The following is a 236,600-nucleotide window of genomic DNA, read 5'->3' on the forward strand; positions in this document are numbered from 1 at the left end:
ATAAAAAGTTCTAAAATTATCTTCCTTAGACTCAAACTGAAAGCAAATCTCTACAACTTGATATAAATTAATGAAAAATATAAAAGCCAAGATGATGGGTTGCATAAGTAATCAGCCCCTTTGGTATAATACTTGTAATTCATCAATTTTAGGGTTTGTTTTTTTTTTCACCAAAACATCAAATCTAGGCTTACATCTCAGGTGTAGCTTCTGGCAAATTGGAGCTGAACTTTCAGGTCTTCTTTTTAATAAAATCCTTCTCTGTACCACTTCATCATGAATATGTGTAACTGGTGATGCAAAATGCAAAACATGCTCTATGCACAGTTTCTACAGTCACAGCCAAAGTAGCCTGTAACTTTGTCTTGGTGGCTTTCCTCACTCTTCTCGCACAGTCACTCAGTTTTTGAGAACTGTCTACTCCATGCAGATTTACCATAGAGTGTCATACTGTTTGTATTTCTTCATAACTGATGTAAATAAAGTTCAAGCCATATTAGTGACTTGGAAATGTTCATGTATCCATCCCCTGACTTGTCAGAAGAAAACAGGCAATTAAATTGATTATTTACAGGTATTATACCAAAGGGGCTGATTACTTATGCAACCCATCATCTTGGCTTTTATATTTTTAATTAATTTATATCAAGTTGTAGAGATTTTCTTTCAGTTTTAGACTAACGAAGATAATTTTAGAAATTTTTATATTGAAAAGCCTGATTTACTTTTTGTATTTGAAACGGCATAAACAAATTAAAATGCCTGAAATACCATGGGGGCTGAATACTTTTGCAAGCTACTGTGTATATAAATTATTATTATTATTATGATTACAAATCCAACGATGTGTTTGTCCTTCGTGAACCAACAGAGAAAATAAAAAGTAAACAATCCACATCCTGATTTGGTGGGAGGAGTTAGGAGAGCAAACTGTCGTCCTCACGCTGCACCTGTGGGTGTGCATTTGCATTTAAGTTACATTCAAGACGTGTGTGTGTGTGTGTGTCTGTGTGAGCAGGTGACTGACCTCCTCGCTGTTGGTCTGCAGTGTGTGATGCTGATGACAGCTGCTGATCACTAACTTGTGCTGATTGTCATCTGATAGTGTGAGAGAGTGTGCACACGTGTGTGTTGATTGCAAGGTATGTGTGTGCACGTGTGTGTGCATGCATACACTGATTGCAAAGTAATGCAGATCAGATGAAGCAAGAAATCGCCTTTTTGGCTCCATCAATCATCTCTCTCTCTCTCTCTTTCTCTCTCTCTCTTTCTCTCTCTCTCTCTCTCTCTCTCTACCCTGGTGTCATTCTTTGTTTTTTTCTTTTCCTGACTGTCGTCATCGTCTTTTATCTTTCTGGCACACACTTTGTTTGCTCTTTTCAATTCCTTATTGGATCGTTGAGCTTCATACGCACCACAGTTCCGCTTGACACCAACAGGTGACATTTTTCATGTTTTATATTTAATCTCAGAGTGCAAATGCATCAAGCCGGGTTTTGATTTTGCTTTTAAACAGAAAATATGTATGAACTCTATAATTTATCTATTAACAAACATTTTCTGTGGAAGCACATTGTGCCCCCCCCCCCCCCCCAAAAAAAATACAAACTGTCCCCAACCACCATACCCTAAACTAGCTAAACAACAAGTTGAATTTCATGAACATTTAAATTCACATTCTCTACATACTTCTTTTTTCTTCATCACCTCACTGTTGAACAGGACTGTCCAGTCTCAGGTACTTTTACTTTGGGTTCTGGTGCTTCACGTCCCACTGTATGATTAGGAAATTAGACTTTAAACACTAACCTAAGGCAGCGACTTGCTGCCTTTGATTTTTAGATCTCTTCAGAGGATCCTTGGGCACTGCTGGAATGAATTGGTGTCAAGTGGTGAAACTTGAATTGCATGGGAACACCATGTATAAAATTTTGGCCATGTGAAATACAAAATGGGGTACGATCCAGCAGGCAGATGCCGTAGTGTTGACAATCAACTGGAAAAGACAAAGGGGATGTCCAAGTATCGCCTGGCTGCCTCAGAGCTCAGAGACATGGTTACATTTGAGAAGTGGCGATGGACCAGTTGCCAACCAGGACCCAAGGTGGTTGTTCTCTGGTATTGACAGTTTTAGAGTATCCCAGAATCCTTTGCGTGCCAGGGAGGGAGGCTTGATAATGGCTCAGCTTAATGCTAACTTTAACGTTGAAAATGCCATAGACATGCTAACGCATTAGCATCGGCCCTGTTTTTAAGTTATAAAATACATCAACTGTTTCAGAAGACCATGACAGGTCAGTTTAACATAAAAAAGGTAAATATTACTCACACACATAAGCTCTTTGGGGTTTTAGAGGGGAAAAATTACGATAAAACGACATAAGAAAATGAATCAACGAAGCAGCAGATCGAAGATCGAAGCACAGCTTCATTGGTTCAAGGTTCAAAGCAAAGCCACGCTGTCGAAACAGTTGATTATACAGAACCGTTGCAGGGTCTGTAATCAATGTAGAGAAATGATAATTTTCCTGACAAACACCCCCAAAAACAACAACCACTATGAAGAACCGATAAGGGAATCGTTAAGCAAAAAGGCTATTGATGTCGATGGATTGAATCATTTCGTAAGGATACCCGAAAAGAACCAGTTTCCGATACACAACCCTAACAGCAACACACATTTTTTAAAAATAAAACTCACATTAAAGACTCACAATTATCTTAGTTAAACACCTAAATGCATATTTTGAACTCACCTCCATAACAACGCAATGTTGCAAACAAGTTGCCGCAAACGCTTGTTTACACTGACAACAAAATCTTGGCCTCTCCAGCAAGAACATGATTACGCACAAGATTTGACACCATAAAGGCATCAGTGGTGGATGCATACATATATAGAGGGAGAGAGAGAGCGATAGATAGATAGATAGATAGATAGATAGATAGATAGATAGATAGATAGATAGATAGATAGATAGATAGATAGATAGATAGATAGATAGATAGATAGATAGATAGATAGATAGATAGATAGATAGATAGATAGATAGATAGATAGATAGATAGATAGATAGATAGATAGATAGATAGATAGATAGATAGATAGATAGATAGATAGATGTGACCTACTGTATATTGATCAATGAGAGACACTACGTACCAATAGAATTTCACTATACGAATATGGCTACATACGGATACCAACTTCCTAAACAAATAAGGCGCTCACCCAGCAAATGTCCGTAGTCTCCAGTGAGAACAACAGTTATTCACATTGTAATTATGTCGCTTTTGATGTGCTCTTTGTCATACAACCCCTGGCAAAAATTATGGAATCACCGGCCTCGGAGGATGTTCATTCAGTTGTTTAATTTTGTAGGAAAAAAGCAGATCACAGACATGACACAAAACTAAAGTCATTTCAAATGGCAACTTTCTGGCTTTAAGAAACACTATAAGAAATCAGGAAAAAAAAATTGTGGCAGTCAGTAACGGTTACTTTTTTAGACCAAGCAGAGGGAAAAAAATATGGAATCACTCAATTCTGAGGAAAAAATTATGGAATCATGAAAAACAAAAGAACGCTCCAACACATCACTAGTATTTTGTTGCACCACCTCTGGCTTTTATAACAGCTTGCAGTCTCTGAGGCATGGACTTAATGAGTGACAAACAGTACTCTTCATCAATCTGGCTCCACCTTTCTCTGATTGCTGTTGCCAGATCAGCTTTGCAGGTTGGAGCCTTGTCATGGACCATTTTCTTCAACTTCCACCAAAGATTTTCAATTGGATTAGATCCGAACTATTTGCAGGCCATGACATTGACCCTATGTGTCTTTTTGCAAGGAATGTTTTCACAGTTTTTGCTCTATGGCAAGATGCATTATCATCTTGAAAAATGATTTCATCATCCCCAAACATCCTTTCAATTGATGGGATAAGAAAAGTGTCCAAAATATCAATGTAAACTTGTGCATTTATTGATGATGTAATGACAGCCATCTCCCCAGTGCCTTTACCTGACATGCAGCCCCATATCATCAATGACTGTGGAAATTTACATGTTCTCTTCAGGCAGTCATCTTTATAAATCTCATTGGAACGGCACCAAACAAAAGTTCCAGCATCATCACCTTGCCCAATGCAGATTCAAGATTCATCACTGAATATGACTTTCATCCAGTCATTCACAGTCCACAATTGCTTTTCCTTAGCCCATTGTAACCTTGTTTTTTTCTGTTTAGGTGTTAATGATGGCTTTTGTTTAGCTTTTCTGTATGTAAATCCCATTTCCTTTAGGCGGTTTCTTACAGTTCGGTCACAGACGTTGACTCCAGTTTCCTCCCATTCGTTCCTCATTTGTTTTGTTGTGCTTTTTCGATTTTTGAGACATATTGCTTTAAGTTTTCTGTCTTGACGCTTTGATGTCTTCCTTGGTCTACCAGTATGTTTGCCTTTAACAACCTTCCCATGTTGTTTGTATTTGGTCCAGAGTTTAGACACAGCTGACTGTGAACAACCAACATCTTTTGCAACATTGCATGATGATTTACCCTCTTTTAAGAGTTTGATAATCCTCTCCTTTGTTTCAATTGACATCTCTCGTGTTGAAGCCATGATTCATGTCAGTCCACTTGGTGCAACAGCTCTCTAAGGTGTGATCACTCCTTTTTAGATGCAGACTAACGAGCAGATCTGATTTGATGCAGGTGTTAGTTTTGGGGATGAAAATTTACAGGGTGATTCCATAATTTATTCCTCAGAATTGAGTGAGTCCATATTTTTTTTCCCTCTGCTTGGTCTAAAAAAGTAACCGTTACTGACTGCCACAATTTTTTTTTCTTGATTTCTTATAGTGTTTCTTAAAGCCAGAAAGTTGCCATTTGAAATGACTTTAGTTTTGTGTCATGTCTGTGATCTGCTTTTTTTTCTACAAAATTAAACAACTGAATGAACATCCTCCGAGGCCAGTGATTCCGTAATTATTGCCAGGGGTTGTACAACTCCTGTATTCTTCTTGTGATGGTGCATCTTGAGGGAGGTTCATACGTGCAGTCGTTCGTTGAGATCCTAAGAACGTTCCTCAGACTGACATCTTCCACAACACTAATTGGCCTGCAGTTTGTAGCTATCCACTTCACCACAGCATTTGTTAGCTTGTCTTGCTTTAGTTTATCTATACTTCTGATTCACTTGCATCAACGGGGTGTATTGCATTTAAGTAGTAGTTCAGACTCAAAGTAATCCAATCTTTAAAAAATTCAGTTTTGCAGTGGTTACAAATAACTTTGGTTCTTTCAACTCCGCTGCCTGGAAGAGATTTAAAATAAAAATTTTCATGTAAGAGTTTGGTACCATTCTCCATTTATTTATTTATTTTTGTCCCTGCCAGTTTTTACCCAGGGCCATCAAATATGGCCATCCGGTATTGCGGAAACTTTGCATCTGTCCGTCCATCATCTGTCTGTCTGTCTGTGCTCAGCATAAATCCAGTCCTATTACTGCCAGAGACTTCAAATTCACAGAGAGCATTCTTGGGACACCTTGGAGAAGTTCAAAGATGGCTAACCTTGACCTATTTTAAGAGGTATTTTAAAAGTCACATAAAAAGTCAGGATAAAAAGTCACATTCGGTTTCATTCTGTTCTGTTTTTGTGTTTGTTTGTTTGTTTGTTTGTTTTTTTGAGTGGTGGGTGTGACAGCCAATCACAATAGAGCTCAGAATATTATAGAGACAATAGACATCAGAAGCTGGTCTCTCTAAAACTGCTTTGTTTATGTGTTTATATAACACGTTTCTCATATATTATGTAAAAGCTAGTGAGAAATAAACACTTCTAAAACTGAAAACACTGTTTCTGGAGCCTATGGAGTGATTTACAAGACATTTCGCAGACGTCAACGTGCATGCTAACTCCCGCTAACTCAAAGCTAACTTCTGCTCTTGTCAAAAGCTTGTGCAGATGCCAATAAAACATGAATATTGTTTATAAATGATTGAGTGATTGACAGAGGGACTTTATTAAACATGTACAAATTGTACGTAAGACCACAGGATCTTATATAGAGACAATGCTCATATAGCCGAGGGTATTTTAGCATTGCGTTATATTTATTTTCTATTCCAGTTCATGTGAACGCTGCAGCTGTCTTAGGCCCACCCCAAATGCTCTCATTGGTTAAGACATGTAATGACAATCATCCCAAAGCAGTCCTGATCAACATCCCATCCCTCACATGGCTTTCTGTATGTCTATTCATAGTCAGTGAGCAACGGACATTCAAAATAATGATAATAATTTTTAAAACTGCGTTAATGTGTGATAAATTGACTGCATTTATATAGCGCTTTTCCATCTGCATCAGATGCTCAAAGTGCTTTACAATAATGCCTCACATTCACCCCAGTGTCAGGGTGCTGCCACACAAGGCGCTCACTACACAACGGGAGCAACTAGGGGATTAAGGACATTGCCCAAGGGCCCTTAGTGATTTTCTGGTCAGGCTGAGATCTGAACCAAGGATCCTCTGGTCTCAAGCCCAACAGCTTAACCACTAGACCATCATATATATATGTATATATATATATATATATATATATATATATATATATATATATATATATATATATACTCGTATATATAAACACAGTGATGATAAATAAGTACAACATTTGAAACCATTCTGAAGTCAATGAAACAAATGTTTTTCTTCTGTCCTGTAGACACACACACACACACGTACACACACAGCGTGTATGAGTGATTAGTAAGTTAATGTTAGTGAAGCGTCATCATTTTTCAATTGAGTGCAGTTGGTTTGTTGATATGAATTATGACCTCTACATTGCCATCCATCTACCACTCCCTCTCTTCCCCTCCGTCCTCCCTCCATCCAGCATTCTGTCATTTCCCACTTTATACCTCTCTCACTCTCTCTCTCACTTTACTCTCTTCAGTTTTCCTTCCTCCCTCGCTTCCTCTCATTGCTTATCTTTGTGCATGCTTGGTCGTCATAATCAGACGCGATTTATCATGACTCGCGCGCACACATTGTTAATCACATATTTGTCCTGCAGTGGCCGATCATAAGTCTAACAATAACAGAATCTCTGGGAGATTAAAGGCATACTGTAACAGACGCCGTCTCATTAATTACTCTCTCAATCAGCATAAAAAAACACAAAATCGGACATGCGGACATACTTAGCAAACTATTTGAATCTCTCTCAAATAAGTGAATTCTGTTCACTGCACACCATCTCGTCTTTCTTTCATCTCTGCTTCAGTCCAACTCATTCTGATGTGCAACACTGTCTCAGGTTAGCTGATGCAAAAATGCTAAATGGTGCATTGGTGCAGGATTTATGATGTTAGCATGCTAATGAGTGCTTCTAGTGCCTGCTAAAAGTGCAATCAGTCAAATTTTCCGGTATCTTTGCATACATAAGCATCTTCTATGAGCTCAGGCTCACAGCGGTTGCTGATTAACATCAGTTAGCCGAGATTTCAACCTTTTTCCTCAACAGGATTCTTAAGTGAAATTAAGTTTGGGAGCGTCATCAGACCTCAGCCCTTGAAATTAGAGGTGGGCAGATAGATCCTAATATCGATAATATCGATACCAACGCTGGTATTGATATTGAATGATCCTCGTGTAAAAAGATCGATACTCAAGCTTTTTTCTCTCCCGCATGCAGATTCATCAAAGTCTCCTCTCTGTCTGTAAGAGCAGCGCTGCACTATGTCACACAACACGGAGCAGCACACCCTTGTATTGTGGTTTGTCAGCCCTCTACCTCAGGAGATTTTGTTTTAAGTTGTGTTGAGTGATATTTTTTTAAACAAAAATGTTGATTGTGATAATAAAGTATTTTGTTGTCACGTACAATGTTTGGCAAAATTCTATCCTAGGACTTTTGGATCCTTTGGATCTATGAAGCTTAAATATGAAAAAGTATCGGTATCGGTATCGATTTCGGCGATACTGGTGTTGTGTGGGCCGCTGAAGAGGAGGTACTGCTGGCCCACCACCACCAGATGGCGCCCTGCTTGAAGTGCGGGCTTCAAGCACAAGAGGGCGTCATAGCAACCGGGAGTGACAGCTGTCACTCGTCATCAGCACCAGCTGTCACTCATCCACATCACCACCACCATAAAGGCCGGACTGCAACTCCACCTCCCCGCCGAGAAATCAGCTACCTTGGAGGTAATTTCTCTGCTGAATTTAAACTGAATAATAGTCTGATCTCATTTGCAGCCGTTTTCCTATGATGTATTCCTTATCTGCTGTATTGGCGTTTGGTGTGGACTGCGACGGCTTCGCCTCCCACCCCAACCAGATAAGTGGTTTTCACAGGAGCTGTCCGAGTGTGTTATTGGAGGTGGAGGTTCTCCCTCCTTACAGAACACAGACTGTGGGATTACTGAGTGTGCGTACTCACACTCACCTGTGCTGTTTCTGTTCTCTGCCAGCAGTACCAGGACTGACAGCTGGAGACGGTGACCACCTGGGGACCCAGGACTTGGCGGCTCCGGTGTTCTTCAGATCCGTTGGCGGTGAGGGCCGTGTGGGATCTGGCTCAGTGCTGGACGGGGGTCTCCTATCCTCAAGCCTGCCCACACGTCACCCAACGTGTAATTGACTATAGTCTAAAACTGATTGTTGTCTGTATTCCGTTGTGCACAATTTACAACATTAAATTGTTACTGTTTGGCTTATCCATTGCCCGTTCATTTAACGCCCCCCGTTGTGGGTCCGTGTTCCTACACTTTCTCAACAACTGGGCCTGTATTTACTTAGTATCGGATCAATACCAAAATTCCCGGTATTGCCCACCTCTACTTGAAATTGTTGTGCATTCTGCGCTGCCAAAATTAGGTCACTATTGGCTCCATGAAAAGTTGCCAGATTTTGTGATAATGTAACCACATCAAATTTGCATATGGCAGAAAGCACAAAACATTCTGTTCTCACGAAAGTTGGATTGTTTTGTTTTTGACTGAGTGAGGTTGGGAAAAATAGGTTGGGACTATATAGCTGTAATTTTTTTTTATTTTTATTGTATTTAATTTATTAGTTGTTTTAGTTTTTTTGTTTTGTTTTTGTAATTTTATTCAACTAACTTTTATTCCACACAAACTGGTCAGTTTATGTGGAATAAAAGTTGCCAGATTTGTTGGTAGTCAGTAGATCGGATTTTTAGTCACTAGGGCAGGTCAAAAAAGTCGCTAAATCTATGGACAAAGTTGCTCAGTTGGCAAAATTGTTTGTGAAATTTCTGAAGCAGTTTTACTGTTGATATTCATTCATTTTCTATATCCACTTACTCCATTTAAGGGTTACAGAGGTGCTGGAGCCTATCCGAGCAAGTCATAGGGGGAGAGACGGGGTACAATCTGGACAGGACACCAGTCTATCACAGGGCTACATGTAGACAAACAAATTCATTCACACTCACACCTATGGTCAATTTAAAGTTTCCAGTTTGCCTAACCTGCATGTCTTTGGAAGTGGGAGGAAGCTGGAAGAGAACCCAGGTGAACATAGGGACAGCATGCAAACCCCACACAGAAAGGTCCAGGTAGAAAGTGATCCCATGACTTTCTTGCTGTGAGGCAGTAGCGCTAACCACCAAGCCACCATGCCGGCCTACCTTTGACATTGTCAAGAGGATTAAAAAATGTTTTTACTTGCTTGAGTGGTTTTTAAGGTACTGACTTCTGAAGATTTGTCTGAAAGCATTGGAGTCAACAGGTAAGGACAAACACTTTTTAAAAAACTTGGTACTACAATGGCACTCAGAGTGCATCCCTTTAGTGAGGAAATGATGATTTCTTCCACCAAACACGAGGTTGGGTTAAGTTCAGGAGATTTCTTCCCTCCACCCTGAGATCTTTGTGATGTCACAAAGGCATGAACACTTAAAGGGGAATAAAAGGCAAAATGTTCAGCCAGTTTGAAACCAGTTGTTTCTGAATCAAAAAAAAAAAAAAATCCAGATTTTTTTATTTTTTTTATTTTTTTAAATCTGCCCACCATGGTTGGAAATATCTGCCTTTCAGACAAACATCTAATTAAGCATTTTTGGCACTGCTTTGCAGTCCAATTGGCAGAAAATGTGCAGTAAGTTGTCGATGGAGGTGTGGTCAGTGCTGTCTCAGAGAAGATGATAAGTGGTCTACAGCTGTGGTGTTGCCACCTCGTGCTCCTGTAATCAAGCACTCAATTAACCAGGTGTCATTTAGGCTGATGTCAGATGGGCGTTTAACAGCCAGAAAAAACAACAGCCAGAGACTGAACAGACCCTGCAAGAAACACAAGGACCTGACCTGGAAAGTACAGCTGACAGGGAAAGAAGACACGGACCAGGTCTGGAAAGGCCGGAAGAATTCATGAGCCAGAAAGTGAGAGAGAACCAGTGACTGAAAGGAGAACCTGAACTGCAAAATTCATTAATATAAAAAAGTAACAAAAATGGGGAGAATATTACTTAAATATTCATATTCATATATATATATATATATATAAATCCAGCTGTGATATTCTGTTATTTTGTGCTGTAAAATGAAAACGGGATCAATCCGTATGCTGACGTGTGCTGTGGTTTTTCAGAATCACCACCAGAAGAGACCCTTTGAGCTACCGCCCGGCCTTGATGCCTCACCCATAAAAACAAACAACACAAACCTGAGCTAAAGCACGTCCTAGTTTTGAGACAGTCGATAAAAGTGTTGAACCTGGCTTTAAAGTTCACCCTCATCTGATATGATGAAGCTATATAATAGAGTAGAACTGCAGGCGAGACAGTAAAACTGGGATAAAGTAGAATACGTTCCTGTGATAGAAGGATGAAGGGAGGGATAGAAGATAGATTGTCCAGTGATGTGACTGTCTGCTGTGTGAGTGACACGGACCGCAGAGTGAAACCACAAGGCTGTTTCTTTTTGTTCCCTTTGTAATGCGTGACTCACAGCACACTTTTCCTTTACGTGTGTTTTAATGAGCTGCTTTGTGACCAGCATGAGGAAAGTTTTGGGGTGTGGTTAGAAAGTTTGGTGTTTCCCTTTTCTGGCTTTTTTCTGCCATTTTTTGTCATTCATTCTAACTCAGCAGGTACAGGCAGCATGAAGGCATGATGAGTGAACAAATCCAAAAAAGTTTCTTTTATTTTGTTTTTGACTCTGGGATGGGAGGGGTGTGTGTGTGTGTGTGTGTGTGTGTGTGTGTGTGTGTGTGTGTGTGTGTGTGTGTGTGTGTGTGTGTGTGTGTGTGTGTGTGTGTGTGTGTGTGTGTGTGTGTGTGTGAGAGAGAGAGAGAGAGAGAATCATAAATGCATCTGTACTTGCTGCAAAAACTTTTTCAGACATTAAAAAGAATTTGACAGAACTCGCAACATGCATATTAAAGCTGAATAATCGTGGAATTTTGCTTTGGAATTCCCACATGAATGCATTTGTGTTTCCCTTTTTTTCTTGTAATCCAGAAAGTACATGAATATGTATATTTCATATTTCACTGGAACAGATCCGTATCCTGATCTGCATAAAATTTCAGACGCTGATTGTCTGTCATGGGATAAGTGTGATTGACAGTTCGCCAAAAGAACCAGTAGATTTGTTTTTGAGTACGTGAGAGAATAAAAGTTCATGATCTACTAGGTCATCTGTCAGCCGCTGTCAACTGATACGAGCATCCCTTTGACCTTTTCCAGTTGCCGGAGTCATCAACACACTGGGGCAACTGCTGGCTCAGGTAAGAAATAACGACAGTAAAATCCACTTTAAGTTCACTATATTCCACTGCGCACTTTTGAAGATGAGATCTCCATCTCTGGGTAAAAGTGCCACAGCAGGCTGAATTTGAGTCTCTTTTGGGACGCTCTGCAAACAGCATTGACATTGTCATTATCGCGTGTGTCGATGTCTCGTGCTGCAGCCGGACAGAAAGATGAGCGCGGATGACTTTGTGTATCTGCTGCATCCTCTGCGTTAAACCAGGAAAATCTCATCTGGTCGGCCTGCCAGTTCTAATTTGGAGAACATCTGAGCTAATTTCCTTTTCGCTTCCTATTTCTGCTTTTTCGTTTGTTTGTTTGTTTGTTTTCTCATCCCATCTGAACACGCAGTCACACATTATGAGGCAAAACATTTGATTGATCGTGTTTGTGTCAGTCATAAGTGTGATTTCCCCTCTGATCTTCTCCCAGCGGCTGTGGTGTTTTGATTTTGATTTGTTTGTGTGTTTGTTTTTTGGGGCATTCCTCCATCTTCTCCCATTTAGGAAGATTGTTGTTGCTCTTAGATTTCTTAATTAGAAGGAGAAAATACCTCTTTTTGGTTTTGATCCTCACCATCTGCTTCTCTGAATATGTTTTTTGTACTCCACTTTTTCATTCCATCCATCCATCCATCTCCACCATTGTTATCCTCCAATTCTTTCTTTTCTGTTTTTCTTGGAATGCAACTGACCAATGCAGTGTTTTTCCCCCCAAAATGAAGGATATCACACGAGAATTCTTCACAAAAAGGTTGGTAAATTTTAAAAAAAATAAAAGGGACAATTTCAGCCTCCACATGTACAATTTTAAATAATTAATGCTCATATGTAAAGTATAAAAAATAATTTAAAACCATTTTGTAAACTACAGGTTATACTCTAGCATGTTGCAAAGCAGTGTTGCCACAGATACTTTGAAAACGTAATCCAATTACTGATTACTCCATTAAATAGTAACTTAGTTACTTTACTGATTACTTAATTTTAAAAGTAACAAAATCAGGTTACTAGTTACTTTATTAGTTATTGTCAGCAGCTGCTGACAACAACCCCCTGCCACCTCAACATGAAAATGATAACCAGTTTTGCCAATACTCACTTTATTGGTGTGTAGTATTGGTGTATTTGTTGTGATTTGGCGCTATATAAATAAAATTGATTTGATTTGATTGGAAATGCATTTTTAACAAGTTGAACAAGTTAAGTTGAACTTAAATACTACTTCCTGAAAAAACGTTTTTGTGAAACATTAAATAAAGTCAGTCTTTCTTGACTTCAATCAACGTAAATACTTGTTTTATAAAAATAAAGAAAGTCTTTCTTGACCTCACATTTAACTGTTGATAGCACTGTAATGGTAAAACTTACAATTTATAATCTACATTGTTTATAAATGTAACATTTAAATTCTTTCTAAACATTTTATTTGCTGAAATAATAATAAGTAGTAGCAGTAGTATGTAAAAAATGTTTTCAAAAGTGGACTTTTACTCGAAACCAGGGGTTTTCAAAGTGTGGGAGAGTGAGCCCCCCTTCAGAGAACAAATGAATAGCTGTGCCGCTCCAGACACACATACGCACAATTTCAACATCTTTGTGTGTTTTTTATTCTTTTAAACATCTTCAATACATTTTAAAAGTATTTGTGTGTTTTTAAGGAACTGTCTGCATTTACACATTTTACAGCCTTTGTAAACATTTTAAACATGTTTTTAAAGAACTTTCTATTCTTTCAGAATTTTACATCATTTTCAAATATTTTAAACACGTGTTTTTAATATAAACGGATACACCACACTGATGATTAAAAAGTGCCAAACATAAATGAAAACTGTGAAAGAAAAATGTCTGCACACTTAAATCCTTTTGTACATTTAATAGCCTTTTTTCTGAGCTGAGCTCTTACAGCCTGCTGTGCTACACGTCGACATAGATGTAATTCATAAAAAACACAGGATGTCTCATTTTCGGAGGAAAAAAATGTTTTAGTCTGTTGTGTGTGTTACAATGTTTGGCATTTGATTTAAACGGTGATTCTCTTTGAAGTTATTAATTCCAACCGGACTCTGTCTCAGCAGAGAGCGACGCAGCGTTTGAAGCTGTGCCAACGGAACGGAGGACGATTCTTGTTTGTTGCCTGCAACAATACAAGAGTTCCAGTTAGTGACTTTAATCCACACAAAAGTGACTCACGATTGACATTTTTAAATGTTTTTGAGAGAGGTGAAGAAGCGGACTTGCCGCTTCCGAAACACAGCAAAGCAATTAACCAATGAAGCAGCAGATCGGAGCACAGCTTCATTGTTTTAAGCTTCAAAGTGGAGCCGTTACAGAAGCGGTTGATTACAGACCTGCTGCAAGGTCTGTAATCAACATAACAAAATGATCATTTTCCCGATGAAACACCCTCAAAAACAACACCCACTCTGAAGGACCGATTGATGTCTATGGATCGAATCATTTCTTAATGATTCTCAAAAAAGAATCGGTTCATGATACCCATCCCTTGCGCCCTTCCTGAAGAACTCTGGCGTCCCCCCCGGGGGGGCGAGTCACAGTTTGAAAACCACTGGTCTCGACCATCCTTCGAAGAGCAGATCTTTGAAGGATGCAGCCCTTGATTTGGGACACAACTATTTTTTTAAGCTAACTGAAGCTAGCTAACTATTTCCAACAGCGTTCCTCTTTACTTGTTAGCCTGTTCATCACACATTGATGAAAATGATGTCTGAGTCCAGTATTTATATATGGTTCAATATTTAGCTCCTGTGGTTGGGAAGAGCGAGACCACACCCACATTTTACTTTAATTATCTATCGCTGCCACTGACAGATGTGCGTCACGATCAAAGGAAGACAGGAAGTGAAACCAGCACCGAGTTGTTGCAATCACAAATGCGTTTGCTTAGTAACAAAAAGAAAAATGGGGGGATATTGTGTTATTATCACTTACTATTATTTCAAATAAACATTTCTGGTGTAGAAAATGAAAAACAAAGTTTTTGTTCCTTGAATGGATTGAATGCCTTGGCTCAGATAGACTTATGTTGCATATGTCATAAATCTAAAATGAGTTGTTTCAGGGATAAACTTTGCTGGCAGCAGCATCATTTCTACATGTAATCAAAGAATTGCGAGACTTTAGTGATGTTGTACACGACCTCCCAACTATATAGAATTTTTAAAGATACATAAAATCTACTTTTATATGATATAACCCCTTTAAAGCAACAAGCACAAAAACAAGTAGTTTCTTTGATACTTGAAACTGGACAAATTGTGACATCAGTGTCTTTGGGGTGTTTTTGGCTACAAACTGTAACATCTGTTTAAGGACATCTAGTGACCTTTACTAGCTTGCTGGAACAGTATATACGGGAAGCCAAACATATATGGCAACACTCATATTATTTTTCTCACAGTAAGTTATTTTCTTCCTTCAAGTCTATTTGTATGTGATGTGGGATTCTCTTGAGGTTTGAAATAAAACGTAGAGCTTGTCTGTGATCATTATCACATTCCGCGCCTGCCTGATATCCATCCCATGAGAATCAGCCTCTGCAATCTGGGGGTTTACATTTTTGTCCCCCTGTCTAAGGATTTATTGGGTTTTAGCTTTATTCTTCAATTTGTTTTCCAGTTTAAAAATTCTGTAAGCCTAAAGTGGAAAGCAAATAAATAAATAAAAAACAAACAGCTTTGATGCCATATTCCATGTAAATCGGTGTGGAAACAATCGCATTCTCTCACAGTTGGAAGAGAATTTAAACTCACAGGATAGAAAAATCCATAGCGTGATTGGAGATGATACACCATTGTGTCCATGGGCTAATTTTATTTATTTACTTATAATTTTGTTTATTTTTAAAACAACTGTTTACCCCTTTAGCAGAGAAAAGCTGATGTGACTCACTTCATAGGCACACAATCTGTCATGCCCTCAACAGGTTTTCCACTCCATATTTCCATATTTTACCTCAGCACAGAAAATCTATCATTTATATATACACTCAACAAAAATATAAACGCAACACTTTTGGTTTTGCTCCCATTTTGTATGAGATGAACTCACAGATCTAAAACTTTTTCCACATACACAATATCACCATTTCCCTCAAATATTGTTCACAAATCAGTCGAAATCTGTGATAGTGAGCAGTTCTCCTTTGCTGAGATAATCCATCCCACCTCACAGGTGTGCCATACCAAGATGCTGATTAGACACCATGATTAGTGCACAGGTGTGCCTTAGACTGCCCACAATAAAAGGCCACTCTGAAAGGTGCAGTTTTATCACACAGCACAATGCCACAGATGTTGCAAGATTTGAGGGAGCGTGCAATTGGCATGCTGACAGCAGGAATGTCAACCAGAGCTGTTGCTCGTGTATTGAATGTTCATGTCTCTACCATAAGCCGTCTCCAAAGGCGTTTCAGAGAATTTGGCAGTACATCCAACCAGCCTCACAACCGCAGACCACGTGTAACCACACCAGCCCAGGACCTCCACATCCAGCATGTTCACCTCCAAGATCGTCTGAGACCAGCCACTCGGGACAGCTGCTGAAACAATCGGTTTGCATAACCAAAGAATTTCTGCACAAACTGTCAGAAACCGTCTCAGGGAAGCTCATCTGCATGCTCGTCGTCCTCATCGGGGTCTCGACCTGACTCCAGTTGTTCGTCGTAACCGACTTGAGTGGGCAAATGCTCACATTCGCTGGCGTTTGGCACGTTGGAGAGGTGTTCTCTTCACGGATGATGCGAAGGAGATGTGTTGCACTGCATGGGGCAAATGGTGGTCACACCAGATACTGACTGGTATCCCCCCCCAATAAAACAAAACTGCACCTTTCAGAGTGGCCTTTTATTGTGGGCAGTCTAAGGCACACCTGTGCACTAATCATGGTGTCTAATCAGCATCTTGGTATGGCACACCTGTGAGGTGGGATGGATTATCTCAGCAAAGGAGAAGTGCTCACTATCACAGATTTCGACTGATTTGTGAACAATATTTGAGGGAAATGGTGATATTGTGTATGTGGAAAAAGTTTTAGATCTGTGAGTTCATCTCATACAAAATGGGAGCAAAACCAAAAGTGTTGCGTTTATATTTTTGTTGAGTATATATATGCACACACACAGCAAGTAAAATAATTATTGAACACATTGTTTTATTCAGTAAATGTATTTCTAAAGGTGCCATTGACATGACATTTTCATCAGATGCCGGTAACAACCTAAGTAATCCACACATGCAAAGAAACAAAAACAAATAAGGTCAGTTACTGTATTTGTGATAAAATGGAATGACACAGGGAAAAGTATGTATTTAATACTTTGTACAGAAGCCTTTGTTGGTACTGACAGCATCAAGATGTCTCCTGTATGGAGAAACTAGTCACATGCATTGCTCAGGTGTGATTTTGGCCCATTCTTCCACACAAACAGTCTTCATATCTCGAGGCCCCTTCACACATAACACGATTGAAGCCAACTGGTGCACGAAGGAATCAATCGCATTCCACTCATGAAAAATCGGAGCCATCAGCTGTCGCCACAACCATTCGTGCATGCAGTTGGCCGAAAGACAGCAAGTGGCCTGCAAGTGCCCATTCGGCCCCCTCTCACCAGGTGTTAGCCAAATTCCAGGTGCCACCACTTGGGCACTTAGAAAAGGCGGGGCTATTTGTGCTCCTGGCACGATAGTGGAGTGCAGATGACCACATATGAGCTGTCTGTGAAAACTGTCTAAGTGCCACACAAGTGTGCCGTTACAAGCAACACATATGTCAAGCAAGTGTGCTCCCCAACACATGTGGCATGCCAGTGTGTCGGCCCTCCCAACATGTGGTGTGCATGTGTGTTGTGCCCCCCCCCCCCCGCCACCCGCAATATGTGTGGCGTGTGAGGGGGGGCACACTTGCATGACATGCTGATAATTATGTACAGACAAGATCACATGGGGACTGGCCAGCCATGTCTGAGCGCGCACGGCACAGCAAAGCACCTCTCAGATGATCGCCGGCCAGCCACGCACTGACAGCTGGAAATAACGACTCAGTGCACACGACGTGTTAAATTAAAGACACAGAGAACACAGCCAGGACAAGCATATAAATAAATACTAAAATAATTTGCTGCCGCTTTGTGCTTCCCAATTTGGTGTTAAGTGTGAAGGGGCCCTTAAAGGTTTCGTGAACCTCTTCTATGAACTCTGATCTTTAGTTCTTTTCATAGATTTTCTGTTTGATTCAAGGAAAGGTTCTGGGCTATTCCAGCAGCTTTATTACCCAAGGCCATCAAATATGGCCATTGGGTATTGTAAAGGCTTTGTGTCCATCCATCCGTCTATCCATCTGTCTGTGCTCAGCATAGGTCCAATCCTATTACTGCCAGAGTCTTCAAATTCACACATTCTTGGACAAGTTCAAAGATGGCTAACCTTGACCCATTTAAAGAGGTATTTTAAGATGCTAAAAAGTCACGTTCTCTTTCATATTTTTATGCTGTGAATCAAGCAAATCTGTTTTTCCTTTGTTTTCTTTTTTGAGGGGCGAGGTGACCACCAATCACAGTAGAGCGGCACCATGACGTTCGTGGCTGGTCTCTCTCTGGCACAATAAAACCAGTTCATTTTTGTGTAACTATAACAAGTTTCTCATATATTATGTAAAAGCTAGCGACAAATAAACACTTCTAAAATTGAAAATGCAGTTTTTGGAACTTGATAACACCTCGAGTGATTTACAAGACATTTCACGGATGTTAGCGTGGTGATGTCACTGGCTGGTCTAGCTAGCTGCTAACTGTGCTTCGTTTATGTGTAAATATAACACGTTTCTCATATATTATGTAAAAGCTAGTCAGAAATTAACACCTCTAAAACTAAAAATGCTGTTTTTGGAACCTGATAACACCTCTGGAGTGATTTACAAGACATCTCATGGATGTCAGCGTGCACGCTACCTTCTGTTAACTCAAAGCTAACTTCTGCTCTTGTCAAAAGCTCATATACGCAAACGCAGGCCCTCCTGCAGATGCCATTAAAACGTAAATAAAATATTGTTTATGACTGATTGATTGATTGAGTTTATTCTGCAAATCAAATCAATTTTATTTATATAGCACCAAATCACAACAACAGTTGCCCCAAGGCGCTTTATATTGCAAGGCAAAAGCCATACAATAATTACAGAAAAACCCCAACGGTCAAAACGACCCCCTATGAGCAAGCACTTGGCGACAGTGGGAAGGAAAAACTCCCTTTTAACAAGAAGAAACCTCCAGCAGAACCAGGCTCAGGGAGGGGCAGTCTTCTGCTGGGACTGGTTGGGGCTGAGGGAGAGAATCAGGAAAAAGACATGCTTTGGAAGACAGCAGAGCTCAATCACTAATAATTAAATGCAGAGTGGTGCATACAGAGGAGCAAAAGAGAAAGAAACATTCAGTGCATCATGAGAACCCCCTCTGCAACATCAATGTAAACATACAGAGGTGAATGTGTCAATGATACATGGATAACACAAGCATAAACACCTATTTCCATTGTGGTCCTTGTGAAATTAATGTATACGTTTATATACGAGGTCTAGAAAAGTATCCAACCTTATTTTTTTCAAAAACCATATGGATTTGATTCATATGTTTTTACATCAGCCAAGCTTGAACCTTCGTGCGCATGCGTGAGTTTTTCCACGCCTGTCGGTTGCGTCATCCGCCTGTGAGCACGCCTTGTGGGAGGAGTGGTCCAGCCCCCTCGTCAGATTTTCATTGTCTGGAAATGGCGGAATGATTTGGGCTTTTTTTCCATCAGACTTTTTTCAGAAACTGTTAGAGACAAGCAGCTGGAAACCATTAGAAAAAATTATCTGGCTTTCAGTGAAAATTTTACGGGCTTCACAGAGAATAAGAACTGTTACTACAGCTTTAAGGACGCCCCACAATGGCGCACTGCGCGGCGCACTCCAAGCCACCATCGAGAGGCAGAAAACACCACATCATTTCTAAACGGATGGCTGTGTGGACCAGGGGACAAGTTGGGACATGCCTATCTCGGCTTTCAATGCTTACCAGCCCAGTGAGCATAAGAGAAATTGTGGAGAGCTGGACATGTCCCAACTTGTCACCTGGCACTCTGAAACGGAGGTGTTCCTTTGTCCCGCTCGATTAGCGAATTGGTCCTGACGCACGAAGCCTCCGCGCGGCTTTCCATGACAAAATCTCTTGTTAAAAGTGAAATCTGCTGGAAAATGGCTGATGTCCAGCTCTTGTGATAACCAGAGAAATTGCTCATGACGGTCCCAGCTCCACACAGCGATCCATTTAGAAATGATGTGGTGTTTTCTGCCTCTCGATGGCGGCTCGGAGCGCGCCGCGCCGTGCGCCATTGTGGGGCGTCCTTAAAGCTGTAGTAACAGCTAAAAAAATAATAAGGTCGGATACTTTTCTAATAGACCTCGTGTATATATATATATAGAGAGAGAGAGAGAGAGAGAGAGAGAGAGAGAGAGAGAGAGAGAGAGAGAGAGAGAGAGAGAGAGCTCTGTGTAAGCCTGATCCCATCAGATCTCAGAAGCTAAGCAGTGCGGGACCTGGTTAGTACTTGGATGGGACACCTCTTTGGAACATCAGCAGCTGTGTGTGTTTCTCCAGGTAACACTGGAGTTGCATCAGGAAGGGCATCCGGCGTAAAACCTGTGCCAAAATATCAATGCGGATCTGGTTGTATCTGCTGTGGCGATCCCGAACACAAAACAGGAGCAGCCGAATGGACAACCATATATACAGTAGTGTTCAGAATAATAGTAGTGCTATGTGACTAAAAAGATTAATCCAGGTTTTGAGTATATTTGTTATTGTTACATGGGAAACAAGGTACCAGTAGATTCAGTAGATTCTCACAAATCCAACAACACCAAGCATTCATGATATGCACACTCTTAAGGCTATGAAATTGGGCTATTAGTAAAAAAAAAAAAAAGTAGAAAAGGGGGTGTTCACAATAATAGTAGCATCTGCTGTTGACGCTACAAACTCAAAACTATTATGTTCAAACTGCTTTTTTAGCAATCCTGTGAATCACTAAACTAGTATTTACTTGTATAACCACAGTTTTTCATGATTTCTTCACATGTGCGAGGCATTCATTTTGTTGGTTTGGAACCAAGATTTTGCTCATTTACTACACTTTGTCTTGTTCTGTGTTTTGCTGTGTGTTTACCATACGAGATGACTCACTCACTGTAAACTAATTTTACCCAAGGGTATAATAATAAATTGAATCTGAATCTTGAATCTGAATCGTCTGTCCATTTTGATGGTTGTTTTCCTTTTTCTTCCACGTGTCTGTTTTTTTTTTTTTTTTTTTTTTTTGTCTATTTTAAAGCGTTGGAGATCATTGTAGATGAAGAGCCTATAATTTTTTCCACCTGCGTATAAGTTTCCCCTCTCCAATCAACTTTTTAATCAAACTACGCTGTTCTTCTGAACAATGTCTTGAACGTCCCATTTTCCTCAGGCTTTCAAAGAGAAAAGCATGTTCAACAGGTGCTGGCTTCATCCTTAAATAGGGGACACCACAAAATTGACGAACTGACTGAATGCCACACTACTATTATTCTGAACACTACTGTGTGTGTGTATATATATATATATATATATATATATATATATATATATATATATATATATATATATACACGAGGTCTGTCCGTAAAGTATAGGTCCTTTTTATTTTTTTCAAAAACTATATGGATTTCATTCATATGTTTTTACGTCAGACATGCTTGAACCCTCGTGCGCATGCATGAGTTTTTCCACGCCTGTCGGTGACGTCATTCGCCTGTGAGCACTCCTTGTGGGAGGAGTCGTCCAGCCCCTCGTCGGAATTCCTTTGTCTGAGAAGTTGCTGAGAGACTGGCGCTTTGTTTGATCAAAATTTTTTCTAAACCTGTGAGACACATCGAAGTGGACATGGTTCAAAAAATTAAGCTGGTTTTCAGTGAAAATTTTAACAACTGATGAGAGATTTTGAGGTGATTCTGTCGCTTTAAGGACTTTTCACGGTGCGAGACGTCGCGCAACGCTCTCAGGCAGCGTCATCAGCCTGTTTCAAGCTTAAAACCTCCACATTTCAGGCTCTATTGATCCAGGACGTCGTGAGAGAACAGAGACGTTTCAGAAGAAGTCGGTTTCAGCATTTTATCCAGATATTCCACTGTTAAAGGAGATTTTTTTAATGAAAGACGTGCGGACGGGTCCGCGCGTCGGGACGCAGCCGACGCGGCGCGGCGGCACAGGAAAAACACCTCCGTGTTGATAACCATTTGTTAAAATCCAGTTGGCTTTTGATGGCTTTCAGTGGAGTGAGTATATGAGAAATTGTTTATCAGCTGGAGATGTTCCAACTTGTCCTCAAGGCTTCCAACAGAGGTGTTTTTCCTGTGGCGGAGCGTCGCGGCGGCTGCGAGCCGACGCTGCAATCCGCCCGCACGTCTTTCATTAAAAAAATCTCCTTTAACAGTGGAATATCTGGATAAAATGCTGAAACCGACTTCTTCTGAAACTTCTCTGTTCTCTCACGATGTCCTGGATCAATAGAGCCTGAAATGTGGAGGTTTTAAGCTTGAAACAGGCTGATGACGCTGCCTGAGAGCGCTGCGCGACGTCTCGCACCGTGAAAAGTCCTTAAAGCGACAGAATCACCTCAAAATCTCTCATCAGCTGTTAAAATTTTCACTGAAGACCAGCTTAATTTTTCGAACCATGTCCACTTCGATGTGTCTCACAGGTTTAGAAAAAATTTTTGATCAAACAAAGCGCCAGTCTCTCAGCAACTTCTCAGACAAAGGAATTCCGACGAGGGGCTGGACGACTCCTCCCACAAGGAGTGCTCACAGGCGAATGACGTCACCGACAGGCGTGGAAAAACTCACACATGCGCACGAGGGTTCAAGCATGTCTGACGTAAAAACATATGAATGAAATCCATATAGTTTTTGAAAAAAATAAAAAGGACCTATACTTTACGGACAGACCTCGTGTATATATATATATACTTTGCACTGGGATGCCAATTAAACAACTGCAAATTATGAAAAAAGACAATGCTCATACGGCCGAGGGTATTTTAGCATTATGTTATATTTTTCATTCTCTGAAACCAACTGAGAGTTTCCTTGGCTGTGTGTTTGGGATCATTGTCTTGCTGAAATGTCCACCCTCATTTCATTTTCATCATCCTGGTGGATGTTTATCAAGAATGTCTTGGTACATTTTTCCAATGCATCTCTCTTTCAATTATATGAACTTTACCAGTGCTATATGCTGAAAAACAGCCCCACACCATGATTCTCCCACCTCCAAACTTGATACTGTGTTTTTGGGTTGATGCGCAGTGCCATTTGATGTCAAAACATGGTGTGTATTATGCCATCCAGAGCTTAGTTTTTGATCTCATCTGACCAGAATATATTCTCCCAGTATTTCACAGGCTTGTCTAAATGTTGTGCAGCAATCTTTGAAAAAGCTATAACATGATTTTTCTTCAGCAGTGTAGTCTTGTCTGGCGAGTGTGCACACAGGCCATGGTGGTTGAGTGCATTATTTATCATTTTCTTTGAAACAATTGTTCAGTTGCTCTCCACAAGTGGTCCTTGGCTCTTGGACAACTCTTCTGATAATTATTTTCACTCCTCTGTCAGAACAACGTTTCTGATAATTCTTTTCACTTCTTTGTCAGAACAACTCTTCTGATAATTCTTTTCACTCCTCTGTCAGAAATCTTCAGAGGAGCACCTGGTCATGGCTGGATTATGGTGAAATGATATTCTTTCCACTTTCAGATTATGGCCCCACAGTGCTCACTGGAACATTCAGAAGTTTAGAAATCCTTCTGCAACCAATGTCATCAATACGTTGCGAAGATCTTGAGAGAACTCTTTTCTTTTACCCATCATGAGATATTTCTTATGTGACACCTAAGTAATGAGACACCTTTTTTATAGGCCATCATTTAGGACTGAACCACCTGGTATTAATTTGCACTGGCAAGGGGCAGGATTCCTTTCTAATTACTGATATACTTCAGCTGGTGTCTTACTGTCCATGCCTTTTTGCACCTTCCTTTCTTCATGTGTTCAATACTTTTTTCCTGTGTCATTTCACATTGTTACACAAAACTTAATTTCTGTACTTATTTGTTTTGGTTTCTTTATATGTGTGTATTACGTGGGTCATTACTAATATCTGGTGAAAATTTCATGTCAATAGCACCTTTTAGAAATATATTTACTGGGAAAAAAGGTGATGTGTTAAATACTTATTTTACCTGCTGTATATGCACACACAGAGCCCCAGCTGTCCGAGGTGCACCCGTCTCTTGACAACTGGAACAGGCTCCAGCTCCCCATGACTCTTAAATGGAAAAAGCAGTGTTTGAAAATGAATGTGTTTTAGCAGACATATTCAAAAGCCAATCAGAGGTACTTACATTATGCCAATAATTTGTGAATACAACTTTTATTTAGACAAGGAAAACTGTCACATCTCTTAAACTGATTGTCAGGTTCCACAAAAGGAGGCCAAAGTGAGGGAGATACAGAAAGGCAAACAACAGAACAGAGTCTAAAACCTCATCAAAAAGGATAAAAGATCGACAAAGTTTAAAAACAAGTTTTATGATGAGAAGAAGCAGGGCAGAATGAGACAGAAGGAGGGAGGGCAGGGTGGAGGCAGTGTTGATGGCTGTGCATGAAACAATGAAAAAAAAGTAAAAAAAGAAAATGAAAAACATCGACCACAGAAGCTGATTGCACGCTCAGATCTTTAACTGCCGGTCAAAATAAATGCACACACATGAAGGCACATATCCTGACACTCACACAGGGTTATTCCTAGCGATAATGTCTTTAACAGTGCAGAGGCCTCTCGATTTTGGCCCTGTGGCTCGACAGCTCTGAATCCACAATCTGCAGCGGCAGCAAGTTGATTCTGAGAAACAAAAAGTCATATCACCTTAAAGGTACATCATGCAACTTCAAGTCACGGAAGTGGATTTTCTCACCCGCAACAACTTTTATTTTAGCTTGATAGAAACAGTTACACATAAGGTCAGTCTCCATTTCAAAATTGAGAAAATTCATATTACCTACTATTTTATACCTGTTTACACACCAGTGCTGAATTTACCTGAGTAAATTTACCTGTTACATGAGTACACCAATTACAATTTCACCCAAGTTCAGGTCCTGCTTGGATAGCTGATATATATATATATATATATATATATATATATATATATATATATATATATATATATATATATATATATATATATATATATATATATATACAAGGTTGGGTAGGATTACTTGTAATCTGATTGCTTTTGGATTACATTTCAAAGTAATCCTACCCAACCTTGTGTGTATATATATATACGAGGTCTGTCCAAAAAGTATCAGACCTTTTTATTTTTTTCAAAAACCATATGGATTTGAATCACGTGTGCTTGCATGAGCCAACCTTGAACCTTTATGCGCATGCGTGATTTTTTTCACGTTCGTCAGTTGCATCATTCGCCTGTGAGCAGGCTTTGTGTGAGCACTGGTCCTCCCCTCTCGTTGGATTTTCATTGCGAGGTGGAACGATTTGGAGCTTTGCTGCAGCAAATTTTTCCAGAAACTGTGAGAGACAGTCAGGTGGAAACCATTCGGAAGATTCAGACGGCTTTCGGTGACGATCCTATGGGCATCACACAGATTAAGGAGTGTTACAACCGGTTTAAAGACGGCGCACAATGGCGGAGGGTGCGCCGTGCTCCGAGCGGCCATCGACAGGCTGAAATGACCAGATCATTTCCAAAGTGAACGCTGTGTTGATCCGGGACGTCGTCTGACTACCAGAGAAATTGCAGAAGAGGTGGACATCAGCACTTTTTCGGCACATTCCACTGTTACAGGAGATTTTGTAATGAAAGACGTGCGGAAGTTGGAAGTCTCACAGGACATGTTGTGACATGTCCAGCTCTTACACAATTCCTCGGATACTCACTCGACTGAAAAGCCACCGAAAGCCATTTGAATCTTCCGAATGGTTTCTACCTGGCTGTCTCTCACAGTTTCTGGAATAATTTGATTCAGCCCTGCTCCAATCGTTCAGACATTTTCCTCGCAATGAAAATCCAACGAGGGGGGTGGACCAGTGCTCACTCAAAGCCTACTCACAGGCGAATGACGCAACCGACAGGCGTGAAAAAACTCACGCATGCACACGAAGGTTCAAGGTTGGCTCATGCAAGCACACGTGATTCAAATCCATAAGGTTTTTGAAAAAAATAAAAAGGTCTGATACTTTTTGCACAGACCTCGTATATATATATATATATATATGTGTGTGTGTGTGTGTGTGTGTGTGTGTGTGTATACAGTGAGGAAAATAAGTATTTGAACACCCTACGATTTTGCAAGTTCTCCCAGTTAGAAATCATGGAGGGGTCTGAAATTTTCATCTTAGGTGCATGTCCACTGTGAGAGACATAATCTAAAAAAAAAAAAAATCCGGAAATCACAATGTATGATTTTTTTTAATCATTTATTTGTATGTTACTGCTACAAATAAGTATTTGAACACCTACCAACCAGCAAGAATTCTGGCTCACACAGAGCTGTTAATTTTTCTTTAAGAAGCCCTCTTATTCTGCACTCTTTACCTATATTAATTGCACCTGTTTGAACTTGTTACCTGTATAAAAGACACCTGTTCACACACTCAATCAATCACACTCCAACCTGTCCACCATAGCCAAGACCAAAGAGCTGTCTAAGGACACCAGGGACAAAACTGTAGACCTGCACAAGGTTGGGATGGACTACAGGACAACAGGCAAGCAGCTTGGTAGAAGACAACAACTGTTATGATTATTTATTAGAAAGTGGAAGAAACACAAGATGACTGTCAGTCTCCCTCGGTCTGGGATTCCATGCAAGATCTCACTTTGTGGGGTAAGGATGATTCTGAGAAAGCTCAGAACTACACAGGAGGACCTGGTCAATGACCTGAAGAGAGCTGGGACCACAGTCACAAAGAATACATTAGTAACACATGATGCTGTCATGGTTTAAAATCCTACAGGGCAGCAAGGTCCCCCTGCTCAAGCCAGCACATGTCCAGGCCTGTTTGAAGTTCAACTGTGACCATCTGGATGATCCAGAGGAGGCATGGGAGAAGGTCATGTGGTCAGATGAGACCAGATAGAGCTTTTTGGAATCAACTCCACTTACCATGTTTAGAGGAAGAGAACAAACCCAAGAAAACCATCCCAACCGTGAAGCATGGGGGTGGAAACATCATACTCTGGGGGTGCTCTTCTGCAAAGGGGACAGGACGACTGCACCGTATTGAAGGGAGGATGGATGGGGTCATGAATTGCGAGATTTTGGCAAACAACCTCCTTCCCTCAGTAAGAGCATTGAAGATGGGTCATGGCTGTGTCTTCCAGCATGACAATGACCCCAAACACATAGCCAGGGCAACTAAGGAGGGACTCCTTAAGAAGCATTTCAAGGTCCTGGAGTGGCCTGGTCAGTCTCCAGACTTGAACTCAACAGAAAAACTTTGGAGGGAGCTGAAACTCCAAACCTGAAAGATCTAGAGAAGATCTGTATGGAGGAGTGGACCAAAATCCCTGCTGCAGTGTGTGCAAACCTGGTGAAAAACTACAGGAAACGTTTGACCTCTGTAATTACAAACAAAGGCTACTGTACCAAATATTAACATTGATTTTCACAGGTGTTCAAATACTTATTTGCAGCAGTAACATACAAATAAATTATTAGAAAATCATACATTGTGATTTCCAGATTTTTTTTTTTTTTTTTTTTTTTTTTTAGATTATGTCTCTCACAGTGGACATGCACTTAAGATGAAAATTTCAGACCCCTCCATGATTTCTAAGTGGGAGAACTTGCAAAACAGCAGGGTGTTCAAATACTTATTTTCCTCACTGTATATATATATATATATATATATATATATATATATATATAATATATGAGGATCCACAGGCTCTGGGCTCTTTGGGTAGTGTTTATAAAATAGGTACCTGACATTTTACAAAAGCGGTAATAAATTATGCAGTTTCTATAATGAGTTGGAGTGTGTGAGTCCAGAATGTTTTTAGAACCTTAGACCTCAACAGTTTATAGAAGAATAACCCTTTTATTTCCTGTTAATTACATCAATTTTAAATGTTAATTTACTGCCTTAATGTATTTATAAATTGTTTAGGTTCTTGTTGTCATATACATACTATGATGATGATGATGATGATGATTATTACTTCTATAATTTCAGTTCAATTTTATTAATTTATATAGCACCATCTCACGACAGAATCGCCTCAAGGTGCTTCACACAACACACAATTCATAGCAGCACAAAGTGAATTAAAATAGGAAAAGGGCACAGTAAAAAGGTAAAAACATAGTAGAATAAAAAGAAATTACAAAGCAGACATAAAACATAATAAATTAACGATAAGACAGTCTAAAAAAGTGGGTCTTTCATCTTGATTTGCACCACAATGGAAATACTTTTCACTTTTTATGTCATCCATGTATTTTTAACGTATTTACAATAAGATTATGGGTTTGCATTGAACTTACTGTATAAAATCATGCACGCACGCACGCTTTGAATACATAGATGATCTACCGGTCCCTGTTGGAATGGCGTGTGAGTCCAGAATGTAATTATCAATCTCCATTGTTCAGTGTTTTTAGCGTAATATCCGTACTTTCTCCAAACATACTGGTCCTATCAACGTTCCGTTTTGACAGCATTCATCCTTGACCCAGAATACATAAGCATACCAAATGGAAAATGTCAGCTCTCCCCAATTTGTCCATGATCAAAGTTGTGGGGATGCATGCATGCGTACATGTAAACAGACGGCACTTTGCTTTTATTATATTGTGGCGAGCTGCATGGAAGAACAAAAACTGAACAAGATTTTTTCATCTTTTGTGCTATCTGCCGTAAACAGCTGATTTTTTTTACACACCCACAAAGAGAGACAGTGGCAGAAGACATCAGACACACTACATGTTTCACTCATGGTAATGGCAACATGACACTTAACTAAACCGACTAAACCATTGAACTACAAAACACTATATATATATAATTTTTTTTTTCCTCGCCAAAATCATAGCTAATTGGGTATCAAGATTCAGCAATGGGAGACCACCCTAAGAAGAAAAGACTCCATTATTGTCATATATGTTACTTAAAGGGGTCATGCTGTGCACAACAATTTTTAATCTTTTACAGTGAAATGTATGATTGCGATTTAATGTACATTTTGTCTGTGCATGTAGACACAAGTCTAAAGCAGCTGCTTTCAGACCAATTTTGCATTTACGGTAGCAGGAGAATTTCTGCATTCAAAGTTATAATAGTGAAGCTTTCAAGACGTTTTTTTTTTTTTTTTTGTATTCCAACCTCGTGCACATTCCAAACACAATGCAAATCCTATCAGGTGGTGGAGGTGACAAAGCACCAGTGCAAGTTGTCAAACCTGATGTGACCTGTCAATATCAGTGCTATTCTGTATTGAATGGATTTTGGAATCACTGATTACAATTTGACAAGAGCAGAGAAATTATAATTTAATTATTTATGACTAGTGAGGAACTAGTAGAGGACAAATAAATGGTAAATGGACTGCATTTATATAGCGCTTTTCCATCTGCATCAGATGCTCAAAGCACTTTACAATAATGCCTCACATTTAACTCGATGTGCGGGTGCTGCCATACAAGGGGCTCACTACACACCAGGAGCAACTCGGGGATTAAAGATCTTGCCCAAGGGCCCTTAGTGATTTTCCGGTCTGGCTGGGTTTTGAACCGAGGATCCTCTGGTCTGAAGCCCAACACTTAACCACTAGACCATCACCTCTTCCTAAGGACAAAGTGTCTCTCTGTTGTGAGTTGTGTGTGATAGCTGTTGTGTTTAGTAAGTAGTTTTGAAGTAGAGGCTCTCTCTCTCTCTCTCTCTCTCTCTCTCTCTCTCTCTCTCTCTCTCTCTCTCTCTCTCTCTCGGTTGGTCTCCCTTTGTCAATTTGCTTGTTTCTGTCTGTCAGTTGATCTGTTTGTCTGTTGTGGTCAGTGCTCATGAGATGTTGAGGACAAACCAAAGTTGCACAAAGACACACACACATATGTGTACGCACATTACTTTCACAGTGCACTCAAAGAAAACCACAGTGGTCCAGCCATTGTGGCCGGCTGTGCTCGGATCTTGGCAGGACAGCTGAGATCAACTGACCGCTTTGACGTTTGTCTGGAGACACACACACACGCATACACACACATGCACACACACAGGCATACACACAAATAGAAAAAACAAAAACCCAAAAAATAAAAGATTGGGGTTTTTTGGGGGTTGGGCCTTGAGCTACCCAAGACTTTTGCCTACTTTAAACAAAATTAATTTTCGAGTGTTTAACAATCGCATCGTTTGCAGAATCATTTTCAGATATGAGTCAATCTTGGAAACAGGAGAGCGACTGGCTGCTGAGTTTTGCTATGACGAAAGGGAGGAGAAAAGTATTTCTTGACTTATTGATGTGTTTGAGTGGGCACATGCACACCCTGTCCAGGGCCCCATCTAAAAGCAGAGGGGACTGTTTCCTGTCTGTTGAACCGCGCCCTGAAAGGAGGAAACATTATAAAATGCACACACTCATAGATTCTGGCAAAAAAAAACAAAAAAAAAACACTTTATCTGACTCCTAATGTTGCAACTTATTCTAATTTTTTGCAATAGTTTACAGACATCCCAAGTCTCCCGGAAGTTCCGGGAGTTTCCCTGATATTGATAGTGGCTCACGGATGCCCGCGAGTCGGATGAAATATCCCAGATTTTAGACTATGCGGGAGTGTTTTTTTTTTTTTCTTTTCAATGCGAGTGAGAGCGTGCAGGCAATACAATAACTTGTGCATCATGCGCGGATTACTTCGATTGCGCAGGCACGAGAGAGAGAGGGGCGTGGGGGGAGGAGAGAGGTTGCTTGGAACCTGCGTGTCTGTCAAAGCGAGTGATTTGTTCAGTGAGCGTTCAGGGCGACTGCTTGCCAGAGAGCGCGCTGATTGGTTTAGTCAGCAAAATAAGCCAATACGTTTCGGTGTGGGAGGGCTTTGGTTTACTCTCTCCGACCGTCACCTAGTTAACACTCAAGTCAGCGCACGTTGCAAGATGGCAGAGGGTGAATCCTCCAGTAAAAAACGAAAATATAAGACTCATTTTACAGCAGAATATACTAAAGTATATCCCTGTCTAGTTAAGGTGAAGAATGACACCGTGGCGAGGTGCACTGTATGCAACAGTGACTTCAGTATTACCCACGGAGGACTCAATGATTGTAAAAGACATGTCGAGGTAGGCTAAATTTAACATGCCAGATCACCTGCATTTTATTTCTGTAGGTTAAATGCTGTTATAAAATTAAGCAAAACGTATTAAAGACTTCTTTTAAGTATTAATGCATATGTGGTTACTATAGGCCTACAGGGCTCTAAATTAACTTTTTTCATCACCAGCCAAAATGGCTAGTAGATGTTAATCTAATGGGTCAAAGTGGCTAGCAAATATTCTTTTCTACCAGCCAAACTGAATTTTCACCAGCATTTGGCCGGTTGGCTGGTGTTAATTTAGAGCCCTGCTTATATCTAACTAGCCAGCTATCTAACTATCTCTATCCAGCCTGTCTAAGCATTTAAAAAAATCCCCAATTTAATATGTTGATCAATGTAGGCTAAGGGTAAATTAATTGTAGAAAATATGTAGAAATGATAGCCCTAATTATCTGTTTTATTCTTTAGGGACCACACCATATTAAGGAGGCTAAGCGCAGGGAAGGCTGCTCCAATATATCTCAGTTCTTTTCTGCAGAAAAGCAAAGTCTCACTGAGAAGGTGACTGCAGCTGAGGTGTATTTCACATCATTTGTTGTCGAACACAATGTGCCATTCAATGTCTGTAGGCACACTGGCAAGTTGTTCAGGAAGATGTTTCCAGATTCAGAAATAGCTAAACATTATGCCTGCTCCTCCACCAAAGTAACAGCCATAATGAATTTGGCCCTGGAACCTGAATGCTCAGAGGATATGTACAAACTAATTCGCACAGAAAAAAAGCCATACAGTATTTTGGTTGACGAAAGCAATGACATCATGTGTGAGAAAGAATGTGCTATTTTAGCCAGGTACTACAGTGAAGCACAGGATAAGGTGGCAGTTGGATTTATTGATATGCCAGTATGCAATGATGCCAAAGCTGAAAATATATTCAACTGCATCGCATCATCCATGGAAGAGAAGGGCATTGAATGGTCCAACTGCATAGGATTCAGCAGTGACAATTGCAATGTCATGATTGGCAAAAACAACTCTGTCTTGTCAAGAGTGAAAGCACAGGCCCCTCACATATACAATGTTGGCTGTCCTAGTCACTTGGTTAACTTATGTGCCAAAACTGCTGCAAAAGAGCTCTCAATGTCACCCGAAGAATTGATAATTGACATTTACTACTACTTTGAGAAAAGTTCAAAAAGAAGAGAGGAACTGAAAGAGTTTCAGGAGTTCTGTAATGTAGCCCAGCAGAGAGTACAGAAGCACTGCCCTACACGATGGCTTTCTTTGGGGAAAAGCTTGGACCATCTGCTAAACCAATGGCCTGCTTTTAGTTCTTACTTTGAATCACACAGTGAAAATCAGAAGTCCTGTGATATTGAGAAGAGGCTGACAGACCCCATGATGAAAATCTACACTTGCTTTCTCCACAATGCCACACAGTCTTTTGATAAATTGAATTTGATTTTTCAAAACAAGGCACCTGTTCTCTTCAAATTAAATGACAGCGTTGAAGAGCTCCTGCATGACATCGGAAGCAGATTCATAGTGCCAAAGGTGTTGAGAGAGCAGAATGTGCTGGAGATAGATGTGAGCAACCCTGACGTCCACTGTGCAGATGAAAACCTTTTTGTTGGGTTCTTGACAAGGAGACACTTAGTAAGCGAGGAAGAAATCCCTTCTGACAAGACAAAGCAATTCTTCAAAGATGCAAGATCATTCTAGCTTCCAAAAAGTAAAGGAAAAGTTCCCAGTGAGAGACCAATTCTTGACAAATATGTCAGTTGTTAATCCAGAGGGCCAAGATGATGTGACACCAGAGCAGATTTTGACTTTGGCAGAGAGATTCCCCAGTGTTGTGAAAGCAGATGCGACGGAACAGCTACACTTAGAGGTGCTGGATTATACCTCAACCAATTTGGAGAAAGTCATTCCAAATTACAGGAATTTGTCAATTGATGAGTTCTGGGGGAAGCTATGAAAAGTCAAATCAGTTAGCACAGGTCAGGTCAGATTCAAAGAGCTCTGCCAACTAATGAAGCTGTTGCTGGTTCTGCCCAATTCCAATTGTGATGTGGAGAGAGCATTCAGTTTGGTGCGTCATATCAAAACAGAATTCAGGTGTCAGATGTCTCACCAAACTCTTGTGAACCTGATGTCCTGTAAGATTAACAAATTCAATGATGTTGAGTGCTATGACCTTGAAGTGTCAGGAAAATTGCTCAAATCTGCAAAGCAAGCAGCATGTACATACAATGAGAACTTGAAAAAGTCCCAGGAAAAATAGAAAGCATGACAGGTGTTCTCTGCAGGCTGGAAGATAGAAAGGACATGGACATACAATTGAAATGTATACAGACCAATACTGTACTGTTTTGTTTTTAAGAAATTACTGGTAGTTAATAAAAAGTTGTTGAAAAGTTGTTGGTCTTAAGTGTGTATGTATGGGGCATGGTGGGGGTTGGTTGTGGGGTTGGGAGGCCCGGGGGGGGTCGATAAGCATCTCCCTGAAATGAGGTTTTGGAACTTGGGATGTCTGAGTTTACCGTGAGTATTATATGTGCTCATGTGTTGTAAAGCCCTTCAGCTTTTTAATGCCATGTTTTGGGACTATACAGTCATCACAATACTGAGGGAGGAGACCAGAATTAACACCCAGGAATTAATGACTTTCTTTTTTTTTGAGGTCCAACAGAACCTCAATATCATAACACATTGGAGGCATCGGATAGAAATGTGATATTGTCCAATTTTAAGAAATGATTCCATCAGAATGACCGAAAGGTGAAAACTGAGGGCCCTATCTTCCACCTGGTGAAAAGCAGCTCATACCATGTCATTGCTCAAGTTCAACCAAAACAGTTGTCATTTTCATGCCCAGCACCCCCATTGTGTAAGTAGTAAGTACAGCTTTGGTCATTTGTACACCCATTGCAGTTGTATGGTAGAAGAAAGCACTTGCATTAAAAACAAGAGCAATCAGAGATTTCTGACGTCCGCCAATCCGGATTCAGATCACCTCCACAATTCAGTGGAGTCTTCCATGCCCTAATGTCTATCTGTGGTGCAAATTCGTTGAGAATCCGTGAAGTCATTTTGAAGTAATCCTTCAAAGCCTGTATAAAGGGAAATCTTGATCCAGAATACAGATCCACGTCAACTCCAATATTGAGTGGAGTCTTCCATGCCCAATATCTATCTGTGGTGCAAATTTGGTGAGAATCCATGAATTAGTTTTGATGGAATCCTTCAAAGCCTATAAAAAAGTGAAATATTGATCCAGAATCTGGATCTGGATCACCTCCAAAATTTAGTGGAGTCTTCCATGACCTAATATGTTTCTGTGTTGAAAATTCTGTCAAAATCCATGCAGTAGTTTTGACATATCCTGCTAACAGTAATCCTTCAAAGTCTATATAAAGTGAAACTTGATCCAGAATCTGGATCTGGATCACCTCCAAAATTTAAAGGAGTCTTCCTTAGCCTAATATCTATTGGTGCTGAAAATTAGTCTAAATCTGTGCAGTTGTTTTGAAGTAATCTTGCTAACAGACAGACAGTCAGAGAAATAAGTAAACTCCAATGATTTTATTACATCCTTGGCGGAAGTAACCAATGAAAACTTTGTCAAAAGTCAAGCTCAGAGCTTTTCTGCTATTTTCAGGGGATGAGATTCAGCTACATCTTTTATGGACAAATTCATGACACATGTACGCTCTGAAACAAACACATGAAATTAATAACAGATGGAAAAAAAATTAAACTTTAAAAGCTGATTTTGCTATATTTTTACACTGGTGGGCAGTACCAAGACAGGGATGTTTCACTTCAGGGAGCTGCTATGATCCACTGACACAATTTGACACTTTGCATGCAAAGAAAAGAAAAAAAAAAAAAAGACAGTACAGTCATGACAAAATATATGAAACATCAAAGTGAGTGCAAAATTAAACATTTTAATCCTACAGCGTTAGTTGCAATGCAAGCTGTGCATGTCTGTTTCTTCACCAGCAAACATCTGAGTTCAGAGTTCACCATTTAAACAGCAATGTACCAGAGGTGACTCCAGCCTCTTTGGACCCTGAGCCCTACTTTGCAGTCAGATTACATGCTGTGAAAATAGTAAAATGGAGTTGAAAGCACTCGCTTTACTCCATGCGCCATATAGATCATCAAAACGAGGCCCTGACATTGAAATTTTATCAACACGGTGTATGTAAACATATGTCCTCAACTGTATGTGACCTGCTTTGACAAACTTTCAGTCAGAAAAAAAAAGAAATGGTTAGTTGTCTTCACATTTTTCCCCCACTTACCCCTTTCTTCTCTTTTTTTATTTTTATTTGAGTTTTCTCTCTAATTTGTCTTCCTCACATCTTGCATAGGCCAAAAAAAAAAAGAAAAAGAAGAAGAAAAAAAAAGAATTATGGAACTTCTCCAAAGTGCAACTACATGGACGAGCGCCCGTAGGCGCCTGTTGGTACATATGCAGAGGATGTGTGTGCGTGCGTGCATGCACGTGCACGCTCAGGTACATATTATAAGAGAAAACTTAGCCACGTATAAAATTGCCTTCATTGGCTCACTGCTCATATGCAGTCAACCAGCCTCGTAGCTCCACACAGAGACGAACGTTCACATCACCTTGAATCGCTCTCTCTCGCCCTCTCTCTCTCTCTCTCTCTCTCTCTCTCTCTCTCTCTCTCTCTCTCTCTCTCTCTCTTTCTCTCTCCTTTTCCACAGACTGTGCTCTATTTTAGCAGCCAGCCATAAGAGAGCAGGCGAGGATTCAAATTGAAACCTGCCCGTTTATGAATCAAATTTGTTCCACATATACATTTTCCATGGTGCACAGGACTGCATTAGACTGTGTTTAGATAAGCCTGCAGAAGTGTGTGCCAAAGTACAGTTGATAAATTACGCCCTTGTTCCACTCATCAACTTTTATTTGCTGTTCACTTGACAGACCCCGATGGTTTGTGCGGCAACAAAAAGATATGATCTTCAGTAAACCCAGATTTATTAATCCACCTGTGATTTACGTTTGTGTCAGAGTACCTTTCAGGTTGGTCGTGGTATTGCTTGCTTGTGCTCAGACAGCTGCAATGACCCTGGAACATGGAGGTCAAAGCTCCTGCTTCTTTCTGACTTCACCTCGACAAGCCTGAGAAGGACATGTTTGACAACTTTAGAAACTTCTGCAACAAAGTGCTGCGTCTCAGTTTAACAATTAGACCCCACAGCCACATATCAAAGTATTACGCAGGTACAGTGCATCTGGAAAGTATCCACAGCGCTGCACTTTTTATACATTTTATTATGTTACAGCCTTACTCAAAAATGGAGTAAATTAATTTTTTCCCCTCAAATTCTACTCACAGCACCCCATAATGACAACATGAAAAAGTAATTTTTTATTTTTGCAAATTTATTCAAAATAAAAAACTAAGAAATGACATGTACATAAATATTCACACCATTTGCTCATTAGTCTCAAGTCTTCTTGAATTTGATGCCACAAGCTTGGTGCAGCTATCTTTGGGCAGTTTTGTCCATTCCTCTTTGCAGCACTTCCCAATCCCCATCAGGTTGGATGGGGAGCGTCAGTGCACAGCCATTTTCAGATCTCTCCAGAGATGTTCAGTCAGATTCAAGTCTGATCTCTGGCTGGGCCACTCGACATTCACAGAGTTGTCATGAAGCCACTCCTTTGATATCTTGGTTATGTGTTTAGGGTCATTGTCCTGCTGAAACATGACCTGTTGCCCCAGTCTGAGGTCAAGAGCGCTCTGGAGCAGGTTTTCATCCAGGATGTCTCAGTACATTGCTGCATTCATCTCTCCCTCATCCTGACGAGTTTCCCAGTTCCTGCTGCTGAAACAACACACAGGTGTGTGCCTTTTCAAATCATGCCCAATCAACTGAATTTACTCCAGGTGAACACCAATTAAGCTCTAGAAACATCTCAAAGATGATCAGTGGAAACAGGATGCACCTGGCCTCAATTTTGAGCTTCATGGCAAAGGCTGTGAATACTTATGTGCATATGATTTCATAGTTTGCTATTTTTTTAAATTTTTTAATAAATTTGCAAAAATCTAAACAAAAAAAAACTTAGCATTGTCATTATGGGGTATTGTGTGTGTAGAATTTTGAGGAAATAAATTTTATGAATTTCATCCATTTTGGAATAAGACTGTAACATAAAAATGTGGTAAAAATGCAGCGCTGTGAATAGTTGCCAAATGCACTGTAAATAAAATGCTTTTAACCAGTCAAGTTCACTATAGCAATAAAATACATAAAATAGCAATTAGCCATTAAATTAGTCATTTTCCTGACTGCATGATTGCAGTGCTTGAGAAGCTGAGTGATGAACTGTCTGTGCTTGTGCTCATCCAGGAAGAAGATTAATAGCCAGGCTTTCAATGGCTTCCTGAACTTGGTCTTCAGAAGAACTTACTGTGCACATCTCTGAAATGATATTCATTTCACTGGATCTTGGGTCAGAGATCATGGACTCATGAGATTGCTGGACAGAAGTGTTTGGCTTTTGTAAAACATAAGTCCAAGTCTTTGGGAAAGTGTTGCTACCTGTCTAACTGTATGGTTATAAAACTTGGGACACAAACAGTGACCGAAAGCAACAGCAGGTATCTTTGGTACCAAGATCCTTGGGTACCGTTTTAAAGACTTTGTGTCAAGCAAGTGGTTACTTAGTGAGACTTAGATAAGGAGTATCGCTTCCACTTGGACATTTTGGCCATGTGGAGCATTTCTCTGGACAGCAACTGCAGATTTCACCTGGATGTGGCACATAGTAAATGGCTACTTTTGAGAGATGCAGACGGACCACTTGTCTGCTTGGATTGTTGTCATCCAGGACCAAAGGTGGTTCCACTGTGCAGTGGATGTGGTGCTGCACCACACCAGTACATGGTCCCCGACTTGACATGACTTGCAAATGGACTGATTTATCTATTTTCTCAGTGAATTTTTTTAGCATGGCTAAAACCTTTCAGCTTCCTACAATAGTGCAAAAAAAAAAAAATCAAATATTTAGAAAGTAGAGACACAGCAGCATGTTTTCATTAGGAGTTCAGCAGTCTGATGGCCTGGGGAAAAGCTATTGAAGAACCTGGTGGTTCTGCACCGAATGCCGCAGAACCTCTTTCCAGAGTTGATCAGAGAAGATAGTCTGTGATGGGGGTGTGAGGAGTTACAGATTATACTCCTGGCTTGGGACATGTAGCGCTTAGGTGCGATGTCCTGAATGAAGGGAAGAGAAGCTCCAGTGATTTTTCTCTGCTGTCCTCATCACTCTTCTCACTTTCTTCCAGTCAGAGCGACTGTAGCCTCTGCACCACACAGACATGCAGCTGGTCAGAATTCTCTCTGTGGTGCTTTATGATGGACTCTTGACCAAATCCTGGATGGGATTCTCCATTCAGGTGTCATCTAGAGATGCCTGTGCATGGGTTTGTGTAACATGGGAATGTCGTTGCATGCTGACAAACATACGTACAGTCCTTGACAAGTCCTTGAAATCCCAAATGATTGGAATGACTGTGATATGTACAACCCCTGGCAAAAATTATGGAATCACTGGCCTCGGAGGATGGTCATTCAGTTGTTTAATTTTGTAGAAAAAAAGCAGATCACAGACATGACACAAAACTAAAGTCATTTCAAATGGCAACTTGTGCATTTATTGATGATGTAATGACAGCCATCACCCCAGTGCCTGACATGCAGCCCCATATCATCAATGACTGTGGAAATTTACATGTTCTCTTCAGGCAGTCATCTTTATAAATCTCATTGGAATGGCACCAAACAAAAGTTCCAGCATCATCACCTTGCCTAATGCAGATTCGAGATTCATCACTGAATATGACTTTCATCCAGTCATCCACAGTCCACGATTGCTTTTCCTTAGCCCATTGTAACCTTGTTTTTTTCTGTTTAGGTGTTAATGATGGCTTTCGTTTAGCTTTTCTGTATGTAAATCCCATTTCCTTTAGGCGGTCTCTTACAGTTCGGTCACAGACGTTGACTCCAGTTTCCTCCCATTCGTTGACTCCAGTTTCCTCCCATTCGTTCCTCATTTGTTTTGTTGTGCATTTTTGATTTTTGAGACATATTGCTTTAAGTTTTCTGTCTTGACGCTTTGATGTCTTCCTTGGTCCACCAGTATTTTTGCCTTTAACAACCTTCCCATGTTGTTTGTATTTGGTCCAGAGTTTAGACACAGCTGACTGTGAACAACCAACATCTTTTGCAACATTGCGTGATGATTTACCCTCTTTTAAGAGTTTGATAATCTTCTCCTTTGTTTCAATTGACATCTCTCGTGTTGGAGCCATGATTCATGTCAGTCCACTTGGTGCAACAGCTCTCCAAGGTGTGATCACTCCTTTTTAGATGCAGACTAACGAGCAGATCTGATTTCATGCAGGTGTTAGTTTTAGGGATGAAAATTTACAGGGTGATTCCATAATTTATTCTTCAGAATTGAGTGATTCCATATTTTTTTTTTCCCTCTGCTTGGTCTAAAAAAGTAACTGTTACTGACTGCCACAATTTTTTTTCTTGATTTTTTATAGTGTTTCTTAAAGCCAGAAAGTTGCCATTTGAAATGACTTTAGTTTTGTGTCATGTCTGTGAGCTGTTTTTTTTCTACAAAATTAAACAACTGAATGAACATCCTCCGAGGCCGGTGATTCCATAATTTTTGCCAGGGGTTGTAGCACATGATAAGTATGTAACACAAAATGGACCACTGTTGCTCACATGGTAGATTAGGGATTAGGTTGTGTGTAAGACTACAAGTAGGTGGACTACACTGAAAAACTGAATTGTTGGACCAACTTTAAAAAGTGCTTCAACTGGTAACACTCAAATGATTTAAGTTGATCCAAATCAACATAAGTAATATTTACCCAAATTTCATTTAAAGCAGTTTCTTTTTGGTTTTCAATTCGTTGTAGGACTTTTTAACACTGAAAAACGCGAAAACGTCAAAATATATAAATACAGTTTATTTGAGTGGTGCCAGCTGGAGCACTTTTTAATGTTGAACCACCAGTTATACTTTTTCAATGTGTCAAACTGCTCTTAAGACAAGAAAACCCAAATGTCTTCCTGAATCAAAGTGATAAAAATCTGATTTTGATGTTGCAACTTTCATATGTTAAATGATTGAGAGTGACTTGATGTGAATAGCAATTTTACATTGTTAAAACTTAATGTACAGTAGTGTTCAGAATAATAGTAGTGCTATGTGACTAAAAAGATTAATCCAGGTTTTGAGTATATTTCTTATTGTTACATGGGAAACAAGGTACCAGTAGATTCAGTAGATTCTCACAAATCCAACAAGACCAAGCATTCATGATATGCACACTCTTAAGGCTATGAAATTGGGCTATTAGTAAAAAACAAAAAGTAGAAAAGAGGGTGTTCACAATAATAGTAGTGTGGCATTCAGTCAGTGAGTTCGTCAATTTTGTTGAACAAACAGGTGTGAATCAGGTGTCCCCTATTTAAGGATGAAGCCAGCACCTGTTGAACATGCTTTTCTCTTTGAAAGCCTGAGGAAAATGGGATGTTCAAGACAGTGTTCAGAAGAACAGCATAGTTTGATTAAAAAGTTGATTGGAGAGGGGGAAACTTATACGCAGGTGCAAAAAATTATAGGCTGTTCATCTACAATGATCTCCAATGCTTTAAAATGGACACAAAAAAAAAAACAGAGACCCGTGGAAGAAAATAGAAAACAACCATCAAAATGGATAGAAGAATAACCAGAATGGCAAAGGCTCACCCATTGATCAGCTCCAGGATGATCAAAGACAGTCTGGAGTTACCTGTAAGTCAGAGGTCTCAAACGGGTTCCAGAAAGGGCCGAGAGGGTGCAGGTTTTCTGTGCAACCACCCACTCCAGCAGGTGATTTCACTGATTAACATCACTTTGAGCAGGTGAAATCAGTTAATCAGTGAAATCACCTGCTGGAGTGGGTGGTTGCACAGAAAGCCTGCACCCTCTCGGCCCTTTCTGGAACCCGTTTGAGACCAAGACGCCTGTGTGAAGCTAATTTATTTGCAAGAATCCCCCGCAAAGTCCCTCTGTTAAATAAAAGACGTGCAGAAGAGGTTACAATTTGCCAAAGAACACATCAACTGCCCTAAAGAGAAATGGAGGAACATTTTGTGGACTGACGAGAGTAAAATTGTTCTTTTTGGGTCCAAGGGCCGCAGACAGTTTGTGAGATGACCCCCAAACTCTGAATTCAAGCCACAGTTCACAGTGAAGACAGTGAAGCATCATGATATGGGCATGTTTCTCCTACTATGGGGTTGGGCCTATATATCGCATACCAGGTATCATGGATCAGTTTGGATATGTCAAAATACTTGAAGAGGTCATGTTGCCTTGTGCTGAAGAGGACATGCCCTTGAAATGGGTGTTTCAACAAGACAGTGACCCCAAGCACACTAGTAAACGAGCAAAATCTTGGTTCCAAACCAACAAAATTAATGCCTCGCAGATGTGAAGAAATCATGAAAAACTGTGGTTATACAACTAAATACTAGTTTAGTGATTCACAAGATTGCTAAAAAAGCAGTTTGAACATAACAGTTTTGAGTTTGTAGCGTCAACAGCAGATGCTACTATTATTGTGAACACCCCCTTTTCTACTTTTCTTTACTAATAGCCCAATTTCATAGCCTTAAGAGTGTGCATATCATGAATGCTTGGTCTTGTTGGATTTGTGAGAATCTACTGAATCTACTGGTACCTTATTTCCCATGTAACAATAACAAATATACTCAAAACCTGGATTAATCTTTTTAGTCACATAGCACTACTATTATTCTGAACACTACTGTATCATTTGACTTAACTTGTTAAGCTCAGTTGACCAAACGAACACATTTTAAATGAGTGAACTCAAAGGTGTTGTACAGCTAGTTAACATAAAATTTTGTTTAAAATTTTTTTTAAATGCGATGAAACATATGTCACTTTGTAGGACACAATATATATACAACTTTTTAAAATATTAAATGTACATTTGAAAGCACTGTGCCACACTCAGCCCTCGTGAAGCCCATCTTTTTTCAATTTGACATGATAAAGCGGCTGAGTGCACGTACTGCACTTTCTGCATCAACTTCAGAATTAAAAAGAGAATTACTTTGACATAAGCATATTGGTTTGATTAGGGCTGTTTGTGAAATGCTTTTATAAATGAAGCCGTGTGGCAGATAAAAACACGATCAAACGAGCCATGAATGATTGGTTGCACAAAATAAAGTCGAACTTCAGCGCATCCAATATTCAGCCATAACAATAAACACATCTGGAACGCTGCACCATAGGAGTGATTTCAAAAGGTCGATTACAGTAAGTGTATTACTTTTACAAACTCAGGGTGGCTTCTCAGGTTTCACACTTTGAAAGTAGTTACTTTTTTCTTTTTAAGACAAATCACACATCTAACTTAGGAAGAATTTAAACAGAGTTTCACAGAGAATAATGTTAAATTCTTGTAGTTTGGTATAAATATGGTTTAAACAATTGTTATTATTATTTATGTTGAAAACAGCATCTTATATTTTGCTAGTGGAAGACAGAATGTTGCCTGATTTTTCATCTTCTCCCGATGAGGGGGAAAAAAGATGAATGTGGTAAAAGCTGGAAAATGTGATGAAAAGGCCGGAGCCACGCCGGCGGTTTCACCACCATAACTGTCCTGTTGTGTGACTCGGCCAGAGACACAAACACACACACACACAGGGAGAGTCTCAGCTCTGTCGCCTTGAGTGTCATCAAAGGCATGTATGAACATGTGTGTTCGGTGCAACAGAGCTAAACTGAAAGACCTGTGCACGTGGGATCACGTGGGCTATGCACGATGAGCATTTTGACTGACCAGTGTGTTGTCTTTGGGGAACCACAGGCTCTAAATTGGGTAGTGTTTATAAAATGGGTAGCTGACATTTTTCAAGGGTGGTAATAAATTATGCAAACTTTCTTTAATGAGTTGGAATGGTGTGTGTGTCCAGAATGTTTTTAGAACCTTAGAACTCAACAATTTTTAGAGGACGAACTCAACCCTTTTATTTCCTGTTAATTAATTAATTTTTTTATGTTAATTTACTGCCTTAATGTATTCAGAAATTGTTTATGTTCTTATCATATACACACTATTACTATTACTGTCACTGTTATTATTGTCAGTGTTATTATATTTTATTATTTATTTTTCCTCATTTGATTTTTAAATGGACCACAGTGGAAATAAGTTTTTTCACTTTCTTGGATCATCCATGTATTTTTAACATATTTACAATTACATTATGTACTTACATCGAACTTACTAAATAAAATCATGCACGCACGCATGCATGCATACACGTACATAGAGGCCACTTGGCTTTTAATATGTAGATGATTTACTCCCCTGCTGGAATGACGTGTGAGTCCAGATTTTAATTATCAACGTCCATTGCTCACTGTTGAGCTAATGTCCCTAATTTCTCCAGCATATTTGTCCTATCAACTTTCCGTTTTGGCGGCGTTCATCCTTAACCCAAACGGCAAATCTCAGCACTCCCCAGTTTCTCCATGCTCAAAGCCATACACACACACACAGAGGCCACTTGGTTATTAATATGTAGATGATTGCACATGCAAACATGCAGCAGGCAGAATTATGCTTTTGCATGATTTCACCACGTACATGTTCAGATCTGCCACACAAACATCTTTGTTCATTTAAACACAGATGCACTGAAAAAAGAAGACTTGTTGGACGAGCTTTGAAGCTACAGTATGTTGGATCGAGTGTTTATTAGCAGAAATGGAGCATAACTGTTGGGAAGGTGTCGTGACACGGACCCACAACAGGGGGCGCTAAGGAACGGACAATGGATAAGTCAACCAGTAACAATTTAATGTTGTGAAAACACACAACGGAATACAGACAGAGATATGGATTGCCAATGAGACACCAGGTGATGTGTGGGCAGGCTCGAAGATAGAAGACCTCTGGCGAGAGAAGAGCCAATTCCCACACAACTTCCACCACCAGCGGGCCTGAAGAACACTGGAGCCGCCAAGTCCCGAGTCCCCAGGTGGCCTCTGCCTTCGGCTGTCGACCCTGGTACTGCTGGCAGAGAACAGAGAAAATCCAGGTGAGTGTGAATCCGCACACTCAGTAGTCCACTCACAGTCAATGTTCTTTTTGGGAGGGAGCACCTCCACCTCCAATCACACACTCGTGCAGCTCCTGTGTAACCACTTATCTGCTACGGAGCGTGATGCGAAGTCGTCGCGGTCACGCCCTTCTCCAGCTCCGATAAGAACACCACAGGGCAAGCGGCTGCAAGGAAGAGTTATGTTAGCAGAGAAAATTACCACAGAGAAGAGTACCTCTTGGTTGCTGATTTCTCGGCGGGGAGGTGGAGTTGTAGTCCGGCTTTTATGGTGATGTGGTGAATGAGTGACAGCTGGTGCTGATGATGAATGACAGCTGTCACTCTCCGTTGCTCCGACGCCCTCTCGTGCTTGAAGCCCGCACTCCAAGCAGGGCGCCATCTGGTGGTGGTGGGCCAGCAGTACCTCCTCTTCTGGCGGCCCACACAACAATAACATTCTCAACCATCTGTTCATGAGTGCATAATTACCTACAACAATGAATCCATGCATTTTAATAAGCTTACAATAAGCACTTAATATATAGATGGCAGCGGGCCCCCTCCATGGAGGCCGCCATCCTGCAGCACCATGTTAATACAGCATCCCCAAAGGGACACACATAATGAGTTTTGCATTTTGCAGTGCAGCTGGAAGACTGAAGAAAAAAGAAGAGGAATCATTGCTTGCTCACCTTACACAGCCTACAGGTTGCTATTACTGCAGAAAGTTTAAGAACCCTGGTTTTTGTTAAATTGAGGATAAAATTGTTTCTACCAGAAAAAGGTAAGGGAGCACAAATCTACATCACCAAAGAAGGGAAACAAAATGTGACCAGCGACAGCATAGTGATACACACTGTAGCTTTAAAACATGCTTCAATTGGTATCACACAATAAATGTAAGAAAACAATATTTATCCCACCTTATTAACTTAATCCTCCTTATTGTGAAAACTACCAATGAACCACGGTATTAGGTGCACTGTTATTATTGCGTTATTTTGCCAAGATTTACAGTCAGCTGTACTTCTGGTTGCATTGTAACTGACGCAGTGTTCATACAGCGAGTGGACAAACTAAGCTATAATAAATACTGTACCTGCCTTGAAACACATGCTGCTGATTTTACTTCTGCTAAAGTGGCACACAGCAGCCACGGAGAATGACGTCCTGCATGCTGTGCGACGCTGCTTGGGCTTCACACGCCCAAGTTCCACCAGTTTGACGTGACGGTTATTAAACATCCGAGAGCCATCATGACGTTTGTGTTTCTTGAGTCTTTCAAAATCAAACAAACTTGCAAGGCTTCCTCACAGACACGTGGAGAAATACAACAGGTCTCGCAAAGCCAAACTATTCACTGTGTGAAAGGAGCACGGATGTTGACGCAGTGTATTCTGGGCTGATTTGGCCTATATGTGAGAGGGAGAATTTAGACAAACTTAATTCATTTGAGTGTTACAACATGAAGCAGTTTCTTTAGGTTTTACTCTTTTTTTCAGCCAGTCTTTGTGGACATATAAACTGAAAGCCTGTTGCACAGCGACAATGAGCCAATGGGCTTTTCAGTCTGTCAAATACCGTCATTATTATTCTTTTTATTCTATTTTGACAGTTATTTACTGGTGGAGCATTTGTGCACTATAACTTTTGTGTGTTTTTGATTTACCCACTAGTTCCTACATTGGTTATGAGTAGGAAAGATCACAGTCATGATTAGGGAAAGGTGACATTTATTATAGTTTATATGTTGAGGTAATGGAACATGAAGGGCAAACCACAGCCGGAGCTGCCACTGACCGATGGCACTGGATGTAAATTGTGTGCTGCAGAATCATCCAATATGAACATAATCTCTCGTGAGACTGGGCGGCTTCCAACAAGGATCGAGCATGTTACTGTCATCTTGAATTAAAATAGCTCATGTGTTCCTGTTCGTCCAGAGAGTGTACGTTTTGCGTACAGCAGGGGGTGAGACCAGGGAGTGTTCTGGAAACTTTAGCAAAATGGGCGACGCTGAGTGTAATTTGAAAACTGGACAGTTTATGTGTTAATATTCACTGACTGTTTGCGTGGCTCAGTTTGGATTGACAGTGAACTGCGTGGGTTTTGGAAAAACCGTCTTCATTTGGCGTATGTTGTTTCTTGTGCCATCGAGCCTCCCCGTCACTGTGAATAAACCTGTAAACAGAAAATTCCCATCCAGCTGTGGACTCTTCGCCAGTAATTCTTTAAAAAGTAAGAAAAATTGGGTTCTTTGAGCAAAAACCTAAATAAACTGCAAAAATAATGCAAATCAAAAGTTGGTCTATTTTTTTGTTTATATGTGATGCACATACTGTACACAGCATTTTCTTTCAAACGAATGAATGAATTTAATGAATGAATAACTTTCACACAATCGTAATATATCTACACGACTGTGCATGTAAAAGCAAACATTTTCATGAATAAGTATCAGGTATTCCACGCCAAAGAAGGAACAGGCAGAAGCCATAGCTTGTTTTAAGCTTAAACTATACAATAAACACTCAATATGTCACAAAATAACACATAATACCACATAATATAAAAGAAAAAAAATCTATTTTTTAATAACTATTAGGTCTTTTAACTTAAAGACTTAAAGACTTAAGACAATCAAATAATTCTACTTCCAACACTGAAACACATTTAGAAACTTAGTTCTAACTATACATGTTTCAAGCATGCATATGTGTGTGTGTGTGTGTGTGTGTGTAAGTTTTTGTAGTAAGTGTTAGTTAATTACTAATAAATCCTTAAACCAAAAATGCTTATTAACATTTTTATGTTAATAATGCTACACGTGTTAATAACAGAAACATACACTCTAAAAAAGGAACTACTGTCTCAATGAGAAAAATTGATATAACAATTTGCATAGATTTTTTTTAAGTTATTTCAACTTAGCCATTACTGAGTTTATGCCACAAGACTTCTCTAGTTAAGTTGAAATAACTTTTAAAAAAAAATCTATGCAAATTGTTACATCACTTCTTCTCGATGAGACAGTGGTTTCTTTTTTAGAGTGTACAATATTCTCACTTGATATTCAAAAGCATCTATAAGAAACCTGTTAACAGTTTAAGAATAGCTTCTTACTATTGCTTAGCATTACAAATACATTTAGTGTGCTTATTGATGAAGCTTCTCAGTATCTAAAAATGTAGTTGACAATAACTGTTGGTTTTAAAACATTTTTGATGCTCAACTAATTTGAAACCATTAGGATGAATTTACTTTTCGATGTTTAGCAAATTTAACTGTGTTATCTATTAATTATGTTTTACCTTTATTGCGCATTTTTGTTATTTGTGTTATTAACACATAATGTTAACGCACATTATATAAAGACTTATAAAACCCTTATTACAATTAACTAATGTTTATTACAGGAATCTCATTATAAAACATAACCTACTTTTCTCTCAATTTAGAAAACAATTGGATGCCATTTTGAAGGATGTTTTTTCAAGGTCAGACATGTATTTACAAAGTCTTATGTCCAGTGTTGCTTAAATTTAATGTACTTGACCTTATTAGAGACTGACAGTACAAAGAAAAAAAACCTGAAAACATCCAGCAAATCAAAGTGGAAAAACAAATCTGTTCATTATTTGTTTTTTCTACATGAATATTAAATTATGCAGACATTCATATAAATGAAGCAATAACTACATCAGACAAGAGACACCTAAAACAACAAAACATTCAGACTGGAGGCAATTCTGTAAAACATCATCTTCAATTTTTTTGTGCTTTAATCTGAAATGTATCACACATTCAAGTACTTTGGGAGCAACTCAAACTCTGCTTTGTTATTTAAAACAGGTTTTCTGATTAAACAGATAAAATCCTGTTTGTTTTCTTGATATTTTTGACAGTATTCACATTTGAATAACAAGTATAAGCATTTCAGATCACATCAGAAGGTTTTGTCACTAATCCACTTCAGAAGAATCCAAGATCTGTGATTATACCACCAGATTCTTGAGGAATTGCAGTCGTATCTGGAGAAATAATATTATTTCTCATCTAAGTTTATGATTCAAAAAAGGTGAGGTGTTATTAGGCACACAGGGACAAAGAGAGATTTGTATCCAAAATCCCCAAAGATTCCAAACTGACGTTTAAAATCTCATCTGAGTGCAGACAGAGTGTGAGTCCGTGCCCCGCCTGTGTTTAAGAGCTGGAAGGAGAGAAATCAGTGAGACGTGCATGTCAAGCGAGAGACAAAAGACGACAGGCTGCTGATTAGTTAGCAGATGTCCACATGTAAAATCAATAATTGTTTGACTGACATATGTGCAGTATTGCTGTCAGTTAGTGTGTCAACTCACACCAGCTTTAGTTTTCATATGTTTCCTTTCAGCAGCATGTTTGTCATCTTGTTCCTTATGGAAAAGCAGACAAAACTCACAGGCTGCTCTGATTTTATTACATATAAAAAGCAGAAGAATAATATAAAAGTATTTGATTATGCTGCAGGTTAATAATATATATTCACAAAGGATATTCTGTGTGAAGTGTTTGATTTGATCTGAATGTTTATGATGCATAATTTAGAGACAAACCTCTCAAAACATCACAAATTATGTATCAAGATGCTTGATTTGGGAAGAAAAAAAATTGCTAATGTGTCTCTAAATATGGGAATATTGCAAAATACTGTAAAATGAATGTTCTCTGTTTTTCTTAAAGATGAGGGCAAATTTAGAATGCATGCAAAAGAGGGTTCATTTTTATATATAAAAACAGATGTGTGAAAAACTTTTAGGCACCCTAAAAATGTGATGGTTTTGTTTTTCAGCAGTGCTTCTGCATAAAATTAAATATTAATTACTCACTCATACAGAGTCCAACACAAATGTCTTTTTTTCTCTTTCAGTAAAGAAACTAAACATTTACCAAGTTATGAAAGTCATTTTCAAGATAAAAATAATAACATAATTTATTTGTATGCGCTTGAGATCGCTAACAAAACACAAATAAATGCATAAAAATCTAGTTGTAAAGGTGGAAGGTCACCACAAATATGACTTATTTACATCTATTTATCTTCAAATATTAAATATTTAGGCGATATTTACATTTTTTAAAGCTACAGTGTGCAAGATTAGGCGTTGTTTATCATTATTATTATATTATCTATGCGTATTATATATAAAGCTGACCGTGTGTGCATGCATGTGTGTTCACTATGCACAGCCACAGTAATTAAGCAATCCCCACCAAATTTGCTATGGTGACTGGGGGCGCCAAGGGGGAGGTCACTGTGGCCCTTAGATTGAAAGCACACGTGCGCAAACACACACATATACACACACACACACGCTCAGCCTTGTATATTAGATCATGACCTGCAGCCCTTATTTTCACAGTTCATGTGGTACTCAGTTCAGGTAGCGAGTGTGACACTTCACTTACTACATAGTAAAAGCTGGCTAGAGTGCACTTTAATTACAATTCGAACGGGCCAGCGCGTGCCGTGTGCGAGTTAAGGCATGCATTTTTTCAATTATAATGTACCTGCTGTGTACGGCATGCCAGAGCATTGCAGTGATATGACATGCTATCACCTTTTTATCATCATTCACTTCAGTCTAAATGAAAGTGACTTAAATATACAATGACATGGCTAAATTCTTCTCTATTATCCGTGCTTAGAACGGGTATCTCAGCTAGTTAGTGTATAATTCCCTGCAACAACAAATCAGTTTAACATTAACACTTCATATCTACATGGAAGTGGGCCCCCTCACGGAGGCCGCCATGTTGCATCGCCATGTTGACACAGTTGCCCAAAAGGGGCGTACTTACTCAGTATTTTGCATTTTGCAGCACAGCTGAAAAGCCACAGAAACAAAGAACAGGAATCAGTGTTTGCTCCACTGTACACTGCCTACTGGTTTCTCCTCCAAGCTAATTGAAAACCCTCATTACTGTGAAATGGAGGAACATATATATTGCTAATCACAAAAGAAAGCAAGGGAGCATAAATGCTCATCGCCAAATATGTGAAAACGTGAAAGGAAGCAAAACTGTGACCAACAATGGCATAATGCAGGCTGCAACTACACCACTAGATGGCGTTAAATCCTACACAATGCAGCTTTAAATGTTTTTTTTGAACAATAAATAAACTTAAGACATCTACTCCGGAGTGCATGATGATATAAAGGCTCTAGGCAACTTTCAGAAACACTACTATGATTACTAGTAGTAGTAGCTGTAGTACTATTCCCATCATACTATTAATATTGATAATCTCGCTAATTATTTAAATATTGCAGATTTATTCAACTAAATTTACCAAAACAGTTCGGCTGCACCTGAACACATATTTTTTTTTTTTTACAGCTTTGAACCCACTGATGACTTCGCTCAGATGTTAGAAAATGCCTCAAAAAGACTTCACCTGCCTTGGGAGTAATTTTCTCTTAACAACCCCTCGCACCACCCAGGCTCATCACGTTAACCTCAGGGAGGACATTCAATTCCATCAGGGGATTCGTTTCCCTATCAACCAAATCATTTTGTAGGAGCAGGACCTCCTGCTGCTGCACAGATAAATCAGCACCGTTAGCCACTTTCATTTCCAGTGTTATGCTGACCCCATAACTGTAATCTAAATGTTTTACCCTCATCTCCATGAAAGGAGGATTTCTTTTTGTCAGAATAAAGAGGCTTTCAGTAATACTCCTCTGCAGTTCCAGATCTGCCAGAAATGAAGATGACAGATTTGTCTTACGTATCGTGTGATCATGGCTATCGCTCTCTGTAGAAAAGCCAGATCGGCCCGGCTCAGCTCCTAAAGGCACTGCTGTGCCATCGCAGAATAAAATATGAAAATATTCTGTTAAGGTTCATTTTCCCTATTTAAAAAAAAGTTGGATTTGTGCTATATACCTAATAAAAAATAACCAGTGATCACACACAAATAAAGATAAACTAATTTTCTTTTATTTAATTTTTTAACCAAGCCATCAAATATGGCCATCAGGTATTGCGAAGACTTTGCGTCTGTCCGTCTGTCTATCTGTGCTCAGCATAAGTCCAGTCCTATTACTGCCAGAGGTTTGAGACACAGGCCTTGGACAAGTTCAAAGATGACCAACCTTGACCTATTGTAAGAGGTATTTTAAGAAGTAAAAGTCACATTCAGTTTCATTCTGTTCCCTTTTTGTTTTGAGTGGCGGGGGTGACAGCCAATCAGAGTAGAGCTGCACCGTGACATCAGTGGCACGTCTCTGTAAAACCACTTCATTTATGTGTTTACATCACGTTTCTCATATGTCCCGTAAATGCTAGCGCGAAATAAACACTTTTAAAAATGAAAACGCTGTTTTTGGAATCTAATAACACATCTGAAGTGATTTGCAAGACATTTCACGGACATCAGCGTGCACACTAACTTCACACTCAACACACTCAACTCACACTTCAACTCAAAGCTAACTTCTGCTCTTGTCAGAAGCTCATAAATGTAAATATTGTGTATGACTGATTGATAGAGGGGCTTTATTGAAAATGTACAAGTTGTAAGATAACAGGATTGTTGGGAAAGTGTCGGTACACGGACCCACAACAGGGGGCGCAAATGAACGGACAATGGAGGAAGTCAAATAACAACACTTTACTGTTGTGAATGGGCACAACAAATACAACAGATTACAATAATGGACAAAAAGCCAAATCACAAAAGGTGTCGTGTGGGCAGGCTCGAAGATAGGAGACGTCCGTCCAAAGTAGAACCGGAACCACACGATTTCCTCCGCCACCAGACCCCGGGAATACTGGAGCCGCCAAGTCCCGAATTCCCAGGTGGCCACTGCCTCCGCGTGTCGTACCTGGTACTGCTGGCGAGGAACAAAGAGACAATTAAACGAGGGCGCGTTTGCACCCAGCAATCCGCACGGCAGGGAAAACTACCTCCACCTCTCGTTGGAAAAGAAGTCTGTTACAACGCACAAAGTCACAAGAAGGTTTACTGTCACACAGTTAGCTGAGTACGTTACCTTCCAGGTAGAACGATATCTCGGCAAAGAGGTGGAGACGTCGTCCTGCTGATATTCCCCTGCTGATCAGATGAGTGGTAACAGCTGTTGCAGGTGATGCGTGACAGCTGTCACCCTGGCTGCTCCTGTGCGGCGACTGCGCCCTCTCGTGCCTGAAGCCCGCACTTCAGGCAGGGCGCCCTCTGGTGGTGGGCCAGCAGTACCTCCTCTTCTGGCGGCCCACACAACAAGGATCGCTTCTACAGGCATTTTTGATTTATCTTGTTTTGTAAGTCATAAAAACTCATTCCAATGATATTTGCTGGATGACATTTCTTAGTTGGCTAGTGTGTTGTTTGTTTGTTTGTTTGTGTTCAGTAGTAACTGGTTCACAGTAGTTTCATTTGGTCCGTTTCCACCACAAGAACTTGACGTACTTCCAAAATTAAACGAAGGTTTTCAGGAATGATCAAAACTGATCTTTTCAGCCATCATGTCTCCATTGTGAAGCCTCAAAAGGCTCATGCAGCTACACTCAACAAAAATATAAACGCAACACTTTTGGTTTTGCTCCCATTTTATATGAGTTGAACTCAAAGATCTAAAACTTTTTCCACATACACAATATCACCATTTCCCTCAAATATTGTTCACAAACCAGTCTAAATCTGTGATAGTGAGCACTTCTCCTTTGCTGAGATAATCCATCCCACCTCACAGGTGTGCCATATCAAGATGCTGATTAGACACCATGATTAGTGCACAGGTGTGCCTTAGACTGCCCACAATAAAAGGCCACTCTGAAAGGTGCAGTTTTGTTTTATTGGGGGGGGGGATACCAGTCAGTATCTGGTGTGACCACCATTTGCCTCATGCAGTGCAACACATCTCCTTCGCATAGAGTTGATCAGGTTGTCAATTGTGGCCTGTGGAATGTTGGTCCAGTCCTCTTCAATGGCTGTGTGAAGTTGCGACGACGAACTGGAGTCAGGTCGAGACCCCGATGAGGATGACGAGCATGCAGATGAGCTTCCCTGAGACGGTTTCTGACAGTTTGTGCAGAAATTTTTTGGTTATGCAAACCGATTGTTTCAGCAGCTGTCCGAGTGGCTGGTCTCAGACAATCTTGGAGGTGAACATGCTGGATGTGGAGGTCCTGGGCTGGTGTGGTTACACATGGTCTGCAGTTGTGAGGCTGGTTGGATGTACTGCCAAATTCTCTGAAACACCTTTGGAGACGGCTTATGGTAGAGAAATGAACATTCAATACACGAGCAACAGCTCTGGTTGACATTCCTGCTGTCAGCATGCCAATTGCACGCTCCCTCAAATCTTGCGACATCTGTGGCATTGTGCTGTGTGATAAAACTGCACCTTTCAGAGTGGCCTTTTATTGTGGGCAGTCTAAGGCACACCTGTGCACTAATCATGGTGTCTAATCAGCATCTTGATATGGCACACCTGTGAGGTGGGATGGATTATCTCAGCAAAGGAGAAATGCTCACTATCACAGATTTAGACTGGTTTGTGAACAATATTTGAGAGAAATGGTGATATTGTGTATGTGGAAAAAGTTTTAGATCTTTGAGTTCATCTCGTACAAAATGGGAGCAAAAACAAAAGTGTTGCGTTTATATTTTTGTTGAGTGTATATATACACAGTGAGGAAAATAAGTATTTGAACACCCTGTGATTTTGCAAGTTCTCCCACTTAGAAATCAATGAGGGGTCTGAAATTTTCATCTTAGGTGCATGTCCACTGTTCATCCATGACTAAAGTTTGTATTCTGTCAGTCACTTGGTCATTTCAGCTTGTGGATGATCTACTGGATCGTGCTTCGTTCACCACTGATGTGCTCCAATGTTTGAAGCGATTATCTGACTCTTTTATTTGTGATATGCATATGGCATCATTGCCAAAAGCCTGCTGAATCTTGCAAATGTGTTCCACTTGGGTATCACCAAGCTTTTGGAAAAATTTGATGCAATGCCTTTTGCCCTTTCCGTCATGTAATAGCAAATGAAAATCAGATGGGTGCTCAGTCCATGTGTTCACTCTCCGGCTGACTGTTGCGACTGATGTGCTCTGAGGATGACAAAAAAATTCATGCTTGCTCAAGAAGAGTCCCTACACCTCCCCACCAAATGACAACTGGCACACTTCTTTTTTTTTTTTCGTGGGATGAAATAAGGTCTGATACTTTTTGAATGCACCTCATACATATTAAACCAGAAGAAACATTCTTTAGAGTGTAGCTACAGACAAAGGGTCTTATGCTTAAAGACACCTGTAAGTTCAGGATGAGGTAGACCTGGTTGAGTATTTGGCTTCTGAGCGATGGTGGTCGAATCCCACCAAAAACCACAAAGACAAGGATATCATTCATTCAATCAAATGGTGAGAGAGGTGCGGCATCTAATTTTTTATTTTTAACCTTAACCCTAATCTGAAATCTGGAGGAACAAGGGACGCACTGTCCAGTTCGGAGACATTAATCATTTACTTTAGGACACATAAAAAAAGTGTCAAAATGACAGATAGATAGATAGATAGCATTAAAGCTGAAGTGCAAAGTGCATCACCATACAAATATAAAACGGTTGAGATGTTTTCTGTTAAATACGGAGAAGGTCATATGGGGTCATTAAACAACCGGGAAATGACTTTTACTGGCACTGTTTTCTGCAGGATATTTCTGTCTATCAGTCGGTCCACGTGTTTCACTCTCTACTGTACATCCCCTTAAAAGACCGAGTATTTCAGAGGAAACATAAAGATACATTATGTGCTAAATGTTAAAGGACGGTCACCCCGGACCATTAAACACCATGGAACAAATTCAGCTGTAAGTCTTTACAAGGATGTTTTACTACTCTTCTGTGAAATGGAATCATATATTACATTGCAGCCCTGCGACAGACTGGCGTCCTGTCCAGGGTGTACCCCACTTCACACCCTATGACTGGTGGGATAGGCTCCAGTTTCCCCGTGAACCTTAATTGGAATAAGTGGGTATAGAAAATGGATGGATATAACATTGCTTAGCATGCCAAAACAACAACAACAACAAAAACAACAAAGAAAAAAGCCATAGACAGGATGGGATGAATCTTCGCTATATTTCGCAGGTGGGACAAAGCAGTCCTCGTAAGAACCATCATTTCAGTGTTGTCCGAGTTTAAAAGTAAGAAACTGATGGACATCCAGCAGTTACTTTTTCATTGATGCAAGGCAATCATCTCAGGATTTTATGTGTATGAGATTACCATCATCAGCATAGCAATGAAAGGCAGTCCCAAAACGCCACACTATGTGCTCAAGGGGTGCTATATAAAGGAAGAAAAGCAGGGGGCCTAAGACGGAGTCCTGTGGAACTCCATATTTCATATCACCAAGGATAGAGGTAGTGTTGTTGTACAAGACACAGTGAGAACAACTGCTTAGGTATGATGTCAACCATGCAAGGCCACTCCCAGTAATCCCAAAATAATTCTTCAACCTATCAAGTAGGATACAATGATCCACCGTATCAAACTCAGCACTAAGATCTAACAATAACAGAACCATAGTGGTGGTGAATGATCTCCCTATGGAAATAAAATAGTCAGATTCTATAGATACTTTCAAGTCCAGACTTAAGACGCACTTATTTTCCCTTTCGTATGGCAAGCATACTGGCATAGTATGTTACTATCCTTCCTACCCTTTTAAATTCATTTTATTAGGAAACGGCGCAGGCTGCGGCCTCAACTTTATCTAAAGTTTGGGGCTTTTAGTGAAGCTTAGGGCTAGTATTTCTTCTGTTTGTCTCGTTGCTTAATGCTGACAGATTATACCTTATATGTTGTCTTTCTGCTGCCTGATTCTGTTTTTTTTCCCTTTTGTTTGAGGTGCGGCTCCATCCAGAGGTGGGAGTGGGCGTCTTCTTCCACAAGCCTCCTGTCCTGTACACCAGCATGGACGCCCAAAATTTCCTGTATATTTGTATTGTCAATTGTGTTGGTAGCATGGCCCAAGCAGAGGGTCACCCCTTTGAGTCTGGTCTGCTTGAGGTTTCTTCCTCAAATCATGAGAGGGAGTTTTTCCTTACCACTGTCGCCTGTGCTTGTTCTAGTGTTTGTTAAGGTTAGACCTTACTTGTGTGAAGCACCTTGAGGCAGCTTTTTTGTGATTTGGTGCTATATAAATTAAATAAATTGAATTGAAATTTAATTGAATCCATTGCAAGCAGAATATCATTTACCACTTTCCTGAGAGCCGTCTCTGTGGAATGACATGTTCTAAATGCAGACTGCAGTGACTCAAACAGATTATTCTCCGTAAGGTGGTCCACAAGCTGCTGTGAAGTCACCTTTTCCAGAATTTTAGAATGAAATGATAGATTTGATATCGGCCGATAATTTTTCAATACACAAGGGTCAAGATTAAATTTCTTAAGTAATGGTTTAACCGCTGCAGATTTTAAACATTTAGGAACAGATCCTGAGGTTAATGACATATTAACCTCCTCCTCCAACCACCCAGTCATGTCCATATATTACCAGGTGCAGACAGATCACACCCCCATACCTGCTGCACCCGGACACTGTGGCCAGACTGGTCTTGATGCACCCTGCAAGCAATTTATAGGAATGAAGAAAACCACCATTAAAAAATGTTACAAACCCAGTTATTAAAATTTTGTAGTTTTCCATTAGACTTTAATGTTAAATTTTGTTTTCAGTGCAGTTTCACTGTAGTATTAAGCAATACTGTGCACTTCTGTGTGTATGAGCAAAATCCACATGTTGCGAACCCACCTGTGCTCGGACGGTGTCCCATTGCAGATTTTTCGGTACCCGACTGTGAATGTTTTTGGCACAAAAGAGAAAAAGTGATACCAAACTGGGCCTGAAAACAGATGTAATCTGTGGTTAAAAAAAGAAGTAACGTGGTTGAACATTGTCAGGAATCAAGAATGGTTTAAACACGATGAGGAGATTTATTGCAGCGGTTAACTGAAAAAATGCTTCAAATGGTGATGTAAGCACCAAATTTTGCACACGTACTCCTTAGACATTACGCTTTTAAAAATGCCGAGTGGCCACATGAACTTTCAATAGGCGGCCACGAAAGGGTCAATTGAAGTATTACACAGGGGTCAAAATTTAAAAATGCTCCAATCATATTGAAAGGTATTCCATAATATTTGTCTGATCAGAAAGATTCCAAAAAGGTATAGTTTGGACTACCTGTGAATGAATGTTCTGGAGTTATGGGGCAAAAACAGCAAGAATGGTGACAAAGGTCAATTTCAATTTGTACAGGGGTCAAAAGTTAAAGTTGCTCCAATTTTGGTAAAAAGTGATGCAAATTATTAGTTGAGTGAATATGGTTTTAAAAAAGAATAGTTTGCATCATGTAGCAGGCTTAGTTATCATGTTACGGAGTAACATATGTCACCTCATAGAATCCAATGGATGCCGACATTGTTTAACCTTTACTTTGCAAACCAAGCATGCAACACAGTCAAAACTATTCCATTTATTAATCCTATTACCTATGCAAAATCGTGCGATACGACCGCTGGATGCACAGCAGTTGGATGTATGGTCGATACTTGAACATTCATGTTGCAGAGATTGTCATGTGAAGCTTGTTTGCTATGCGTGTGTTTTTTGCAGGGATGGATGGTTTTCCAGTTTCTACAGTACATGTGCTAACTCAAATGCTTTCCTTCACGCTTGGATTATGCATTTTGCTGATTGCTTGACTATGGTTTGCTGTTATGTATTTACACTTTCATTCATTGCCCTCCTTCTGTTCCCTGATTAACATCTGCTAAAATCCAAAGCTTGGCAATGAAGATGAAACCTGCACTGATCCTGCAGAGAACATCATTAGTTTTTTATAGAGTAGAATCCAAGTTGTTCACATGCCTTTTTTTTTTAAGAAAAGTATTGTCTGTTTAATTGCTGTTCTCACATTTGGGCCTCAGTGACACATTTTTTTAACAAATATACTTTAGAGCTTTTATAAAATTGGTGTATGTGGTAGTGCTAGAATCAACACGGTTTGATCAAATATTTGTTGTACAGTCTTGTATGCAATCTTTTCCCTGTATTATAACTCCACTGTAATTGCCATACATTTACATACAAATTAACGACTCCTCACTTACATCACCAGTGCATCCAGAAACTATTCACAGCGCTGCACTTTTTCCACATTTTTTTATGTTAGTCTTATTTTTGCAATTTTATTAAACATAAGAAAATGAAGAAATCACATGTACATACGTATTCACAGCCTGAGCTCAGGTGCATCCTGCTGATCATCCTTGAGATGTTTCTACAGCTTAATTGGAGTCCACCTGGAGTAAATTCAGTTGATTGGACATGATTTGGAAAGACACACACCTGTCTACATTAGAGGTCCCACAGTTGACAGTGCATGTCAGAGCACAAACAAAGCATGAAGTCAAAGGAATTGTCTGTAGACCTCTGAGACAGGATTGTCTCCAGGCACAAATCTGGGGAAGGGTACAGAAACATTTCTGATGATTTGAAGGTCCCAATCAATCAATCAATCAATTTTTTTATATAGCGCCAAATCACAACAAACAGTTGCCCCAAGGCGCTTTATATTGTAAGGCAAGGCCATACAATAATTATGTAAAACCCCAACGGTCAAAACGACCCCCTGTGAGCAAGCACTTGGCTACAGTGGGAAGGAAAAACTCCCTTTTAACAGGAAGAAACCTCCAGCAGAACCAGGCTCAGGGAGGGGCAGTCTTCTGCTGGGACTGGTTGGGGCTGAGGGAGAGAACCAGGAAAAAGACATGCTGTGGAGGGGAGCAGAGATCGATCACTAATGATTAAATGCAGAGTGGTGCATACAGAGCAAAAAGAGAAAGAAACAGTGCATCATGGGAACCCCCCAGCAGTCTACGTCTATAGCAGCATAACTAAGGGATGGTTCAGGGTCACCTGATCCAGCCCTAACTATAAGCTTTAGCAAAAAGGAAAGTTTTAAGCCTAATGAGCACAGTGACCTCCATCTGTAAATGGAACACGCTCGGCTCCACCGGGACTCTTCCTAGAGCTGGCCGCCCGTCTAAACTGAGCGATCGGAGGAAAGGGCCTTAGTCAGGGAGGTGACCAAGAACCTGATGGTCACTCTGTCAGAGCTCCAGCATTCCTTTGTGGAGAGAGGAGAACCTTCCAGAATGACAACCATCTCTGCTGTAATCCACTAATGAGGCCTATATGGTAGAGTGGCCAGACGGAAGCCACTCCTTAGTAAAAGGACATGACAGCCCACCTGGAGTTTCCCAAAAGGCACCTGAAGGACTCTCAGACCATGAGAATCAAAATTGTCTGGTCTGATGTGACAAAGATTGAACTCTGGCATGAATGCCAGGCATCATGTTTGGAGGAAACCAGGCACCATCCCTACAGTGAAGCATGGTGGTGGCAGCATCATGTTGTGAGGATGTTTTTCAGTGGCAGAAACTGGGAGACCAGTCAGGATTGAGGGAAAGATGAATGCAGCAATGTACAGAGACATCATGGATGAAAACCTGCTCCAGAGCGCTCTTGACCTCAGACTGGGGCAACGGTTCACCTTTCAGCAGGACAATGACCCTAAGCACACAGAATTTAGCCGTTGTGCTCTGATAGCTTCCGCTGCCTTTTATGATGAAATAATGCTGAATTTATGTGGAAATGATTGTTGTACAAAAGCTTCAGATATCTGTTGCTGAGATAGATGATGATTGGAGTGCAGTTTGAAGCAGAAACAAGGTTTTAATCCGTGAACTGCAGCTAATGACACATGCACAGATGCAAAAAGTGGACCGATTTTTAGGGGGGACCGTTCGGTCGGCGACACCGGCTCCACTAACGTGATGCGGCTAAAACTCAATTTGCGACTGTAAAATCCAGCATTAACATCTGCAAATCATCAGACACAGCAGGGTTATTCCCTAAATGCAACTGTATAAAGTAACTCCTCAAAGTTACTTTATTATCCGTTTTACTGGTGTGGCAGACCAAACGGTCCACCCCTAAAAATCGGTCCGCCTTCTGCATCTGTGCATGCATCATTTCGGAGCTCTCCCGCTCGTCTAAGACAGAGTCTCTTCACCCAAAGCTATCAAACAGATTAATGGGATTATTAACCATCAGATGACAAGGTAAAAACCTCTTAAATCATTTTGAAGTCAGTTTTAAGCAGAAATTAGGCCATTTTAACAAGAAACTTTGAAAGAAGACATTTGAAATGGCCGACAAGCAGTGAGCACATCAGCTAGCAGCTCGTTTAGCTGCTGCGCTCTGATAGCATCTGTTGCCTTTTATGATGAAATAATACTGAATTTATGTGAAAATGATTGTTGTACAAAAGCTTCAGATATCTGTCACTGAGATAGATGATGATTGGAGTGCAGTTTGAAGCAGAAATGAGGTTTTAATTGTGAACCGCAGCTAATGATGCATGCACAGATGCGAAAAGCGGACCGATTTTTAGGGGGGACCGTTCGGTCGGTGACACGGTTCTGCTAACGCGTCGTGGGTAAAACTCAATTTGCGGCCGTAAAATCCAGCATTAACATCTGCAAATCATCAGACACAGCAGGGTTATTCAATAAATGTAACTGTATAAAGTAACTTCTCAACGTTACTTTATTATCCGTTTTACTGGTGTGGCAGACCAAACGGTCCACCCCCAAAAATCGGTCCGCCTTCTGCATCTGTGCATGCATCATTCCGGAGCTCTCCCGCTCATCTAACACAGAGTCTCTTCACCCAGAGCTATCAAACAGATTAATGGGATTATTAACCATCAGATGACAAGGTAAAAACCTCTTAAATCATTTTGAAGTCAGTTTTAAGCAGAAATGAGGCCATTTTAACCAGAAACTTTGAAAGAAGATATTTGAAATGGCCAACAAGCAGTGAGCACATCATCTAGCAGCTGGTTTAGCTGCTATAATACAGGGAAAGCAGACGCTTTGAAATGGACCTGTGACTTTGGGACGAAGTCAAAAATGGTGGGGAGATATGTAGCGGGATGAAGGTCCCGGGTCCTGATTGAAAAGATGTTCCTGCTAGCTTGGCTAACGGGGGAATTACCCTTTGGCTGACCTGGTAGAATGGTCTTTAGTGCGAGCCGTCCGGGTTTGAGCCCACCGCCGTCCCAGCCACAAAGGTCCTACAGTCACATAATTGTGAACCACAGCTAATGACGCATGCACAGATGCAAAAAGCGGACTGATTTTTAGGGGGGACCGTTCGGTCGGCGACACCGGCTCCACTAATGCGACGTGGCTAAAATCCAGCATCAACGTCTGCAAACCATCAGACACAGCGGAGTTATTCCCTAAATGTAACTGAAGTAACTTTTCAAAGTAACTGTAGCAACAGTTTATCGGTATCCCACATCCCTAACAAAGAAACACACTCAAACCCTGACTTTAGTGTCGTAACCATGTTAGTATGGTTGGTTTGTGAGGGGTAGCTGGTTTATTACAGGAGAGATGCCACAGCGCGCCTCTCTGTGTGTGTGTGTATATATATATATATATATATATACGTGTGTGTGTGTGTCTCTTTAAGAGCCAGTCTTCGGGTGGCTTCTTGATATTAATAGAGCTGCTGTGTCTTCCTCCTCTGACGTAATGCTCAGAGCCTACAGAGAGGTCCTGTCACACAGCAAAGCGATAACACTCCTCTCAACTCTCATTTACACATAACGAGCTGCTCGCGCTTCGTGGCCACCAAATCCCGACTCCGGGCGACTGAATCTATCATTCAGCAACATCGGAATTTACCACAGCCGTGAACACTCACTAATCAGTCGGTGGTGCTGCTGTGTTTCCCTCTCAGACCAAAGAAAAAAAAAAAAAAGACAGTCACCCCGTCCGACATCATCAACAAACAAAAAGCCCACAAAGAGACGAAGCAGCCAGAGCCACCATCTTAACACACAGTGAGAGAGAGAGAGAGAGGCTAATGCTTATTTTGATCAACAGGTAAGCGCCACCAGAAAGAAACACGAACACACACACGCACAAAAACAGCTCGAGTCGGCGCAGCGCTGCGGTTAAACGGCGCCGGTGGAAGTGCATGCTTTACGGAGGAGAGAGAGAGAGAGGGAGAGAGAGAGAAAAGAGAGAGCTACAAAATCAAAACCTCTCTCTCTGTTAGCCGCTAGTGGGGTTTTTACGACGGGCAGCAGTCGCTTTGCGTCTTATGTAACGGCCTGAGGAAAAGAGGGGGATCTGTGCTGAATGAGAGGGAGGAAAAGAGCAGCTTTGAATTCACATGGCAACTTCACATTTAGCTTAGGACACCCAAACGCAACACAAATACAAAGTGGGCCAGCGGCCGCTGCTCCAAAGACAACAGCGAGGGGGGACGCCGACTCACTCCAACTAGGTTTGTGTGACGGTTTTTAAATTTAAATTTGAATTTTAAAAGGGGGGGTTTGTTTGTTTGTTTGTTTGTTTCGGTGTTAAATTGTGATAGCGGCATGTTGACACACTGAGAGTGAGCACTGAGCTAACAAGTGTCTACTCTTTTTCGTCAATATCTACTTTTTTTGTTTAAGATGTACTTTTTTGTGCTTAAAAAGTATAAGCACCTTTTTGTGTTTATTGAATGTGTTTTTTGCCTTTTAAAAATTCCTGTTGTGTACTTTTTTGTACTTACAAGTATGCCCTTTTTTGCGTACTTACTTTTTTGTGCTAAAGGATGTAGTTTTTATGCTTAAGAATTACACACTTTTTGTATTAAAAGTATACTTTTTGTGTACCTAGTGTATACTTTTTCATGCTTAAGAAGTACTTGAAAAGTATATAACTTGACCTTTTTGTATTTAGGAGTTATGCACTTTTCATGCTTAAGAATTCTGCACTTTTGTACTTGAAAAGCATATACATTTTAACTTTACTTTTTTGTATTAAAGAACTATGCACTTTTTATGTTTATGTAGTGTATACTTTTTGTATGCATAAAGAGTGTGCATACTTTTTCGTGCTTAAGATGTGAACACATTTGTACTTGAAAATCATGTATAGTTTTTAACTTTTTGTACTTACAAATTATGCACTTTTTATACTTAAACTGTACACGTTTTGTAAGTAAAAGGTATATACTCTGCGTTTAAGACGTATGCACACTTTTTTGTACTTATATATGTACTTTTAAACTTTATGCTCCTTGTGCGCATAAGAAGTATGTACACTTTTTGTATTTTGTGTACTTAAAAAGTATTCAATTTTTTGCACTTATAACTTTGCATACTTTTTTGTGTGCATCAAAAAAGCAGTGTAGGCAATTTTTTCCCCTGCACTTAAGTATGTATTTTTTTTGTTATTCATTCATACCTTTACATTCTTCCTGCAAACTTGAACTTCAGATTTGTTGAATGATCCACCAAAGCGGAGTAAAGTGGTTTCTGCAGAAAGTTGAAGGGTTTCACGTCCACTCGTCTCTGTCAAAGAGGTGTTGCTTAACAAGTGGCTTATTACAGATATGACTGTTTTTTTATCTTTCTCATTGTTATGGGACGCTCAGTAGAGCGTGGTGGATTGGCTCAAAGTGCCCCAAACAAGTTGTTTTAAAGCTGATACTACTCCACGTATACAGATATGTTTGGTTATTTGTTGTTCATGGGTGATGGAAGGCTGAGGGGCATTTTCAGTCTACTCTGAAAAAATTCCCCCCCTCCTGTTGTAAGAAACTGTGATGTTCCTTTGAGATAAGGGAGCCGGGTAGGCATGACAACTCTGAGAGGAGAGCAGAGTATGTGAGGCCAGTACAATGAGGCAAACACTGTGAGGAAGGCTTTTACACAGTCCTTCACACTTTTTCCGTGCTGAGCTTCAAACAACTTTAGTAGATAACCTCAGTGGGAGAAAAAAAAATTAGGCAGTAACCCTCTGATATCCCGCATTGTGTCTGAAAGGCTGAGTTTGTTTTTGAGTAAATAAATAATTAATTTACTGACTGGATTCAGCATCTTAATAAACTCGCACAATTTGTAACACATAAATCTTGCCTATTTTTACGATTACTGAACAATGCCAGCCACAGACTTTTAAGAATCACTTTATAAAACAGAGAGCTGAAATTATTAAGCGCTTGATGGACACAAAAAATTATTTCCACCTGTTTTGATAAATAATGAAAGATAAGTTTTTCCTTAAGGGAAATTACCAATCGTTGGCTAGTTTCAGCGTCCCCATATGTAAGCATTTTATCTTTCTGTTTACTGTCAATCTTGGTTTTTGCAGATCAGAAAAAATAACTCAATTTTTACTTTTCGCTGGCATTGGTTTGCAGAAAAATATAAATGGGCCTTTTTGTTTTGAATTGTGTTCCTGAAAGTTTATGGACCTTACAGTAATCATGAATAATGTACTGATTATACATTCTGAAGACAAAAGTTAGACATTTGACTGTTTATGTGACTCTTAAATTTTCTTGCAATTATTTGCACAACTTTTTTGGAATGCATTTTTTTCTTAGTGGTTCAAAATTCTCATCGAGAGCAATTATAGATGTGTGCAATTATATTTGCACACATCTTCAGAAAACTATGAAATTATCATTTTAATAAAAATACACAGCCAAAATGATGTGCAATGTTGAAAGTTTCATTCTCTTGCAGTTTATCATAGACATTCTATTCTGATGCTATAAACTCTGCTGTATATATTTTGAAGCGCATACATATGAGCTTGTACACACACAGTTACTTTTTATAACGTGAATATTACTCCATGTTTCAGATTGAGTTGAACCACAGAAGTCTTTCAACAGAAATCCCAAGTGTTTTGTTCTGTTTTCTAATATATTTATTAAACCAATGTGTTGCTGTGCATAATCTTGAATTGTGAATCTTGCCACTGCATATTGATTACATCATTTTTGATTTTCATGTAATTCAAAACTGACATAGATGGTATTAATATAATACTCATAACAGCACCTCGAAGTGTCATGTAAGACTCAACTTCATACTTAAATTATTACTTCTATCGCACCCCTTTAGTACGGCATGTTTAACAGACTGATATACTCCAGCATTTTTATGTTTTTAGAGCTATAACATAATAATGTATACAGTCTGTCTTTGTTAAACATTTGCAAACATGCAACAAAATGTTATAAAAATAAGAAATGGGTTTAACTATGTTCCTGTTAATCGAGAAATATTACTGAAAAAAACCTTTGTCCAAAAATTGGACATTTGTTTATCTTACAGTCTTGTTTGTAGCTGCTAATAAATGTCAAAATAATCCATGATTTACACACAAGAACTTCTTGTTAATTTTTTTTACCCCGAGTGTGTGTGTGTGTGTGTGTGTGTGTGTGTGTGTGTGAGTGAGAGAGAGAGAGAGACAGAGGGAGAGAGTGCAGCACTTTTCCCGTGTGTCTGTGTATGTGCAGACAGCCATGGTTTACTCATATGGTTGCAATATGTGAAGTTTGTGCGGTGGAAATGGGAAGAGAGAAAGTTTGCGGAGAAAGACAGAAAGGGAGCGAACACATAGAGCGAGGGAAGTCAGAAATGTCCTGTCCAACTAGTGAGAATGTATATCCCGTGTTTTATTGACGGTTTGATGTTCTGTAAGACATGACGAACAACTGTAGTGATTTTGTGGGATGCCACGCATTTGTCTCTGATTGTTTGAGAGCAGTACAGCGTTACACATGGGGGGGCTGGTTTGATATGGACTTAGAAGACGAATTTGTTCCAGTGCAGATGGACTTGCATGGAAGATCTGATTGATTTTGCTGCCGCAAAGCACCGTGGTGACAAAGAAAGTTTAAACTGAAGATGAAGGGGTTTTTATTATCATGAGCAATCATTTAATACATTTTGATTGTTAATGTAAAGTCACGGTAAAGAGACGTGTTATTAAAGCTATTTAATACCCTCATTTTAAAAGATGTCAATGCTATAATATATAGATTGGAATGCAGTTAGTGGGTGAATACTTTGTTTTAATACATCTAATATGATTGTGAACATTAACCATTATTTCTTATTGTCATCCAAAATATATAACAATAAGTGATCACAAAGATAATAAAAACAATGTTTGTGTAATTTGCTAATGTTACTATTTTGACAAAAACAAAGTTTTTTAATTATTTTCACCTCAGATTTCATATGCATATTAGTTTAAAAAAATGCACCTAAGAATTCATGTCTTAACGTCAAATCTGGTTACTGACTAATGTTGCTCTACTTTTGGTCCTTTCTCACAGCACTTGCCGTGTTACACACCGTCTCGGTGTACTATACAATACAATACTGTTATTAGTATTGTTATTAGAGTGCTGTAGATGTTTTTTGCAAATGAAGTAATCTCATTGTCAGACTTCTTGTCCACTGCGTATGGCAGTAACATATAAGTGATGCTATGCCTTAATTTGAGCGGAATATTTTACAGCTTGGCCATACCTCATCATTAAGAGCCACGTGTAAAACCGCTTTGATAGTTAGACTTTGTCATAACACAACTTTGACTTTTAGCTGACAAAAGGGCGATGACTTATTTAAAATTTTCTTAATGTGGATAAGCCACACTGTGTTGTATGTCTAATCCTATTTATTTATGAATATGATCTGCCCTCAGACTTATTGTTTGCAATAAGCGTGAAACGATAACATCTATTTGAGTAATCAGTCGCTATTCATCTCAGCTCCACATGCAGTTGAGATAAACTGAAGGGATCATTTGTCACAGATGGTTTACTTAGAGTTTAAAATCTTTTGCAAGGCTTCTGGTTCTCCTGACTTGTTGTTATGTATAAAGCACTTTTATTTTTATTGCAGAGTCTCTTGTTTTGCTCAGATCCCGAGGATGCAGTTGTTTTAAAGTGATTTTGCTGTCGAGGTACATTGTTTTACTATTTCATCACTTTATATTAGCTGCATGTAGCCTTAGTGATGCAGGGATTTAAGCTTATTTTCCTGTTGGAGTTACTGGAATTCACTCTGGAAAAGAGTGCCTGCTAACTGCCCAAAATGTCATCCCCACTCTCTGTCTGTGGTTAGTTGTACAGCCTTGTTTAGGCTTGAGTTTGTCTCTAATGTCTTTTGGTCTGTTTTAACTCCGTCTTTCAGGCGGCCTGCGTCAGATAACGAGCACATGGTCTTAGTTAAGAGTTGAAGGATCTCTTTTTGCTTACCATTTTTTATAGTTTTTTTTGGGGGGGGGGGGGGGGTTGGAGGGGGCTTGCAAATCCTAAATGCAAGACAATTTTTTTCCTTTGATCTGTGAACATAAATAATCCTGCTGTCACAATACAGCGGAGAGTGATAAAGTGGCGGTTGACTGGATTATGGCGGATGGTGGTATCATCTGTTGCTTTTAGCCTCCGCTATTACAGAAAGATGTAAAAACTTTGCAACGCCAATGACAAAACACTTCTCTGTGCCTTTTTTTGGTAAATTCCTGTGTACAAATATACTTTTAAATCCAATAATATGCACAAGGTGACTTTCATTCAAATTAGCCATTACTGTATGTTGCTGCACCAGTTTTGCAACTGGAAGTTGCTGTCCAGCACCCCGGCGCCATTCCATGGTGTGGTGGATGCGGGATTGTGCAGCGCCAGCACATGCTTGCTTCCAGACCTGACCTGGCCTCTTCCACCACATTAATTTGACCTTGTGAATACAGTGACTAATTTGGAGCCATGCAGCTTTGTGCCCACCTGATCCTGTCACATCTCAGAAGTTAAGCAGAGGAGGTTTTGAGTAGTCCATGTACAGCTCAAGTGGCTTTAGGAAGGCCATCCATTGTGAAACTTGTGCTATATTCCAATGTGGATCTCTGCTGAATTTGCTGTGATGGCCCCGAGCAACTGGGAGCAGCTGAAAGAGAGCAAAAAAAGTGTTTCATTTGTTTCCATGGCTGTTTTTGGTCAAATAATTCAACTTCTAAGTGTAAAATGCTCTTCTATATTATTACTGTACAAGCCCATCACTATTAGCAGTTCAGAAGTCATGTGAGTGTTTTTCATTGGCTGTCAAGACCAGGCACCTAAGTGGCTCTACTTTACTCTTTTTCTACTCTTCTATTTTACTCTTCCTTTTATACCTTAGTATACTAGCATAGTTCCACCTTAGAATTGGAATCTAATATATAAGATATACCTTACTGAATTTTCATAATTTTCATCACGTAAGTCTAACATATAGCTTCTACGATATAGGATAAAGTTTTATGGGTGAACACATTCAAATCATGTAGTTTTAACATAACATGCAACAACTTAAAATATAACTTGCTCAGTGAACATAATAAAATTATGGAAAGTATTTCCACCCAAGTAAAATGCATTACGGTAGCCAGAAACAATTTTGATGAGTAACCTAAATGTAAATTTGTTGGGTCAACGTGATGAATTTGCATTACTGTTGCCTAATTACAATGGGTCAGTTCAACTAGATTTGTAAATACTTTATATATTTTTTTATGTTCACTGAGCAAGTTATTTTTTGAGTGAAAGTGTACTTAAGAGTTGAGATGTTATGATCCAATTGCAAAGGCTGGCATCTGTCGTTTTTTGATTGATTGAAATTAGAGTTACTAAACATGAGTCTCACACGAACAGCCTGCCTTTTGCAGCCCAGTGTCATGTTTATTTTTTATGTTACCGTCACAAAATGCATCACATTTTCATGACGCGGCCAAGTTGTCTGTCACTGTTTTTAACCATAACATAACCCAAATGATAACTCCAACGGCCCCCCTGTGCCGCCTCAAATTTCGTGAAACCATCACAAAATAATGTCATGATAAAGTCACAAAATGTGTTACATTTTTATGATATCACACACTAATATATATTAAATCAGTTTTTGTGACGCCTTCACCAACTTTGTGAGAGATTACCTTTTGTCATTGTAGTTGGAGAAAACAGCCACAACTGTATTCAATGCTTCCAGTTTACTTTTTGTACTAAATAAATAAATAAATAAAATTTGAAGCACCTCAAGTTGAAGGTAGTTTTGTTCTTCTTAATGCTTTGAAGAGCTGTATATTGTCAAACATATATATTGGATTCACTTTAATGTGATTACAGTGTGTCCTGTTCATGTGTAATATCGAAGGAAAGTATCAGATTGGGACTCTGTATTGGCAGGTACTCTATTAAAAGTCAAGATAAAATCCTTGTTTGGGGCATCCCTTTTTAAAATGATTTGATGTTGAAGTTTCGCCTCCCCAAGTCAAAAGCATCACACAGTTTAGAGAGTATTTATATGAACTTGACTGTGGGCAATAAATGGAGTCCGCACATTTTTCTTTTTGTTTTGAGAGATTTCGTCATTCTGTTGAAAGTTCTCTTTAAACCCTGTTGGGAGACTTAAAGTTGCTCTTGTCCTCTTGGATAGTCTCATTTAATGTAATAGTAGTCAGTAAAAACTTCCATGTTCATCTTCAGAAAAATGTACAGTCCAATTCAAAGTGTAACACATGCGCACGCACACACACATTTGTGCAGCATATGTGAATTAGTGTTGACATGCCCTCTGTATGTGTTAAATTCACACATAATATTTGAGTGATCCATAAAAAGTACGTAAACAGTATTTTATGTGTGTCTCCTGTTGTTAGGCTTTTAAAGTCTTTAGCTGTTCGAGATATTTATTGTTGCGTATTTTCAGATGACTTGTTTGTCAGTCTTTCTAAGTTATACAGAGTTTGGCGTTGTGCACTGCTGCATGATATGCATGCACAGCTGTGGCATTGGTGCACTCCGAGAAATGATGCAGACGCATACGCCCGGTTTGCTGCCTTAAACTGAAGCCATTCACGAGTTTATACAGGCTGAAAACTGTTCGGAATGACTGAAAGAATCAGATGTTTAAATGCCAACAGTATCCATACTGATTTAAAATATATATATATTTTTTGAATTTAGAATTTTTTTAGAATTTCAGTTTTAAAATGCTGACTGTGTGTGCAGATGCATATTGGTATAGCTGTAAAAATGTTGTCGCTCTTTGTGGTTTATCTGCTTTGTAGGACTGCATGCAGCATGAAGATGCAGAAGACATGATGGAGAGCTTTTAGTAGACAGTAGAAGCTGTAAAATTGGATTTAAGCTCACAGTGTTGGGAATACATTGGTATACTGCAGTCAAGCTTTCCCATGATCCAGAAATCAGTCTGTAATTACAGTTTTCACACACAGTCCAGCAGACTGACAGCGAAATTAACTATGGAAAATGTGACAGTAGCATAAATGGCATGAATCTGAAGGCAATTTGTGTTGTAAGCTTCTTTGTGTATAAGCCCAAAAGTGTGTCTAACACACAGATGGAGTGAGCACTGAACAACTTTTCCCAAGTAGTGTATGCTTAATTCAGTGAGACTTTTCTCAAGTTATTTATTTGGTTTTTTTTTTGGTTTTTTTAATAAATTGTGGAATCTGCTTGTATAAAAATGGTCTTGTGACAAAGTGGGGATGCAGCAATTCACGAGATAAAACCATTTGGCTGCATGCAACTTGCAAAATGATCCACTTTGAGATATAGCCAGGAATTATAATAATTTTTCAAAGCCAGAGATTGAAGAATATGTTTTGGGGATTCCTGTCATGATGATAACAGATGATAACCAAGCGAGTAGTACTGAAAATAGCATTCATAACACCCTCAGTTTTTGGTTTTTGCTAATATCCGGCCAAGTCTGAGTTTTCAGAAGTTTTTACAAGACAGCGAGAACACATGTATTGTGGGTATTTTTGATGCGGTACTCAGTCATTCTTTGTGTTTTGTGGACTTGGCATGCCTTCTTCTCTGCTGTTTGTCTTGTAAAGCACAGACAGCCATTGTTGAAGACTTTCACTATTACACTACATTCATTTCCAGATCGTGCTGTTGTGTTAACAGATAGCTGTCAGTTACTGTAAGACTCTGTCAGCGTCTTCCGTTCGAGCCAAATCTGTCTCATCTGCTCCCCTGGATTTGACTGGTTTGACGCAGATTGTTTATAACTGCACTGAAGGTTAACTGTCTGCTGTATCAATAGTCAAACCAGGGTGCACGCGTGCACACACATGTATGCTTTGATTATTTAGTAAACATAGTTGTCACTTTATCTTCTTTTGCGCAGTAATTTTTTCACATTTTGCTCACTGTTCTTTCATCTCTTCAGATCTCTTGTTTGTATTGCACTTATGACATTGCTGTGGCATCGAATGAGCTCTTATTCAAGTCCTCTCATGTAGAATCAGAAGGTATCGCTTTTTTTTGTTTCTAAACTGAAAAAATTGTCTCCTTCAGCAACTTTGGACAAAGAATTGAACTGAACCTGCATTAAAGGTGTAATCCTTTTGAACTTTTCACAAAATTGGCAAAATCTATATTATCATAGCAAATTGGCCTCTCTGTGCATGCGTGCGTGTGTGTGTGTGCATGGGTATGGCTTTGATCACGCAGAAACCGCCGAGAGCTGACATTTGCTGTTTGGTATGCTTATGTATTTTGGGTCAAGGATGAATGCTGTGAAAACAGAAAGTTGATAGTTTTGGAGAAATTAGCAAATTTATCTAACCAATAAACAATGGGTGCTATGCTGCAATGCACCACGGGAGTTTGGGGTTTTAGGGTTTTAAATGTTGTTATTGTGGTTCATGTTAGTTAAACAGTGCTGTCAATGTTATGATTTGTTGTGTTTTTGTAGTTCATTTGGTTGAGTCAGTTTAGTTAAGTCTTATGTTGCCCTTACCATACCATTACCATACCAGCAGTTAAGTTTTATGTTGCCGGTACCGTGAGGGAAAAGTGTTGTCCATTTGATGTCTTCCACCACCGTCTCTGTTTCTGCCAACAGGTCTAAAATTAGTCCTGCTTGCAGCAGAATGCTAAAAAGACAAGAAGCTCTCCATGCATGCATGCGTGTGTGTGTGTGTGTGTCACTTCGATCACAGAAAAATTGGGGAGAGCTGACGTTTGCCGTTTGGTATGCTTATGTACGCAGTGTTAATAGGACTAATATTTTTGGAGAAGCTATGGATATTAGCTAAGAACACTGAACAATAGACATTGCTAACTTCAGTCTTGACTCACGCGCCAATCCAGCAGGGGGCGGTAAATCATCTTTATATTAAAGCATGAGTGCATGCGTGCATGATTTTATTTAGTAAGTTCAATGTAAGTACATAATTGTAAATACATTAAAACTACATGGATGGCACAAGAAAGTGAAAACACTTATTTCCATTGTGGTCCATATAAAACTCAAATGACAAAATAGATGTAATAATAAAATAAATATAATAATAATAATAGTAATAATAATAATAAGAGTTTGTATATGATAACAAGAACCTAAAGAATTTATAAATACATTAAGACAGTAAATTAACATTAAAAATTACATAATTAACAGGAAATAAAAGGGCTGAGTTTCTCTTCTAAAAATTATTGAGGTCTAAGGTTGTAAAAGCATTCTGGACTGCCACGCCATTCCAACTCATTATACGAGGTCTGTCAATAAAGTAACGGTCCTTTTTATTTTTTTCAAAAACTATATGGATTTCATTCATATGTTTTTACATCAGACATGCTTGAACCCTCGTGCGCATGCGTGAGTTTTTCCACGCCTGTCGGTTACGTCATTCGCCTGTGAGCACGCCTTGGGAAGGAGTGGTCCTGCCCCCTCGTTGGATTTTCATTGTCTGGAAATGGCGGAATGAAAAGGACTTTTTTTCCATCAGAATTTTTTCAGAAGCTGTTAGAGACTGGCACCTGGAAACCATTCGAAAAATTTATCTGGCTTTCGGGACACCTCCGTTTCGGCATGTCAGAGGACAAGTTTGGACATGTCCAGCTCTCCACAATTTCTCTGATACTTACTGGACTGGTAAGCATTGAAAGCCGAGATAGGCATGTCCAAACTTGTCCTCTGACACGCCAAAAGGAGGTTTTCCTTTGTCTCGCTTCCAAAGCGAATCGGTCTTTACGCGCGAAGCCTCCGCGTGGCTTTCCATGACAAAATCTCTTGTTAAAAGTGAAATCTGCCAGAAAATGGCTGATGTCCAGCTCTTGTGATAACCAGAGAAAGAGCACACGATGGTCTCGTATCCACAGAGCCATCCGTTTAGAAATGGTCCGGTGGCTTGTGCCGCGTCATCGCAGCTCGGAGCGTGGCGTGCCGAGCGTCCTTAAAGGGGTCCTTAAAGCTGTACTAACAGACCTTATTCTCTGTGAAGCCCGTAAAATTTTCACCGAAAACCAGATAAATTTTTCGAATTATTACCACTCTTGAAAAGAGTGGTAATAAATTAAGACTAGTCTCTTAGTCTTGTCCATCCAAATTGGAAGTCCCAAAAACCAGTTTTATTTGTTATTATCTATCGTCCACCTGGTCGTTACTGTGAGTTTCTCTGTGAATTTTCAGACCTTTTGTCTGACTTAGTGCTTAGCTCAGATAAGATAATTATAGTGGGCGATTTTAACATCCACACAGATGCTGAGAATGACAGCCTCAACACTGCATTTAATCTATTATTAGACTCAATTGGCTTTGCTCAAAATGTAAATGAGTCCACCCACCACTTTAATCATATCTTAGATCTTGTTCTGACTTATGGTATGGAAATTGAACACTTAACAGTATTCCCTGAAAACTCCCTTCTGTCTGATCATTTCTTAATAACATTTACATTTACTCTGATGGACTACCCAGCAGTGGGGAATAAGTTTCATTACACTAGAAGTCTTTCAGAAAGTGCTGTAACTAGGTTTAAGGATATGATTCCTTCTTTATGTTCTCTAATGCCATATACCAACACAGTGCAGAGTAGCTACCTAAACTCTGTAAGTGAGATAGAGTATCTCGTCAGTAGTTTTACAACCTCATTGAAGACAACTTTGGATGCTGTAGCTCCTCTGAAAAAGAGAGCTTTAAATCAGAAGTGCCTGACTCCGTGGTATAACTCACAAACTCGCAGCTTAAAGCAGATAACCCGTAAGTTGGAGAGGAAATGGCGTCTCACTAATTTAGAAGATCTTCACTTAGCCTGGAAAAAGAGTCTGTTGCTCTATAAAAAAGCCCTCCGTAAAGCTAGGACATCTTACTACTCATCACTAATTGAAGAAAATAAGAACAACCCCAGGTTTCTTTTCAGCACTGTAGCCAGGCTGACAAAGAGTCAGAGCTCTATTGAGCCGAGTATTCCTTTAACTTTAACTAGTAATGACTTCATGACTTTCTTTGCTAATAAAATTTTAACTATTAGAGAAAAAATAACTCATAACCATCCCAAAGACGTATCGTTATCTTTGGCTGCTTTCAGTGATGCCGGTATTTGGTTAGACTCTTTCTCTCCGATTGTTCTGTCTGAGTTATTTTCATTAGTTACTTCCTCCAAACCATCAACATGTCTATTAGACCCCATTCCTACCAGGCTGCTCAAGGAAGCCCTACCATTATTTAATGCTTCGATCTTAAATATGATCAATCTATCTTTATTAGTTGGCTATGTACCACAGGCTTTTAAGGTGGCAGTAATTAAACCATTACTTAAAAAGCCATCACTTGACCCAGCTATCTTAGCTAATTATAGGCCAATCTCCAACCTTCCTTTTCTCTCAAAAATTCTTGAAAGGGTAGTTGTAAAACAGCTAACTGATCATCTGCAGAGGAATGGTCTATTTGAAGAGTTTCAGTTAGGTTTTAGAATTCATCATAGTACAGAAACAGCATTAGTGAAGGTTACAAATGATCTTCTTATGGCCTCAGACAGTGGACTCATCTCTGTGCTTGTTCTGTTAGACCTCAGTGCTGCTTTTGATACTGTTGACCATAAAATTTTATTGCAGAGATTAGAGCATGCCATAGGTATTAAAGGCACTGCGCTGCGGTGGTTTGAATCATATTTATCTAATAGATTACAATTTGTTCATGTAAATGGGGAATCTTCTTCACAGACTAAGGTTAATTATGGAATTCCACAAGGTTCTGTGCTAGGACCAATTTTATTCACTTTATACATGCTTCCCTTAGGCAGTATTATTAGACGGCATTGCTTAAATTTTCATTGTTACGCAGATGATACCCAGCTTTATCTATCCATGAAGCCAGAGGACACACACCAATTAGCTAAACTGCAGGATTGTCTTACAGACATAAAGACATGGATGACCTCTAATTTCCTGCTTTTAAAGTCAGATAAAACTGAAGTTATTGTACTTGGCCCCACAAATCTTAGAAACATGGTGTCTAACCAGATCCTTACTCTGGATGGCATTACCCTGATGTCTAGTAATACTGTGAGAAATCTTGGAGTCATTTTTGATCAGGATATGTCATTCAATGCGCATATTAAACAAATATGTAGGACTGCTTTTTTGCATTTACGCAATATCTCTAAAATTAGAAAGGTCTTGTCTCAGAGTGATGCTGAAAAACTAATTCATGCATTTATTTCCTCTAGGCTGGACTATTGTAATTCATTATTATCAGGTTGTCCTAAAAGTTCCCTGAAAAGCCTTCAGTTAATTCAAAATGCTGCAGCTAGAGTACTAACAGGGACTAGAAGGAGAGAGCATATCTCACCCATATTGGCCTCTCTTCATTGGCTTCCTGTTAATTCTAGAATAGAATTTAAAATTCTTCTTCTTACTTATAAGGTTTTGAATAATCAGGTCCCATCTTATCTTAGGGACCTCATAGTACCATATCACCCCAATAGAGCGCTTCGCTCTCAGACTGCAGGCTTACTTGTAGTTACTAGGGTTTGTAAGAGTAGAATGGGAGGCAGAGCCTTCAGCTTTCAGGCTCCTCTCCTGTGGAACCAGCTCACAATTCAGATCAGGGAGACAGACACCCTCTCTACTTTTAAGATTAGGCTTAAAACTTTCCTTTTTGCTAAAGCTTATAGTTAGGGCTGGATCAGGTGACCCTGAACCATCCCTTAGTTATGGTGCTATAGACTTAGACTGCTGGGGGGTTCCCATGATGCACTGTTTCTTTCTCTTTTTGCTCTGTATGCACCACTCTGCATTTAATCATTAGTGATTGATCTCTGCTCCCCTCCACAGCATGTCTTTTTCCTGGTTCTCTCCCTCAGCCCCAACCAGTCCCAGCAGAGGACTGCCCCTCACTGAGCCTGGTTCTGCTGGAGGTTTCTTCCTATTAAAAGGGAGTTTTTCCTTCCCACTGTCGCCAAGTGCTTGCTCATAGGGGGTCGTTTTGACCATTGGGGTTTTTACGTAATTATTGTATGGCCTTGCCTTACAATATAAAGCGCCTTGGGGCAACTGTTTGTTGTGATTTGGCGCTATATAAATAAAATTTATTTGATTTGATTTGATTTGAAAAATGTCAGCTAGTTAATGTATTATAAAGTATCCTAATTTATTTCTGTGGTGTAGCACAACATTTCTGTGAATTTTACTGGTTCTAAATGATTTATTTTGGGGGTTTCTGTGGCAAACAGAGAGTTTGCTTAGTGAGATTTTTCAGATGACATGAAGGAGGAAGCACATGCATGATGTTCAAAGTTGATGGTGCATTTGATGTAAACTCTGAATTTCTGATTTAGTTAAGAAAAACACATCTCGCTACTGATTCATTTTGGCAAACCATTTAAAAATGTAACTGCAGCTCACGTTATTAGTGACATGACAGACCTGTGAGACTTTTGTTTTACCTGTCCAGTAGATATCCAGCAAACTTTACATGTTAAATTTGGTCCCTGGTGGCCTATATTTATTAATTGTGTCAGTCACCGTCTTTGTTTCCATTTTACATTTTTTTCTTTTTTGATACTTTAGACACTAATGACCATGTTTCTTCAGCTTCAAGAAGCTAACATTAGCATATATAGCATAGACCCTCAAATGGCAAGTGTGCAATGGTGTCTTGCTGCAATTTTAACTTGTTTGGTTCAAAATTCAAATTTTTCTTTTTCCCATAAAAGGCAAGCTTTGATTATAATTGCAATATAAGATTGTGAATCCTTTACTGAATTCTGTGAATCAAAATTATGTGAGTGCCAAAGAATTTTTTTTAATGAATTAAATTACAAAACATTGAAAGGGATCACACCATTAAGTTTATTGGACACTATAGGCGGTTGGTGGGGGGGGATAGTAAAAGTACACACTCTCATCAACCCAGCAATACTGCGGCAAGTATTGATTATATCCAAAACTGATTAATCGAGGAAGCAATCAACCAATTGATTAATTTGTTGATAGATTGATAATATGTGAGAAAATGGTGAAAAATGTTCACAATTGCATTCCAGAAACAAAGATGATGCATTCAAGTATCTTGTTTTGTCTACAGCCTAGAAATGTTCAGTTCACTGCCACAGAGAAGTAAAAAGTAGTCAAATAAAATATAAAGTATTCACATTTAAGAAACTGAAATAAGAGAATTTGGATATTTAAAAAAAAAAGTCACTCAAATGATTGATTGATTATCAAAACAGTTGTTGATTAATTTAGTAGTTGATTAATCCTAACAGACCTACCCAGCAATAAGGTCTGGGGTTCAGATCCCTCCCATGTCCCATTCTCCTTCTGTGTTTGGCGTTGCATCAGGAAGGGTATCCGGCATAAAATGTTCCATATTAATAGGTGGATATGTGCTGATTCCACTATGGCCACCTCAAGAAAACAGGAGACACTAAAAGAATCTTTATTTTCTTTTTACTGGTCAACATAATGACCACAGTTTTAACCAAAGGTTTTGCCACCTACAAATGTAAACACCTAGAAGCTTATACTGTCAAGCTTCATGCTAGATCTGATAAAGCTGGCTGGAAATATTAGGTGTTGGATGTCCACGAGGCACAAACCAGCTTCACAGCATGCAAACGTGACTTGGTGAATTTTGTACAAGTACATAGTTTGTCATGTCCAATCTTCTCATTCAACCAATTTTATTGCTTAAAAGTTGACCTGAAAAGATCAGTGAATGATGTCACGCTAATATAGGTTTTTGTGGATGTTTTTGTCAGTCCTATAGGTGAACCCTATCCTCTGGACTGGTGGATGAATGGAATTAATAATGAGTTCCAGTGGGCCAGCAGGTTTTTAGAGGTGGTTTTTCAGGTGGATGTTCTCACAAATATTTTGGGAGAGTAGTGCATCAGCAACTGAGGGCAGTCTATCCGTTTACAGAGGGTGGAATTTAAGAGACAGTTTTTCCGACTGTAATGAAAGACGGGAAGGACTGTTAATGTGTATGTACTGTAGGAAATGTCAAAATACTTTATTTTCTTAGTCGTGGATTGCAATTACCTTTCATTTCAGTCAGTCTTCAGTGTAAATACACTTTGACATTAGTTTATTTTTGGTGTCCGGCTTAAGCAAAGATGGTTTCAGTGAGAAGATGGGCCACTCAGCTTCATTTGTTGATGGTTGAAAGGGTAATGTCTCTTGTCATTTAAAAGAAAAAAAATCAGCAGAGTGGTGGCTCGTCTCCATGAGCAATCTTTGTGACCATGTGGCGATTGCTTCCAGAATGTAAATGATTGAGAGCTCCTGGGTCATCTGAGTGTTTCAGTTAATTTGTGTAACTGTGAAGATTTTTGTCTTAAAGTTCTGAAACATTAACATCCAGTCACTCATCCTGTCAGCACATTGTGCTAACGTGAGCTCATTTGGTGAAAGAACAGAACTGTTAACGTGACCGGTGCCCATCAGCAGAGTATGCCATCTGATATATAACTTATCAGCCACTCATTAAAGAATATCTTTAACATCAGCCAATAAAACAGCTCTTGAACAGTGGCGCGAAAAGATTTATGACTCCTTGAGCTTAGGCAAATTTTAATTTATGACATCACATTTAAAAAAATTAGGCTTTGTTTCATTTATATTAAAATTTCTAAAATGAGGCAGTTAAAACTCACAGTGAAAACAAATCCCTGACATAAATTATATATAAATATCAAAGCCAAACAAGGTATGTGCCCCTGTTAGGGTAACGCAATTAAATCATCACTTTTACAGTCAGATTTCTTCTAAAATGTCAGAGGATTTCCAGGTCATTGTATGTCTTGAATTTAATTTACATCAATGACTAAGAAATACAAACAGTGTAGATGGAAATGGAGATGCAGATGTGAGGTGAGGGAAGCCACCAAGCCACCCATGGTAACAAAGGAGCTATAGCCTTTTGTAAAGCCTTTTTAGCTTCTGTAAAGGACATGTAGAAGTATGTAAATATATCAGACTGTAGCTCTTATAGCATTGATAACGTTATCAGCTATGACAGATTTAAAACAATAATTGATAAAATAGTTTTGTTTCATGTTTGTACATCTTTGTGTGTAATATGAACCACTTTCTTTCATTTCTGCAAGTTCACTTTACCTTTAATATACCTGCACAGGAAAGTGATTCAATCTTTTCAAACGATCCACTTTGTTCTCTCTCACAGCCCCATTAGTAATGGAGTCGGGGCTCTGGCTAAAACATCTGGTGGCTGAGTAACTTTTCAAAGTAGGCTTTGTCCTCCCCGTGTGTGCACGTGTTTGTCGGTGTGTGTTGCTGTGTGTGTGTGTGTAATGAGGGGCACACACTCTTTTTATGGCATGCTGTCAAATTAAAGCTATGATTTAAATGACAAATACGCAGGTTGTTTCTTTTTTTTTCCATTAAAATGAGCAACCACCGTATACTTTGCTGATGTTTCATCTGTGCCTCTGGCTCCACGTGTGTTTGGACTGTGGTACAAATATTACAATAAATCCGGGGGGGGGGGGGGGGGGGGGGCGGTAAGGATTAGGCCTGGTGCTTGTAACGTTTGTGAATTGCCTGTTTCTCCCCTTGTGCTGTTTTACTCATGTCAGTCTCGCTGGCTGGTCCCAGTCGAGTGACAGGAAGCAGAAAGCAGCAGGAGACACGACACGCAACTTGCCTCTGGTCCAAGTTGACACTTTTGGTCAGCCCTGACAAGAGCAGTGAAATACCGTTGCATGGAGATAACCGTCTCACCTGTTCTCTGCAGGCCAGGGCTGAGCTTAGTTTTCAGATGGTAATAAATAATCCTTTAGCAGGGACTTTGGGGTCCAGAGCGCTGTAGCCCTGCAGACGGTGTGAGTTGATGCCCTCAGGGCATCACTTCCAACATAAATTTTCAAAGATTGAGGGATTTAGCTTTCCTCACAGCAGTTAAGGGTGCTAAATCAGCATATTTAAAGGCATTACATTGTGTTCCAGTAGTTTATTGTAATACTGGTGTCACGTATACTGCAGAAAATTCTTTGAGCTAAAATGAGTCGGTTGACTTTGAGAAATAAGACAACCTCTTCATTCAGTCTAATTTTGCGCTCTCTTTTGATATCTCCTCAAATGTTTGGGGTGGGGGGTATAAATACAATAGGAATCACCATGTCTGTCTGTCACTATTGTTATTATTGTTACTGTACATGCTGGTGGTAATTGGTTGTGTGTGTGTCTGTCTGTCTGTCTGTCTGACTGTGAACAGAATAGCTAAAAACATGGCTGGACGGATTTTCAGCTGAGTGGAAATATGACTTGAGCTTCTATCTCGAGATGATTAACTTTTGGAGAGGATTGAACAAAGGTTGAGGTAATCAAAAACATGATGGGAAAAATATCTTCAGCTATATCTTTGCAATTAACAGTTGTAGAGAGATGATCTAAAGTTCCTATTGATCAGCAAAAAACTTGGTAACATGAACTATGGAACATGGATGTATCCCAGTGTGCAGTGCATGCAGGGTTTGCTGTAGTCCTTTGATGCTTAATATTATTGTTATTAGAGGGAGCGTTGGTATTGTAAAATGCACTTAACCTTCACCTATGCTGTTATGACTGTCCATGAATTTGACTGTGTTCATGGACAAGACTTGACCAAGACAAGACCACGTGGAGAATTGGATTTCCAAGATTGTCGTAGGGCCAAGGGTGCAATTTAGAACTAGAAATGGGGGGGGCAAAGTGCGAGGCCCACAGGGCCGAAGCCCGTAGGCCGGGGGTCTGGGGCCGCTTTAGTCCCCCAGAAGCCAATGGTTTCTAGATAAGCTCAGATGCATTCTGAGCATCCAGAACAGTAATTTTAATGTTTTGAGAAGATCATAAAGTGGACACCATTTGACTTATGCAATTTGAAACTGTGGCTATAAATACTTTATTCTGAGAATAGCCAGCATTGATTTTATTAACATCCTGGTGTAAATAAGGTATCACCACATGTGTAGAACTCAAAAAGAATGATAGGTTGAGTTTTCATTAAAAAAACAACTGCAATGTGGTAAAATGTATTCAGACATATGAAAGAAAAGGCTCTTAATTAACTATCGCATACTGTATGTTTTTTCTCAAGAATTGTTTTTGCATAAGTTTGAAAAAACAACAGCTCATAAGTTTAGGATAAATTACTTATCATGAATTTAATTTTCGAAGTGGCACTAATGACAACACTCATACTGAACATAATTTCGCTTACATAGACTGATTTTGGAGATCAAGCAATAATTGCAGATGGGCTTTCTGAGGTCCCAGATAGCTTTTCTGATATCCTTTTCTAACTTTCAGAATTTAGTAAATTAGCATATGGTCCTCTCAATCCCATCGTCACGTCTTCCGAAGAAGAAGCAGAGACTGGGGACTCAGAGGTGGACTCATCCATTACCCAGGCCGAAGTCACCGAGGTGGTTAGAAAGCTCCTTGGTGGCAAGGCTCCTGGGGTGGATGAAGTCCGTCCTGAGTACCTTAAGTCTCTGGATGTTGTGGGGCTGTCTTGGCTGACACGCCTCTGCAACATCGCGTGGTGATCGGGGACAGTGCCGCTGGATTGGCAGACCGGGGTGGTGGTCCCTCTGTTTAAGAAGGGGGATCGGAGGGTGTGTTCCAACTATAGGGGGCCCACACTCCTCAGCCTCCCCAGTAAGGTCTATTCCAGAGTACTGGAGAGGAGAATTCGACCGATGGTCAAACCTCGGATTCAGGAGGAGCAGTGTGGTTTTCGTCCTGGTCGCGGCACACTGGACCAGCTCTACACACTCCATCGGGTGCTCGAGGGTTCATGGGAGTTCGCCCAACCAGTCCACATGTGTTTTGTGGATCTGGAGAAGGCGTTCGACTGTGTCCCTCGGGGCGTCCTGTGGGGAGTGCTCCGGGAGTACGGGGTCCGGGGTCCTTTGCTAAGGGCTATTTGGTCCCTGTATGACCGCAGCAGGAGTTTGGTTCGCATTGCCGGTAGTAAGTCAAACCTGTTTCCAGTGCACGTTGGCCTCCGCCAGGGCTGCCCTTTGTCACCGGTTCTATTTATTATTTTTATGGACAGAATTTCTAGGCGCAGCCAGGGTGTAGAGGGGGTCTGGTTTGGGAACCACAGAATCTCGTCTCTGCTGTTTGCAGACAATGTGGTTCTGTTGGCTTCGTCAAATCAGGACCTTCAGCGTGCACTGGGGCGGTTTGCAGCCGAGTGTGAAGCGTCCGGGATGAAAATTAGCACCTCCAAATCCGAGGCCATGGTTCTCGACCGGAAAAAGGTGCTTTGCCCTCTTCAGGGCAGTGGAGTGTCCTTGCCTCAAGTGGAGGAGTTTAAGTATCTCGGGGTCTTGTTCACGAGTGAGGGACGGATGGAGCGTGAGATCGATAGACGGATAGGTGCAGCATCTGCAGTGATGCAGTCGCTGTATCGGACCGTCGTGGTGAAGAGAGAGCTGAGTAGGAGGCAAAGCTCTCGATTTACCGATCGATCTACGTTCCGATCCTCACCTATGGTCATGAGATTTGGCTCATGACCGAAAGAACGAGATCGCGAGTACAAGCGGCCGAGATGAGTTTCCTCCACAGGGTGGCTGGGGCTGAGGCTCGGTCACTCGGGAGGAGCTCGGAGTCGAGCCGCTGCTCCTCCACGTCGAAAGGAGTCAGTTGAGGTGGCTCGTGCATCTTTTCCGGATGCCCCCTGGACGCCTCGCTGGAGAGGTGTTCCGGGCACGTCCCACTGGGAGGAAGCCCCGGGGAAGGCCCAGAACATGCTGGAGGGACTACATCTCTCGGCTGGTTTGGGAACGCCTTGGGGTTCCCCCGGAGGAGCTGGGGGAGGTGTGTTGGATCGGGAGGTCTGGGCGGCTTTGCTTGAGCTGCTGCCCCCGCGACCCGACTCCGGATAAAGCGGAAGAAAATGGATGGATGGATGGAGCATATGGTCTGTTGATAACTTATGTGTAGACACTAGTCCCTAGAGGCAACTATTTTTGGTTTCAAATCTGGGCAAATGCAGTCCCAGAAAATTCAGAATGTGACAAACAAGAAACAGGTGTTGTAAACAAGTCAGTGCTGCTTAAAATACAAACTTGCAGAAACAAAGATACTATTCTGACATGGTTTGCACATAAGACTGGCATAGCCTGTTTCAAGTTCACACATATATGTCAGAAGGTGGGGGGGGGGGGGGACATACCATATTCTGTCCCCCCTGGTTGAAAAGGTTGGGGGGACATGTCCCCCCTATCCCCCACCAAATTGCGCCCATGCGTAGGGCCATGAGTCTTGTAATCCCAACTTCCTTGAAACCATTTTCTGGAGTTCAGTGAACCTTCACATAGTGGCAGAACACCATACGAAGGAAAATAATTCTGATGTCTTCAAGGAGAGCTAATTAGAACCTTGTTGTTTATTTCATACATCATATGATCTTGTGTTTGTCAGTGCGACTCCTCCTGAATCAGTTGATGGATTTGCATAATGTTTGAAACTGGGAATTCTCTGTATAGTACTAAAATCTATATTCAAACCTGATTTTTACTAGCTATTGTATAAAGTAAAACAAAACATCAAAATCCACAAAAATTCTTTAAGTTAGAGATAATCTCCGAACTCACAGTTGAGTTATGGATACAGATTCATTGAAATGACTAGAATCACGATCATGGATAAATAATATTTTTTCCCTTTTTGGGGGCGTGGGGCGATCAGTAAGTCTTTTCTCTAGTAGGGGAAGTCTTCTGGCAGCACTGATAGTCTGTCAAGCAGGAAGATTTTACCTTTAAAAGATCAGATAAGCAATTTTTCAGGGTCGCCATCACTTTTCTCAAAAATAGGTGAAAGCCTTCTTGCTCAAAATGTGCTTGTGCATATTAGATAGTGTGTGAGAGTGCCATGTGTGTGTGTGTGTATGGAGAGATGGATGGTGGAAGGGGGAGGTCGGTTCTTTTTGAAATGGAAATAAAGGGGTACACATCTGGGGGTCCTCAAGACTTTTGAGGGGGGGATAAGACAGTGGGTGTTAGAGTAGTATGGTGTGGGTTTTTGAGAAGAGTGGACAGAGAAGAGGAACACCTAGTGTGTCTGTTATTGGGATGTGGGACATAACGGAAGGAACGGATAAAGGGCAGGTCTCTGTGGTTGGAGTTGGATAGAAGGAAAGAACATCGAGAACATTGAAGGGTGATTTTCAAAACAAGTGTAAATGGAAAAGACACACAAAGAAGACTGGGTTTCTAAAGTGTAAGTATAATGTTTTGGGAGCGATGGATGCGAGGAAGGTAGTCTGAGGAGGGAATTTGCATCAAGTAAGGGAGGAGGTGGAAAAGTGGGGAGAGAAGAAGGGGCAAAAGATCACTGGCTATAGTAGAAAACTTTACGGCTGACAGTTAAATTTACTTCTTCGCTGCATGTGAATGTGATTGTGTGTGGAGCGTGGTGGAAGGGCACAGCGGGGGGCATACGTTTGTTCCGCGACATGGCTTTTGGGCTTTTTAGTGCTTCACACACAAATTCTCTTCTTCTTTCGAGGCTGATCTCACCGAGCTATCACAACCTGTCTCTTTTCTCAAGGAGTCAGCTAAGTGTTGTTTTGACATCAAATACATTAGATTGAATTCCCATCTCATACAGAACCTCGCCAAAGCAGGTCAGATGACACATTCAGATCAGCCGCATCGGTGTGTTGTTGTGAAAGGGGCATCTACTGTATCTGTTCTCTCTCTCTGCCACTCCCTGTGCTGTCTTCATTTTTCAGTTCTTTGGAGGTCTATAACTTAAAACGTAATGAAGATATGCTTTCAGATACCTGAGATGTCCTATTGCCTTTCAAGATTTAAACATAACCTCAGGGGATGTGACTGAGATCCACTTATCTCAGCAGTGACGTTCATGTCTCTGGGTCCTCAGCCTTTGAGATCGAGACACGCCTGGGAAGAGCTCAAGGAGTCTTGACGTCACTGGACACAGGTGTTTGGTAATGCTGATACCTTTGCATGAGAACAAAGTTTCCACCTGTTTAGGGTCCTCGTGCTTCCTGTCTTACTGTGTGGTTGTGAGACTTGGATGCTGAGTCCGGTGGCTTGAGGTGATTACTGGATGTCTTTGGTACTCGTTATCTTCAGAGAATTCTTGTGCACCATTGAAATTACTTTCTGACTAATGAGTGGTTAGTTAGGGAGACTACGATGAGGATTACTTGCATTGTGAGGGAATGTCAACTGCAACATTTTGGTCATGTGATGCACCATGTGTGTAATCCAGCACGCTGGTGTCTCACTGTATAGGAGCCCAGTAACTGCTCGAGGACAAGCAGACACATACGTATTATAGTACTTCAAGGAAATGGGTAGTAGAGTGGCGGTCTTCCTGGGTAGTTGGCATTTGGAACTTAAGGCGGTGGTGAATGCACCTGAACCTGACCAGACTCCAAAATGAAATGCTGACTGTCTTGTGTGTGCATTCTCTCTATATGCTGTGACATAGTTATTTATAGATGCACCTGCGAGATGATGCACTGCTCTGTGCAGTTGCGGTGCCTGGAAACTTTGAAAAAGCATTGTGGCCTTTTTTTACATGTTGCACGACTGTTGTTGTGGTTTTACTGCGTCGGCGGTGATACCAGTGGTTATTGTAATTTGCAGTCAAATTGAATCTGGAATGCACACAGAAAGAGTGCACAAAATGAATGCAGGACACGTGTCATGTGATGCCGGTGGTTATGTGGTTATCAATAAGGTTTGTGCTCCTAAATTATTTTTTAAAGCAAGTGAAGATAAGAAGTCGTATATAGATGTCAGAACTGTTCTTTTATGACTGCGGTGAAGTAGTGTTCAATACACTTTTTGGCAGTGAATTCACAATATTTCAAAAATCTGGAGAAAATGCTTTTAATATACATTATTTTGCTTTATTGTGCTTTCATTTATTATTGATCCGACACAGTTCTCCTAATGTGCTGCCAACAACACCAAGTCCACATATACCAGTTAATTTAGTTAATTAACTCTGTTGATCAGTTCAATTCAAATCAATTATTTATGTACGTTCATTAGGATTTGTTATTGATTCAAAGGTGGAGCTGGGCGATTAATTGAATTTTGATTTCAGTTACAATTTCAGCTTCCAGTGACTGATATAATGTAATTGAGATTTCTCTGCATTGCGTTTGACAACAGAGTTTTTCTTTTGCCGTGTTTGAAAATTTAAGCGTCAACCTCGTGTGTGTGTATGTGTGTGTGTGTGTGTGTGTGCGTGCGTGTGTACATGCATGCGTGTGGGTGCAGAAGGCTATGAACAGCCTTTTTAAGGCTACTGGGTGTTTCAGTGGCATGAAATGATCTTAAAATAATGTCAACAATAATATTGTGATGTTATTGATTGCACCTGTATTTTCTTTGAGTAAAGTTTTATTATGATTTAATTTGTATATTAGCAGATATTGATAGCATGGTGATAGTAACTCATTGATGGTGCCATGGTTGCTCCCAAACTACTCAAAGCTCCACCCAGTCCAAAAAATGTGTTAATCACGCAAACCAAAGTTAGCCGTTAGCCTGAACCTATTGCATTAGGTATTAGCATGGGTGGTGGCCAAGTGGTTAGTGCACTTGGTTTCGGTGCGGAAGGCTCCCGGTTCACATCCCATCCCTGACACATTTCTCCATGTAATGTGGAGTTGCCAGTTCAACATGCAGATCCACCTTGGATTTGCTGTGGTGACCCTGAGTGCAAACAAGTATAATGTACTAGGTGGTGGTTAATTAAGTGCGCTTGCTTCCAGTGAGGAAGGTTCCCGGTTCAGAACCCACCCCTGGCCATTCTTCATGTTGCGTCAGTAAGGACAGCTGGCGTAAATCTTGTGTTGCCCCAGCATAACCAGCTGTAAATGTGTAGCACTGTAGGCTGGGGAAGTGAACCACGATGGACTGGCATCCCATTCAGGGGGTGTTATAGGCGCTCATGACTTCACAGTATGTGATTTAGCATGAGGACATGAGGGCTTGTATTGGATTTCTTACCATAAAAAGATAAATAGTTAGTTTAACCTTAAGAAAACAGTATGTTTGTTGTGGAGGCAGTCACATTATAAAAGAATTTCATCATGGATGTTAATGCCTATTGGACACTGTCAGCGTCATGTAGTTGAAGCTGACACTGACAAATGTGAACCTAAATTTTCATTGGTGAAGTAATTTGCTCTGCCTTACGTTGTCTGATAGTGCTGCATTCGGTTTACTTTTAAATACAAATCCAGTTTTGAGTGGACCGCAGGCTTGTGCTGACATCACTCCCACTGTTGCTTCCCGATGGTGTTCAACGGGCCGACGCTGCTTCACTTGGCCAAAGCGCACATAGAAGGGCTCTGGAAAGGAATATAAAGTCAACATTGTGGCTTGAAAATGTTCCGCTGTGTGTCTGCATACGTGCGTTTGCGTTATAAGATTGTCCAGACATTTTTCCCGTCGGGCTGAGCACTTGCAAGAAACGTCCTATTCTCCAGTAGTGGAAAGTGTGTACATGAGCAAGTGTTGAGCTGAGCATAGTGTGTGCGCGGTTTTGGGTGTCAGCGTGTTCTATCCGTGGATGAGACACTGTGTGCATGTATGTGAGAGACTGATGTAATGTTTGAGCTTATCCAGACAGAGACAGACCAAATGATGACAGTTGCACACAAACACACACGGCACTGTGTGCATGTGTGTGCATGGCAGAATAATCAGGTGGTAAGGTGTGGATGCATTTCTGGCAGAAGTGTAGTTTGTTTTCCGTATTTTTTTAAGGGAAAAGACAGCAAGGCAAAAGTCAACAATCAACATGTTGATTTATGCTGCTACCAGTTCCTTCCATTACGCCTACAACTAGTACTGAAGCAGAGTTTGTTCTCCATTATTTTGATGTATGGGAGTCCAGGCTGTAGAGAGCAAGGTCAAAATCAACAGTCATTTGTTGATTTATGCAACCCCCAGCTTCCTGTTGCTATCGTACATCAAGGTGGAACCTTAATACCGTCCACCAGGCAAATACAGAAAACGTCTTGTCTGCGGTTGGTAAGTTTATCCCCTGTACCGGCCGTACTGGGCAGTTAGCCAATCACCATCTCTCTATTTTTTTTTCCAGAGGGAAAATGCTGATAACTTGCAAACCTTCGAGATTTACTTGCTGCTGTGTCCAGCATACCGAAAAGTTATTTGCATTAGCCTTACAGTGTTGTTCCATTATCCAAGTCAGGGCAGTAGGGCTAAAAGGAATCCTTGAAGAACCCAACCAACACCAACAAAATTGTCAAGACAGTTTTTCAGGGTCAGATATTTGATTAATCAATCAGCCTATTTCCCACAGCAGGAACTTGTTTGGTATTTTAAGGGTTCTGAGAGCTTTGCATGTTTTTCCACCGCAAGGATGCTCCTGAAATGCAAATGATTTTCTCGGGGGGGATTCTTTCAGAAGCAAGATGAGTCCCTGGTGTGTAGTAGTATTTCTGAGTGGCCCTGAAAAAGCATTGGACGGAGCTCTCCGCTGATTGGTTATTAAGTGACTCTGGAGAAGACGACAGCAATAAGTATCAAGCTAGACTAGCGAAACGAGAGCAAGAGAAGAAAAAACGAAATAGAATATGGACAGCAGAAGGCAATGGAGGGGCTGATGAGGAGGACCAGACGTTGTTGGCTTTCTCCTTGATGGACGAGGTCCGGTGAGGATTCGATTCCTTGAGCAGGAATAAGAAAATCTGTGTTGTGACTGGTCCTGCAATAGACTGATGTGTCCTGTCCAGGGTGTACCTGGCCTTATGCCGTACGTCTGCTTGGATAGGCTCCAGCCCCTCTGTGACCCTTGATTGGAGTAAGCGGCTATAAAAAAAAAAGAATGAATTAATGAATGAACGTTGCATCTGAAACTGCTGCACAGTTAGACATCACTGCATAAATACACTCAACAAAAATATAAATGCAACACTTTTGGTTTTGCTCCCATTTTGTATGAGATGAACTCAAAGATCTAAAACTTTTTCCACATACACAATATCACCATTTCCCTCAAATATTGTTCACAAACCAGTCTAAATCTGTGATAGTGTGCACTTCTCCTTTGCTGAGATAATCCATCCACCTCACAGGTGTGCCATATCAAGATGCTGATTAGACACCATTATTAGGTGCACAGGTGTACCTTTAGACTGTCCACAACAAAGGCCACTCTGAAAGGTGCAGTTTGTTTTATTGGGGGGGGATACCAGTCAGTATCTGGTGTGACCACCATTTGCCTCATGCAGTGCAACACATCTGCTTCGCATAGAGTTGATCAGGTTGTCAATTGTGGCCTGTGGAATGTTGGTCCACTTCTCTTCATGGCTGTGCGAAGTTGCTGGATATTGGCAGGAACTGGTACACACTGTCATATACGCTGGTCCAGAGCATCCCAAACATGCTCAATGGGTGACATGTCCGGTGAGTATGCTGGCCATGCAAAAACTGGGACATTTGTTGTGAAAGTGTAGTGACATGGACCCACAACAGGGGGCGCAAATGAACGGTCAATAGATGCGCCAAAAAATAACAATTTAATGTTGTGAAGGTGCACAACGAACATACAGACAATCTCAGAATATGATTACAGTCAATCCACAAAGGTGACGTGTGGGCAGGCTCGAGGATAGAAGACATCTGTCCTGAGAAGAGCCGGAACCACACGATTTCCGCCGCCACCCGAACCTGGTGAATACTGGAGCCGCCAAGTCCCGAATTCCAGGTGATCACCGTCCCTGACTTGTCGGATCTGGTACTGCTGGCGAAGAACAAAGGACAGTCACGTGTGGGTGTGTGTCACCCCGTAACAACAATGGTGGAATGCCACCTCCACCTCTCACTCAATATTCTGTAGAGTACCGCAGTGATTTCCTCAGGGAAAAAGAGTGGCCGTCCTGCACTCACTCAGCTTCCACAGAAAGAGGAACCGGTACTCCTGCAAACACTCACATATACAGATATATTGCAAAAACACAAACGGCTGAGTCCTATTACCTCCAAAGAAGTACGATATCTCGGCAATGAGGTGGAGATGACGTCTGGTCTTTATTGAGTGAGATGATGTAGAGTAGATGGGTGACAGCTGTCAAGAGATAATGAGTGACAGCTGTCACCCCCGGCTGTGTCCGTGGCGGCAGCGACCCTCTCATGCCTGAAGCCCCACTTCAGGCAGGGCGCCCACTGGTGGTGGGCCAGCAGTACCTCCTCTTCTGGCGGCCCACACAACAAACATTTTCGGCTTCCAAGAATTGTGTACAGATCCTTGCAACCATGGGGGCCGTGCATTATCCTGCTGCAACATGAGGTGATGTTCTTGGATGTATGGCACAACAATGGGCCTCAGGATCTCATCACGGTATCTCTGTGCATTCAAAAATGCCATCAATAAATGCACCTGTGTTCTTCGTCCATAACAAGATCCTGCCCATACCATAACCCCACCGCCACCATGGGCCACTCGATCCACAACATTGACATCAGAAAACCGCTCACCCACACGACGCCACACACGCTGTCTGCCATCTGCCCTGAACAGTGTGAACCGGGATTCATCCGTGAAGAGAACACCTCTGCAACGTGCCAAACGCCAGCGAATGTGAGCATTTGCCCACTCAAGTCGGTCACGAAGACGAACTGGAGTCAGGTCGAGACCCTGATGAGGACGACGAGCATGCAGATGAGCTTCCCTGAGACGGTTTCTGACAGTTTGTGCAGAAATTCTTTGGTTATGCAAACCGATTGCTTCAGCAGCTGTCCGAGTGGCTGGTCTCAGACGATCTTGGAGGTGAACATGCTGGATGTGGAGGTCCTGGGCTGGTGTGGTTACACGTGGTCTGTGGTTGTGAGGCTGGTTGGATGTACTGCCAAATTCTCTGAAACGCCTTTGGAGACGGCTTATGGTAGAGGAATGAACATTCAATACACGAGCAACAGCTCTGGTTGACATTCCTGCTGTCAGCATGCCAATTGCACGCTCCCTCAAATCTTGCGACATCTGTGGCATTGTGCTGTGTGATAAAACTGCACCTTTCAGAGTGGCCTTTTATTGTGGGCAGTCTAAGGCACACCTGTGCACTAATCATGGTGTCTAATCAGCATCTTGATATGGCACACCTGTGAGGTGAGATGGATTATCTCAACAAAGGAGAAGTGCTCACTATCACAGATTTAGACTGGTTTATGAACAATATTTGAGGGAAATGGTGATATTGTGTATGTGGAAAAAGTTTTAGATCTTTGAGTTCATCTCATATAAAATGGGAGCAAAACCAAAAGTGTTGCGTTTATATTTTTGTTGAGTGTAGCTGCATGAGCCTTTTGAGGCTTCACAATGGAGACATGATGGCTGAAAAGATCAGTTTTGATCATTCCTGAAAACCTTCGTTTAATTTTGGAAGTACGTCAAGTTCTTGTGGTGGAAACGGACCAAATGAAACTACTGTGAACCAGTTACTACTGAACACAAACAAACAAACAAACAAACAAACAACACACTAGCCAACTAAGAAATGTCATCCAGCAAATATCATTGGAATGAGTTTTTATGACTTACAAAACAAGATAAATCAAAAATGCCTGTAGAAGCTGCTCAAACTGCATGTTCAGTGCAGTCCTCTGATCTGTTGGCACCCTTGATATGTTTTCAAGAAACAGTCAAGATGTAACCAATGTCAGAACATACTGCACCGTAGGATGAACACTAGACATGTGGTTTATACTTTTCTACTTTTCTTACAGAAACTGCCCATTTCTACATTCTTGTTTTCTTGCACTTATATAAATCGTTTTAGACTCACTCTCTAGTTTATTTCGTTGACTAAACAGAAGAAAATTATACTTGTAAAGATGCTCTGATTTATTTTTCATGAAACGGCAGGAACTGATAGGAGGTCAAGTTGTTTAGAAGGCGTCACAAATTAGGCCTAAATACACCCCTCTGAGAAAGATGTGGGTTCATAAATTTACACTGATAAGCATGAAGATAAAGGAATTACTTCCTGGAATGTGGTAACGTGTCAGTTACTCAAATATGGACCTGTGTCAGAAACTTAAGCTTTGGGCGTTCCAGTGAAGAGAGTAACCACTCCCTCGGTGTTAATCTGCCATTAAACAGGTAACTGATCTGGTTTGTCAAGGTTACTATCTGATGTGATTTACCTTGTCAACAAACCCTGCACAGTGTTCTCCATTTACGTACCATTTGGCTGTTATTTGGTATATTATATATACTTGGACATTAGAGATTTCCCAACTAACAGAATCAGCCTCTGTCATTTTGCAGGGAACAGCTGATGAATTCTTTTCTGTTCCTGCATGTTTGGAATGAGAGCAGTGAAAATTCTGTTAATCAGCTGTTAACCATAACAAGCACATCATGCAGCACTATTACATCATTAAAATATTGTGCACAGTGCCTATTAAAAAAGGTCCTTGGGTTTTTGCGTGTTCTTTTTTAATGGCATAAAACGCCATATAGGATTCTATATGCAAAACGTTCTTTAATCTTAAAATGAAAGGAAACTTCTTTAACGATCTAAATTAAATTCAGATCTTAAACACAAAATACTGAATTGCATACGTATGCATACCTTTTAATAGAACAAAAATAACCACTTCCATCCTTTAAAAACAAGAAAAAGACTGGCAGTACATGAAAGATGTGAGTGAGGGAAGCCACCAAACTGCTCATGACAACTTTGAAGCAGGAGTTACAAGCTCTGCTGGCTGTAATTAGAGAGGGAGATTGGTTCCTGTCACAGCTTTATGACACAGAGAAAGACATTGTTAAAACAAAATAGACATAAAAACTCTAGAGTGAAGATTTTGTTATGTAAAAGGCTGTGCAATGTTATACAAGCCATTATTTCTTGTGTATTTTTGACATTTTTTTTCCATTAAGATCTTGTGGAGATGTTGTCATTGTGATTATAAAGAGCATAATTTGAGTTGAATAGCCCCCAGTTTATGATTGCATTTTATACAATCGTTACACATTAGGATGCTTTTAAATTTTTTCCACCAACCTAAAAAAAAAAGAAAAAGAAAACATTTGAAAGAAAATTAAATGAATTAAAAATTAATTAATAATTAAAAGTCATCTTAAATGGCTAGAGTTGTGACTTACTCATGACTCATTCTCACTTGCATGTTCTTTTTTGTTTTGGCATTTTGCACAATGGTTCAAGGTGTACCAGCTTCTGAGCTGGCTGCATCACCATTGCACTGAACCAACAAGGTGAGTAGATCAAACTTCATTTTTTGGTTTATAGAGCATGGAGTGCATTTAATAATTGGTAAAACATTTACAATGGTACATGCTGTCAAATGCACAGAAATGCAGGTTCATGTTGGCATGGTAGATACAGGATTTCCACTAAAGTTATTCTTTATTTTAACATTGAATTCAAATATATCAGCCAAGTCGAATTCATTATGAGACGTTACCACTTACTGTCAGGTTACTCCTCAACCATTGACTTATCTCAGCAGTGACATTTATGTCTCTGCACAGTAAAATCACCAGTGGTAGATTAACACTGCCAGTAAACATATGGTCCCACTCTGACCAGAGTAGGACCGTATGTACACTGGCAGTGTTAATTTAACACAGACAGTGTTAGTTTTACACTGATGATTTTACTGTGTAGGTCCTCAGCCTTTGAGATTGACAAATGTGTGGGAAGAGATCACGGGGTACTGAGGTACCTGGACAGAGGTTTTATTGATCCCGATACCTTAACAGGTGAATGAAGGTCCAGGACATTTTAGTGTCCTAAGGGTTCTTATTGTATTTTTTGTTAGATTTTGACACTAACCAGTGGCCTCATGCGAAAGACTGGATGTCTTTATCTTTGAGTTCCACTGGACTGACTTTGTGTCAAATGAATGGTTTCTCATGGAGACTCTGTTGATGTGTACCGCGTGGGTTATGAGGCAAGGTCATCTATGACATTTTGACCACATGGTGCATTTCTCTGTGCATGATCGAGCAAACAAGTTCCTCAGTGTTGAGGACCTCAACTGTTGTCTGCCTGGGTGGTTGCCATCCAGTTCCCAAGGCGGTTCCATACTGTGTTGGATACATCAACACATGTCACCAGTGCTTCCTCCAAAAACCGACCTGACCTGACCTGACCTGACCTTCTCCACTGGGAACTATCACTTTCGTATTTTCTGGCCACAGGATCAAAAAAAGTGATTGTTTCTGGTTTTCTTATCTCTCCTGTCATAATTCATTACAGAAAGTTGTTCAACACCTGTTGCTATCAGTTGCTACTTGTTTCAGCTTCATCATTTCAAATTCAGGGTGTTTTTTTAAACAGTTTGGTGGCTTTAGGTAATTTTAATGTCTTTAAAGGAGGAATGGGGAAGAGTTTGCTCTCTTTTGTTTGTTGCCTTGCCTCTTATTCAACTTTTGATGTTGCATGTTGTACCTTTTGATGATTCAACAACCAAAAATGAGATGATTAACTTTTCTTCTTGGGGAAATTCCAGGGGAAATTGATTTAATTTGAGTTCTCAGGATCTTCTCATTCTGGCGACATCCCAATATGATCCCCTTTGCAAAATTATCACCTTAGAAACACATCATATCACTGAAGCCAGAGCTATTTTTAACACTTTTGTTTTCTGGTTCAGTAGTTTGTGAATATTCTACATAATTCTACGTAATACATAATTTTGCATCATTTCACATAATGGATGTATTGTGGGGGTAGTGTGTCATTCCACTCCTACTATTCCACATGGCACCGGTCTACTATGAATGCCCACGATCCAAAAAGCACAAAAATGGGATGAAATGGCTTAATCCAGCTTCCTCTTAAAGGCTGTCTGGCTTATAAAGGGCAGACCTGGCTACTGGTTGGTTTAAAGAGTGCAGACCTGGCAACCCGCCTGAAAACGAAAGAAAGGAGCTGCACCCTCGGCCAGATGTGCTCAAACACCGCAAAAAAAACCGCTGCTTCCGCTTCAAATTTTTTACCCTGACGGAGCGCGATCAAACAAGTTTCAAGCTGTACTCACTATGAATACACCATTTAAAGAAGTTCTAACATGATTGAAGCTGTTAAGACTGTGAATACCCGGAAGTGGTAACCTATGTACTGTTAATGATTTTGAAAATTGGAGTGAAATTTTTGAACAGTTCAAAAATTGAATCCCAATTTAAAATCTGATGCTGATGACAGCCGTAATACTCCTATTGCAGAGAAATCGGGCGTGAAATTTTCAAGCTGTTCAAAATTTCATCCCGATTCGACAAATTGACATCATTACTCAGTCACTTTCAGGTGTTTGTAGTGTTAACAGCTTCAGTCATGTTCAAACATTTTAAACGGGATAGTCCTAGTGAGTATAGCTTGATACTTGTTTGATTGTGCTCCATCGGGGTAAAAATTTGAAGCATGAGCAGCGTTTGTTGCGCTTCTGGCTGAGAATCCACCTGAGCTCAGCTTTACTTTTATTTTTGAGCGGATTGCCAGGTATGCGCTTTATAAGCCAGCCAGTTGCCAGGTCTGCACTTTACAGGCCAGTGTGATAGGAGGCATGCTGGAGTAAGCCGTTCCATTCAATTTTTCCTCTTTTTATGGATCGTGGGGCATCATATTAGAATGGTGTCCTGTGGAATAGGGGTGTAACTACTATGTATGCCAAGTTTGTTCAAGATTGACAGAGATGGATCAAGAAGTTACTGCGATGCTTCAAAATGTGCCACATTTGCTATTCTGGATTAAATGAGAAGGAACGGCACTCTGTGGAATAGTCCCATACAAAGCCAAGTTTAGTGACAGATTTCCCCACTGGGTCTTCGGTATGATGGTGGAACAAATGGTGAGTGATCCTCCAAAGAGAAGGTCCCTGATTCAAATCCACTCTTGCCCCGCTCTCCATATACATCCAGAGTTGCACAATACATGTGCCAAATCAACACACATATACACCGTGTGTGCTGTGGTGGTCCTGAGCAAAATGGGAGGAGTTAGGGGAAAGCTAATGATTCCTCATATTTCTGCAGTTAGCATTTACATATTTGGCAACATCACAAAAGCTAATTCAAGGAGTTCGCTTGTGTTCCTGGTGTAGCCGTTTTGAAAAATACACTTAAAATAAAATCCTCAATTTGTCAAATAGTGTTTTTATCATTGTTGTTGAACCAGAGAATGTCTAAACCTGAAGCTAGAAATTTTAAAAGGTTTTCTATCTGTTAGTATAAATTAAAATTTGAATTAGCAGTTATGTTCAAGAGTAAGAACATTTTAGCTAGAAATTGTTTAAAAACATCCATAGATTGTAAAAGATTACATATAGCCAAACTGTGTCATAGTTAATGAAAGGTAAAGGACTTTTGAAATACTTTAAACTTGCTTCTCTGCTTGTTAGCTACTTTTATTTTTGCCTGTAGACCCTTTCCTGTTTTTTTTCAATATTTGTTAAAACCTTTGGCCATCACGCTTTGTGAACTTAATATGCAAACAATCGCAACAAACCGAGTAAACCTATAATCTTCATATGTAACTTTGAAATAAGAGAACATTGCGGTTTTCCCCATCTGTCCAAAGTGTAATTGGTGGAAAGTGGAACGACATTCTACATGACATGTGAAAACAAACCACTGCACATCAGAAGAAAAGCCTTTGTATGTTTTCATCTGCTGACCATTCTCTGTGTTTCTATTGATAAAAGATAAAGTTTTATTACAACATGCAAAATCACCATTGTGTACTGAAAATCAAAACACACAAAAAAATGGGTTGAATAATACATTTCAGATGGCGCGGTAGAGTTGAACGTGCAACAATGTGGCCTCTGTGCTCTAATAGTGGAACATGGAACTTAACTCTCTGTAAGAAGTAAAAACACGCTGAGACACATCAAAATGGCTGTTCAAAGACATTTATTTTGACTGGGTCAGGGGAACAATCACTGAAAGATCAGGAAGAAACAATTAGTTTTGTCACCATGTCAAACAAAACAGCGCTGGAAATGACGAGTCAAGAAACAACAAAAGATGGGAACAAGTCAAATGAAAAGAAAATGAATTTCGGCTCTGAGTGCAACGGCGTCGGCATGCGTGTACAAGCGTGTTACCGCTCCAACATCTGTGCACATGCACGTTCGTGTGTGTGTGTGTGTGAGAGAGAGAGTCAGTGAACTGCTCGTGTGTAATCGCGTACATCAGGCCGTCATGAATGGTGTGTTTGAGACAGAGCGGAGTGTGGAGTTCCTCGGGCTGGACCAAATTGGAAACAGAAAAACAAACATTCTCTAGGAGCACTTGCTCTCCTCCACCGCCGCCTTCCCCCGCGTCTGCCGGCTAGTGGCGTAGTCCAACCTGTCTGGGACAATGTAACGGTCTATAGTCGGACTGGACCACACACATTCGTGGAGGGGGTGGAAGGGGGTCGGAACTCGGGAGGCGGTGGCTGTGGCGGCGGGGGTGGGTGAGAGAGAGCTCAGCCATAGTGACAGTTAGCAAAATAGACAGCAGAAGCTTTTAAATGACAAGAGGGGTCTGTGATGAATGGATGAGAAAGACACAGAGAGACAGAGTAGAAGTTGATGGAGGGAATGCAAATCGTCTCATAAGTTATTGTGGAGAAAATGAAGAAAAATTTGGTGAAGGAGAAAAAACGGGCAGGGAAAGACAGTGAGTAAATGAGCAAGCAGCAGCTCGACTGAGTCAGAGTTCCACAGGGAAAATATTTAAAGTCACACTGAAGGAAAAGACCTCTCTTCTCTCACTCTCTCCTCTCACTTTTCTTGCAGTGCACCATTTGCTTGAAGAAAAAGATCTTGTTGTTTTTTTTTTTCAGCGCAAAAAGCTAAAGGTGTTATGCGTTCACTTGTGGAATAACCGGACTCACGTGTTGGCATATTCAGTGTTTGCACGTAATCCGCCGTGTGTACTGGAGCAGGAACGCAGCTGCTATTGTTAAAATGTGTGTTCATTATTGCACTGAACCCTCAGATGTTCCCATTGAGGACACTATAAATAAAGTGGGTGGAAATCATCAGTTGTTTTTTTCTTTTTGAGTTCTTTAAAAGCATCACTGTCTTCAGATGGGAGGGTTTTAAAATGACTCATAATTCCAGTAATGACTCAGAACGGGCTTTCATTTTCATGACAGCAAACTTTGTTTCTTTTCAAACGGCAAATATTCTTTTCAAATGAGCCTCTCCAGTTGTTACATGGCAGCTGTGTTAATGTATATTTGGAGGAAAAGGTTTATTACAACTATCTGATGTCATCTCTGTGGGTACGATGTGCACGCATATTTAGTACAGTTTGGCAGCTGTGTTAATGTATATTTGGAGGAAAAGGTTTATTACAACTATCTGATGTCATCTCTGTGGGTACGATGTGCACGCATATTTAGTACAGTTTGGATCAGTTGATTGCAAAGCCAAATCTCCTGAAAAAAGAAGTTTTACTGCACATTAATTTTTAAGGTTTGCAAGTTTTTGCCACCCGTTTTTTCTGTATAAATGAACAAAGGCTAAAACTTGAATTGAAGGTTTTCAGATGATTACTGGATTTCTAGATGCTGAGCATACATATGGCATGTTGTAACACTGACAGGCTTTTATTAAAGATACCCAGCATATGTTATGGTTAGCCCATGTGGTCACGCTAACCATTCCAACCAGTCAATGCTCACATTCATGTTTAAAACAAAGTTCACTGTTTTTTTCTCCCCCTTTTGACAATCATTGGTCCATTTCTCCTGCCGGAACTTGATCTACTTTGCAGATGTCATGAATTTTTGCAGGAACGGCCCCATAATTGGCCCTTTCAGCTGTTGTATCTCCATTGCAGTGAAGACCCACTGGGCTCATGCAGCTACGTATGCAGTGACGTAATAATTGGGTCAATTTTTGCCGCAACATAGATTCTTACTGCTCTTCGAGATCTTAAATCCTTGTTGGACCTCATCCACTGAGAAGAAAGCCAACAATGCCTGGATGTCCTTCTTGGTCCATCTGATGAATTTGCTATACATATTCTGTTTCAGTTTTATGACCCCTTTTCGTTTAACTAACCTGGCTTAGCACTCATTGTTATTGTCTTCTTCCACATGAGTCAACGAGCAATCAGTGTTCAGCCTGACCCAGTGGTTTTTCATGGCTGCTCAGAAGTCTCTCCTCCAGATCAGGGACTTATCTAATCCAGAAAACATCCCAAAATCACCTTTCAGTGGTGATCCCTGTGGTAGGGACGTGCAGAGGTGTTGGGTGCCAAAAAAATGCCCCACAAGTTCCTGATTTTGTTACATTAAAACAAATTTTTCACAGTCGAGCTTCTTAGTACTCAACTCATCTTTGCAGCGTACATTCTATGAAAGGAAAATGACCAAAAAGGAAATGAGTTGATATCAGGAGGGCAAATACTGCACATTTCAAAATTAACTCAAGCCATGAAAATTCAGTAAAGTATGTCTTCTATAATACATTCCAATTCTAAGGTAGAACTCTACTAGTGTATACTAAGGTATATCTAAATATCTAAAAAAAAGAATAGTAGAGTAGAGTAGAGCCACTTAGGTGCCTGGTCTTGAGAACCAGGGATGGTAGGTTGAAAAGCTTTTTATTCTATGGGAACTCTCCTTACCCACCCAAACGGCTCAAGAAAATGGACATCATGTATATAAGTGATATTTACGCAATAAGGGTAATAAACAACATATACAGGAAATATAGTTACTACATAATATTATAGGAGTTAGCTTCTAAAACCTAAATATTCATACAGGAGAAGATGTGTATGTGTATACCTAGTTTTTAGACTAGTAGTAAAATTAAATTATAGCTAGTAGGCTAAGCTATAAATATGGTTATTTATTATAGAAACAGAAGCTATGATGTAATATGTATTAGGTATCTATCTAAAGTTCACCCTGCTACCTTACTATAGGAAGACAAAATACATCTTCTATATGCTATCTAATGGAAACCCCAAACTGTTGATATTTATTAAAGAACCCATAAACTGAAGAATAATTAAAATCTACACCACATAAAATAAAAATGTAAATCACAAAAATAAGCTAACTATAGCTAGATGAGGTACCGTTAAATTAGCCGTTAATAAGCCAACTGTACCTTGCTAGCCAACAAGGTTAAACAAAGCGGTAACTAGTGTATAAAGTACGATATCGTAGTTTAACCCTACCGTACTTTAGAAAAACCCAGGTTTTTCTAAACTTACAACTGCACAGTGTAGTTGTTACTGCATTCTTGCATTTTGTGATCACTTACATTTAAATGGCTGGTAATATTATTAACTTATATTAACCAAGCTGGCCATATTTGTTCTTAAATATTGTTGCACTAACATAGAAAAAAACAGTTACGTTGTGAGCATATTACATTGCCATTTTGATTATATGTAATTTCTTTCAGGTTCTCTCTTTTTCCTCTGGGTTGCCACAGCAGATCTGAAATGGATCTTTATGTAGATTTGGCACAAGTTTTACGGTGGATGCCTTTCTTGTTGCAATTCCATATTAGCACATTGGAAAATGGGAATTGGAAAATTTTTATTTAAACATAAAGCGCTCTATGATTGGAACAGCCTTCCTTCCTCTGTCCGCTCTACAACCTCTTTGTCTATATTTAAAAGTGCCCTTCTACAACACCTTAAAAACATATGTAACTGTTTTTGATTCCGCTAGTCCATCACAATTCATTTTTTCATTTTGTATGGGTAGTACTAATGGGACAGTGTTAGAGCTTTGTGTGTTTGTGTGTGTGTGCAGACATGTTTGTGTGTAATTAAGTGTTTGTAGCTGTATTGTTGCTTCTGTTTGTATATTTTGTTATATATGTACTGCTGCATCTGTCTTGCCCATTGGATGTTTTGTTGTTATTATTGAAGACCCCCTCGAAAACGAGATGCTAAATCTCAAGGGGTTTATCCTTTCAAGTTAAATAAATAAATAAATACAAATTAGTGACTTGCCCCCAAAATAATCTGAAGTTTGAAGTTGAAGTTTATGTGGCCAAAGCCTCACTGAACCAGGTTTTTCTGGACCTATTTCAGCTCTCTTGAAGTCTGGCCTCACTGGCAGTAATGCATCTTTTAGCACTGTTCACTAAGGACAGAAATCATAAACTGAGCTGTGTCCAAAGAAAGGACAGTTTAATGTCCAGGTCGTCTGAATGACAAAGAACCTACTGCAGTAGCTTCAACTTCCAGATATACAACCCCTGGCAAAAATTATGGAATCACTGGCCTCAGAGGATGTTCATTCAGTTGTTTAATTTTGTAGAAAAAAAAGCAGATCACAGACATGACACAAAACTAAAGTCATTTCAAATGGCAACTTTCTGGCTTTAAGAAACGCTATAAGAAATCAAAAAAAACATTGTGGCAGTCAGTAACGGTTACTTTTTTAGACCAAGCAGAGGAAAAAATATGGAATCACTCAATTTTGAGGAAAAATTATGGAATCACCCTGTAAATTTTCATCCCCCAAATTAACACCTGCATCAATCAGATCTGCTCATTGACATTGACCCTATGCCATGACATTGACCCTATGTGTCTTTTTGCAAGGATGTTTTTGCAGTTTTTGCTCTATGGCAAGATGCATTATCATCTTGAAAAATGATTTCATCCCCAAACATCCTTTCAATTGTCCAAAATATCAACATAAACTTGTGCATTTATTGATGATGTAATGACAGCCATCTCCCCAGTGCCTTTACCTGACATGCAGCCCCATATCATCAATGACTGTGGAAATTTACATGTTCTCTTCAGGCAGTCATCTTTATAAATCTCATTGGAAAGGCACCAAACAAAAGTTCCAGCATCATCACCTTGCCCAATGCAGATTCGAGATTCATCACTGAATATGACTTTCATCCAGTCATCCACAGTCCACAGTTGCTTTTCCTTAGCCCATTGTAACCTTGTTTTTTTCTGTTTAGGTGTTAATGATGCCTTTCGTTTAGCTTTTCTGTATGTAAATCCCATTTCCTTTAGGCGGTTTCTTACAGTTCGGTCACAGACGTTGACTCCAGTTCCTCCCATTCGTTCCTCATTTGTTTTGTTGTACATTTTTCGATTTTTGAGACATATTGCTTTAAGTTTTCTGTCTTGACGCTTTGATGTCTTCCTTGGTCTACCAGTATTGTTTGCCTTTAACAACCTTCCCATGTTGTTTGTATTTGGTCCAGAGTTTAGACACAGCTGACTGTGAACAACCAACATCTTTTGCAACATTGCGTGATGATTACTCTCTTTAAGAGTTTGATAATCCTCTCCTTTGTTTCAATTGACATCTCTCGTGTTGGAGCCATGATTCATGTCAGTCCACTTGGTGCAACAGCTCTCCAAGGTGTGTTCATTCCTTTTTAGATGCAGACTAACGAGCAGATCTGATATGATGCAGGTGTTCGTTTTGGGGATGAAAATTTACAGGGTGATTCCATATTTTTTTCCTCTGCTTGGTCTAAAAAAGTAACCGTTACTGACTGCCACAATCTTTTTTTCTTGATTTCTTATAGTGTTTCTTAAAGCCAGAAAGTTGCCATTTGAAATGACTTTAGTTTTGTGTCATGTCTGTGATCTGCTTTTTTTCTACAAAATTAAACAACTGAATGAACATCCTCCGAGGCCGGTGATTCCATAATTTTTGTCAGGCGTTGTAGACACTCTCTCTCTCTCTCTCTCTCTCTCTCTGTCTCTGTGTGTGTGTGTGTGTGTGTGTGTCTGCACACACACATTTCAGATTGACCCAAGGAAAATGGCTTTGTATAAATACAGACTCGGATTTAGATTTGTGGTGAGAGGGCGAAAGAGAAGCAGGATGGATGGGAAAGAAGAAGAAGGGGTAGTGCGGCGAGAGAGGGAGGCGGGTGGAGTGATACAGAGAAAGGGTGGGGGTGACTTGCGGTTGGGGCAACAAAGGGGGAACTAAGAAATGGAGAGATTGATGTTTAACACTAGAATTACAGAATAAAGAAAACATGATGTACAATAGTCACAGCCACTGGTAACATTATTCTCACCAATCTATTAATTAAATCCTGGAAACGGATCATCAGGAACAGTCTTGTAAAGTAGTCAATATTGAAATAGAGGGAGTAATATCTTTGAACAGATTGATTTGCTGGAACCACTGACCACTAATATTATAAATCTGCTGCTAATTATTTTTTTTTCTCATGGCTTTTTTTATTATTAATTGGCTAACTGTATTGAATACTTTATTGGGAGTGCCGAATTGACTTCAGATAGTGAAAAGACAGAAGGGAAAGAGGCAGAGGCCTTATATTACAGATAGCTGTTATTAGAGTGCCCCCCCTTTTTTCCCCAGCTGACACAGAAATAATGCTTTTACTGAAAACTCCATTCAGTAAGAGACAGTTTTTCCGACTGTAATGAAAGACGGGAAGGACTGTTAATGTGTATGTACTGTAGGAAATGTCAAAATACTTTATTTTCTTAGTCGTGGATTGCAATTACCTTTCATTTCAGTCAGTCTTCAGTGTAAATACACTTTGACATTAGTTTATTTTTGGTGTCCGGCTTAAGCAAAGATGGTTTCAGTGAGAAGATGGGCCACTCAGCTTCATTTGTTGATGGTTGAAAGGGTAATGTCTCTTGTCATTTAAAAAAAAAAAAATCAGCAGAGTGGTGGCTCGTCTCCATGAGCAATCTTTGTGACCATGTGGCGATTGCTTCCAGAATGTAAATGATTGAGAGCTCCTGGGTCATCTGAGTGTTTCAGTTAATTTGTGTAACTGTGAAGATTTTGTCTTAAAGTTCTGAAACATTAACATCCAGTCACTCATCCTGTCAGCACATTGTGCTAACGTGAGCTCATTTGGTGAAAGAACAGAACTGTTAACGTGACCGGTGCCCATCAGCAGAGTATGCCATCTGATATAAACTTATCAGCCACTCATTAAAGAATATCTTTAACATCAGCCAATAAAACAGCTCTTGAACAGTGGCGCGAAAAGATTTATGACTCCTTGAGCTTAGGCAAATTTAATTTATGACATCACATTTAAAAAAATTAGGCTTTGTTTCATTTATATTAAAATTTCTAAAATGAGGCAGTTAAAACTCACAGTGAAAACAAATCCCTGACATAAATTATATATAAATATCAAAGCCAAACAAGGTATGTGCCCCTGTTAGGGTAACGCAATTAAATCATCACTTTACAGTCAGATTTCTTCTAAAATGTCAGAGGATTTCCAGGTCATTGTATGTCTTGAATTTAATTTACATCAATGACTAAGAAATACAAACAGTGTAGATGGAAATGGAGATGCAGATGTGAGGTGAGGGAAGCCACCAAGCCACCCATGGTAACAAAGGAGCTATAGCCTTTTGTAAAGCCTTTTTAGCTTCTGTAAAGGACATGTAGAAGTATGTAAATATATCAGACTGTAGCTCTTATAGCATTGATAACGTTATCAGCTATGACAGATTTAAAACAATAATTGATAAAATAGTTTTGTTTCATGTTTGTACATCTTTGTGTGTAATATGAACCACTTTCTTTCATTTCTGCAAGTTCACTTTACCTTTAATATACCTGCACAGGAAAGTGATTCAATCTTTTCAAACGATCCACTTTGTTCTCCTCACAGCCCCATTAGTAATGGAGTCGGGGCTCTGGCTAAAACATCTGGTGGCTGAGTAACTTTTCAAAGTAGGCTTTGTCCTCCCCGTGTGTGCACGTGTTTGTCGGTGTGTGTTGCTGTGTGTGTGTGTGTAATGAGGGGCACTCTTTTTTTATGGCATGCTGTCAAATTAAAGCTATGATTTAAATGACAAATACGCAGGTTGTTTCTTTTTTTTTCCATTAAAATGAGCAACCACCGTATACTTTGCTGATGTTTCATCTGTGCCTCTGGCTCCACGTGTGTTTGGACTGTGGTACAAATATTACAATAAATCCGGGGGGGGGGGGGGGGGGCGGTAAGGATTAGGCCTGGTGCTTGTAACGTTTGTGAATTGCCTGTTTCTCCCCTTGTGCTGTTTTACTCATGTCAGTCTCGCTGGCTGGTCCCAGTCGAGTGACAGGAAGCAGAAAGCAGCAGGAGACACGACACGCAACTTGCCTCTGGTCCAAGTTGACACTTTTGGTCAGCCCTGACAAGAGCAGTGAAATACCGTTGCATGGAGATAACCGTCTCACCTGTTCTCTGCAGGCCAGGGCTGAGCTTAGTTTTCAGATGGTAATAAATAATCCTTTAGCAGGGACTTTGGGGTCCAGAGCGCTGTAGCCCTGCAGACGGTGTGAGTTGATGCCCTCAGGGCATCACTTCCAACATAAATTTTCAAAGATTGAGGGATTTAGCTTTCCTCACAGCAGTTAAGGGTGCTAAATCAGCATATTTAAAGGCATTACATTGTGTTCCAGTAGTTTATTGTAATACTGGTGTCACGTATACTGCAGAAAATTCTTTGAGCTAAAATGAGTCGGTTGACTTTGAGAAATAAGACAACCTCTTCATTCAGTCTAATTTTGCGCTCTCTTTTGATATCTCCTCAAATGTTTGGGGTGGGGGGTATAAATACAATAGGAATCACCATGTCTGTCTGTCACTATTGTTATTATTGTTACTGTACATGCTGGTGGTAATTTGGTGTGTGTGTCTGTCTGTCTGTCTGACTGTGAACAGAATAGCTAAAAACATGGCTGGACGGATTTTCAGCTGAGTGGAAATATGACTTGAGCTTCTATCTCGAGATGATTAACTTTTGGAGAGGATTGAACAAAGGTTGAGGTAATCAAAAACATGATGGGAAAAATATCTTCAGCTATATCTTTGCAATTAACAGTTGTAGAGAGATGATCTAAAGTTCCTATTGATCAGCAAAAAACTTGGTAACATGAACTATGGAACATGGATGTATCCCAGTGTGCAGTGCATGCAGGGTTTGCTGTAGTCCTTTGATGCTTAATATTATTGTTATTAGAGGGAGCGTTGGTATTGTAAAATGCACTTAACCTTCACCTATGCTGTTATGACTGTCCATGAATTTGACTGTGTTCATGGACAAGACTTGACCAAGACAAGACCACGTGGAGAATTGGATTTCCAAGATTGTCGTAGGGCCAAGGGTGCAATTTAGAACTAGAAATGGGGGGGGCAAAGTGCGAGGCCCACAGGGCCGAAGCCCGTAGGCCGGGGGTCTGGGGCCGCTTTAGTCCCCCAGAAGCCAATGGTTTCTAGATAAGCTCAGATGCATTCTGAGCATCCAGAACAGTAATTTTAATGTTTTGAGAAGATCATAAAGTGGACACCATTTGACTTATGCAATTTGAAACTGTGGCTATAAATACTTTATTCTGAGAATAGCCAGCATTGATTTTATTAACATCCTGGTGTAAATAAGGTATCACCACATGTGTAGAACTCAAAAAGAATGATAGGTTGAGTTTTCATTAAAAAACAACTGCAATGTGGTAAAATGTATTCAGACATATGAAAGAAAAGGCTCTTAATTAACTATCGCATACTGTATGTTTTTTCTCAAGAATTGTTTTTGCATAAGTTTGAAAAAACAACAGCTCATAAGTTTAGGATAAATTACTTATCATGAATTTAATTTTCGAAGTGGCACTAATGACAACACTCATACTGAACATAATTTCGCTTACATAGACTGATTTTGGAGATCAAGCAATAATTGCAGATGGGCTTTCTGAGGTCCCAGATAGCTTTTCTGATATCCTTTTCTAACTTTCAGAATTTAGTAAATTAGCATATGGTCCTCTCAATCCCATCGTCACGTCTTCCGAAGAAGAAGCAGAGACTGGGGACTCAGAGGTGGACTCATCCATTACCCAGGCCGAAGTCACCGAGGTGGTTAGAAAGCTCCTTGGTGGCAAGGCTCCTGGGGTGGATGAAGTCCGTCCTGAGTACCTTAAGTCTCTGGATGTTGTGGGGCTGTCTTGGCTGACACGCCTCTGCAACATCGCGTGGTGATCGGGGACAGTGCCGCTGGATTGGCAGACCGGGGTGGTGGTCCCTCTGTTTAAGAAGGGGGATCGGAGGGTGTGTTCCAACTATAGGGGGCCCACACTCCTCAGCCTCCCCAGTAAGGTCTATTCCAGAGTACTGGAGAGGAGAATTCGACCGATGGTCAAACCTCGGATTCAGGAGGAGCAGTGTGGTTTTCGTCCTGGTCGCGGCACACTGGACCAGCTCTACACACTCCATCGGGTGCTCGAGGGTTCATGGGAGTTCGCCCAACCAGTCCACATGTGTTTGTGGATCTGGAGAAGGCGTTCGACTGTGTCCCTCGGGGCGTCCTGTGGGGAGTGCTCCGGGAGTACGGGGTCCGGGGTCCTTTGCTAAGGGCTATTTGGTCCCTGTATGACCGCAGCAGGAGTTTGGTTCGCATTGCCGGTAGTAAGTCAAACCTGTTTCCAGTGCACGTTGGCCTCCGCCAGGGCTGCCCTTTGTCACCGGTTCTATTTATATTTTTATGGACAGAATTTCTAGGCGCAGCCAGGGTGTAGAGGGGGTCTGGTTTGGGAACCACAGAATCTCGTCTCTGCTGTTTGCAGACAATGTGGTTCTGTTGGCTTCGTCAAATCAGGACCTTCAGCGTGCACTGGGGCGGTTTGCAGCCGAGTGTGAAGCGTCCGGGATGAAAATTAGCACCTCCAAATCCGAGGCCATGGTTCTCGACCGGAAAAAGGTGCTTTGCCCTCTTCAGGGCAGTGGAGTGTCCTTGCCTCAAGTGGAGGAGTTTAAGTATCTCGGGGTCTTGTTCACGAGTGAGGGACGGATGGAGCGTGAGATCGATAGACGGATAGGTGCAGCATCTGCAGTGATGCAGTCGCTGTATCGGACCGTCGTGGTGAAGAGAGAGCTGAGTAGGAGGCAAAGCTCTCGATTTACCGATCGATCTACGTTCCGATCCTCACCTATGGTCATGAGATTTGGCTCATGACCGAAAGAACGAGATCGCGAGTACAAGCGGCCGAGATGAGTTTCCTCCACAGGGTGGCTGGGGCTGAGGCTCGGTCACTCGGGAGGAGCTCGGAGTCGAGCCGCTGCTCCTCCACGTCGAAAGGAGTCAGTTGAGGTGGCTCGTGCATCTTTTCCGGATGCCCCCTGGACGCCTCGCTGGAGAGGTGTTCCGGGCACGTCCCACTGGAGGAAGCCCCGGGGAAGGCCCAGAACATGCTGGAGGGACTACATCTCTCGGCTGGTTTGGGAACGCCTTGGGGTTCCCCGGAGGAGCTGGGGGAGGTGTGTTGGATCGGGAGGTCTGGGCGGCTTTGCTTGAGCTGCTGCCCCCGCGACCCGACTCCGGATAAAGCGGAAGAAAATGGATGGATGGAGCATATGGTCTGTTGATAACTTATGTGTAGACACTAGTCCCTAGAGGCAACTATTTTTGGTTTCAAATCTGGGCAAATGCAGTCCCAGAAAATTCAGAATGTGACAAACAAGAAACAGGTGTTGTAAACAAGTCAGTGCTGCTTAAAATACAAACTTGCAGAAACAAAGATACTATTCTGACATGGTTTGCACATAAGACTGGCATAGCCTGTTTCAAGTTCACACATATATGTCAGAAGGTGGGGGGGGGGGGGACATACCATATTCTGTCCCCCCTGGTTGAAAAGGTTGGGGGGACATGTCCCCCCTATCCCCCACCAAATTGCGCCCATGCGTAGGGCCATGAGTCTTGTAATCCCAACTTCCTTGAAACCATTTTCTGGAGTTCAGTGAACCTTCACATAGTGGCAGAACACCATACGAAGGAAAATAATTCTGATGTCTTCAAGGAGAGCTAATTAGAACCTTGTTGTTTATTTCATACATCATATGATCTTGTGTTTGTCAGTGCGACTCCTCCTGAATCAGTTGATGGATTTGCATAATGTTTGAAACTGGGAATTCTCTGTATAGTACTAAAATCTATATTCAAACCTGATTTTTACTAGCTATTGTATAAAGTAAAACAAAACATCAAAATCCACAAAAATTCTTTAAGTTAGAGATAATCTCCGAACTCACAGTTGAGTTATGGATACAGATTCATTGAAATGACTAGAATCACGATCATGGATAAATAATATTTTTTCCCTTTTTGGGGCGTGGGGCGATCAGTAAGTCTTTTCTCTAGTAGGGGAAGTCTTCTGGCAGCACTGATAGTCTGTCAAGCAGGAAGATTTTACCTTTAAAAGATCAGATAAGCAATTTTTCAGGGTCGCCATCACTTTTCTCAAAAATAGGTGAAAGCCTTCTTGCTCAAAATGTGCTTGTGCATATTAGATAGTGTTGAGAGTGCCATGTTGTGTGTGTATGGAGAGATGGATGGTGGAAGGGGAGGTCGGTTCTTTTTGAAATGGAAATAAAGGGGTACACATCTGGGGGTCCTCAAGACTTTTGAGGGGGGGATAAGACAGTGGGTGTTAGAGTAGTATGGTGTGGGTTTTTGAGAAGAGTGGACAGAGAAGAGGAACACCTAGTGTGTCTGTTATTGGGATGTGGGACATAACGGAAGGAACGGATAAAGGGCAGGTCTCTGTGGTTGGAGTTGGATAGAAGGAAAGAACATCGAGAACATTGAAGGGTGATTTTCAAAACAAGTGTAAATGGAAAAGACACACAAAGAAGACTGGGTTTCTAAAGTGTAAGTATAATGTTTTGGGAGCGATGGATGCGAGGAAGGTAGTCTGAGGAGGGAATTTGCATCAAGTAAGGGAGGAGGTGGAAAAGTGGGGAGAGAAAAGGGGCAAAAGATCACTGGCTATAGTAGAAAACTTTACGGCTGACAGTTAAATTTACTTCTTCGCTGCATGTGAATGTGATTGTGTGTGGAGCGTGGTGGAAGGGCACAGCGGGGGGCATACGTTTGTTCCGCGACATGGCTTTTGGGCTTTTTAGTGCTTCACACACAAATTCTCTTCTTCTTTCGAGGCTGATCTCACCGAGCTATCACAACCTGTCTCTTTTCTCAAGGAGTCAGCTAAGTGTTGTTTTGACATCAAATACATTAGATTGAATTCCCATCTCATACAGAACCTCGCCAAAGCAGGTCAGATGACACATTCAGATCAGCCGCATCGGTGTGTTGTTGTGAAAGGGGCATCTACTGTATCTGTTCTCTCTCTCTGCCACTCCCTGTGCTGTCTTCATTTTTCAGTTCTTTGGAGGTCTATAACTTAAAACGTAATGAAGATATGCTTTCAGATACCTGAGATGTCCTATTTGCCTTTCAAGATTTAAACATAACCTCAGGGGATGTGACTGAGATCCACTTATCTCAGCAGTGACGTTCATGTCTCTGGGTCCTCAGCCTTTGAGATCGAGACACGCCTGGGAAGAGCTCAAGGAGTCTTGACGTCACTGGACACAGGTGTTTGGTAATGCTGATACCTTTGCATGAGAACAAAGTTTCCACCTGTTTAGGGTCCTCGTGCTTCCTGTCTTACTGTGTGGTTGTGAGACTTGGATGCTGAGTCCGGTGGCTTGAGGTGATTACTGGATGTCTTTGGTACTCGTTATCTTCAGAGAATTCTTGTGCACCATTGAAATTACTTTCTGACTAATGAGTGGTTAGTTAGGGAGACTACGATGAGGATTACTTGCATTGTGAGGGAATGTCAACTGCAACATTTTGGTCATGTGATGCACCATGTGTGTAATCCAGCACGCTGGTGTCTCACTGTATAGGAGCCCAGTAACTGCTCGAGGACAAGCAGACACATACGTATTATAGTACTTCAAGGAAATGGGTAGTAGAGTGGCGGTCTTCCTGGGTAGTTGGCATTTGGAACTTAAGGCGGTGGTGAATGCACCTGAACCTGACCAGACTCCAAAATGAAATGCTGACTGTCTTGTGTGTGCATTCTCTCTATATGCTGTGACATAGTTATTTATAGATGCACCTGCGAGATGATGCACTGCTCTGTGCAGTTGCGGTGCCTGGAAACTTTGAAAAAGCATTGTGGCCTTTTTTTACATGTTGCACGACTGTTGTTGTGGTTTTACTGCGTCGGCGGTGATACCAGTTTATTGTAATTTGCAGTCAAATTGAATCTGGAATGCACACAGAAAGAGTGCACAAAATGAATGCAGGACACGTGTCATGTGATGCCGGTGGTTATGTGGTTATCAATAAGGTTTGTGCTCCTAAATTATTTTTAAAGCAAGTGAAGATAAGAAGTCGTATATAGATGTCAGAACTGTTCTTTTATGACTGCGGTGAAGTAGTGTTCAATACACTTTTTGGCAGTGAATTCACAATATTTCAAAAATCTGGAGAAAATGCTTTTAATATACATTATTTTGCTTTATTGTGCTTTCATTTATTATTGATCCGACACAGTTCTCCTAATGTGCTGCCAACAACACCAAGTCCACATATACCAGTTAATTTAGTTAATTAACTCTGTTGATCAGTTCAATTCAAATCAATTTATTTATGTACGTTCATTAGGATTTGTTATTGATTCAAAGGTGGAGCTGGGCGATTAATTGAATTTTGATTTCAGTTACAATTTCAGCTTCCAGTGACTGATATAATGTAATTGAGATTTCTCTGCATTGCGTTTGACAACAGAGTTTTTCTTTTGCCGTGTTTGAAAATTTAAGCGTCAACCTCGTGTGTGTGTATGTGTGTGTGTGTGTGTGTGTGTGCGTGCGTGTGTACATGCATGCGTGTGGGTGCAGAAGGCTATGAACAGCCTTTTTAAGGCTACTGGGTGTTTCAGTGGCATGAAATGATCTTAAAATAATGTCAACAATAATATTGTGATGTTATTGATGGCACCTGTATTTTCTTTGAGTAAAGTTTTATTATGATTTAATTTGTATATTAGCAGATATTGATAGCATGGTGATAGTAACTCATTGATGGTGCCATGGTTGCTCCCAAACTACTCAAAGCTCCACCCAGTCCAAAAAATGTGTTAATCACGCAAACCAAAGTTAGCCGTTAGCCTGAACCTATTGCATTAGGTATTAGCATGGGTGGTGGCCAAGTGGTTAGTGCACTTGGTTTCGGTGCGGAAGGCTCCCGGTTCACATCCCATCCCTGACACATTTCTCCATGTAATGTGGAGTTGCCAGTTCAACATGCAGATCCACCTTGGATTTGCTGTGGTGACCCTGAGTGCAAACAAGTATAACTAGGTGGTGGTTAATTAAGTGCGCTTGCTTCCAGTGAGGAAGGTTCCCGGTTCAGAACCCACCCCTGGCCATTCTTCATGTTGCGTCAGTAAGGACAGCTGGCGTAAATCTTGTGTTGCCCCAGCATAACCAGCTGTAAATGTGTAGCACTGTAGGCTGGGGAAGTGAACCACGATGGACTGGCATCCCATTCAGGGGGTGTTATAGGCGCTCATGACTTCACAGTATGTGATTTAGCATGAGGACATGAGGGCTTGTATTGGATTTCTTACCATAAAAAGATAAATAGTTAGTTTAACCTTAAGAAAACAGTATGTTTGTTGTGGAGGCAGTCACATTATAAAAGAATTTCATCATGGATGTTAATGCCTATTGGACACTGTCAGCGTCATGTAGTTGAAGCTGACACTGACAAATGTGAACCTAAATTTTCATTGGTGAAGTAATTTGCTCTGCCTTACGTTGTCTGATAGTGCTGCATTCGGTTTACTTTTAAATACAAATCCAGTTTTGAGTGGACCGCAGGCTTGTGCTGACATCACTCCCACTGTTGCTTCCCGATGGTGTTCAACGGGCCGACGCTGCTTCACTTGGCCAAAGCGCACATAGAAGGGCTCTGGAAAGGAATATAAAGTCAACATTGTGGCTTGAAAATGTTCCGCTGTGTGTCTGCATACGTGCGTTTGCGTTATAAGATTGTCCAGACATTTTTCCCGTCGGGCTGAGCACTTGCAAGAAACGTCCTATTCTCCAGTAGTGGAAAGTGTGTACATGAGCAAGTGTTGAGCTGAGCATAGTGTGTGCGCGGTTTTGGGTGTCAGCGTGTTTCTATCCGTGGATGAGACACTGTGTGCATGTATGTGAGAGACTGATGTAATGTTTGAGCTTATCCAGACAGAGACAGACCAAATGATGACAGTTGCACACAAACACACACGGCACTGTGTGCATGTGTGTGCATGGCAGAATAATCAGGTGGTAAGGTGTGGATGCATTTCTGGCAGAAGTGTAGTTTGTTTTCCGTATTTTTTTAAGGGAAAAGACAGCAAGGCAAAAGTCAACAATCAACATGTTGATTTATGCTGCTACCAGTTCCTTCCATTACGCCTACAACTAGTACTGAAGCAGAGTTTGTTCTCCATTATTTTTGATGTATGGGAGTCCAGGCTGTAGAGAGCAAGGTCAAAATCAACAGTCATTTGTTGATTTATGCAACCCCCAGCTTCCTGTTGCTATCGTACATCAAGGTGGAACATTAATACCGTCCACCAGGCAAATACAGAAAACGTCTTGTCTGCGGTTGGTAAGTTTATCCCCTGTACCGGCCGTACTGGGCAGTTAGCCAATCACCATCTCTCTATTTTTTTTCCAGAGGGAAAATGCTGATAACTTGCAAACCTTCGAGATTTACTTGCTGCTGTGTCCAGCATACCGAAAAGTTATTTTGCATTAGCCTTACAGTGTTGTTCCATTATCCAAGTCAGGGCAGTAGGGCTAAAAGGAATCCTTGAAGAACCCAACCAACAACAACAAAATTGTCAAGACAGTTTTTCAGGGTCAGATATTTGATTAATCAATCAGCCTATTTCCACAGCAGGAACTTGTTTGGTATTTTAAGGGTTCTGAGAGCTTTGCATGTTTTTCCACCGCAAGGATGCTCCTGAAATGCAAATGATTTTCTCGGGGGGGATTCTTTCAGAAGCAAGATGAGTCCCTGGTGTGTAGTAGTATTTCTGAGTGGCCCTGAAAAAGCATTGGACGGAGCTCTCCGCTGATTGGTTATTAAGTGACTCTGGAGAAGACGACAGCAATAAGTATCAAGCTAGACTAGCGAAACGAGAGCAAGAGAAGAAAAAACGAAATAGAATATGGACAGCAGAAGGCAATGGAGGGGCTGATGAGGAGGACCAGACATTGTTGGCTTTCTCCTTGATGGACGAGGTCCGGTGAGGATTCGATTCCTTGAGCAGGAATAAGAAAATCTGTGTTGTGACTGGTCCTGCAATAGACTGATGTGTCCTGTCCAGGGTGTACCTGGCCTTATGCCGTACGTCTGCTTGGATAGGCTCCAGCCCCTCTGTGACCCTTGATTGGAGTAAGCGGCTATAAAAAAAAAAGAATGAATTAATGAATGAACGTTGCATCTGAAACTGCTGCACAGTTATGACATCACTGCATAAATACACTCAACAAAAATATAAATGCAACACTTTTGGTTTTGCTCCCATTTTGTATGAGATGAACTCAAAGATCTAAAACTTTTTCCACATACACAATATCACCATTTCCCTCAAATATTGTTCACAAACCAGTCTAAATCTGTGATAGTGTGCACTTCTCCTTTGCTGAGATAATCCATCCCACCTCACAGGTGTGCCATATCAAGATGCTGATTAGACACCATGATTAGTGCACAGGTGTACCTTTAGACTGTCCACAACAAAAGGCCACTCTGAAAGGTGCAGTTTTGTTTTATTGGGGGGGGATACCAGTCAGTATCTGGTGTGACCACCATTTGCCTCATGCAGTGCAACACATCTGCTTCGCATAGAGTTGATCAGGTTGTCAATTGTGGCCTGTGGAATGTTGGTCCACTTCTCTTCAATGGCTGTGCGAAGTTGCTGGATATTGGCAGGAACTGGTACACACTGTCATATACGCTGGTCCAGAGCATCCCAAACATGCTCAATGGGTGACATGTCCGGTGAGTATGCTGGCCATGCAAAAACTGGGACATTTGTTGTGAAAGTGTAGTGACATGGACCCACAACAGGGGGCGCAAATGAACGGTCAATAGATGCGCCAAAAAATAACAATTTAATGTTGTGAAGGTGCACAACGAACATACAGACAATCTCAGAATATGATTACAGTCATCCACAAAGGTGACGTGTGGGCAGGCTCGAGGATAGAAGACATCTGTCCTGAGAAGAGCCGGAACCACACGATTTCCGCCGCCACCGAACCTGGTGAATACTGGAGCCGCCAAGTCCCGAATTCCCAGGTGATCACCGTCCCTGACTGTCGGATCTGGTACTGCTGGCGAAGAACAAAGACAGTCAAGTGTGGGTGTGTGTACACCCCGTAACAACAATGGTGGGAATGCCACCTCCACCTCTCACTCAATATTCTGTAGAGTACCGCAGTGATTCCTCAGGGAAAAAGAGTGCCGTCCTGCACTCACTCAGCTTCCACAGAAAGAGGAACCGGTACTCCTGCAAACACTCACAATATACAGATATATTGCAAAAACACAAACGGCTGAGTCTATTACCTCCAAAGAAGTACGATATCTCGGCAATGAGGTGGAGATGACGTCTGGTCTTTATTGAGTGAGATGATGTAGAGTAGATGGGTGACAGCTGTCAAGAGATAATGAGTGACAGCTGTCACCCCCGGCTGTGTCCGTGGCGGCAGCGCCCTCTCATGCCTGAAGCCCGCACTTCAGGCAGGGCGCCCACTGGTGGTGGGCCAGCAGTACCTCCTCTTCTGGCGGCCCACACAACAACATTTTCGGCTTCCAAGAATTGTGTACAGATCCTTGCAACATGGGGCCGTGCATTATCCTGCTGCAACATGAGGTGATGTTCTTGGATGTATGGCACAACAATGGGCCTCAGGATCTCATCACGGTATCTCTGTGCATTCAAAATGCCATCAATAAAATGCACCTGTGTTCTTCGTCCATAACAGATGCCTGCCCATACCATAACCCCACCGCCACCATGGGCCACTCGATCCACAACATTGACATCAGAAAACCGCTCACCCACACGACGCCACACACGCTGTCTGCCATCTGCCCTGAACAGTGTGAACCGGGATTCATCCGTGAAGAGAACACCTCTGCAACGTGCCAAACGCCAGCGAATGTGAGCATTTGCCCACTCAAGTCGGTCACGAAGACGAACTGGAGTCAGGTCGAGACCCTGATGAGGACGACGAGCATGCAGATGAGCTTCCCTGAGACGGTTTCTGACAGTTTGTGCAGAAATTCTTTGGTTATGCAAACCGATTGCTTCAGCAGCTGTCCGAGTGGCTGGTCTCAGACGATCTTGGAGGTGAACATGCTGGATGTGGAGGTCCTGGGCTGGTGTGGTTACACGTGGTCTGTGGTTGTGAGGCTGGTTGGATGTACTGCCAAATTCTCTGAAACGCCTTTGGAGACGGCTTATGGTAGAGGAATGAACATTCAATACACGAGCAACAGCTCTGGTTGACATTCCTGCTGTCAGCATGCCAATTGCACGCTCCCTCAAATCTTGCGACATCTGTGGCATTGTGCTGTGTGATAAAACTGCACCTTTCAGAGTGGCCTTTTATTGTGGGCAGTCTAAGGCACACCTGTGCACTAATCATGGTGTCTAATCAGCATCTTGATATGGCACACCTGTGAGGTGAGATGGATTATCTCAACAAAGGAGAAGTGCTCACTATCACAGATTTAGACTGGTTTATGAACAATATTTGAGGGAAATGGTGATATTGTGTATGTGGAAAAAGTTTTAGATCTTTGAGTTCATCTCATATAAAATGGGAGCAAAACCAAAAGTGTTGCGTTTATATTTTTGTTGAGTGTAGCTGCATGAGCCTTTTGAGGCTTCACAATGGAGACATGATGGCTGAAAAGATCAGTTTTGATCATTCCTGAAAACCTTCGTTTAATTTTGGAAGTACGTCAAGTTCTTGTGGTGGAAACGGACCAAATGAAACTACTGTGAACCAGTTACTACTGAACACAAACAACAACAAACAAACAAACAACACACTAGCCAACTAAGAAATGTCATCCAGCAAATATCATTGGAATGAGTTTTTATGACTTACAAAACAAGATAAATCAAAAATGCCTGTAGAAGCTGCTCAAACTGCATGTTCAGTGCAGTCCTCTGATCTGTTGGCACCCTTGATATGTTTTCAAGAAACAGTCAAGATGTAACCAATGTCAGAACATACTGCACCGTAGGATGAACACTAGACATGTGGTTTATACTTTTCTACTTTTCTTACAGAAACTGCCCATTTCTACATTCTTGTTTTCTTGCACTTATATAAATCGTTTTAGACTCACTCTCTAGTTTATTTCGTTGACTAAACAGAAGAAAATTATACTTGTAAAGATGCTCTGATTTATTTTTCATGAAACGGCAGGAACTGATAGGAGGTCAAGTTGTTTAGAAGGCGTCACAAATTAGGCCTAAATACACCCCTCTGAGAAAGATGTGGGTTCATAAATTTACACTGATAAGCATGAAGATAAAGGAATTACTTCCTGGAATGTGGTAACGTGTCAGTTACTCAAATATGGACCTGTGTCAGAAACTTAAGCTTTGGGCGTTCCAGTGAAGAGAGTAACCACTCCCTCGGTGTTAATCTGCCATTAAACAGGTAACTGATCTGGTTTGTCAAGGTTACTATCTGATGTGATTTACCTTGTCAACAAACCCTGCACAGTGTTCTCCATTTACGTACCATTTGGCTGTTATTTGGTATATTATATATACTTGGACATTAGAGATTTCCCAACTAACAGAATCAGCCTCTGTCATTTTGCAGGGAACAGCTGATGAATTCTTTTCTGTTCCTGCATGTTTGGAATGAGAGCAGTGAAAATTCTGTTAATCAGCTGTTAACCATAACAAGCACATTCAGCACTATTACATCATTAAAATATTGTGCACAGTGCCTATTAAAAAAGGTCCTTGGGTTTTTGCGTGTTCTTTTTTAATGGCATAAAACGCCATATAGGATTCTATATGCAAAACGTTCTTTAATCTTAAAATGAAAGGAAACTTCTTTAACGATCTAAATTAAATTCAGATCTTAACACAAAATACTGAATTGCATACGATGCATACCTTTTAATAGAACAAAAATACCACTGGTTCATCTTTAAAAACAAGAAAAAGACTGGCAGTACTGAAAGATGTGAGGAGGGAAGCCACCAAACTGCTCATGACAACTTTGAAGCAGAGTTACAAGCTCTGCTGGCTGTAATTAGAGAGGGAGATTGGTTCCTGTCACAGCTTTATGACACAGAGAAAGACATTGTTAAAACAAAATAGACATAAAAACTCTAGAGTGAAGATTTTGTTATGTAAAAGGCTGTGCAATGTTATACAAGCCATTATTTCTTGTGTATTTTTGACATTTTTTTTCCATTAAGATCTTGTGGAGATGTTGTCATTGTGATTATAAAGAGCATAATTTGAGTTGAATAGCCCCCAGTTTATGATTGCATTTTATACAATCGTTACACATTAGGATGCTTTTAAATTTTTTCCACCAACCTAAAAAAAAAAGAAAAAGAAAACATTTGAAAGAAAATTAAATGAATTAAAAATTAATTAATTAATAATTAAAAGTCATCTTAAATGGCTAGAGTTGTGACTTACTCATGACTCATTCTCACTTGCATGTTCTTTTTTGTTTTGGCATTTTGCACAATGGTTCAAGGTGTACCAGCTTCTGAGCTGGCTGCATCCCATTGCACTGAACCAACAAGGTGAGTAGATCAAACTTCATTTTTGGTTTATAGAGCATGGAGTGCATTTAATAATTGTAAAACATTTACAATGGTACATGCTGTCAAATGCACAGAAATGCAGGTTCATGTTGGCATGGTAGATACAGGATTTCCACTAAAGTTATTCTTTATTTTAACATTGAATTCAAATATATCAGCCAAGTCGAAGTTCATTATGAGACGTTACCACTTACTGTCAGGTTACTCCTCAACCATTGACTTATCTCAGCAGTGACATTTATGTCTCTGCACAGTAAAAATCACCAGTGGTAGATTAACACGGCCATAACATATGGTCCCACTCTGACCAGAGTAGGACCGTATGTACACTGGCAGTGTTAATTTAACACAGACAGTGTTAGTTTTACACTGATGATTTTACTGTGTAGGTCCTCAGCCTTTGAGATTGACAAATGTGTGGGAAGAGATCACGGGGTACTGAGGTACCTGGACAGAGGTTTTATTGATCCCGATACCTTAACAGGTGAATGAAGGTCCAGGACATTTTAGTGTCCTAAGGGTTCTTATTGTATTTTTTGTTAGATTTGACACTAACCATGGCCTCATGCGAAAGACTGGATGTCTTTATCTTTGAGTTCCACTGGACTGACTTTGTGTCAAATGAATGGTTTCTCATGGAGACTCTGTTGATGTGTACCGCGTGGGTTATGAGGCAAGGTCATCTATGACATTTTGACCACATGGTGCATTTCTCTGTGCATGATCGAGCAAACAAGTTCCTCAGTGTTGAGGACCTCAACTGTTGTCTGCCTGGGTGGTTGCCATCCAGTTCCCAAGGCGGTTCCATACTGTGTTGGATACATCAACACATGTCACCAGTGCTTCCTCCAAAAACCGACCTGACCTGACCTGACCTGACCTTCTCCACTGGGAACTATCACTTTCGTATTTTCTGGCCACAGGATCAAAAAAGTGATTGTTTCGGTTTTCTTATCTCTCCTGTCATAATTCATTACAGAAAGTTGTTCAACACCTGTTGCTATCAGTTGCTACTTGTTTCAGCTTCATCATTTCAAATTCAGGGTGTTTTTTTAAACAGTTTGGTGGCTTTAGGTAATTTTAATGTCTTAAAGGAGGAATGGGGAAGAGTTTGCTCTCTTTTGTTTGTTGCCTTGCCTCTTATTCAACTTTTGATGTTGCATGTTGTACCTTTTGATGATTCAACAACCAAAAATGAGATGATTAACTTTTCTTCTTGGGGAAATTCCAGGGGAAATTGATTTAATTTGAGTTCTCAGGATCTTCTCATTCTGGCGACATCCCAATATGATCCCCTTTGCAAAATTATCACCTTAGAAACACATCATATCACTGAAGCCAGAGCTATTTTTAACACTTTTGTTTTCTGGTTCAGTAGTTTGTGAATATTCTACATAATTCTACGTAATACATAATTTTGCATCATTTCACATAATGGATGTATTGTGGGGGTAGGTGTCATTCCACTCCTACTATTCCACATGGCACCGTCTACTATGAATGCCCACGATCCAAAAAGCACAAAAATGGGATGAAATGGCTTAATCCAGCTTCCTCTTAAAGGCTGTCTGGCTTATAAAGGGCAGACCTGGCTACTGGTTGGTTTAAAGAGTGCAGACCTGGCAACCCGCCTGAAAAACGAAAGAAAGGAGCTGCACCCTCGGCCAGATGTGCTCAAACACCGCAAAAAAAACCGCTGCTTCCGCTTCAAATTTTTACCCTGACGGAGCGCGATCAAACAAGTTTCAAGCTGTACTCACTATGAATACACCATTTAAAGAAGTTCTAACATGATTGAAGCTGTTAAGACTGTGAATACCCGGAAGTGGTAACCTATGTACTGTTAATGATTTTGAAAATTGGAGTGAAATTTTTGAACAGTTCAAAAATTGAATCCCAATTTAAAATCTGATGCTGATGACAGCCGTAATACTCCTATTGCAGAGAAATCGGGCGTGAAATTTTCAAGCTGTTCAAAATTTCATCCCGATTCGACAAATTGACATCATTACTCAGTCACTTTCAGGTGTTTGTAGTGTTAACAGCTTCAGTCATGTTCAAACATTTTAAACGGGATAGTCCTAGTGAGTATAGCTTGATACTTGTTTGATTGTGCTCCATCGGGGTAAAAATTTGAAGCATGAGCAGCGTTTGTTGCGCTTCTGGCTGAGAATCCACCTGAGCTCAGCTTTACTTTTATTTTTGAGCGGATTGCCAGGTATGCGCTTTATAAGCCAGCCAGTTGCCAGGTCTGCACTTTACAGGCCAGTGTGATAGGAGGCATGCTGGAGTAAGCCGTTCCATTCAATTTTTCCTCTTTTTATGGATCGTGGGGCATCATATTAGAATGGTGTCCTGTGGAATAGGGGTGTAACTACTATGTATGCCAAGTTTGTTCAAGATTGACAGAGATGGATCAAGAAGTTACTGCGATGCTTCAAAATGTGCCACATTTGCTATTCTGGATTAAATGAGAAGGAACGGCACTCTGTGGAATAGTCCCATACAAAGCCAAGTTTAGTGACAGATTTCCCCACTGGGTCTTCGGGTATGATGGTGGAACAAATGGTGAGTGATCCTCCAAAGAGAAGGTCCCTGATTCAAATCCACTCTTGCCCCGCTCTCCATATACATCCAGAGTTGCACAATACATGTGCCAAATCAACACACATATACACCGTGTGTGCTGTGGTGGTCCTGAGCAAAATGGGAGGAGTTAGGGGAAAGCTAATGATTCCTCATATTTCTGCAGTTAGCATTTACATATTTGGCAACATCACAAAAGCTAATTCAAGGAGTTCGCTTGTGTTCCTGGTGTAGCCGTTTTGAAAAATACACTTAAAATAAAATCCTCAATTTGTCAAATATGTGTTTTTATCATTGTTGTTGAACCAGAGAATGTCTAAACCTGAAGCTAAGAAATTTTAAAAGGTTTTCTATCTGTTAGTATAAATTAAAATTTGAATTAGCAGTTATGTTCAAGAGTAAGAACATTTTAGCTAGAAATTGTTTAAAAACATCCATAGATTGTAAAAGATTACATATAGCCAAACTGTGTCATAGTTAATGAAAGGTAAAGGACTTTTGAAATACTTTAAACTTGCTTCTCTGCTTGTTAGCTACTTTTATTTTTGCCTGTAGACCCTTTCCTGTTTTTTTTTCAATATTTGTTAAAACCTTTGGCCATCACGCTTTGTGAACTTAATATGCAAACAATCGCAACAAACCGAGTAAACCTATAATCTTCATATGTAACTTTGAAATAAGAGAACATTGCGGTTTTCCCCATCTGTCCAAAGTGTAATTGGTGGAAAGTGGAACGACATTCTACATGACATGTGAAAACAAACCACTGCACATCAGAAGAAAAGCCTTTGTATGTTTTCATCTGCTGACCATTCTCTGTGTTTCTATTGATAAAAGATAAAGTTTTATTACAACATGCAAAATCACCATTGTGTACTGAAAATCAAAACACACAAAAAAATGGGTTGAATAATACATTTCAGATGGCGCGGTAGAGTTGAACGTGCAACAATGTGGCCTCTGTGCTCTAATTAGTGGAACATGGAACTTAACTCTCTGTAAGAAGTAAAAACACGCTGAGACACATCAAAATGGCTGTTCAAAGACATTTATTTTGACTGGGTCAGAGGGGAACAATCACTGAAAGATCAGGAAGAAACAATTAGTTTTGTCACCATGTCAAACAAAACAGCGCTGGAAATGACGAGTCAAGAAACAACAAAAGATGGGAACAAGTCAAATGAAAAGAAAATGAATTTCGGCTCTGAGTGCAACGGCGTCGGCATGCGTGTACAAGCGTGTTACCGCTCCAACATCTGTGCACATGCACGTTCGTGTGTGTGTGTGTGTGTGTGAGAGAGAGAGTCAGTGAACTGCTCGTGTGTAATCGCGTACATCAGGCCGTCATGAATGGTGTGTTTGAGACAGAGCGGAGTGTGGAGTTCCTCGGGCTGGACCAAATTGGAAACAGAAAAACAAACATTCTCTAGGAGCACTTGCTCTCCTCCACCGCCGCCTTCCCCCGCGTCTGCCGGCTAGTGGCGTAGTCCAACCTGTCTGGGACAATGTAACGGTCTATAGTCGGACTGGACCACACACATTCGTGGAGGGGGTGGAAGGGGGTCGGAACTCGGGAGGCGGTGGCTGTGGCGGCGGGGGTGGGTGAGAGAGAGCTCAGCCATAGTGACAGTTAGCAAAATAGACAGCAGAAGCTTTTAAATGACAAGAGGGGTCTGTGATGAATGGATGAGAAAGACACAGAGAGACAGAGTAGAAGTTGATGGAGGGAATGCAAATCGTCTCATAAGTTATTGTGGAGAAAATGAAGAAAAATTTGGTGAAGGAGAAAAAAACGGGCAGGGAAAGACAGTGAGTAAATGAGCAAGCAGCAGCTCGACTGAGTCAGAGTTCCACAGGGAAAATATTTAAAGTCACACTGAAGGAAAAGACCTCTCTTCTCTCACTCTCTCCTCTCACTTTTCTTGCAGTGCACCATTTGCTTGAAGAAAAAGATCTTGCTTGTTTTTTTTTTTTCAGCGCAAAAAGCTAAAGGTGTTATGCGTTCACTTGTGGAATAACCGGACTCACGTGTTGGCATATTCAGTGTTTGCACGTAATCCGCCGTGTGTACTGGAGCAGGAACGCAGCTGCTATTGTTAAAATGTGTGTTCATTTATTGCACTGAACCCTCAGATGTTCCCATTGAGGACACTATAAATAAAGTGGGTGGAAATCATCAGTTGTTTTTTTCTTTTTGAGTTCTTTAAAAGCATCACTGTCTTCAGATGGGAGGGTTTTAAAATGACTCATAATTCCAGTAATGACTCAGAACGGGCTTTCATTTTCATGACAGCAAACTTTGTTTCTTTTCAACGGCAAATATTCTTTTCAAATGAGCCTCTCCAGTTGTTACATGGCAGCTGTGTTAATGTATATTTGGAGGAAAAGGTTTATTACAACTATCTGATGTCATCTCTGTGGGTACGATGTGCACGCATATTTAGTACAGTTTGGCAGCTGTGTTAATGTATATTTGGAGGAAAAGGTTTATTACAACTATCTGATGTCATCTCTGTGGGTACGATGTGCACGCATATTTAGTACAGTTTGGATCAGTTGATTGCAAAGCCAAATCTCCTGAAAAAAGAAGTTTTACTGCACATTAATTTTTAAGGTTTGCAAGTTTTTGCCACCCGTTTTTTCTGTATAAATGAACAAAGGCTAAAACTTGAATTGAAGGTTTTCAGATGATTACTGGATTTCTAGATGCTGAGCATACATATGGCATGTTGTAACACTGACAGGCTTTTATTAAAGATACCCCAGCATATGTTATGGTTAGCCCATGTGGTCACGCTAACCATTCCAACCAGTCAATGCTCACATTCATGTTTAAAACAAAGTTCACTGTTTTTTTCTCCCCCTTTTTGACAATCATTTGGTCCATTTCTCCTGCCGGAACTTGATCTACTTTGCAGATGTCATGAATTTTTGCAGGAACGGCCCCATAATTGGCCCTTTCAGCTGTTGTATCTCCATTGCAGTGAAGACCCACTGGGCTCATGCAGCTACGTATGCAGTGACGTAATAATTGGGTCAATTTTTGCCGCAACATAGATTCTTACTGCTCTTCGAGATCTTAAATCCTTGTTGGACCTCATCCACTGAGAAGAAAGCCAACAATGCCTGGATGTCCTTCTTGGTCCATCTGATGAATTTGCTATACATATTCTGTTTCAGTTTTATGACCCCTTTTCTCGTTTAACTAACCTGGCTTAGCACTCATTGTTATTGTCTTCTTCCACATGAGTCAACGAGCAATCAGTGTTCAGCCTGACCCAGTGGTTTTTCATGGCTGCTCAGAAGTCTCTCCTCCAGATCAGGGACTTATCTAATCCAGAAAACATCCCAAAAATCACCTTTCAGTGGTGATCCCTGTGGTAGGGACGTGCAGAGGTGTTGGGTGCCAAAAAAATGCCCCACAAGTTCCTGATTTTGTTACATTAAAACAAATTTTTCACAGTCGAGCTTCTTAGTACTCAACTCATCTTTGCAGCGTACATTCTATGAAAGGAAAATGACCAAAAAGGAAATGAGTTGATATCAGGAGGGCAAATACTGCACATTTCAAAATTAACTCAAGCCATGAAAATTCAGTAAAGTATGTCTTCTATAATACATTCCAATTCTAAGGTAGAACTCTACTAGTGTATACTAAGGTATATCTAAATATCTAAAAAAAAGAATAGTAGAGTAGAGTAGAGCCACTTAGGTGCCTGGTCTTGAGAACCAGGGATGGTAGGTTGAAAAGCTTTTTTATTCTATGGGAACTCTCCTTACCCACCCAAACGGCTCAAGAAAATGGACATCATGTATATAAGTGATATTTACGCAATAAGGGTAATAAACAACATATACAGGAAATATAGTTACTACATAATATTATAGGAGTTAGCTTCTAAAACCTAAATATTCATACAGGAGAAGATGTGTATGTGTATACCTAGTTTTTAGACTAGTAGTAAAATTAAATTATAGCTAGTAGGCTAAGCTATAAATATGGTTATTTTATTATAGAAACAGAAGCTATGATGTAATATGTATTAGGTATCTATCTAAAGTTCACCCTGCTACCTTACTATAGGAAGACAAAATACATCTTCTATATGCTATCTAATGGAAACCCCAAACTGTTGATATTTATTAAAGAACCCATAAACTGAAGAATAATTAAAATCTACACCACATAAAATAAAAATGTAAATCACAAAAATAAGCTAACTATAGCTAGATGAGGTACCGTTAAATTAGCCGTTAATAAGCCAACTGTACCTTGCTAGCCAACAAGGTTAAACAAAGCTGGTAACTAGTGTATAAAGTACGATATCGTAGTTTAACCCTACCGTACTTTAGAAAAACCCAGGTTTTTCTAAACCTTACAACTGCACAGTGTAGTTGTTACTGCATTCTTGCATTTTGTGATCACTTACATTATAAATGGCTGGTAATATTATTAACTTATTATTAACCAAGCTGGCCATATTTGTTCTTAAATATTGTTGCACTAACATAGAAACAATAACAGTTACGTTGTGAGCATTATTACATTGCCATTTTGATTATATGTAATTTCTTTCAGGTTCTCTCTTTTTCCTCTGGGTTGCCACAGCAGATCTGAAATGGATCTTTATGTAGATTTGGCACAAGTTTTACGGTGGATGCCTTTCTTGTTGCAATTCCATATTAGCACATTGGAAAATGGGAATTGGAAAATTTTTATTTAAACATAAAGCGCTCTATGATTGGAACAGCCTTCCTTCCTCTGTCCGCTCTACAACCTCTTTGTCTATATTTAAAAGTGCCCTTCTACAACACCTTAAAAACATATGTAACTGTTTTTGATTCCGCTAGTCCATCACAATTCATTTTATTCATTTTGTATGGGTAGTACTAATGGGACAGTGTTAGAGCTTTGTGTGTTTGTGTGTGTGTGCAGACATGTTTGTGTGTAATTAAGTGTTTGTAGCTGTATTGTTGCTTCTGTTTGTATATTTTGTTATATATGTACTGCTGCATCTGTCTTGCCCATTGGATGTTTTTGTTGTTATTATTGAAGACCCCCTCGAAAACGAGATGCTAAATCTCAAGGGGTTTATCCTTTCAAGTTAAATAAATAAATAAATACAAATTAGTGACTTGCCCCCAAAATAATCTGAAGTTTGAAGTTGAAGTTTATGTGGCCAAAGCCTCACTGAACCAGGTTTTCTGGACCTATTTCAGCTCTCTTGAAGTCTGGCCTCACTGGCAGTAATGCATCTTTTAGCACTGTTCACTAAGGACAGAAATCATAAACTGAGCTGTGTCCAAAGAAAGGACAGTTTAATGTCCAGGTCGTCTGAATGACAAAGAACCTACTGCAGTAGCTTCAACTTCCAGATATACAACCCCTGGCAAAAATTATGGAATCACTGGCCTCAGAGGATGTTCATTCAGTTGTTTAATTTTGTAGAAAAAAAAGCAGATCACAGACATGACACAAAACTAAAGTCATTTCAAATGGCAACTTTCTGGCTTTAAGAAACGCTATAAGAAATCAAGAAAAAAACATTGTGGCAGTCAGTAACGGTTACTTTTTTAGACCAAGCAGAGGAAAAAATATGGAATCACTCAATTTTGAGGAAAAAATTATGGAATCACCCTGTAAATTTTCATCCCCCAAATTAACACCTGCATCAAATCAGATCTGCTCATTGACATTGACCCTATGCCATGACATTGACCCTATGTGTCTTTTTGCAAGGAATGTTTTTGCAGTTTTTGCTCTATGGCAAGATGCATTATCATCTTGAAAAATGATTTCATCATCCCCAAACATCCTTTCAATTGTCCAAAATATCAACATAAACTTGTGCATTTATTGATGATGTAATGACAGCCATCTCCCCAGTGCCTTTACCTGACATGCAGCCCCATATCATCAATGACTGTGGAAATTTACATGTTCTCTTCAGGCAGTCATCTTTATAAATCTCATTGGAAAGGCACCAAACAAAAGTTCCAGCATCATCACCTTGCCCAATGCAGATTCGAGATTCATCACTGAATATGACTTTCATCCAGTCATCCACAGTCCACAGTTGCTTTTCCTTAGCCCATTGTAACCTTGTTTTTTTCTGTTTAGGTGTTAATGATGCCTTTCGTTTAGCTTTTCTGTATGTAAATCCCATTTCCTTTAGGCGGTTTCTTACAGTTCGGTCACAGACGTTGACTCCAGTTTCCTCCCATTCGTTCCTCATTTGTTTTGTTGTACATTTTTCGATTTTTGAGACATATTGCTTTAAGTTTTCTGTCTTGACGCTTTGATGTCTTCCTTGGTCTACCAGTATGTTTGCCTTTAACAACCTTCCCATGTTGTTTGTATTTGGTCCAGAGTTTAGACACAGCTGACTGTGAACAACCAACATCTTTTGCAACATTGCGTGATGATTTACTCTCTTTTAAGAGTTTGATAATCCTCTCCTTTGTTTCAATTGACATCTCTCGTGTTGGAGCCATGATTCATGTCAGTCCACTTGGTGCAACAGCTCTCCAAGGTGTGTTCATTCCTTTTTAGATGCAGACTAACGAGCAGATCTGATATGATGCAGGTGTTCGTTTTGGGGATGAAAATTTACAGGGTGATTCCATATTTTTTTCCTCTGCTTGGTCTAAAAAAGTAACCGTTACTGACTGCCACAATCTTTTTTTCTTGATTTCTTATAGTGTTTCTTAAAGCCAGAAAGTTGCCATTTGAAATGACTTTAGTTTTGTGTCATGTCTGTGATCTGCTTTTTTTCTACAAAATTAAACAACTGAATGAACATCCTCCGAGGCCGGTGATTCCATAATTTTTGTCAGGCGTTGTAGACACTCTCTCTCTCTCTCTCTCTCTCTCTCTCTCTGTCTCTGTGTGTGTGTGTGTGTGTGTGTGTCTGCACACACACATTTCAGATTGACCCAAGGAAAATGGCTTTGTATAAATACAGACTCGGATTTAGATTTGTGGTGAGAGGGCGAAAGAGAAGCAGGATGGATGGAAAGAAGAAGAAGGGGTAGTGGCGAGAGAGGGAAGGCGGGTGGAGTGATACAGAGAAAGGGTGGGGTGACTTGCGGTTGGGGCAACAAAAGGGGGAACTAAGAAATGGAGAGATTGATGTTTAACACTAGAATTACAGAATAAAGAAAACATGATGTACAATAGTCACAGCCACTGGTAACATTATTCTCACCAATCTATTAATTAAATCCTGGAAACGGATCATCAGGAACAGTCTTGTAAAGTAGTCAATATTGAAATAGAGGGAGTAATATTCTTTGAACAGATTGATTTGCTGGAACCACTGACCACTAATATTATAAATCTGCTGCTAATTATTTTTTTTCTCATGGCTTTTTTTATTATTAATTGGCTAACTGTATTGAATACTTTATTGGGAGTGCCGAATTGACTTCAGATAGTGAAAAAGACAGATAAGGGAAAGAGGCAGAGGCCTTATATTACAGATAGCTGTTATTAGAGTGCCCCCCCTTTTTTCCCCAGCAGTGACACAGAAATAATTGCTTTTACTGAAACTCCATTCAGTGTGGCCGTCTTTGCTCTGACTTATTATTCATTTTGTTACAAAGGCAGATAGAACACACAATTTTCAAGCAGATTTTTTTCCTGTTAGTATGACTTTTAGCTGTGAAAGATCATATGTGGAACAATTAATCAATTATGAAAAGAACCACAGCTCTTTTGGTTTTTGATGAATCAGTCTGCATGTTTTTATTACCCAAGGCCATCAAAATATGGCCATTGTGTATAGGGCACTGCAGTCTCGTTTGAGGACAGTCGCTAAAGTGGTAAAATATGACGTAAATGATGTAATTTCTCTACTTCCGGGGAAAAACCTCAGCATTTTCAATGGATTTTTGGGCAAATAGCATGCAAACAAAGTGAAAATGCAAAGAAAAGTGATGATGTGGTGGGAAAGTGGACGTGTTGCAGTTTGTTTATGACCCGGAGCACAAACATGTTGAGGCGGTTTAGCAGGCGAGAGAACGGAGCTACGTCTCCCATCTGCCTTGTTTTCCCTTCTCCACTGGGAACTGGAAAAAATACTTTACGGGACTGCTTCAGTGATTGCAGCCGAAAGAAAAACAGTCCACCATTTTTCAGTGTGAACTTATGCTGGTAGCGCAGGTCCTCATAAGTGGTCAAATCCCGCAAAATCACACACGGTTCAAACAACACTGTGGTGCTCTATTGGGAAGGCTTTGCATCCGTCCGTCTGTCTGTCTGTGTTCAGCATAAGTCCAGTCCTATTACTGCCAGAGTCTTCAAATTCACAGGGAACATTCTTGGGACACCGACCTTGGACAAGTTCAAAGATGGCTAACCTTGACCTATTTTAAGAAGTATTTTAAGAGGCTAAAAAGTTGCATTCTGTTTCATATTTTTATGCTATGAATCATGCAAATCCATTTTTTTTTCTTTTGAGTGGCGCGATAACAGCCAATCAGAGCAGAGTGGCACTGTTATGTCACTGACTGTTCTCTCTCTGGCGCTCCAAAACTGCTTCATTTATGTGTAAATATAACATGTTTCTCATATATTATGTAAATGGTAATGAGAAATAAACACTTCTAAAACTGAAAACACTGTTTTTGTAACCCGATAACACTCCTGGAGTGATTTACAAGACATCTTGCGGATGTCAGCGTGCATGCTAACTTCTGCTAACTCAAAGCTAACTTCCGCTTTTGTCAAAAGCTCATGTATGCGCACATGTACAATGACTTTAAAACATAAATAAAATATTGTTTATGATTAATTGAGTTTATTCTGCAACATCAATATAAACACACATTTGAATGTATCAGTGATACGTGGATAACACAATAAAGCATAAACGCTTATTTCCATTGTCGACCTTGTGGAATTATCACGTGACAAAATAGAGGGGCTTGATTGAACAAGTGCAAATTGTACATAAGAGAATAGACTCTTCATAAAATAACAATTAATGCATAATTATAATTATATATATGTATACTGTGTACTTTGCACTGGGATAGCAATTAAACAACTGCAAATTATAAAGAAGACGATGCTCATTCAGCCAAGGGTGTTTTTGCATTATATTTTTTCATTTTTTGAGGACAGACATTATTTTGGGCTTTGAAAAACACTGAGTGATTCATAGTTTTCTTACATTTTGTGGACCAAACATCTAATACAGCCATTCCTTATCTTAAAAAATGCCAGGGGCCACTTTGACATCTTTGACATTCCTGATGTGCACTCTGAACACCACTTTAATTATTAGTTTATTTTGTTAAGTGCTTTAATTCATGGGAAAGTATTATATACATTGTTATTATAATTATCTATAGGACTAATGAATGTGTAATTTTTCATTATATAAGTCTCATTGAAGTTTAAATTGCAGGACCTCCCAAGCTAGTAAAATAAATGCGACTTATTCTGGAAATACAGTAATTTTATACTTTTAACAAAATTGAAAAGCAAAGTCATTTTTTCTGATTCATTTTTAATGACCTCTCATGACGCATCTGCAATACTTTCATGGTCCAGTCGGGGGCCATGACCCATCTGCAGTACCCCAGTGGCCCCTTGTTGGGCCACGGCCCATGCTTTGGGAAATTACTGAACTAATGTATTATTATTATTATTATTAAACAACAGATTAATTAAAAATGAAAATAATTGCTAGCTGCAGTCTGATGAAATGTGTTACAGGAAATATGCCCTGAGAAATGTGTTAGGATTTTATTTTCTCTTTTTCTGCTGTGTGCAGGACTTAGTTCCATGTTTTGTTTTGTTTTTACATGGGGCCTTTTTAATTTTTGGCACTTTTATATCTGTAAAATATTTTTTTCTGTTGACAAAATTTGTGGATGCAAGTTTGAAAGTAATTGGGAGAATTTATGTTTATTTTGTACTGGAAAATTAACCAAAGGATAACTTTCAAATCAGAACAACTAAGACTAAGGAAAAAATGACTACAAAAAATGACTACACTGATTAACTAATTAATCAGTAAATTTCGAAAAAATCATCACTTGCAGCCCTACCTGTTAATGATATTTTTAGCTGTGATGGAAAATATGTGCATGCCTAATTTTGTGTTTAAATGCTTTTTAAATGGGCTGCGGCTGAGATATGATGCTCCACTGTGCCTGTTGACTATTTTCAGTGACGAAAAGCTGACTGGTATTTTCCTTTGTCACTGACACAGCTTTTAGACATTTTACAATCACTCACTTGCCTTCATCTCGGAGCCTTTAAACATTTCTTTCACATGTGGAAGGCGTTGTCAGTCATCAGCTGTGGTAGCAAAACCAAATTGGGAGAATTAGAGATTTTGACTGGCTGAGGTTTCAACAAGGCATTAAGTTTTTTTTTTTCCTTCCTTATTGTATACCTTTGATCAGCTCTTCACTTTTGTTGTCTGAAATCTGGATGAAATTGTTTCCCGTAAATGTAAAATATGGACAAAATGTCTGAGGTTTGGCTTAAATAGGTTCCAGTAAATGTTAGAGTGCCAGTTTCTAATGTTATTTGTCTTCCTGTCATTTTTCAGGTTGCTAAAGGGATGGTGGACTCTGACAACTGCGACGAGGCCTGAACCAGTAAAAAAAATAATAAAATAAAGCTGGACAACAAGAGCTGCAGACTGCATGAAACGTACAACTTGGACCTACAAACACGTCTGGCCAACTTCAAAACTGTAAATTTACCCAAGAGGTGCGACTGCCAAAGCTTGCTGACACGTTTCTTGAAGGAAACCCAAGGAAACAGATACCTTTTTTTGTTTTGCTTTTTAAATCTGTAATGTTCATAGACTATTGTGGAGTTCAGAGGAGCTGATAAAGAAATGGCAGGGCATTAGTGTGGGCCTGACACCTGCTTTCTGCTTTCCATTACCGTGTGGAATACTGAGGGCCAGTAGCCGATCTGCGCTGCTGGACACACCGCTGCAGTGCAGCGCCAAAACGAGCCACGTAGCCAGACCTGATGCCAAAGCCCGGAGCCGAACATGACATTTTTATAACCTGATGATCAGCAGAGGTAGGATGACATCACTATTAGTAACTTTTTACAACAATATTGCTTTATAATTAGATGGTAAATGTCATTCAAATTAATTCATGAGCAATATCATCATAATTCTTTACTCTAATTCCTTTATTATCCTGGAAACAGTTTATTATACCCATTTGATTTTAAGGGGGGAACCTTGAGTAATTATTATTGATTATTTTATGAGTAAAGTTGTGTGTTAAGGATTGTTTTGGATCATGAATTTAAAACAATTTTTTAGCACATTGAACACGAATATCTTTAGATTTCTTTTGAATTTTAAGCATTGCTAGTTTTAAAAATTTTTTTTTTAGATGACAAATATTCCATGATCACCTTTGATTATATCGTGAAGTTTACATAATCTCTGAACAAAGTTCAGATTAATGCATTTTGTTTTAGGACATACTTCTGTTCTTCTGTCATGATTTAAACATTTAACAAGAACAAATAACTCACAATCTGCATGTGATGTCAAAATAAATGTATGAACATGACACTCCTGGCTGTAAAAGCACAACCAGTTTTTGGAGTCACATTGCCTTCAGCTAGAAAGTGAACAAGAACTAAATGGCTGCTGTTAAAAAGGGCGTTTATGCAGAGCAACAGTGTTCTGAAAACCTGCCGTTAGTCATCGCTGTTGTAGGAAGTGACTGCGTGCGTCACATCAGAATGCCGCCGCCTGAAGCAACAAGCTGAGCTTTGCTGAGACCCAAGAAGCATTTTTATTAATATTGTTTAAATTCTGAAAATGCAGTAACGTGTTTACACCCAGCAATCCTTACGTTCATCCATACTATGAGGCGCGACTGAAAGCTGTTATTATTTGGCATTACTGAATGATGAAATTGAAGTAAATAATTGTGTAATTTCCTCAAATTGTGTTTAGTTCTTGACGTGTGAAGTATCTGAAAGCTTGCTAATCCGTCTTGAATACAGTTTGGATTTTTGTGACTATTTCAAATACTTTAAAGTCATATGTTGGTAAAACCACTATTAGCAGTATTACTTTCAGCTGCACTGTGACTGTGGTGAAAATAACCCTGTAATTATAGTATGACTTTTAATTGTACTTGTTTCACTTGTTAACTAACTTGTTTTGAACAGACCTACCGTTTACTGCATTTAAGAACCCACAGTTTGTTTGTTTTTTTGCACTACAGGAGATGCATTTGCACCAAGTTTAGATTTTTATGGAAGTATGCACAGGCAGTAATGCAGTAACAGTAAACTAAACATGATTGAATTTAAGCTGTGTTAATATTTTGTCGTGGGCAGTACTTGGACCAAACTGCCATGCTATATTTAATTTATCATGAGTGAAAATATTAGATTTATTTTTACTCTTCTTTTTTTTTTGTTGGCATTTTTTTTGCACTTCATTCAATGCCGTTAGTCATAAAATCGATAGTTGTTTGATAGAAGCAAAATTGTTCTGAAGCCTTGATAACTACAGTGCAGTCTTTAAAAAAAATATTGTCAATTTAATCCCAAACTGCCTTGTTAAGGACACCACATGTGAAATTTTGTTAAATTGTTATTTGTGTCAGATAACTAATGTGAAAAGAAAATGGAGTTCATTAGTCCAGTGTGTATTTGTGGTGGAGTCCATCTTCAAATGTGCACGACCGCTGAAATGTCAGGCATCCATAAAAAGCTTCAGTTTACTTACTTATACTCTTTAATGTAGGAGTAGTTAAATTAAGAGTGTATTTGTGTGAATTTACAGCCCTTTGTGTGCATGAGGCCTCTTGTGCACTTGAGTGCATGAATTTGTGTTTGTGCATGTTTTTCATTATATGGTGTAATGGCTTTGCTATGGTTTTCAGCAGTGCAAATTGAAGTAAGCTGCTTGATGCCTTTAGCTGTAATATTTGTATTCATGCATTTTCATGTGTATAATCTTTGATGGGCTAATACAAATCAGAATAGCCTTTTTCCCCAGGTTAGAGAAATTGAGGAATGTTATGAGAAACAAGTTCAGTCATGACTTAAAAAACTCTCCTCCAACTCGAGATGAAATAAGCATTTGACAAATTGATATGCCAGTTGCCAAGAAAACACTTGATACTGATAATCGTTTGTGACCTGTCAAGAAATTTTTTTCAACTACCCAAAGATTTGCTCAATTAGTTTTTGTTTATTTAAGCCCCTTTCAGACCAGGCCGACGTAGAGTTGCATAATTCGGCGTACCGACGCCGCCGACCTTATGCAGCCCTATGTGGCAATGCGATGAGGGATGCAAATGGGTCTGCGAAATGGATGCAAAAAATTAAAGGATTCATTTTTTTGCGGGCATTCACCATAGAGCACTGGACGCAGTGCTCTACGCAATTCTATACAACACTGCACTACTGTACACCATGCCTCCACAAGTGTACGCTACCCTACGCCAGTCCAGTGAAAAATCCTTTTTGTTTTTTTATCAGTACATACCTGCATTGCTAGAGTTTATTCATCCCGCTGGACTCTGCTGAACTTTGCTGGCAGTTAAGCTTAAAAACCACATAGGAAGAGGAGGCCGGCCAAAACCACAGAAGAAGAAGAAGAGGAGGTGGGCCAAAGCTTTCCCCCTCCACGTAACATATGCAGCCATTCCTGCATAACAGATGCACAGCACAGTGCAGCTCTATGCAGGTCCAGTGTGAAAGGGGCATTAGAAATAAATTGGTTTTAAATATCACTTTGTACATATAGGAGTGGGTGGCATCTCGATATTATGAGCTACCGATATATTTTAGAAGGTGACGTATAGATGGGACAATACCATAATAATGATATATTTTTGATGTTGCGTTATGACGACATGTTATTTTTCACCCCATTGAAGCCGTATCTTCCTCTCCTCTTCCTTTGCATCAAACGTAGGCAGGCAGCTGTCTCATTGGCTCAACCCTGCCCCCTCTATCTGAGGGGCTTTTCCTCACAACTGCACAACTTTCCAGGAATATGAGGTGGCAGTGTTCAAGTTAATGGCATCAGTCTTTCCAAAAAGTAGCAAAGATGAAAATGACATAGATACATCCTTGGAACGCAGAGTGAACAGGATGAAAATTTGGCCGTATAGGTTGTGTTTAGACTATGTGGGGTTTGGCTTCACAGAGACTCGGCTGTGTTTTTACCTGGTAGCAGAGAGAAAGCTTCAGTCAGAGTGAGAGAAAAAAGTGACAAGACAGTGACAGTCTTCACTGAAAAAATTTAAAGAGACTAACAAAATGTTATTTTGTGATTGTGTCACAGTGGTTAAGCTGTAAAACATATATAAACACTGACACACGACAGCAAAAGTTTAATCCTGATGCATTCCCTATCGACTGTAAATCTCTCTCCTCAAAAGAAGTGTCCTTTCACATCACTACAAATATGGTCTGTATTGCAAAAGTGGATTAATGAAGCTTTAAAATGCTGCAAAAAATTTCCCAAACTATTCACCCACTCTAGTTTGTATGTTTATTTGCACAGCTGTGCTTTATTGAACAGAAATAGAAAACCTAGGAGGTTTCATATTTGATTAGCCTTTAAATAAAAGTGCTTGTGACATGTGTGGCACTGAGTTAGAACTGAATGTTTAGCCCATTTCATATGAAATACATATAATATAATTATATATATATTAGGACTGGGCAAGTTAACGCGTTATTATCGCGTTAACACATTAACGCCGATAAATTTTTTTTATCGCACGTTAATGCAGGTTTTTTTTTGCCACAGACATGGAGAAGGGCATGAAACGTTTGCATGGCCATTTTAATTTTAAAGTGCTTCCAGACGGCGTGGTCGACAGAACCGAAGCCGCTAAAGTTCTCCTGAGTGAGCCCTGCACCGAGCGCTGGGGAAAAGTTCTCCTATAGCCGCTAAAGTTGTCCTTGCAGTAAACCGCGCACCAGCGCTGGATGAAAGGTTCTCCTACAGCCGCTAAAATTCTCCTTTCAGCTAGCTGCGCAGGGAGCGCTGCAGGATAATGGAGTGCAGGGCAACGTTCCCAGGAAGATTTTTAAATTTATAACCCTCTGAAACACTATTACCTGCATTTTGAGCACCAAATTGTGTGAAGAAAAGCCATAGTTTTTTATTATTATTAATCTTTGTTACAGCCTTACTTTAAAGCCAGAAGAAACAAGGCATCGGGCCAAAACACAATAGTGTAGATATGTGTCAGCAACATCAGAAGTGCGAATTTATACCCAGCCAGTTTATTCAAGAAAATCCTTATTTTTTTTCTTACATTAAATAACTTGTAATTAAAATAGTTTTAAGTCAAAAAAGAAGATTCTTTAAAAATCTTGGATGTTTGTCTGTAAACTTAAACCATAACTCACTGTTGTTGTTATTAACCCTGTTAACTGCAACTGCATAAACAAAATGCTGTTGCTATGTTTTTGCAGGTTATGGCACTTTCGTTCATATGGCAGAACATTTAAAATAAAATTGTGCTATGTACTGCTTTTGAATTAATTTTTGGATTTTGCGTATAACAGTGGAAATCATGCGATTAATTGCGATTAACATTTTTAATCGCTGCTCAGCTCTAATATATATGAAAATGATTTTTGGTCCCTATAGCCCAGCCCTAGTTCCACATTGTATGCAGCTCTAAACAAAAGGCACAGTACCTTAAACTAGTTTAAAACTAGCTACATTCAAGATAATTTGGTTTTATTGGTTTTAAAGTATTGTCAAGCAATGATTCACTGGTTAAGATTTGAAGAAACTTTAAAGTGGTTTGCAACCATATATTTTCTGCTTTTGACCTTGCATAAAAATATTTCAGTGGTCAACTCGTTTAATCTGTTTGATAATTAAAATACAGTTGAATATGTTTGAATTCTAGATGGTAGGTTGAGCAAAGCAGGTAATGTGACAATGGCTTCTTCTGAGATGACTCACAATTCATTGCTTTATGTCAAATATAATAAATGGTACATGTGACACAGTCTGTGCACACAAACTCAAGATATTTGGGATCTTATTTCATTGAGGCACACAGAAGTCTACCACTTACCCGTTACTTGATGTTTTTCATTTTATCTCTCTCGCACTTTTGGTGGGTTGTTCATTGCGTGGGGGGGGGGGGGGGGGGCAGTGACACCAACAAATTCTCATTCATGAGAGGGTACTACCCCCCTCCCACACACACACAAATGGTATTATCCCTCAAAACCAAACATCCAAACACAAAAATCCTTATCACGTCAAACTCTAAACATCTATCGATATTTTTAAAAACATTCAAACCAGGCCTTCATATTTTAATGTTGTGATGCTACACGTTAGCGCCATCTTGACTGTTGCATACTCTCAGTTGTATGTCTACTTGCCTATTGTTTACCACCCATTGCATACAGGACCAGAATGAGTTTTCAGCGTGATAACAGGTGTTTTGCCATTACTCATAATGCAGTGGGTAGAGTTCTGGTTTTGTACCAAACAGCATAGCATCTTATTCCTGTGTTCTGAAATTAATCTGCACAAATTAATTAATCTGCATCTGCAATCTGCAGTCTGTAATCAGCCAATTAGTGTGCATTTAGCGTCACAGCCATATAATAAAACAATTTATTGCCAAAGTTGCTGTTGTTAGAGGAGCCAAATATTAATACATTATTTTAGGATTCTCACACTTACCTTACAGTTGGTTGTCTGGATGGTTGTCATCCAGCACCTAAGACAGTTCCATAGTGTTTTGTTGTGGCGACACCAGTACATGCTCCCAGACCTGACCTGATCCCACCTGGACATTTTGTCTGTGGAGTCAATGTTGAAAACCACTGCCCAAACTGCTTGCAGCACTTTTAGGATTGTGGGTTTGATGCTAATGTCCGGTTGCTAACATTGTTAATATTTACTTTTACACCCACCCCCTTTGTGGCCTTGGGGGGTGGGGGTGGGGGGTGGCGGGGGAAGGCATTAATCAGATTATGACTGTTAATTGCTCAAACCTGGCAAAGTGGACCCAACTTTGTTTCCAATCCTTCTAACAATTTATCCTACTCTGTGTGGCTGTTCCTGAGTTTGTGTGGCAGTGCTTTGGTTGTAATCCATTAATCAGATTAGGTTAGCAGCTGACCACATAGCCAGATGGAGACCAGACCCCAAATCATGGTCCAGGTTCAGCTGCTACACGACATCATTACACTGCAACCCTCAGTCCTCAGTGTATCTGACTGCGGGTCAGGCAGATGACACTGTTGTTTAAGTCTGTGCATCACTGTAAGTGAATGTGCGCAAGTCTGGCTCTTTGTGAGACCCAACTTTTTAAAGTATATTACCCTATAGACATGCGTCTAAGATGACATGCGCTGAGATGTTTTGTGCTTTGGGTAGACTGCATAAGGTACTTACCAAAAGCGTTCTGTGCGTGTGTTTCTTAAGCCAATAGATCTGTGTATGTGTCACTACTTGCTCCCACAATAACATGTGCTGCACCTACTTACCTACAAATTTGCTCCTTAAGAATGTTTGCTTACCTATTTGTGTGTGCGCGCCTTTGTCTGGGTGCACGCAGACGCGAGCATCAGGGTTTTTTTTTTCTTTTCAGCGATTGTGTTGTAGCCAGCTGAACAAGTGTTAACAAGCTCTGTGCAGACGTTATTTATTTAATCCATATGCTGGTGAACTATACAGCTGTGTGCTGCATCTCGGTTCATTTGCACAAAAAGGTCTCTCTGCATTCCTGGCTGCAGCTGAGCTACAGGAAAATGATCGCCAATCCCAATATTGTAAAGTCAGCAAAGCCTTAAAGGAGTTCATTTTGTGCACCTTATCAGCAAGAGTAACAATGCTAGGAGTGTAAGAACAGATGTTGTTTCTTGCCAGAAATATCCAATCGAAGCAGAAGGTAGCACATTCTAGAAATTAAGCTTTTGAGGTCTTTAAGGAGCAGAGCAGGTAGCTCAGTGGGAAAAAGAGTCGGGCTGTATACGTAGACCTGCATTTGATTTCCAGTCATGCAGCTCGTCTGTATCCTTGGCGTTTGATACTTCATTTGCATTGTCTTAGTGCACCAGGTGTAAATGGGCACTAGATTCACTCCCAGAAATCCAGGGGTAAGCACCGTCACCAGTGGGCCTCAGGGCCTTTATACAGCAGAGTTATCCTTCTAACAAATGGCCTGTTTCTGTGCATGTCATTTTAAATATAAAAGAGCTTCTGCTTGAGTGAGATCAGGAGCAATGCAGTGACTGAGCAGTCAGTCTTCCTACTACATAGAAACTTATTTGACGTTGCTCAGAGTGCAAGAAGGCGTTCACACATAGACTTCTGAAATAAACTGCTTCAGGCCAAAAGTGGCTTAGCGTGGGAGAATTTTTATATTCAAAGAAATTGTTTCAGGAAAAAAGTGTGAAGATGTTTAAACGTATAAGACGAGGGCAGTACCCCTAGGAAGTATGTATTCCTATAGAAAACTAGGAGCTTTGTTGACGATCGTTGTTGAAGCTGGCGCATGAGAACATTCCGCCTTGTGATAATAAAGCAAGAAATGTCTGTGTATCTGGCTCGCATATGTGTAGAGTGTTTTGGTATTATTTATTTCTTTAATTTATTTTTTCCGTCTCTCCCCCGTGAACGCGTTAAAGATAGGGATCTGTTTAAGGCAGAGAGTGGCTCATCTTTGTTGATGATCTTTGTTGAACCTGGCGCGTGAATGTTCCACCTTGTGCCAGTAATGATGATGATGACTTCAAAATAAGGGTTTTGAAAATTAATCCCCAAAATTTTCATAACAAAGGATGCACATCATTGTGCCACACACAAGCCATATCCAAAAGCTGAGGCCAATCTGACAAACAGAGAGATATGTGAGCCACAAACACACACAGACACATCTTGCTTTATAGATAAATAGATAACTTTTATGGTGCACTCTTGATCATTACAACATTTTTATAAAAATAAACTAACTTCACTCACTTTTGTCATTTGTGTCCGATGAGAGAAATACCTTTATGCAAAAAAAACCAAACCCTTTCAAATCTATAAAATCGTGTGTTATAGTTCTCAACATGCAACATCTTGCATTTTATTACAGCATGGAATTGCTACTGATATTTTTTAATTAATGCAGTAACTATTTTTCATGTACTACATCGCCAGTAAACAAAGTGACACCTGTGATAAATAGTTACCCTGGAAAAAAAAATTCCCCAAGTATTTCAAGTGTTTCCATGTATTTCTTCAGATGTTTTTATATCCTTAATGTGTTGGTGATTTACAAAAAGTAGTCTGTCAGTATGATTTTGTTGTTGTTTTGAGTGTTGGGTTGACCTGTTCACTCTCACTCATTCATCCTTCTTTTTTCAAGAAAGGATTTCTGGATAATGACACAGTTGTCAAAGGTGAGTGTAGCACTCAGAAGCCTGATTTCCAACAATGTCTTAAAATGAGGAGGGTTGTGGAAATGAATAAATAAATAAGTAAAATTAAAAAAAAAACTTACCTTTTAACGTGCAGAATCAAACAAACAATACTGAGCTATGTGGAGGGGAAAGCTGATTTTGTACAACATGACACCTTACTTCCTTACTCAGACGACTGAGTAACTTTTTGATTTTCTATTTTTTTTTTCCGGTTCCGGTCCACACAATGAGTGTTTGCATTCTGCTCCTGTTGGCTATGTCAGTATACAGTATCATAACCTAAAATAACTTCACTGCTTGACCCTTCTAGCTGGACATCACCAGACTGAAGAATACTAGACACCATCTCAAAACTTCTCTGTATGTTTGCAAGGGGTGACTTTTTAAGATGTCAGAATCTTGACAGATTTGTAAGAGCCAGAGGACGTCTGAGGAAACGCAGCAGTGATCGTCAGATGCTCAGCCTGCTGACGATAGCGCTGCTGCCAGGTCGGGAGCAGCAACCGCACCGCAGACGCCAGGACGATAAACACAGAGCTACAGGGAGCTGACAGGCTAGAGACTCGTGGTGGTGCTGTTAGTAACAGCCAACATAACCGGCTGGCAGCCAGTTTGCCTGGCAGCACCAGACCTGTGTGCCAGAACAACAAAAACAGAAAGGCTAGGGGCTCGCACATCGTTCCAACTTGTAGTTGTTTTGCTCCAGGTGCCCACCGATGCCAGACCCAACCAAGTCAGGGACTCTGCTGCCATGGATTTCACACTGGTCTGTTGTGTTTGTTTGACGGAGGCGGCAGTGCCAGTGTAAAGGCGAGGGTGCACAAAAATGCTGCCGCACATAACCCAAAGAAGCACTGCCAGTGGCAGCAAACGCCAGTTTCTGTCCAGATACTGTGCACCGCCTTTTAAGGCTGACAATATTTTGAATAATGGTGATTGTTGTGGTGCAACCAGTTAGTATGTCAAGCGAGAAGGTGCCCACTTCAAGGTCACTCATGTCTGTTCTCCTCATACATCTGCATGAAAAAGGGCATCTGGCATAAAACATGTGCCAAGTCAACATGAGGCTCCACGCCAGATATGCTGTGTGATGCTCCTAAGCAAAAGTGGGAGAAACCAAAAGAAATGAATGAATCATGATCATTGCAGTTGTTTATAATTTTCTTGTTGAGAGTTACGCGGAGCTCCTCTGTGCATGACTGAGTGAGTGATGGAGTGAATGAGTGAGAGAGAGACTAGAGGAGGTTCTTGTTGGAGGTGAAGCATAAACTGCTGCAGTGGTAACAGAAACTATAAATCTCTCAATGTTATATTTTATGATTTTGCTTTGTGTGGTGAAAAAGTATGAACACAGACAGTAAGTTAAAAAATAACGAAAACATCTTAAATCTGGTCTTGGTTTGCTTTCTACTCCTCCACTGCCAGTAGTTTGAATAAATGGAATAAAATAATTTTGTTTTTCCATTAATTTTCTGATTGAGGGGGGCGTGCCTTTATCAGATCTAATTAAACTAAATCCCATCAAAGTGTGAACTGAATTTGAGATTTTAACACACATCAAATTATTGCTTAAATAATCCGTATTGCATTGTTTGACTGAAATGTCACACTCAGATCATTTTACCTGATTGTCCAGGACCTCTGTAAAGGGCAAACAGTCTGATCACAGTGGCACACATGCCCCTGAGCTGTTTTTACTCTGCTAATTTCCGTTGTTATTCGACGTTGTGAAAAAGCTAAATTATTGTATTTTCATGATATGTCTTGGCAACTGTTGTGCTTGTTGCACAAAGAGGATACAGTGATACTTGTTAATGGGCAAGTGCGGCTCAGGCGGTAAAGTAGGAAATCCCCTTTACTGAAGGGTTGAGGGTTTTAAACCCCAATCTCCTTAACCTCAGAGCACACTGACCCCATCATGGTGGTGGGGAATAGGGGACCCCCTGCGCACGATCATAGATTTTATTTTCCAGTACACCTAATTTATTTGAGAAACAGCCAGTTGATGCACCATATATTATTTGCTGCAACGTCAGTGTAATGAATTATTTTATAGCATCTTGAGTAATTAGGCTCTTCTGAGATTCCCATTTCTCTTACGAAGGAGGTAGAAAATGACTTCTTACCAGATGTTAGGGCAAACATTTATCTGTGTCTGGGTGAGATTCGTCTACCTCAGTGTATGTAGAAAAGTAATGATTGGAAATCCCCTGCATAAAACATTATTTTTCAACAGGTGTTCCTGAGTCTGCGAAGTCGATAATGTAATTTGTTCTTGTCACTGTACCAGACAAAAAAAGTAATAAAAATATAAATTTTGAACAGCATGTCATGTCACAGTGTGCGGCTGCTGCTCTCATTACAAGCTGTGGTGAAATTTTTAGTTTTCCTGTTTACCGCCTGCTTCATATCACCAGTAGATGAGTATAGTATCAGAAGTACTTTTTGGGATTGATTGTATCATATCTGAGGAGAACAGCAGTAGTTGATTCAGATACCAAGCTGTAACAAAGATGACACGCAGGATGGAAGTGGGGCCTCAGCATCTGGCCTTCTGAAATGAAGCAAACCTGAAAGTAGAAAATCTTGCAGTTTCTTGAATGGCCTCTTGAGGCTTACTTCAAAAGCGAGTTATTTCTCATACAAGCCCATGTTAAAATGCCCAGTTGTAGAAGAGAAATAAGGATGTTTATAGGCTGGTACTAAAGATTTTGGTCTCTATAGCTAGTATCCCACTTCATGATAACTGAAATTTTACTGATTAGTAAATTTGTAAAAATAAAACATCAGTTTAACATATTTTAAGATATAAAGTTATGGACAATTCCAGACAGTGGTATAGTTTTCAATATGATTGGAGCATGTTTTAATTTTCACCCATGTGTAATTGTTCAGTTAACCCCTACCAGACTGCCTATTGAAAATTCAAGTGGCCAATCAGTTTTTTTTCAAAAGAGTAATGTCTAAGGCATATTTGTGCTGAATTTGGTGCTTCTCTCACCATTTGCAGGATTATTTCTGTTATCTCTTGCACTAGATGGAGCTGTCTGTGTATTGCTTATAAAGAGCGCAAACAATCACTTAGATACAAACTGATGAAATTTACCACACCACAATCGGAATGTACAGAACATGTACAGAACACTATCACAACATGGGAGCGTGACTTAGCGCCGCTGATCTGTATATAACACTGGGTAGCTCATTGGCCAATATTTTTGAAGCAAACCGGCCACCATATTACCACTCGCATGCACCGCTCCAGAATGGTCTTTTCTACGGCTCTTTAACCAGTTCAATTCAATTCAGTTTTTTCAGTTTCAATTTATTTTCATTTATATAGCGTCACATCACAACAGAGTTGCCTCAAAACGTTTCACACAGGTAAGGTCTAACCTTACCAACCTCCAGAGCAACAGTGGTAAGGAAAAACTCCCTGTGATGAAGAAACCTCAAGCAGACCAGACTCAAAGGGGTGACCCTGTGCTTGGGCCATGCTACAAACATACATTACAGAACAATTCACGGACGAAAATACAAGAAATGCTATTGGCACACAGGACAGGAGGATCGCCAACACGAATACAACTCCCATCTCTGGATGGAGCTGCACCTTACACAGAGAGAAAAACAGAATCAGGCATCAGAAAGACAAAAAAATACTGTATAATTTGCCAGCATTAATCAACAAGAAAAGCAGAGAAATACTAAGGTGATCGCCAGCCACTAGCCCTAAACTTCACTAAAAGACCCAGAATTTAGGTAAAGTTGAGGCTGCAGCCCGCTCCAATTACTAATAAATAAAAGAGTAAAAAGCGTAAAACAAAACTGTACCAGTATGCTAGCCATATGAAAGGGAAAATAAGTGCGTGTTAAGTCTGGACTTGAAAATCTCCACAGAATCTGACTGTTTTATTGACGCAGGGAGATCATTCCACAGAACAGGGGCACAATAAGAGAAAGCTCTGTGTCCCGCAGACTTCTTATTCACCTTAGGGACACAAAGTAGTCCTGCACCCTGAGAACGTAAAGCCCGGGCCGGTACGTAAGGTTTAATTAGGTCAGCTAGGTAGGGAGGTGCCAGTCCATGAATCCAGTAATTCAAATTTATTTATATAGCACATTTAAAACACAGCTGCAGCTGACCAAAGTGCTTCACAATAATATCAATACAAAAGTGTAAATATTAACAAAGGAAAAGAATAAAAATAAATAAATAAATAAATCTAAAAATCTAAAAAACCAGGTGCACGCAATTTTATTCTTTGCGATTATGCCAAAAAATGCCTTTGTGTGCAGCTATAAACTGCGTAAATCACCAGTTCAGAGGCTGTGGACGAACATTTCACCTGTGAATATGATTGAAATGGAAAGTAATGTGCAAAAATATGAAGAGCTGGATCCATTATTCCAGCATATAGGAATAGATAGTGGCGTGGTTTGTGTGCAGCCACATGTTGAATTTTGTGTTGGACAAACTATTTTAAGACATTTATTAGGTCTACTTGTGAATAGTTTTGGAGCTTTAGGCATTGTTGCTCCAAGCTTTATTACTAATATTAGGCTAACTCATAGAGCTATGTGTAGTCATTGCAAGGGAAAACCAACTCTCCTGTAGCTAGTTCAGTGGTGATTTATTCTTTCAGTGCTTCTATTAAATAATCCACTATTACTGTATTATCCATCATGACTATATATATATATATATATATATATATATATATATATATATATATATATATATATATATATATATACATGCATTTTTTTATAATCTACCACATGTAACATATTTTGAATTTTTCAGCCAAATTTCTTTATATATAAAACCTATTTTTATCGCAGAAAAAATATTTGTAATTTATTTCAAGAGTCTAAATATACAGGCATTATACCATTTCCATTGGTGTTAGTGACACAGAGGATATTGTACCACCATGTAATAAAACGTACTGACACATTTGCTTTTCTCAAGTATTGGTGCCGATCTATCAAATGGATATCATTATGTGAAGGATATAGAGGTTTGAGTGAAATCTTTTGGAGAACAATACAGATGACTTTTCCTGTCATTCAGTTTTGCGGAAGTTTTATTACTTTGCATCGTTAAACTTGTATTACCAATATACGAGGTCTATTAGATAATAAACCGACCCTTTTATTTTTTTTAACTATATGGATTTGAATGACATGCAATTACACCAATCATGCTTGAACCCTCGTGCGCATGCGTGAGTTTTTTCACGCGTGTTGGTGACGTCATTTCCCTGTGGGCAGGCCTTGAGTGAGATGTGGTCCCGCCCTCTCGGCTGAATTCCTTTGTTTCACACGCTGCTCGAGACAGCGCGCGTTGCTTTATCAAATTTTTTTCTGGACCTGTGAGGAAAATCCGAGTGGACACTATTCGAGAAATTAAGCTGGTTTTCGGTGAAAAGTTTAACGGCTGATGAGAGATTATGGGGTGTTTCTATCGGTGTAAGGACTTCCCACGGAACGGGACGTCGTGCAGCACGTCCAGGCGCCATCGTCGGCCTGTTTCGACCTGAAAACATCCTAATTTAAGGCTTAATTCACCCAGGACGTCGTGAGAGAACAGAGAAGATTCAGAAGAGGCTGGCATGAGGACTTTATGCGGACATTCCACTGTTTAAGGACATTTTTTAATGAAAGACGTGCGCGCAAATTCGCCGAGTCGTTTCCGTGACGACTCGGCGAATCTGTGTGCGCCGCGACAGGAAAAACACCTCTGTGTTGAAAACCATTTGTAAAATTCAGGCGGCTTTTGATGGCTTTCAACAAGTGAGTAACTGAGAAATTGTTTAACAGCTTGGGCATGTTCCAACTTGCCCGTTAAGGTTTCCAACACGGAGGTGTTTTTCCTGTCGCGACCCCCGCGGTCGGGTCCGACCGGACATGCGAGTCTGCCCGCACGTTCTTTCATTACAAAATGTCCGTTAACAATGGAATGTCCGAATAAACTCCTCATGCCGACTTCTTCTGAAAGTTCTCTGTTCTCTGACGACTTCCTGGGTCAACAGAGCCTGAAATATGGAAGTTTTCAACTTGAAGCGGCGAGACGCTGCCGCCTCAAAGCGTAGATCGCCGTCAGGCGCCGTGGGCTGTCCTTACGGCGACACTACCAGACCAAAATCTTTCATCACCCGTTAAAATTTTTACCGAAAACCAGCTGAATTTATCGAATGGTGTCCACTCAGTTGTGCCTTACAGTTTTGAAAAAATTTTGATCAAACAAAGCAGCAGTCTCTGAGCCATTCCTAAACAATGAAAAAATCGACGAGAGGGTGGGCGACTCCTCACTCAAAGACTGCCCACAGGTGAATGACGTAACCGACAGGCGTGAAAAAACTCTCGCATGCCCACGAGGGTTCAAGCATGTCTGATGTAATCACAAGTGATTCAAATCCATATGGTTTTTGAAAAAAATAATAAGGTCGGATACTTTTCTAATAGACCTCGTATATATATATATATATATATATATATATATATATATATATATATCGATAAGCTTGCTGATGATTACACAAAACTTGTATAATCTTTGATTAAAGAATCATATTTTTTAGAATTGAGTGTTTGTCCCAGTGAGATATGAGTAATTGAGAATAAAATGATAAGAAAGTATCAAAGTACTAAAAGAAAGAAAAGAAGTAAATCAACCTATGGCAGACATAGATTAGAGGGATGAAGGTTACATTACCTGAAGAACAAAAAGAAGGAAATGAGAGAATCAGCTTGGTTATTACTCAGAATTGTTGACGTTCTTATAAACCGTCTGTGTGCGGTCCACATAACTTGCGAGTAGATAGTGCACCTCTTTTGCTTTAACGGTTTGTACAGCGTGAATGGGTCAATGAGTTATCCAGTGTTATATACAGATAAGTGCTTAGTGCTGTTAGCACAGTTAGCTGATATCGATAGCGCCACTGTTATGCCACAGTTACTGAGGCAGTAAGTAAGTTACAATTTTTAACAACTGCACCTGAGCCACCCATCATGAATACCACCACTCAGTCCTTAAATATATGTTTTAATAAACTAATTTCAATACAGTTCATTTATATAGCTTCAAATTACAACATAAATTGCACCAAATCACTTCACAATAAAACACCCTAACCAAGGTAGGTTAGGCAGAGTAAGTGCTGCCAATATGGTGACACAGACCCCCATCATTTGAGCTCCAAAACTGTATATATACAGCCTATGGTTTTCCCCAGTGGGAGTCACACAGCACCGGTTGGTACTTCAGTTTCAATCCACTGGAGGGCTATCAGAATGTGAATTTCATTGAGAATCTGTAGCTTGTAAAAGTAAGTCCCTTCGGCTGCTCCCTTGTTTTCATTGAGAATCTGTAGCTTGTAAAAGTAAGTCCCTTCGGCTGCTCCCTTGTTTGCACTCGGGGTAGTCACAGAGGGTCTGAGCTGGATCTGCATGTTGAATTGATGCCCTTTCTGACGCAACTCCACATTACATGGAGAAATGTGGCAGGGGTAGGGTTTGAACCAGGAACCTTCTGCACTGAAACCAAGTGCATTAACCACTTGGCCACCACCTAATAATCTGTAGCTTGTGAGATTCATTAATTGGTTAGTTGTAGCCCAACATTTGCCTGTGGTGCTTATTTTGTTATGTGGTATGTTAATGTTAAGTCTCAGTTTATGGGAAAAGACGGGTTCATCTGTATGTTTGAGTTTGCATCCTTTTGGACAGAAGGTTTTATATATTTGATCTTAACAAATCGTCAGTGAGTCAGTCAGCCTTGAAAATCAGATGTTTTCAGCACCAGCTGCTTTGGATCCCTCGGATATGTTTGACTGCAATAACAAACACTGTCGAATTTAACTCCTGAATCATTTCAATGCCAATTGTAAGTAATGGAACATGAAGGGTTCCATATTGTTAAGAATATTGGAGAACCTGCTGTGTCTTTGAGCTGTGAGGGGACACAGAGATTGGCAGAAAAATGGATTTACAGTAAGTGGTGTCAGAGAAAATGAAGCTGTGACTGAAACAGTTTGATCAGAACCCTTTCCTTTAACGTTGTTACTGTTAAATGCTGCATACCGGCTGACAGTATGCTGTATTCAAAGCAATGCCAAGAAAGAATGGAGGAAATTGAAGGATGTGGAACACTGAAGGTGTCAGAGGAATATTTGTGTACTTGGTGATGTCAAAACAGACTTTTCTTTTCTTGATGAGCTTTTTAATTGTGTTGTGTTATTGCTCATGTATATAAGAGACTTCAGTGCTTTTGTTGGTGAGCATAGGTTTGCTGAGCTTGACTTCACGGACGATGCTGTGATCTTTGAGAAATCAATGGAAATCCTGATTGCAGAACTTGAGAAGCTGAGGGAGGAATCTGAGTTTCTGAGTTTGTCTTGGATCAAGACTAAGATCAAGGCTTTTAATGATTGTCTGAACTCTGCCATCAAATGTGTATCTGTATATTAGGGCTGGGTGATATGACTTAAAATTCATATTGCGGTATAAATTGAATCACTTCACGATGAAGGTATACGAGGTCTGTCAATAAAGTAACGGACCATTGGCTGGGGAAAAAAAAACTGGCTTACCTGGAGGGTTGGAAACCTAATCACCCTCGAAGTACTCTCCTTGGGACTCCACACACTTCTCCCAGCGGTGTCGCCACTGTTGGAAGCATTCCAAAAACGCCTTTTTTGGGATGGCGCGCAGCTCCGCCGTCGTCGCAGCCATGATGTCCTCTCTTGTCTCAAATCGGGTTCCTTTTAATGGTATTTTAAGTTTTGGGAAGAGCCAGAAGTCGCAAGGGGCCATGTCAGGTGAGTAAGGTGCCTGTTGAACCACCGGAGTCTGGTTTTTGGTCAAATAAGTCTGAATTAAATGAGAGGAATGAGCTGGCGCGTTGTCGTGGTGGAGGCGCCAATTTCCTCTGGCCCACAACTCCGGTCTCTTGCGCTGCACACCATCACGTAGACAACGGAGGACATCCCTATAATACTCTTTTGTTATTGTTTGACCCTGTGGAGCGTACTCGTGGTGTACCACACCACGGGAGTAAAAAAAAACAGTCAGCATTACCTTTGTCTTGCTGCGCACTTGGCGCGCCTTCTTCGGTCTTGGCGACGTGGAATGCTTCCACTGTGACGACTGGAATTTCGTTTCCGGATCGTACCCATACACCCAGGACTCATCTCCGGTGATTATAGTGTCCATAAAGCTGGGATCAGTGTGAATGGAGTCCAGCATGTCCTGTGAGACTTCAACACGATGTTGCTTTTGCTCCGCCGTCAGCAACTTTGGCACGAACTTCGCCGCCACTCGTTTCATACCCAGATCTTCCGTCACGATGGAATGTGCCGAAGTCCTGTTAATGTCCACTTCCTGTGCAATTTCTCGGACAGTCACACGACGATCCCGCATAACCACAGCGTGCACTTTAGAAACGATCTCGTCATTTCGGCTCGTTGATGGCCGACCGGAGCGTGGCTCGTCCTCCACCGTTACGCGCCCGTCTTTAAACCGGTTGTACCACTCCTTAATCTGTGTGATGCTCATGGCTTCATCTCCAAAAGCCGTGTGGATTTTCCGAATAGTTTCTGCCTGGCTGTCGCCAAGTTTCTGGCAGAACTTAATGCAGTAGCGCTGCTCCAAGCATTCGGCCATTTTCTCTCAGGAAAAAATCCGACGAGGGGGGTGGAGCGCTCCTCCCACAAGCTGTGCTCACAGGCGAATGACGTCACCGACAGGCATGGAAAAACTCACGCATGCGCACGAGGGTTCAGCCTTGTGTGATGCAATCGCACGTGATTCAAATCCATATAATTTAAAAAAAAAAATAAAATGGACCGTTACTTTATTGACAGACCTCGTATATTGCATTCTAAGCTTAAGTGTAAAAATTATACTCGAAGTGTTTCTGAATGATTATATAGTCCCTTAGTAAAGCTAAATTGACAAAAAATAAAACGCAACAAAACAAAAACAGATATAATGTAATTCTGAGAACATTTATTGTGCAGAACTCAAAACCCAATTAAAACTCAGAACTCTATTGTACAAAATTTTGCAAATGAACACAAACACCATTTTTATAACTTACAATGCAAATATAAATTGTAAATTTCAAAAACATGCATAAAGTTATATTTATATTAAAATACAGGAAATGCTTGAGGTTTTTTTTTTATACAACTATGTACATGCAGTAAGATGCAAACAATTCCTGTCTAAAGCAAGACCTCTCTGACTTGAGTTGGACAGGTAATTTTGGACATTGGAATGACCTCACACTTTGTCATTCCTGCTTCTGTCTGCTTCTTAAAATTTACACTGTTGCAACGAGGTTTGAGCATGCTTGAAACTTCTGCAACACAATCGGTGCCTTACTATGTCATCATGAGGCATATGACAAAGTGTTATACACATTATTGTCTCAGAGTACACATGCTCTTTATTTGTATTTGATATCACAGATGTGCACAAGTGGTGCACTCACCTGACACCAGATAAGGAGTGGTGTCCCTATCCCCTGCTCTATCGTTCATGCATGATGGGGTCCAGGACACCCCAAGCCACATATCAGACCACAAAATGTTGCACTACTTATAGGCTCTCCTTTGCTGCAAGAAGCAGAATATTATTGGAATATGCATAATGTGGTTGTTCTGTCAAATGTCAAAACCAGACATTGGATTTGTAATTACAAGTACTCGCAAACGGCTGTACTGTCAGCAATTTCTGGCAATATAGCAGTGGCAGAGTAAATGGACATTGTACATTTTTTGTAATTTTACATCCCTACAGTATCACAGGGGAGTTGAAATGAAATAATCAAGATGTGCTTGTAGTGCTTAGTAGACTTCCAGCTTTAATTCATATGCTTTCCGAAGTGATTGCTGAAAGTCAACATTAGAAGCACATCTTGATTCCTTAATTTCAACTCCATGGTGGTGTACAGAGGCTAAAAGTACCTGACTGAATTTTGGCCACTGTGGTGATAACCAGTCACACCGCACTCTTTTGTCCTTGAAGAGTTCCAACTTTTTTTTTTTTTTACAAACATCTGCTCCAGCTGCTTGGTGAGAAGATTTATGACTACCTCTATTGGAATATTAAAGGTGAATACGTGCTTTTAGATGTGGGAAAATAATGAACCTCGAATGGATATGTGTCCTAGAATGCTTAATGGTGAGCTGGCATATGTGTGTGTGTATGTGTTTTTGCTCACACTTGTGTGAGTGTGAATGTGTATTTGGTAATCTCCATGGCAGGTTCCTCGCCATTAGCGCACCACTGAACAAGGCAGCAATTCATTCAGCAGGTTTAACCGTCTGGTGTGTGTGTGTGTGTGTGTTGGTGCTACAAAGTGCAGCGTGTGTGTTGTTTTTAGAGAATTGTTTCCGTACGCTTGTCTTCACCATATGGACTAATGTGGAAAAAGGCCCCTTTAGGGGTCTGTGTGAATGTGAATATATATGTGTGTGTGTGTTTGTGAGAGAATATATTGGTGTGTATGAATGTATGTCTAGCGGCCTGCTCTGCCCAGACTGAAGCTGTAAAAACAAGAGTGACTATATCGGGGAGGTGATGTTTACACAGATTTCTCTTTCTTACTCTCTGTTTTGATCGTATTGGTTTTCTCCTCTGGCCTTACACTTTGTATTTATTTATTTGTTAAATTATGAACGCTATCACTGTGGTCTAGTCTTCTTTTTTTCTTCTTTCTATCATTGCCAAATTAGCCAACTAATCACTTTACATTTTCCTCTACTGATGTTTTTTTTCTCTTTTGTTTCTTATTTGTTTTTTTTTTTCCTGTTTATTTTATCTGATTGTTGTACGCCACAGGGCCATGTTAATGAATTCTGGGGTTAACGAGCTCCTGCTAATGATGGCGCACTGATTTTTCGCACACAACCACGTACAGACTCACATATCTCCACAGACTGCATGCATGCACATGCACACTTCTTAACTCATTATTATGCCTCGTACAAACAAAAGATCGGTGCAGTGTACATAGTAGAAATCACTCTACCTGTCTATGAGTCCTGTAAGCACAATTCCTCATAAACCGTAAACCGAAACTTCACACAGTGGCAGCACACAATATGAAGATGCAAATATGATAATAAAGGAACCAAAGATGACATCTTTACAAGTCCATAAATCCAAAGATTTTTGTTATAAAAAGAGATAAATTGCACATTCTTTCATTGGAAATGTGAAATATAAAGCAAGGAGTGTTTGGTGTTTTTTTCATTGATTAGAAGGTATCATTTTTCAGTCCCTTGACTAATCATTAGGACTGTCATTGATAATGTTTCCAAATATTTTATGTTGACATATCGACATAACATGCAGTATTATGCAGCATAAAATACAGTCATTTTTATAGTAATAATAAATCTAATTTCTAATCCACTTTACATTTAAATAAATCTCAAAATGCTACAGAACAGAAACAATAAGAAACAGACAAAAAATAAAAGACATAATTAAAACGATAGAAAAATAACAATAAAAAAGTGTATATCATTAAAAACAGTGGGTAAAAAGTTTTCAGGGCCTCTGTGGAGGCCTCAGATGAGGAGGCAGGGTATTCCACAGAGGAGGGGCTGCACAGGAGATTTTGACGCATAAGTCACTTCAAAATACAAATTGTAGCGCCAACCAAAAAAGTAAAAAAAAACAACAACAAAAAAAAAAACCCAAGTTGTAGTCAGGAAAATAGAACATATGCAAGTTGGTTGATTAGCACCACATGGAACTACTATCTTGTTACTTGGTTGTGAGTCAACGCTCATTTGCACTGAACAGAAACAGTTGTTTAACACACTGCACAAAAATTTTATTGCATGATTGAAGTATTTTTAAAGCATGTGTTGAGTTTCATGAGAGATACACATATATTACCTCAAGGTCATGTGAACATGGAACAGTGGAGCAGCAAAGTATAACAGGTGTCTTGAGACATGAGTTAACTCAACAAAACTCTGTGCATTTTCTGAATTTGGGCTACAGATGAAGAGAAAAGGCTTCTGGATGCACGGCTTTGAGATGCTAAATTCCACTAAGCTTTATTGGTGAATAGAATCTGAATTGAGTGTCGACTCCGGTCTCTTGCTAGTTCTCCTGGTGTGAACTCTGCTTTAATCTCTCCTTCTCGCTCTTTCGCTCTCCGCGGTATCTTGATATTGTCTGTATTCTACAGCGACTTCCAAACATTTACATTTCTGCTTTCAAGTGCTGTTTATATATGGCTCTTATCTACTATCTAACACACACACACACACACACACACACACACACACACACATAGACAGTGAATCAAACCTTGAGTCGTCCTGACAGCCACACTGTTGCTATGTCCATAATAGGACAGGAGGAGAGAGGAGAAAGGCAGGAAGAGAAAAGAGTGCCACAGAGGGGAGAAGGGTAGGAGGGTTGGGTAATTTGCCACCAGAGTGTTTTGTGGGGAGGTGAGGTGTGGACGTTTGATGGCTTTAGGACACAGACTTTCTGTGATGCATCTCCTGGAGTGAAAATTCTCGTTTCATCTCCCCCTTCAGATGGCGGGGTCAGCATCAGAGCTGGTGGTGGCTCACAGGTTCTCAATGACTTGCTCAAAGACACAGAATGATGGGATCTTCCAGTCCCAGGGGAGATAAGTTGGCCTTCTAGGTGGTGGAAGCTGTACTTTTCATTCGCAATCCAACCCTGCATGTTTGAATGCTGACCTATCTTGATAAACACTTGACAGTTTTCCTGCATTGTGAGGGAAAAAAAAAGTGCTTATGGGACCTGTGGCTCCCTCATTTCAGTACTCTGTAGGCCAGGATAGAAGAGGTCCTGCATACTCTGCATACAGATGTCAGCACATGAAAAGACCGGAGCCGAAGCAGGAAATGGCTCAATTGGAAGTAGGCCACTGCTGTTGGTAAAGCTGGTCTTTGACCTTCATTTTTGTAAGGGTGACCTTGCAGGCATTAGTTTTCTAATAAAAGAATGGCCTTTTAACTGGTGAACGTGCATCTTCTTTGCAGCTAAGTTCCCGTCTGACTCTCTCAGACTGCTCAAGGCTGTTGTGAAGAGTGTTAAGGTGCAAGCAGGAAGTTACTGTACACATAATGCATGAGTGGAAACATTGATTGTTTTAGCATTGCATACTAGAGGTGCACTATGTATCGCTTGAGAATCGTTATTGAGGTGTGCACATGTGCAGTGTCACATCGCATTATGTGCACTGTCAAGTCAGGCAAATTAAATTGAATCAAATATGTCGCTCAACTTTTTGCAGGTTTTTTTTGGGGTCTAGTGAATGGCATGCAGGCTCTGCATATGATCGAGTATATCAACAGCCCCATAAAACTGACCTCAAAGGTATGATATTGCAATTTATTTACTTGAATTTCCCATTAGCAAAATGCTCCGATTTGACGTTCCCACTTATCAGCAGCAGTGTATGCTTAGGACTTTTATTGTGAAAGGTTTGAATGGAAGGAGTGTATCTTTCGGTTGCTTTGTATTTGATTGTGAAAGAAACTCTGCTCATAGTAGCCAACCACAACTGTCCTGAAAATGAGGGAGTAAGAGGAGCAAAGCAAACCTGCCAGTTGTGTGGAATTATTGTGAGTACTTGACGTAGGGATGTCAACATTCAATCTCAAAGGTTAGTATCGGGCCCGATCAATGTTGTTTGATCAACATCAGCTTTATAAAACACAAATCTTGCCCTGATTTGTCTGTGGTCCGTTTCGGAAACATCGCGCTGACGGACACATCTGGCTTTGATTTCAATCTCATGGCTTCCATGTATACTTTTAATTGCTGCTTAAATGTGCCAATTTCTGTTGACATTTCCTGTTAGCATCAGGTTGCTTGGTTGCTTCAAACCACCCATTTTGTTATGTTGCTTTTCTCAGTTTGCTTGAGTCCTTGTAGTTTCTTACTCACAGTAGATCATTTTTTTAGCCAGTCTTCTTCTTCTACGAGTTTTTCTTCTTTTTCTTCCTCTTCTGCAGAGCTACTTGCTGGTTGGTAACATATTTGCACATTGCCATCACTAACTGGATAGTGCGTGCGACCACCTTCTCCTCCATCTTACCACACTTTTAACTAACATTACTGGCACCTAGTGATCATAATCATCACAGCCAACATTTGTCGAAGTGAATGCTACAATAATGCTGCAGTAGGACCACATAAACCCTTTTAAAAATAAGGTTTATATGGTCCTTCTAGCATACACATTGGATTGACTTTAATGCGTTTGGTGTGTGCCCTGTGCAAAATTGGAAAATACATGCATCAGCTCGGAGCTTGGCTTCAGCAGATTCTCTGCTCATTGACTCTGCTCAGGATACTTGATTTGGACGTCTTTGTTTGTATTACAGCACATTTTTGACAGAAAATGAGGCAGCAGTCATTGCTGACAGCGAGACTTGGTTCCAGGAGCATAGGTTCACAGATCCGCATGGGTATACTCTGTGTTGAGGGTACGGTGGGACGAGCATGGGCTCTGTTGGGATAATTATGTGTTTTAATGTGTACAAACAAGCCACCATCAAAGTGGCATAAAGGATGTCCCCCGGATCTTGCGTGTGATTTCATTTTTGCAGGCCTGAGCCTTAAAGGCAATTTGATACAAATTTTACTCTGTTCTGTTAAATAAGACTGCCTGATGTGTGCAAAAAAGGTCATTTTAGACTTTTCATCCAGTGGAATCAAATTGGGGTCAAAATGTGTTTGACAGCAAGTGCATCATGTCAGAAATGCTGTCTTCTTAAAGGTAAGAGAAATAGAGATTTTGTCTCCAGGAACCAGTGGAGCATCATATCATCAGATCTGACTGCTTTCCTGTGCTTACCTTGTGACAAATGGCTCAAAATTGATGTGTTTGTGGTTCTATTTATTTGACAGAGCTTAGCTATTTTGTTTTATTGAGGTTTGTTGAATTTACTGCTTCAGAGGGAAACCACAAATGGCTGGTTGATAGAGGAAGGTCGGTTACAGACCAGGAGAGGGAGTGATTGGAGAGTCTGGATGTGAGAAGAAATAGGTGGAAGGAATCTCAGCGCTGCTTCTTGTGTCACCCTGGCTTTTTGCCGTCTTTGTTGCTGATGTTTATATGTAGGTACCCACTCGCGTTAATTTAGCAGCTCCTTTCTCCTTATCGGCCTGAAGTTCAGAGTAGAAATTCAAACATGTGAGATGTGATGGTTATCACAGACTGTTTGACTCAGCGCTGCTTTTAAGGCAAAGAATTCACATCTTGCTCTCTTTCTATCTCTTTGTTTTCCCATTTTGGCTTTATCTGTCTAAATATTTCCCACTCTTGTTTTTCCATCTTTTGCATCTCTCTCTTTCTCTCCCTCCAGAAAGCTGGATTGTTTTTGCCAAAGCAGAATTTCACCTTCACCATGCTGCTGTAAAATGTAGCTAATGGAATCTTTATTCCTTTGTTCACTGTAGTCAAAACGTAAGTTTATTTTGAATTCCTATTTGATAAAAAAATTAAGAATTAAACCGATAAAACAGATTAAACAGCTGTTTGAGGTCTCTGATTAATTTAAGCCTCAAACATTTTTTGAGCATTGAGTGTGACTGACATATGTTGATGGTCTGTGTCATACAGGATCAGAGGTTAAAACAGGTGTTTCCAGTCATAATTGGTGTGTCCTCTGGGACTGTCTTGTTGGCTCTGTAGTCAGGGTGACAACACATACCACTGCAATTTCACATTGAGTGATTGCAATTCAGTTTTAGCTAGAAAATGTGACCTTAGTTGTTTTGATTGTGCTGTCACATATATGATAGAATCCACAGCAGAGGGGTGTCATTTCAGAATATTTTGACAATGATATTGTGCTGATCTTGGTAAATTTACATGTGTGATTTGGTAAACTGTAGGTGATTGAGGTTTAAGCCTTGGTGGTGTATCGCGTTGATGTGACACTTACAATTTGGTGCCGTATAAATAAGTGGAGTTGAAAAATTAATTGTGGCTCTGCCCTATAATATTTGACATGGGACAAAAACATTGTAATCGGTCCAGTGTTAACTCAACACTGGACTAAACACTTAAGCCCTAGTCCCACTGAATAATGAAGGATGAATAATGAATAATGCATGTTTTTTTGGGGTATGAGTCCAGTTATTCAACAATCGTGGGAGAATAGGGGGTCTTAGAGGCTCTTAGAGGCAGAATATTCAGCTAATGAGACTCATCTCTGAGCGTGGTGCTGATTTCATGGCTTTATTATTTGGTGGGACCAAGGCTTTATACAACACTAGTGTGTTGCTCATGGGGATCCACGGACTCCAGATTGGGTAGGCTAATGTTTTAAAGGGTGGTAATAAATTATGCAAAGTTGTTATAATGAGTTGGAATGGCTCATGAGTCTAAAATGTTTTTAGAACCTTAGACCAGTTTTTAGAAGAACTCAACCCTTTTATTTCCTGTTCATAATTTTAAAAATATTAATTCACTGTCTTAATGTATTTACATAGCCAAGGACGTAATAAAATCATTGGCATTTATTTATTTGTCTGTTTCTTGGTAGGATTATGTCAAAACTACTGCACGGGTCTTGAAGACATTTTCACCACAGATAGATATTAGGGCATGGAAGATTCCACTGAATTTTAGAGGTGATCTGGATCCGGATTGGCAGACATGAGAAATCTCTGATTGCTCTTGTTACAATCATCATGGGATGAGGGTGCCATGGGATGACGTGGGATGAGGGTTCCATGGGATGAGGTGCACCACATCGCGTGGCTGATGTGGAGGAAAATAAAAAAACAGCTGTATAATTAGTGAATATCACTGGGTTGATAGAAATAACACATAAAAGGAGATGCAATTCAGAACCTCGTGGTTAAATAACCCTGGTTAAAAAAAAATGCCACTAAACCGATTTGAACCCGCACAGTCTGATTACCAGTCGGAAACTTTACCACTGTGCAACAATCACTGTCTTATAACAGGAGAGTGACATGGCTAAAATCAGCAAGCAGATAAACGTAGTTTCTAAAAAAAGAAAAAAAGCGCTGTGATAACTGACCAAACGGCATTTGGTATGGCATATTTCTGCTGATATATGACTGAAAGTGGCGTATTTGTCTCACTGTTGGCCTGTCATATGGTCCTGCGGCACACTGCTCTCTGTCCTGTCAGACAGATGTGACGTTCAGATCACCTGCTGCATGTCCACATGAACTGGTGCTCCGGTCCAGCTGGAACAGTCTGTCAATGTGCGCGCTCTCCAGCCCATCTCAAAAGTAATATATGTTTTTATATATTTCGATGTGAGGACAGCAAGCACGCACACGCATGTCTGTCAAAACACAGTGCATGTTCTGCAGCTCTGATGCCCAGAACCAGAGTTGTCAACAGCTGCCACGCCTCCGTCCTTTCAGCGCACAGACCAAGGTGTCACTCTGTGATCAGCTGAGAGGCACCTTGCCTGCGGGGCCGTGCGAACCACACGCATGCACGTTTTGGGGGGAAGTGGGGGGAGGAACGCGCGACACACGTACACGTATTGTCGGGGGGCTGACACTCTAGCACATCACATGTGCACTCAGCAACTCCACAGTCATGGGGCACTAAGAGAAAATTCACATCCAGCTTGACAGTGATTCTCTGCTGACTGTTTTCATGATGATGGTACGAATGGCCACACATTTTCTAAAAGCCAAACGAGCGGTTTTAGATGTTCATGTGTGTCAGCTGGAATTTGTCCGACACCTGCCGCGAGAGGGTTCGATGGGCTCACACAGCGCACACTCTGTCTTTCAGTCGCTGGTGTGCGCAAATAGTTGTAGTAACAGCTGTACGAGGCACTCGAGCCAGCTACGATTTTACACATTTTGCATTAGATTCCTGCTTCATGCGCACTTTATGCACAATTTGACCAAATTCGCACTATGTGTGAAGGGGCCCTTAGGCTGGCCACAATATGATGCTTAACTAAACTGACTAAACCAGCTGAACTACAAAAACACAATAAATCAATAACACTAACAACACTGTTAAACTAACATGAACCACAATAACAAAATTTAAAACCCCGAACTCCCATGGTGCATTGCAGCACAATGTCCATTGTTCACTGTTGTTAGCTAGTATCACAAATTTCTCCAAAAATATTAGTCCTGTCAACTTTCTGTTTTTACAGTGTTCATCCTTTACCCAAAATACATAAGCACACCAAATGGCAAATGTCAGCTCTCCCCAGTTTCCCCTTTATTGAAGCCATACACACACACACACATGTGCCCACAGTGGCCATTTGGCTACTATAATATAGGTAGTGGCATGAAGCTAGCTAAGAACACTCACAGTAAAGTTTTTCATGTTGCCACTGAATAAGCAAAAATTGTCTGATCGCAGAATTGTCTGGTTGCATGGAGAGAATCCCTCCCATGCTAAATGTGTGCACATTTATCTCACTAAATGTGGAAAAATAAACTTTTTCAAAGTAAAGATTAAACAGTTAGCTGCTTACCTTAGCCTCATGCCCATTCAGTGGCTCTGGCCTCCACTAAGTTACTGCAAGGCAACTGTCGAAACGGGGCTCCTACCTGTCATAAGCAAAAGAATGAGCCTGTAGTTGTCAACTTTGTAAGAAATCAATGGAGGCCAGAACTACCAAATGGGCAGGAGGCTAAGGTAAACAGTATAATCAAACATTTTGTAAAGTTTCTCTATCTTTAGTGTTGTAAACATGCATGTATTTACTTACGTAGCAATGTACTCCATGCTACCAGACACTTCAAATGACATTTTCACTTATTCAGAGGTGACAAAAAGCAGTTTACTGCGAGTGTTTTTAGCTTCTCCCATACAACTTCAGTGCATTTACCCCATGACAGTGTTAGTGCTCTCAGTTAAAGCTGGTTTGATAAACATATTTTTGTTCCAAGTGAAACTATGAACCCCAAACCATCTAAAAATAGAGCCCAGCTTAAAAAGTTTCAGAGTTCTTGTTTAAATTACAAAGGTTGCTGTGCCACTGTGATTCAAAGACTTTTACAATAGAACTTTTTGATGTGTGGCTTTTATGTTAAAATACTGTTATTGTGAAGCACATTCAGGAAACATGTTATTCATGCTAGTTTTACATTTTCCATTTTCCTGCCATCATCAGCACAGATGGGAAGAATTGTCCACAGTAGCTCTCTTCATTATTTTACAGAATAATCTATGAAAGATTCAGGCCTTGATGGGTTTATATAATTGCTGGGGAAACCCTCGAAACCTGAGGTTATTGAGAAATTTGCCCTCCAGTATCTGTTTTTAATTTCAGTGGTTACTGAGAGGTACGTTGTTGGTGAACTTTGTTTTTTGTTTTTTTTTGCCAGTAGCCATGCATGTCCCATTGGAATCTGTAGAAATCTGTATCTTGCAAGTGTTTTTACTCCAAAGTAAAGGTTGTAGGATTAGCAGTTCCTGAGATATACAGTAGCATAACATACACAAGTGCACGTGCAGATTGTCAGGAAGGACTGTAGCAAAGTGCACTGCTTGCAATTTTTAAACTTGTTCTGTACCTGTGTTGTCTGTTTAGTTATGAAATGAGCATGAAATATTTCATGCACTGACAAAAATTTTTTTGTTCATGTCTAAACTGCATGTTCTGCTTTAGTATGTGCTTATTATTTTATGGTACTGTCCATTGTCCGTTATGACCTTTCATTGGAGTAAACGGTTGAAGATGGGTGAGTGAGGGAGTGTCCATTGTCCTTCCGTCCATTGTCCTGTGCCTCACCCACAGTAACAGTATTTGTGATTTATTTTTGGAGATTACCCCTCCTTAAATGTTTTTAGAAACATGCAGAATTTCAAGTCCGACAAGGTAGGTGTGATAACTCTACAGTGATTTGAAGTGGCTTTAATCACTCCTATCTTTGATTTAAAAAAAAAAAATTCTGTGATTGTATATTGGGCAGCGCAGTCTTGTTTGGCGCTACTGGGGTAAAATGTGACGCATATGACGTAATTTCTCTAGTTCCGAGGAACAAACGACAGCATTTCAGTGGGGTTTTGGTCAAATTACATGCAAACAAAGTGAAAATGCAAAGAAAAAGTGACAATGCGACGACGTGGGAAAGTAGACATGTGTTGCGGTTTGTTTATGATCCGGAGCACAAATGTGTTGAGGCGATTTTGCAGGCAAGAGAACGGAGCTAGCTGTGTAGGCTAACACTCACGTGACGTCTCCTACCTCCTCGCCTATTCTTCTCCACCGGTCACGAAAAAAAACAAAACTTTTCATGACTGCTTTGGTGATTGCTGCCGAAAACAAAACCGTACACCATTTATCTGTGTGAAGTTGATGATCTCTCTGATGTTGTGTATATATTAAATGGAGGTCCCCATAAGTGGTCAAATCCCACAATATCACGGAGGGTTGAAATGAGACTACGGTCTCCTATTACATTGTAAAACATACAATACGTATAACTTCAATAGCTCTATTTGTAAATTCATGAAGAATTAGGGTGATTTGTGGAGGAATCCCATCTGCGCAGAAAAAAGTCAAGCTTCTCTTAATGAATTACCTGATTTTGGTCAACATCATCTTTATCACTGATGCTGATTTTGTTTTTGTAGACCGTTTGTTTTTTTTCCTTCTCTCTCCCTCTCTCTCTCTCTCTCTCTCTCTCTCACTGTCTCTGTATTAATTTTTGACGCTGTCTAAAGTTTCTTTCACAGTCAAAGACAACACAAAGGAAATATAAGGTTCTTCCATTCTTATCTTTCACAGCAAAAGTCCTAAATAGAAATGCTGCTGACCAGTGGGAACTTGCATAAGCTCAGAACATTTTGTGAGGCAACAACACCATAAAATAGGTAAGAGTAATTTTGGGTTTGTATAGTTTTCTTGCAATGCTGAAAAGTGATGTCAGGCAGCTCTAGTGAGCAACATCTCTCAAACATCCTCGTGGTGCAGTTCAAGGTTCCACTGATTAAGGAGCATGATGGCCCTGTAATTTTAGATCAGCATCACTGCTTTACCTGAACTAGAGTGGCCAAGCAGTGTCATATGTTTGTGGAGTTTGGTATGCCTTTAGGATTGTAGGATTAGTATACAAATAATGAAGTTTTATGAGTGAAATGGTAAGAACATTTCATGAGGTGAAAGCTGAAATGTTCCATTCAACTCGAATAGAACATGTCTTTCATTATTTGTTTTATATAACACCTAAAACAAATCCTTGTGATTTAATATTTTATTAATTTATAAACCAGAGGGACTTACATTTTGGTGTGCGTCACTGGTCCTTTGAGGTCAAGAAGTTCCAAACAGTCTGACATGAACTTTAAATAGCAGTCCAATCCAAAGTTGTTCTCAGTCAACTTGCAAAAAGTCAGAAAGTTCAAAACCAATCCAATGCAAAATTCTTTATTATAACAGTAATTGTGACAGAAATGAGTCAAACTCTTCATCTGATAGCACTTCTACTTCAGCTAGAGGCATCCCAGCGAATACTGCACATGTTTACGGCATACTGGATTTGTTTTTTTTGTTTTTTTTTTTGTTTTGCTTTTTTGTTTGTTTTTTTTGGTGTTAGAAGAATGAACACTGTCAATAAGCTCTTTCAAATCATTGTCTGTCATCAAAACAAACCCCGCCATGTTTGTTTTTAAACTAAGTGCCGTCGCTGTGTGACAGGTTGCGAGAGTGCTAGTGTGAGTGCACGGTCTGTCAGTGCTTGATTGCTGCATGCACGCAAACGCAATAAGTTGTGTTTTTACGTTAAGGTGGTCGTGGCATGCAATGGTGCAAAACATATTGAACCAAAATTGCATGGTAAATGGAACAAAATTGCAAAGGGGACAAATGAACAATATCACTTGACATACAAACCACCAGTCAAATGACAAGGATCTTTTTAGGCATTTATAATTTGACTTGACTGATGTATAACTGTGATGCATAGCTGCAAGTAAAAATGTTAAATGTATTTGGCAGGAAGGAAGACTGCCTAACGTCAGATAGAACTGACATTTATACCTGTAGCTAATTTCCCCCTTGATGCCCACACTTATTTAACATTTTTGATATTTCGGTTTGGCCCCAAGGTTATGATGCATTTTCAAACATGTAGAAGACACAGTCAGAGGTGCTAAAAGATGTTGAAAAGATGACAGTCTAAGCACGCCAAAGAGATGCATCTTTTTTTTTGTTTCCTGTCATTCATCAGAGAAGGGGATCAGCGGAGGACTAGACAGATGAATAAGAGAAAAGAAGAGAAAGACAGAGGGAAGGGCTGGGAATAAAATAAGAGATGAAAGGATTTAGGGTGTAGTAACAGCCAGATAGATTTAAGCACTCATCTATGTATGCACGCGTCCATTCTTGTGCTTGAGTGTGTGTATTTTTTCTGGGTGTACCAGCAGTTAGATGGGTGTGAGAACAAAAGCACGCATACCTGTGTTCTCATTGCTGATTTACACCTGAATCTCTTACAAATCTTTGACCTACTTAAAATATAATGACCTAGATGAAGATGCATGACTAATCCACACCAATCAATCAATCAATCAATTTTTTTATATAGCGCCAAATCACAACAAACAGTTTCCCCAAGGCGCTTTATATTGTGTGACCCCCTGTGAGCAAGCACTTGGCTACAGTGGGAAGGAAAAACTCCCTTTTAACAGGAAGAAACCTCCAGCAGAACCAGGCTCAGGGAGGGGCAGTCTTCTGCTGGGACTGGTTGGGGCTGAGGGAGAGAACCAGGAAAAAGACATGCTGTGGAGGGGAGCAGAGATCGATCACTAATGATTAAATGCAGAGTGGTGCATACAGAGCAAAAAGAGAAAGAAACAGTGCATCATGGGAACCCCCCAGCAGTCTACGTCTATAGCAGCATAACTAAGGGATGGTTCAGGGTCACCTGATCCAGCCCTAACTATAAGCTTTAGCAAAAAGGAAAGTTTTAAGCCTAATCTTAAAAGTAGAGAGGGTGTCTGTCTCCCTGATCTGAATTGGGAACTGGTTCCACAGGAGAGGAGCCTGAAAGCTGAAGGCTCTGCCTCCCATTCTACTCTTACAAACCCTAGGAACTACAAGTAAGCCTGCAGTCTGAGAGCGAAGCGCTCTATTGGGGTGATATGGTACTACAAGGTCCCTAAGATAAGATGGGACCTGATTATTCAAAACCTTATAAGTAAGAAGAAGAATTTTAAATTCTATTCTAGAATTAACAGGAAGCCAATGAAGAGAGGCCAATATGGGTGAGATATGCTCTCTCCTTCTAGTCCCCGTCAGTACTCTAGCTGCAGCATTTTGAATTAACTGAAGGCTTTTTAGGGAACTTTTAGGACAACCTGATAATAATGAATTACAATAGTCCAGCCTAGAGGAAATAAATGCATGAATTAGTTTTTCAGCATCACTCTGAGACAAGACCTTTCTGATTTTAGAGATATTGCGTAAATGCAAAAAAGCAGTCCTACATATTTGTTTAATATGCGCTTTGAATGACATATCCTGATCAAAAATGACTCCAAGATTTCTCACAGTATTACTAGAGGTCAGGGTAATGCCATCCAGAGTAAGGATCTGGTTAGACACCATGTTTCTAAGATTTGTGGGGCCAAGTACAATAACTTCAGTTTTATCTGAGTTTAAAAGCAGGAAATTAGAGGTCATCCATGTCTTTATGTCTGTAAGACAATCCTGCAGTTTAGCTAATTGGTATGTGTTCTCTGGTTTCATGGATAGATAAAGCTGGGTATCATCTGCGTAACAATGAAAATTTAAGCAATACCGTCTAATAATACTGCCTAAGGGAAGCATGTATAAAGTGAATAAAATTGGTCCTAGCACAGAACCTTGTGGAACTCCACCCACAACACTAAAAAGCGTTTGATAAGTTCAGATATGACAGGTGAGATAAGGACATATCAGGCTTCATTTTATACGTATGCATGTCAATGTGTGAACAAAATAACTCTATGGGTTTTCATCTGGTTTGGACCAGACCTGGTGAAATGATTCAGGGACAGCCTCAGTCATTCAAGTGATTTCATTTTGAGAGAAACTTTGTTAAAAGTCAAGGTCATAATTTGTACCCAATTCTTACATGTATGACAGCCATATCCAAACTTAAACTCACCTTAAAATCGGCTCACCCAGACCCTTAATTACAATTTTATTTGACACATGCCACTAAGAAACACATCATCTGTGGCAGATTCAGTGATACCATTTGCTATTCCCTAGTCAAAGTATTTCCTGATCAACCTATGCTTCAGATCATCTGTCTAAGCCACCTTGGTTGTGCAGATATCATAAATAAGGTGTTTTTTTTTTTGTTTTTTTTTACAGTATATGACTTCATATTTTGACTTATTTGTGACTTCATCATGATGTCACTTGTGCTAATTGAACACAAATATATTCCTGATCAAAATAATGCTGCCTTTACACATAATGACGACAAGTCACAAATGCCTCAAAGTACACATTCTTGGCCGCTGATCACAAATGTGATGATTTGAGGCAGAGACGTCAGGTGTCCTCAGGAACTGCTGCAACCTTTTACCACGCGTTACAATTAATGGCACGTGTTGCTGGTGAATTATCAGAATAATGGTCAAGAATAATGTTCCGCGCTGTTCCGCATGACAGCGCATCGTTACGTTCTCTCATGTAGTGAATGAGGAGAATTGTCTCCACACACACACCCATATTCATCCATCAGCTGCTGAACAATTCAGATCGCTCCAGTTTGCTCCTCAAAATCCACAGCAGAAGAACTTTGTGACTGCATGCTTAGTTGGGCTCTGTGCCATGGAGTGGTGCACAGAGGAGGAGGAGACTGAGAGAGCCAGATGTGTGGCTCCACGCGGCTCTCGTCTCGCTTATTTTCCCAAACATCAGGCACAGTAGCAGCAGCAGGTGGAACACCTGCAGGAGCGTGCTGAGGCGCATTATACGAAACTTTTAGCCGACTTGGTGTCACTGTCCTTCAGCATACTGCAGTAATAAAACTGAATGCGATGCAGCAGAGTTTAATTGTGTGCATGTCAGAGAAGAATGCTGTCACGCTCTATTAAGGATCGCCACTAATCAAGATGGATCAACACACTCAATTGCGACCTCCACGACATGAATGATGGTGGTGCATGACATTCATGGAAGATTTTTTTGACAGCCAAAAACATGCTCCACGAAAATCATGACTATCACGCACTAACACGCACTATTAAGAAACTTATTCAGATGCATTAAGTCACGCTAACAATGTCAGGAATGTGTCAAGAATGACGCAAATATGACATTTGTAATGCATCTTGACTGTGTGTAAACACAGCATAACATGGACCTCCGCTGATCCGGTGTGGAAGTTCGATTTGTGATTGGCATGTTTGGTTTGACAAAATGTATGTCAGATGTTCTTGCTGACGCAACCCTAGTCTTTTATCTGGGCATGGGTCCGGTACTCCGAATGCATTGGCTTGTGCACCCAGTGTGGCTGAGACTTGACAAAAGTTACACTGTATGCCATTCCTGCTCAGAATGCACTGGCTGCACACACCATGTTGCCTGGTTCCATTCAGGTTTATTTACTTACAAAGTGAAATAACTGCCTGGATCACAGAGCAACAAGTTTAACTTATGATTTTGTTGATCGTTGTTAAAATTGAGGATCATTGTTGCACGTGCTTTACATGTAAAAGAAATGTGCCGAAATAATCAAAGAAGACCCCCGACGTTGTGGGATGGTGTGACTTTGTCTACAACAGATACAAGATGCATCACTCTGCAGGTGTGCTGCCACTATTCAGTTTCTCTTCAGCTTCATTACAGCAGGATGCTGTTTCAGCAGCATTCATCAGACCATCACAAGCCATGTTTACTGTCTCAAGATGCTATCTCATTTGACATTTTAATTTTTGTTGTGTTGGAAAGTATTACTCATTGAATAAAGCTAAATTCAGTAAAATAGCTACTCGTAAAATCTGTACAATGCCTGAGGAAGTCCAACATGAAGTAATCTGTGGAGCTACGGGGAGTTTGAGCTCAGACAACTAAATATTTCAGGTACTGTAATGTTGCATTGTAAATTTCAAAGGGATAAAGGTGTATTTCAGATCCTTTGATGTGAAGTGATGTGGGACAGCTGTGGGGCTTTTTTTTTGGCCTTCAAAACAAAGAGCACTGGCAAAGCTGCTGTTGTTGATACAGCAGTTGAGAGCCTGTTATTTAATATTTATTGAAACAAATCACTTGTTCCTTCTTTTGACCTTTGGGTATGCCGCTCATGAACTTGAGGAAGGATGGAGTCTGAAGGAAAGATTTGCACTGTTTCAGTTTCTTCCCACTAGTTAGTTTCACATATATTTGGACATGACTAAAGGGTTTTCTGTTCAATTGTGAAGGACATAATGCACATGACCTTGTATGACAGGCTCTTTATTTCAATTTGAGAATAATTTACAGTGGCTAAGAAAGGCACGGAACACACACTTGGGCCTAAGGACCTTGCCCAAGGGTCCTTAATGATTCTCCGGTTGGGCGGGGATTTGAACTGAAGATGCTCTGGTCTCAAGTCCACTGCTTTAATCTCCTGACCATCACCTGCCCAAGTAAACTTAACGTAGCTTTGCTGACCAGGGAGTTAGCAAGATAATACAGTGCTGTGATGCACGTAACAGTCCGTCAGTTAAATTCCTCTGTACAGAGACCTCTTAGCGTTACTAGAACATCTGTTGTGTTGTGGCTCTTTGCAGTGTGTCTAGTTTTTGGGTACATTGTGTGAATTTGAAGCAGATTTATCATATAGTTGCACACACTATTGTTTATATTTGTTAGTATTCTTTGCTTTCAACCTTGAACCAATCAAAGCAGTGATCGATCTGCGAATCACTGCTTTGACAATCAATGAATCATTGATTCATTGTTTTATTTCGCTTTATCTTAATCTTTCCCCGGTAAAACCCTAAAGAGCATATGTCTGTGAGGAATATTTACCTTTTTTATGTTAAACCGACCTGTTATGTTCTTCTGAAACAGTTGATAGATGTATGTTTTTAACTTAAAAATGGGACCGATGCTAACGTGTTAGCATGTCTATGGTGTTTTCAGTGTTAAAGTTAGCATTAAGCTGTTCGCGTCTCAGTCAGCACATTTGTGTGCATTTCTTTTCTGTATAATAATTATACAGAATAATAATTATGCTTAACGTTCGTTGTTGTAAAGGAGTCAAATTATATTTTTAAAATTTATTTTTATTAATATATTAATAATGGCAACAGCAACAATAATAGTAATAATAACTCATAATAACTAATAATGCTACAGTACAATTTTAGAGAAAGAGACAAAAAGAACCTGATGAAACGAAACACAACAGAAAAGATTAAACCAACTAACATTGAAAATAAATAAATACATATAGAAATAAATAAGTGTTTCCTGTGAACACGTCTCTTACAACTCAACTTCATCCCTGTTTTATTTAAGTTTAATGACAATTTGTTTTGGTCAAATCCTATTTTCATTTTGTTAATTTCTTCAGTGATTTCCTCCAGAACTATTTGCATCCTAGTAAGAGCAGAATACTACTGGAATGAGTTTGAATAAGGAAAGTTGTTTTTTTTTCCTCACCAAAATGGATGCTGCACTCACTGCAGTTTATCATCTGGAATAGCCCCAGATTGCATTTCAGAGCTGCTAGAATTCAAACATTTTCATGCAGGTGGTGTTTGGGGGTAATTTTGTGTTACAGCTTTTTTTGTTTTTCACCACTTTCATCCCTTAATATGTCAATCGTGAGTCACTTTTGTGAGGATTAAAGTCAATAACTGTGACTCCTGTCTTGTGAGAAAGAAATGAGAATCGTCCTCCGTTCTGTTCACACAACTCCAAACGCTGCGCGGCTCTCTGCCAAGTCAAGTTAGAGCAATAGAGTCCAGTCATAATTAATAAATTCAAAGCGAAACTCTGTTTAAATCAAATGACACCTCTTTCCAAATGTTGTAATACAAACAAACTGCAGTTGATCAAAATGTTTTTTCCTCCCAAAACGAGACGTCCTGCGCTGACGTGCAGCAGCTGGCTGAGCTCAGCTCAGAGGTATGGAGAGACATTCATGCAAAAATATCTGAAAGGAAATGCTTTTGACAAAAACTACAGATTTTATTTATTTTTATTTATGTCCAGAAATCAAGGATCCAGGGACCAATTTAAAATGTTGTTGACATAGAAAACCTGTAAAGCCTACATTTAGTACACAGAAAATTCACAAGAGGTATCGATAAGGAATCGGATCGATAAGTGGAATCGATAATGGCATCAATATCGATTAAAATCTTATCAATACCCATCCCTAGGTACAATTGCCTGTTTTTGAATTGATGCAGATGGGTTGTTTTTGTATTTGATTTTTCTGCATTTGTTAGTGTTGTAGCCTCTCTCTGTCAATTTAGTATTTATATTAAAAGCGCCAAACTGTGTAGAAATTGCATCAAATTATGTGTGTGGTGCTTCAGCAGTTGGGCATTTCAATTCAGCTCATTTTATATCGGGTCAGATCACAGCATAATTCGCCCCAAAGCACTTCATAATGGTAAAGTACAACCTTTCCAACAACCCTGAGCACACATGTAGACAACAGAGGTAAGGAAAAAGTCAGTTGGATTTTTTTTTAAGGAAGAAACCTCAAGCAGACTCAGAGGGGTGACCAACTGCTTTGGTCATAGTAACAACACCACAAATTTAATAAACAAAGTACAACAAAGAATTGTCAAACATTCATATTAGAGATTATGGAAATAAGCACCCAGTAGGCATCATGGTCCTCTGTTTGTCATGAGTGGCAAAGTTCACTGTGATACCAGATACCACTTGCTCAGACAGAGGCACAATAGATGGACACTGCGATGATCCTCCTCAAACATAAAATCATTGTGAGGTGTTTCAAAGCCAGATGTGTGTTATTGTCTTATTTCATTCACACATCAGCAGAAAAAGTTAAACATACTGGAATTGCTCCTAGATGCCAACCAACCAACCAACTGACCAACAAACAAGCGAAAACTGGAGTTCAACAGGTTTTCTTGATTTGCTACAGTGCCCTCCAAAAGTTTTAAGCCCCTTGGTATTTCACACATTTTAATCATGAAGCTGGATAACTGGTGATACAAAATGCTAAACACACACTGTGCACAATATCCAGTCATAGCCACAGAAGCCTATAACTTTTTCTGGGTTGCTTGGGTGTCTTGGTGGCTTTCCTCACTCTTCTCCTTCTTGCACAGTCACTCAATTTTTTTTAGAACTGTCTACTTCATATAGATTTACCATTGAGTGACATATTGTTTGCATTTCTTCATAATTGATGTAAATAAAGTTCAAGACATATTCAGTGACTTGGAAATGTTTATGTATCCATCCCCTGACTTTCTGCAGAAAACTGGCAATTAAACTTATTATTTACAGGCATTACACCAAAGTCACAATATACAGGAAAATGTTGCAAGAGCTGCATGGTTTGGGCAAAATTACATACTTGTGATGCTTTTCTCTAACCACTTGTCCTGTTACTTTGGTCTCTTAATAACTGGAGGAAAATGCAAAAAAAGTGCTGCAATTACTCGACCTTTCACCTGATTTAGTTATAATTTCTCACAATCGATCGATGGCTAATAATATATATATATATATATATATATATATATATATATATATATATATATATATATATATATATATATATATAAAATCGTTTACAGTGTTTGTGTGTTGAATTGATCCTCAGTAAAAGTTTACAAAGAGCCTCAGCAGAGTCCTTCAGTTTAAAGAACACTTTTGGGTTGTGCATGTTGAGGATCTTTTATCTCAGACTCTGATGTCGCAACGACCTGCAACTTCCCCTCAAACAGGAAAAACGTACTGTCTGTCTGTGAGGAGAAAAAGAGAAGGAGTAAGAGGAGGAGAGTGTGGCTGTAAAGCAGCAGATGGATAGGCGCTCGTAAAAGATCCGGATGTTTTTTCTTCTTCTTCTTCTTCTTCTTCCTCCTCAGAATTTCTGCTCCACATCTGTACCACCGGGCGGCAAACGAACAGCTTTAATTAGGAAAAGAGCTTTTATCATTTTTAGCAAAGAGGATCATTTTACATTTGAGCTCGCTGAGGTACCCACTGTGTGAAAAAGAAAAGGATACTTCTCTTCTGGAAAGAATGCACAAATGATAGAAGAACCTGAACTGGGGAAGAGTCTTATATTTGTGTTTTTACTTATTTAAAAATGCAAGGATCTGCAGAATATCTCAGCAGAGTTACCTTTGGAAAGCACATGTGGGTGGGTGTTTTTTTATCTTGTGTGTCTGTCCGTATGTAAACAAAATAACTTGGAGATCTTTGATCCAATTTGGATCAAACTTGGTGAAATGTTGGAGGACAAAATGATTTCATTTTAATAAAATCATTTAAGTGTATAGGCTACTGGTCAAGTTTAAACCATGGCTCAGTGAAGCTATTTAGGATGCTGATTTGGCAGAATGATTACTATTAAACCCTAATATGGAGTCACATACTGTGCATCTGGAAAGTATTCACAGCACTTCATTTTTTACACATTTTGTGATGTTACTGCCTTATTACAAATTTATAAATTTATTTTTTCCCTCAAAATTCTTCTCACAACACCCCATAATGACAACATGATTTTTTTAAATGTTGCAAATTCATAAAAAAAAAAAAACCTAGGAAATCACATGTATGTAAGTATTCACATTTTGCTCAATACTTTGTTGATGTGCCTTTGGAAGCAATTACAGCCTCATGCCTTCTTGAATATGATGCCACAAGCTTGGTGCACCTATCTTTGGCCAGTTTTGCCCATTCCTCTTTGCAGCACCTCTCAAGCTCCATCAGGTTGGATAGGGAGTGTAAATTTGCAAAACTGTAAAAAAAAAAAAAAAAGTTTCACATTGTCATTATGGGGTATTGTGTGTAGAATTTTGAGGAAAATTAATTTCATCCATTTTGGAATAAGGCTGTAACATAACAAAATGTGGAAAAAGTGAAGTGCTGCGAATACTTTCTGAATGCACTGTATTACCCTTCTATTATTCATGTGACTTTCGTATTGATTTTGAAAGGTCAAACTCATTTGGAATTGCAATTTTGTAGAGTTGGTTAAACATGTATTTGTTGTTACTATAGCACACTAATATGAAGTCAAATATCCCCTTGCAATTGCTGACATAATCTTTGACCTTGGGTGGCTTTGAAAGGTCAAATCCATTTAGAATGGTGATTTCTAGGAATTGGTTTCACGTAAACTTATGGTTCCTATTAAACATTAACATGCAGTCACATATTGCCCACCGTCCTGTTAGTCACATGACCTTTGGTCTTGCATGCCCTTTAAAGTTCAAACTCATTAGGAATGAAAATTTTGACAAATTGGTTCTAGATACACCAATGGTTATAATGAAATATGAATGTCACCTTTCTATAGGACAAATGACCTTTTGAGCTTGAATGTCCTTGAAATAATGTGGAGCCAAGGTCAAATCGGTCAATTTTAGACAGATTTATTCAAATATCACAGACAATAGAAGCATGTATTCTGGTGTCACAGAGTCACAAATCAATAATGTGTCAAACATGTAAGTCACATCTTCTTTTTTTGCTGCTTCAAGTCTTTTTCATAAGTTTCATCCTTGGGTAAATCATTGTTGAGTATATTTTTTGAAGTTCTTATTTGTGTTAATACCGAGTGGGATCTGTATTAATTATCTAAGAGCTGCTTGTCTACATCTGAGCAGAGCAGAAATCTCATTTCCATCAGCTGTCTGTGCATGTATCTGTCCGTTCGTCTGTAGGACGGAGGAAATGAAAGCTCAGACAGAGCCCAAAGGCTTTCCAAACCGTCTCAGTGTCTTTCCCAGCACATCTGAGCACATCTGTGCTCATAAATAAGTGTGTGAGAAAACTTCAGTGTTGAAAATGAGGACTAAATGCACAGTCTTACTCTGTGTCATTCTCAAGTATTTCAATTCATATGCACACACAGAAGTGCACATTATGTACATTTAGGCGCAGACTGAGGAAGTGATTGAATCTCAGCTTTCATTGTGAAATCTTGGGCAGTGCTTCAGCTTTCTTCCTGTTTCTATTGTGCGCGTGTGTGTGTGTGTGTGTGTGTGTGTGTGTGTGTTATACAGTGTGTTCTGCAGTGTTCCTTGTATTTTTTCATGTTGTGATGTTTTATGCCCTTTTAAACAATATTAGATTATCTGTTTGATAAAGCTGAGCAACGATCAAAAATTTTAATTGCAATTAATAGCATGATTTCCATGATTAATCGCGATTAATCGCATTGTTATACACATAATCCAAAAATTAATTCAGAAGTAGTGTATAGCACAATTTTTATTTTAAATATTCTGCCATATGAACGAAAGTGCCAGAATGTTTGTTCTTCAAGCACATAACAGTGTTTTGTTTATGCAGTTGAAATTAAATAAAAATAAATTACGGTTACCCAGTGGGTTCACATTGTAAAGTTGTGGCTTGCGCAGTCCTCTCCTTTATGGTGCATCGTGAGGGAATCTCATACGTGCCGTCATTTGTTGTGATTCTCAGAATGTCTCTCAGACTGACGTCATCCAAACACTAATCGGCCTGTAGTCTGTAGCAATCCATTTCGCTGTCACATTTGTGAGCTTCTCTTGCCTTTGTTTATCTATAGTTCTCCCACATGCTGCATTTAACGTAGTTTGCCGAAGCCTTGCGCCGCAGTTTGTTTCGTTGAATGATTTGCTGGTATCAGCTGTGTGTGTGCTGCTTTTAGGCGAAATTTAAGACTCAAAGTACCGCACTGATAAGAAAATTCAGCTGTGCAGTGGCTACAAATAACTTTGGTTCTGTCGACTACGCCATCTGGAAGCACTTTAAAATGAAAATGGCCATGTAAAAGGTCCATGCCCTTCTCCCTGTTGGTTGGTTTATCCGCCAGTTGTTTTCTTTTCCGGTTAGGGGCTCATCACGTCGGTTCCTGTGAGCGCGGCAGAAGTCAGCGACAGACTTGCAAAACAAAAGCCTGTGGGCAACAGACTCTTACAATAAAAAAAATGGTTGGTCTGTTGAGTGCCGAAATAGGTACTTGCGGGGGAAACTGCTTGGGAACATAAGTAGCTGTGTGTGTTTCTTTATGTAGAACAGGAGATGTGTTGGGCAGTGGGGCATCCACCCTAAAACTCCACATCCCAGTGCAGATCTTTACTGGATCTAACGTGGTGACCGGGGGCAGCTGAAAAACAAACAGCATTCATGCAATGTGTATAAATTTTCACTTGTTTTATGTGGGATTGTGTGCGTTTGTGTATGTGATATGTGTTTCTTGATTTTTACAGCATCTTTTAGGATTTTTCTTTTTCACATTTCTGTGAATGAAAAGTCATTGCTTCATTCATTTTTCAAAGTGATGAATGCAGTTCTAAAACAGAAAGGGAGCAATTTTGAAACAAGCTTGTTGTGGATGTTGCCTTTTGTGTGTGCATGCAAGAGCGATTTCCTGGTTGCTCCCCAGTAACCCTGAGCACTGATCACAGGAAGTTGAGAGGAAGTTGTTGGGTCTCCTTTGAACACACACACACACACACACACACACACACACACACACACACACACACACACACACACACACACACACACACACACACACACACACACACACACACACACACACACACAGCCTCCTTCCACGCTTTTGCACAAGTTAGGAGAAATGGTCGTGACAAGTGACTGAAAGGTTGCAGAAGAAATGGTAGATCATTCAGATATGATGGACTTTTGTTCACATCCCACAGTCTTGCTTTTATTTTTCTGCTCTACTATTACTCTGATTAATGCAGAATTCACATGTTAAGCTGTGTTGGTGTCTTGAGTGTGCACAGCCTTTCTTTCTGGCTTATGTTATTGATGGTTGGAGTGTTAGGTTTGTGTGCCCCAAGTGTGCACAGTTAAATTATTCCCACTAAATCAACGTCCTGAGACACATTCCAGCTTTGTGTCTTTGAACAGACATGGAGGATGTTAGGATCTGTCTTTTAAAAAAAGAAAAACAATTCTTGCTGTATCTCTCCCATTAAAAGAAAAGGATCTTCCATAAGGGCCCCTTCACACATGGAATTGCACATGAAGTGTGCATGAAGCAGGAATGGTATGCAATACGTGTAAAATCGTAGCTGCCTCCAATGCCTCGTACACCTGTTGCTACAACTATTTGCGCGACATGTCACCTGGCCAAATTCCAGGTGACATGCACGAACATCTACACCGCTTGCATGGCACTTAGAACATGTTTGGCCGTTCGCACTGTTAACACAACAACAGTCAGCAGACAATCACTGTTGAGCCGGATGTGGAATTTGTCTAAGTGACCCACGAGTGTGACTTTGCAAACAGACACAGTGACACGTTAGTCTGTGCGCTGAATTGACAGGGGGTGTGTCCACCGACAGGTTCACCTGTGGAGATGGTTCTGGACGTTGTGGCTGTGGAACACGTACCATGTTTGGATGGACATGAACTAACAACTGTCCATTGTGACGTGCGTGTGTCTGCTTGCAGTCATCACGTGGACATACATAAAAACATATATAGCTGTTGCAATGGGCTGCAGCGAGCGTGCGCATGTTGACAGGCTACCCCAGGTGATCCAGACCGTCAGATAACACGCAGGGGGTGATCTGAATGTCACGTCACCCATGTCAGCTCTGTTCCACATGCCACGGTGTCTGTCCTGTGGTGCACTGTCCAGAAGACACGCGTGTCAGGCAGGACACGCGAGCAGGGCTGGCTAGACACGCCGGGTTCAGCCGATGTGGACATGATAAGAGCGCCCTGCTTCATCATTCATGTCATTTCATGACTGTACGTCTGTGACCATGGATCATCTACAGAGGAACAGATGGTTCATACTTGTGTTGCACGCTTGATAAGAGGGATTCAGTAAAATGTGGTGTTTTTATATGGTGTGTGTTTTTTTTTTTTTCCTTCCCACTGTCGCCAAGTGCTTGCTCACAGGGGGTCGTTTTGACCGTTGGGGTTTTTCCGTAATTATTGTATGGCTTTGCCTTACAATATAAAGCGCCTTGGGGCAACTGTTTGTTGTGATTTGGCGCTATATAAATAAAATTGATTTGATTTAAATACGCTCATGTCCTTCTTGATATCAGGCGTTTTCCTGCACCTTTCACAGGACAGCGATGGTAGCTCAGTGGTAAAGTTTCTGACTGGCAGTCAAAGCTTTTGGAAAGTACAGGTTCGAATCCCATGGGTGGCATTTATTTATTTATTTTTTTCGCACTGTGTTCCTGCATGCACGAAACCATTGCAGCATGTATTTTTATTTTTATTTTTTCAAGCAGCTGCGCAGTGTTTTCCCACATGCATGAACCGTTGGCTTGATGTTATCATGGTTCCCTCCTGTGAGCTGTTCCACCGTGATTCGCCCTGAGTTGTAGTTATTCGAACTATGTGTGAAGGGGCCCTAACGTTTGCAGTTTTGATGTGGTGTATTTTTCAGGTGTGTGTGTGTTGTATTCTGTATTTAAGATGCAAGATAATGGCCTTATTTGCAGTTGTCGATAAGCCGATATTTTTAAACTCATTTTGCTGGATGTCAGTATTGATGTACACACCAAAGTTTCTGGAGTACACAGTAAGTCACACCTTTTTTTCCTTTATTATCAGGACTCGTATATGCTGCTATCGGGAGACGGTAGCAGCTGACCAAGCAGCTCATCCCTCACTTCCCTATCCTCATCCAAGTCTTGTAGCTCTTCCTGGGGGCATTTGCAAGCCAGCTGATTCCTGGGAAAGTCCCATATGAATAGCCATTATAATTATAAATATGATAAATGTGATTTTTCGGTACATAATTTGCACCAGACTATAAGTTACAGGACCTCCCATACAAGTAAAAATATTGACTTATTCTCCGTAAAACACACTTTATCATATTTTTTCTTCCACTGAGGAAAACCTGTCCTACAATGAATCTGTTACTCTTATTGTGATTAGGGTTGGGTATCGAAACGCGGTGCCAATAGAGCACCGGTTCCGACGTAAATGGTAGTAACAAGACCGAATAAGAATGAAAATTTCGGTGCCTCATTTCGGTGCCTGACGTTTTTTTTTTCATGAGCCGAAAGGGGGCGACCGACCACGGTGTTCCGGCGTCAACCTGCGTGACGTCAGCGCCGCATTAGCTTATGAGAACTGATAGCGAGAGGATCAATAAAAATGCAGAAGGCGAAATGCTCCAAAGTTTGGCTTCATTTCACACCCAAGGGCAACGACTCTGCGACGGGCCACAGATGTCATAAAACAATTGCATGTAAGGGAGGTAACACATCAAATTTGATGAAGCATCTGGCTAGTCACGGAGTTTATTTGAAAGCTGAACAATGCACGGTGTTTGATAAACTGCGCGACGTTTCACGGCCCAGCACTTCGGCAGCAGGAGCTGCAGGGCAAATTGAAGAAAGTCCCACTCCCAGCCCTACTGGTGTGGCGTTGCACATCACCGATGATGACGATGACAGCAGCCGTTCCTCTTCAGGTAAGTTTAGTTTAATGCCAACCACAAATCTTGATTATTAAGTGTCTTAGGTTAGCATTAGCAAGTACTGTTGCATTTTAACAGCGTGTGTCTAACGTCTGGCTATGTATTTTTTAAAAGTACCGGTTCGAGAACCGTTTAAGCACCGGTATCGTTTAAAAAATACCGAGTAGGCACCGGTATCGGATAAAACCAAACCGATACCCAACCCTAATTGTGATAGCGTTATCTGTTGTAGATGCAAACATAAAAAAGTCAGACAACATTTAATTCTGTCATAAAAGTATAATTTCACAAATGTCAACATTCACTCATGAAAATTAAGGAAAGTATTTGGACAAGATGGAAAATATGTACGCTAACACCATGTTTTATTTTTAAGTGAAACTATAACACTAAAATTAAGAAGCATATGCCATTTTCCGTGAGCTACAAACAGCTCTGTAACAACCCAGTGACAGAAATGAACCTCTCTAGTTTTATTATTATTCTCTCATACTTGAATACATTTGCATAATCCTTAACTTGAGCCCAATTAATGAGGTTGAGAAACAACTTCAGATGACTGGTAAACTGGTCTGTATGCTTTTCTACACAAAAGCATCTTTGCTTTTTCACAATCTGTTGGATTTCTGTTTTGGTCCTCACATCAGAGGCAGCACTAAACAGTTGTACTGTCACACACAGAGAGGTACAAACGTGCAGGGAAATGAGCCTGTGTGCATTTACAGTATTCCTGACATCACTCAGCGTGAGCAACTTCTAAAAGGTATCTTTTTCAAGAGAGACAAATTATGGAATAGAAGAATAGAATAGTCTTTGTCATTGTACTTACTAATACACACACACACACACACACACACACACACACACACACACACACTGTGAGCTATGGAGTAGTGATGCATGCATCACAAATTGCTACTTCAGTATTGCTCCCGTCGATTATGGTTACAACGATTATCTTTCTGAAGCAAAACTTTAAAAAACTTTATACAAAATAAGAGGGCTAATAAACCAAACAATCTGCATTTTTCATAATCCTTGTCACTGACCACATGTATATATTAATGAATTACAATGTGTTTTGACAATTATGTCAGTGTAATCGTTGTCAGTCCTAGTCTGTTAGGTTGAAGTATGCATGCTGTGTTGCATCCTGTCTGTTTTTTAACCTTTATCTTCACACATATCCAGCATTGCATATTTATTATTGACCCATTCCTTTGTAAATTAAGGTCTAAAATCTTTGTGTATTAGACAAAACATTTTAATGTAGTTGGGTTGTTTTTTTTAATGAAATGGGTGTGGAGGTAATTTAATGTGGCCATATTACAATTATTTAAACATTAATTGCAAAGGAGTACAATTCAGAAAATGGTTCAGTCAGTCAGTGAATTGAACAGCTGCGTGTATTTGTATTTTTTAACATATTGTAGGGTGTGTCTAATGCATTTTGTGATTCTGGTTCTTTTCATATTAGGGAAAAAAGAAAGAGGAAAAATGCTTTTGTCTGTTGACATGTGCTGTACCTTTTGCTCACTGCTAACCTCTGTCTCCTAGCAGCCACTTTAAGAATAATTAATTACACACACTCCTCACACCCCTGTCCATGTGTTTTCCGGACTCCCACGTGTAAAACGTTGCCCCTCCCGTGACACTTGTATGATTTATTCCTAACGTTATAAATGACTTTAAAACACACACATGCACACACACACACACACACGCGCGCGCGTGCAACAGATCAGCCACAGTTTGCTCACCGCTAAGTCCGTTTCAGTGACGTCATGAGTGCTCCATTTATAAAGGAGCTTTCTTAGACGTGATCACACACACATGGTATGCTTCGCACACAAACACACACACATATAGAGTGTGCATGCTCATAGCAGGAGAGCTGTGTGTGTGCGCTTAAAGTTAAAATCCAGACAGCCATTCCAGAGGCCAGACTGTTGAGTCTTATAAACTCTCAGGTCACATATTATTGAAGGAACAGAAGAGATATATAGTCTGTATATCTCATGTTTCATTATTTCATTGAAATGTCACAATTTGCTGTGAACTCCCAACAAACGTGCAAGTGTATGGATTTATATACATGCACATATAGCAGTCTGTGAGTATTTGAATGTACAGTCTGAATCTGTTGAGCTTTTTGTTATCCGTTTGTGTTGCAGCATAAATTGCCCCATTGGGAACTGAACCAAAAACATCTCAGCTTTCATTTTATTGCAATGGTGTGACATACTGTTCACAGTCTGGAGCAATGGTGTCTAACCCGGCTCCTGGAGAACCCCACTTTTTTAAGTTCCAGTTTAAGTTTTTTAAGTTCAGTCAAAAGGTTAGAAACCCCTGGTCTTTGAGACAGGTTAACAAAATCTACCTTGTTGTGACCTCCCAACATGCTGTAATTTGGCAGAAAACAGTGGTTGCACCGCCGCTGTCACACCAGTTAGTAAATGTATGCACAGGCTGTCCTGACCTCCCTGAAGCCTGAAGCAAAAGTCTGCATGGAGGCTGCCCTGTGAGTAAACCGTTTGTCATTGCCATGCAGTTACGCCAAGACATGGGCCGATTACCACATTCACATTATATTGCAGTTTAAAAATACCATGCTTCCAAAACAGTGAAGATTTACTGTTCCACAAATACAGCATCATATGGTTCGGTGAGTTTGCTAAAACCCATGCATCACTGAATTTATCGATAATTGTACATGTCTGTCTGACATTTTTATTTATTTATTTTGGCTGCTCCTCTTTTGTGTCGGGTCACCATAACAGATTCACTATGGAGCCACTAGATGATTTGGCACACAATCTATGCTGGATGTCCTTCCTGACGCAACTCCAGATGCATGGAGATCAGAATTATTGGAAGAAATATTGTGACTCTTAGGCATGGAAGACAACAAACAAAAACAAAATGCTTTCGAATGACAGCTAGCCTGCGTACGGCTAGCTAGAGCCATGTTGAATCTAATATATAAAGCTGACGTGTGTGTGTGTGTGTGTGTGTGTTCGCTCGGCACAGCCACAGTAATTAAGCAATCAACACCAAACTTGCTATGGTGATAGATGGCACCAAGGGTGCAGTCACTGGGGCCTTTAACTTGAAAGCGTACTTACGCGAACACAGGCACACATGGTCAGCCTTATATAGTAGATCACGACCTGCTCACTGGAGCCTTTATTTTCGCAGTTCACTCAAGTCAGGTAGCAAGCATCACTCTTTGCTTACTACATAGTAACGGCTGACTCACTCAACAACTCAATTACACTCAACAAAAATATTAACACAACACTTTTGGTTTTGCTCCCATTTTGTATGAGATGAACTCAAAGATCTAAAACTTTTTCCACATACACAATATCACCATTTCCCTTAAATATTGTTCACAAACCAGTCTAAATCTGTGATAGTGAGCACTTCTCCTTTGCTGAGATAATCCATCCCACCTCACAGGTGTGCCATATCAAGATGCTGATTAGACACCATGATTAGTGCACAGGTGTGCCTTAGACTGTCCACAATAAAAGGCCACTCTGAAAGGTGCAGTTTTATCACACAGCACAATGCTACAGATGTCGCAAGATTTGAGGGAGCGTGTAATTGGCATGCTGACAGCAGGAATGTCAACCAGAGCTGTTGCTCGTGTATTGAATGTTCATTTCTCTACCATAAGCTGTCTCCAAAGGCGTTTCAGAGAATTTGGCAGTACATCCAACCAGCCTCACAACCGCAGACCACATGTAACCACACCAGCCCAGGACCTCCACATCCAGCATGTTCACCTCCAAGATCGTCTGAGACCAGCCACTCGGACAGCTGCTGAAACAATCGGTTTGCATAACCAAAGAATTTCTGCACAAACTGTCAGAAACCGTCTCAGGGAAGCTCATCTGCATGCTCGTCGTCCTCATCGGGGTCTCGACCTGACTCCAGTTCATTGTCGTAACCGACTTGAGTGGGCAAATGCTCACATTTGCTGGCGTTTGGCACGTTGGAGAGGTGTTCTCTTCACGGATGAATCCCAGTTCACACTGTTCAGGGCAGATGGCAGACAACGTGTGTGGCGTCTTGTGGGTGAGCGGTTTTCTGATGTCAGTGTTGTGGATCGAGTGGCCCATGGTGGCGGTGGGGTTATGAAATGGGCAGGCGTCTGTTATGGACGAAGAACACAGGTGCATTTTATTGATGGCATTTTGAATGCACAGAGATACCGTGACGAGATCCTGAGGCCCATTGTTGTGCCATACAAGAACATCACCTCATGTTGCAGCAGGATAATGCCCCATGTTGACGCACGGCCCCATGTTGCAAGGATCTGTACACAATTCTTGGAAGCTGAAAATGTCCCAGTTCTTGCATGGCCGGCATACTCACCGGACATGTCACCCATTGAGCATGTTTGGGATGCTCTGGACCGGCATATATGACAGCGTGTACCAGTTCCTGCCAATATCCAGCAACTTTGCACAGCCATTGAAGAGGAGTGGACCAACATTCCACAGGCCACAATTGACAACCTGATTAACTCTGTGCGAAGGAGATGTGTTGCACTGCATGAGGCAAATGGTGGTTACACCAGATACTGACTGGTATCCCCCCCCCAATAAAACAAAACTGCACCTTTCAGAGTGGCCTTTTATTGTGTACAGTCTAAGGCACACCTGTGCACTAATCATGGTGTCTAATCAGCATCTTGATATGGCACACCTGTGAGGTGGGATGGATTATCTCAGCAAAGGAGAAGTGCTCACTGTCACAGATTTAGACTGGTTTGTGAACAATATTTGAGGGAAATGGTGATATTGTGTATGTGGAAAAAGTTTTAGATCTTTGAGTTCATCTCATACAAAATGGGAGCAAAACCAAAAGTGTTGCGTTTATATTTTTGTTGAGTATACAATCCGAATGGGTCAGTGTGTGCCCCGTGCGAGTTAAGGCGCGCGTTTTTTCATTTAAAATGTACCTGCTGTGTACGGCATGCCTGAGCATTGCAGTGATATGACATGCTATCACTTTTATCATCATTTACTTGAGTCTCATGAATGTCACAAATTTCTGTATGAAAATTAATGATGACAACATATACACAATGCAGTGCAACTTACTACACTTTAACGAAAGTGACATGAAATATACAATAACATGGCTAAAATTCTTCTCTACTACCCATACGTAGAATGGGTAATAGAGAAGATCTAGTGTTAAGCGTTGTGCTTGAAACCAGAGGATCCTTGGTTCGAATCCCAGCCTGACTGGAAAATTACTAAGGGCCCTTGGGCAAAGTCCTTAATCCCCTAGTTGCTCCCGGTGTGTAATGAGCATCTTGTATGGCAGCACCCTGACATCGGGGTGAATGTGAGGCATTGATGTGTAAAGCGCTTTGAGCGTCTGACGCAGATGGAAAAGCGCTATATAAATGCAGTCCATTTACCATTTACACATGCTGCCTTTTTAAATGTTAAAGTTTTAAACAGTTTGAACATGCTGTCAGATGAAGTCTGCTTTGGCTTTTAGGCAGGAAAAAGATTTCACCGGCTTCTCTTGTGTATTATCATGTGAGACTTCTGGTATTGATTAGCTCGCCTGACTCATCTTTGGGCATCATTATATTTCAAAACAACAAACCATGGTGCCCAGAGCATTACCACAGGCCCTTGAAGTTTTGAGTTTACTTGAAACCTAAAATATGCACAGTTGTGTCTCACGCAGTGTCATGTGCGCCGTTTGATGTTTGTGGTCCCTATCTTGACGATCTACAGCTCGCAGTCTTAATCACATAGTTTAAATGCATTTGAGCCATGTCCAAGTCTACTATTAGAGAGCGTATAATTTGGATACGAAGGAGGGGGCAGGGAGCAAAAGGCTTGTCTTTATTCACTTACTGAATCATTGGTGTGCTTGGGTCATTTTCTTTAAGAGCCAGTGAGCTTCAGCAGCGCTGCCATACAATCATCACCCTCAAGTGAGAGGTTTTTCGATGAGTTAATGGATCTGCGCCAATGCGTGAAAGTGTGCAAGCAGAGAGCAGTCATCAAAGCTCCCTGAGGTGAAGCAGTAAGATGAAGTTTTGTATATTTCCTTGAGTGTTGCTTTTAATTTGTTGAATTGTTGTTTTCTGAACCAGCCAATTTGAGGCGATTGTCAATGTTTTGCCACATAAATGGCAGGGAAACTACTAGACATTTTAACAGGATTTGGTGGTGTGTGGCGCACTTGCTTTATGCCTTTTTGTGACAGCAATGCTGTCACAAAAAATGCTGTGGTCAGGCGCACTGTGCCTGACCACACGCAAATTTAAGACCAACATGCCCGTAAGAAGTGTACTTGTGATTTAAAGAACACTGGCCCTATGCATGAACATGACAACTGCATCAGTTGGAAACTACCATAACTCTTGCTCTGCCCTGTGCGCTGCTTTGCACTGTTTGGGAAATTGTGCCCTGTATGGCATCAAACTGAATAATCGATACTCAGTGCTGTTTTTGATACAAACTGGGGGAGAGAGAATTACAAAAAATTTAGAGGCTTAAAAAAAGAACAATACAACCATAACATCAGTAATAATGCAATTTTTTTAACTTCTCTGACATCGCACAAAACAAGAATACAGTAACATAACTGAGGTGTGTTTCTCTCTCTCTCTCTCTCTCTCTCTCTCTCTCTCTCTCTCTCTCTCTCTCTCTCTCTCTCTCTCTCTCTCTCTATATATATATATATATATATATAGGGGGTGTCACAATATATATATTTGTAGTGAACCATACAGAAAACACTTAACGCGCTGCACAGTAATTTCATCCCAGCGCAAATGACAAGCGAGGTAATCAAGTTATAAATGTTTAACGAAAAAGTTAACATTTACACTGTCTCACAGTGCTAAAGTGTCTGACGGCAGCTCTGTGCTGCTCAGCTCAAGCTCCTGTACTGAACTTGTACCAAGCAGTGATATCTAAACACAAATATGTACTGAACCGTGACTTTTGAGTACCATGACACTCCTAACATATATACGAGGTCTGTGAGAAAAGTATCGGACCTTTTTATTTTTTTCAAAAACTATATGGATTTGAATCACGTGCGATTACATCAGACAAGCTTGAACCCTCGTGGGCATGCAAGAGTTTTTTCATGCCTGTCGGTTACGTCATTCGCCTGTGGGCAGGCTTTGCGTGAGGAGTGGTCCACCCCTCCCGTCGGAATTCCTTTGTCTAACAAGTTGATGAGAGACTGGCGCTTTGCTTTATCAAAATTTTTTCAGAACCTGTGAGGCAGATCGAAGTGGACACCATTCGAGAAATTCAGCTGGTTTTCGGTGAAAATTTTAATGGCTGATGAGAGATTATGGAGTGTTACTGTCGCTTTAAGGACTTCCCACGGAGCGGGAAGCCTGTTTCGAGCTGAAAACCTCCAAATTTAAGCCTCTGTTGACCCAGGACGACGTGAGAGAACAGCGAAGTTTCAGAAGAGCTCGGGATCAGCAGTTTATCCGGACATTCCACTGTTAAAGGAGATTTTGTAATAAAAGATGTGCGGACGGATTGGCGCCGCCACAGGGAAAACACCTCCGTTGGAAGCCTTAAGGACAAGTTGGAACATGTCCAGCTGTTAAACAATTTCTCTGATACTCACTCTACTGAAATCCATCAAAAGCCGCCTGGTTTTTACGAATGGTTATCAACACAGAGGTGTCTTACCTGTGGCGGCGTGCCTCGCCGGCTGCCTGCCGACGCACCAATCCATCCGCACGTCTTTCATTACAAAATCTCCTTTAACAGTGGAATGTCCGGATAAACTGCTGATCCCAAGCTCTTCTGAAACTTCTCTGTTCTCTCACGACGTCCTGGGTCAACAGAGGCTTAAATTTGGAGGTTTTCAGCTCGAAAGAGGCTGACGACGGCGCCTCAGAGCGCGGCGCGACGTCCCGCTCCGTGGGAAGTCCTTAAAGCGACAGTAACACTCCATAATCTCTCATCAGCCATTAAAATTTTCACCAAAAACCAGCTGAATATTAATTACCACTGGTAATAAAAAAGGAAAGCTGGCCAAAGAAAAATAGTCAGAGAGGATATATATATATATATATATATATATATATATATATACGAGGTCTGTTAGAAAAGTATCCGACCTTTTTATTTATTTCAAAAACTGTATGGGTTTGAATCATGTGCGCTTGCTTCAGACAATTGAACCTTCATGCGCATGCGTGAGTTTTTTCACGCCTGTCGGTTCCGTCATTCGCCTGTGGGCAGGCTTTGAGTGAGCACTGGTCCACCCCGCTCGTCGGATTTTTATTGTTTAGGAATGGCGGAGCGACTGCCGCTTTGTTCCATGAAAATTTTTTCAGAAACTCTGCCAGACAGCCAGATGGAAACCATTTGGAAGATTCAGATGGTTTGGGTGAAGATTCGGTATCACACGGATTAAGGACCATTAAAACTGGATTAAAAACGGCCCACAGCGGCGGAGGGCGCATCGCGCCCCGAGCGGCCATTGACAGGCTGGAACGAGCAGATCACTTCCAAATTTAAGGCTCTGTTGATGCAGGACGTCGTGTGACTAGCAGAGAAGTTTCAGAAGAGGTCGGGATCAGCATTTTATCGGCACATTCCACTGTTAAAGGAGATTTTGTAATGAAAGACGTGTGAACGGATTTGCGCGTCGCGACGCAGCTGCTCATGGCGCGGGACAAACAACACCTCCGTGTTGGAAATCATTCGTAAGATTCAGTCGGCTTTCGGTGGCTTTTCAGTCGAGTGAGTATCCAAGAAATTGTTTAACAGCTGGGCATGTTCCAACTTGTCCTGTGAGACTTCCAACACGGAGGTGTTGTTTGTCCCGCGGCTGTGTCGCCACGCGCGAATCCGTCTGCACGCCGCCGTGGGCCGTTTTTTCCAGTTTTAATGGTCCTTAATCAATGTGATACCGATAGAATCTTCACCGAAAGCCATCTGAATCTTCCAAATGGTTTCCATCTGGCTGTCTGGCAGAGTTTCTGAAAAAATTTTCATGGAACAAAGCGGCAGTCGCTCCGCCATTCCTAAACAATAAAAATCCGACGAGGGGGGTGGATCAGTGCTCACTCAAAGCCTGCCCACAGGCGAATGACGCAACCGACAGGCGTGAAAAAACTCACACATGCGCATGAAGGTTCAAGCTTGTCTGATGCAAGCGCACATGATTCAAATCCATATAGTTTTTGAAAAAAATAAAAAGGTCGGATACTTTTCTAACAGACCTCGTGTATGTATATATATATATATATATATATATATATATATATATATATATATATATATATATATATATATATATATATATATATAAAATTTCACAGTATATTTACTCTAGGTAGTACAAAAACAAAACAAGACACTCCTCTCTGACTATTTTTCTTTGGCCAGCTTTCCTTTTTTATTACCAGTGGAGGAGGCGAAGACATTACTGTTGATACAGTGTCAGTTGCATATGTAATGATTATCTGACCAGATAGAAATTTTTAGTGCAGATGAGTATCTTTTTTTCTTTTTTTTTTGACAACCTATTTATTTGACCTCTCATTTATTTGTCTGCAGCTCTTTTCCCAGGTGTTTTGAAATGAAGATGTCATTGCAGACATCGATGGTCAAACTTTTTAGGGTTCTGTTGCTTCATGTCATACTGTAGTGTTGTGAAACTTAGACCAGTAAGGTGATAACTGCATGTTTTTGGTATGAAGTGTCTTCGGATGATCCTTCGATGTTGAGGGAGCATCTCCTATTACATTTTGGCCTTGTGGCACGTTTGTCTACTCATGACCCAACATGCAGGTACCTCAGTGTCCGGGACCCCCTGGCTGGAGAAGGCCAAGACCATACTTGTGCTTCACCTAGTCACAGAAGGCGAGTGGTTACTTTTGAGGGGTGAGGATGTACTGTTTGTCTGCCTGGGTGGTTACCATTCAGGAGGTGGTTCCATAGTGTGTTGGGTGCAGCCATGTGCTCCACCAGTACATACTACCAGGCTTAAATTGAGCCGCTTCCACAGATGTATGATGTCAGTCTGACCTCAGTTTGGGTTAGACTTGTTGTGTTTGAGAAGACAACAACTAACAATTAAGCACTGTTAATAGCCTTTCTGTCACTTTGTCTGGAGAAGTGCATACAGGGATACAACACACCCACATTTGACTTTTCATTGTGTATGTTAATGGGATTTAAGCAAGTCATATCAACAATAATTTTAAAATGGTGCCTATAAGTTTTAACCTTGATCATGGAGTTCTATTTACGGGGCAATGATTAGGATCTCTTTTAGAAGGTCATGTTGTGTGAGTCACTTCAGAATGGTTCAGAACTGATGATAGCAAGACGATGCTTGCCGTAAGCTTGGATGTCTGAAAAGGGCTTGTGTTTAACCGGGGTTGACCAGTGTTCTGTCTCGACTCCCCAAAGAGCTATGTATGCCTCCCACAGAGTATTACACACTCACACACACACACTGCTTCCCAGACCCTGTGTGGCACACTAATCAAGTTATTCAAGGTCAAACTCCTCTAATAGACTTTTAATAAACGTTGTTTGTGTGTTTGTCTGTAGTTGGAAGATGGATCCAGTCATCTTCTGGAAGTCTGTGCTCGATTATGTACCCAAAGTGGCTTTCATAGTGTTTATATCTGAATCTGTTTTGTAAACAATTTCTGTGCTTTTTTTTTGTTGAGTGCAGACTTGCAGTTACCATTAGTCCAAAGTGGAATATCAGAGATGGCCACTTGAAGCACAAGTGAGTTTCAGCTAACAGGGTAGTCATGTTGCTGGTCTCCATTTCTGTGCTGACAAGATTTTTTTTTTCCCAGAAATTTATTTTTTGTTTTCAGAATTTACATACATTTTTTACTTGGAACAAGGCAACTTTTGGCTGACTGTTTCCCATTGAAGGGGGGCCCCTTGAGGTAGAATGACACGTGTGTGTGTGTGTGTGTGTGTGTGTGTGTGTGTGTGTGTGTGTGTGTGTGTGTGTGTGTGTGTGTGTGTGTGTGTGTGTGTGTGTGTGTGTGTGTGTGTGTACATACAGTAGTGTTCAGAATAATAGTAGTGCTATGTGACTAAAAAGATTAATCCAGGTTTTGAGTATATTTCTTATTGTTACATGGGAAACAAGGTACCAGTAGATTCAGTAGATTCTCACAAATCCAACAAGACCAAGCATTCATGATATGCACACTCTTAAGGCTATGAAATTGGGCTACTAGTAAAAAAAAAAGTAGGCCAGTTGATGTGTTCTTTGGCAAATTGTAACCTCTTCTACACATGTCTTTTATTTAACAGAGGGACTTTGCGGGGGATTCTTGCAAATAAATTAGCTTCACACAGGCATCTTCTGTCACAGCACTTAACAGGTAACTCCAGACTGTCTTTGATCATCCTGGAGCTGAACAATGGGTGAGCATTTGCCATTCTGGTTATTCTTCTATCCATTGTGATGGTTGTTTTCCATTTTCTTCCACGTGTCTCTGGCTTTCTTGTCCATTTTAAAGCATTGGAGATCATTGTAGATGAACAGCCTATAATTTTTTGCACCTGCGTATAAGTTTTCCCCTCTCCATTCAACTTTTTAATCAAACTACGCTGTTCTTCTGAACTTTGTCTTGAACGTCCCAGTTTCCCCAGGCTTTCAAAGAGAAAAGCATGTTCAACAGGTGCTGGCTTCATCCTTTGGAGTAGGTCTGCAGATTGACTATGACTGTTCTCACCATTCTTCGCTTCAGTTTATCTGAGATTTTTCTTGACCTACCACTTTGGGCCTTAACGAGTACTGTGCCTGTGGTCTTCCATGTCCTCACTATGTTCCTCACAGTGGAAACTGACAGCTGAAATGTCTGCGATAGCTTTTTGTATCCTTCCCCTAAGCCGTGATGTTGAACAGTCTTTGTTTTCAGGTCATTTGAGAGTTGTTTAGAGGCTCCCATGTTGCCACTCATTAGAAGAGATACAAAGAGGGGAAACATTTGCAAATGGCCACCTTAAATACCCTTTCTCATGATTGGATTCACCTGTGTAAGGAGGTCAAGAGTCAGTGAGCTTTTGCATACAACTGTAAAAAAAAAAGTGTGGTTCAAAATTTGCATGCGTAAAACCACCTCTAAATTTGACCCCATGATGGTCTTAGAGCACAGTGGTTGTGCAGCGATGTTACTTGATGAAGGAATGTCCCAAATAAGTGTACCAAGTTTCCCCCCAAATTTACCATACAGTTACGAGTATATTGTTATATATCGTATATTGTTGACATGAAATGTGGACAGATGCACATATTGATGGTTGGAGAGCATTTCTATAATGCGAGTCAAAATTTTGAGATCAGTTTTTTGTGTGTGTCAAGCTTCAAAAACTAACAAGCTGGAAAAAGAAATTCAGGATTTCCATACATATGAGAGGCATAGTTAATACTCGGCATGAATGAGATGAATGGAGACTTTTTTTTTTACTTGGGCTGAATTGTTAAGTTGTCTGTATTTTATTCAGTGTCTGATCAAAACCCACTGACTGTTTGCATATTTTAGAAAGATTTCCTGAATTTAGAAAGATTACAGTGTTCACATAAGGATTTGCCATAAGTACTGGGAGAGGGCAGAGATGGTGACGGAGAGAGAGAGAGGTGCCGGAAATGGATCATGGTGGGTGCAAGTGAGGGATTAATTGAGAGAGAGTTAGATGAAAGACGGACCGATATGGAAAGAAGAGTGGGAGCGTTGTGCCCGATGTGTATGCATGTAGAATCTAGTCAGCGGGGAGAGGCAGCTATACAGGAGAAACACAGGGGGAGGGAGCCTCATACTGAGAAAGGGGCATTGAAATGAGAACCTCTGATTAAGTTTGACATTTAAGATGACATAGTTTGCATGCTGTTGCCTTATTACAAATGACTCCTACACTTTTGGAGAGTTTATCTCTGTTAATCTACATGTGTGATTTGCTCAAACTGTGGCAGGAATGAATTGAATCCCTGCTGCACAGCACATGAAATGTGAGCATGTGAGAGTTCTAGCACTGATTGGAAACCGAGCAAGAGATGGAAGGCTTTCAGTCTTAAAATGACAAGTGGGCTTTGTCTTAGCCTGTTGTATATTCCAGTTTTTTTTAAGCTGCCTCAATATCGTCAGTTAGAGTTCTGCAAAATTCATAGACCACCAAGCTGTTACTGTACCCCCCCCCCCCCCCCCCCCCCCCCACACACACACACACAAAATTTGCCTAGAATATGCTATTTTCTATTTTATTAGTGACAAACCTACATGATGCTGAAACTGGCAGCCTGTGGCTCTTCTGGAATAATAATTTTATGGCTAAAACATGCTCATACTTCATCTTTATATTTTTGGTCGAATGGGAAGAATATTCCATTAGTCAGAATTATGGAAAACAGGATCACAGTACTGCACATTCTGACTGATTGTTGAGATTTTGATATTTATGATTGCCACATTTGAACACCCATATCTAACAAACTAAAGTGGAAATTAAAAAGTCCACACATAATTGGTAGAATTGGAAACATGACTTATATATGAAAATAAACATTACAACCCAGAATGCCATGTGCTTATTACCTCTAAAAGAAAATCGATTTCTGCTCACATTTCCAACCTGTGTAAATGGTAATGTCAAAAAGTGTTGAATTATGCTGCAGTCAATTTGCCCTGACATTAATTCAGTTAATTGAATTATTTTGCACTCCTTGTAAATTTCAAGTAATTGATTCAGGGCGCACTTAGCCAGCAGCTCGCCCCGTGCATGCATGCACTTACTCTCTCACTGTCAATTGCTTTCTTTCTTTACACACTTTCTGTATTCTCTATACGGGGCATACAGAAAGTATTCACAGTGCTTCACTTTTTCCACATTTTATTACAGCCTTACAGCCTTATTCCAAAATGGAGCAAGTTCCTTTTTCCCCTCACAATACCCCATAATGACAACATGAAAAAAGTTTTTTTTTTTTTTTTTTTTTTTTTTTAGAAATTTTTGCAAATTTATTAAAAATAAAAAAACTAAGAAATCACATGTATATCTGTGTTCACACCCTTTGCTCAATACTTTGGCAGCAATGACAGCTTCAAGTCTTCTTGAATATGATGCCACAAGCTTGGTGCATTGTGCAGTTTTGCCCATCCCTCTCTGCAGCACCTCTCAAGCTCCATCAGGTTAAGAGGTGCTTCCAAAATGGATAAAATTCACCTCCCCCCCCCCCAAAAAAAAAAAAAAAAAAATTCTACACACAGTACCCCACAATATCAATGTGAAAAATTTTATTTTTTTATTTTTTTATTTTTTTTGAGGTTTTTGCAAATTTATAAAAATAATAATTAGAATAAATAAACTAAGATAAATTCACAGCCGTTGCCATGAAGCTCAAAATTGAGCTCAGGTGCATGCTGTTTCTACTGATCATTCTTGAGATGTTTCTACAGCTTAACTGGAGTCCACCTTGAGTAAATTCAGTTGATTGGACATGATTTGGAAAGGCACACACCTGACTACATATAAGGTCCCAGAGTCCCACAGACAGTGCATGTCAGAGCACAAACTAAGTAGGAAGCCAAAGGAATTGTCTGTAGACCTCTGAGACAGGATTGTCTCAAGGCACAAATCTGGGGAAGGGCACAGAAACATTTTTGCTGCTTTGTTGGTCTCAAGAGATCTGAGAGATCTGGAGAGATCTGAAAATGGCTGTGCACTGACGCTCCCCATCCAACCTGATGGAGCTTGAAAGGTGCTGCAAAGAGGAATGGGCAAACTGCCCAAAGATAAGTGCTCCAAGCTTGTAGGATTGTATTCAAGAAGACCTGAAGCTGTAATTGCTGCCAAAGATGTATCAACAAAGTGTTGAGCAAAGGATGTGAATACTTTGTGAATATTTTACTCCATTTTGGAATAAGGCTGTAACATAGATTGTGGAAAAAGCGAAATGCTGTGAATACTTTCCGGATACACCGTATAAGAAATGGCCTGTTCCTGGACATTGTTCTTAATGGACCAGATTTTACGCTGGTTGCAGAATTAATTCTATTCCACTGGCCATTATGCTGCAATTTATTTGAGCTGGTCTCCAACCATTGAGTTTTGCACAAATTAAAAAATAAAGTGCTGAGCAAATTGGTAAATTATCAGCTGTTATTTCACAAGAACTTTAAATCATGAAACAAGTGTCCCTCTTGAGGAAATCGGTTGTGGTTTGCTGTTTCTGTTAAGAAAAAGAACATTAAAACTATATTAAAATTTCACAGATGGTGTTTTTCTGGTCTTCAACCTTCTGGGGACCACCTATTAGCATATGCAGTGTATCTGGACTTTGGCTTTTGCTTCTCACATTAAGTCTCTTTCAGTCTGCATTTCCTGAGTGCTTCTGTCTTTTTATTCTTAAAGCTACAGTGTATGTGAGATTGAGTCCCATCTGGTGGTGAACTTGCAAATTGCATTGTGCTGTCACCGGGCACTTTGTGATTTTGCCTCTTTGGTGACGGGGATTCATCCTCCTCTGCTTTCTCTTGTGATAAGCGATATGTGGAATCTTCCACATTTTGCAAAAATTTAGGGTTTTCAAACTTGTTAGCCTGCATGAGCAATTAATAGAGAGTGTCTAAGAGAGAAACCACTGATTCCTGTGCTTTTTCTTCAGTCGCTGCTGCGCTGCAAAATGCCAAAGACATGGTAAGTATGTTCCTTTTGGCCTACTGTATCAACATGGTGGTACAAGATGGCGACCCCCATGAGGGGTTCTGCTCCCATGTAGATATGAAGGGTTTATTCTATGTTTATCAAAGTGCATTGATTTGTTCTTTCAGGTAATTACACATAAACAGTGGCTATGAATGCTATACTCCAGTTCTGAATATAAAAACCCCTAAAGCCTACATTGTGTAGTTTAAAGAAGATGTTTTTTTTCTTTTTCCAAAACCTCTCCTCCCATTTTTACCCATGTTCTCCCACCCACCCTTCTCTACTCCCCTTTCAGACATTAAGCGATCATTACCTTCCTTATTTTTCTCGCTAACTTCCTGCCATAATCGTACTAATCTGCCCATCCTTCTCCATCAATCTATATATCTTGTGATTTAAACACTCAGCAAGGAGAGGGGTAAATGAAAGGAGAGAGGATACAGAAAGGAGAGAATGACGCACAGTGAAAAATGAGTAAAAGCTACAGTTTTTTTCTATTTGAAGAGATCTTGCCGTTAGCATCATTTCTTCATATGCTCCACATTAATCCTTTGTTTATGAAAGATACAGATGCCAACTACTGCTGTCCCACGAGGAGGGGAAAAGCACAGATGTCTGACAGCAGCAGAAATATGTGGCTGTTTTTCCAACTCTGTACAGATCTGTCCATTGCTAGGACTGAATAATATCCATTTAGAGAATTAACTTTGGATCACTGGATGAAAATAGTTGAAACATAATGTATTTTTTCCATAAGTGAAATGTACCTTTCTTTACTGTACGGAGAAAGATGTTAAGATTTGGGATTCGGGCAGGCATTGCATGCTTACACACAGCTTACATTAAGACATGGTTTTTATCAGACATTTACACTAGCAGCATGCGCATGGACCCCAAGAATCCATTAATAATCAGAATGAGAGTCTGTCAGAAAAAAACGTCACGTGCACTTGTTAATCAGAATGATGCAGCTCGATCTGATTAGAGTTTTGGTGGTGCGATCCATTAATAATACATTAGACTGGAAAATATTAGCTCTAATTAGCCTTTCAAATGCCTGATGAGATTGTCCTCTACAGGTAGAACTGCATATCATCATAATTTGAATAGTGACGTAAGCTCAGCCTGCAACTCTGCTCTATAATTTTCGAGAGAACAAGGTGATCTTTGGTCGTTGTACAGATTTTTTTTTCTTAATGCACAAGTTACGAGCACCTCACTCGGGAGGAGCTCAGAGTCAAGCTGCTGCTCCTCCATGTCGAAAGGAGTCAGTTGAGGTGGCTCGGGCATCTTTTCCGGATGCCCCCTTGATGCCTCGCTGGAGAGGTGTTCCGGGCACGTCCCATTGGGAGGAGGCCCCGGGGAAGACCCAGGACACGCTGGAAGGATTACATCTCTCGGCTGGCTTGGGAACGCCTTGAGGTTCCCCCGGAGGAGCTGGGGGAGGTGTGTGTGGATCGGGAGGTCTGGGCGGCTTTGCTTGAGCTGCTGCCCCCGCGACCCAACTCCGGATAAAGCGGAAGAAAATGGATGGATGGATGGATGCACAAGTTACAACTATTTAATAATAATGACAAATGAAACAAAATAGTGTCCCATTGTTTCAAAACACCCATTGCCACTGTTTTGAGGCACCTGTTTGCATATTAAATGGACACAAGGAGCAATTTTAACATCATTCCTAAATTAAAAAAAAGCTTCTATAGAGGTTTTACTGTTACGTGTCGACGCGGGTTGAGGAGCGGACCTGCGTCCGACGGAACCCAGCGCTAAAAAAAACAGAAAGCGGTTCCAATAACAAAAACAATTTATTTGTTCACCCTCTGGTGCATAATGAAGTGTAGATACTAAAACAGCGTCATTCTGGTGGAGTGAAGGCTGGCACGCTCTCCAGCGCCCAAAAGGATCGAAGCCCGGCGCTTCTGGACTCACTTTACCGCCAAACACCCCCCAGGTGGACACGACAAACCGACTCTCTGCGAAGGATAGAAGAGGTGAGGTAAGTCAGCAGTTACAAGCAATATCCTTCAAAAGGCACACACTATCAGCAACACATTCAGGTCTGTATTTAAGCTTTATGTAAATGAGCAGCTTCTCACAACAGGTGGAGGATCAGTTGTCCGCACGCCACCGCAGTGAGAAGCAAGCTGCACAATTCTCATCACAATTCAAATATACTGCGTAACAAAATACCAAGTTACTATCAACAAGTAGTCAAACAATTAATCACCTCTGATGTGTGCTGACAGCATGTGTCCTTCACCCTTCCTGCTTCACAGGCACGATGTGTCAAACCCAGGCGCGGTCCTCAGCGTCTCACAAACGAACATCACAAGGTCGAGTTCCCGGCAATTCTGCTTGAATCACACATGGCGTAAATGCAGAACGCCATCTAATTATCTGCTTCAGCTGAAAGTCTTTAAGGTTGCATGTGAGCACCATTCACAGGTGCTGCACATACTGTTGATGAGGGTGAAGGACTCTTCTGCCAGCACCTTCTCCATAGACAAATCAGTTTTCATACCACCTGGAGAGCAAAGAAAAGAAAAGAACACCAAAATGTCTAGCCACACCCCCCCAACACACAACATTTTCAATCACGTGACCGATTTGCTGCAGGACAGGTGCCGTCTCCATTCTGGATTACAAGGAGGCTGGCGCGTGATAGAAACATGGAGAGAATGAACAGTTATTACGATGCTTTGAATCCTCGAGATAAAGCTAATTATCATGATAGATGTGTAGCAGTTGGTTCAGTAGATCCGTATCTTATACCAGATAGTGAATTTAGTGGTGATGTAACGAACTGGGCGACAGTGTCACACTACGATATTGTGAACTAGGAAGCTGCCGACCAGGTCAGCCTCACCGGCCTCCTGCAGAGCATCGCAGCGGAGCTCTGAAAGCGGAGGTCGTCTTGAAGTCCTGAGCGATTTCTCTCACCAGGCGCCAGAAGGGCAGCTTGCGGATCAGCAGCTCGGTGCTCGAGGACCACAATGTAAATAAGCATCCGTATTGGAAGTGTTCTTGTGTCATCCTCTGCAGTATTTTTATGTGTTCTTATATAATTTTATTGCCAAATAAAATAAAAATAAAATTCTGGGAGCAGTGGGTTTCTGGTAGTGACAGATCTTTCTCAGCACCACGGTGCCGTGAGGCTTCTTCACACCGACGAAGCTTCTGCAGTTGTTTGCCAAATGCACGTAGTGTATCACAGTGGCCACCGCGTCATAATCCAGAATGGCCGCGGGACACAAAATAACGTGACCGATATGTCACATGAAAACCTTCTATTCAGCAGCTGATTGTCCTGTGTGAATGGCCCCTAACTCAAAATGAATTGTAAATTGTACACAGTAGAGCATGATATAGAGTACAGTGTCACTCAGCGCGGTTACGCCGTTATTTTTTTCTGACATGTATCAGATTTGTGATATTAAAACTTGGCGGGTTGCCTTGAATTACATCATCTGGATGCTCAAAATAGGAATGAGATGTGATTAATGCGTATTCTGCCAAACCACTACAAGTGGCGTAGGTCAGTTCCTATGAGTTCTGTTTTGTATGGATGCGAGCTGACATCAAATTGCATTTCCTAGAAAAACGTCAGCAAGTTTTGCTCATGATCTTAATTGTCCCATGACAAAAAAAGATGAAACGTGATCAGATCCAGATTTGAGTAGGCACGTTCAAAATATTACAAGCCATTATTTTAGCAGTAAATCCATTCTTGGCTTCAAAGGATGGTGAACTGTGCAGAACTCCTCCTGGCTGAACAATTCTGTGCAGAGATGACTGCATATATCTGAAATATAGTATAATTTTTGTTATTTTGAGACACTGGATGTGTTGAGATCAGTACTTTACCTACAGTAAAGTACACTGAAAGATCCCCAGGAAATTGTACGACAGACCCTTTGGTTAACGGGCAACCCGCTCTCCCCACTGAGCTTTATATGAATGTTGCCACAGTTGAACATGCACAGATAATAAAAAATGTCTCAACACAAGATAAAAACTTGTAACAACTAATTTGTAGTACGACAGCAGTGATTAATCCACAGCCTGTCTAGTGGATTTTTATTTTATTTTTTACCACTGTTGTCGTGTGTTACCTGTGCTGCTCCGCAGCCTGTCCAGTGGATTTTTATTTTTTTATTTTTATTTTTATTTTTTTTTAATTTTTTTTTAGCACTGTTGTCGTGCGTTACCTGTGCTGCTCCACAGCCTGTCCAGTGGATTTTTATTTTATTTTTTAGCACTGTTGTCGTGCGTTACCTGTGCTGCTCCACAGCCTGTCCAGTGGATTTTGATTTTGATTTTATTTTTTTTTTTGGCGCTGTTGTCGTGCGTTGCTGTGCTGCTCCACAGCCTGTGCAGTGGATTTTTGTTTAGCGCTGTTGTCGTGCGTTGCCTGTGCTGCTCCACAGCCTGTCTAGTGATTTTTATTTTGTTTTAGCACTGTTGTCGTGCGTTGCCTGTGCTGCTCCACAGCCTGTCCAGTGGATTTTTATTTTTATTTTATTTTATTTTTAGCACTGTTGTTGTGCGTTACCTGTGCTGCTCCACAGCCTGTCTAGTGGATTTTTATTTTGTTTTAGCACTGTTGTCGTGCGTTACCTGTGCTGCTCCACAGCCTGTCCAGTGGATTTTGATTTAGCACTGTTGTCGTGCGTTACCTGTGCTGCTCCACAGCCTGTCCAGTGGATTTTTATTTTGTTTTAGCACTGTTGTCGTGCGTTGCCTGTGCTGCTCCACAGCCTGTCCAGTGGATTTTTATTTTTATTTTATTTTTTAGCACTGTTGTCGTGCGTTACCTGTGCTGCTCCACAGCCTGTCTAGTGGATTTTTATTTTATTTTTTAGCACTGTTGTCGTGCGTTGCCTGTGCTGCTCCACAGCCTGTCCAGTGGATTTTTATTTTTATTTTATTTTATTTTTTAGCACTGTTGTTGTGCGTTACCTGTGCTGCTCCACAGCCTGTCTAGTGGATTTTTATTTTATTTTAGCACTGTTGTCGTGCGTTACCTGTGCTGCTCCACAGCCTGTCTAGTGTCGGATTCCCTGTTTGGGAATCCGCTAGCTTAGCGTAGCTACTAGCTCTTAGCCGTTTAGCATGGCGGCTTCTCCTGTCTCTCCCGTACTTTTCTGCTCTGGGTGTGAAATGTTTAGTTATTCCTCGGCCTCTTTTAGCAGTAACGGTACTTGTAATAAGTGCAGCTTATTCGTAACTTTGGAGGCCAGGCTGGGCGAATTGGAGGCTCGGCTCCGCACCGTGGAAAATTCTACAGCTAGCCAGGCCCCTGTAGTCGGTGCGGACCAAGGTAGCTTAGCCGCCGTTAGTTCCCCCCTGGCAGACCCCGTGCAGTCGGGAAGGCAGGCTGACTGGGTGACTGTGAGGAGGAAGCGTAGCCCTAAAACAGAAGCCCCGTGTACACCGTCAACCCGTTCACATCTCTAACCGTTTTTCCCCCACTCGACGATACACTCGCCGAGGATCAAACTCTGGTTATTGGCGACTCTGTTTTGAGAAATGTGAAGTTAGCGACACCAGCAACCATTGTCAATTGTCTTCCGGGGGCCAGAGCAGGCGACATCGAAGGACATTTGAAATTGCTGGCTAAGGCTAAGCGTAAATTTGGTAAGATTGTAATTCACGTCGGCAGTAATGACACTCGGTTACGCCAATCGGAGGTCACTAAAATTAACATTGAATCGGTGTGTAACTTTGCAAAAACAATGTCGGACTCTGTTGTTTTCTCTGGGCCCCTCCCCAATCAGGACCGGGAGTGACATGTTTAGCCGCATGTTCTCCTTGAATTGCTGGCTGTCTGAGTGGTGTCCAAAAAATGAGGTGGGCTTCATTGATAATTGGCAAAGCTTCTGGGGAAAACCTGGTCTTGTTAGGAGAGACGGCATCCATCCCACTTTAGAGGGAGCAGCTCTCATTTCTAGAAATCTGGCCAATTTTTTGGGATCCTCCAAACTGTGACTGTCTAGCGTTGGGACCAGGAGGCAGAGCTGTGGTCTTATACACCTCTCTGCAGCTTCTCTCCCCTGCCATCCCCCTATTACCCCATCCCCGTAGAGACGGTGCCTGCTCCCAGACCACCAATAACTAGCAAAAATCTATTTAAGCATAAAAATTCAAAAAGAAAAATAATATAGCACCTTCAATTGCACCACAGACTAAAACAGTTAAATGTGGTCTATTAAACATTAGGTCTCTTTCTTCTAAGTCCCTGTTGGTAAATGATATAATAATTGATCAACGTATTGATTTATTCTGCCTAACAGAAACTTGGTTACAGCAGGATGAATATGTTAGTTTAAATGAGTCAACACCCCGAGTCACACTAACTGTCAGAATGCTCGTAGCACGGGCCGGGGCGGAGGATTAGCAGCAATCTTCCATTCCAGCTTATTAATTAATCAAAAACCTAGACAGAGCTTTAATTCATTTGAAAGCTTGTCTCTTAGTCTTGTCCATCCAAATTGGAAGTCCCAAAAAACCAGTTTTATTTGTTATTATCTATCGTCCACCTGGTCGTTACTGTGAGTTTCTCTGTGAATTTTCAGACCTTTTGTCTGACTTAGTGCTTAGCTCAGATAAGATAATTATAGTGGGCGATTTTAACATCCACACAGATGCTGAGAATGACAGCCTCAACACTGCATTTAATCTATTATTAGACTCTATCGGCTTTGCTCAAAAAGTAAATGAGTCCACCCACCACTTTAATCATATTTTAGATCTTGTTCTGACTTATGGTATGGAAATAGAAGACTTAACAGTATTCCCTGAAAACTCCCTTTTGTCTGATCATTTTTTAATAACATTTACATTTACCCTGATGGACTACCCTGCAGTGGGGAATAAGTTTCATTACACTAGAAGTCTTTCAGAAAGCGCTGTAACTAGGTTTAAGGATATGATTCCTTCTTTATGTTCTCTAATGTCATATACCAACACAGAGCAGAGTAGCTACCTAAACTCTGTAAGGGAGTTAGAGTATCTTGTCAATAGTTTTACATCCTCATTGAAGACAACTTGGATGCTGTAGCTCCTCTGAAAAAGAGAGCTTTAAATCAGAAGTGTCTGACTCCGTGGTATAACTCACAAACTCGTAGCTTAAAGCAGATAACCCGTAAGTTGGAGAGGAAATGGCGTCTCACTAATTTAGAAGATCTTCACTTAGCCTGGAAAAAAGAGTTTGTTGCTCTATAAGAAAGCCCTTCGTGAAGCTAGGACATCTTTCTACTCATCACTAATTGAAGAAAATAAGAACAACCCCAGGTTTCTTTTCAGCACTGTAGCCAGGCTGACAAAGAGTCAGAGCTCTATTGAGCTGAGTATTCCATTAACTTTAACTAGTAATGACTTCATGACTTTCTTTGCTAACAAATTTTGACTATTAGAGAAAAAATTACTCATAACCATCCCAAAGATGTATCGTTATCTTTGGCTGCTTTCAGTGATGCCGGTATTTGGTTAGACTCTTTCTCTCCGATTGTTCTGTCTGAGTTATTTTCATTAGTTACTTCATCCAAACCATCAACATGCTTATTAGACCCCATTCCTGCCAGGCTGCTCAAGGAAGTCCTACCATTATTTAATGCTTCAATCTTAAATATGATCAATCTATCTTTGTTAGTTGGTTATGTACCACAGGCCTTTAAGGTGGCAGTAATTAAACCATTACTTAAAAAGCCATCACTTGCCCCAGCTATCTTAGCTAATTATAGGCCAATCTCCAACCTTCCTTTTCTCTCAAAGATTCTTGAGAGGGTAGTTGTAAAACAGCTAACTGATCACCTGCAGAGGAATGGTCTATTTGAAGAGTTTCAGTCAGGTTTTAGAATTCATCATAGTACAGAAACAGCATTAGTGAAGGTTACAAATGATCTTCTTATGGCTTCGGACAGTGGACTTATCTCTGTGCTTGTTCTGTTGGACCTCAGTGCTGCTTTTGATACTGTGACCATAAAATTTTATTACAGAGATTAGAGCATGTCATAGGTATTAAAGGCATTGCGCTGCGGTGGTTTGAATCATATTTGTCTAATAGATTACAGTTTGTTCATGTAAATGGGGAATCTTCTTCACAGACTAAAGTTAATTATGGAGTTCCACAAGGTTCTGTGCTAGGACCAATTTTATTCACTTTATACATGCTTCCCTTGGGCAGTATTATTAGACGGTATTGCTTAAATTTTCATTGTTACGCAGATGATACCCAGCTTTATCTATCCATGAAGCCAGAGGATACGCACCAATTAGCTAAACTGCAGGGATTGTCTTACAGACATAAAGACATGGATGACCTCTAATTTCCTGCTTTTAAACTCAGATAAACTGAAGTTATTGTACTTGCCCCACAAATCTTAGAAGCATGGTGTCTAACCAGATCGTTACTCTGGATGGCATTTCCATGATCTCTAGTAATACTGTGAGAAATCTTGGAGTTATTTTTGATCAGGATATGTCATTCAAAGCGCATATTAAACAAATATGTAGGACTGCCTTTTGCATTACGCAATATCTCTAAAATCAGAAAGGTCTTGTCTCAGAGTGATGCTGAAAACTAATTCATGCATTATTTCCTCTAGGCTGGACTATTGTAATTCATTATTATCAGGTTGTCCTAAAAGTTCCCTAAAAAGCCTTTCAGTTGGTTCAGAATGCTGCATGCTAGAGTACTGACGGGGACTAGCAGGAGAGAGCATATCTCACCCGTGTTGGCCTCCCTTCATTGGCTTCCTGTTAATGCTAGAATAGAATTTAAAATTCTTCTTCTTACTTATAAGGTTTTGAATAATCAGGTCCCATCTTATCTTAGGGACCTCGTAGTACCATATTACCCCATTAGAGCGCTTCGCTCTCAGACTGCGGGCTTACTTGTAGTTCCTAGGGTTTGTAAGAGTAGAATGGGAGGCAGAGCCTTCAGCTTTCAGGCTCCTCTCCTGTGGAACCAGCTCCCAATTCAGATCAGGGAGACAGATACCCTCTCTACTTTTAAGATTAGGCTTAAAACTTTCCTTTTCGCTAAGGCTTATAGTTAGTGCTGGATCGGGTGACCCTGGACCATCCCTTGGTTATGTTGCTTTAGACGTAGACTGTGTTTCATAATTATTGTATGGCCTTGCCTTGCAATGTGGAGCGCCTTGGGGCAACTGTTTGTGTGATTTGGCGCTATACAAGAAAAAGTTGATTGATTGATTGATTGATTGATTAATCAGTTATTAATCAGCAACTGTTTTGATGATCAATTAATCATTTTGAATCATTTAAAAAATCAAATTTTGTTGATTTCACTTATAATATTTAGTTATGAATATTTTCTGGTTTATTTGACTAGCTGCTTCACTGCTTTCTGGCAGTAAACTGAGTATCGTTGGTCTGTGGACAAAACCAGACATTTGGCGTCATTATGGGCTCTGGAAAACTGATAGATTTTTTTTTTTCTTTGGCATTTTAGGAATTTATCAGTGAATTTGTACTTACTGATTTGCATAACTTTTCAGATAATTCCCAGGCTTTGATGTGTTTGTCTACCTACAGTCAGTGTGCATGGAAAATGTCACTATATTGGAATAGAAAGTTCTCCATCATAGTTCCTCGGGCAGGACTTGGTGTCTGATGGTGAACCTAAAGCCACTTGTTGATCTTTCAGCAGTTGTTTTGGGGTCATATTGGCAATTTCAGATAAAAAGCCTCAGTGGTGTTGGGCCTAATTTTAGTTGATGGAAGTTGATTAGAGTTGCAGTTATGCTAGCAATGGTATTGAGGCCATTGTGGTGTATAGGGGCTAATTGTAGATAGTAGCAGTAGTTGTTATGTGGTATGTTGTGGTGGGTGTACCTAATTGTACTTGATAGTAATGGTTCCAGCCTGTGTATACAGCCTGCACAGACAAAGGCTTTCCTGCGATGTTAGTCTCAGACTACGAGCACATAAAGAACATGCTCGTATGCAGATCAGACTGTGAAAGCATGCACATATCTGAATAACAGATAAGCTATTGCTTTATTTCCCATGATATTAGCATCTCCGTCGGCAAAACACTAATTTGAGGAATCATCACTTGCTGAACTTTTGTTCACGCTTGAAACTCGTCAGTAATTCACTAGTGAATTCTTAGGGGGCAGCTGGGAACGCAGTTAGGTCAGCCTGTGCTCCTTAAATCGGCTTCATTTCTTTACCACAGAGATCTGTAGTGTTTCCACTGTGTGTGTGTGGGTGTGTGATGCATCTGACTGGGTGTGGTGAACATCAGATGAGATTTTCTGTGCTCGCTGCACTCGCTCTTGCTCCGTCTCACACAGAGCAAGTGCCAGGGCTGGTCTAGGCGTGGCCTGTTCAGTCATATGGTGCATCCAGAAGTATTCACATCGCTTCACTTTTCCACATTTTATGTTACAGCCTATTCCAAATGGAGTAAGTACTTTTTTCCCCTCAAAATTCTACTCACAACACCCCATAATGACAACATGAAAACGTTTTTTTTTATTTTTGCAAATTAATTAAAAATAAAAACTAAGAAATCACATGCACGTAAGTATTCACACCATTTGCTCTATACTTTGTTGATTGCACCTTTGATAGATAGATAGATAGATGGATAGACTAGATTTATTGTCATTACAACAAGTGCAACGAAGTTATAACAAGTGCAACGAAATTATCTCACACCCAATCACCTCACACAAAAATACAGCAATTAATCCACAGTTATTAGTAGTTGAACGTAATAATGGCACACATCAACAACCATACATATACATGTCATTGTTTATGTACACTAAATTTTAAGACAGTCCATCATCCGAATTGAGGCAAAGTGAGTGTGGGGTGGCCGCAGCAGTATCCCGCGCAGCCAGCCGTGAGCTCAAGGGGAGTCCCAAGCTCAAATGCAGCAATTACAGCCTCAAGTCTTCTTGAATATGATGTCACAAGCTTGGTGCACCTATCCTTGTCACTTTTGCCCATTCCTCTTTGCAGCACCTCTCAAGCTCCATCAGGTTGGATGGGGAGTGTCAGTGCACAGTCATTTTCAGATCTCTCCAGATGTTCAATCTGATTCAGGTCTGTGCACTGGCTGGGCCACTCAAGGACATTCACAGAGTTGTCCTGAAGCCACTCCTTTGATATCTTGGTTGTGTGGTTAGTTATTATCCTGCTGAAAGAAGAGCTGCCACCCCACTCTGAGGTCCAGAGTGCTCTGGAGCAGGTTTTCATCCAGGATGTCTCTGTACATCGAAGTATTCATCTTTCTCTCAATCTTGAGTAGACTACTAGTTCCTACCGCTGAAAAACATCCCCACAGCATGATGCTGCTACCACCATGCTTCACTGACTTCATGCTTGGTTTGTGCTCTGACATGCACTATCAACTGTGGGATCTTATATGGAGACAACTGAATTTGCCCCGGGTGGACTCCAGTTAATCTGTAGAAACATCTCAAGGATGATCAGTGGAAACAGGATGCACCTGAGCTCAGTTTTGACCTTCATGGCTGTGCATTCATATGTACCTATGGTTTCGTAGTTTGTTTTTGGGTTTGTTTGTTTGTTTGTTTTTTTCTTTTTTTAATAAATTTGCAAAAAAAAAAAAAAAAAAAGCACATTGTCATTATAAGGTATTGTGTATAGACGTTTGTGTGTACAGGATCAGATTTAATAAGCCTGGAATATAATCTAGTGCATTACAGAGAAAAGAGAAAATAGGAGAGGGAGAGAGAGAGAGAGAGAAATAAAATTTAGATATTTTCTTATTGAATCCAATTTTGTCTTAATGACTACTCAAGTATTTTACTATTTCTTCTCTCCCTCACTCTTATACAGCTTTTAAAATTAAGCAATCTACAGTGCATTTGACAATATGACTTTTTTTTTAAGATTTTTGCAAATTTATTAAAAATTAAAAAAAAAGAACTAAGAAATCACATTGTCATTATGAGGTCTTGTGTGTAGATTTTTTTTTTTGGGGGGGGGGGGGGGGGGGTTACTTTCATCCATTTTGGAATAAGGCTGTAGCATAACAAAATGTGGAAAACCTGCCATGCTGTGAATATTTTCCGGATGCACTGTAGATTGCTTTATTTTAAAAGTGGTATAAGAGTGAGGGAGAGAAGAAATAGTAAAATTCTTGAGTAGCCATTAAGACAAATTGGATTCAATAAGAAAATATCTAAATCATTATTCTCTCTCTCTCTCTCTCTCTCCTCTTTTCTCTCTAATGCACTAGATTATATTCCAGGCTTGTTAAATCTGATCCTGTAATCATTTATCTGCCGTAATAACAGACGGCTGCACAGATGCTATCGTTCTTCTCCAAACATTATCAAATGTGCATCCTTCATGTGCACGCTGACACTGTGTCCATCCTCCTCATACCGCATTGATTGGAAAATGATCGTTTCTTTGGAGTCCATCAGGAATCTGCTCGTTTGATTGTTTATGACTGAATGTGCACGCACGCAGAGTGTACGAGCCAACGGGTGACTGTGTTCATGACTGAATACCAACTGAACAACCACAAATAAACATGCTCGCGCACACGCACGGAGGGTTGTTGACACACACTATCTCTTGCTCTCATGACAGTTACGAACAGAACAACCACATTTGTTCTGTTTTCAACAAATGACTGATTACGATTTAACTTAAAACACATGGCTGGTTATTTGATGGCTTTGTGTCATGATTATAAGAGAGAGTGGGAAAATCACAGGGAGGTAGACTTAGCAAAGCTGAACCAGAAGTAATAAAAAGTGATTTAAATGTTTAACTTGTCATTATTTCTGAAAGTGGGGAATAAAAGAGAGAATCAGTGGGCGATGGTTTGACAAGTTTGATGGTTATTTTTCACTGATTTTGAGTGAGAACCAGTGATGTGCACAGCTAACCAAAATCATATCTTTGATAACCATTAATCTACTAACTTGAAAGTTACCTGTGATGACACAAAACTGATAAACTGCTAGAACTGAACTGAAGCTACCGCTAACTGCTAGCCAACATTCCCTGTTAAACATCAGTTAAACAGTTTGTGTTTAACAATGAAGAATGTGGCTACATTATTATGTAGAACCAGTAAGACCACGGGAGTCCTCAAGGATTGTTGGTTCACCCGGAAACTGAAAATGAACGGAGAGAATTTAAAGAAATTTAAAAAACAGAATCAAAAAGTGAGAAACTAAAGGTGTAGTCGTAGTGTGACTGAATGAGCAAACTGATTAATAACGGCTTGAAATTATTTGTCCGATGTCAAACATAGACTACTCTATCAGTCTCAGGTGGATTTAGGGCTCTGAAGGAATGAGTGAACAACCACAGAATGCGGGTGTGCAGCATTTCTGGACGTGAACATAAGATGAATACAGTAGCACACGAATAAAACAAACATCTACAGAACCTCCACTGGCAAGATATGAATAAGTACAGGGCAAAATAGGAAACAACACAACACTTTCTGACGGACCCGCCGGACATCAGCTGACAAAGAAGGCATTTAATGAATGAGAGAAAGACAAAAATGGACACAAACGGATATCAAAATGTAATTTCTGTAGCTTATATGGTTGCTCAACCCGTCACATTGTAACAGCTGCTTAAAAGACAGGAGGTGGCAAAGATATCATGAGAACAGAGGGGAGAAAAGAGAATTTGGGACAACAAAGTAAATGAAAGACCAAAGAAATGCAAAGAGATGTATAGAGTCGGAGGGGGGAGAGAACTGCCACTATCATCCATCTTTCTGATAGGGGGTATGTGGTTTGATGTGGTGGTGTGTTGGACCTCCTCCTCCATCTCTCTGTCTCCCCAATTTTTCACGCAATCTCCCCCCCCCCGCTCTCTGCATGTCTCTCTGATATGGCTCTTGTTTTGATGCGGTCATGTGTTGAAGATTCTCATGGATGGTTTCCATAATGATAAAAAGATTCGCTCCTTGGTTTACAAGAAAAGTTTGGGGGGCGAGGGGGGATCACTGTTTCTGATTTGTTAAATGTTTTCCTTTGACGAGGTTTGTGGTTGGAAATTGTTGCAGATTTCATTGTTGAAAGAAGTTTAGAAATTTAATCAGAGCTGTTCTGTACACATACATCATTGTCAGAGTATTTTGAAGGTTTTCAGTTCTAACGTATATGCTTGAACGTTGCATATTGCACACGTTTCCATAAAGTGTCAGCATAAAGAATCACATCAATCTGATTGAAAAAATGACATTTCTGTCTGTTTTGATCTCTTCAGAGATGGTGAGGAAGAAGAATCCCCCTATCCGGAGTGTAGGAGGTGAGGAAGAGGAAGAGGAGGAGGGGAGGCGGCCAGGAGCAGAAGAAGAAGATGAGGTAGAAGAAGAGGGGAGAGTAGCGGTGGAGGCCGAAAGAATCAACCGTCCGTCCGAACCGGAGTCCTCTGAGCGGATCAGAGAGACGAGGAGCAGGAGGAAGAGGAAGCAGAAAGCGAATGCATTTCCTCATCTGTATCTCCCTCATCCGTCGGTGCGAGAGATGACCGCCTGCAGCAACGAGGAGCGAGGGGGGAGGAGAGGAGCAGGGGGACCTGCCAAACCAGGAGCAGTACTATTGACGGACAGACCTGATAGCCAGCGGAGGCTGAGGATGGTGCGAGGGCGGTAGAGGAGAGAGGAGCGAGGTGAAAGAGAGAGGGGGGACGCCGATCATCTAACGGCTCCTCTCCTTTCAACTCCACACCTCCTTCCCAGAAAGGAAGGAGGGGAGGATGTCAACAACTGACACCCCTCCGCTGTCATCCAGCCCTCCCCTAAACTCCAGGACTTTAAGTGCAACGGTGTGGTTACGGCTACCTATGGCAACGACCCCCACCGACCTGGTGAAGCACTTTAGGAAGTATCACCTGGGTTCTGCACAATCGCACACGACAGGATGCTGCACTCGACACACACATCTTGGCGCTCCACAACATGGCACCCCAGCACACTCATTTAGGGTAATTCTAAACTTTGTGGTGCTACCGGCCGAAACGCTCTCTCACTCACATCCTCAACTTCTGATATTGAAAATTTGTAAATTCAGTTACGAAACAAGAATCTACTATAACCGGTCAGTCCCAGCGTGTGTGTAAAACTGTGCTCTGGGCTCGAAATAAGTCCTCTGCTCATGTGTGTATTTTAGTGTTGTTAGTCGTGTGTTGACCTGAGGTCGTAAGCGTGGATTTTGTCAAATTTTGAGATTGTCTGTCAGAAGAACCAGTGTTGTCTTTGGTTTTGGACGTGGGGGGGCTAAAGAATTAAACCAACCCATTCGGAAAAAATGCCTTTACATCTCCATATGCAGCCTTCCTCCTTTGGAACTATCTCAAGAACATCCATGGTACCATAAGCAACGTTCTAACAATCGTACAAAAGATTTTGGACTATACAGACTTAAATTAATTGGGATAGAGGCCCTAATTAACATCCAGGAATTTAAAAACTTTGGGCTGAAAGGTCCTGCAGAACCTCGAGATCACAACTAAGCACCAAACAAGCTGCTGGAGGCGTCCACTCAAATGTGACATCATCCATCATTAACAGGGCTTTCCATCACAACAGCCTAAGACAAATGAGGAAACCATTTTTCTTCAGTTTGGTGGCATTAAAAAAAACAAAGCTCTGGCTTTGGCTTGGTAATCAACTGGAAACTTTTGTCTCTCTTTTTTAATGATTTTTGATGAATGGCTTCATCCTTACTTTATAGCCTTGAGGCCATGGGGTTGGCGTGCTCACTTTGAGGTGATGATGCCACAGTTCTTCTGATGCTCCAAGTCCTTCAATAGTTCCTTGGCTGTGTTTCTGAGGTTCTGTTGGACCTAATCATTCATTATTTCCTGGGTGTTAAATTGGGCCTCCTCCCTCATTGATGTCAAATCTTTATGGTTCCAAGATTCTTATATGTTTTTGCACAGTACAGTTGCTTGTGGTACCATAAATCTTTTCAAGATGTCCCCTAAAGAAGAACCAGACTTAAGGTCCAAAATTTGGTCATGATGGCTTGGCTTAATTCTTTCAATTCTAACCCCCCCCATTATTACAAACACAGCAGCCACTCTGCAAGTAGGCCCTTAAATATAGCCAAAGGTGCCAAACTAACTATTAGTTATGTCAATTAGCCATTAAGACACATGGGAAAAAAAGTGTATTTTTTGTAACATGAAATGTATGGTGTTAAAATTCAAGTTTGAAAGTTTTTTCCAAAGTGTGTCAAAACTTATGGCCTCATCTGCGGGAAAACATTGCTCAAAAACTTCCATATGTCGTAAAAGTTTTATTGACGTTGCTTTTAACAGCTTGTCATGTTGCATGTTTGTTGGCAGGAATTGTTCAGCAAGTGGTTTAAATTCTAAAACTACATTAATATTGCTTTACTTTAATGTGGCTTCTCCCCCCGCTCCACATTTTCTGTGCAATCTTACATTTTTGTTTTTTCAATTTTTGCCTTCAGCAGCTTAACCATTCTTTTTTCTGCCTTTCTTGCTTTCTCCTGTGTTCCTTCTCTGTTTCCGTGCATTTGTCCTTTCAGATATACAGGCGGGACAAGGACAGAGGACCCAAGTTAAAGATTTGGGAAAGACAAGACCAGATATACACAGTCAACAGCACAGGACAGTAATGATGAATGGCACATATGATGTACAGGTAAGCAATAGACACTTTCTTTTTTTTTAACCGTCATTCTTGTCAAAGACAAAAAAAAGTGGGTCAACTGCTGCCCCCTCCTTTGGATTGATCATTCAACATTTTTAATCACATACGTAATGATAATGATGATCACCATCATCCTGCCCGCATCATACGTAGCTACAGACATGATCTGGTGAAGCCAAAAGGACATGAGTCACAAATAACTGTGTTGCTGCCCTCGTAATAATGTATCAGGTCATCTCTGATGTCATGATGGGTGACGGCAGAGGTGACAAGATACATTTTGTTAACCTTCAGAGCCCCAATGAGGCACTCCTGTGTTTTGGTCATTTTTTCATCATATTTCTATTCAGAGATCATGTCTGTACACAGTGTTGTCAACAAATATATGTCTCACAATAAAGTTCAAAGTTCTTTATTAATCGTCTCCTTTCGGAGAAATTTAGTTTGGTGCATGAGGGGGCTCACTTGCACAGACAGTAAAAACAGGACCAGCCTGTCCAAATATAAGGGTGATTCTTAGACTACGGGCACTTATTATGTCCTTTGATCATCTTGTATGAAAAACAGAAAAAGGGGAAATTTCACACTTTTATAGTTATCTTTACAATGAAAGTGTTTTAAGAAATTTGTTCTAGTAGTCTATGATGACTTTTTCACATTTTTTCAGCATCATTATATGCAAATATTGCCGTTTTGTGCTTGTCCCACACCCAGACTTTTGATCTTCAATGATAAAATGAATGGTAAAAAAACATTTTTTCTAATGTTTTAAAATATCTCTGAATAAAATATCAGTAAAATAATCAAAACATAATTGGGGTATTCAATGTCATACAACTGTTGTGATTTTTTTAAACAAAATGTAGTTGTCCCACACTATTGCCGTAATTTCCACCACAACACTGTAATGTCCCTTTAAACAGTTTGTATGAAAGATTGTTTGGGTAGTTTCTATGGAGATAAACAGTGACATCAGAGCACATGTATATAGCGCCAAATCACAACAAACAGTTGCCCCAAGGCGCTTTATATTGTAAGGCAATGGTGTAGTGGAAATTACATTTACAAGGCCAATAGTGCCCGTAGTTAAAGCATCACCCATAAATAACCAAAAATAACCTTAAAAATCACTCTAATCAACCCACTATATACTACTAAAACCACACAGCCATTTACCACTCACCATTCAACTGAAAAATGTGCAGAATTTATCCTATGACATAAGTACAATTTAAGCTTGTTCATTAAGCTTAATAGACAATGGAACAAATGAGTGTTTGTACCGGTTACATTTGCACAAAGGAACACGATATCTCTTTCCCGAGTTTAACAAGGTATACTCTGAGTGCAGAACATGTGAGCTGTCCATTAAGATGATAAGACAAATGAGATTCGTCATCACAGTTTAATTTGCAACATATGGGCATTATACTCAAAGAAAATAGGGAATTGGTTGAGGTACAGTTCTCCACTCCAACTGGGGATTGGGGGGGTATTTATTGTGTTACTGTTACTATAAGTTGCGTTAATATTGTGTAAATTCTAACGATAGCAGTGTCTCAATTCAGGGGCCACATCCTTCAAAGGCTGCATTCATTCAGGGATGAAAAATGTCTGCTTTTTGGCGTATTTCTGCTTTTTTGCCAGTTGTCTGGGTCATTTTTTAGATCAGTATTCAGTGGGAAGCGTTAAGTGCATATGTCTGTGAGTAATATTTACATTTTTTATATTAAACTGACCTGTTATGGTTTTCTGAACAGTTGATAGATGTATTTTATAACTTAAAAACGGGACCGATGCTAACACATTAGCATGTCTATGGCATTTTCAATGTTAAAATTAGCATTAAGCTATTCACATCTCAGCATGTTTGTGTGCATTTGTTTTCTGTATAATAACTAATGGCTCAGTGTTTGTTGTCGTGAAAGAGTCCAATGCATTACAAATTGTAATTTTTTTTATTTAATTTTATTTATACGAGGGCTGTCCATAAAGTATAAGTCCTTTTTATTTTTTTCAAAAACTATATGGATTTCATTCATATGTTTTTACGTCAGACATGCTTGAACCCTCGTGCGCATGCGTGAGTTTTTCCACGCCTGTCGGTGACGTCATTCACCTGTGAGCACTCCTTGTGGGAGGAGTCGTCCAGCCCCTCATCGGAATTCCTTTGAGAAGTTGCTGAGAGACTGGCGCTTTGTTTGATCAAAATCTTTTCTAAACCTGTGAGACACATCGAAGTGGACATGGTTTGAAAAATTAAGCTGGTTTTTGGTAAAAATTTTAACGTCTGATGAGAGATTTTGAGGTGATACTGTCGCTTTAAGGACTTCCCACGGTGCGAGACGTCGCGCAACGCTCTCAGGCGCCGTCGTCAGCCTGTTTCAAGCTTAAAACCTCCACATTTCAGGCTCTATTGATCCAGGACGTCGTGAGAGAACAGAGAAGTTTCAGAAGAAGTTGGTTTCAGCAACCCATCCGCACGTCTTTCATTAAAAAAATCTCCTTTAACAGTGGAATATCCGGATAATATTCACTCCTCTTTCCATGACAAAAACTCCTGTAACAGTGGAATGTGCCGTTCATTTCCAAACTGGACGCTGTGTTTTATCCGGGACGTCGTCTGACTAGCACAAGAATTGTGAAAAGACGTGGACATCAGCACTTTCTCTGCACGTTGAGACAGACGTGCGGAGGAATTCCGCGCGTCGCGGCGGTGCCGCATGGCGCAAAGCATTGCCGTGATGAAGTCTCACGGGACATGTTCTGGCATGTCCAGGCACATCCACAATTTCTCGGATAATCACTCGATGGAAAAACCACCGACAGCTGTCTGAACACCATCTCCGAGGGGTCTGGACCACTCCTCACTCAAAGCCTGCTCTCAGGCGAATGATGTCACCGACAGACGTGGAAAAACTCACGCATGTGCACGAGGGTTCAAGCTTGTCTGACTCAATCACACGTGAGTCAAATCCATATGGTTTTTGAAAAAAGTAATAAGGTCGGATACTTTTCTAATAGACCTCATATATATATATATACGAGGTCTGTCCATAAAGTATCGTACCTTTTTTATTTTTTTTTAAACTATATGGATTTGATTCATATGTTTTCACATCAGACAAGCTTGAACCCTTGTGCGCATGCGTGAGTTTTTCCACGCCTGTCGGTGACATCATTTGCCTGTGAGCACGCCTTGTGGAAGGAGTGGTCCCGCCCCTCTGACACGCCGAAACGGAGGTGTTCCTTTGTCTCGCTTCCAAAGCGAATCGGTCGTGACGCGCGAAGCCTCTGCGCGGCTTTCCATGACAAAATCTCTTGTTAAAAGTGAAATCTGCCGGAAAATGGCTGATGTCCAGCTCTTGTGATAACCAGAGAAAGGGCACACGACGTTCTCGTATCCAGAGAGCCATCAGCTCAGAAATGGTCCGGTGGCTTGTGCCGTGTCGTCGGAGCGCGGCGCGCTGAGCGTCCTTAAAGGGGTCCTTAAAGCTGTACTACCAGACCTTATTCTCTGTGAAGCCCGTAAAATTTTCACCAAAAGCCATATAAATTTTTCGAATAGTTTCCAGGTGCCAGTCTCTAACAGCTTCTGAAAAAATTCTGATGGAAAAAACCCCAAATCATTCCGCCATTTCCAGACAATGAAAATCCGACGAGGGGGCAGGACCACTCCTTCCACAAGGCGTGCTCACAGGCAATTGACGTCACCGACAGGCGTGGAAAAACTCACGCAAGCGCACAAGGGTTCAAGCTTGTCTGACGTGAAAACATATGAATCAAATCCATATAGTTAAAAAAAAAATAAAAAGGTATGATACTTTATGGACAGACCTCGTATATATATATATATATATATATATATATATATATATATATATATATATATATATATATATATATATATATTTAATGATGTCTGAAAACTGTTATTATGCAGTAGCTATCCTTTAGTTTCCTCAAATGAATGAAACTTGAAATTTTTAATCATGTTTTACTACAAGACTGTTAAAATGTCATAGCAACAAACAAACACAAAGTGAGGTTTCATTTTAAAATAATAGCATTTTCTGTCTGTTGCCATTCCCAGAGTTTTGGTGCCATTTGGGTCAAGGATTAAGACTTTGTTGGTACATGAAAAGTAGAGTTTTGTTAGAAAGATTTAACAAGATGATCTAATAAACATTGTGTGTGTGTGTGTGTGTGTGTGCGTGCGTGCGTGCGTGCGTGTGTTGGGGGATCATCAGTTTTGTTTAAGGCTGCAGTCTATAATGGGTGTGAGACACGTAATGGATACAGAAGTACACGTACACACAGTAGACACGCACACAGACGTGCACTCACACACAGACAGAAATAGAAAATCCAGTGGGCTTAAGTTGTCATTATGAAGAAAAGTGAAAGTATAAAAAACGAATGAAAGGACTCTCTATTCTCTCCATCCTTCACTCTTTTTTTTTCTTCTCCCGCCCACATTTGGAAAATTCCATGTTGTCATTTGCTAAGGCGCGATGCCTTGTCAACCAATGAGCTTTGGGGGGAAAAAAGAATCGGGAAGGAGAAAAGTGATACAGATGGAACAGGAAGGAGGGAAGGGAGTGAATGACAGAGAGAGAAAAAAGAGAGAGAGGAGGATCTGAAGCCAGTAGTTACATATAATAGGCTATTAGGCAGTGTAATGAAACAGCTGTCAGATGCATTTTACTGTACCTCTCTCTTTTCCATTTGTCTTTTATTTTTTTTGTTTCTCTCACCTCTCTCTCTATCTTTGTGATACTTCCTCTCTCACCATTGTTACTGTTGCCTCCGTCTCTTACTCCTCATTTATTCCCCCACTTTTCGCTCTTTCCCATCTTAGTTTGGTTTTCATCCATCCGTCGGTTAAAAAGGCACTTTGGCTCATGTCTCATTCTTTTGGTGGCATCTGTGAGACAGGATGATTGGATGATTGCCGTTGTGAAGTCACGCGCCGTAATAGCTCTCATTTAACTTTCTCAATTAATTAAGCTTTGTGTGAGATGAAATTTGCCACTTCTCACTTTGTATGTCTAATCACACTTTGTTTTTCTAAATTATTTTATTAATTTATAACTTCTACCCAAGATTTTTTCTTTTCTTTATATCCTTCTTACTTTTCCACTCGCTCACTTTCTGTTGTCATGCTTAGTTGTTGAATTCAGCGCTGTTCTTTCCTTTCCTGTTTAACAAAAAAGTGACAAGTGTAAAGAGGAAGTCAGGGTTGCAAAATTCATGAAAGAAAACCCAATGAAAATGGTTTGTGCTAATTAACTGGAATAAATCATCATTTATAATTCAGGATCTGCAGGAAACATCACGTGTGCAAACATTAAAAATAAGGTATCTTTTAATTATTTAATGAAAAATGACAAAAACCTTTAAACTGATCAAGAAACCTAATGAAAAAAAATCAATGTATTTGATCTTCCCTTAATTCACAGCTGCTTCATTTCTTTTTCTTCCCCACACCTGACTCCTCCCATGAGTTTTAAACAAATGAGTTCCTAATCCTGGTAAAAACAGCAAACTAACCAGCCAGTCAGTATGAAGATGTATTTTAAAGTATAGCTTACACAATTTGATGAATGCAGTAGGTATAATCATTCCATAACAAAGCTAACCAAGCTGAACATAATGCCGTTGTTAACATGGCGCAGTGCAAGGTGAGGCCGTTTTTACTCTTTCAGGTATCTTTAGGCATAGAAGTAAGAAGTAAGTTCTATACATTTCCTGAGGTCCATCAGACTGGTGCTTATCCCCATTTGCTGTTGTGTGAAATGGATTAGAGTATACAATAACCCCCAAGGTGAGCTGCCAATCCATTGCAGGTGACTTCCCCTGCTAAGGCTGGTACCCATTTACAGCTGGGTGGACTGGACAATGCAGAGGGAGAGTATGTCATTTAGGCATAGAAAGTAACATACAGGAGTAAAACAAGTATTGAACACGTCACCTTTTTTCTCAGTAAATATATTTCTAAAGGTGCTATTGAAACAGCCCAGTCTCACATTTTTTTTTCGTGCTCCCATGATGAAATGAGTCAAATTTTCGTGACGGAGCTTTTTTAAACTCATTATTCCTAACCCTACTACCACCCCCAACCCTAACCTTAACCATAACCTGGAATGAATGAGAATGAATTTTGTGCTGCCATGACGAACATGAGACGCTTTTCGTCACAATATCACAAACCAGTAGATTAATGTATATTTCGTGCTGCTGAAGCACGACTTGCCGTGAAACCAGGTTGATTGAAATGACATTTTAAGCAGTTAAGGATAGGGTTAGGATTAATCCATACATACAAAGAAATCAAACCATAGATGTCCATAAATTAAGTCATGTGTAATAACGGGAAGTAACACAGGGAAAAAGTATTGAACACCAGAAGAAAGGGAGGTGCAAAAAGACATGGAAAGCCAACACGAGTGGAAATGTATCAGTAATTAGAAAGCAGAAAGCAGTCCTGCCCCTGTTAGTGGAAATTAATATCAGTGGGTTCAGTCCCAACTGATGGCCTAAAAAGGTGTCTCTTTAACAAGGTGTCACACAAGAAACATCTCATCATTGGTAAAAGCAAAGAGAGCTCTCTCAAGATCCTCGCAACCTTATTGTTGCAAAATGATAAGGTTGGATTTCGAAACTTCTGAATGTTCCAGTGAGCCATAATCCAGAAGTGGAAAGAGCATTATTTCATCATAAACCCACCATGACCAGTTGCTCATTGCAAGATTTCTGACAGAGGAGTGAAAAGAATTGTCAGAAGCATTTTCGAGGAGCGAAAGGACCACTTGGGAGAGCATCAGAAATTCCTGGAATTAGCAGGTACAATTGTGTCAACGAAAACAATAAGTAATGCACTCAGCCACCATGACCTGTATGCACGCTCACCACACAAGACTCCATTGCTGAAGAAAAAGCAGGTGAAGAACGTTTAAAGTTTGCTGCACAACATTTAAACATGGCTATGAAATGCTGGGAGAATATAGTCTGGTCGGATGAGACCAAAACTCTTTGATTACAAACTTCATATAATAGAAGGAAGGATGAATGGAAAAATGTACCAAGACATTCTTGATAAAAAAAAAATCTACCTGGATGATGAAGATGAAACGAGGGTGGACATTTCAGCAAGACAATGATCCCAAATCCATTGCAAGGAAGCTCAGTTTGTTTCAGAAAATACAGGAAATACATCTGCTGCAATGGGCCAGTCAGTCACCTGACTTGAATCCAGTTGAAAGTCTATTGAAAGAACTAAAGTTCAGCCTTCATAGAAGAGGTCCACAGAACCGTCAAGATTTGATGATTGTGTGAAGAATCAGACATGCTGAACACTAGATATCATCCAAGGAGATGGACTTTGGCAGTGAGAGGACAGATTTGTTTGTCTCTTGAAGGTGAAGATCCAGATCAATGTCGACATCCTCAGTGATCATACACTGGACAAATTTGAAGGACAAGAGACATAGAAGGATAAAAATGGAAATGATAAAACTTAAAGTTGTAAATGTTGGGACATTCCTACCCCCAAATGTTAGTCATTACCCCTGTTGTAATGACTAATGTTAAGGGTAAGAATACCCAAGAATTCACAACAGCCAATTAAAAATTAAGGCAAACACATGTGTTTTCAGTCTGAATCAGGCTGTTGTATCACAGAAAATGGGTTATTCCAAAGAAAATGTGCATGGTAAGAGAAAGCCCTGTAACCTGTTCTTTTGCACCTTTGTAGTACAAAGCTGACCTGCTTTTGAGAACACAGAGCATGGAAGGCACATAAGGGTTCAAAGATCTGCCAGATAAAAAGGACTTGATGATTTAATATATATTTCAACAACAAACCCTTTTTAATCACGTGTACAGGTGTACGACTGTTAGAAATGTCATAGCAGCATTTTGAACTACTTGAAGGCTTCTACTACTTGTACACAGCAGAGCAGAGGATAAGGCACAATACAGTAACACACAAAACAAGGTTAAGTAACATTTTCATAACCAAATTTCCTTTGAGATGATCAACAATTTGCATCGACCCTCACATACTAAATGAGACAAATCTATTCAGTCAGTCAGATGTTACTGTAAGACTTTTCAGGGTGATTCTCAACAGTATAGCCAGCAGCACACTATAATCACCACCAGTCCAGGGAGCAACTTAATGAAAAACAGATGAGTGTGAGGCTGCATGCACGGTAATGTTAAATGTTGGCAGTACACTGGATATTACAATGGAGTCTACTGCAACCTACATAGTGTGTTATTGGTCGGTTAGTTAGTGTCAAGGCAGCCTTTTAATTATCCACAGGAACATGCAGAAAGTGATGGATTACGTTTGTTTTGGGCGAAGTGCTGCATGCGCCGAAGCACGCTTTTGCTAATTTTACAGATGCAAAACAACGAAAAGCTCATGTTGTTCATTTGTGCCAAAGTCTGCTGTACAGGAATTATAAATGGCAGACTTGTTTCAAAGTTTAATGTATTGCTCTTGAAATTTAAGAAAGGGCTAGTAGCGGTAGGTATTAGCTGGGGTATAATGCAAGGATGAGACTGAAAATGTGTATGTCCTGGACAAACCCTTTGTGATGCCACACATAGGTTTTCTAAAGAGTGGGTATGAAGCTTAAATGGGGTAGTTCTAAATATCACCAACTTGGCAGTGCCTGAGTCTGCCTAACTCCTGGGCTGCACATAAATATGTAAAGAAGTGGAGCATATAAAAGACCGGTATGATGACTGACACTCACACATGCTCCTCATCTTGTACTTACCCCTTCGGCTGCTCCCTTGTTTGCACTCGGGGTCGCCACAGCAAATCCAAGGTGGATCTGCATGTTGAATTGGCAAATGCCCTTCCTGACGCAACGCCACATTACACGGAGAAATGTGACAGGTACATACCAAACAAGCTAAAGCTAACAGGCTAATTTGGATTTGGTGTTTGATTACTGTATACATTTGTGAACTGGGGTGTGGTTTTCATAATAGTTGGCTTAAGTGCAGGTATTAAAACTTATGACCAGAATATTGCCTCAATTATTGTGGAGTAACAGTGGAGCTAATGTCACTATGCTATGGATACCCGCTAATTATTGCTAACAGTGCTAACATACAAATTAAGTAATACTAAAATTTCACTCCAAAAAAAAAAAAAAAAACTGGAGCACAGACTTCTTAGATTATCTGTTGCAGCCACTCCCAGCAGGGCCCTCAACCCCTCAGGCACACTAGTGGTTACTCAGTACGACCACATGCCGAATTGTTCAGAACATTATGACTCAAAATAGCTTAAACTGATGAGCTGTATAAAAAATTCACTCCTGTACAGGTGTCATGAATAGGGAAACTAGCTATAGATATTTATTTATTTATTTATTATACCAGCCTTTATACATGGTTAATTCTGCAGTTGACTGGGGCATTTTAACATAGGGGTCTTTGGCGAGTAGCACACTTTTGGACCCAACATGAAGTTGCAGGTCAAGGACCTGTAATATTTGGCACTTCCACATTGACTTAATTTTTCAGCGAGTTGCCACAAGTTTCTGACCAAAAACATTTACATTGTTGGTTGCACCATAGATTGCCCCAGTAAATACATCTTTGATCGTGTGTCATTTTAAAATCTACAGAGATACTTATCTTAAAAGTACTCTTTTGTCTTTGTTTGTTAACAGGTGACATTGGGCAGCACTCTAATTGGGATTGGCCGAAAAACCTCAGATTGCCAGGGGAACACTAAGTACTTTCGGTGCAAATTCTGCAACTTCACCTACATGGGCAGCAATTCCTTAGAACTTGAACAACACTTCCTGTCATCACATCCAAATAAAGTCAAAACTCCACCGCCCCCCCCTGCTGCCAAGCAATAATGTAGCAACACATGAAAACCAGACAAAGGGGAGAAGTGAAATGCTTGACATCGTGGAGCGAGTGGTAGTGAGAGCGGAAGACGACTCCCTAGTCGGGTACTCCATCCCAGTTCAGGCATCTTCAGACTCTGCAAGTTGGGCAGGGGAAGCAGGTCGCGGCTCAGTGCAGGCATATTATTGGTGTAAATTCTGCAGCTGGAGTTGCGAGTGGGCAGGGGGTTCTTCAAAGCTCATAGAGCACTACGAGGAAAGGCATAGAATGAGCACTGGAGGTACAATGAGCCCCAATAACTCCAATCCCCCGCGGCCGGACCGAGAGAGAGCAGTGAGAAGAGATGAACACGCTGCATCCAAAAGCAAAAAAGATCTACAATCAAACTCATCGAGCACCAGCAAAGGTATTGAAAAACCCATGTTTTGTATGCTAGTGACGCAACAGCACTCGACTCCACTACTGCCTTGTGCAGCGAAATACATCTGGTTTGTGTTCTACAACCCAGAATAATAAAAAGTTAGGATGGTATGGAAAATGCAAGAAAGAAAAACCTATGATTCTTACATTTAGTTTAACTTTTATTTCATTGCAAAGATATTTCATGTTTTCTCTGGTCAACTTCATTTAATTTGGAAGTTTACATCCATTCCTGAATTTAAGGCCTGCAACACATTCCAGACAGTTGAGACGCTAAAGCATTTACCACTTTGCAATGTTGACATTCCTTCTCGCAACACTGAAAAAATGTTGCCATTGAGGACACAAGCATTGAAGCATTTTGGGTGTTATTTTGTTCCAGTCTTCCTAAGAAAATGTCTTCAGGTGTGCAACAGTTCAGGGTAGTTGTTCCATTTTTCTTTTCAAAATTCTCAACACATTCACTGTTGGGAACACATCAGGACTGCAGGCAGGCCAGTCCAGTTTTTGTACCCTCTTCTTGTGCAGTCATGCCTTTCATGAAATGTGTGCAGAATGTGGTTTTGTGTTGTCTTGTTGAAAAATGTGTATACTTCTCTGGAAAAAATGTCATCTTGAAGGCAGCATATGTTGCTCTAAATCTCCCCAGCACAGTTCTTTGCATTGATGCTGCCATCACAGAAGTATAAATTGCCTTTGACAAGGTTATTACCACATCCCTATGCCATGACAGACCCCGATTTTTGGCCTTGTTACTGATAACAGTCTGGATGTTTCTTTTCGTCTTTGGTCCGGAGTACATAGTGTCTATTTCATCAAAAAAATACTGATGCTGATCACCATATGCATTTCCTTTCTGTGATGGTCAAACCCAGATGCCTCTGAGCGTAAAGACGTTACAAAAATGTTAACATAAGGCTTCTTTTTTTGCACAGTAAAGATTAAAATGGCATTCGTGAATGCAACTTTGTATTGTCATGCTTGACAAAGGTTTCCCAAAGTAATCCCTTGCCCATGTGGTTATAACAGATATTGATGAATGCCTGCTCATAATGCAGTGGCATCTGAGGATCAGCCATCATGGGCGTTCAGCTTGGAGGTGGGACCTGGCTTTTTACGCACCGATATTCCTCCAGATTCCATGAATCATTTCATGTTGTCTACTGTTGAGGGAGAAATATGCAAACCCCTTCCAATCTTTTTTTGTGGAACATTGTTGTTAAAAACAATCCTCTGCCTGTCTTTGCTCCTCAAAGACTCAGCCTTTCGTGGAAACTGCTTTTGTCCCAAATCATGATGACAGTCACCTGTAGGCATCACCTGTTTGAAATAACATTATTTATTATTTATGGTGTACCTCATTACTGGCCCTAAATCCCCTCCATCCCAACATTTTTTGTAAAGTGCTGCAGGCCTTAAATGCAGGAATACATGTATATTAACAAATTAAATTAAGTTGACCACACAAAACATGAAATATCTTGAGTTCATACTGCCGGCAGTGAAATAAAAGCCAAAGCAGATGGAAGAATCACTGCAGGGTTTTTATTTTATTTTCATTTTCCATCCCGTCCTGAATTCTTTTAATTTCAGGTTGTCGAACAAAATCCTGTTGATGCAATCTAATAGATTTTTGTTCTGTTTTCTGCTTCTAGGAGACCTAAACAGCAGTGAATCAGAGGCAGTCGTGACCAGTTACAACTGTCAGCTCTGTGATTTCCGATACTCAATGGCCCACAGTGCAGATGTGATTGTCGTAGCACCGTTGCTTCTGCACTACCAGCACAACCACTCCATCCAACGGTGCTGCATTCAGCACTGCATGTATTGTCCACAGGGACTCTGCCAGCCACACAAACACCTGGGAGAGGTGAGATGAATAAAACACTGGCATACTTTTTTGTTTATTTTTTGAGGGGGGGGGGGGGGGGTGCAGACAGCTTTATAAATATAAAAAAATAGAATATGTTGTGTGGACACATTTGGAGTTGATTGTTGCTTTTTTTTATAGCTTAGTTAAAATTCCCTTTCTTCCCCAAATCCACCCACCTGTTCCCCACTCTTAAGTATCAGCGGCCAGACTGTGCAGTTGTCATCAGGAGATGGCAGGGAAAACGTCAGCCTGTTTATCTTCTGAAGCTGTCATCTCAGATCTAGTTGGGTCGAGGAGGATTTGACGGAGGTGCATTGCTATAGGATGATGCCTGAGCGCTTCACCACTCACCGCCCTCAGCTGGTCGTACGTGGGGTGAATGTTTTCATCTTGCTGTCCACCTCATGAGAAGATTTCAAATCAAATGCAGAGTTTGACGTCGTACCCAGGAGTGTACAAAGTGGGGTTCACTGACTTGAGTTTTCTACTCTCTGGCTGCATTTCTTCACTTTCATGACAGACATCAACAGGCGGTTGTGTATGCTTGTCTGTACACTTAGCTACTAGCGGTAGTACTACAGTCCAGAAATAACAGGAGACGAAGCAGCAGAGATGGAGAATCCAGGAGTTCTTTTGCTTGTTGGCATACCATAAGTCCTTGAGATGAGAGATGACATTCGCCTCTTTTCTTGTTTGTTTGACGTGAACATCGACTTGCACATTTTTCTCTGTTGTTTTCTTGTGGTGGTTCTAAACTGTGGTACAGCAGAGATGACATGAAGTTAAGACTTGGAGTGGGTGCACATCAGTGCATTAAAAAGCCGTTGCATGTTTGATTAGCCCTATTTCTAGCTTCACTCTGAAGCAGTTCAGAGGTGCAGCACAGCAAGAATAAAAGCAGTGCTATGTGGGGGGGAATTGTGACTAAAGCAAAACCGGATCCATTCTGCTTCAGCAACCTAATTTTAACCTGTTTGGCCAAAATTAAAACTAATTTGGATCCCATCACCTATTTTTTTTCTCAGGAAGCACAAAGTAACATGAGTAGAGGAGTGTACTGTGACAACAGTATGGAAATACTTGAGAGTGGGTGTGTATTTTTCTACCTTCACACATTCAGGTTTGGGACCATATTCTGATGCCTTGTGTTGCCACATTCACCACACAGTGGGACCGCCTTGTATACTTGCATAGCAGCCACCCAGGCAGACAACTGATCCATCCCCACCTTTTGAAAGTGTTGCAGCCAGATGAAATGTGTGTGTCTCTTTGGTCTTATCCAGTTGCTACTGACGTCAGCATCTCTGCACTTGATCATGCTCAAAGAACTGCACCTCATTTCCTCATGATGCGAGAGGCTCCTCGTCCTCTTGTTTTGCAAAAAAAAAAGAAAACTCGTTGCAGGGTACTCAAAGATTCTGTAGAGAAAGGACTGTGGGGGCCGGTTGGAGGCTCATCTCTTGAAAAGAGAAAACCACAGAAGACAACCAAGGGTGCTTGTGTTTGGAGGATGGCAACTACTGCATCACTGAGTTGTCATCAATTGCACAGTGTTGTACGGATCCAAAATTGATGTGGCTCATGCGATTGAGTGCCTGGAACATTCTTTCTCTTGGCAAGGATGAAGTTCTTCCACTGCTTTACACAAAAGCACAAAAGCAGTGGAAGATGAACGAAAACTAATTTTTCAGCTTCACCAATTTTTGCTCAAGGTTGCTACAGATAGTGGATTCACATGTTGATTTGGCAGACGTTTTGCACCCGATGTCCTTCCTAATGGCACTCCACAGAGGTACAAGGAGAATGGACCATGGGTGGAACGAAGAACCTTCTTGTTGGAAGGCAGGCTTATTAATGGCATGAACAAAACAACAGTCTAACACTAAATAGAAGTAGAGATACACAAGATCTGCAAACTAAAATGTTATTAAAATGAAATTCCCAAAGCTTTATGGAGACACTAAGAAGGAGCCGCTGAAGAGGGTTTAGTGGGATAGGGAGATTTTATGCAAAGCTGTTGGGATGTTGATCAGCAAATCAGCACGCAAAGGTGTGTAATTTGGCCAAAGTGGTGGAGTCCATCTAAAGCAAGCCAGGCATTTCTCTGTCTACATGTATCATAGTACCATGGCATCAATGGTTTTATTTTCTTTTGATTGTATAAATCAGTCATCTGTTGTGTCCTGCATGTGATCATGGGTTAATATCAGTGGGTGACGTTAGTTTGGGATTAAAAACATTCTACTCCAAAGTGTTTAAAATTGGCTCTGTATTTGATTCCCTGATCCTTCAGTTGGTGTAACCACTGAGCTATTGTCTGCCCTTATTATCAACAGAGTGTGACATGTGTCATCTTAGCACCAAAGCACCTTATTTGTTGTCTTTCTGTTGCCTGATTCTGTTTTTTTCTCCCTGTTTGAGGTGCAGCTCCATCCAGAAGTCAGAGTGGGTGTCTTCTTTTGCAAGCCTGTGCACCAGTATGGACTCCAAAAAATTTCCTGTATATTTGTATTGTCATTTGTCATTTGTGTTGGTAGCATGGCCCAAGCAGAGGGTCACCCTTTGAGTCTGGTCTGCTTGAGGTTTCTTCCTCAAATCACCAGAGGGAGTTTTTCTTACAGTTGTCACCTGTGTCCTAGACCTTACTTGTGTGCAGTGCCTTGAGGCAGCTTTGTTGTGATTTGGCGCTATAAATGAAATAAATTGAAAATTGAAAGCATAATCCCATCCACAAAGAATGAGCCTTTGAAACATTTTACATATATCTACATGTTGACTTTTCAACAATTTGTGTAACTTTTTTCAACAGGTGTCCCACCCGTTTGCTTGTCGGAAACCCACCTGCGCCAAGTGCTGCTCCAGATTTCCTCAGTCCATCAAACAACAAGATGCCATAGCTTCGAAACCTGCTACTGCCACTTCACCCAGCATGACCCCTCCTACTCCCAGAAGTGACCCCGGCAGGATTCTGCTTCAACCTTTCATTCTCCTAGCTCCTCGCACCCTGTTGTCTCTCAAGGTATTTAAAGGAATCGTTCATGTTGTGACAAAATATTTGATTCATGCTTTGTTTGAATATTAGCAATCAAAATATTCTAAAATATTGATTTATATGCTTTTCAATGCATAAAACTTTTCTAACTTGTCCTCCTGTGCCGACCCTAGGAGTCACCATTGTGTGATCAGTGTGCGTTTGCCACCGCTGACATCGATATGTTGCTCCAACACTATGAAAGCTGCCATACCCTCATCAACCTCAAGGGGGCGCCCCGCACGTCAAGGCTGAGGAGGACACCGGGGGAGAGAAGGAAGGAGGGGGGGCACGAGGAGGGGAGAGAGAGTTCCCTTGTTCAAAGTGTCACTTCATCACAGAAGTGGAAGAGGAGATTTTTAGACACTACAGGTGAGAAAGAAATGGGAACGAGTTGAAGTTGGAGAAAACGTAACGTGTTTAAACATTTTCAGAAAATTGGACTGAACAAACACATAATGTCCCATTTAATTTGTCATTGCTCGGAAATCATTTATTTGGTCATTCACTCACTGAATGACTGAATGTGACATCAATTGATTGCGTAAATGTGATTGAGTGGTATCCAAAACGCCAATATTCCATTCACAGACTGCCTAAATGGCCCAGTAATTGGATAGCAGTGTGTGTATGGAAATTCCATTCTCATTTAGGAGAGATGTTATTGCATGAGATTGGATTGAAACCCCTGTGGTTCTGTTTTCATTTATTTTATTATTATTATTATTATTTTTTTTTTTGGAAGAAGAAGAAAGCACTCATTTATTCAGGAAATATTGCACATTGCCTCATTTTCACTTGCAACGCATTTCAGGAATTGTGCATTTAAAACATTCAGACACATTTACACCTAGAAGCCGCTGAGAATGGAAAAGGCTTTCATAGATGCTCACAAGCTCACTTACACAGGCATTCACAGCAAATTTGATAAAGATGAACATCACATGCTGTACCTGCCGGTGAAGGGCTTCAGTGAAAGTGCCTTATTTCCTGGCACATGGTGCTTTTGTTGGGGTGGGGGGGGGGGGGGGAGGTTGGGGGTGTGTGTTTCTGGCTTTCATCATGCATTGGCCCAATTCATTCTTACGCTGCTTTCCACTGGCTCTGGATAGCATGCTTCTGCCAAGCTGTATAGTTTCTGCTGGGTTCTCACAGCAGATAAACCCACACCAATCTGTTTGACCCTGAGTTGCAGGACCAAATTGTGATGATCTGCACACTCAGCCAAGCTTCCTACTTTGTACCTGGCTCAAAACTGTGTCATCATACATGTAATAAGATGTATCGAGTCATTCCCACATTTCTTCTTTGTTCAAGAAACCACAAGTAATTTTTGAATAGATTATGTACATGTCCTGCTGAATGCGCTAATAGTAGCAGCATCAGGCCTTCAGATTGTACAACCTCACTCAGGGGGAGGAGGAGTAACAGGAAGACAGAGGATGGCAAGGAGAAGAACAGTAGTAGCCAGTAATGGATTTGCAAATTTTTTTTTTACTTTCACTTTTGATACTCTGTGTGCTTCTTACCCTGTGTGCTGCTATACAATGCTGCTCAGTTTCTCTGAGGGAGTCTTCTCAAGGGATCAATAAAGTTCTATCTAATCTAATCTAGTTTTGTTGTTGTTTCACCTCATTAGCTTGGACAGGAACATGCAATACTGCTCAGGTGGTGAGCTAAAACATTGGAATAAGCTGTGTTTTCATATTATACGTAGGGTACAGCCGATTATTTTCCTGCTTGATCAGTTGATTGTTTCCTTGATTAGTGTTAGGTCCATAACCAATCAGATAATTATGAAAATGTCAGTCAGTGTTATCCAACATGAAGTCTTCACGTCTCTTGTCTTGTCCACATATTCAGTTTACTGCTCGATAGACATAAAGCAGCTAGTAAAACTAAACAGAAAACTTTCACATTTAAGAAGCTGAAATCAAAGCATTTGAATATTTAAAAAACAATTATCCCAACAATCGATTATCAAAGTAGTTGTCGAGTAGTTTAATGATTGGTTAATCGATGCTTTGTCGTCACTTAATCATTGCAGCTCTAGTTGTATGGAAAACATTCCAAACATTGCTCTGATTAAGGTTGTCTTGATTCGGTTTTGGCTCAGGTTCCCCAGCAATAACAAAAATATTTATTTATCTTTACTCAGTTCCATTTTTTTTACCTCCATTGACCCAAACACCGTTGACCAAAGAGTTTTTCCTTGCAGTGCAAGTACTCATTGAACACAACAACAAACACCGATTTTTGCAGACTTTGCTCATTTTAGCAAAGCATGTCATTCGAGCCATCAGGCTGCTTTCTAGGACACCTTAAAAATTTGCGGCCTCTCCAAGAAATTGCTGGACATCACAGCTGTGCAGAGTCTCTGATTTCTTCGCAGTGAATTCTGGTGTTTTGAGGGATGTGTTCTTGTGCCAGTGCCATTATAGGGTTGTGGAAATGGGTTTACTAACCTGGACTTTGCAGATGATGCTGTGATCTTTGCTGAATTAGTGGATGCCCTGATTGCAGCATTTAAAAAGCTGATTGAGAGTGTCTGGGTTTGTTATTGTCCTAGATCAAGACTACAATCCAGGCTTTCAGTGACTTCCTGGACGTTAGCCAAAAAGTTTGTTTGTGTTTGAAATGACCAAAGTCGGAGGGAGTTTGCCATTTATATCTCTGCCTAGAAAGTGAAGAGAGGCGTTTGGCAAGATCCAAGCCTTTAAGCTGCTGGTGCTTCCATGTATGGTTGTAAGACTTGAACTCTAACCAGTGACTTAAGTTGACGACTGGATGTCTTTGGTGCTAGGTTGCTCTGGAGAATTCTTTGATACCTCTGGATTGGTTTTGAGTCAAATAAATGTTATTTAGTAAGACTCACATGATGCTGCTTGCATCGTGAGGGAACGTCAGCTGTGACATTATGACCATGTGGCTCATATCTCTGGGTGTGATCCAGTACACATGTGCCTCAGTGTTCTGGACACCAGCAACTGGGAAAGGGCAAGGTGGTGCCCACATTTCACCTAACTGTAGCAGAGGGTAACTTTGAGGTGAGGATGGACCGGTTTTTGGCCCAGGACATGAACCTAGAGTAGTTTGGTAGTATGTGGATGCAGTGACCAGCATAAACAGACATGACCTGCCTTATTTTGTTAACTGAAGTGTCTGTTGACTCCACAACATTTGAGCCTGTGAACTGAAACCCGGACTTATTTAGGAGTTTGGAATCATTGGTTCTTGTTTTGCTGCAGTGTGCACCGCTAAGGTTGAACGCATTATCAGCCTCGAATCCAAAATTGATTATTGATTTTTATAGTGTGAGACAATGACACATCCTGGCTTTGCTAGTTGCACTGTTAGACTTTAAATAGACTTTTTTTCCCTTTTTTTCCCTCTGTGTTTGTTTCTCTACAAAATCACCTCACAAGCACAAAATGATGAGTTTCCTGAAGACGCCTGCATTTGCTGTGATGCTGACCATTAATTCCGAGGAAAAATGTATTAATAAATACATTTCTCATAAAAAATGCCTTCTTCCCTTGCAAAAGACCCCAGCAGTGACAGCTCATTCAACCTCTTTAATATTATTATGTTTTAATACTGGATAGCATGAATAGGAAATTTCCTTTTCTTTTCCCTGTGATTGGCTGTATGGAGACTGACGCTGCTGTTGACTGAACGTGAGTAGGATCAAAGATGTGCAGAATGACTGACATAAACGCTGTTTTGTGTGTGTGCGTGCGCACAAATGTACGTGTGGTGATGACAAACCACAGAGGCCACTCGGTTGTTCATCATCTGGAGACACTTAAGGTACAAGGTATACATTTGCTCACATGCACGCACACGTACAAAACACGCATGACCACGGACACTTGGGTATTTTGATCTGCTTGCATCAAAGTCAAGCTGTTCAAAGCCAAACTTGAATTTGTCTTTGCCCGGGGATCTCAGCTTTTAATGGAAGACAACTTTATTGCATTAGGAGACACTTAAAGTAAAGGCATTACAGCGAGACTGAGAGACAGGTGAGAACAATCACAGATCTGCACTGAAACTCAGGTACGTTGGCAATTTAGATTTGCCCGAGCCTGCATTTCATGTCACCATTTCATTTCCTGTCAGTCATGCAGAAAACATATCAGACATACTGCTGGCACCTACCAAAGACGATGTCTACATTCATTCAGGCTATATCTTTGCACATTCTTGTGTTTGCATGTGCTATGGTTTTCTAAGAGAAATTAAATGTGGATGAGGCAAAGGCTCCAGTTGCAGTATTCCATTAACTTTAACTAGTAATGACTTCATGACTTTCTTTGCTAACAAAATTTTGACTATTAGAGAAAAAATTACTCATAACCATCCCAAAGATGTATCGTTATCTTTGGCTGCTTTCAGTGATGCCGGTATTTGGTTAGACTCTTTCTCTCCGATTGTTCTGTCTGAGTTATTTTCATTAGTTACTTCATCCAAACCATCAACATGCTTATTAGACCCCATTCCTGCCAGGCTGCTCAAGGAAGTCCTACCATTATTTAATGCTTCAATCTTAAATATGATCAATCTATCTTTGTTAGTTGGTTATGTACCACAGGCCTTTAAGGTGGCAGTAATTAAACCATTACTTAAAAAGCCATCACTTGACCCAGCTATCTTAGCTAATTATAGGCCAATCTCCAACCTTCCTTTTCTCTCAAAGATTCTTGAGAGGGTAGTTGTAAAACAGCTAACTGATCACCTGCAGAGGAATGGTCTATTTGAAGAGTTTCAGTCAGGTTTTAGAATTCATCATAGTACAGAAACAGCATTAGTGAAGGTTACAAATGATCTTCTTATGGCTTCGGACAGGACTTATCTCTGTGCTTGTTCTGTTGGACCTCAGTGCTGCTTTTGATACTGTTGACCATAAAATTTTATTACAGAGATTAGAGCATGTCATAGGTATTAAAGGCATTGCGCTGCGGTGGTTTGAATCATATTTGTCTAATAGATTACAGTTTGTTCATGTAAATGGGGAATCTTCTTCACAGACTAAAGTTAATTATGGAGTTCCACAAGGTTCTGTGCTAGGACCAATTTTATTCACTTTATACATGCTTCCCTTGGGCAGTATTATTAGACGGTATTGCTTAAATTTTCATTGTTACGCAGATGATACCCAGCTTTATCTATCCATGAAGCCAGAGGATACGCACCAATTAGCTAAACTGCAGGATTGTCTTACAGACATAAAGACATGGATGACCTCTAATTTCCTGCTTTTAAACTCAGATAAAACTGAAGTTATTGTACTTGGCCCCACAAATCTTAGAAGCATGGTGTCTAACCAGATCGTTACTCTGGATGGCATTTCCCTGATCTCTAGTAATACTGTGAGAAATCTTGGAGTTATTTTTGATCAGGATATGTCATTCAAAGCGCATATTAAACAAATATGTAGGACTGCCTTTTTGCATTTACGCAATATCTCTAAATTCAGAAAGGTCTTGTCTCAGAGTGATGCTGAAAAACTAATTCATGCATTTATTTCCTCTAGGCTGGACTATTGTAATTCATTATTATCAGGTTGTCCTAAAAGTTCCCTAAAAAGCCTTCAGTTGGTTCAGAATGCTGCAGCTAGAGTACTGACGGGGACTAGCAGGAGAGAGCATATCTCACCCGTGTTGGCCTCCCTTCATTGGCTTCCTGTTAATGCTAGAATAGAATTTAAAATTCTTCTTCTTACTTATAAGGTTTTGAATAATCAGGTCCCATCTTACTTAGGGACCTCGTAGTACCATATTACCCCATTAGAGCGCTTCGCTCTCAGACTGCGGGCTTACTTGTAGTTCCTAGGGTTTGTAAGAGTAGAATGGGAGGCAGAGCCTTCAGCTTTCAGGCTCCTCTCCTGTGGAACCAGCTCCCAATTCAGATCAGGGAGACAGATACCCTCTCTACTTTTAAGATTAGGCTTAAAACTTTCCTTTTCGCTAAGGCTTATAGTTAGTGCTGGATCGGGTGACCCTGGACCATCCCTTGGTTATGTTGCTTTAGACGTAGACTGTGTTTCATAATTATTGTATGGCCTTGCCTTGCAATGTGGAGCGCCTTGGGGCAACTGTTTGTTGTGATTTGGCGCTATACAAGAAAAAAGTTGATTGATTGATTGATTGATTGATTAATCAGTTATTAATCAGCAACTGTTTTGATGATCAATTAATCATTTTGAATCATTTAAAAAAATCAAATTTTGTTGATTTCACTTATAATATTTAGTTATGAATATTTTCTGGTTTATTTGACTAGCTGCTTCACTGCTTTCTGGCAGTAAACTGAGTATCGTTGGTCTGTGGACAAAACCAGACATTTGGCGTCATTATGGGCTCTGGAAAACTGATAGATTTTTTTTTTTCTTTGGCATTTTAGGAATTTATCAGTGAATTTGTACTTACTGATTTGCATAACTTTTCAGATAATTCCCAGGCTTTGATTGTGTTTGTCTACCTACAGTCAGTGTGCATGGAAAATGTCACTATATTGGAATAGAAAGTTCTCCATCATAGTTCCTCGGGCAGGACTTGGTGTCTGATGGTGAACCTAAAGCCACTTGTTGATCTTTCAGCAGTTGTTTTGGGGTCATTATTGGCAATTTCAGATAAAAGCCTCAGTGGTGTTGGGCCTAATTTTAGTTGATGGAAGTGATTAGATGTTGCAGTTATGCTAGCAATGGTATTGAGGCCATTGTGGTGTATAGGGGCTAATTGTAGATAGTAGCAGTAGTTGTTATGTGGTATGTTGTGGTGGGTTGTACCTAATTGTACTTGATAGTAATGGTTCCAGCCTGTGTATACAGCCTGCAGCAGACAAAGGCTTTCCTGCGATGTTTAGTCTCAGACTACGAGCACATAAAGACATGCTCGTATGCAGATCAGACTGTGAAAGCATGCACATATCTGAATAACAGATTAAGCTATTGCTTTATTTCCCATGATATTAGCATCTTCCGTCGGCAAAACACTAATTTTGATGGAATCATCACTTTGCTGAACTTTTGTTCAAGCTTGAACTCGTCAGTAATTCACTAGTGAATTCTTAGGGGGCAGCTGGGAACGCAGTTAGGTCAGCCTGTGCTCCTTAAATCGGCTTCATTTCTTTACCACAGAGATCTGTAGTTTTCCACTGTGTGTGTGTGGGTGTGTGATGCATTCTGACTGGGTGTGGTGAACATCAGATGAGATTTTCCTGTGCTCGCTGCACTCGCTCTTGCTCCGTCTCACACAGAGCAAGTGCCAGGGCTGGTCTAGGCGTGGGCCTGTTCAGTCATATGGTGCATCCAGAAAGTATTCACATCGCTTCACTTTTCCACATTTTATGTTACAGCCTTATTCCAAAATGGAGTAAGTACTTTTTCCCCTCAAAATTCTACTCACAACACCCCATAATGACAACATGAAAACGTTTTTTTTTATTTTTGCAAATTAATTAAAAATAAAAACTAAGAAATCACATGCACGTAAGTATTCACACCATTTGCTCTATAGTTTGTTGATGCACCTTTGATAGATAGATAGATAGATGGATAGATAGATTTTATTGTCATTACAACAAGTGCAACGAAGTTATAACAAGTGCAACGAAATTATCTTCACACCCAATCACCTCACACAAAAATACAGCAATTAATCCACAGTTATTAGTAGTTGAACGTAATAATGGCACACATCAACAACCATACATATACATGTCATTGTTTATGTACACTAAATTTTAAGACAGTCCATCATCCGAATTGAGGCAAAGTGAGTGTGGGGTGGCCGCAGCAGTATCCCGCGCAGCCAGCCGTGAGCTCAAGGGGAGTCCCAAGCTCAAATGCAGCAATTACAGCCTCAAGTCTTCTTGAATATGATGTCACAAGCTTGGTGCACCTATCCTTGTCACTTTTGCCCATTCCTCTTTGCAGCACCTCTCAAGCTCCATCAGGTTGGATGGGGAGTGTCAGTGCACAGTCATTTTCAGATCTCTCCAGATGTTCAATCTGATTCAGGTCTGTGCACTGGCTGGGCCACTCAAGGACATTCACAGAGTTGTCCTGAAGCCACTCCTTTGATATCTTGGTTGTGTGGTTAGTTATTATCCTGCTGAAAGAAGAGCTGCCACCCCACTCTGAGGTCCAGAGTGCTCTGGAGCAGGTTTTCATCCAGGATGTCTCTGTACATCGAAGTATTCATCTTTCTCTCAATCTTGAGTAGACTACTAGTTCCTACCGCTGAAAAACATCCCCACAGCATGATGCTGCTACCACCATGCTTCACTGACTTCATGCTTGGTTTGTGCTCTGACATGCACTATCAACTGTGGGATCTTATATGGAGACAACTGAATTTGCCCCGGGTGGACTCCAGTTAATCTGTAGAAACATCTCAAGGATGATCAGTGGAAACAGGATGCACCTGAGCTCAGTTTTGACCTTCATGGCTGTGCATTCATATGTACCTATGGTTTCGTAGTTTGTTTTTGGGTTTGTTTGTTGTTTGTTTTTTTTTTTTAATAAATTTGCAAAAAAAAAAAAAAAAAAAAGCACATTGTCATTATAAGGTATTGTGTATAGACGTTTGTGTGTACAGGATCAGATTTAATAAGCCTGGAATATAATCTAGTGCATTACAGAGAAAAGAGAAAATAGGAGGGAGAGAGAGAGAGAGAAATAAAATTTAGATATTTTCTTATTGAATCCAATTTTGTCTTAATGACTACTCAAGTATTTTACTATTTCTCTCCCCTCTCTTATACAGCTTTTAAAATTAAGCAATCTACAGTGCATTTGACAATATGACTTTTTTTTAAGATTTTTGCAAATTTATTAAAAATTAAAAAAAAAGAACTAAGAAATCACATTGTCATTATGAGGTCTTGTGTGTAGATTTTTTTTTGGGGGGGGGGGGGGTTACTTTCATCCATTTTGGAATAAGGCTGTAGCATAACAAAATGTGGAAAACCTGCCATGCTGTGAATATTTTCCGGATGCACTGTAGATTGCTTTATTTTAAAAGTGGTATAAGAGTGAGGGAGAGAAGAAATAGTAAAATTCTTGAGTAGCCATTAAGACAAAATTGGATTCAATAAGAAAATATCTAAATCATTATTCTCTCTCTCTCTCTCTCTCTCTCCTCTTTTCTCTCTAATGCACTAGATTATATTCCAGGCTTGTTAAATCTGATCCTGTAATCATTTATCTGCCGTAATAACAGACGGCTGCACAGATGCTATCGTTCTTCTCCAAACATTATCAAATGTGCATCCTTCATGTGCACGCTGACACTGTGTCCATCCTCCTCATACCGCATTGATTGGAAAATGATCGTTTCTTTGGAGTCCATCAGGAATCTGCTCGTTTGATTGTTTATGACTGAATGTGCACGCACGCAGAGTGTACGAGCCAACGGGTTGACTGTGTTCATGACTGAATACCAACTGAACAACCACAAATAAACATGCTCGCGCACACGCACGGAGGGTTGTTGACACACACTATCTCTTGCTCTCATGACAGTTACGAACAGAACAACCCATTTGTTCTGTTTTCAACAAATGACTGATTACGATTTAACTTAAAACACATGGCTGGTTATTTGATGGCTTTGTGTCATGATTATAAGAGAGAGTGGGAAAATCACAGGGAGGTAGACTTAGCAAAGCTGAACCAGAAGTAATAAAAAGTGATTTAAATGTTTAACTTGTCATTATTTCTGAAAGTGGGGAATAAAAGAGAGAATCAGTGGGCGATGGTTTGACAAGTTTGATGGTTATTTTTCACTGATTTTGAGTGAGAACCAGTGATGTGCACAGCTAACCAAAATCATATCTTTGATAACCATTAATCTACTAACTTGAAAGTTACCTGTGATGACACAAAACTGATAAACTGCTAGAACTGAACTGAAGCTACCGCTAACTGCTAGCCAACATTCCCTGTTAAACATCAGTTAAACAGTTTGTGTTTAACAATGAAGAATGTGGCTACATTATTATGTAGAACCAGTAAGACCACGGGAGTCCTCAAGGATTGTTGGTTCACCCG

The 236,600-nt window shown here is 40.4% G+C and overlaps 1 protein-coding gene and 3 long non-coding RNA genes across 5 annotated transcripts; 2 read left to right on the forward strand and 2 right to left on the reverse strand.

Moving 5' to 3' along the window:
* The first annotated feature begins 62,008 nt into the window (after positions 1-62,008).
* LOC117502194 lies at positions 62,009-209,085 on the forward strand. 2 transcript variants are annotated; one of them, XR_004558219.1, is made up of 3 exons: positions 62,009-62,845; positions 132,481-132,968; positions 208,919-209,085. It is a non-coding gene; the product is annotated as an uncharacterized LOC117502194 (long non-coding RNA). The 2 variants fall into 2 exon arrangements; XR_004558220.1 differs by having other exon boundaries at positions 62,010-62,439.
* LOC117502195 lies at positions 94,600-96,451 on the reverse strand. The gene is made up of 3 exons (XR_004558221.1): positions 96,442-96,451; positions 95,978-95,979; positions 94,600-94,696 (listed from the first exon to the last, which is right to left on the reverse strand). It is a non-coding gene; the product is annotated as an uncharacterized LOC117502195 (long non-coding RNA).
* LOC117502197 lies at positions 119,997-121,843 on the reverse strand. The gene is made up of 3 exons (XR_004558222.1): positions 121,834-121,843; positions 121,370-121,371; positions 119,997-120,093 (listed from the first exon to the last, which is right to left on the reverse strand). It is a non-coding gene; the product is annotated as an uncharacterized LOC117502197 (long non-coding RNA).
* Positions 209,086-221,194: 12,109 nt separating the features above from the next.
* LOC117501502 (zinc finger transcription factor Trps1-like) lies at positions 221,195-229,635 on the forward strand. The gene is made up of 5 exons (XM_034160396.1): positions 221,195-221,625; positions 223,295-223,509; positions 226,322-226,531; positions 226,749-226,915; positions 229,497-229,635. The coding sequence occupies exons 1-5, from the start codon at positions 221,268-221,270 to the stop codon at positions 229,633-229,635; spliced, it is 1,089 nt and encodes a 362-aa protein (XP_034016287.1). The 5' UTR covers positions 221,195-221,267.
* The last annotated feature ends 6,965 nt before the right edge of the window (positions 229,636-236,600 follow it).

Source organism: Thalassophryne amazonica, chromosome 20 (genome assembly GCF_902500255.1).
Source record: "Thalassophryne amazonica chromosome 20, fThaAma1.1, whole genome shotgun sequence".
NCBI classification, from domain to species: Eukaryota; Metazoa; Chordata; class Actinopteri; order Batrachoidiformes; family Batrachoididae; genus Thalassophryne; species Thalassophryne amazonica.

Excerpts from the sequence above, each read along its gene's own strand:
- LOC117501502 (XM_034160396.1), top strand. The coding sequence starts at position 221,268 with ATGCTTGACATCGTGGAGCGAGTGGTAGTGAGAGCGGAAGACGACTCC. Across the intron at positions 221,626-223,294 it reads CTCATCGAGCACCAGCAAAG|GAGACCTAAACAGCAGTGAA; the intron begins GTATTGAAAAAC and ends TTCTGCTTCTAG. Across the intron at positions 226,532-226,748 it reads GCACCCTGTTGTCTCTCAAG|CTGCCATACCCTCATCAACC; the intron begins GTATTTAAAGGA and ends ACACTATGAAAG.